We start from the raw sequence: 288,358 nt of genomic DNA on the forward strand, positions 1-288,358 counted from the left end.
CAGCGATTATGCGTGGCACGGATTCGGTAAATCCTTGGTTGGTTTCTGGCACCAGATGTTTAACCACAGGACACGCATTTCCCGCAGAATACGGGCCTGTGGTTTGTGGACGCAGAGCTGGCCCCCAATAGAGTGCCAGATGTGTTCTATAGGGATCAGATCATTTGGAATTTTAGCCAAGACATCAGCATGAGTTCAGTACCCCAGATCACACAGTCTTACGTACGTTAGCACGATTCTGGCCTTGTTACACGGACAGTTATCTTGCTGGAAGGAGCCATCGCCTTTGGGGAAGACATCATCCAGGATGGGATGCTGGTGGTCCACAGTAATGTTCATGTAGTTCACAGCTGTCATGGTGCGTTCTATTACTATTAAAGGCCCCATGGAAATCGAGATGAATGTCTCGCATAAAACAATACTACTCCCTCCGACTTGTGTCCGTGCCGCGGTTCATGTTTCGAGCAGCCGTTTGGCTGGATGATGGCCAATCCGGACTCGATCATCGACATGGTCTAAATAGAAACGTGCTTCATCGACCAAGCATGTGTTTCCATTGATCCACGGCACAGTCCCAATGAACTAATACCAATTGCAATTGTAATTGACAATGTCATTGTGCCGACATGGGAACACACAGGCGTCGTCAGCTGCGGATCCCGTTGTTCAGGAAGCGCGCTGGACGGTGTCAGAAACACTTACGCCTGTACCGGCATTGTATTGTGTTGCTAGATCTGCCACAGGTCGCCACTTATCCTGCTTTACAAAGGGGGCAAGCTTCTGACTTCTACGTTCAATGATGAGGCTGGAAGTCCAACATCTACTCGCCGTTTCACTGACCTTCAACATCTGTCCATAGATGCCCACGACAGTAGTATGCAAGTAGCTGACCAGCTTCGTCATTTTACGAGATGTTCGTTCCAAGCGCTAGAACATAACAATTTGCCACAAGTCTCTTCTGTCAGTGGATTTCCCCATTTACAGCTCGTACCGTCGGTGGAAGACTCCCCAATCCTCTCTGTGTATGGTTGTCAGCACTGCCGCAACATTATGAGGTTGGTTTGAAAAGTTCTCGGAACGGAATAGAAAAAAAGTACTCACATCACTGAAACTTTTTTTTTTGTTTTTCAATGTAGTCTCCTTGTAGATTAATGCACTTGGTCCAACAATGTTCCAGTGCCTTGATCCCATCTCGAAAATGAGTTTCCTCCAGGGCTGCAAAATAGTTGTCAACTTCGGCTATGAATTCTTTGTTTGAAGTGTATCTTCGTCCTCGAAGAAAAATTTTCAGTTTTGGGAAGAGATGAAAGCCTGATGGAGCCATATCAGGTGAATAAGGCGGGTGTGACAATAATTCATACCTTAGTTCGTGTAATTTTGCCTTGGCGACGGTACATGTGTGCAGGCGCGCATTTTCCTGATGGAAGATGACTTTCTTCCTTAGTAAACCTGTCCTTTTGTCGCGTATCTTTTGCTGCAGTTTGTCCAGGAGGTTAGCATAGTATTCTCCAGTAATTCTTTGCCCATTGGGGAGATAATCTACTTACAGAATCCCCTTCGCATCCCAGAACACTGGTGCCATGACCTTTCCCGCGAAGGAATTGTCTTTGCCTTCTTTGGTGGTGGAGTATCAGCATGTTTCAATCGCTTTGACTGTCATCGCTGCCTGTGGATCACAGGGTCCTGTGTTGGATTCCCAGCCGGGTTGGGGATTTTCTCTAGCTGGGGACTGGGTGTTTGTGTTGTCCTCACCATTTCATTATCGTCATCATTATTCGTGACAGTGGCTAGATTAGATTGTGAAAAAATGGGCTATGTAAGAATTGGCGTGATGACTGGGTGTTGTGTGATGTCCTTAGGTTAGTTAGGTTTAAGTAGTTCTAAGTTCTAGGGGACTGATGACCATAGATGTTAAGTCCCATAGTGCTCAGAGCCATTTGAACCATTTTTTTTAAGAATTGGGACTGTGTACAGACGCTGATGACCGCGCAGTTGAGTGCCCCTCAAACAAAACATCAAACTGCTTTGACTGTTGTTTTGTCTCTGGGGTATAGTAATGCAACCAAGTTTCATCTGTGGTCACAAACTGGAGTAAAAAATCTTGTTCGTTTCTTCTAAAAAGGGCCAAACATTGTTCGCATATGTCCATTCTCGTGCGTTTTTGATCCAGCCTCAAGAGTCACGGCACCCATCTTCAAGAATTTTTTTTTTCATTTGTAAGTCTTCAATTATAATGTGATATACCCTTCAGATGACATCTGATACGCGTGAGCAATTTCACGCACTTTCAATCGGCGATCCTCCAGGACCACTTTGTGCACTTTTGCAGTGATTTCTGGAGTAGTGATACATCTTGATCGACCACTGCGCGGATCGTCATCTAAGCTCTCCCTACCAAGTTTAAATTCATCTGCCCGTTTGACAACAGTAGAATATGAAGGAGCAGAGTCCCCAAGTGTGTTGTGGAAACTGGCATGAATGTCCTTTGCTTCCATACCTTTCTTTACGAGGTGCTTAATCACTGCTCGAATCTCGATTTTTTCCATCTTCGCAAATCACTACGCGGGAACAGCAACAGAGCCACGTGACCGCCATAGCTCTCTTCCAAGAGCACTGACGTGGCACGTGTTTACAGGCAACAACAGCTAGCGCTGACCTCTCGTGGTGACTCAGAGAACTTTTCAAACCACCCTCGTACAATAACTGTGAGTAGAGAGTTAAAAAGAATGGAGTGGAATGGTTGAGCAGCTGCTTATAAGCCACACGTATCTGTGGTCAGTGCTAAGTGACGCTTGAGTGGTGTAAACAGCGACGCCACTGGACAGTGAATGATTGGAAACGAGTGATTTGGAATGACGAATCACGCTATATACTAGACAATCCGATGGAAGGGTTTGAGTTTAGCGAATGCCTGAAGAACGTTACCAGCCATCATGTGTGATGCCAGCAGTGAAATACAGTGGAGGTGGTGTTACGATATGATGGTGTTTTTTGTTGTTAGAGTGTGGTCCCCTTATTGTGCTTAAGAAAACCTTAAATACAGAAGGATAGAAAGACATTTTACACCTAAAATTTCTTGAAACGTTTTTGTTTGTTAGCGGTTACAACAAATGTTAAATTTTTTATAACAACACAGTCCCCCCATAAAGATGTTTATTTATGTACTGGTAACGTGTTTCGACCATTGTCATCATCAGACCGCTTACTACAAAGGTGTCTGCTGAAGCTGGCTAGGAGGCTGATAACCACTGCTTCTCGGTGTGGCGCCTGCTCCTCGTCAGCTTCAGCAGACTCCCACGGAGTGAGTGGTCTGATGATGACCAGAACAATAGTCGAAACCGGACACCAGTAAATAAATTAACATATTTATGTGGCTGGGACTGTTTTAGTATAAAAAAATTCAACATTTTACACCATTGTGTACTGAATACAGTAGAAGAACAGTTTGGAGACAATACCCCAGAATCCCAACTTGAACCCAAGGGAACATCTTTGGGATGAGATGGAACGAAGCATTTGGGAGAACGATGGTTCACATCCACATCTGCCCATCCAGATTTATGTTTTCAGTGACTTCCCTAAGTCACTGCAGGCAAATGCTGGGAGGATTCCTTTGGAGGACAAGGCCGATTTCCTTCCTCATCCTTGAAACATTCGTACCACATGTTCTGTCTCCAATAACATCGATATAGGCGAACGTTAAACCGTAATCTTCCTTCTTTTCTTTCAACTTTGCTCTAGACCCCATTGTTCAACATCACTACCTTTTCTGGTTCCAGCTCTTGAGCAAAAATCGGCCGCCATTCCTCCACAGACATTCAGAAGTCTTTTTGAAAGGTTCCCAGCAGAATTCAAGAATGGACACATACCACATATTAATGTCCATTAACCCTCCCGGTTGGCCGTGCGGTCCAACGCACGGCTTTCTGGGCGGGAAGGAGCACCTGGTCCCCGGCACGGATCCGCCCGGTGGATTTGTGTCGAGGTCCGGTGAACCGGCCGGTCTGTGGATGGTATTTAGGCGGTTTTCCATCTGCCTCGGCAAATGCGGGCTGGTTCCCCTTATTCCGCCTCAGTTACACCATGTCGGCGATTGCTGCGCCAACAAGTTCTCCACGTACGCGTACACCACCATTACTCTACCACGCAAACATAGGGGTTACACTCGTCTGGTGTGAGACGTTCCCTGGGGGGTCCACCCGGGGCCGAACTGCACAATAACCCTGGGTTTGGTGTAGGGCGGCGAAGGGGTGAAGTGGACTGCGGTAGTCGTCCATTAATAGATGTCCGGATACTTTTGATCAGATATTGTTGCTCGGTAGATTAAGTTGTGCGTATGATCAAAGATCACAAACGCCAGACTGACAAGATGATATACTACACTTACACTGTCATCATCATCATCATCATCATCATCATCATCATCTTACAGACAGACAATGTCATACGTTGCATTCAAATAGGAATCCCAAGGTCGTCCTCTCGTCTCTTTGTCGGGTGCCCAACAGCTCTTCAACTAGTTGGTTTGTAGAGAAAAGCTTTTTTCGCAGGTGCTTTATCTTCCATACGGAGGAGATGCCCGTATCTGTTGATTTTTTTTTTGGTACCTTGCCTCCCGACAGAAGACCATGAAGAGCAATGAAGGACCATCATGCTGAATTGCTTGCGCATAGCGAGGCCGATCGTAACAATTTCACATGGAACATCGTCACAGGTGCTGAAACATGGGTTTATCACTTCGAAGCGGAAACGAAAGCAATCCATTGACTGGCTCCCCTCTATCTCTCCTCCGAAGGAAAAGTTCAGAGCCTCACCCTCACCTTCAGACGGTTAAGTCATGGCGATAGTCTTCTGGGACACTGGAGGGATTATGCTGTTTGATGCCCTTCTTCATGGTACAACGATCAACTATGAAGTGTATTGTGCTACATTCAGGAAATTGAAGAAACGATTTGAGCGTGTTCGTTGCCACAAAAATGCAAACGATCTTGCACTTCTCCATGACAAGGAAGGAAGGAAGGAAAGAAGATTGCGTGTAACGTCCCGTCGACATCGAGGTCATTAGAGACAAAATACAGGCGCGGATAGTGTGAAGGACAAGGCAGTCGTGCCATTTCAAACTAACCAACGCGGGATTTGCCTGGAGAGATTTAGGGAAATCACGGAGATCCAAATCTGAATGGCTGGACGCAGGTTTGAACTGCCGGTCTGCAGAATGCGAGTCCAGTGTGCTAACCACCGCGCCACCTCGCTCGGTTCCCCCATGACAATGAAAGGCCTCACAAAGTCTGCACACCTGGGAGGAGCTCACAAACTTCATTCTTCCTCATTCATCCTATAGCCCGGATCTCGTACCTTCCAACTACCATCTGTTTGGTCCAGTGAAGGTTGGACTTCACGGGAAGCAGTACTGCATGATGGGAAGGTTATTAATGCGGCAAGAGGCTTGCTGTGACATCGATCAACAGAGTGGCACCATGTGGGTATACAGACCCCTAGTAAGGTAGCGTAAGGCCGTCGCATTGTACAGAGATTATGTTGAAAAGTAGGGCTTTGATGGAATGATATGGTGTGTTAGAATCCTGAATAAAACCAACCTGCTGTCAGAAAAAAAAAAAAAAAAAAAATGTTGCATTGCTTACTGAACTCCTCTCATACTTATGCTGCCCACGCAAAGCTGGAGCAGACCACTATTTAGAAAATAAAATTGAATTTAAAACAACTGAATTGTGCTAGTACACTAACGTTTACTGCGACGTATTGTTTTCCACTTCGTTTGCATGATCATTTTGGCTATGGTTATCGTCGAGGCAAACTTACGAATCTGTAGGTTTCATGCTAGCTTCTATGGCTGGCGGCAGGTCCGTATTGATTTGGCAAACTGTGCCAAGATAATGCCAACCCTTTCATGATACACGGTCTGGCCACTTTACAGGATTATGTGAGCCTTTAAAATGCCCGGATCCAACCAACGGTGCAGGCGCTGTTTCCTTTGGCCGAAACATTTTACCATGTTTATAGAGCTCATCATTCCAGATGCCCCTCCTTGTTACCCACTGTCGTTGAAGGAAGAAAAAAGTTGTAGTCGTCATACCAATGTAGGCAGTGTTCTGCTACAAGGTGAAGCTACACACAGTGCATGCTTAGTGAAAGAAATTTTTATATTTACGAACGCATGTTGAGCTCTTTTCACTGTGACTAAAAATTTTGCCATTGTTTTATACCTGTGTTATCCGTTAGTCGCTAAATTGATTATTGCTGTCTTATAAGGTTCACCTCTGTGACTATATAAATGGCTGTTTGTCTGCCTGTTATAAGGAGACTTGTTATTTTCGAAACATTCGCAGTGTCGATTTTGTGCGTGCTCTTCTTCGCATCTGCGCTGCGATGGAACTGTGTTTCATTATCTGTGTATATTACAAATTAAAGTCCCTCGCTGCGTTTTACTGTCTGTATTGAGGCGAATCTCACGAACTACTGGAGGAATTTTGATATAATTTTCACTATTAGATAGGCTGGTTGACAAGGAAGGTTTGTGTGTATGATTTATTATCGCTACGCCAGACACGACGTCCGTCCATTGAGACTTCCAAGGGGAAGGCTTAAGAGAGGGCCAATAGATTCGGCTCATGTTTGCGGGTCGCTGGTGTACAATCTAAAATGAGAGATACTAAGATATTTTGGCTCAGTAACCCCCTCCCTTTTTGTTAGGAAGCTACCCTTAAAGTTCATGACGCACGGTTGACTCAGACTTGACAGGATCTATAGATAATTTAACACTGAGCATTTTTCATCAGTATATTTGGGGCCCACAAAAGCATATTTCACTAGAAATAGAGAAAAGAAATTTTTTCGACTGCCGCTTACTTACACATAAGGTATGAGCTGTTGAACGAAAGCACTGCTGGCTCAGCGACCGAGGCATCTGGCTGGGAAGCAGAGAACGTGTTCTATTCGCAGTTGCATTCTGCAGGTTTTTTTTTAATTAGCATTTTTTCCGCATCTAATCTGTTAGGGATAGGAGAGTAAGGTAGGTAAGTAAATCAATAAGGAATAAAAACAAAGTAGGCAAATAAATGTTTCAAACGATTTGGATTATACACCACCAATTTGTTGGAAGCAGTTTTTAAATTAATCGTCTAACAATTTATTAAACAGGGCAGGTGAAAGACAACTGCCTTGTCGAACTTCTCTCCCAATTTTAATCTCATCTGTCATCCCATCTCCTGTTCTTATTGTATTCGGGAAGAAATTCAGCACTTGTGACAAAGAGCCTTTATTTAGTCGCAGAGACGGCCGTTATGTACTAAGGAGAAAGCGTTTACATTTTCAAATGTGTTTTCCTTACATGTGCGTGGTTTTTCAGGGCTTTACATATAGATTCACAAGTTTCAGGGATTATTTCTGAAAGTAGCCTAGGAGAAATTGTAGTGCTGTGTTTTAGATCTGTACATCCTCTTCCGTCAGCTGAGAAATCTAAAGCGGCGAAGGTTGTATCTAGCGGTAGCTGATTCTCTCGTGACACTGTTCTGTTTCACAATTACCATCTCACCAAACACTGCAATTTACTAGTTCTCTTGTAGTCCATTCTCAGATAACTGCGAAAATGGTAACCGTCAAGTTCTTTCAGTGTCATATGTCTAAACAGTTTTCGTTTCAATAATTATTTTTTAGTCAACATATATTTTTCTTACATTAGTTGTGTTTATCAGTGCTACGAACCCACTGCCTCTTTTCTTCCGTTTCTGTTCGACGGGGGGTGGGGGGGGGGTGGGGGGGGGGGGGGAGATGTGTATGTTCTCGACAGAAGCACATTGCCTACTGTCAAGATAAAGTTCGTCGTCAGGAGGTCTGGATGCCCCATCAAGCTTGGTGGGGTTGGCTGTCGGACCTCGGCGCTTAACACTGACAGTACACTAGGTCCACTCGCCTGTCATACTTCTGGTTGATGTCAACTTCCATGAAAGAAGCAGCAGCATCCATTCAGCGACCAAGACACATAAATGATCTTTGTTGTGCGTACATCCTTAAGCAGTGTTTAAAACAGAAAGGAGAAAAAAAATCTGTGGCAGTTTACGACGTCATACATTTCCACCCACAAGAGTTGAGTACTGTTGGTTACAGTTTTCAAATCCAAGATGGGTGAGTATCTCCTGGAAATCTACGTATTCGCTACAAAAACATCCCGGCTTTCTCAGACATGTAAACTTGAAGAAGGCTATAGAGCTGAAATGGGCACAGTAGTGGTTCAGACAAACACTGTTATGTGTAGATATGCAGTCTTGTTTACGTTATCTAGCCACCCTGATCTGGTTTTTCCATGGTTTCAGGCGAAAGCTTCGATAATGCCTCTTTGTAAACCAAATATGACACCTTTTCCTGTCGTTACACCGGCCGGAGCGGCCGTGCGGTTCTAGGCGCTACAGTCTGGAGCTGAGCGACCGCTCCGGTCGCAGGTTCGAATCCTGCCTCGGGCATGGATGTGTGTGTGATGTCCTTAGGTTAGTTAGGTTTAATTAGTTCTAAGTTCTAGGCGACTGATGACCTCAGAAGTTAAGTCGCATAGTGCTCAGAGCCATTTGAACCATTTTGAACCTGTCGTTACCATGACTAAGCTTCGTAAAATGAAGTGGATTCGTGTGCTGTACCTGTTGTTTTTATTGTTGTTATTATTATTATTGTTGTTGTTATGGTTGTGGCGGTGGTGGCCTTCAATCTGCAGACTGGTTTAAGGCAGCTCTCCACACTAGTCTACCCTGTGTAAATCTCTTCATCTCTGGATAATCCCTCCACACTTCTTTCCATTGGCAATCGACGATTCCTCAATGGCTCAGGGTATATGCTATCGACTGACCCCTTCATTTAGTCGAATTGTGACACAAATTTTTTTTTCGGTTATCCAATTCACTACCTCCTCATTATTTATCCGATCTACTCATCATATTTTCAGCATTCTTCTGTAGCTTCACATTTGAAAAGTTTTTACTGATTTCTTGTCTGAACTGTTTACCGACAAGATTATATTCGATGTTAGCAAACGTCTTTCTTTATGCTATTGTCAATCTATATTTATATCCATTCTGCCTCGCCCATCGTTAGTTATTTTAGAGACCAAATACGAACTCATCTACTACTTTCAGTGTCTCATTTCCTAATCTAATTCTATCATCACCTGATATAATTGTGCTATATTCCATTACCCTTGTTTTGCTTTTGCTTACATTCATCTTTAACCTCTTTTCAAGACATAATCAATTCCGTTCACTTGATCTTGCAAGTCCTTTGCCGTCCCTGGCAGAATTACATTATTGGCAAACCGCAAAATGTTTATTTCTGGTCCCTGAACTTTAATTCCCCTTCCAAATTTCTCCTGTGTTCCCTTTACTGCTTGGTCGATATGCAGATTGAATAACATCGGGGAGAGGTTACAGATTTGCCCCATTCCCATTCATGCCATTCGACTCTCATAACTGCAGTCGGGGCTCCTGTACCAGTTCCAGAGAACCTTTCCCTTCCTCTTTTTCGCCTGCTACATACCTTTTCAATTCCATTCAGTATTGTCAAAAGCTTTCTCTGAATATAGATTTACAATAAACGTAGATTTGCCTTTCTTCAGTGTGTGCTGTACCCGTATTGTAAAGATTCTGATGACGACTTACACGATACTGTCTCTCTGGCAGATAGGTTCAGTGTAGTAGAGGTAAATAAGTAAAATAAAGTTCGATACAGTTTGTATTAAAGTGTTTTATTTAAGCATAGGCTTGTATTTACATAACAAGAAGTCCAATTGGAGGCTGCTGTGCGGTAGTCAACGGGGACTGGGCGAGCGATCGGAGCCAGATCGACCACGCCCCCGTTTCCCGTGAAGCGTGCAAGTCCTCGGTTGGTGCTCCAGGCTGCCGCTGCTCAAATAAAATAAGCTACAGTTCGGCTCGGTATGGTGTCCCGAGGACTTGTACGCTTTCTTCGCCAACGCCTCCAGTAGCACGGCAGCATAAACTGCTTATTACTAATTAAGTTCTGAACATCTAACTTAAAAATAACCAGATTACATCACTTACAAATTTAACATCGAGGCAAAGAATTAAGCGATTGTACATACTTGATGCGTTGTTAAAAGGTCACTTAAATTTCCAAATTCTCTCTTATTTCGCCTGTAGTTCTTATTTCCAGTGATTGACTTAAGCTTTATGACCATAAATGAATAATATTCAATGTCTGCGCGCACGCGCTTCTTAAAATCTCACAATCTTAACAAGTACTTAAAATGTTATTTTTTAAATACGTGTCTACAAAACAATACTGGGCATGTATATAATATTAAATGTTAAATATTTTTGGAGGTAATGTTAGATGATAAACTTATTAGGCTAACAAGACAGGATTCCTTTGTACGGACTGAAGCGTGAGAAAGCGCTACATGTAATGAGAGTCTGAACCTCGCGCCTCTCTCGGTTTCTAACAGTAAAACAGTCAGCCTACGTGGGCAAGAGGCCGAGTGCGTAGCACAGCTGTGAATTCTACCTTCCCTTCGCTCCGAAGCGTGGGGAAAGGAACTTCATTTAATGGATTCATCTGTTGTGCAACCGTGAAGTTCCGTACCACCGAGAGCTGTGGCACAGCGCCGGTCGCAGCGATACGGACAGAACACGAAGAAGCGGCGAAGCCTGCGAATAAATACCTCCCACCACCAACTGAGCACACCAGGTGGCCTTCCAGTCGAACTAGAGGGCGTGCCTTAAGAGTCGGCGTTGCAGTTTTATGTACACAAACGACAGTTCATTTATTAGATAGAAGTATTGTAGTGTATGTCCTCGTTCCGTCACACAGTCGCACTCAGCTGCCACTGTTCCTAATGCGAACCGTAGTGAGTGCACGGTATACACATCAGCTTTCACAACCTACTTTGCGCCCCACACACAGGGACAGTAGAGACTCTAGAACAATCTACTGGCGAACCGTGTTACAGATGCACGTGCAAAAGCTTGCTGCCTCTCTAGCTTGCACCTTATTGTGGCACCAAGTGTGTGGTTTTAGCGACCGTCGAAAAAGCTGAACATCGAGATGACGTAAATATTAACTGGTAATGACAACAGTGTTTCGAAATGACTCAGACTACTGCAGAAGTATGTGGTGTAGGCTAGGCTCTCTGGCGGAGGCGCCGTCTTGCGCCCACCAGCAAACTCTGAATTATGGAATTACTTGCAGAAATATCGAATTCATCGAATCGCGTGTAAACTGCCTCACGATTTAGAGCTCTACTTGCAACCGAATCGTGCCGGCCTGGGAATTAGCGCTTCCGAGCGGATCGTGTAACTTACGGGATAATGGCCGAACTTGAGCTAATCCGAGAGTCCGTGCCAAAACCAAAAGTCGATGCGCTGCCGTTGCCAGATGCTGGCCGGTAGGCCGTTCCCCTTGCTGTGCGCTTGCCTTCACGGCAGATACCTTGTGCCTCGAGTTTTCGGCATCAGCGATACGCGTAATATTTGCAGCTTTATCGCAGTTCAGAACTCTGCCTATTTCAAGCTATTCCACGTTGCGTCGAGCATTCGGCTGTTAAACGTCCACGAAAAACCATTACCTGTTGTTTATCGTACGGGACCTTCCGAATTTCTTGCTGCGCGGCGCAATTGGGATGAGCAGTGTCGTCTTCGATGTTCCTGGGTCACCGATAGTTCTTCTTACTGACACTTTGCGCTTTAAGTGTCCGTCGTTGGGACAAGAATGATGTACGTTTTTAAAGCTGTCAAGAGTGACTCCTTTTGTGGTACAGCGCCAACTGCACAGTACTTTACGCGGGGCGTACGCCGTACGAGATATCGATTGAACAGTCAGTGGACCGCTGTTTATCTCATTAATGTGCAGATTTTGTGTGGAAAGAAATAGCAAATCTCAGTGACCTCATTACCGTCATACGACTGAAACACTGGGTATTTTGTTTTCTCTTCTTTTTTTTGTTTTTTTGACACATTTTCTTTTCTGTTCCTCATACCTCGTGACTGCGTCTGTTCCATATATCCTTGACGCTAGACATGGCAGCCTTGCCGATTCATAAAAGCATCTCGTATTACGAACTACGTCATATGGGGAAGATAGGAAGGAAGGTTCTTTTTTTTTTCTTTCGAAACTTGTCGAACGTTCTTTCAATTTACGCCGTTGTAAGACAGGAAGCCCGTAAAGTCAAAATACGACCTGAAACGTCCATCTGCACAAAGTCATGCCGCTGTAACATGAAAAAATGTGTTCCATGGAGTCGAGCTTTAGGTGATTGGAAGCAAAATACTATCAAAACAGCTTGTTGTTAGCAAAAGTGGGAGAGAGAAGAACGTGAATTTTTTGCGTCAGCTGTGTGTGGACTCGTTTCTCCACAATCGACGCTAGGCTAACGCATAAACAATAACGGGGAATTATCATGGCAAAAATTGACAATAATAATGAAACACGACCAAGGAAATGATTTGTATGGGGTGATTGTAATTTTGGAGAAAGGGACAGGAGAGGAAAGACCTTAAGAGGAAGAGCCAAGTGAACAGTACTTCTAGAAGAGAATTGACTAACGACAGTTGGTAGATCGTAAATACCAGTGCCTTAAATACTGTCTTGTTGGCTGTTGTCCCTGCTCTCTGCAATGCTTCGTGTTTACGGCTCGTCAGAGCTGTTCCACTAGTTTACTCACTGCACGGACATGGTAAAAGTGAGACGTTTATGCAGATGGCGAGAAGTAGATGGCAAAAGTGAGGCGTTTATGCAGATGTCCAGAGAGCCAGAAAGCACCAAGCTGCACAGCCTGACACGCCCGGGAGAGCGAAAGTTCTGCACGAGTCTCCGCAAATGCAGTAAAGAGAAGTACTACGCAGAGCTCAGACAGGTAGTGGCTTAACGAACACGGGTGAAGGAGTTCCCAGTTACTTACATCCAGTGCGAATCGATACTAAACTACTTTTCGACAAGGTTTCTTCAACAGGGCAAAAACTGTCCGAGTGCGAGCGTCAAGGTTTACACTGTTTATATCGAAGGTGCTTTGAAGTGTGACAGTGTTCTGTGCCACGAGCTACTAAATTGACTTTTGACGGGCTTGCTACAACAGATTGGCAGACTGGTTAGAGCATTAAAAACTACGTTCCTGCTAGGGTGCGTTTCGTGGTGGTATACGAACTAACTAGTACGGTACAGACGCTGGAGAAGTATAGCGCAAAGATGAAAAGCGGTTGCATCAAAGGCGCATTGAAATACCACAGTAACGGTGTTCTGCGAACTACTGAATTTCCTTTTGACAAAACTGCTGCAGCAGATCATCGCTCTGGCTGAAGCATCGGAGACCACGCTCTTACCGGTGTGCCGGTGTACTTACTGTGCACGAACCACCCAGCGTGGTACAGGAGCAGCAGAAGAAGAGCGCGAAGATGTATAGCGATTGTGTCGAAGGCGCAATGAAGTGCGACAATACGGGATGCTCCTAGCTACGAAATTTGCATTTGACTTGCTGCAACAGACCAACACTCTCGGTGAAGCGTTGGAGACCACTTTCCTACCGGTAAGGATGCCGCAGTATAGCGTGAAGATAGACAGAAGTTGTGTCAAAGGCGCAATGAAATGCCACAATAACGGTCTTCTGCAAGCTACTAAATTTCATTTTGACAACGTGCAGCGCTCTGGCTGAAGCATCGGAGACCGCGTCCCTACCGGGGCCCATCTCGTGCCGGTACACGTCCCGTACACGAACCACCCAGTGCAGTACGGATGCCGCAGAAGAAGAGAGTGAAGATGTACAGCGATTGTGTCGAAGGCGCAGTGAGGTGCGACAGTACGGCGTGCTGCGAGCGGCAGACCCTCCGGACGGAGAGAAGTGGAGCGAGTAGCGCGTCGTGGCGGGGCTGCGCGGGGTCAAGGGGTGGCGGGGCGCGGCCCGTCGACCCCGCGCGGCGCTCGGCGGGCGGCCCGGGGCGCTCAGAAGCGGCGCGCGTAGCCCGAGTCGTAGAGGTGCGCGACGCTGTCGGCGCTGGCGCCGGCGCGCAGCTTGTCGTGCCTGCGCGCGCGCCGCCACGCGGCCGCGCACGCCCCCAGCACGCACAGCTGCGCGCACAGCGCGGCCGCGCCCGCCGCCAGCACCGCCGCCGTCGACGCGCAGCCGCCCGTCGCCTCCGCCGCGCCGTCGCCCCACGAGTCGCCGCTCGCGTTGCCGCCCTGCCGCTCGAAGCCGAAGAACTTGTCGGCGATGCGGATCGACTGCACCAGCAGCAGGTCCTCGGGCGCGCTCGCGTTGTGCCGGCCGGCGGCGGCGGTGGAGCGGCGGCGCCGGCGGCGGCCCAGCGACTCGATGCGGCCCACGGAGTAGGCGGCCGGGTCCTCGTCGCTCGCCTCCACCGCGATCGAGCCGCCCAGCTCGCAGTGCGCCGGCTCGCACGACGGCACGCACGGCGTGACCAGGGCGCGGAACTGCACCACGTCCGACGACGGGAACTTGAAGGCGTCGAAGTGCGACACCAGCTCCTGAGGAAAGCCGTCGAGTACGGTTATTCCCCACGCGAGTAGTTCGTGTTATAGCTCGCGCAGGATACAATGACCTGTTTTCGTCCAAAACGCTGGACGAGTTCATTAGTTCGTTCAGAAGGTAAGGCCGTTAAGTGTTCTCCACCTTCCGGCCGGTCAGCGATGACAGAATCGAGGCGGGCACCCTGCAATCTTTCTCAAACCATTTTACAAAATTAATTTTATCCATAGTGGATACTGTCGAACTCCGTGACTGTTTCTTTATGGGGTTGTAGAAGAATATCCTCTACCAGTCACAATAAAAGGTTGTTTATTCGTCACACGACCGGTTCCGGCCTTGCGCCCATCTTCAGGTGTTTATACATTCATTCACATGTTTGTACTGTTGGAGATCACTGTATAAATACAAAAAATTATTTGCTGATGACTTTACAAATACAACTGGGACAATTATAAGTGGTAAGGCAGCATTTGACGAAAATATATCTGTACTTACAAAAAGATGAAGCACCATTATTACAGTTATGCTGCGATGATAGTTTTGCCACTTAGTTACACACTTATGGTCATTTTCACGCCCATATATCAGGTATAGCTCCATATTACACTATTTTGATGTGACTCGTGAAATACACTATGTTTACATACAAACATGTGGGCTGTGGTCAAAGAACTTGGATGTAGCAGATGTAAAGATGTTGCTCACACAGAAACTCGTAGGTTCTGGTCACAGAACTTAGCCACAGGAAGCCCAAAGGTGTTGCATATATAGAAATTTAAAAAAAAACTATTATAGACTGTGATGTTTCTTGACACACATTATGAAATTTTTTGGTTAACATTTTTATTCGGTAAAAAAAATTCGCTTTACTTACAGCTTTATACAGCGTCAAAAGTATTTAAACCGACAAACTCTGCGAGGTTGTACGAATATTTTTCCCTAAGATCATTTTTTCCTGTGAGGAGTATTTAAACCGGTAGAGGAAGATTTCTCTGGCGGCAAGTTAATTGAACCAACAAACACTTTTCCATTTTTTTTATGACCAAGATACAACACATTAACACAACCCAATTTCAGTTACAGCAGATTTTCAAAAATGCCTCCATTGACACGTAAACAAAGGTTACACCGTCGGATCATGTTCTGTCTGACACGGACAAAAACACCAGGAGTATCCTGAATTGTTCATGCTGCTGCTACTATCCGGGCAACCAGATCCTCTTCTGATGCAACAGGACTTGGGTAAACAAGGTTGCGCATCTCTCCCCACACAAAAAAGTTCGGAGGGGACATGTCTGGGGATCGAGCAGCCCATGGTAGAGGACCACCTCTGCCACTCCACGTTTCTGCCTGGAATCGACGCACACGACAACTGAAATGTGCCGACGCCCCGTCATGTTGGAACCACATGCGTTGTCTTTTAGGGAGCGGAACGCCTTCCAGCAATTCTGGCAATGCTCTGACAAGAAAATTGTAATAGTGTCTGCCATTTAATGGCCTAGGTAGTAGATACGGCCCAATTAAACAGTCCCCAACAACGCCGACCCACACATTAATGAAGAACCGCACTTGATGAGCGCTAGTAACTGTGGCATGTGGGTTATCCTCACTCCAAACATGCCAGTTGTGCATATTGAAGACTCCATCACGCCCGAACGTTGCTTCATCGGTAAACAACAATCAGGATGGAAATGTAGGATGCATTCCACACTGTTCCAGGTACCACTGCGAAAACTGTGCTCTAGGTGGATAATGAACTGGTTCCAGGTTGTGGACACGCTCTAAGTGAAATGGACGTAACAGTTACTCTCCAAGGACTGTTCTTACATTCGTCTGATTCGTCCCCATGTTACGTGCAATTGCACGAGTGCTGATTCAAGGATCCTACTCCACATGCTGCAAGACAGCTTCCTCAAATTGCAGCGTTCTTACCGTGCGACGGTGTCCCTGTCCAGGCAATCTGCTAAATGACCCGGTCTCACGCAGACGTTGGTACACAGTAGCAAAGGTCGTATGACGCGGGATACGGCGATTAGGAGATTGTTGTTGATAAACCCGCTGTGCAGATTGTCCATTGTCGTGCGCTACGTAGTACGGACCAACCATATCAGTGAACTCACTACAGGTGTATCGCTCCATTAGTAAACAGAGACAATGCACTACTACACTGGTGGAGAGCAGTTGCCTACAACTGAACATCGTAATACGGCCTCTAACAACTGAAGAGCGTAATACGGCCTCCACCGGTTTAAATAATCCTCATAGGAAAAAATGACAGTAGAGAAAAATATTTGTTTTGATGTCCCCTACACCCTTCTAGAGTTTGTCGGTTTAAATACTTTTTACCCTGCATGTCAGGGGTCAGCTTTATACGGCAGGGGCCAAATGCAGGGAGCGAAAGGCTATTTACAATGTGCAAAGAAACCAGATGGCAGTTATAAGAGTCGAGGGGCGTGAAAGGGATGCAGTGGTTGGGAAGGGAGTGAGACGTGGTTGTAGCCTATCCCCGATGTTATTGAGTCTTTATATTGAGCAAGCAGTAAAGGAAACAAAAGAAAAATTTGGAGTATGAATTAAAACCCGTGGAGGAGAAAAAAAACTTTGAGGTTTCCCAAAGACATTGTAATTCTGTCAGAGACAGCAAAGGACCTGGAAGAGCAGCTGAACCGAATGGACAGGTCTTAAAAGGAGGATATAAGATGAACATCAACAAAAGCAAAACGAGGACAATGGAATGTAGTCAAATTAAATCAGGTAATGCCAAGGGAATTAGATTAAGAAACGAGACACTTAAAGTAGTAATGAGACTTGCTATTTGGGCACCAAAATAACTGACGATGGTCGATGTAGAGAGGATATAAAAAACAGACTAGCAATGGCAAGGAAAGCGTTTTTGAAGAAGAGAAATTTGTTAACATCGAGTATAGATTTAAGTGTCAAGAAGACTCTTCTGAAAGTATTTGTATGGAGTGTAGCCGTGTATGGAAGCGAAACCGGGACGATAAACAGTTTAAAGAAAAAGAGAATGGAAGGTTTTGAAATGTGGTGCTACAAAAGAATTCTGAAGATTAGATTGGTAGATCACGTAACTAATGAGGAAGTACTGAACAAAATCAATGAGACAAGAAATTTTTGGCACAGCCTGATACGTATAGCTGGACACCGTAATGCATGGAAAAGTCTGGAGGAGACCCTTGTCCAGCTGTGGACGTCGAACAGTTTGTGATAACGATTCTCAAGGACATGATTCACTTTCAGAGCACCGAAGGAAATGTGTACCATTTTGTTGGGTACCTAGGAACTGGTGATTTTCTTAAATGAGCAACCTGACTATTCAGTCAAAAATTCTGTTACCGCCCACAGTTGAGGAGGAAGTGTGGTGACCCATGCAGGATGAGCGGCTGTAAGTGCATACTAACGAGCTGCAATGGGTCAAAGCGATATTTCATCTGTGACATAAGTGTTCTTCCATTCATCATAGAAATAAAGTGTCTTTAACATTAATATGTGTATGTCATTACCATACCGACATATAACAATATCATAATCTTCACCATTATTCGAGGTTTTCGAATTTTACGTTATCAACTGACGTATTTGTTGTGGACGTACTGCAACGGGCAACTTGTGCGTTAAGCTATTAAATAACGATAAATGGTCTCGTGTCTCTCAACGTTTATTGTTTGTATAATGATCGGCACGTTTCGGAGCAGAAACTCCATTTTCAAGTACTACATTCACATTTAAAGCTAACATTTTCTTCAGTTGTTTACCTTTGCCTAGTGTATGTAGTAATTAAAAGTGGAGTTTTAGCGTTGAAACGTGTTGAACATCTGAAAACCAAAAAACATATTGGGACCTGAGACAGTTTATCATCATCTAATACCTTTATAATTTTAGTTGCAAACCTTGCCATTTTCGTGGGTCTTCTGAATTTTTTTGTTGCTCTTCAGAAGCTACTCGACATGTTACAGTTATTATGATGGTCGAGGTTGTGAAAGACCGTAGCCATTGCCGCGAGACCTGTCGTTGCAAGATTGCTTCCCGGGGACTCGCAAACAGCTGCATCCGGCGAGTGTAATAACTGGCCGTCGCGACATGCGCTGCAAGACATACTAACGGCTCCACACCTCTGGATTGGAGTCTCCGTCTTCGTAGCATCCTCGGAGAAGTGTTTTTGTGGCGCACCGATTACTGTGTTACATTTCCTTCCCTTTGCACGCGAGTATTCAATGTTGAGGTTGAGTCGTGCACACACTAAAGTCTCTGTCTGTTCCCCCTGAATAAATATCGAGGTTCACTTGTTATGGCCAGCTGTCGGCTGTTATTATATGATTTTTATAGCGTTTTCGAGGCAGTGACAGGTAACACTTGTTATGATATGCAGTCGATATTTTCGCAAAAAGAGGCAGGAAAATAAGTCAGTTATGAAGTCCATACTGCCCGGAGCTCTGAGTTTTACTTTCTTTGCAACGTAAACACCTGATAACTGGCGAATCCCGCTTTATTCTGACACCATGGGATTCAATGCATAGCACATTTCTCACCAGTTTCTTTCCGGGAGGTTTCATTGTCAGCTTTCTAACATCACACTTCTCTCTTCTAGAACTCTCGATGCCTTTAAAAATAAAATAATTGTGTTTAAAAATGCGGAAAGTCTACGAAGCACAGCAAAATATTTGCCCCTTTGTGTACTGCAGAGTGGATGCAATAAAAGCATGGTTTTGAGATGGGTGTATCGCTGGAAGCGGAAATATTCCAACTCAGCTACGCAGGCTTGTTTTAAAGGCATGGATAGCTTGGTTGGTTCCTATGTTTAACTGTATGGACGAATATCCATGACTGCATTTGTAAATATGTCGTATCTAGTATACAAAAAAAAGTTATGCTTATTGCGTATTTCAAATCCACGCGTTTCCTCATCCAACCCCCCCTCCTCTCTCCCCCCCCCCCCCCCCCCATCCGAAGAACGGTATAATAGAGATGTCTCTAGTTACGTAGGATATCCTCTGTGTTCACATCAAAGTGTTATTCGGAAAACTATTTTCACTTGGCAATAGGATTTTTGTAATTTTTGTATCTACAGGGTTATTACAAATGATTGAAGCGATTTCACAGCTCTACAATAACTTTATTATTTGAGATATTTTCACAATGCTTTGCATACACATACAAACACTCAAAAAGTTTTTTAGGCATTCACAAATGTTCGATATGTGCCCCTTTAGTGATTCGGCAGACATCAAGCCGATAATCAAGTTCCTCCCACACTCGGTGCAGCATGTCCCCATCAATGAGTTCGAAAGCATCGTTAATGCGAGCTCGGAGTTCTGGCACATTTCTTGGTAGAGGAGGTTTAAACACTGAATCTTTCACATAACCCCACAGAAAGAAATCGCATGGGGTTAAGTCGGGAGAGCGTGGAGGCCATGACATGAATTGCTGATCATGATCTCCACCACGACCGATCCATCGGTTTTCCAATCTCCTGTTTAAGAAATGCCGAACATCATGATGGAAGTGCGGTGGAGCACCATCCTGTTGAAAGATGAAGTCGGCGCTGTCGGTCTCCAGTTGTGGCATGAGCCAATTTTCCGCGGGCTACGCGTGAAACTTGCCCGCACGCGTTCAACCGTTTCTTCGCTCTATGCAGGCCGACCCGTTGATTTCCCCTTACAGAGGCATCCAGAAGCTTTAAACTACGCATACCATCGCCGAATGGAGTTAGCAGTTGGTGGATGTTTGTTGAACTTCGTCCAGAAGTGTCGTTGCACTGTTATGACTGACTGATGTGAGTGCATTTCAAGCACGACATACGCTTTCTCGGCTCCTGTCGCCATTTTGTCTCACTGCGCTCTCGAGCGCTCTGGCGGCAGAAACCTGAAATGCGGCTTCAGCCGAACAAAACTTTATGAGTTTTTCTACGTATCTGTAGTGTGCCGTGACCATATGCCAATGAATGGAGTTACGGTGAATTTATGAAATCGCTTCAATCATTTGTAATAGCCCTGTATCGTATGTGAAATTCAGGACTCTAGTATCAATCAGTCCAAGCATTTCGATGCACCTCTCACAAATTCTTGAGAAAATCGACCTTTAAGATTTCTGAAGAAGTTCCATTCACTACAGTTAAGATGATTTGCGCGATAGGCCCCACGTCGTACTCTGTAGCGTCGGTGAATTGTAATTGGATAATGAACTGGTTCGAATGTCGGTATGGTCTTTCTCTATAGTTTTAATTTTTTCGTTCATTCCGGATACCTACAATCTACATAATTTAACAAAATTTAAATATAATATTCATTAAATATATGCTAATTAACACACATCTAATCATCTGTTTTTATGAAAAATGCACGTCTTTTTGCTTCTAATTACGTATCACACATATAGCAAACAAAAGTTCTTAATGATCGATTCTTGATGAAGATTATTCAGTTTAAAACGAAACATTACAAATTTATAAACAATCTTTTATGCAATATCGATAATTAAGATTTTTTTATTTGCAATGAAGACTAGAATTCTGTGTGTATTATTTAATTGGAACCAAGAAGACACCAATTTTTCATAAAAAATGATGATTAGATATGTGTTAATTAGCATATATTTGATGAATGTTACATTTAAATTATGTAGGTATTCGACAAGAATGAAAAAATTAAAATGAAAGAAAAACACAATATCGAGATTCGAACCAGCGATCCGTTCACTACCGTTACCATTCTCCGACGCTACTGGGTGAGCCATGATGTCCAGCGTGAAAATCGATTTAATTTTATTGAATTAAAATTTGCTCGGAAAACTTCAAAGTCGATTTTTTTCGAGAATTGTGTAGAGTTGCATCGAACTGCTTTGACTGATTGACATTTTAGTTCTGAACTTCACGTACCATACCGAGCGTGGTGGCGCAGTGGTTAGACACTGGACTCGCATTCGGGAGGACGACGGTTCAATCCCGCGTCCGCCCATCCTGATTTGGGTTTTCCGTGATTTCCCTAAATCACTCCAGGCAAATGCCGGGATGGTTCCTCTGAAAGGGCACGGCCGACGTCCTTCCCCATCCTTCCCTACTCCGATGAGACCGATGACCTCGCTGTCTGGTCTCCTTCCCCAAACAACCAACCAACCAACTTCACGTACCATAAATATAAAAAAATTACAAAAATCCGATTGCTGACGGGTTTCGTTGTAAGACAATTTTGATAAGTTTGTATTCTTGCATATTGTATACACCGTGAGAGTATGCTGTTTTTATGTCCAACCTCAGCAGTATTCCTTTTCTGCAAGTAGCGATTGTGAGTGCTAATGCCAAGTATGTTCTGTCTTTCCACATACAGTCTGATGAGTAAAAGCGTGGTCAGCGTTACACACAAATGGTAAAAGATATTGAATTCTTGACTGAGATACACAAGAAGAGAGTGCAGCTTACGCGTCGCCACCCCAAAGGTCCGAAAATGAAAATCAAAAAGAAGTTGCATGGAAATAAGATCTTCATTTTGAAACAGCTGTCAACCAGATTCGACGCATTTGGAAGTCTCTTCCACGTGAATACGCGGAAAACTTGGTTTCAAGCATGCCTTGAAGATGCCAAACAAATATCGACGCTGTGGATGACTGGGCTACTATTAACTGTAATTGAATTCTTTGTTCATATGTGTTGTATGTATATGTTTTAGTCTGTTGCCAACAAAGTTTTTTTTGCTGATTAACCCGAGCACGATTTTACTTAATAGACTTGACAAAGAGGCCCTATAAGTGAAAATGTAAAGGATATTTACGTTGCTCGAGAAATAATTTGTCTGCAATTTATTCTGCTGAATGCTGGCAGCGCCGTAAGCTTAACGAGTGGCACCAAATGCAGGATTGCCCATCTCTGGTCATCGACGACTCTGGTTGTTTTTCTTACAATTTCCGAGGCATTTTCTTTTTCGGCAGGCGTGCTGTTTATCGTGCCCAGCTTTCGCTGCTCGCACCTGACTCCCGTGGGTTTCACAATTGTACAGGACTACGAATGGGCGCGCCCTCAAGAAATATACGAGTCAGAGACCATACCGTACGTGACGAGCTCGCTGCTTTGACCGGCACTGGCCGGGCGCAAGAATTTGGTGGCAATTTTCGGCTGTATATTTCCCAAAGCCAGCTGCACCAATTCCTTTGTGCTGCCGATGCCCGGTGTAATTGCGTGACCCTGCCGTTTGCGTGGCCGTCTCTATTGCGAGTCACGCAGCTGTGCAGGCAGCTCTCGCCCGGCAACTGCGATAACGAGCACGAGCTTGCACGAAGCTCGGCCAGCTGTTGCCGCAAATTGGGAGTCCTCCCGGGTCTCTCTGGCCGTCTCACGTGCAGCAGTTTGTTAGTGGCGCCGAGGAGCCGGCGATTACGCCTCAGCCGTGCCGCCCCAGCCGTGATGAGGCTCCTCCAGAACCTCTGTCGAATTCCCTTTCCGCAAGACGTTCCGTCATGCTTCTGGGGCAGCCAACTCGGAGACAGAATTCGACTAGTGAATCTAGTTTCTTTTATTGCTCCGGCGTAATTTCGCCGAATTAACTGATACTCTCAGCCGGCAGCCCTTTGAAATGGTTCAAATTCAATTATAGAGCTGTTGGCGTAAAGTACGGAAAATACGTCTACTGTAGAGGAAACAAGTTTTACATCTATAATAAGAGCCGCAGTGCTTCAATAGTACTGCTTGCCGCCACTAGAGCGCATTTTCGATCACTGGTTCCCTAATCAGGTTGCTATGTAGTAGCTTGCGCTAAACAGGCGAGCCCGCTCGAATTATTAAGGAACCAAATTATATAAACCAGTATCTTCGTCGAATATTAGTTTCGTAAAACTCATGACCACTTCAAGCTCTGCAGACATCATAAGATCTAACGAGTATAGCAGCGACAGGTATTTATCTTATCAGTACGCTTACCATACAACACACACGAGGTGTCATCAAAAAGTAACGGGATTTTTTTTAATTTCGCGGGATTCATACGTCCTGTTGTCTGAATTTTTTATTATCTCGTTAACACACTTGTTCCTGATGTATGTTAGCATTTTCAGCTGTTTTGAACATTTGATATATTGTTGACAGTCGAAAAGGTTGTGTTTTCGAGTGGTCGGCTGATTTTTACTTTCGAAAAAGATGGATCACAGAATTTGCATTAAATTTTGCTCGAAAGAGGAAACAAAGTACAGCACCGCATTCGAAATTTTGACAGTGGCTTTTGGCGAATCTGCTGTAAAACAAGAGTTTACGAGTGGTGTTACCGTTCCAAAGAGGGTCGAGAAGACTTTGAAGACGACGACTGGACTGGACGCCCTAGCACATCTATTACTGACGGCAATGTCCCTAGCACATCTATTACTGACGGCAATGTGGAAGAAATAAAGAAAATGGTTCTCGAAAATCGCCGAACCACGATCAGAGGGGTTGCTGATAATGTCGGCATATCCTCTGGCTCACGCTAACAATTTTTTCGCATGTTTTGGGCATGACACGTGTGTAGCAGCAAAGTTTCTTTCGAAATTGTTGAATTTCGACTACAAACGAGTGCGCGTAGACATCATTCAGGAAAACTTCTAAACAAGATTTTAACAGGTGACAAAACATGGGTATACGGATATGACGTTGAAACCAAGGCACAATCGTCCTAATGCAAAGTTCCTGAAGAGCCAAGACCGAAAAAACTCGACAAGTTCGATCACATGTCAATGTTCCTCTCTCTATGGGGTAGTGTATCATGAGTTCCTGCCTTATGGTCGCATGGTCAATAAGGAATACTAGTTGGAAGTTAGGCGCCGTCTGCCTGAAGCAATTCGGAGAAAATGACCAGAATTGTGACAAATCCACTCATGGAAATTCCATCACGATAATGATCCCACTCACATCTCAATGCCTATTCGTTACTTTTGGCAAAAAAAAAAAAAAAAAAAAAAAAAAAAAAAAAAAAAAAAGAAACCGTTATGTTGCCTCACCCACCGTGTTCGCCGGACATGGTCTCCTGCGACTTCTTGCTGTTCCAAAGCTGAAGAGAACCATAAAAGGACGTCGTTTTGCCACCATTGACGACATAAAAACAAAATCACTGAAGGAGCTGAACACCATATTGAGAAGTTGGTTCCAGAAGTGCTTCCAAGATTGAAAAAATGCTGGCACAAGTGGGTTATATCTGAGGGTGATTGATTTGAAGGGGACAAAGTTAATGTTGATGAAGAAATAGAGATTCTTTAAGAAAAATAAAAACTCCCCTTACTTTTTGATTACACCTCGTATAAAGGTAAACCGCAACGCTTCACCGAAATGCAACAAATTTAGTTTCAGATTTAAACATTCTGTTGGTTTAAGAAGAATGTAACAGATAAAATTTTGAGAGAATTCAAGTAGTTTGAGGGAGGTTGGGGAGCTGAAGATCCACCGTACTTGAAATATATTTACTGTTTCATTGCAGACGCAACTGAAGGAATTCTGATGCGTATTAGATACAAATCTACCCATACTTATTGTCTGCTTGCACATACTGGAGCATTCCATGATTAAATACTCTTAACCAGGAAAGTGAAAGGAAGTCACATACCAGACGATAGTGTGATCAATTACAGATTTCTGCTTCAGCATTTGGAGTCCACCTCAAACGAATATGACAGCAGCCATTGGCGAATTCAGGTACACCTACTGGGATAGTAACAAATTGGTATGGATAATACTAAATGTTATATAGACGCTTGGAAAACGTAAGTGCAACGTTTTGGGGGGAAAGAAAAGTTATTCTCGTGAAATCCTGTTTGGTAAATTTAAAGAACCAATGTTTAAAGAAGGTTGTGCGACGACTCCCCTTCCACTATCCTACATTTCGCTTGAGGGTAATGAGACTAATATAAGAGGCTTTACGACGCCCTGGACGACTAAGATTGAAACATGAACTGAAATTTGATTAAATTGACTGTGGACCAATGATTGTTGTTGTTGTGGTCTTCAGTCCTGAGACTGGTTTCATGCAGCTCTCCATGCTACTCTATCCTGTGCAAGCCTCTTCATCTCCCAGTACCTACTGCAACCTACATCCTTCTGAATCTGCTTAGTGTATTCATCTCTTGGTCTCCCTCTACGATTTTCACCCTCCACGCTGCCCTCCAATGCTATATTTGTGATCCCCTGATGCCTCAAAACATGTCCTACCAACCGATCCCTTCTTCTAGTCAAGTTGTGCCACAAACTTCTCTTCTCCCCAATCCTATTCAATATCTCCTCATTAGTTACGTGATCTATCCACCTTATCTTCAGCATTCTTCTGTAGCACCACATTTCGAAAGCTTCAATTCTCTTCTTGTCCAAACTGGTTATCGTCCATGTTTCACTTCCATACATGGCTACACTCCATACAAATACTTTCAGAAACGACTTCCTGACACTTAAATCTATACTCGATGTTAACAAATTTCTCTTCTTCAGAAACGATTTCCTTGCCATTGCCAGTCTACATTTTATATCCTCTCTACTTCGACCATCATCAGTTATTTTACTCCCTAAATAGCAAAACTCCTTTACTACTTTAAGTGTCTCATTTCCTAATCTAATTCCCTCAGCATCACCCGATTTAATTTGACTACATTCCATTATCCTCGTTTTGCTTTTGTTGATGTTCATCTTATATCCTCCTTTCTAGACACTGTCCATTCCGTTCAACTGCTCTTCCAAGTCCTTTGCTGTCTCTGACAGAATTACAATGTCATCGGCGAACCTCAAAGTTTTTATTTCTTCTCCGTGGATTTTAATACCAACTCCGAATTTTTCTTTTGTTTCCTTTACTGCTTGCTCAATATACAGATTGAATAACATCGGGGTCAGGCTACAACCCTGTCTCACTCCCTTCCCAACCACTGCTTCCCTTTCATGTCCCTCGACTCTTATAACTGCCATCTGGTTTCTGTACAAATTGTAAATAGCCTTTCGCTCCCTGTATTTTACCCCTGCCACCTTCAGAATTTGAAAGAGAGTATTCCAGTTAACGTTGTCAAAAGCTTTCTCTAAGTCTACAAATGCTAGAAACGTAGGTTTGCCTTTTCTTAATCTTTCTTCTAAGATAAGTCGTAAGGTTAGTATTGCCTCACGTGTTCCAACATTTCTACGGAATCCAAACTGATCTTCCCCGAGGTCCGCTTCTACCAGTTTTTCCATTCGTCTGTAAAGAATTCGCGTTAGTATTCTGCAGCTGTGACTTATTAAACTGATAGTTCGGTAATTTTCACATCTGTCAACACCTGCTTTCTTTGGGATTGGAATTATTATATTCTTCTTGAGGACCAATGATACTGAGATGTAATTTAGAGAGGCCACTAAGGACTTCAGAAAGAGGATGGCGGTGGGTTCTGATATAATTCCAGCTAAATTTCTAAAGTTATTAGGAAAATGAACGATATCTAGAAAACCCAACCTCATCATTGGGATCTATGACGACGGAATTTTGCCTGAAAATCTAGTGAATACTGCACTAGTCCCGTTACCATAGAAATACGACCCGAACAATCCAAAGAGTACGGGGCAATTAATTTCGTATTCCACATTACGATAGCCTTTTACTTAGAAGATTAGAATGAAAAATGAAGGAAACGTAGGGGAGGGTCCGTTTGGATTCAGCAAAGGCAAAGCAAAAGGGAGGCAATATACTATTGGATATTTGAGGATGATAAGACAAGAATGTTACAAGTTGACAGGAATGTATACGTTTGTTACGTTGACTAGATAAAAGCGTTTGAAACATTGTGCTCGAGTGTCCTCCTGAAGACCTTAAAATAATTTGATATACACTGGAAAGATAGAAGGCTTATAAAATAACTCTACACAAGACAGTATTTGATGATACGGACTGGCGATGAGGAAACGGATGAGATAGGCATTGGAAGAGATGGTTGACAAAGAAGTTGTTTCTCATCAATGCTTTTCAATATATATGCTGAGAAATTAACAGAGCATCAGAAAAAAACGTGAATAGTGTGAGATGAACGGCAAAAGATCATTAAGCAGTGTTGGATGAATTAGAGGAAGAACTACAATTTATGACGGGGAGGACTATAAAAATTGGAAAGGAGTATGGAATGAAAATAAACACTCGAAAGACAAGTGATGAGAGTCAAAAAAGGTGCAGGTTCGTCAAGATCTGAAGGAAAGTCTTTGGAACTGCTGAAATATTTTAGCTACTTCAGTTGTTTTGTAACTGAAAATGGAAGCTGTATGAAGGAAGTAACTAAAAAGTATCTGAGTATAAGAACTTTTAGAAAGGTGAAAGATTTGTTGACAGCAAAAAGAATTTCAATAGAACTAAGAAAGATATTCCCCAGATATGGGATGTAGAGAACTGGGTGGCAGCTTATCATGGGAAATCAGAAAGAAAGAGAAAAACTACTTGGATAGTTTTAAAATGTGTTTGTGGGTGAAAATGCCAAAATCGAAATGAATTGACAGAATAACGAATGAAGAAGTAATTATCATATTAAACTACTGGCCATTAAAATTGCTACACCACGAAGATGACGTGCTACAGACGCGAAATTTAACCGACAAGAAGAAGATGCTGTGATATGCAAATGATTAGCTTTTCAGAGCATTCACACAGGGTTGGCGCCGGTGGCGTCACCTACAACGTACTGACATGAGGAAAGTTTCCAACCGATTTCTCATACACAAACAGCAGTTGACCGGCGTTGCCTGGTGAAACGTTGTTGTGATGCCTCGTGTAAGGAGGAGAAATGCCTACCATCACGTTTCCCACTTTGATAAAGGTCGGATTGTAGCCTATCGCGATTGCGGTTTATCGTATCGCGACATTGCTGCTCGGGTTGGTCGAGATGCAATGACTGTTAGCAGAATATGAAATCGGTGGGTTCAGGAGGGTAATACGAAACGCCGTGCTGGATCCCAACGGCCTCGTATCACTAGCAATCGAGATGACAGGCATCTTATCAGCATGGCTGTAACGGATCGTGCAGCCACGTCTCGATCCCTGAGTCAACATATGGGGACGTTTGCAAGACAACAACCATCTGCACGAACAGTTCGACGACATTTGCAGCAGCACGGACTATCAGCTCGGAGACCATGAATGCAGTTACCCTTGACGCTGCATCACAGACAGGAGCGCCTGCGATGGTGTGCTCAACGACGAACCTGGGTGCACGAATGGCAAAACGTCATTTTATCGGATGAATCCAGGTTCTGTTTACAGCATCATGATGGTCGCATCCGTGTTTGGCGACATCGCGGTGAACGCACATTGGAAGCGTGTATTCGTCATCGCCATACTGGCGTATCACCCGGCGTGATGGTATGGGGTGCCATTGGTTACACGTCTCGGTCATATCTTGTTCCTATTGACGGCACTTTGAACAGTGGACGTTACATCATGATGGTCGCAAACCCTACATTTCAGCAGGATAATGCACGACCGCATGTTGCAGTTCCTGTGAGAGCCTTTCTGGATACTGAAAATGTTCGACTGCTGCCCTGGCCAGCACATGCTCCAGATCTCTCACCAATTGAAAACGTGTGGTCAATGGTGGCCGAGCAACTGGCTCGTCACAATACGCCAGTCACTACTCTTGATGAACTGTGGTATCGTGTTGAAGCTGCATGGGCAGCTGTACCTGTACACGCCATCCAAGCTCTGTTTGATTAAATGCCCAGGCGTATCAAGGCCGTTATTACGGCCAGAGGTGGTTATTATGGGTACTGATTTCTCAGGATCTATGCACCCAAATTGCGTGAAAATGTTATCACATGTCATTTCTAGTATAATATATTTGTCCAATGAATACCCGTTTATCATCTGCATTTCTTTTTGGTGTAGCAATTTTAATGGCCAGTAGTGTAGATCGGATTACATTACGTTTACTGTTAGTTCCAGTAGATCCATAGAGAGGAGTTCATTCAGGATGCAGAACATGCAATAGGAGAAGAAAGAGAACTTAGGGAAAACATCTTGACTGAGACATACATTGCGAGGAAAGATTTCAGGGAATAGAGGAAGAGGATCAAGAAGAGTTGAATGCTGGACGATATAAAACATGGGCGAAGTTAGCAGCAGGCGAAGGAAGAAGCGCAGGTCGTAGGAAACAAGACATGCCTGTTGCAAGACAGATAAACCAAAGAACAAACACAATGAGTTTAAGCACGCACACAAGAATAAAGGGGCAGTGATTTTCTCACACCCAGCCCGCGACTGGAACAGGCTAGAAAATCTCCAGTAGCGGCACGAAGTAGCCTCTGGCGCGCACTGCGTACCTTTTGCGTGTCCATGCTCCTGAAGATGGGCCCCATGATGGCGTGGTCGGTGGGGCAGCCGTCGGAGTCTATGAGCAGGATCTCGCTGTTGCCGACGCCGTCCATGGCGACCAGGTCGCGCACGAAGATGTCGAAGGGCGAGCTGGGGTCGAGGATGCTGAACCTGAGCGCCAGGGGGTCTCCCACCTGGGCGGCGGGCAGCGGCCGGTCCGACACGCGGCGGTCCGTGACGCGCATCGCCACCGACGGCGACTCCACCACGGCGTCCTCGCTCAGCGCCGGCCTGCCGACACCACACAGCCCTCACTGCACTGGGAGTTTGGAGAGACATCGACAAAAGCAGGCCTGCTCCAGGGAAGTGTGTTGGGATCCTTGCTGTTCGTATTGTGTATTAATCACCTCGCGGGCAGTATTAATAGTAACTTCCGACTGCTTGTGGCTGACGAAGTTATTTATAAAAATGAAGTAGTGTTGGAAAAGCAGCATAAATATCCAATCAGATCTTGATAACATTTCAAAGTGCTGCAAAAGAGGCAACTTCCTTTAAACGTCCAGAAATGTAAAACTGTGCACTTCAAGAAACGAAACCGAGCGAGGTGGCGCTGTGGTTAGCACACTGGACTTGCATTCGGTAGGACGACGGTTCTATCCCGCATCCGGCCACCCTGATTTAGGTTTTCCGTGATTTCCCTAAATCGCGCCAGGCAAGTGCCGGGATGGTTACTTTGAAAGGGCACGGCCGACTTCCTTCCCCGTTTTTCTGTAATCCGATGAGACCGATGAACTCGCTGCTTGGTCTCCACTCCCAAATAACCCAACCCAAGAAACGAAGAATCATACAGACCTGCCACTAAAATATCAGTGACCCACAACTGGAAGCATTCAATTCGTACAAATTCCTGAATGCAACAATTTTCAGGGATTTGCTTTGGGAATATAAAACCTCAGTCTACATTTCGTTTTGAATGAGATTTTCACTCTGCAGCGGAGTGTGCGCTGACATGAAACTTCCTGGCAGATTAAAACTGTGTGCCAGCTGAGACTCGAGCTCGGGACCTTTGCCTTTCGCGGGCAAGTGCTCTACCATCTGAGCTACCCAAGCACGACTCACGCCCCGTCCTCACAGCCTTACTTTTTACACTTCGTCTTTACTTTGTTTATTTACTTATATTAAATAATTTCACGATTAGTTTCTTAGTCGAAGCCTCAATCTCAAGCGCTCATTCGTGTACACAGCAATGCCTTCAAGCTGCTTGGATTGGCTGCATACGCGAGCGACAGTGGGGCTGTGATCCCGTAACTAATCGAAAAAAAGAAATAAAATAAAATAAATACGATGTGTAGCTGTGAAACATCTATTGTCAGAACAATTACATAAAACTATCTAGTCATCTGTGGCCAGGTGCTGTCGCCGTACATATAGACCGACAGGAAGAGAACATGTGGTGTACTCAGTTTGTTATGGACATTGCTGGACCATTGACGCTTTACGATTCTTGACGCGTATTAGCTCTTGTAGCTCGTGGTTTATGTCCTACGTTTAACTTACTAGTGTACTGTATGTCTCCAGTTAACCTGCCTTGCCTATTGATCAGTTGACTGAAACTGGCCTCGAAATCAAAGTTGCCCACACTCACGGAATGAGGATAGGAGAGTAGATGCAGGAATCTTGTATGCCGCACTAGACGTGGTCCTTGTGGAGGTTGTTTGCCATTGCCTTCCTCGGATCTGTTACGAAGTATCAAGTGTGTACGTGTGTCCTGTGGGTGACTGTGATGTATGCCTGTATTGGGTTCGTGTTCTTGGGGATGAAGGGAAGGGAGAGAGTGAAACCTGGTGCCGGCAACAACCTACTCCTCCCGAATAGCATCAAGGCCGACCGCCGAGCTGGACGTCACCATCCGAAGGATGTATCACCGTATTCTCGCTTTATGAGGCACTTCGGAGAGGTTTCGCAATTTAACCCAGGACACTGGATCACAGACTGTTGATCAACAACTTTGCGCCACGCCTTTCCTACTCTTCCCAGCCAGATACCGGCAGTGAAAATTTTTCTACCACCAAGATTCGAACCGGCGTACCTCCGAGTCGAGGGCCAACATACAGGCGTGTGTTAGTGTCCTCGGTTACGGAGGCGACTCTGAAGTTGGTTTGCTGTATCTCAATGCTGAAGTCAGCGATCATATGTTTCTATTCCAAAGAGAATCTCTAGCTTCTATATTGATTTGAACACTTTGTTTCTTAACAGTACTTTTCGAGTGATAGCCGACTTGACAATTCCATTTCGCGCGCTTGTTTCAACGAATGAAGTTGTTCATGAGGTGTTTGGTAGTTTTAAAGTGGTGTAACTGTCTTGACTCCAAACATAAACATACTGAAAGCATAATGTCTGTCAGTCACATCGAGCAAACTGCAGGAATCACCTCAGACTAGATTTTTTTTTACGTATAATAAGATCGAGGTGAGTAGAAAACTGCGTGGAGAAGTGAACGTATACTGTTGGTGAGTGTTAGTGGAAGGGCCCCACATACAGTCGACACATCTGTAGCATTCGGATAACAAATTCGCTATCTTAAGGTAGATAGCGTGTGTTTGCTCAAATCACAGCTTTGGATCTCTGATCGCAGGAAATTCCCAGGTGATCCAATGAATCGCCTGTGACTAATCGCCCGCCTGCAACAATATTGCTGACTGGCTGCGATCCGTTTGTACAGTAAGCATGGTGTCGTGTACTTATGTTTCGTTCACGAATGACCCCATGGAATGAAGACTCCACATTAGAATTAATAGAGTTGTTCCAGGAGTATGAAGTGGCCTGAAAAATAAAGTCAAACCAGAAGCTATCAAATTAAGAATTGATAGAGATATAAAAGCGTTGATAATCTCGGATTATTCAGAGACCAGCAGTTTGAAGCTTGTACCGAAGAACGGAAATCCATAGAAAGTGAATGGTTATAATGACATTGTACAGAGCTCCAGCTGGTGATTGTGAGTTAGCCATTAAACTACTTAACCCTTTATTAACCTTTTTAACTTCTGTAGTGAATGGGGTAATACTAACTGGATTACAAAATCATGCTTCTCTATGAAATGTATTCCAGTCCCTTGCAGTTTCGAGCTATCTCTCTCTCCCCTATACAGAGTTATCAGAACCTTCCGCCTTGCTCTGGACGGCGGCTTGCGGAGTATGTATGTGGATGTAGATATAATTGGCTTCAATAAGCACTCCGTCGTCAGGAGTGGCCTACCGGGACCATCCGACCGCCGCGTCATCCTCAAGGAGAATGCGGATAGGAGGGTCGTGGGGTCAGCTCTCCCGGTCGTTATGATGGTATTCTTGACCGAAGCCGCTACTATTCGGTCGAGTAGCTCTTCAATTGGCGTCACGAGGCTGAGTGCACCCCGAAAAATAGCAACAGTGCATGGCGGCTGGATGGTCACCCATCCAAGTGCGGGACACGCCCAACAACGCTTAACTTCGGTGATCTCACGGGAACCAGTGTATCCACTGCGGCAAGGCCGTTGCCAATTGGCTTAAATACTTGTAATAAAATATTACTGAAGAAAAAATTGCAACCATCCAGGCACACACACTTCTTAAATGGATGATTTATTTCATCGTGACTAATTTTGAATTTAGATACGTCGTCAGAGGGCGGCAAGGGTTTGAAATGTGTAGGAATAATTTTCGCTCCCGTCTGACGACGTATCTAACCCCGAAACTAGTTACCACGAAATCATTCATTCAGAACGTGAAGGTGCTTGACCGGTTGCAGTTTTTTCCAGCGGTATTAACGAAGACAGCCGCGCTTTTGTCAAACCATCATGAATAATAAAACATGTTCTAGTTAAACTAAAGAGACTAGTAAATGAAAAATAAATGGAGGACTTTAAGATATATCTGAGAATTACAGGCTGATGCATTGGCGTTTGTTAAAAAATGTGATATATTCAGTAACATTGTCAACAAGAAGAGCTTTGCAAAACAAATATAATAAATTTCTACTCTCTTTTTTGTCTTTTTTTACGAGCATTACTTGGCATATGCTGATCAAGCGCCACTTATATTGAACATAGCAGTTGATTATTCCGTATCAGTATTTCAAGATACTTCACGAATATTGGTAGACGCTGCTAAGCAAATCGCTCGCGTGCGTTAGGCTGGAAGAGAGCGATTAACTGGACGCGATGTTGCTGTCAAGATTGCCAGCAGTATATCGCTGGCGTGTGAGGGCCTCGAATAGACGAACAGGAACACAACAGTGAGTAGGTAGGTAGAAGAGGCGAGATAAATGAAGAACTGTTGAAGTTAGAAAAGTACAGTGCGAAAGGCGCAGGGCAAGGTAAGGGGCGGCGTGATGCGCACCTGGCGTCTCCGCGCACGCTGAGGTCGGCCTCGCTGCTGACGCTCTTGTTGGTGAGGTCGTACTGGCAGGCCAGCGCGAGCCCCAGGTCGGCCGAGGTGAGGACGGCGGCGTGGTGCTGCACCACGACGTCGGCCACGTAGCGGCCCGCGGCCAGCCGGCGCACGCCGCACTCGACGTCGTCGTAGCGCATGCGCAGCTCGAAGAACAGCGACGAGCGCACAGTGGTAGCGCACGCGCGGGGCCCGTTGCGCGCGTACAGCCGGCCGCTGAAGAGAGAGCTGGTGCGCACGCGCGCCACCATGTCGCCGGCGCCGCACTCCACCGTCACGTTATAGCACGCGCGCAGCTCGTACGTCGCAGCCTCGGGCACCACCAGGTACGGCTCCTGCGGGAGAATCGGGCAGAGTTACTGCCGTGCCAACAGTGACTGAAGCTGAGAAACGTGGATTGGACCAAGCTCGTGATGCGTGCTAGTACCTGTGCAGAAGGCAACCCACAGTATTGTCTACCTGAGACGCTTTGCAACATATTGTCGTTCCGAAACCTACGAGAACATACTAGTACCTTGCACGCTGGGCTAAAATTTTCGGCGTCCCTAGGCACATAACGGAAATACACTACTGGCCATTAAAATTGCTACACCACGAAGATGACGTGCTACAGACGCTAAATTTAACCGACATCAAGAAGATGCTGTGATATGCAAATGATTATCTTTCCAGAGCATTCACACCTACAACGTGCTGACATGAGGAAAGTTTCCAACCGATTTCTCATACACAAACAGCAGTTGACCGGCGTTGCCTGGTGAAACGTTGTTGTGATGCCTCTTGTAAGAAGGAGAAATGCGTGTCATCACGTTTCCGACTTTCATAAAGGTCGGATTGTAGCCTATCGTGATTGCAGTTTATCGTATCATGACATTGCTGCTCGTGTTGGTCGAGATCCAATGACTGTCAGCAGAATATGGAATCGGTGGGTTCAGGAGGGTAATACGGAACGCCGCGCTGGATCCCAACGGCCTCGTATCACTAGCAGTCGAGATGACAGGCATCTTATCCGCACGACTGTAACGGACCGTGCAGCCACGTCTCGATCCCTGTGTCAACAGATGGGGACGTTTGCAAGACAACAACCATCTGCACGAACAGTTCGACGACGTTTGCAGCAGCATGGACTATCGGCTCAGAGACCGGGGCAGCGGTTACCCTTGACGTTGCATCACAGACAGGAGCGCCTGCGATGGTCTACTCAACGACGAACCTGGGTGCGCGAATGGCAAAACGTCATTTTATCGGATGAATCCAGGTTCTGTTTACAGCATCATGATGGTCGCATCCGTGTTTAGCGACATCGCAGTGAGCGCACATTGGAAGCGTGTATTCGTCATCGCCATACTGGCGTATCACCCGGCGTGATGGTTTGGGGTGCCATTGGGTACACGTCTCGGTCACCTCTTGTTCGCATTGACGGCACTTTGAACAGTGGACGTTACATTTCAGATGGTTTAAGACCCGTGGGTCTACCCTTCATTCGATCCCTGCGAAGCCCTACATTTCAGCAGGATAATGCACGACCGCATGTTGCAGGTCCTGTACAGGCCTTTCTGGATACAGAAAATGTTCGACTGCTACCCTGGTCAGCACATTCTCCAGATCTCTCACCAATTGTAAACGTCTGGTCAATGGCGGCCGACCAGCTGGCTCGTCACAATACGCCAGTCACTACTCGTGATGAACTGTGGTATCGTGTTGAAGCTGCATGGGCAGCTGTACCTGTACACGCCATCCAAGCTCTGTTTGACTAACAATTTTAATGGCCGGTAGTGTACCACATAACATCACGTCTCTCTCGATAACTGCCTCAGTTTGTCGGATGATATCCCTAAATCGCTTCAGGCAAATGCCATGATGGTTCCTTTGAAAGGGCAGGATTTCCTTCTCAATCCGTGGAACAGTCCGACCTTGAGCTCCGTCTCTAATGGCCTCGTCGTCGATGGGACATTAATCCCTAATCTTCCTTGCTTCCTTCAATACGGCGAGGAAGACTGTCCACACGTTTCTTCAGTTATGCGGTGTCCAGCTGAAGCCACTCAGAGATGATTAAATCCTGCACAGGTACCAAATTTAGAGGATGTTGATTGCTACCTTTCGCCTATGGTTCCAAATAATCCCATACATTTTCTGCAGGATACAGAGTGGATGATTTTACAGGCTATTCGAGGTGCAATAGAGTGTTTCAGTGTTCATCAAACCAAGCAGCCGTGTTGAACACAAATGTTGTCATCTTGGAAGATAGGAGTGTCCGCAGTATACTCATCACGAAGATGTAGAAAAGAGGACAACCCTTAGTCAACGAGAATGTTGATATAAACTTCCTCCTTCATATTCACAGAAACCTGAATGAGTAGGCCGAAGTAATGCTACGAAAAACACCCCAACAAATTACAGTACCATCTCCACCCTGGACTACACCTCCAAAAAAATTCATCAGTGTACTTAATGCCTTTCTTCATTTGAAAAGACGCAAAACTGCGAGTCGAGCGACCACACCACATGCCTCCAGTCAGTTACTGTCCAGTTTCTTTGTTGTTTGGTCCACTGAAGACGTGCAACTCTATGTGCTGTAGTGTATAATCACCTTTGTGAAGTACCGACTCCCACTGTCTAAGACATCTGTTCTCATGCCATGTTACATTGATCCACCTGCAAATCGGGGTAACGTCATTCATGGTGTGGTCATAGGGACGTCCAAGCATTATAGCTCCTTTATGCCATTCTGTCAGGTCTACAAGTTGACTCATCTAACTGCGTTCATTCCATACAACCAACTATCAGATACACACCAGTTCACTGTAATGCCATAAATCAACAGTGGAAGGTCACGTCAATAAATGGTACCAGTTCTACATCATCTTCAGTGCTCCAAAGTGACCATGTGCTCTTCTGTGGGGATGACAAATATTTTCTACGGTGAGCTTACCATCACGTGGACTGTCTTCTTATATATGCGATCCTCTCGATGGATTTTTAGCCAACGGAACCCCTGTCGTTATAGTGAACGAAGAGCGCTCAACTGGAAACGAAAGTTACTCTGAGTTGCCCCAAGGAAGAATAAAAGATTCTGTATTGTTCTGGAAATACAAAAATGATTTGTTAGGAAGGATCAACATGTTTAGAAAATTGTATGACAAATGATGCTGTTATCCACATTAAGGTATTGTCCATGGACAATCATAAGGAAGGGCGGGAGGCTTGTACAAAATTTTCACTTGCTACAATGAATGGAAGCAATCTTTAACGTGGCAAAGTCTAAGATGATGCGTGTAACATCGGCAGTGATACCGATAGTACTTGATTACGAGATTAGTGTTAAACATCTTGAGGTCATTACATTGTGTAAGTTTCTAAGAGTAATAATAAGAAGTGATAATGCATTCGAATGGGCCATGGAAGATTTGCATACACTCTCCAAAGGTAGAGCAAATTTTCGTCACCGTCTTGTGAGTCGGGTACGGAGCGATAGACAGTGCTTATGTTGCGTCAATATGTCCTGCATATGACTGCAAACATTTCCTGACAGTGACTAGTGGTGCGATAAACTGTATAAAAACCTTGTGTTCATCTGTACTTATTGTCATCTGTGTTATATGATTCTGGGGCAATGTGTTGAAATGTTGATATGTAGTAGGTTAGTAATTTTTGTCTAGGTATACATATCTAGGTGATTCAAAACGTCTTAATGTGTGCCATACGATAAATAAATAAGAAGCGAGGTGAAATTAACCGAACACTTAAACCCAGTGATGGGGAAGGCGAATGGAATAATTAGATTTGTGGGAAGTGTTCTGGGAGAGTGCAGTCCATCTGTAAATGAAATCGCCGTACAAGACGCTAGAGTATTGGTCCAGGATTTGGAAAATTTGTCAGGTTGACAATACTGCAAATATCGCACGATTTCAGAAACGGGCTGCCATGATTGTAACAGGGCTACATGCTGCATGTGCTAGATTAAGAAAAATGCTCTGGGAATATACACTGAAGCGCCAAAGAAACTGGTGCAGGCATGCGTATTGAAATACAGAGATATGTAAATATGCAGAATACGGTGCTGCGGTCGGCAACGCCTATGCAAGACAACAAGTGTGTGGCGAAGTTTTTAGATCGGTTTCTGCTTCTACAATGGTAGGTTATCAAGATTTAAGTGAGTCTGAACGTGGTGTTATAGTCGGCGCAGGAGCGATGGGACACAGCATCTCCGAGGTCGCGACGAAGTGGGAATTTTTCCGTACGACCATTTCAGGAGGGTACCGTGAATATCAGGAATCTGGTGAAACATCAAATTTCCGACATCGCTGCGGCCAGAAGTGCAACCATTCCGCAAATTGCTGCAGATTTCAATGCTGGGCTGTCAACAAGTGTCAGCGTGCGAACTATTCAACGAAACATCATCGAAATGGGCTTTCGGAGCCGAGGGGCCCACTCGTGTACACTTAATGGCTGCAAGACACAAAGCTTTACACCTCGCCTGGGCACTTCAACACCATCATTGGACTGTTGATGACTGGAAACATGTTGCCTGGTCGGACGAGTCTCGTTTCAAATTGTATAGAGCGGATGGACATGTATGGAGACAACCTCATGAATCCATGGACCCTGCGTGTCAGCAGTGGACTGTTCAAGCTGGTGGAGGCTCTGTAATGATATGGGACATGTGCTGTTGGAGTGATATGTAACACCTGATATGTTTATAAACGATTCTGACAGGTGACACGTACGTAAGCATTCTGTCTGATCACCTGCATCCATTCATGTCCATTGTGGCTCAAATGGCTCCGAGCACTATGGGACTTAACTTCTGAGGTCATCAGTCCCCTAGAACTTAGAACTACTTAAACCTAACTAACCTAAGGACATCACACACATCCATGCCCGAGGCAGGATTCGAACCTGCGACCGGAGCGGGCACGCGGTTCCAGACTGTAGCGCCTAGAACCGCACGGCCACACCGGCCGGCTGTCCATTGTGCTTTCTGACGGATACGGGCAATTCCAGCAAGACAATGCGACACCCCACATGAACAGAAATGCTACAGTATTGGTCCAGAAACACTCTTCTGAGTTTTAAACACTTCCGCTGGCCACCAAACTGCTCGGACAAGAATACTATTGAGCATGTCTGGGATGCCTTGCAGCGTGCTGTTCAGAAGAGATCACCACTCCCTCGTACTCTTAGGATTTATGAACAGCCCTGCAGGGTTCATGATGTCAGTGTCGTCCAGCACTATCTCAGACATTAGTGGAGTTCATGCCACGTCGTGTTGCGGCACTTCTGCGTGCTCACGGGGACCCTACACGATATTAGGCAGGTGTACCAGTTTTTTTGGCCCTTCAATGTTTATCGGAATCCCCAGAAATACGACGTAGTTATCGTGAAAGCCTGTTGAATACGTTTAGAGAACCTGAATTCGAGGAAGACCGTGCGACCATTCTCCAGCCGCCATCGTGTATTTCACGAATGAGAGGTTAGGGCGCGTACAGACACGTATAAATGGCGAATTTTTCCCTCGCTCAACGCGCGAATGGAACCGGAGAATCTATAATAATGGTATAAAAAACTATCCACCGTGTTCCCTACGGTGAACATACTGGATGACCCTCCTAAGAGACGTCAGACGTATTCTCTCTGGCGTTACGACAGATATTAGCAATTTTTAATGCAAAATAACTATGTGAATGGCAAGAATGAGACGCATGGACCGAGATCGTCTGAGAAAGGAGAAGTATATGCGTGGAAGAATAGCAGAACATTCTGTTAAGTATTCGAGACCCTGTGTGGACAGAACATATTTGTTACTTATTCTTTTGTATCCCTTTTGGAGAGAGCACCATAATTCGGAGAATGGATGATTACTCTTGGCGTTCTATTACGTTTTTAAATGTTTCCTGAGCATACAGGTAACTAATTTCATCTCATTCCTCGTAAAATGTAGTTCGACTCAGTGCTAGCCACATCGCCCTACGCACAGTTAATCATAGTCTTGCTGTTATCGGCAGGGAGATACTATACATCATTCAAACGTTTGCTCGTAAAGCACCGCAGGACAGATAAAGGTGTGGGGCGCAGAGTTTAGCGACGACCGTATCTGTGACGCGGTTTCTGCACGCCTGAGTAGCGCCTAACGGAAGCGTTGCGGGAAAACGTGTGGGGGGCCGTGTTGCTGTACAGGCGTTTAAGGATATGAGCGCTGACAGCTGTCGCAGGCCAGCAGTGTATGCGCCAAGTACTGCTAGTCCTGCGAGCTGAACGGTAACCGAGATAGGACAGCATTCCTGTGGTCTCAGCTGACGTAGTCGCGTATAAGCAGCTTCGTAACCATTTGACTCTTGTGGAAGTCTTCACTCCGAAGACTGGTTTGATACAAGTCTCCACGCTAGTCTGTACTGTGCAAGTCTCAACATATGTGCGTAACTACTGCACTTTACATGCATTTGAAGCTGCCCGAAACCTTGGTCTTCCTCTATAAGCTCCTCCCCCTCCCCTCCACAGTTCCTCCATTACCAAATTCACTATTATTTGATGCGTCGAAGTCGCTTGTATCAATGTCCTACCATATAACTATAAGTAATATATTTTCAAGGTCACTATTTGGAGTTATAAAATGTTCCGATACTGAGAAGGCTAATTACTCGCACAACGAGAATGGGCTTCATTCATTAGTCAGTAAATTATAGGCAACTCAAAATCTTCTGTGATCTGTCAAAAGCGTTTGGCTGTGTAAAAATCAAAATGTTTTAAGTTCATCAAAGTATTATGGTTTAGAAGGGAATGTAGTGCGGTTCGATGGTTAACTACGAACCCAACGGGTGTTCGTCCTCGATCAGTTGTGGGGGGGTTTTATCTGTCATTTATTACTTGTTTCACCTCTGGCAGTGATAAATTGGTGTGTAAAATGCTGAGTTGCACCTTTGTTCGGTGTACATGTTAAACAATAATTCCTCTTATAACTGAGTAAGGCAGTTCAAAGTTGGGAGGAAGATATGGGCACGCCATCTCTGCTATGACAATGCCCAGGAAACCTCTGTGGTATTCAAACCAAAATTGGGTTGCTTAACAAGAAATGCTGCAAAATGGTTCTAATCGTATCTCTCTGATAGAAAACACCAAATGTTGTATTAAGGTGTCAGTCATCATCCAGCTATGTACGAGGATTGACTGAAAAGTAATGCCTCCACCTTCGTAACTCTTCAACAGTTGGCAGCATTGGTATGCGGCTGGTACTGGCTTGTTCCGTAGCCTCTTCTCTACAGCTCCAGTTGGCGGGAAGCCTTAGCATTGAACGGTTGTGTTGTTACAGTGTAAAGCATGGAGCCATGCGCAGACGGTCAGCCAACGCGATTTAAGCAATGTGCAGTCATTGAATTCTTGACAGCAGAAGGTGTCACCCCAAAGAAAATTCATCAGAGAATGAAAGCAGTTTATGGTGATTGTGTTAATGTGAGTACTGTGCGTCGTTGGGCGAGTAAGTTTAAAGATGTTGAGGCGGGAACATCTGACCTGCGTGACAAACAATGAGTTGGACGTCATGTGACAGCAACAACCTAATTTCACAAGCAAAATGTTGACCGATTGCTTCAAGACAATGGTCGTATCACTCAGAGACAAATTGCAAGCACAGTCGGAATATATATACACAGAGAGAGAGAGAGAGAGAGAGAGAACTAACTGTGAGACCGTGGTTGCGGAAACAGTGTGTCGACTTCTTCCGTGACGGCTTCAGAAAACTTGTTCATCGTTGGCCGAAATGTATCCAACTGGCTGGTGATTATATGGAAAAGTAAATATTGGTAATTAAAGATCACATTCTAAGGATTATTTCTGCGTTTGATTTATTGAAATATTCTCTTCCAAACCCAGTTAACGAAGGCGGAGGCATTACTTTTCATTCAACCCTCGTACAAATTACAAGCGGTGCACCACAAGTTTTCATCTTCGTTCCTTACCTTCTCTTGCATATAGTAATGAGCTTTCATAAGTAACATTACCAGATGATGTGCTTGTTTCGTTTACAGTTGATACAAACATTGCAATAAACAGAAAATCAAGTATAGTTTTAGAAGGAGCAGTTAATGGGCCTAGCCAATTATCTATCGCTAAATTTTGAAAAGACACACTACATACAGTTCAGTGATAAGGTTATCAGCGCCCGTACGAAAATTAGTAGGAACGAATGTGGTTAAAATGGCTAAGAATTTCGCAAACATTGAAGAGTGAACCTACAGAGCTACAATCACTCTCTCCCAACCTCTCACGTCGCCCCCAACAAGCACACTATCTGACATTCCTTAAGATAGCGTAAAATTCCTGAAATGTGCTAAAACGGTAATGAAAACATAAGTAAAATAATAAAAGAACTAAAATAAATACACTGGGAATTATGACTGGCCTACTGCTTACAAAAAATATGGATGAGTCAGACACCCTGTCAACACACTAAAAACTTCTCCCTACAAGTTTGGGGAACAATGCGGATAATGTACAGGACTATAAAAGTCGTACCACATTCGTTTGAATGCCAATTAAAATAGAGGGCAAATGAGTCACTGCCCTCTGGTCTGAAAAAAACATAGTCTAGTGAAATTTTAGCCGGAGGAAGAAGCCGTGAGTCATAGGGCTCTGTCCTGCGCGAAGTCGAATGAGGACCTCATCCCGCCTGCACGACTGGAAGGAGGTATGCCACGGCCGCATTGTGGACTTTACCAGACGCAGCTTACTGTCTGTCACTTCCAGCCACTCTTCTTCCCATCGACGCATTACTCTCTACTCAATAGCGGGGAGATAGCATATAGCGGGATGGCACCTGAAGTAGCTGAGTGTCACGACACGCCTCCTTGGCTGCTAAATCCGCCCTTACGTTCCCCGCAGTACCCAAGTGCCCTAGTACCCAGGAGAAAGGCAGCTCCTTCCCCAGCTTTTGTAGATCCTACCATAATACGTCTAAAATATGAGGTCAGTCTGATAGAAGTACGATATTGCAGTGCCAGCGTTATTTTGATTACGATGCAAAGTTCTTTTGGACATGGGTACATGTCCAAAGGAACAGGCACTGAGGCAACAGAGCCGTTATAAAATACATAAAATGAATTCGCAATTTCGAATGAGGACATTTATTTATTTCATTAACGGTACAGAGTATCCCAACGCCTTGAAATGTAAGGTGGGTCGGATACTTCTGAATCCATCAGGAACACACTTCACAGTATTGCAATGTTATTGGTATACAGCTATTAATGCATTTTTTTAAAACAATATAAAGAACGTAATATAAAAATTTCTCTAAGGTTACAGCGAATTGAATGTTTAACAGTTGTTGAGGACAACCATCAGCTGTGTAATGAAATGACGACAATGAAAGTTTGTGCCGGACTGGGACTCGAACCCTGATTTTCCCGCTGATCGCGAGCGGCCGCCTTACCATTTGGCTATCCGTGCACAACTCACGGCCAGACCCAAGCGTCCATATGCCGTCAGCCATGCGTCTGCTACCTGTACTCGTACATCCATTATATATATTTCTGTACAGATCAAACGTTGTGTTTCGAAGTCGCTTCTCGGTATCGGCAGATAAATACGATACTGCAGTTACTGTGTTATTCTGATTACGATGCAAAGTTCCTTTGGACCTGCATGCTAATGGTTGTTCTCATTCGTAATTGAGAATTCATTTAATGTATTTCACAACGGCAGTAGTTCGCCGCTGTGCCTGTTCCTTTGGACATGCATAGATATTCATTCAAAGGCCTTGGTTAATAATAACCTGTCCTTTGATAAAGTCGCTTATCTCACTGGATTTCCCCATTTGCAGTCCATATTTTCGCTAGGGTGATACCACATCCATCTCTGCTGCGCTGACATACTTTTCATAGGCAACACGTGCCTGAAACGTCATCAGGCAGCATCTAACCTCGTGGTGGGCAGTAGTCATAGTGTCCTGGCTTATCAGTGACATGCCACCAGAGGAGTGCGCTATACTTTGGAGATCTGAGAGCTTGACATGTTTTCTTTGAAACTTCCTGTCGGATTGAAACTGTGTTCCGGACCGAGATTCGAACTCGGGACCTTTGCCTTTCGCGGGCAAGTGTTCTGCCACCTGAGCTACCCAAGCACGACTCACGACCAGTCCGCACAACTTTAATTCCGCCAGTGCCTCGTCTCCTACCTTCCAAACTTCACGGAATCTCGCCCGCAGACCGTGCAGATCTAGCACTACTGGAGGAAAAGACATTGCAGAGACATGGATTAGCCGCAGCCTGGAGGATGTTGCCAGAATCAAGTTTTCACTCTGCAGCGGAGTGTGCGCTGGCTGAAACTTCCTGGCAGATTTTCTTTGTCGGTCAGGAACAAAAGAGGATAATGGACCACGCCCATACAAACAGGAAGATTCATCAGTAGCTTAGAACTGGTCACACAAGCGCCTCGTAACCTGCTCCATTACAGATGTATCGCGTTTGATGTCAATCTTAAGTAAGAGGAGACGCAATGGAGGCTGTACTGAAAGAGATGTAAGGCAGAGATGAGGCGAGAGCGGTGTTAAGCTGGAGGAGGGCGGAATGTGCTGACCTGTATGTCGGTGAGCGTGGTCCTGGAGTGGTGGCTGAGCCGGCAGACGAGCTCTCCCGTCTCGCCGTAGTCGTAGGAGCGGCAGCGGAAGGGCGAGGTGAGGCACAGCTCGCGGCACTCGTCGGCCGAGTGCACGTCCTGGTAGACGGCGTCGACCGTCTTGAGCACGCGGCCGGCCACCCGCCGGAACTCGCAGAGCCGCGCCGGCTCCTCGGCGCACTGGTTCTCCAGGTAGTCCTGCCCCGGCGCCGCCGACAGCGACTCGCCGCCCGTCACGCGGTCCATGTCCGACAGCTCGCACCGGCCCGTCGACGACTCGTAGTTCGCGGACCTGCCCAACACTCACTTGCGTCAGGAAGCATATTCACCAAAACGACTGAATTATTTATTGTTCCACCATTGGCTAATTAACTCTCTGAAGTTCTGAAGGGGACAGAAATGAAATACAGGGAGCGAAAGATTATACACAGCAGAAGTAGTTGAAAAGGGACTGCGGCAAGGTTGTAACCTGTCAACAATATTGTTCAATCGGTACATTAAGCAAGCAGTAAAGGTATCTACGACTACATTTATACTCCGCAAGCCACCCAACGGTGTGTGGCGGAGGGCACTTTACGTGCCACCGTCATTACCTCCCTTTCCTGTTCCAGTCGCTTATGGTTCGCGGGAAGAACGAATGCCGGAAAGCCTCCGTGCGCGCTCGAATATCTCTAATTTTACATTCGTGATCTCCTCGGAAGATATAAATAGGGGGAAGCAATTCAGGGTGTTACAAAAAGGTACGGCCAAACTTTCAGGAAACATTCCTCACACAAGAATAAAGAAAAGATGTTATGTGGACATGTGTCCGGAAACGCTTAATTTCCATGTTAGAGCTCATTTTAGTTTCGTCAGTATGTACTGTAAATTTTCACAATCAACATGTGTGGGCTGACGAGAATCCGCACGCAATTGTGCAATCACGTCATCAACACAGATTTTCTGTGAACATTTGAGCAGGCATTGTTGGTGATGTCTTGATTGGGCCCCATGTTCTTCCACCTACGCTCAATGCAGCACGTTATCATGATTTCATACGGGATACTCTCCCTGTGCTGCAAGAACATGTGCCTTTACAAGCACGACACAACATGTGGTTCATGCACGATGGAGCTCCTGCACATTTCAGTCGAAGTGTTCGTACGCTTCTCAGCAACAGATTCGGTGACCGATGGATTGGTAGAGGCGGACCAATTCCATGGCCTCCACGCTCTCCTGACCTCAACCCTCTTGACTTTCATTTATGGGAGCATTTGAAAGCTCTTGTCTACGCAACTCCGGTACCAAATGTAGAGACTCTTCGTGCTCGTATTGTGGACGGCTGTGATACAATACGCCATTCTCCAGGGCTGCATCAGCGCATCAGGGATTCCATGCGACGGAGGGTGGATACATGTATCCTCGCTAACGTAGGACATTTTGAACATTTCCTGTAACAAAGTGTTTGAAGTCACGCTGGTGCGTTCTGTTGCTGTGTGTTTCCATTCCATGATTAATGTGATTTGAAGAGAAGCAATAAAATGAGCTCTAACATGGAAAGTAAGCGTTTCCGGACACATGTCCACATATTTTCTTTCTTTGTGTGTGAGGAATGTTTCCTGAAAGTTTGACAGTACCTTTTTGTGACACCCTGTATATTCGATACCTCATCACCGCGATGCAGAGCGCCTGTCTTGCAGAGTCTGCCACTTGAGTTTGCCAAACATCGCCGTAACGCTATCACGCTTACCAAATAACCCTGAGATGAAAACGCGCCGCTCTTCTTTGGATCTTCTCTATCTCCTCTGTCAACTCGACCTGGTACGGATCCCACACTGATGAGCAATACTCAAGTATAGGTCGAACGAGTGTTTTGCAAGCCACCTCCTTTGTTGATGGATTGCATTTTCTAAGGACTCTCCCAGTGAATCTCAACCTGGCTCCCGCCTTACCAACAATTAATTTTATATGATCATTCCACTTCAAATCGTTCCGCACGCATACTCCCAGATATTTTACAGAAGTAACTGCTACCAGTGTTTGCTCCGATGAATAATTTGGAAACTTAATTAAAGTTCAGGGAGAAGAAATAAAAACGTGCAGGTTTGCCGAGGACGTTGTAAATCTGCCAAAGACAGGAAGGGATTGGAAGAGCAAGTGAAAGAAATGTCTGGAAAATATCATGGAAAAACCATTGTAAGATCTTCTTGCCTTCAGACAAGAGGAGAGTAGTAACTTTTGATATACATACATACATACATATACATACATACATAAGAATGCTGAAGATTAGATGCTTAGATCGAAGAATTAATGAGGAGGTGCTAAATCGAATTGGAAGAAAAAAGTTCTTCCACAACCTGACTAAAAGAAGATATCGGGCTTTAGCACGCTTCCTGGGGCACCAAGGCATGCTTATTTTGGTAATCGAGGTGACTCTGGAAGTAAAAATTCTATAGGGAGACTGAGAGATGAATACAGCAAACAGGTTCAAATGGATGGAGTGTGCGGTACTTATACAGAAATGAAGGCTGAAGGAATTACGTTTTCCTTGAGACGTTGTGCATCCTACAAACGCGGCACGATTTTAATTCATTTGTTCAGCTTCTATCTTTATCGAAGAAATGAAAGCTCTTGTACAGGATGGATTGGCGTGGAGAACTGCAGCAAACCAGTCTTCCGACTGAAATAATAATGTGACAAAGTACGCATACCACATGAATACAAAGTTCATAACATTAAATGTATTTTCTCGAGCCATCGTCAGTCTTCTGACTGGTTTGATATAGCATACCACTACTTCGTCTCCTGTCCCAACAGCTTCATCTCAGAGCAGCAGTTACACCCAGCGTACTCCATTACTCGTTCGATATATTCCAGTCTCTCTTTTCCTCTGTAGTTATTACCCTCTACAAATGGCTCTAAGCACTATGGGACTTAACATCTGAGGTCATCAGTCTCCTAGACTTAGAACTACTTAAATCTAACCAAGCTAAGGACATCACACACAGCCATGCCCGAGGCAGGATTCGAACCTGCGACCGTAGCAGCAGCTTGGTTCCGGACTAAAGCGCCTACAACCGCTCGGCCACAGCGGCCGGCTACTCTCTACAGTTCCATCTAATGCCACAGAAGGTATTCCCTGATGTCTTAACACAGGTACAATAACTGTCTCCCTCCTTCTTGTCAGTATTTTCCTCATGTTCCTCTCCTCGTCGATTCTGCAAAACACCTCTCATTTATTATCAGACCGCCTATTTTTCAGCATTCTTCTGCAGTACCACATCTCAGACTCTTAAGATTCTCCTATTTTGCAGTTTTTTCCACCTTCCATTATTCACTTCCGTACAATACTATGAATCAATCCTACAATCTCAGAAATTTTAGACTTTCCTTTAGCCAGGAATGCTCTCTTTGCCTGTGGCAGTCTGCTTTGTATGTCCTTGCTTCTTCAAATATGTGCTATTTTGCTTCCAAGGCAGCAGAATTACTTCACCAATTTCGATGTTAAGTTTTTCATTTCTACCGCTCCTCACACTTTTGTCGTTCTTCGGTTTACTTTGAGACTTATTAGACGTTTCATTCCATGCAACGTCCAGTAATTACTTCTCACTTTTTGAGGATAGCGCTAACATTAGCGAATCTGACCATTGATATCCTTTCATCTTGAATTTTAATCTCGCTCTGGAACGTTTCTTTAATTTCTGTCATTGCTACTTCGATGTACGGACCGAACAGGAGGGGAGAAAAACTGCACTACTGTCTTCACCGTTTTTAGCCTAAACATTTCGTTCTAGCTTACGTAACGAAATAATAATAATATGCTTGTATGACGTGAATGACGTTATTAGTTGGTGTAATGTGTTCCATACGACCGTCACATAATTGATACCATTTATGGAACTAAACATTTCATTCTAGCTTACGTAACGAAATAATAATATGCTTGTATGACACAAATTACGTTATTAGTTTGGTGTAATGTGTTCAATACGAACGTCACATAATTGATGATTATTAACAGGGGCCGGCCGCGGTGGTCTAGCGGTTCTAGGCGCGCAGTCCGGAACCGCGCGACTGCTACGGTCGCAGGTTCGAATCCTGCCTCGGGCATGGATGTGTGTGATGTCCTTAGGTTAGTTAGGTTTAAGTAGTTCTAAGTTGTAGGGGACTGATGACCACAGTAGTTAAGTCCCATAGTGCTCAGAGCCATATTAACAGGGCAAATTCAAGAGGTAGCTTCTGGCAGGAAAAAGTAGAAAAAAAGTTCATATCAACATATGTCTGGAATCTGGAAACGATGATGATTGTACAGTAAAGCAATTAGTACTGCTACATTAAATTACATATTACGTGATATTTATTTTTCCATTTTACGGAACACGTTTTAAGCGGCCACCACGGGAAACAGTTCAAGCGTCCACACGTGGCATCGCGGATTGCCTTAGTCTTTCGAATGGTCCAGATTGTGACCTTATAGCGTGACAGGCTGCTCGGACACGTTTGTGAAGGGTCTGCACATCAGCAACTAGGTCAGCATACAAAACACTTCTCAATGCCATCGCGCATAAAAATCAAGGGTGCTTGTCTGAATATCTGTAGAACGTATTGTTTCATAGCTGGTGCACGAATATCCCGCGGCCGTTCAAGTTATTCACCTCTCTGCAAAGACTCATGTTCACACGAACATCGAATAGTCGGTGCAAAGGTTTCGTGAGTTGGTTAGTGCTGTCTACCAGGAAAGTGGCTCGATAAATCTGTTCGGCATCTCGGCCTTTTGCAAGTGCTTGACCGTAGACAAAAACTATCTCTGCTTGCTTCTGAAATGAAAAATGGAACATTGGGTTTCGTCTTCACTGTAACCAGTTAGTTTGCAACACGTATGCAATGGTACTAATTCTTTATTGCAGACTCACTGTCCGTTTCCGGACATATGCCGCTATGAACTCTTTGTCCCTTTTCCCGTCAGGAATCATTTGAAGTTTGTCCTCATACTTAATATTCATAGTGTATGTTGTAGGTTATTGATACATTTCGATTTCGATTGTATGCTGAAATTTAAGGAGCAAAACACTGAAATCTTGACTGGCTGGGCAGAGAGGTTACACGTGGCATGCAAATTTGATTGTCAAGAATCCGTACAGTGCGTCCATCAACTGTCAGCATCACCGCTTGAAATTTATGTCGGACAAGTGCTAGCTAGACATATTGGAAAGTTCTAGTGAGATCATCAGACGCAGCACCAGAAAGTCCTTGCACGCCTACATCCAAATTATCCAAAGAGATGTAAACCTTGTGTTGTAGATACGAAATCCAACCATCTTCCCGCGTCATTCCGTGTGGATTACCGTCGCTCCTGGTCTGCTTCTTCTCGCCTCTCAGTCTGCTTCGAACCGTAGAGTTTGCAGAACGACCTGTCGCATCCGCGCCCGTTTTTTTTCCGCAGCGTCTTTTCCCATCGTCGCCGCCTCTCCTCGCTCTGTGGCTTCGTCACCCTTTGGCAAAGGAATCGAGTCGCAGGGGGGAAACAAAAGGCGACCACCCTTTTCATGTCCCGGTTAACTGCTGAGAGAGAGAATGGCGAGGCCGTGAAAACTGGAGTCTTTCGGAGGGGGACAGCGCGTCAATGGCCTCTGCAGAAGAATGGGCCCACCGACGGAGAACTGGCTGGGAGGACAAACGGCCGCTGCGATGCGCCTGCAAGCTGGCACACGGTGGTCTCGCTCTGGGAAACAGTATTCTCCAGACGGCCCAAAGAGCGTTCCAAGACGGGCTTGTCGCCGCTCGACGGAGCCACAACCGAGCTGTGAGCTCAGACACTCGACAATATGAACTACGTAATACGGGGGCGAAGTCATACAATTTTAATTATCACCTCGGATATTGAAATTACGTGATTAATATTAGTTTGATTGCAAGTACGTGTCTGCAGTCCTGGTACACGTTGAAATTCCAACAACACAACACCGTAGCATGCCGCTAGAGGATCCGAAACAAAATGGCGCCGCCGATTGATATAAGGGGAATGTGTCGTGCGGATACAAATGTAGGAATTTGGGTATTTTCAATCATTATTAACTACTGTCTTTTTTTGGCGAGATCAACCCTCAAGTGCCTAGATTTAAAAAAATCAGTATAGAGCATTATAATTTGGCGATTATGATACTAAATGCTCAGTCCTCTTAACTGCTGCATTCTTCCTAAGACACGCTTATATGGATAAAACTAATAAGTTCTTCATTAAACAGTAAAAATTGCCTGTATCGACATTGACACTGACAGAATATCGGTCCGAGGGATTCCAAGTGTAGGGGGCTGACGACCTCAGATGTTAAGTCCCATAGTGCTTAGAGCCATCTGAACCATTTTTTTTATACATGTGCATATCCCTTGGTATATCACCTTATTCCGTCTTTTATTATTCCCTGCGCTTACGTCATTAGTCGGTATGGGCCTTAGTTCGGCGTTCTCTACTTCATCGCTAAAAAGCCCAAGAAAAATCGGAACTGTAAATATTCGGCCGGACGTGACAATAAAGAGCCGGAAATGTCCGGCTAAACCCGGGTACCTGTTAACCCTACGTGCGGTAATTCGTTATCAGCAGAAGCAGAAATGATACATTTATGTTGGTCTAATCCGGATGATTACTTAACCCGCCCGGATAACCGAGCACGTTAAACGCGCCTGTTCCCGGGATTCGGGCAGTTGCGCCGCCCCCCGGATCGAATCCGCCAGGTGGATTAACGACGAGAGCCAGTGTGCCGGCCAGCCGAGAAATGGTTTTTAGGCGGTTTTCCACACCTGACTTGGTGAATAATGGGCAAGTCCCCAAGGCTCGCCTCAGTTACATAATTCGCGAACATTTAGCAAATGCTCATACACTTGCACTTAATAGCACTATATGCGGGTACACTGGTGTCCAAAATTAAAGCAACAAAGTGAAATTTTGCAAGGTTGCGTTTATTTTGTCACAAAACGGTACAAACAGGTGGCAGTAAAGTAGAAACAATGTAAAGGATACGGAATGTAAACAACTGCAATATGCATAAAGGTAGACAAAAATGTTCTTCATTTTTTTCTAACTTAACAGATTTGCACATACATTCCCACAACTGGTTAATGTGCTCAGTATGGACGTGACCAACTCTGGCAGCAACAAAGACCTGACAACGACGGGGAATACTGTGAATAATGCTATCAATCTCATGTTGAGGCAATAACACCCATGCTTCCGACAGAGCTGCTCACAAGTCTTGGAGAGTGGTTGATGGATGCTTATTAGATGCAACCCATCTCCCTGCTGCATCCGCAACATGCTCTATGGAATTCAAATCGGGAGATCGAGCAAGCCACCCCTAACATGCAATATCTTCCGATTCCAAGAAAACATCAAGCACCCGTGCTCTATGAGGTCGAGTACTACCGGCCATCAATACAAAATCTGCGTCCACAGCGCCTGGCAACAACCGCACATGAGGTCACAAGATCTCGTCACGATGCCTGACAGCAGTTAAACCTTGCCGATTCATCCGTACAATTTCATGAACCCTGCCCACACCCTTGGGGATCCTCCTCCTATATTGGTCTGTTTCCACAATTTTTGTGTTCCGAAATCGTGTTCCACGTGCCCTCCATATGCGAGTCCGTCAAGAGTCACTCTTCAGACCAAATCGGGACTCTGGCCCGCTGTTCGACCGTCCAGGTGGCATGTTGACGGCTCCACTCTAGGCGCTCTATTCTGTGAAGGCATCCAAGAGGTAAACAGACAGCAGCTCTCCAAGAATAACGGCCGCTCTGCTGAAGCCTTCTGTTCACCGTTTGCCTCGATAAAACACGTCCAGTGGATGCTGCGAGGTCAGATGCCAGTTGCCGTGCAGTACTAAGGCGGTACCGTCATGCCCTTACAGCCAAAAAACGGCCCTCCCTTTCTGATTTCGCACGTAGTGGCCCTGTCATAGTCTTAGGGATACAGTTTCGGTATCTATAAACTGTCGCCACACCTTAGAAATAACAGAGCGATTCACATTAAACCATCGGTCCACATCAGTTTGCTACTGTTTTGCTTCCATTCTTCCTATGGCTCTCCACTCCTGGAGTCTGGTAGGCTTCCTGTCTGTGCCATACTGCACCGTCTGTGACTGTGTACACAGTGTCTGTGGATGCGGTAGTACCTTGGAAACGCTGCCCCTTTTGATAGGTGCCCTGACTTCATCGTTGAGGTGTTGTCCGTTGACTGGAATGCCATCTTCCGTGCAGAACATGAACATACGGACATTTGTTGACAGTTTGTATGAATATATGGTGAATTAGACACAGGACGGGGAAATAGTGGCTTGTTGCTTTAATTTTGGACACCACTACACTTGGAGTACTCGTATTCCGCCCAGGCGGCAGGAAGGGCATCCGGCCACCGCTTAATTATCCATGTCAATTACGATAAATAACCATGCCGACCCTGCGTAGTTACAGGACAGAAGCAACAGAAAACAGAAGAAGAAGAAGAATCCAGATGACTACTTTATCCGCATGAATGGAGTGACACATTGCCGCTGCTTTCGAAAACGATTGACCATACGATACTCCATTTTATCAGTGGGCTGCGTTTTCGCTCCTGTAGAGACATGATAAGGTATTGTGACTCGAGGATTTCAGTATGTATCAGGACTGCAGGCATGTGCTAGCAAACAAACAAAACATAAGTTACATGGTTAAATTTTTCTATAGTTGATAATTAATACCTTATGACTACCCGTCGTACAGTCTGTCAGGGTTTCTGAAGCCTATTTTGGATTATTTTCAGATAACGAACCAGGTTATCACACAAACTGTTGCCATTTGTTAAACCTCATAATGTACGGAGTGCTTCCGTGATGATGTTACAAAATTTCTAGGATGACGGAGAAGGATAAATGTATCAATTTGAGGTAAGAGCCCATGTAGCGGAAACGAACGAGTAGAAAGTTATAAGTGAAAACTGTTCTGACACTTCTGTCAGTGGAATACATGTACTTGGTACTGATATTGCTACAATTCTTGGGTAGGCAACTTTCAGAGGTGGGTGTAAGAACCAAAACAATAAAAAAGTCCTTTAGGTATGTGCTCTAAAATGCATGCCTTAAGAGCTATGAGCGCTTGTTCATCTTCGATGCTATGAATCACATCTCTTATATTGCAAGCTGCTTGGTTTCCATATTTTTGGAGGAGGTTGAATGGAAGAAAACAAGAAAAAATCCCATTCAATATGAGTTCTAAAATACATACGTTGAGAGCTGTGAGCACTTGTGCAGTAAAAGAGATGTATTTGACAGTAGCGAAGATGAGCAAGTGCTCACAGCTCGTAAGTTGGGCGTTTTGGAGTCCGTTCTTATTGGAGATTGAATTCTTGTTTTTCTCCATACCACCGCGTCGGAAAGTTGCCTACCCTACAGTCTTAGCGAGAGCAGTATTGGTACATGCATTCCAGAAATATCAGAACGATTTTCGCTTATAGCTTTCGACTCGTTCGTTTCCGGGCCAGGATAACCTCAAAGCGATACATTTGCCCTTCTCCATCGTCCCTGCAAATTCTATAAACTTATTGGTTTCCCATCTCTTCTTCAGGTAGGCGAATGTTATCTCCCTCCTGAAAGTTGTTTCATCGAAATAAATAGTACGCAGTGAAAGTTCCAGGCGGTTGTGCTTCCAGGGCGTTCAAGGGTAAAGTTTATAGAGAGATCACCCAAAACAGTCCATGTAACAAACGAAACGGTCCAGCAAGAACTGCTAGCTGAACCAGCTGAAAGTGGAATAAATAAGAACAACGATAGCTGATACAAAACACTGACAATGCATAAAAGAAACAAAACTTTCCAAATAAGCACAAACTTGAAAACCTCATGTTAGAAACATGTAGCAGAATCTAAGAAGAGATATGTTGCCAATTTGTCAAGCTGGAACCGGTGCAAAAATTAATCCACAACGTGAAGAAGAAGAAGAAGATGATGATGATGATGATGATGATGATGATGATGATGATGATGGTGGTGGTGGTGGTGGTGGTGGTGGTGGTGGTGATTATGGTTATCAGTGTGCAAGCATAAAAGAAACATAGAAGGTAAAGCGGTCATCAAGCTGAAGGTCGCGTTGTGGCTGGTATTTTTGCTTTTCATAGAGTTGGAAACTGGTTCTTCTAGCTACTTGTGGCTTAATATTACCAGCCATGGATCGAACCCGCGAACTATTCGGATTGGCAATATTCGGACTCATAAGGTTCGGTGATTGGGACGACGTTACCAAGGAGGAATGTTAACAAACTGTCTGCAGTTTCTGAGTCTTGAGCTACACCGTTCTGTGGTGTTACCACATCAAGATCTTAATCAGAGGTTTTCTCGCAAACGGCGAATCGTGCATTTCGACAAATAGTATTTTTGTTGTAAAATCTAATGGTGCTATCTTCGGCGAAGGCCTTGGTTTAGAATTACGGGACACAATGTACGTGACGCGACACTCAAAAGAGTGATACAGCACTTCTGTTAATTCGGTTACATGACAAGATTGGTCCAGATCTTTTCGTAGCATCAGTATAATGAGAGTACAAGCGATAGTACTGTTATTTTTAATGTATTTCCACAATATCAGTCCCGACTTTCATGTGGGAAACTACTGTTCTTTCTGCTTCGTGCGCGGGAAATTCAAGTACTCAACAAAAAGAAGAGTGGAGGGTTTCTTGTACTGGTAGCCATCAGCGTGTTCACAGGCGATTTTCAGCCAGGAAGCAATTGCGCTTGTTTTTCGTGTCGTCTTCCTCCAACCTCATCTTTTGTGCACGTGTTGCTTGTCCGTCGCCGAGCCTTCCACGCAAGGCAAGCATTCCCGAAATATGTACCGCCGAGGCAGCCAAGTCCCGGGCGACGATCGCAGAAGACTACATCCGGTGGTGTCGGGCCACTCCCGTACAATGAAACTCGGAGCGGCGCGGCTTTTCTCGCTTTAGCGCTGCCGTTTTCTCGGCAATTGCCTTCCGTGTCGCGACGAATTGCGGCGAAGTCGCAGGGCGGGTTCGACTGAAAAGCGAGACGAACCGCTGGCGGCGCCATTGTCCGCGCTAGAGCATGGTAGGGTGTGGGACCAACCTGTGGCACTAGCCACTAGCTGGCGCACGGTGTGTGTGTGTGTGTGTGTGTGTGTGTGTGTGTGTGTGTGTATGTGTGTGTGTGTGTGTGAGAGAGAGAGAGAGAGAGATAGCACAGCTGTCCCGTTGGCAGCGTGTTAACACGGGCCGCGCTGACCGAGACATTTTGCTCTGCTGCAACCTACGAGGGCATGACTAACCCTAGTGTTACGAGTTACATTTGCATCTGGGCTTGTTGGGATCACACAGTTACTCTTGGCGAAGTTGGAACCGACTGGATATATTCTCGTAATTGCTCTGTTAATTATGAGAGCTGGGTTCGAATCCCGGTCCTCGTTAGGGTTTCCTTTTGAGACGAATGTCTACAATAAATCAACGTCTATTTACCTTCGACATCCTTGTCGTCTTCCTCAAACCTCATCTTTTGTGGTCGAAGTGAGCTTAACGCCGACATAATTTTAAACTCTGAACCATCTTTTCTGTCTTATCTTGACCCCAGCTGTATAGTAGTCAACTGCTGACATAAAGGGTGATCTTATTAACGATTAAAAAGCCCCGAAGCGGCAGGGATGATTCTAAGACAAGTAATTTAAGGCATATGGTGTCGCAATTGTCCGGAAATATCCCAAAAACGGATGAGAAATGTTTAACATGTGATAGTACTTTGCATTAAACCAGAGGAGACAGCGAGGTCACTAAATAAACTAAGAAATCTTGCCTCAGTGTAAACCCTCAGTTGTGTAAATTAATGGAAAAAAAGAACACTACGTGGCAGACGAAGGACTTAAACCCGGAGCCACACGCGCTGAAGGCGTGCTCGCTGGCCTCGAGCCACACTGACGTCAATACTTGACTTAGTTTGATATGATCAGGTGAGCCGGCCGCTGGTGGCCGAGCGGTTCTAGGCGCTTCAGTCTGGAACCGCGCGAACGCTACGGTCACAGGTTCGAATCCTGCCTCGGGCATGGATGTGTGTGATGTCCTTAGGTTAGTTAGGTTTAAGTAGTTCTAAGTTTTAGGGGACTGATGACCTGAGATGTTAAGTCCAATAGTGCTCAGAGCCATTTGAACCATTTGATCAGGTGCGGCAGACCAATAGGCTCAACCGCTGCATTTGCTGCGAGGTACGTCATCTGGTGACTTGACATATTCAACATTTGTCACCCACTTTTGGGGTATTTCCCGATATTTGCGACCCCATGTGTCTTATATTAAATTATTTCTCTCAGCGTCATCTCCGTCATTTCGGTTTTTAAACGTGCATAAGAATCACCCGTATATATACCACTGCTGAATGGGAGAGGGTTTGTACAGCGTGTGTGAATTGAGATTTTACCCTCAAATTGTGTTACATTTAAATCGAAATTTGCGACTAAGCACTTACTTACATGTTAGAAATAATAAATTAAAAGTAGATACATATATGTTTAAAAAATAAACATAAGCGAATAACAAACATACGGTAAAACAGCAGAAAAATTAGCAATTTAATGTACGTATTGGATCCAATAGAATAAATAGATAGCAAAGTGGATAGGTATGACGGGGCAGAGACTATGGAAGAAAGAGATGATACGGTGAAGTTCAAGAGAGGGGAAGTGCAAAGCGGAGTCTGATCGTCTAAACTTCAAGTTTGGGCCATTTGTCAGACGTTTATTGACATCAAGGGCTTCCAAAAAGTCAGTTTTCGGCCCTTGCCTGCAATGGGAAAAAGGAAGAAGGGCAGAAGATTAGGGTTCAACATTCCTTCGACAGCATATTCATTACATACGGAGCTGAAGCTCTGGTTACTAAATGAATGAATGAGGAAGGAAATCGGGCGTGGCCCTATCAAAAGAATCATCCTATCATTTGCCAGGAGCGATTTAAGGATGTAACGGGAAACCTAAATCAGGATGGCCGAACAGGGTTTGAACCGTCATCGTCCCGCTTGCGAACCCACTGTACTAACCACTGCGCGACCTTGCTCGGTTTCTTTTTAGAGTACATGGTACTATGTCTCGAGCCTATGATGCCGTTGACCTTGTACGTGTTCAGCAAATGTAAGGTCAAACATCTGCGACCTCAAATTTGTGCTCATATTCAACTAATCCAGCTGCTTTTGCTTCTCATGACTGACCGTTGTAAAACACGTCATAATCAAAGCATTTAATTTTAGCAATTCTGTCCTGTGTTTGCCGTTCCGAACATAATGTAGCGTTTTGTCCTTGCAGGTGTGCAACATTCTTTCAGTTAGGCATTCCCGTCCGTCACTGTGAGGAAGACGTTTATCTGTTTTCAAATATATTGTCTGGTACGTTTCCTCTGTATGACAGCAAGTCATATCACGTTCTTAAATATTTGGATATTCCAAGCGTGTCTACATTACTCCTTGTTGGAGAGAAATGCCGTGCTAATGTAAATCACTTCTAAGTTCAAGGGGACTGATGACCCCAGAAGTTACGTCCCATAGTACTCAGAGCCATTTGAACGATTTTTTTGCTCCAGCTAAAGTCGTTTTGTCAGAAGCCACGTCTCTTTCAGAGCATTGTGAGATTTCCTCAAGTATGCAAAGTTGCCTTGAATGACGTGCTAGTATTAGCAACTGTATGGTGCATTCTTGAATGATCTGTGGGCACAACCAGTGTTCCCTCGCAAAGCAGAAGTCTAAACAGGTTCCACAAAGAGTTGTGCCGGATGCACGGCTCCCACGATGCGCTGCCGGCAAAAGCCACCCGCGGCCGTGTGGAAAATCGGCTCCGTAAGAGCGCGGTTTTCCCACCCGCCGCGAAAAACTCGTCGCTCTCGCGCGCCCTTGCGGTCCTTGCAGTGCGTGACACGAGCACCACGACAGCCCTCCTCGGAGCAGAGCTACCCAGTATAATAGCGTGCTCCTCGGTCTGTGTTGGCGCGCTTGATCCCATCCGTAGCTGTTTAGTGCGGTGACAATCAACACAGACGTAGCTGACGGGAAAAAAAATAATCACCACCACCACACAGGCAAAAGACAACATGATGCACAATTCCCGTTGACCAGTCTGCGCGCTAATTTGCTAGGTTAATTCTCAAGTCTCTGAGAAATTTCTCTCGTAACGGAGAAGCTGTTTGTGGCTATCTGTACGACAGATAGAGTAGTTAAGCTCGGCATCTCCCTCGATTTTCGAGAGGTGTCGGCTAACTGTAGGCATCAGTTTCCACTTCCTCCCTTCTTTTCATTGTACAATGAGGTGACAAAAGTCATGAGATACCTCCTAATATCGTGTCGGACCTCCTTTTGCCCAGCATAGTGCAGCAACTCGACGTGGCATTGACTTAAAAAGACGTTGGAAGTCCCCTACACAAATATGGAGTCATCCTGCCTCCGTAGCAGTCCATATTTACGAAACTGTTGCCGGTAAGGAAGTTTGTGCGCAGATTGACCTCTCGATTACGTCCCATAAATGTTCACTGGGATTCATGCTGAGAGATCCGGGTAACCAGATCATTCACTCGAAATGTCCAGAATGTTACTATCATTGTTGGTTGTGAACATGAGGTAGCCGAGCGGTTCTAGGCGCTACAGTCTGGAGCCGCGCGACCGCTACGGTCGCAGGTTCGAATCCTGCCTCGTGCATAGATGTGTGTGATGTCCTTAGGTTACTTAGGTTTAAGTAGTTCTAAGTTCTAGGGGACTGATGACCTCAGAAGTTAACTCCCATAGTGCTCAGAGCCATTTGCACCATTTGTGAACGGCTTCAAATGCCATATCCCGAACATAACCATTTCCAGTCAATGATCGGTTCAATTGTAGCAGAGGACCCAGCCCATTCCGTGTAAACTCAGCCCACACCATTATGGAGCCACCACCAGTCTGCACAGTGCTTTGTTGACTACTTGGGTCCTTGGCTCCGTTTGGTGTGCGCCACCCTCGAACCCAGCCAAATTGGAAATTTGTGGTAACTTCTATGGGACCAACCTGCTGAGGTCACCGGTCCCTAGGCTTACGCACTACTTAATCTAATTTAAACTAACTTGCACTAAGGACCACACACACACACACACACACACACACACACACACACACACACACACACACACACACACACCCATGCCCAAGGGAGGACTCGAACCTCCGACGGGGGGATCCGCGCGAACCGTGGCAAGGCGCCTGAGACCGCACGGCTACCCCGCGCGGCGAACCCAGCCATCAGCTCTTACCTATTGAAATCGGGTCTCAGCCGACCAGGCCTCGATTTTCCAGTCGTCTACAGTCCAAGCGATATGGTCAGGAGCCGAGGACAGCCGCTGCAGGCGATGTCGTGCTGTTAGCAAAGGCACTCGCGTCGGCCATCTGCTGCCATAGCGCATTAGCGCCAGATTTCGTCGCACTGTCCTAACGGATATGTTTGTCGTCCGTCCCACATCGATTTCTGCGGTTATTTCACACAGCGTTGCTGGTCTGTCAGCACTGACAACTTTATGCAAACGCCACTGCTCTCGGTTGTTAAGTGAAGGCCGTCTACATCTAAACCTGCATCGGCACTCTGCAAATCACACTTAAATGCCGGGCAGAGGGTTCACCGAACCACCTTCACAATAATTCTTATTATTCCAATCTTGAACAGCGCGCAGAATAAACGAACACCTATATCTTTCCGTGTGAGCTCTGATTCCACTTATGTTATTATGATGATCGTTTCTCGCTATTTAGGCCGGCGTCAACAAAATATTTTCGCATTCTGAGGAGAAAGTCGATGACTGAAATTTCGTGAGAAAATCCTGCCGCAACGAAAAACGCCTTTGATTTAATGATATCCACCCCTTTCTCGATAATACAAAATGTGCTGCTCTTCTCTGAACTTTCTCGATGTACTCTGTTAATCCTATCTGGTAAGGATCTCATACCGCGCAGCAGTACTCCAAAAGACTATGGACAAGCGTAGAGTATGTTTGCAGATCGTCTTTACACGAAATGAGTCCTCAACTCTCTTGCTTTACTAGCGAATTGCTATCGACCGTTATTTTTCCCTGCCTTTGACACAGAGCCTCTAAACTGTTTCCTTAACGTTTGTAATTTGCAGAACAAGTAGGCAGGCGCGGATGATGACGGTGAAAATTTGTGACTACAACGTAACCTGATATTTTTAAAGTGTGCGTAATATCATTTAACTTCTTTGGCCACTGTATTCGTTTTGGCGTTTAGCCTTTCAGATGACAGCCCCCTTTCCAATTGCAGTCATTTTGTTTGTGAATAGTAAAAATGGCTCTGAGCACTATGGAACTCAACTGCTGAGGTCATTAGTCCCCTAGAACTTAGCACTAGTTAAACCTAACTAACCTAAGGACATCACACACATCCATGCCCGAGGCAGGATTCGAACCTGCGACCGTAGCGGTCTCGCGGTTCCAGACTGCAGCGCCAGAACCGCGCGGCCACTTCGGCCGGCTGTGAATAGTAGCCCGGCTCCTTAATCCAATTCGTTTACGTTTAATCGCCCGATTAGACTGACGTGGTGGCTACGAGGCTTAGACCGTTGTTGCTGACTACTTTCTGTCAGGAAAGGAGCAATTTCCTCGTATCTTGGGAGTACTATTACTTTATAACAGGGCGCGATCTCAGTCTCTGGTAATACGTGCACAACTTCACAGATATAGCCAAAGTAACTGCCACTTTCATTCGTACTTGAGTAAGTGCGCATTCACACACAATGTACAACGGGACGCCAGAACGTTTGAAAGCAACAGTAATCACATGGGCGTAACATGACTTGAATTTAATCAACTTCACGTATTTCAGTAAAGAACGACAAGATCTGCGTTGAGCAAAAGAGCGGCTGTTTGCAGTATTTGGCTCAAGATTCATTTTTCCAAATGTAACCCTACAGGATATGTCTCCTTATTAGTCGGCTGTTCTCAGGTGCATATTCTTTGCAGTAGTATCGACTATATCCAATTATCTTGAAGTGTTATTTTACTTTTCATTTCGTAAAGTAAATAGATGTATCGCACATTTTGTTATTGTCACTATGTATTCAGACGACCACAAACAGCGCCAAGTTCCATTGATGTTGCTGTTAACATAAGCTGCAAATACCTCTCAAGTGATTATGTGAGAAGCCAACCATTTAAAGTAGCCAGAGCAAACGAAGCAGGTAGATAGCAATCCATTTAGTGCGCCCCATCGCAGCTGATGAGCAGAAGGTAATGTTGGAGAGCAATTGCGCAACAACGAGATCGCTTCCATTTACAGTTTACGTGCCGTCTGTAGCTCACTTTAGCCAAATCACGATGTCAGGGAACACTGCATTCAGCAGTCTGTTAGTCCTTAGTGTTACTTTGGTATTGGTGTTTATTAAATGTGTAGCACCGCATACGAGTATACTACTTAATCTTAGAGTATCTTTTAAATTGATTTAGCATTATATTTCAGACCTGTTAATGTCTGGATTGATCACAGGAGACAGGCTTCAGTATATTTAAGACACAATATTCAGATCCTGAAAAACTTCATTCACACTGCTGTAACGGAAATCAGTGGAAACTACAGTCCAATCTCTCCTTTGCCCCTCTTCCATTTTTGTCTGTCCATAGCCAGTCTTTTCATTTCTGAATATTTGTCTCATTTTATATTGTCCAGCATTTGGTATTTCTTTTTCCTCTTCCCCTTTTTTCCCTCCACCATTCCTTCTATTCCTTCCTTCGATAAACAGTCCTTCCTCAAACAATGTCCAATCCAGTTCCATTTTCTCTTTCTGATAACTTTCAGCAAGTTTCTTTCTTCTCCAACTCTTCTTAATACTTCTTCATTCCTTACTCGGTCTTCCCATTTCACCTTTTCCATTCATCTCCATATCCACATCTCTAGTGCCTCCAGTCTTCTTTCATCTTCCTTCCTCATGTCCAGGTCTCCGCACCACATAGTGCAACGCTCCAGATGTAACATTTGGCAAGTCTTTTCCTCATATCTTTATTTAGTGGTCCACAAAGTAATTTCTGTTTCCTCTTGAATCCTTCTTTTGCCATTGCAATTCTTTTCCTAATTTCTGTTGAGCAATACATATCATCCATTATTACACTTCCCAAGTAATTGAAGTTATTCACTTGCTGTATTTCCTCTCCCCCTATTTTCATACAGAATTTTCTCCCCTTTCCTCCAATTACCATGCTTTTCGTTTTCTTCTTGTTAATCTTCATTCCATATTTTTCTAATGTTGTGTTTAGATCATCTAACATTTGTTCATCTCTCTTGCACTCTCTGCCTCACAACCATGTCATCTGCAAATCTTATACACTCCGCTCTCCGACCCCCTATACAAGCTCCTCTCCTTCCATTAAAACTTTCACCAATAATTTCCTCCAGTATATATTGAACAGTGTTGGTGATAAACAACAACCTTGTCTTACACCTCTTCCCAGTTCTGTTTCTTTACTCATCACACCTCCTGTTCTTGCTCTTGCTCTCTGGTTCAAATATAAATTTCTAATTAGCCGTCTATCCCTCCAGTCAACTCCATGTTTCCTTAGGATTTCCATCAGTTTGTCCCATCTGACACGGCCAAAAGCCTTTTCAAGATCAATGAACACAGCATACAAAAATCGAGATTATAGTTTTAAATAATAATCTGTATCATTATACCTATAAGGGACAGTCAAATGAAAACGAGGTGTACGGGAAAAAGTAAGTACTATGTTTATTATTTCACTTGTAATCACCATAAGTTGGCACATTTAACCCGCTGTGAGACAAGACGGCCAGTGCCTTGATGGAAAAACGTCTGCGGTTGCTTCCGTAACCACGATTGTACCCAGGCCTGCTCCTCTTCGGTCACGAATGTCTTTCTTCAGGCTCCAAAAACACAGAAATTGCATGGGGAGAGATGGAACATATGTGGAGGATGTATAAGGGCTTCCCAGCGAAACTTCTGCAGCGTAGTCGAACCAACAAACACTCCACCTCCGGAAAGTCATGATGACCTTTTTCTTTGACTGCAAGGGCCCGCTGCTCATTGACTTCTGGAACAGGTAGTCACATTTAACGCACAGCGGTACATGGACACACTGCAAAAACTGAAGCGCGCCATAACGTCCAGCCGCCCAGGAATGTCGACGCACGGCATCATTCTGTTGCAGGATAATGCCCCCTCCCCCCCAAATGGTGCCAAGATTGCTTCGACTACGATGCATAAGTTTGCTGCGAAGTCCTTACACATCCATCCTCCATACAGTCCCGATCTCTCCCCATTGCGATTTCCTTATTTTTGGAGCAGCCGCCCGTAGTGACCGAGCGGTTCTAGGCGCTCAGTCCGGAACCGCGCTGCTGCTACGGTCGCAGGTTCGAATCCTGCCTCGGGCATGGATGTGTGTGATGTACTTAGGTTAGTTAGGTTTAAGTAGTTCTAATTCTAGGGGACTGATGACCTCAGATGTTAAGTCCCATAGTGTTAAGAGCCATTTGAACCTTTTTTTATTATATATATATATATATATATATAATTTATTTATTTATTTATTTTTTTTTAGCGCCGAAGAAAGATATTTGCTGCCGTCGATTTGCTTAGGACGAAAACGTGCACGCGTAGGTACAGTCACGGTTCCGCAGGCAACCGCAAACATTTTCTCTTGAGGACATTGACCGTCTTGTATCACACTGGGATAAATGTTTTAACATCTATGACGATTACTTGAAATAATAAACAGCTCACTTACTTTTGTCTCGTTTTCATTAGACTGAATTAAGTTTGCTGCTAGAATTGTATTGTAAACTAAAAGTAGTTAGGTAATATGAATGTTCTGATTGCTGTTTATGAGTCACTTTCGTATTGCCAATTATGTGAACGAAAATGATTCAGAAAATGAATTTACTGCTTTAATTAAACGTTGCAACCGATCTTATCTTTTTTCTTTCTTTATCGGCAAAGCACATGCTTGTAGTCATAGGTGTAGAAGTGAATGGAGAATGTTTTCGTTTGCATCTCTTAGTGTGTAAATACGATAACATAAAATTCAACGTCGAAGAATAGGAAAGTTCAGAATTGACTGAGAGCCATAAATCCTTCAGACCGCGGTCGTTTAAATGTTCAGAGTGGTTCCAGCGGTCTCGGTCACAGACGTACTTATGTTGATGTTGTATTTTATGCGACTGTACTAGCCTATTGGTTCTTTGGCGTTGCGTTGACCCTTTACGTGCTTGGTCGCTACATGCAGCCACCGCCTCTTCGTGGTTTAGTGTGTTGTGTGATCGTTCTGCACGCTGCGCCGTGGCAAACCGCGAAGTTTTGCGCCATTGTACATGCTGTTTGCGAGCCGGATTGTTCAGATCCGGTTTCACTGTGTTTTTGTACTTCTTCCCTGTTTAATGCTATTTTAGTGCAGCAAGGTTTCCCATGTTTCATTTAGTTCCCTAAACCATTTGAGGCAAATGACGAGATGGTTTATTCAACAAACCGGCGGCCAACGTCCGCCCACCATCTCCTCCTCTAAATGTGGCACTCCCCAGTCTGTAATGAGACTAATCTCGATGGGACGTTAAAACCCAGCTTACCAACCCTCTTTCCTACGTTCTTTTCTGCCAAGAACTTTGACATTTGGAGGAGTCCATGCGACGTTGCATTGTCGTCCGGTTGTTGAGAACAGCTGCTTATTTTTGTACCTGCTTCGCATTTGCAATTGTCGACTGGTTATACGTTGGTGAGCCAAAAAATTATGTGCACCTGCTTAATAGCTTGTATGTTCGGCCTTGGAACGAAATACATCACTCATTCTGCGTATCACGGATCCGACAGTTTGTTGGTAGGTTTGTGGAGGTATGTGGCATTAGATCTCTACGCACAGGTCATGTAATTCGCGTAAATAACGGGCCGCTGATCTGCGTGATCCAGATGGGTTCCATAGGATTTATATAAGGCGAATTTTGTCACCGAGACATCAACGTGAGTTAAGATTAATGCTCCTAGCAATTGTAGCACGGTTCTGGCTCCGAAACACGGACAATCATACTGCTGAAAGTGGACACCGACAGGAAGAAGATGCTGTGAAATGGAAATGATTAACTTTCCAGAGCATTCACACTAGGTTTACGCCGGTGGCGACACCTACAACGTGCTGACATGAGGAAAGTTTCAACCCATTTCTCATACACAAACAGCAGTTAACCGGCGTTGCCTGGTGAAACGTTGTTGTGATGCCTCGTGTAAGGAGGAGAACTGCGTACCATCACGTTTCCGACTTTGATAAAGGTCGGATTGTAGCCTATCGCGATTGCAGTTTATCGTATCGCGACATTACTGCTCACGTTGGTCGAGATCCAATGACTGTTAGCAGAATATGGAATCGGTGGGTTCAGGAGGGTAATACGGAACGCCGTGCTGGATCCAATGGCCTCGTATCACTAGCAGTCGAGATGGCAGGCATTTTATCCGCATGGCTGTAACGGACCGTGCAGCCACGTCTTGATCCCTGAGTCAACAGATACGGACGTTTGCAAGACAACAACCATCTGCACGAACAGTTCGACGACGTTTGCAGCAGCATGGACTATCAGCTCGGAGACCATGGCTGAGGTTACCCTTGACGCTGCATCACAGACAGGAGCGCCTGCGATGGTGTATCTTTTCGGATGTATCTAGCTTCTGTTTACAGCATCATGACGGTTGCATCCGTGTTTGGTGACATCGCGGTGAACGCACATTGGAAACGAGTATTCGTCATCGCCATACTGGCGTATCACCCGGCGTGATCGTATGGGGTGCCATTGGTTACACGTCTCGGTCACCTCTTGTTCGCATTGACGTTCTATTTCAGATGTGTTACGACCCGTGGCTCTACCCTTCATTCGATCCCTGCGAAAACCTACATTTCAGCAGGATAATGCTTGTTGCAGGTCCTGTACGGGCCTTTCTGAATACAGAAAATGTTCGACTGCTGCCCTGGCCAGCACATTCTCCACATCTCTCACCAATTGAAAACGTCTGGTCAATGGTGGCCGAGCAACTGGTTCGCCACAATACGCCAGTCACTACTCTTGATGAACTGTGGTATCGTGTTGAAGCTGCATGGGCAGCTGTACCTGTACACGCCATCCATGCTCTGTTTGACTTAATGCCCAGGCGTATCGAGGCCGTTATTACGGCCAGAGCTGGTTGTTCTGGGTCCTGATTTCTCAGGATCTATGCACCCAAATTGCGTGAAAATGTAATCACATGTCAGTTCTAGTATAATATATTTGTCCAATGAATACTCGTTTATCATCTGCATTTCTTGTAGGTGTAGCAGTTTTAATGGCTGGTAGTGTAGTAATAATAATAATAATCTTCCTGTGACAAAGTCACTTATCTCAGTGGATTTCCTAATTTGTAGCCTATATCTTCGCTAGTGTGATCTGCCGTCCGTGTCTGCTACGCTTACACTCATTTGTTACCGCGTCACGTACCTGTAACACCAACAGGTAACATCCAACATCGCGGTGGGAGTGGTCATAATGTTTTGGCTTATCAGTATGTGTCATACTAATGTCTGGAAAAACTGCAAATATATTACGGTCAACAGTTTGTTCAGAAAGTTCACTGAAAAGACGAGTTAAAGGGACAGGGTATTGTATTCATTAATTTGACTACATTGTACCCCAGCTGAGTATCCGACACAAGTCGTCGGCTTTTTTGTAGGCTAGACGTCTCATTCATTTTCCGATATAAATAATTTTACATGCTATACGCTGCACAAAATGTGTGAAGTAGGGCCAGGCACGACGAAAAATGCAATCTGATGTCAGTCCCTTCACTTCACAGTCCATTTACGCTGATCCGCAATCGCCACGGTATTCCGAACGCTGTTGTGGAAGGGCGGAACGGCAATTAACTTTTCAGCTACACTTTTACGGGATATAGGCGGCGCACAAGAAAGCACTTCTTTCCGCATCTCGTTTTCACGTCGCGTCGACAACCAGCTGGCTGCGAGACGTGCGCACGAGCTGGCGATGGGGAAGAAAGGCGTTGTGGCGGGCGTCGAGCAGGGATTAGCACTGCACGGAACTGAAGATTTAATACTCGTAGAACGCGGCGCGTGTGCACCGTTCACGGAGACAGCGGCTCTGGGAATGTGTCGTGTTTCTATCGAGCGCCGACGGAACGCTTCGCTTTTACGTGTGTCTGCAGCGCTTCGGCCCGGTTTTTAGAGTCCGGCGGAGCCTCTTCGCCCTGCTGCTCACGCCGAAGGCTTTCCGTGCGTATCGGCAAGTCCACGGCTGCACGGCACTCCATCGACATCGTGTGGCCGGCCTACCAAAAACGCCAGCTGCCGGTCGCTGAACCCGGAGCTTCGAGTCGTGAGGACCGCTCAGCACGGGCCGTCTCGTCCCAAAGCCCTCCCCCGCCCCTCTTCATCGTTTCCCTGACCCCTATAAGAAATTACCCCTTTTGCATTTCTACTAAAATGTGGTTTGCTGCCAGTTCTAGTTTCGCCAATGTTAAGCGCACCGTTGTCGGTGAGATGATTTCTTTATATGGGGTTTTACAAACCCTTAAGGTCAAAGTTATATAGTGATGAATAACCCCAAACTGATTACATCGTCGCCGTCGTTCCCAGCTTCTTCCTGCATGGGGTGAGCATTCCAACTCAGACGATGGATGTGATTTCGATGAATGAACAACCAAATTCTGGCATAAAACATGCGTCTTCACAGATCGTGCTGGATGGTTGGGAAAGGGCAGGGTTGTGATCGATGGAAATGTTGTGCTACAGAAGAATGCTGAAAATGAGATGGGTAAATCACGTAACTAATGAGAAGATACTGAATAGAATCTTGGAGAAGAGAAATTTGTGGTACATCCTGACTAGAGGAAGGGATCGGTTGGTAGGACACATTCTGAGGCAGCAAGGGATCACCAACTTAGTACAGGAGGAAAGTGAGGGAGTAAAAATCGTAAAGGGAGACCAAGAGATGAATACAGTAAGGAGATTCAGAAGGATGTAGGTTGCAGTAGTTACTCGGAGATGAAGAGGCTTGCACAGGATAGAGTAGCATGGTGAGCTGCATCGAACAAATCTTTGGGCTGAAGACAACCACCAGTCGTCTTCATGGTGTGTTTGTGCTTCTCCGTAAAGCGCTTAAGAGGGTTTCCATGAGGTCTACCGCCAGAGCATTCACCATAAAATATGTGACAGCGAAGCATGGTATCTCATTTCTGTAAACAGGGACTACACTTCAGTTGATGAAGGATGATGGTTGCTTCAGTGTTGTTTACATGCTCTTTCTCCATAAAAAAATGGTTCAAATGGCTCTGAGCACTATGGGACTTAACATCTGAGGTCATCAGTCCCCTAGAATTTAGAACTACTTAAACCTAACTAACCTAAGGACATCACACACATCCATGCCCGAGGCAGGATTCGAACCTGCGACGGTAGCGGTCGTGCGGTTCCAGACTGTAGCGCCTAGAACAGCTCGGCCACTCCGGCCGGCGCTTTCTCCATCACCGCAGTGTTGGTTGGATAGTCCTCCCACTTAATGTTCAAGATTTATCTCATTTTTTTGTTGGTATATGCGCTCAAGTTTTTTGATATCACGGCGATAGAGTGTCAATTTTCCACAGCCATACAGGAGCGTTGAAATGACAGCAGAATGAGGAGGGCTCTTAAAGTTTTAGGCACAGCTTATATACCGGTCAGATTACACACTGTGGTGGCAAAACGAAATGGCTGCGCCTGTAGCTCATTCGCTTACCATTCGATTGATCGAAGTTCGATCCTATCTTCAGGTAAGATTTTATTTGGTTTTTAATTGTTTTAAAAATTATAACAACTTTTAAATGAAATTAATTACCTAAAATATTATTAATTGAATCATAAACAATTTTATTTTGTTTATGAAATGACTGTTAAGCTAATTAACATAAAATGTAAATTACAATTAATATTTTCTTTTTCAAAAGTTGAATAATTTAGAATGCATTTTTAATGGAGGTTTAAAGCGTTAATTAGCACTGTAACAAATTTTCAGGTAGGTTTTGCTTCCATAAAGTTTTTTTGCAACATTGTTTTTATTTGTGAATTTCCTATTTTACCTACAAGCACCAGAATGATAATTATCAGAAAAATATTGAAAACAAAAGACATTTAGATGTCTTGCACAATTTATGAAGGACGATTGTGTACATGAACAACGTTTTTTTAAAGATCTGTTCGGAAACATACTCTATTAACATTTATGAAAACTTCTCTTTCATCAGAAAGCCTTTAAACGTACCAGGCGTAACGGATCATCTCGTTAAAAACTGCCGATGACAGTTCATGATGCACTATTAATTGTAATTCGCATTTTATGTTAATTGGCTGTAAAAGTCATTTGATCAATAAAATAAAGTTGTTTATGGTGTAACTAATAATATTTTAGGTTATTACCTTTATTGAAAAGTTTTTATAATTTTTAAAATAATTAAAAAAATTAAAAGTGCCCGAAGGTAGGATCTAACCTGGACCGCCCGCGTAACAAACGAGTCCAGCTTAGGTGCAGCCATTTCGCTGTGCTGCCATAGCGTACAAATTGACAGGAATATGAGTAATGCGTTTAACTTCAGAGCCCTTTTTCCCGGAATCTTCTGGCTAGTGCGCTTTACAACTTTTGTGGGAGGTTACCCGTGAGGTATACTACTAACCTGTAAAGCCTCATCCCAAATCGAGTTTCCGAGCCCGTAAGTTGCCCTTGTCAGACTAGCCGGGGGTACCAGGGCACGGTCGTTAATCCACCAAGCGTATTCGATCCGTGTCTGGCTCACCTGCATGACTCGCGAGCTAACACGCTGCGCGTTACCCTATACGAGAGGTCAGTGTTGACGAAATAATAAACACTAATAATCCGAAGAAAACATAGTAAGATGGGAAAGGAATGACAGTCTAAGGTTTGCGAGGCCGGACAAGTAAAGTGCCAGTGTACTGCAACCCGCCTAGCGCTCGCTGCTCGCTCATCCTTTTAATTGCCGCCTTTCACAGCAGCGGTCGACGTCCATTTGTGTCATCTCCGCTTCACCCTGGCTCACAATAGGCAGTCTCCGTTCCGGTCGGCGGAACGCATTGTGGACCGCGCCCAATATTCTACCGGCCTTTTGTGCGACGAGTGCGAGCGCATAAGTGAAGACGTCAACCGAAATGCCGCGAGTTGTGGAGTGAAACGAGGCGTGTCGGGCCGGTCGCGCCGGCCTTTATGAAGGCGATAAATGGATCGCCGTCAGTCGCTGAGCCTCTGGCCAGGCACAATGGGCGTCTGGCGGCAGGCGCGTGGGCGGCTCTGCGATCGGCAAGTCTCTTGCCCGAGGGGGCACTGGAACTGAGGCCGTCTCAGTAGCCCTGTGAAGGCAGGGGTGGGGCTCCAGATCTACGTCAACGCCTACGTAAATTCTCCACGAGCCACCATACGGTGCCTGGCGGAGGGCGCTTTGCACCACTCGTCATTCCCTTTCATGAGAGGTTCATTTCTAAAGTCCTGCTTACTGCGCCTGCGCGACCATTACGGTGCGTGATGGAGTTGAAATTCATGTCAGTTGTGAGCGAGATTTCAGGCGTGACGGTCATCTGTGTGTTTCCTATTTCGCGCCGTTGTGTCGTAATTCATTTTCAAAATAGATGATGAAACCGAGTCTGGTCGAATACCACATAGTGACCAGTTTTCCTACATCAAAATCAAATCCCTACTTGGAAAGAACCCAACAGAAATTTATAACACTTTCAGAGAGGTGTGCGGGAATAACGTAGTGGATCGTAGCACAGTATCACGGTGGTTTGCTCGTTTCCGTGAAGGTCGGGTAAACACTGAGGACAACCCAGGAAGCGGAAGACCATCAACTGCAACAGAGCACACCACTCAGGTTATTGTAAATGACATTTTGAGAGAGGATCGACGAATAACATGTGAGGAAGTTGCAAGTGAGACCAGACTGTCTGTTAGTTCAGTTCACAGCATCATAAGTGAAAAGTTATTGAAGAGGAAAGTTGTTGCCAGATAACTTCCGCATGATCTGAGTGAAGAGCAGAAAGCAAGTCGCGAAAGCATCGCAAAAGAATTGCTTCAGCGTTATCGAACTGAAGGAGAACAGTTTCTGGAAAGGACTGTTGCCCTTGGTGAAACCTGAATATGAGGTTCTGAGTCAGAACTGAAGTCTCAGTCGTCTCAGTGGAAAACTTCCGACTCTCCACATCCCAAAAAAATACCGCCGCAGACAGTCAAAGGCGAAACTGACGATGATCTGTACGTATGGCATGAATTGAGTCATAGATACAGATAGAGTGCCGCAGGGGACGTCTGTAATAGGCGCATACTACAAGCTGTTCCTGTAAATTCTTTTGAGCCCGAAAATTGGTTGAAAAAGGTCTGACGTCCCTGCAGATGGTGTCCTCATTTTGCACGATAATGCAATATTGCATATTGCCCTACCAGTGAGAGAAACGCCCGACAAATGTGGATGGGAAGTACTTCCCCACCCACCATACAGTCCCGATACGAGCCAAGCAGACTTCTCTTTGGTTCCCAACTTGAATGAACAACTACGTGAGAAACGTTTCGATAAAACTGATTAAGCTTCCGGTGAGGTGATCCGAGTAATGAGACACCTCAACGATGAAGGCGCTCTATCCCTAATACAGACGTTGTCAAAACGTTGAGAAGCTGTCATAATCAAGAATGGAGATTATATTGAAGGCCCGTAAAGGTATTATGTAAAATAAATTATTTTTTTAGTTCCCTCCTGCAGTGTGCAGAAATTGTGAAATGACTCGCACATGGGCCAAAAGAAAAAGGACTGTATAGTATAAACTAAAGCACCAAGGAAACTAGTACAGGCATGCTTATTCAAATACAGAGATACGTAAATAGGCAGAATACGTCGCTGCGGTCGGCTACTGCTGCTACAATGGCAGGTTACCAGGATTTAAGTGAGTTTCAACGCGATGTTCTAGCCGGCGCACGAGCGATGGGACACAGCATCTCAGAGGTGGCGATGAAATGAGGGTTGGGTTGGGTTGTTTGGGGAAGGAGACCAGACAGCGAGGTCATCGGTCTCATCGGATTAGGGAAGGATGGGGAAGGAAGTCGGCCGTGCCCTTTCAAAGGAACCATCCCGGCATTTGCCTGGAGCGATTTAGGGAAATCACGGAAAACCTAAATCAGGATGGCCGGACGCGGGATGAAATGAGGATTTTTTTGTACGATTATTTCACGATTGTACCATAAATATCAGAGATCTGGTAAAACATAAGATCGCTGCAGCCGGAAAAAGATCCTGCGATAACGGGACCAACGAGAAGAGAATCGTTCAACGTGACAGAAGTGCAACCCTTCCGCAAGCTGCAGCAGATTTCAGTGCTGGGCCATCAACAAGTATCAGCGTGTGAACCATTCAACGAAACAACATCGATATGGGCTTTCGGAGCCGAAGGCCCACTCGTGTATCCTTGATGACTGCACAACACAAAGCTTTACGCCTCGCCTGGGCCCTTCAACACCGACATTGGACTGTTGATGACTGGAAACATGGGCTGGACGAGTCTCATTTCAAATTGTATCGAGCGGGTGGACGTGTACGGATATGGAGACAACCTCATGAGTCCATGGACCCTGCATTTCAGCAGGGAACTGTTCAAACTAATGGAACCTCTGTAATGGTGTGGGACATGTGCAGTCGGAGTGATGTCGGACCCCTCATACGTGTAGATAATATTCTGACAGGTGACACGTACGTAAGCATCCTGTCTGATCACCTGCATCCATTCATGTCCATTGTGCATTCCGACGGACTTGGGCAATTCCATCAGGACAATGCAATACTCACATGTTCAGAACTGCTACAGAGTGGCTCCAGGAACACTCTTCTGAGCTTAAATACTTCCGATGTCCCTCAAACTCCCCAGACATGAACATTATTGAGCATATCTGGGATGCCTTGCAACGTGCTGTTCAGAAGAGATCTCCACCCCCTCGTACTCTTACGGATTTATTGACGGCCCTGCAGGATTCATGGTGTCAGTTCACTCCACCACTACTTCAGACATTAGTCGAGTCCATGCCACGTCGTGTTGCGTCACTTTTGCGTGCTCGCAAGGGCCCTACACGATATTAGACAGGTGTACCAGTCTTTTTTTTTGGAGCTTTAGTGTACATGCTCCCTTATGAGTTCTGATTTATCTTAGTTTCACAGTCCTTACGCGATATATGTATTTCTGGCAGTAAAATCGTTCTATAGTCTATGCCGATCTCATGAACTTTCTCTGTAGTGTTTCGCGAAAAAACTAGCACTTTCCTTCAGGAAGTCCCATTTGAGTTCAATGAACATTTCCATATTAGTCGCCTGTTGCTCAGAATGTTACAGGCCGCCTTCGTGGTCCAGTAGTTAGCTGGCTACTAACGCGAAGGTTCCGAATTCGATACCCGGTTTTGTGGTAGGTAGGTAGGTCTGGAACGAGGTGCACTCAGCGTTGTGATGCCTAATGAGAAGCCGCTTGAATAAATGAGCACCGTAATAAGCAAGCAAGAAATATAAGGGTTTCAAACAGGGTGACGGCAAACGACATTTACTTTTTATAATTTTATTCATAGCTGTTATTTTCTCAGTAACTGTAGTATATATTTCAGAATATAATCCAGTCGTTATTTGTGCAATTAGGAAACTTATTTCGATTTACCGGTTTCAACAGATTAATCTGTCATCTTCTGAAGCTTAATATTGGTTTAGTAGATGTCAGTATCTTCTTTACAGAAATATAATGCCACGACATGTCAAAAAAAGTTCATATTATATGAACGCCTTATTTCAGTTTTGTTCATTTCGAGATATTGAGAGTTAAACATAACCAATATGAAGCTTCTGAAGATAACTACATCTTTTGAAACTGGTGAAGCGAAATAGTTTCCTAATCGTACAACTGACGGTTGAATTATATTTTGAAGAGACATTTATTTTTGGTGGTGTTCCACAAAAAAGGCCTCCCCCTACTTCCCTAAATGAACAAGTCCTCCGTTGTTCCATAATACTGAGATCAAAATACAGCACTAATTCGCTGTTGTGTTTCGGTTATCACACGTGGCTCTCCTCCAGCAAGAAAGCACGAGCAAAGGCAGGATTCCTTAAAGTGTGCTACAACGTTGGCTACAACGGTTTTCGGTCCTAACAATACAAGAACTTAAAGACCACGTTCCAACATGCATTGTAAGTAGATGAAGAGCCTCATGCGTACGGAACTATTTAAAGTGGAATGACCACGTAAAACAAATCGTGGGAAAGGTAGATACCAGACTGAGATGTGCTGGAAGAATTTTCGGGGAAAAAATTCCTGTACGATAGAAGTGGCTTGCGAAACACTTGTAAGACCATTATTGCGTATCCCTTATCATTATGTGACTCTTACCCGATTGACCCGAATGGCTTTATGTAACAATTAGAGGAAATACAACGAAGGTCAACACGTTTTGTCATGGTATCGTTTATTAAGTCGGAGAGCGTTACGGAATGCTCAACGAACTCCAGTGACAGACATTAGAAGAAAGGCATTGTGTTTCACAGGAAGTTTCGAATGCGTGTGTTCCTCCCATGTGTGACTTGTAAGATGACCACGACGAGGAGATCATAGAAATTAGAGCTCATACAGACCGTTATTCTTCCCACACATCGTTCACGACACACGCCGTAAGGCAGCTTGTGAAAGACGCGTACAGGGTGTAAACAGTAATTCATTACAGCGTACCACAGTGGTGTAGGGGAAGTCGAGACGAACAATTTAATAAAGGACACTTGCGATCTATCCAGCTGTGAAACAGCCTCAAACTGTTTTGCACAAGCGACCTAAGCTACAGCGCATGCTTGCTGCGCGAGTTTTACAATATCCTCTCGCCCTCTAACGCCACCGGCTTAGTCGACTATTTTGCTAACATCATTAGTTTAAGCTTTCCCGTGGGAGTAATGAAAGGAAAAATGCTTTTGTAAACTTCATGCAATAACCGGTTACGTTTAAAATTCGATCTAAACTCAACCGTTACAAGCGCAGTAGTTTCGTAGTAAGGAAGCCAGAGAAACAAAAGATTTAATTCGTAACTATATGCTGCTAAAATTCACAAAATTTTGAGTTAAAAGTTGACGTCAGTTTTACATTTTGTAAGTGCAAGGACAAGCGGTTTTCAGTATTCGAGGACGATTTTAGCAAAAATATTACCCGGCGCCCATGTTCTGTAGCTTACGTTGCTTTTGGAGGCTGTTTCTCGACTTGATGGACCACAAGTGTCCTATATCAATTTGTTCGTCTCGACTTCACGTGAACCTCTGTGGTAGGTTGTAAGCAGTTATACTTTATACCCTTACGCTTACATCTAACGCTCAGCAGGGTCCTTTCAGCTAGCCACTGCTAGTGCCCCCGCACTGCGCAAGACAACCTCTGTGAGGTCTGGGAGGCACGTAGAAGAGGTAGCGGCAGACAGTGAAGCTCTGAATGTTGTACGGGAGAAGAACTCGGAGAGTGCAGTTATGTGTCGCGCTGCCTGCGGAAGAGATCTGGGTTCACGTCCCGGTTCGGCACATAGCTCTAGCTTGTCCTCAGTCTTCGTCGGTGAGACTGTTCAGAAATGTTCAAATGTGTGTGAAATCTTATGGGACTTAACTGCTAAGGTCATCAGTCCCTAAGCTTACACACTGTTGTTTTTGTTTTTGTTGTTGTTGTTGTTGTTGTTGTTGTTGTTGTGGAATTCAGTCCTGAGACTGGTTTGATGCAGCTCTCCATGCTACTCTATCCTGTGCAAGCCTCTTCATCTCCCAGTACCTACTGCAACCTACACCCTTCTGAATCTGTTTAGTGTATTCATCTCTTGGTTTCCCTCTACGATTTTTACCCTCAACGCTGCTCTCCAATACTAAATTGGTGATCCCTTGATGCCTCAGAACATGTCCTACCAACCGATCCCTTCTTCTAGTCAAGTTATGCCACAAACTTCTCTTCTCCCCAATCCTATTCAATACCTCCTCATTAGTTATATGATCTACCCATCTAATCTTCAGCATTCTTCTGTAGCACCACATTTCGAAAGCTTCTATTCTCTTCTTGTCCAAACTAGTTATCGTCCATGTTTCACTTCCATACATGGCTACGCTCCATACAACTACTTTCAGAAACGACTTCCTGACACTTAAATCTATACTCGATGTAAATAAATTTCTCTTCTTCAGACACGCTTTCCTTGCCGTTGCCAGTCTACATTTTATATCCTCTCTACTTCGACCATCATCAGTTATTTTGCTCCCCAAATAGCAAAACCCCTTTACTACTTTAAGTGTCTCATTTCTTAATCTAATTCCCTCAGCATCACCCGACTTAATTCGACTACATTCCATTATCCTTGTTTTGCTTTTGTTGATGTTCATCTTATACCCTCCTTTCATGACACTGTCGATTCCGTTCAACTGCTCTTCCAAGTCCTTTATTGTCTCTGACAGAATTACAATGCCATCGGCGAACCTCAAAGTTTTAATTTCTTCTCCATGGATTTTAATACCTACTCCGAATTTTTCTTTTGTTTCCTTCACTGCTTGCTCAGTACACAGATTGAATAACATCGGGGATAGGGTACAACACTGTCTCACTCCCTTCCCAACCACTGCTTCCCTTTCATGTCCCTCGACTCTTATAACTGCCATCTGGTTTCTGTACAAATTGTAAATAGCCTTTCGCTCCCTGTATTTTACCCCTGCCACCTTCAGAATTTGAAAGAGAGTATTCCAGTCAACATTGTCAAAAGCTTTCTTCAAGTCTACAAATGCTAGAAGCGTAGGTTTGCCTTTCCTTAATCTAGCTTCTAAGATAAGTCGTAGCTTCAGTATTGCCTCACGTGTTCCAATATTTCTACGAAATCCAAACTGATCTTCCCCGAGGTCGGCTTCTACTAGTTTTTCCATTCGTCTGTAAAGAATTCGCGTTAGTATTTTGCATCCGTGACTTATTAAACTGATTGTTCGGACAGCACCTGCTTTCTTTGGGATTGGAATTATTATATCCTTCTTGAACTCTGAGGGTATTTCGCCTGTCTCATACATCTTGCTCACCAGATGGTAGAGTTTTGTCAGGACTGGCTCTCCCAAGGCTGTCAGTAGTTCTAATGAAATGTTTTCTACTACCGGGGCCTTGTTTCGACACTGCTTAACCTATCCTAAGGGCAAACACACACACCCATGCCCGAGGGAGGACTCGAACCTCCGCCGGGACCAGCCGCACAGTCCATGACTGCAGCGCCCTACCCCGCTCGGCTAATCCCGCGCTGCGTGAGACTGTTATTGGACACGTCAGCCGCTCATTTACAACGACGTACCCCTGCGCACAGCGTAGGAGGGCCCCCGGGAGAAAGGTAACGGAAGCTATTCAGGGGACCGGTTATTCTCCCTCGTGAGCGAAATTGTGAGTGTGGCGCCGAATTCTTTTCTCGGTCACCCGAGGAGAACGTCGGTAGGCGAGGCATTGCCACTGCGCGTCACTGGCGCCAGTGTCGCAGGCGAATACCTCATCAGGCGCGGCGGCCTTTTCCGGGTAGGCGGCGGCGGCGGCCCCCTCCATGCGCGCGCCGCTGGCTCATTTGCGTGTCCTCGCAGTCGCAGCGGGAGACGGTCGTTGCCGATTTTGCCGCGGCATTAGCAGCCGAGTGAATCCGAGGACTCTCGCTGCTGAGATAATCGCAGGCGGCAGCGGCGCGGGTTAGCATAGCTCCCGCGCGAACAATGTCCGTTAATTACTCTTTTGTGGGCGTTCTTGCTGCACGCGTTGCGAGGAAAAAGGCGCGGCGCTGCAAGCGGGACGAAGCCCGATGCGCCAGCCGGGGCAATGGCCGCCTCCTCTTTCCGCCTCCCCGTCTGCCTGCTGGATGTCAGTCTTAGAGTAAACAGCGCCACGCTTCTTGATCCCACTGCACAATGGCCGAGCTGCGTGACGCACCACTGTAGAACAAATTTGTGGAATCTTGTCAGCGTCCTGGTTTTCGTTTGTTCCCGCCGGCAAACGAAATTGCGTATCTAAAACTGACCTGTCTGAAATGAGAACTCCCATCGTTTCTGCCCTTCCATGAACACCGGTAAAATATTTTGAAGCGCACTTTTAGTCATCGGTCTTCTGACTTGTTTGAGCGAGCCACCGCGATTTCCTCTCCTGTGTCGCCAACCTCTTCATCTCAGAATAGCACTTGTACTCTACGTCCTCAGTTACTGGCTAGATCCAAATCCCTGTCTTCCCCTACACTTTCATCCTCTACAACTCCCTGGAATATCATGGAAGCTATTTCGTGATGTTTTGACACGTTTCCTATCATCCTGTCGCTTCGTCTTGTCCGTGTTTTTCATACGTTCCTTTCTTCGCCGATCCCGCGGAGAACCTCGTCATTCCTTATCAGTCCAACTTATTGTCAACATACTTCTATAGCACCACATCTCAGACACTCCGACTCTCTTCTTCGGTTTTCCCACGGTCCGTGGTTCACTACCATACACTGTTGTCCCCCAAACGTACATTCTCAGAAATTTCCTTATCAGATTAAGGCCTATGTGTGATACTAGCAGAAATGACATCCTTGTTTCGTACTTTGTGTGTTATTTTGCTTCCTTGATACCAGAATTTCTTAACTTCGTCAGCTTCATGGTCATCAATTTTGGTGCTAATTTTTTCGGTAATCTCATTCTGATACTCACCATAACTTTTGTCTTTCTAGAGTCTGGCCGAGCAGTTCTAGGCGCTACAGTCTGGAGCCGCGCGACCGCTAGGGTCGCAGGTTCGAATCCTGCCTCGGGCATGGATGTATGTGATGTCCTTAGGTTTAGTTAGGTTTAAGTAGTTCTAAGTTCTAGGGGACTGATGACCTCAGCAGTTAAGTCCCATAGTGCTCAGAGCCATTTGACCCATTTTTTCTAGAGTTTACTCTCAGCTCACAGTCTTTACTGATTACACTCTTCATTCCATTGGCTCTGAGCACTATGGGACTCAACTGCTGAGGTCATTAGTCCCCTTTCATTCCATTCAAACGTCCTGTAATTCTTCTTGACTGAGGATAGCAATGTCATCACTGAATCTAATCTTTGATAGCCTTTCATCCTGAATTTTAATCCCACTCTTTATCCTTTTCTCCTGTTTCAGTAATTGCTTCTCGATGTATGGATTGAACAGCAGGAGCGAAATACTACACCCCTGTATTACACCATTTTTAATCTGCGCACTTCGTCCTTGGTCTTCCATTCTTATCTTTCCGTCTTGGCTCTTGTACAGATTGTATACTCTCCGCCTTTCCGCTACAGCTTATTCCTACTTTTCTCGGAATTTAGACCATCTTGCACCATTTTACACTGTCGAACACTTTTTGCAGGTCGACAAATCCTATGAATGCGTCGTGGCTTTTCTTCAGCTTTTGTTCAATTATAAAGTGCTTCTTCAGGATTATCTTTCTGATGCCTGGACCTTCCCTGAAGCCGAACAGATGGTCATTTAATTTTTCCTCAGTTTTTCTTCCCATTCTTCTGCATATTATTCTTGTCAGCAACTTAGAAGCACGGATTGTCCGATAGTTTTCTCACTTACCTGCCCTTGCTGTCTTTGGAATTGAATCGATGACATTTTCCGAAAGTCTGGTGGTGCGTCGTCAGTCTCAAAGATTCTACGCACTATCTCAAATAGCCGTTTGCCACTTCTCCTGTGTTTTTAGAAATTCCAATGGAATGTTATTTATCCCTTGTGCCTTGTTTCACCCTAAGTCGTAGAAAGCTCTTTCACATTCTGACTATAATACTGGAGCCCCTGCGTCTTCCCTGTCGACTTCTGCTTCTTCTATCAAGTTATCAGATGCCTCCCCCGCCCCCTCCCCCCCCCCCCCATCACCCCGTCATAGAGGCCCTATCTGCTCTCTCATCTGCATTTAACAGTGGAATTCCCACCTGACTGTGCAACGCACACGTGGGATAATGTCAATGAGAGTACTTGTCCACAGTATGTCTTTCTGTACAGAAGCTATTCGTGCCTTTTGGCAACATATTGTATGGCTAGTTACGATTTAAAACAAGATATATAGTTTGAGATTGGGTGTTTCGGCCTTAAGCCGGTAGCCACTGCAGCAGAAAATTTTATATCAATGCAACCCAGATGTACGAAATAAAAATTTATCCAATTTCCTCAATGTTGAACAGTTGTAGACCTACCATTCCGTGGCAGCATGCCTCGAATAAGCGAGTAAAAACATGGCTAAAGCGAAAGAGAGATAGAGCAACAGTATAATGAAAGACCACAAGTGTATTCTGTGGTGTGCTGTGTTGGAATAGCGCTCCCATCAGTAGCGAGTGAGATGCCCGCCTAGCGAAACATATCTCAAAAGGAGCACTTCTCGAGTAAGCAGCAAAACAGCTACGGCTCTTCCGAACTGGGGAGGAAGCGGTTCCTGAAAGCATCGTAAAGTAGGGAGACCGCCGCGATATACAGCAGCGGTTGAACTAACCCCACCGTGAAGAGCTTTTCAGACACGCGCAGATCTTTGGGAAACCGGAGCATCAAGAAGTATTTTCCGCGTAAAAGCTCTGCCAGCGTCTAACGATCGCGGTGCACCGATAGCGCCGATACTGGGGGCAGGAATTTAATCAGTGCGTTCTCCTGTCACGTTTATTAAGGCTGCGGGGGCGGCAGAGCGTGTAAATGGACGCGGTCTCCTCGCCGGACGCGGCTTAATTAAGTCTGTACGCGGGTGCGGGCAGCGGCGCGCGATTCCCGAACAAGTCTGCGTGTGTGCCTGCCGGGACGGGCCCCTAACGAACCAAAGAGCGGACTATCGGGTATCATGTGGTCTTACTTAATGAAGCTCCGGGCAGAGAGCCGCGCCCGCTGATACGCTGGGCAGTCTTGTGTAAATATTAACTCAGCTCTCGCTGCTACCGCGCTGCTTGTTCCTAATGATTTTGTGATATTGTCGTAACGGTTCTCTTCTTTCCGCAATGGCGGAGAAAATTCAGCTGATTCCTTTCCGCCGGAGATGGGGTGGGGTGCTTTCAACGTTGATGGATGGGAGCAACACAGAGAACAGGATACACATCTAACCAGAGTCGCTCTGTTCTGTGCAGCAGTGCAAGAAAGCGCCGTCTTTACGACTCTGGAATCTTGTACGGTAGGAGCAGAGGCCAAAACTCGTTGGAGCCAGAGGCGTCCCCGTGATCCGAGGTAGGGGCACGGGAAATGCTTTTGAAATATCAAGACGAAAGGTTCTGGGATACACCTGCTTGCTACAGTGCTTGACAAAAAGGGTGGCACGGTGAGATCTGAATGTGACTTCGTAAACAGACGCACCATCGATGAGTGTGGAGATGATCAGACTTCCATTTCTCTACGACTGGTAGAACGGCCACCAGAGTGTACTGATGTTCCTGTTTAGTGTTGTTACCATGCCTGGTAAGGTATAAAGGGGGTGTGACCGGTGTCTGATGAGTGGTCACTGTGAAGGACACAGAGGCGCCCCCTAATCATGTGAGGGAGACTTCTCAGCATCCCACGGTTTGAAAAGGACCTCATTGTGCTTCTACGTTTGACCGACTGGTCCAATCACGGAAAATCCAGATTTGTGGAGTATTCGAATGACACAGTGGCCTGATGTTGGACTGCATGGGAACGTGAGGGCAGCCATACTCGTCGTCAAGGTTCCAGCCAACGTTTGATCACCACAAGGGAGGGGGGTCGCCGTGTTGTGCATCAAGCGCATCGTAACCCTCCCACATCTGCGCCTGCCATCCGAGAACAATTTCTGGACTCCCTGCAACATTGGTCGGAAGCTAGCAGCAGCCGGACTGAGAAATTACCGACTCTTGCGTAGGCTGCTGTTAACACCACATCAACGGATGCGTTTGTAGTGGTATCGTGGCCGGGAAGCATGACTGCTGGTGAATGCCGTCGCGTTGAGTTCTGCGATGAATCGCAGTTCTGCACTGCCCCGGAAAGCCATCGTCGGCGAGTATGGCAGCTACCTGGGGCGAGGTCCCACTCTTCCATTGTTTTGGAGAGCGACAGCGACGTTACTCCTGACGTCACGTGTGGAAAGCTGTCGGTGATGACTTCAGGTCACGGCTCCTAGTGACTGAGGAAACTCTGACGGCGCATTGCTGTGACACTGGTATCCTGAGTCCTCATGTGTCACCTGTCGTGCGGCGGTACCATTGTGCGAATTTTCAACTGGACAATGCTCGGCCACACATTGCACGTGCCTATGAGCTGTGTACGTGATGTTGAGCTTTCCTCAGATTTATCCCCGATAGAATACGTGAGGACCAGCTCGGAAGTCAACTCTGTCCCGTGCCAGAATCCAGGACCGATTACAACTGTTGGGGGCCAGATTGCCTCAAGACAGGATATAACGGCTTTATGACACCTTTCTCAACGGAATAAGTGACGCATCCAGGCTAGAGCGGGTGCAACGTCATATGGTAAGTGGGCTCATACTGCCAAGTTCTTTGTCAATTTGACTCGATACTCTAAACACTTAAATAACTTCACATTACCTCTCAACCCCTAAAGTTTCATTTCGTTCCCTCCTCCCCTTCTGCGGGCTTCACTTTTTTTCAAAATTTATACAATACTCCGGGCTATTATGCCGTGATAGGATGGATTTCACACTATAACCCAACGTTTCACCCCCATCTGTGGAGGACTTTTCAAAAGAAATCGTTCTTTGAGTGTCCGATTTACACTCGCTACTAACTGCAGCAAAATTCTGTTTCCGCACAGTGTTGTGATGTCACATGCTTTGAATAGCGGACCGTAATTGGCCGTTATCGGTTGGCGCCATCCGCTGTTGCTATCACCCCACGGCGGAAGACTAGTACACATCATTTTCAGCACCGGGATCCAGATGTCATTCAGTTTCACGCTCTCGTCCTTCTTGATGAAATTCCTGGGGTGTTTAACAATCTCTATGGGCTGTCTGTATAGCCTTTCATTGAAGCATATTCGGTTTGCTAGGAACAGTTTTGCAAAATGGGGAAGAGGGTGTGTGAGCGCAGCTGCATTCCACCCCCCCCTCCCCCCCTCTCCAACTCCCTTCGGTGCCCAATGGCTAAGTACGTTTATGCGTGGAGCCATCTAGTTTTCCGTGGTTTCTGTAACCCACTTCTGCCAAGCGAAATGGCGATGGAGAGGGTTCTGTCACTAGGGCTGTAGCCAATGTCCTTCATTTTTAATATCTAAATAACCTACTAAACCGTTTTTCACATCATCAAATCATTGTCAGAGATGAAAGACGCGGTAAGTGGCAGAAAACGTTCCAGGATGACCGGGGGTTGAACACTGAACCCTTGTCTTTGCAATCTCACGCTTACTGGCTTGTTCACCGAGACGTAGTGCACATTATAATAAAAGGAACAAGCATAAATTGGCTTTTGGTGGCCTCGAGAACACTGGTATGCAGGTTTCTCAGCAAAATGTGGGCACAAAATGGCACCCTCATAGGTACAAAAAGAGAGGATTATTAGTGTTCAGCATAACGTGGGATGACGGGGGCATTCATCGTGATCTCTTTCGAGAAACCTTACATAGTCACAGTCGTAGCTCAAGCTGCCTTCGTACAGTAGTGATGGGATTTCTTTCTACTGTGAAAATAGCGCTGTGGCCTTGAGTTACTGTGAATCCTGACGGGAAACTTGATTTATTTATTTTTTCAATTCGCCGAATAGCGTGTTTCAGTTTCCACTATGTGTTCGTTGACTGTGGTATTGTATTGTATTGAACTGGGGACCTAGAAACGACGGAGAGGCTTCGTCCTCGCCGTATCCCGCAGTGGTACAATCCCACAACAGGCTACAGCAGTCCACTCACCCCACCGCCGCCCCACACCGAAACTACAGCTATTGTGCGGTTCGGCCCCCAGTGGGGCCCCAGGGAACGTCTCACACCAGACGAGTGTAACCCAAATGTTTGCGTGGTAGAGTAATGATGGTGTACGCGTACGTGGAGAAAGTGTTTCCGCAGCAATCGCCGACATAGTGTAACTGACGTGGAATAAGGGGAACCAGCCCGCATTCGCCGAGGCAGATGGAAAACCGCCTAAAAACCATCCACAGACTGGCCGGCACACCGGACCTCGACACTAATCCGCCAGGCGAATTCGTGCCGGCTCTTCCCGCCCGGAAAGCAGTGCGTTAGATGGAACGGCTAACCGGGCGGGCTGGCTGGCTATGTTGTAGTTTTCCTGCGGCGACGATAGTTAAACTTCTGAGACAGTTCTCCCATCTGATCCGCTTACCATATGTAACCAAATTACCTGAACAAACCAGATTTCACCAGTACCTATCTCCGTGCTGCCCCCGTTTCTAACTGCGTCTTAATCTGTTCGGTGGTTGAGTATGGTTAGTGCGAGCTAATCTCTATTTTGATCTCATGACAGGATCTTATAGGGAGGGCGTGCTCTTGCCTTTTTACAGCGTTTATTACTTGTCAGATGTTTAACTGTACCTTTTCGTTGTTTGGAGTGAGAGTGTTTCGGTTATAGTATTCTGTTTATGTACGTACTATAGATGGGTGGAGAAGTAAAGGAAAAGAACTGGCGGATTCTTTGTTCTCATTCAATTCAGTGCTAGGAGATTATGAATACAATCCGGAACAGCAAGCAATGTAGTGTCATGTATTCTATCTACGTCATCATGTCTTACTACGCCGCTCATTTGCAGTCTTGAAAATTAAGTCCATTAGTCTGATCGAAAACAATTACCTTCGCACTATGATTCTTTACAGCATTCCACCACGGAGAAAATTCCACACTTTAGGCCGCAGACGTAATTGGTAAAATAAAAGCACGTGATTTTGCGGACTATCTCCAATGTTTCGTGCAGCTTCATACCTACCATTCAAAGTCTTACATCTTCGCGAGCGATTTGTTGCGCACATGGCGTAAAGTGATGGAGCCCGATGGACGAACCAATTTTCAACTGACTTTGTTCTGCGCCGCATTTTGCCTTCGCAGCCGAAAGGAAGTAAATTAATGAAACAGCAGGACCGGGAAGCCGGTATTACGGCAGGCCCATCGCGGGTCCTCTTTCATTTGAGGCGCTTTATCACCAGCCACGCTTCATTTGCTAATCCCGCATAGCCCATTAGGCCATCGCCGACCGTCCGTCTGGCGTCTGCCCCGGCAACTTCCAGCAGTCCAAATCACACTCTCCTGGCCCGAAGCCTCGATACCGTCTGTCTTTTACCGGACCTATCATCACTGTTTGGCACAGCTTTACTCCTGGTGAGTAGAATAATTCATTGTGTGCTCTTAGTTGTTTGTCATTGCCCCAGAATTTCTAGGAGCGCTCCTCGTCATCCATCTTACCCGTTTTATTTCTGTTTTACTGTATGCAGCGGTGGCCGAGCGTTTCTAGGCGCTTCAGTCCGGAACCGTGCAACTGCTACTGTCGCAGGTTCGGATCCTGCCTCGGGCATGGATGTGTGTGATGTTCTTAGGTTGGTTAGGTTTAAGTAGTTCTTAGTTCTAAACTTAGAACTAATTAAACCTAACTAACCTAAGGACATAACACACATCCATGCCCGAGGCAGGATTCGAACCTGCGACCGTAGCGGTCGCTCGGCTCCAGACTGTAGCGCCTAGAACCACTCGGCCACTCCGACCGGCTAGTCAACTAGTAATCCTTGTAATCGACATTTACTAGCTTATTACAAACACTTCCCTGTGTTACAACAGTCAATAGTGCGTCGTTTTCCGCTTATTGATGTAGAAGTTTCCTTTTTCTATTCTGCAGCCAAAATCGGAAAATGAGCTCTTTAAACAATTAAAATAGGGAGTGCTTCGTTATTACAAGTAGTTAATGGATAGTCATTGCTACACCGGTATGTTTTCTATGTGTGCGTAACCGAGTATTACATAAGGGTAGTCTACATTGAAGAGACAAAGAAACTGGTACACGTATCTAATACGCGTAGGGCCCCCGCGAGCACGCAAAAGTGACGCAACACGACGTGACATGGACTCGACTAACGTCTGAAGTAGTGCGGAGGGAACTGACACCATGAATCCTGCAGCGCTGTCTATAAGTCCGTAAGAGTACGAGGGGGGTGGAGATCTCTTCTGAACAGCACGTTGCAAGCCATCCCAGATATGCTCAGTAATGTTCATGTCTGGTGAGTTTGGTGTGCTAGCGGAAGTGTTTAAACTCATAAGAGTGTTCCTGGAACCACTCTGTAGCAATTCTGGGCGTGTGGTGTGTCGCATTGTCCTGCTGGAATTGCCCAAGTCTGTCGGAATGCACAATGGTCAGGAATGGATGCAAGTGACCAGGCAGTATGCTTACGTACGTGTCACCTGTCAAAGTCGTTTCTAGACGTATCAGGGGTCCTACATCACTCCAACTGCACACGCCCCACGCCATTACAGAGCCTCCACCAACTTGAACAGTCCCCTGCTGACATGCAGGGTCCATGAATTCATGAGGTTGTCTCCATACATGTCCATCCGCTCTATACAATTTGAAAGGAGACTCGTCCGACCAGGCAAAAGTCCAATGTTTGTGTTGACGGGCCGAGGCGAGGCGAGTGGGCCTTCGGCTCCGAAAGCCTATATCGTTGATGTTTCGTTGAATGGTTCGCACGCTGACGTTTGTTGTTGGATCAGCATTGAAATCTGTAGCAATTTGCGGAAGGGTTGCACTTCCGTCACGTTGAATGATTCTCTTCAGTCGTCGTTGGTCCCGTTTTTGCTGGATCTTTTTCCTGCCGCACCTTTTCGGAGATTTGATGTTTTACCGGGTTCCTGATATTGGTTCAAAATGGTTCAAATGGCTCTGAGCACTATGGGACTCAACTGCTGAGGTCATTAGTCCCCTAGAACTTAGAACTAGTTAAACCTAACTAACCTAAGGACATCACAAACATCCATGCCCGAGGCAGGATTCGAACCTGCGACCGTAGCGGTCTTGCGGTTCCAGACTGCAGCGCCTTTAACCGCACGGCCACTTCGGCCGGCTGTTCCTGATATTCACGGTACACTCGTGAAATGGTCTTACCGGAAAATCCCCACCTCTGTTGTATAATTGTCTGATAAATCATTTTTGTATGATGAAGTTAGAGGTGACAGCGACGAGACAACACAATATTCTTGTAAAAGTATATCGAAAGTAGGTTCCAGATGTAAATCAGGCTTGCTGATACCTCAGACCAACGTTCGTTGCGACCATTTTCTCGTAGCCGCATAGAATTTCTTTTGTGCAAGGATTATTTCTAGCCTCTAAACAGTCTAGATTCTCCTATTGTATTGCGTAGAAACGTCAGCATTTTTTAAATCAGGAGACGATGCGCGCTGTTGAATCTACGAATGCCTTACACTAATTCGTGAGGTGTAAAGTAGCTGTATTTTGTCCCATACACAAATATCTTGTTGAGCTTCGATTTCGAAAGAAAATGCTCGTTTAAGTATTCTGCTTCATGAAGATTGTTTAGTAATACTGATGGCGACATTGGACGTTCCTGTACAGTAACCTCTTGTCATAGCATTCAGCATTCAAAACTGTTAACTACCAAGTGAGATTCCTCCCAGCGGCAGTTGCAACCCACACAGCAATTTATTGCTTTTCTACAACAAACGCGAATTGTGGAACGAATGTTAGTACATGCGAACACACACACACACACACACACACACACACACACACACACACACACACATACGAGACTGGCCGTTATTTGAAAGTCAAGTTACTGCCGAAGATCACGCGATGCTATTGAAACGTATTCGTTTCAGCTGAGTTGCGCAGTCGAAGTGCATCTGCGAATGCACATTTCAAGATCGAAAATAACAGCTCTCCGGTTATTTATCATTCTGTGCCGCAGTGTGTGAGGATGAAATGTTTAAAAACGAAGTTCCAATAAGTACTGTCCCCTTCCGCTGGATTAACATCTGAACATCAGAATGATCAAAATGAATCATTTATCAGATGCGTGCTTTGTATTGGTTTTCTCGTACATGTTGTAGAGGAATGACGTGCACTTTCGTATGGATTCAAATAAATGCCCTGAATGCTTTACATCCAAGGCAGTACTTTTTCTGGATTACTGTGCAATTATTAGCTTCAATTTGCAGAAGAGGAGATTTGTCATCGAGTAATTTACGACTGAAAGCCAGGCGCTGTAGCAAGAACTGAATTCGAGAATCTGAGCGTTATTGAATGGCCCGAAAGAGAGTCGTTAGCGAGAATTTCTCGCCTGTGCAGACGTAACAACTGTAATACTCGGTCGGTGAGTAGTGTAAATGGACTTGCGTTGTAGTTGACTCGATGACGCACGGTCTAACAGGGAATGGGCATTCGTAACTGTCGACGAAAGTGGGCATTAGCGAAGCAGTGACTCGCCATTTGTACGCAGAGAGCGGATATTAATTTGACAATGCCAGCGGGTGGGTAATGGTTAGCGTGTTTGCTGAGAGTATTTACGAAACTCTGTAACCGTCTCGCGCGCGCATATCTGTGTGCGTGCGTGTTTGTGTTTAATGATCCGTACTGTGTTTTTCTACGGTTGTTGCTACATTAGAAAACTCTTGATATTGTGCAGTTCCAACACTTCGTTGACGTAAAGGGCCAGAAACTATATTTTATTATTTATTTAGTTTTCTGTTACAGTTGCATACGTATTCCTTAATGGCGACTAGTTCGGAATGAGTCTGTTCATTTTAGAACCATTGTGTTAGTCTTTATCTTGTAATTGTAAAACAGTATATAAAAAATTGCTACCGACCAAAATCTGCGACAAGTTCTTCATTTCATATTGCACGTTCACAGCAAGTAGAAGTCGATGCAAGTGTATATCCGCTTTACACGGTCCCCCGGCAGTCTGTCGAATAATGCGACATGCTTTCAAATTTTGACCCTCGTTAGGCGAATATAGTGTGTACGATAAGAGGAGAGAACGAAATTTCGCAATTCTCATCATAAAATTCATATAAGTTTCTACATTTGAAGAGGATTCGTTGTTTTTTGTTCCCTGGATAGATACAAGCGCTCCAGTGCAGGACGTGTACGTTTGTAATAGAGGGAAAAGCAACAAAGTGAGAAAAATATGGTTCAAGCAGAAAAGCATCTCCGAACTGAAGCGTTGATAAACGTGTGGTTTTTCACGTATTAGAATCGACGCTTGGCCATTCTTTATTTTGGATTGTTGCACCTTTATTACCACTATTATCTACAAGCACGCGGTGTTTGACAGGCCTAGCTGAATTCATACTGCACGATAGAATTGCTGATGGGTAGGCGAGACAGAGAGTTGTTTCGCGCACCTATTGTTACCTCCCCACGTGCTGCCAAACTATATTCTACCAAGCAAGGTTTTGCAGTGGTTAAAGCCTCCGACTCATATTCAAGGGGGCCGAGATGACTCTGTATAACGTGACTCAGGTAGAATATGGAACAATTAAATCTAGGCTTTTAGTCGGTATTTTGCAACACTGCTTCCGGATATACTCTCGTCCTTGACGCTACCGTTTCTGTTTCATTTATTCTTTTTCGAAATTTTATCTCACCTCCTAGTTGCTGGGAGCTTCAAGACGGTTTTGAACCCCATCCATTGTGGAAGTTATTATGAGTAGTGTTCATGTGGATGATCTTGCAACATTCCTCGACCTCGATTTTAGAAGTGTAGTGTGTCACACGTGCATCCACTACCGGAATGTTTTTCGGTGAACCCAAATCACTCCTCGGTACTGCTACACTTTTAAAATAGTCCTAAGAAGCAAGATACGTGCCTGTAACAATGTAAATACAGTCAGAAAGATTCTAAGAGACTACCACTAGATTTGAACACGTACTCTGCTAACAGTGAACGCACGACCTTCAATTGGTTTCTTGCAACTTCCGCGGAAGTCTTCTTCACCAAGAAAAAGCGGACAACATTTAAAAACTACGCTGGCCAGGAGCCACACCAAAATCAAGATACTTAAAATTCCCACGGAAACCACTGCAGTTCGTAAGCGTTAGTCAAACCTCGCCAGATACGTGTCCAGGTAGCGACACTTCCGCCATGTTGTACGAGGTCTGCACCAACCAAATACTTGCGCGCGTCCTAAGCTGCACTCATATCTAAAAAATCCAAAATGAAGTTTCGGAATTCCACGACTACATACGTGAACGAATTTGCGAATTTTTGTATGCTTTCCGCGCTGAAAGGATAAATTTATCGATCATTGTGGGTCACCATCTACCGGCATCAGATTAAAGCAATACTATCAAACCAACCTCCACCCCAGAGGGCATATGACTCACCTGCTTCACCAAAGACGACTGTCGGGTGAATCTCAGATGTCGCGTGCCCCAAGCAGCGGCGGAAATGATTTAAAGACGGTCGTACCGCAAGTGCACTCAAATATGAACTTTGTCCCGTTAAGAGTGGTTCTCTGGTAAATACTGCTTCGTGGCAGGAATTATCTGTTTTATTTCCCATTTGCTGCTGTCGGGGGAATACCAGTTGTTACCGGAAAGCCTCATAAGGGGACCATCAAACCTATTAATCATGGATTTTGATCAACCTTAGGCATACCGTACAGGGACCTGCCCTGAGTACGTGCGTAGAGGCCTTTCATGCGACGCCCCCTACTTCCCGAGGAAATTGGTGTTGAAGTTTCATGCGTACGCCCTATGTCTGTAGTGGTAGTTAAGTTTCGATCTAGCGAGCATGGTGCAGCGGTTACGGTTTCTGGCTACCACGCTGTCAGTACGGCTACAAATCTTGCCCGAGTACTTTTGTTTCTCAATTTTATCACGTCGAGGAGAGATTCATAACAATACATTAATTAATTCTGCATCAATTTAGTGCACCTGCTTTCACATGAATGAGAAATACACGTGTTTCGCATCGAAGCTGATGAAAGAAAGCACAAGATTTTTGAATTTAAAGGAACTATGTTTTCCGGCGTCGCTTCTGAATAATCCGTGTGCCGGCAAGGCAGTAGCTTTCATTAAATATGCATGTTGCTCTGCGAATATATGTTTCAGCTGCTTCTACGACAAATACCATATGACTTCTGTTCTAGCACAGCAAGCGAAAGCGAGTAAGCCAATTCTGGACAGGACCCTCTACAATAGTGGTTCCCAACCTGGGGTAATGACCCCTGAGAGGTAAAATAAAATTTTATAAGGGGTAAAAAAAAGGAGGGTTAGTAGTGTTCGGGTCTAGAAACTGAACATCTTAAAAAAATCATTAATATTATCATCAGTATTTCGTAAGATTGTAATACTGATTACTTAAGTTACCAATAATTAATTTTTTTATTTCAAATAGTCGCATTAACGCGTGAGACAATGTGGTGGAGGTTCTTCACATACAGCACCTATTGCACACATACTTTTTATCATCCATTTGTGATAGTAAAATTGATACATATATGCTTAAATATCTCATGAAAATACCTTCTCCGAGTTGTATATAGTTCCCACAATGGACCAGAAACTGCTGCATTATTCATTTCGCTACAATAAACGATGTAATTCAGATCGCAACACAGCAGTAATTATATAATGGCTGCTACATTGCTATGCGGCAATGGTCAGGAACCTAGCGGTATACAAGCAGTTGGCATAGTATACACCGTTTGACTTGGTTGATTTTAAAATGGGGTTGCAGGGTCTAAATCAACCAAGTGTGACTAAGGAGGGGAGTGGTGCACAGTAAGCATGTTTTGTAATAAGTATCTAAAATCGATGTGGATAATTAGGTTTCTTTTCCGAGGAGGAGTTTTAGCTAAAACTCGCGGCACACGGAGAGTTACTTCATCTTTCTATAAATATGAATGAAATGTTGTTAGAATTAAGCGCTACCAATTGTCCCATTGAATCATTATTTGGGGGTTTAATAAGACCCCTATGAAAACTAAATATCATTTATCTTCCACCATGTAAAGAAGATACGTTCAAAGAAAATTATTTTTCTTTCTAAGGTTCAGTTAGGCGCTAATGTTGTTGATGGTGGGGGAGGAAAGGGGATGGATACGGGTACTAGCCAATGTCTGATTGCAGTCACGGGTAATAGTCCGAAAAGGGTTGGGAGCACCACTCTACAACATACCTAAGACTCATCAAAATCCATTATCAAGAGGTCTGATGGTCCTCTTGTCAGACTGGTAAGCTAGCCTAGAAGATTCCGAGCACGACACTGAGCATTGTTACCTAGCGAGGTAGCGCAACGGTTAGCACACTGGACTGGCATTCTGAAGGATGGCGGTTCAAACCAGCGTCCTGCCATCCAGTTTAGGTTTTTCGTGATTTCTCTAAATCGCTCAAGGCAAATGCCAGGATGGTTCCTTTGAAAAGGCACGGCCAATTCCCTTCTCCGTCCTTCCATAATGCAAGCTGGTGCTCCGTCTCTAATGACCTCGTTGTCGACGGCACTTTAAACACTAATCTCCCCTCCTCCTCCGCCTCCAGCATTGTGAATCTACTCTCAACAGCCTACACTGTGAGCGCAGAGAGACTACATCAGCAGATGCCAGCTACAGTCAAGGCAAGCGTGCCTAGCCAAATGGTTCAAATGTCTCTAAGCACTATGGGACTTTATATCTGGGGTCATCAGTCCCCTAGACTTATAACTTCTTAAACCTAACTAACCTGAGGACATCGCACACATCCATGCCCGAGGCAGGATTCGAACCTGCGACCGTAGCAGCAGCGCGGTTCCATACTGAAGCGCCTAGAACCGCTCGGCCACACGGCCGGCGTGCCTAGCCCAAGGGGCCTGGAAACTGCGCCCTTGCCTCAGAGACAAATCTCGTCCAAAAGCGCCGACTTCGGTGTAGGACTTAAATGAACGTAAAATCTCTGCCCCAATTAAAATACAAATATTACAATCACTCCTACGACTTTTCGTAGCCACAGGCTGCGAAATGGTTACATCTCGACTAAAGGCAAATCTAAAGTTTGAACATCGATACATCGCTAAAGACGATTATTTGCTTCTGAAGAGAACAGAGAAATCGAGACATCCCATACATTAGAAATAACGTCGAATGCCACACGATAAGTAAATGGAACGAGTACCAAATGTGTCCGGAGATCGGTTTAGCTGGTATAGCTATGAATATGACTGTGCGCATTCGTGAGTCATATTATTTCGTCGAGCGGTACTGCAGTATTTGCATACCCCGAAAGGAAATATCTGCTTTACGTTAACAGTGACGTTTTATCGTCTCTCTCTTTGTTTCTCTTGTTTCGCAGAATTCGTTTTGCATTTGCCAATCTGTTTGAACGACACGAATGGCTCCGCGTGTTTCCATTGCAGGAAATTAATATGGTGTATTGCTTTTACTCGTAGCGCGCTGCCCAGCCCTCCCGTTTCCTATCACTTCACATTGCCGCTCCACGCTATTGGTTATCGTCACATCAAATAAAAACCGAGGAGAAAGTACTCTGCGCTTTCGGAGCGCGAGTACATATTATTTCCATTCTCATATCGGTGCGGGTATTGTGTAGAACAAGTGACAATGCTAAATGTACAGAATCATTCATGTATCGCGAGATTTTTTGGATACCGAGCGGCAACTAACGGGATTGGCACAGCCGAGTGAATATGGCGCAGCATATTTCAATATTTGGCTTACTCTTCTGGGCGGACAGGAATTCTTATTACGGTTAATGCCGACCGGTTGTTCTCCTTCGCTGATCGAAGCGCGCACGAATATTGGCAGTGGTGTGGTCACGGATGGGGTAGCAGGCGAGGAATCACGGTGGATTCCGCTGTGGCCCCGCAGCGAGCCGTGGCTGGCCTCGCAACTGACCCGTAATACGTAAAAGCTTGTTTCACTGGACGGAAGCCCCGCCGAGAGGAATACTTTATGAAAGGAAACTTTGAAGTTACCTCAGATGCTTTTTGTGTTGGAAGACTTTGGTCGGGATTATCGCGTATTCCTTCTTCAGAGAGAGGAAAAAACACGGGTTACTACTATGTCGAATATTCCACTTTGTAATTGTTCTTATTACACGAACTACTTAATTTGCTTCCCCCGTCCCCCGAAGAAAGCAGGACTGTGCTGCATCGCGGAATGTACTTCGCTTGTTGTGCCGTATGTATCAAACACTCTGCTTCGGTTTGATCGAATCTTTAACTGTGTGTGACGTGTGTGGGACTGTAACTCGCCACTGTGCAACCAATTTCATGTTTCTCTGTTTTTAGCACACAACGAAGTTTGTACAATTCTTACTGCTATACTAATTCGAAACGATTGTTTCTCTTCTAAATCTCGAGCCTTACTTCCTTATAGCTCCCTCCATTTCTTCTTTATATTCTATGTTCACACGAGTTCTCAAATACGGTTTCCGCAAACTAATTTCCCGGTACTGCTTCTGATTGGGCATATGAACACGTCAGTATCGATTGAGGAAGTATGGGATTAACTGCTGCCTTTTAGGTCCCATAATTGATTATCTCTCTATGTTAACTCATTGCCCTGTTGGAATCGTGACAGAGTTGTCAGATTGCTACTTGCATTTTAAAATATTCGTTATATGACCGAAGTGATTGTGTGTGGACTGAAGGAAACGTGTTACTACTGGAGTGACCAGGAAGTTATTTGTTGTTGTTGTTGTTGTTGTGGTCTTCAATCCTGAGACTGGTTTGATGCAGCTCTCCATGCTACCCTATCCTGTGCAAGCGTCTTCATCTCCCAGTACTTACTACAACCTACATCCTTCTGAATCTGCTTAGTGTATTCATCTCTTGGTCTCCCCCTACGATTTTTACCCTCCACGCTGCCCTCCAATACTAAATTTGTGATCCCTTGATGCCTCAGAACGTGTCCTATCAACCGGTCCCTTCTTCTAGTCAAGTTTGCCACAAACTCCTCTTCTCCCCAATTCTATTCAATACCTCCTCATTAGTTATATGTTCTACCCATCTAATCCTCACATTCTTCTGTAACACCACATTTCGAAAGCTTCTATTCTCTTCTTGTCCAAACTATTTATCGTCAATGTTTCACTTCCATACATGGCTACACTCCATACAAGTACGTTAAGAAATGACTTCCTGACACTTAAATCTGTACTCGATGTTAACTATTTCTCTTCTTCAGAAACGCTTTCCTTGCCATTGCCAGTCTACATTTTATATCTCCTCTACATCGGCCATCATCAGTTATTTTGCTCCCCAAATAGCAAAACTCCTTTGCTGCTTTAAGTGTCTCATTTCCTAATCTAATTCCCTCAGCATCACCCGACTTAATTCGACTACATTCCATTATCCTCGTTTTGCTTTTGTTGATGTTCATCTTATATCCTCCTTTCAAGACACTGTCCATTCCGTTCAACTGCTCTTCCAAGTCCTTTGCTGTCTCTGACAGAATTACAATGTCATCAGCGAACCTCAACGTTTTTATTTCTTCTCCATGGATTTTAATACCTACTCCGAATTTTTTTTTTGTTTCCTTTACTGCTTGGTCAATATACAGATAGAATAACATTGGGGAGAGGCTACAACCCTGTCCCACACCCTTCCCAACCACTGCTTCCTTTCATGCCCCTCGACTTTATTTCTGTACAAATTGTAAATAGCCTTTCGCTCCCTGTATTTTATCCCTGCGTACAGCGTCTGCAAAGTATCTTGTTCCGAGAGCGGCGGATGATAAGTGAGACATGGCGAATAAAATCAGTAGTATAGGCATGGCTGTGAAGAACGACGTTAACGAACTATTTGCCTTGTTACAAACGAGATGTCTTATAGGAACTTCAAGAATATGCACTACAATTGTCCGTTTACTTTCTGCTATTTTTCTCATCACTTAGTAAGACTTCGACTGACAGAACAACCTTTCATCAAGTTGACTAGATCATTTTACTGGCGTCTTTGGAACGCTAGAGGAGTAATTCATATTATGCTCCCCTCTTTCCTGTAGAATTAAACCAACTTTGTTTTACAGTCGACTCACTTTCTCATTGTGGTGTAATTTCAGGACGATTAACTATTCAGAGTTGTCTATTTGTCTATGCAAAATACCTAGAAGAATTTGCAATTACTGTAATGTATCAGTTCTAGAGGAGACTACCTAATTCATCGATGTTTGGAGCTGACAATCATGTGCTCCATTTCTTGTCGGGGCACTCACCTGGTCCACACTATTCTTTTTGGTCGAAGTTGTGTAGTTGCCTCGAGTGTCATCGGGCACCTTTACCGTCCTCGTCAAAATGGTTCAAATGGCTCTGAGCACTATGGGACTTAACATCAGTGGTCATCAGTCCCCTAGAACTTAGAATTACTTAAACCTAACTAACGTAAGGACATCACACACATCCATGCCCGAGGCAGGATTCGAACCTGCGACCGTAGCAGCCGCGCGGTTCCGGACTGCGCGCCTAGAACCGCTAGACCACCGCGGCCGGCACCGTCCTCGTGTTGACATCTTCGGAGATGAAGAAGAGCTGTATTTGTTGGATATATTGTGAAGTGAAAGCCAGTTGACCCCATCATTCATTTACGTCACACTTTTTCTTGTACCAACGCCAGTACTTACTGCCTCTTTCATATCACAAAACACACATGCGCACGATCGGGCGCCCCCACCCCCCTCCCCCCACACACGCAGGTCCAGAGAGAGAGAGAGAGAGAGAGAGAGAGAAACAACATTCTGTATATTCCAGAAGGAAGGGATTGAGAAAAAAGTTGTATACTATTCTAGCAGTCGCTTTAAAAGTGGGCGGGAAATAAGTTTTCTCTCGTTGCACGGAAAATAAAGGAGGGCTCACACAAACCGGCAATATATGCCTTTTTTTTAGCATTATCAAAGAAGTGACTTTATGCCCCTCTTTTTAGAATTATCAAAGAAATGACTTTAACTCCTGTTTGTGATAGTTTCCAGCTACGGAGGCATTACTCACAGTTCAGTAACTTTGCTACAGAAGTTCGGTTACCTTTCGTCTGCCTTAAGTTCCTAACTCTTTCCCTGAATTGGTCCCATTCGGCCGAAACTTGGCCTTCTGCCCATAGAAATAGTAATAAAGGTATCTAATGAAATTAGAGGCGTGACGGTGGCCGTCGTCTTGCTTTACTGCGTCTTTCACGCTTTGCGCTCCCGCCTCCGTCACCCGACCCCACGTTGATGGTTACAGTCGTTTCCCCGCCAAGCGCGTTTCCGGCCAACGCGCGGGAGCAACTCTCCGTGAACAGCTGGGGCCAGAAACACCCTGGCCGCCGACTGTGCTTTTCTGTTTCCTACATTACTTTGCCGACCTACAGTTTATGCTGTATACACTGCGGGTACAGCTGTATCGCTACAGGCACACGCCGTTTCTATCACAAAAATCTGTTTTTATTTTTTTTATAGTCTTTACTCTGTTGCTTATTTTGATGTTGTCAGTTTCTTCCTAACCTCTGTTAATCTCTTCAACACTGCACACCTGTCACTCAGTAACCTATGGAGCATATCACAGTCCTGTCCTTTGCCAGTTTAGTTTTCTCTGTGTCGCTCACTAACCCAGGGTGTCTTAAGATATATTTCAGCGGTAGTGATTTTCAATGTGTTTCTTTAAACTGAGTACCCAAACTTTTAAGTCATATAAATCATTTACAGTGACGAGCCAGTAGGTAAATTAGAGTATTCAGATCGCTGATATGTTCAACAACATGATAAAGTCCGGTTTCAGCTTAAAATAAATTATCTCAGCATAAAAAAAAACATCGTTAGGTACAAAATACCCGGTTTTGCCCCACCTGTGGTGTAAAATGGGATACCCATTGAAATGAATAGAAAAAAACTTGAAAATAATAAAAAAAGATTCAGCTGCAAAAAATATATGAAAACATATAGAAGTCCTTAACAATACTAACCAAACGATGCCCTATCAGATTTTGAAGACCAAAACTGATTTTTAACACAGAACTTCTAATTTTCAAAATGGTGCTCTAATGTAGACAAAGTTTGCAATAATTGGTCCTAATTTAAAAAAAACCATTCGTTATTAAAACCAGGAACGCAGACGAAGTAGCTGTCGTCTTCTTCTGCATTCGGACATTATTCGTGAGCTCAGCGACGACATAATAGACGCTGGATCCATCCCTCCTTCTATAACGAGTATGAATATAGCCTATTGCAAAATATGCGTGCTTCGTCTAGGTCTTCTTCGCCTGATGAGGTCGAAGAAACTTTTATTTTAATTTTTTTTAGCCTGTCTAATCTTTCCAACTGTCATTTTTTGCTTCTTTACCTTCTTTAAAGCTTGGCCCGTGTGGCTCTTCCCCACAAAACGTTTTGTGTAGAGTTTCTTTTCTTCCTTCTCTTTCCTGGCTTTTTCTTCATTTTCAGAATCATTTTTGTGTGGAGAGGAGGTCAATATTGCTGTTTCGCCCTTCTTCCTGTTGGTGGTAGGCTTTCCACACTCTTCAAAATCAACGTTTGGAGAAGATATGGAAAACTTTGGTGACACGGATTGACGATGGACTACCAGAAGCTCCAGTAACTACAACCAGTCCAATCTATTTCATTTCCGAAGTCTCAGGAGCAGCCGCCAAATAATGTTGTGTTTCCGGAAATTTTTCGGTTGTAGAAGATTGGGAAACTTTGTCTTGGAGCACATTGGTTTTAGGGGCGTTGTCTTGAGATGTCTAAGCGTCTGATACTTCCCCTTGGGATGATTTGCCTCGTGGTTCTCTTTTTTTTTCTCCTTAAAGCGCGATTGGAATGGTTTTGTCCTACATTGATACCCGATTTTGGTCCATAGTGCAAAGCTGAAGAAAACGTGACGTTGGAAAGTTCGCATTCACATTATGTGCTTCATACTAACACCGAAATACACCGAAAAACATGCTTAATGGAAAAGTTACTTAGCTATTTCTTACCAGGTAATGACTCTATTCAAAAAGCGCCAACATCGGAGAAAATTTAAGCAAAAATTTAAGAAGTTGTAGAGGGAAAAGGAACATGCGCGCGCTAATAACGGTTACCTATGACTCCCCGGAACAGCGGCTGCCAGTAGTTCCGAGAGTTACCAGACCAATGGCAGCACTAGTCACTGAGATCTGTGAGTACCCATTGAGATCCACATATCCCGTTTTACCCTACTGTCCACAACATTGCTCCAAGTGCGCATTGTTTTGAACTGCCAGATTTCTTTTGTCGGAGATCTTTCTTTCCCTGCACAGATGCTTTTTGTCGTTTCTTTGCATCGACTATGTTGTGTAACTTTTCCTTCTTCAGTTGCGGAATTTATTCAGTTAGAGCCTGTGAAATGAGAAGGCGCTGAGAAATTACCGTGTTTCTTATCTGTGAAATACTTTTTCACTGAAATGACGTACATATTTATCATCGCCTGACCAGCAGTTTTTAGGAGTGAAACGTAAGATACGCGAGTGTGGTTCACAACTGAAGCGAAAGCACTTCGTGTATACAATTTGATCGTTATGTGGGGAATCGGACGTGGGGGCACAAAATGGGCAACAGCGGTTTTGAGGATGGATAAGTAAAACAGTGTCGCGTACCACGCAGCTGTTGTGTCTTGACAGCCGTAAGTAGATTTCTTTCTGTTTATTACGAGTGTTCTTAAAATGGTCGATTTTATGGCACATGATTCGTCCCTTGTCGTCTAGATAGAATTTTTCTGCCTATTGCCCTCTCAAGGGGGATATCGAGAAGGAGATAGGAAAGGCCGAGAGGGAGTATTACGAGACCGATAAACGAGATAATCAGACGTCAGCTGCAGAACGAGGCTGGTATCATCAAAAAGGATTTTGCAGCGTCTATAATCCTCCAATATATCGCCCAATAGACGTCAAAGTGCAGATTCAGCGCGGTAGAATGTCGCAAAATTCGATAACAGCGGCGGAAGGAAGAGTCCCTCGTTATACGTTTCCTTAACGATGAACTTTGTGAGTGAAGAGTAAACTTGAAGCAGTGGCACAATTGAGAATGTTTCTAGAATACGAAAACAGTCATTTCTAGATTTGACGTAGCTGCTGTATATGAACGTTCTTGGTCCTAGGCCAGCAGCCGATTTGTCTTGATCGTGTGTCATGAAGAACAGAGGAAAAGAGAATATCTAGTTGAACAGCTATAAAATTTTTAGGCCTGTAACAATGATAAATAAGAATCAAGATTCTGTAAGGTGGATGAACATAGGAAGACATGAAATGTAGACGTCCACTGAGAAAAATTGCTTTCTGTAGTTTAAAAACGCTGTAACCCGGAAAACAATAGAAAATAAAAACTAAAACTGCGTTGGTAGTTGAGGAAATGGTTCGTTATCTGTCTGTTTTGCTTATAGATATGATTCCCTAACACGTCATAAAAGGGATTAATGAATATGTGATATAGGCGATTCTGTGCATAAGGGTACTGTTTGATAGGAGAAAGCAATGTGGTAACAGACTTACGCAAGACATGACTTTCGAAGTGTTGGAATACACAATTAAGTTTACCGGGTATCGAACAGCTAAACGTGATGATCGAGCGAAAAAAAAAAACAGGAAAATTGACACCCAGTTTCCAGAACTAATTACTTGCGAGGGGACCAGTAAAGACTTTATTTTCTTTTTTAGTTGAATTGGCATCTTCATTGCACTGCCTATATTCTTCGAAGCGTCCTCACTTGTGGCAATACCTGTTTTTTTTTATATATATTATTCCACAGCACATTCTCGCTAGTTATTCGTGCAACGCACGAAGAGCAGACCGACAGTATCAACTGTACGAGCGGAGCACACATGATTCTCTCTGCCGCGGTGGTATAGACTACTTAAGTTTGGATCGATCGGGAAGTGGGACTGCAATAGCCGCACGTGGCTTAGCAAAGAATGCAGCCGCGGGCTCAGAGGTATGAATACTATCGAACCTTTGTTTAACTAGTCATTGTTGCAAAATGCTGACGCGAGTTATATACAGCCGAATGGAAAAAGATAGTAGAAGCTGATCTCGTCGAAGATCAATTTGATTTCCTGAGAAATGTGGGAACACGCGAGGCAATATATTCCTACGAATTATTTGAGAAGATAGGTTGAAGAAAGGCAAAACTGCGTTTATAAAAATGGTTCAAATGGCTCTGAGCACTATGGGACTTAACATCTATGGTCATCAGTCCCCTAGAACGCAGAACTACTTAAACCTAACTAACCTAAGGACATCACACAACACCCAGTCATCACGAGGCAGAGAAAATCCCTGACCCCGCCGGGAATCGAACCCGGGAACCCGGGCGTGGCTACGTTTGTAGTATTTGTAGATTTAGATATTGCTTTTAACAGTGTTGACTGCATTGAACTCTCTTGATATTTTGAAAATAGCAAAGATAAAACACAAGTAGTGGAAAGCTATTTACTACTCATACAGAAAGCAGGCTGCAGTTCCGAGAGTCGAAGGACTGAAAGGGAAGTTTTTGTATGTCCATCCTTTTGACTGGAGGTCTTGGGGATCACGGGCGTTCACTAGGGTAAGAAAATTAAAAGCCTACAGAGGGCGGTATGATCTTATTTATTGTGTAGCATCAGTTTCGGCGCTTCAATGCGCCATCTTCATGCCTTAGCTGATGCTGAAGGGGTTATCACGATCCATATATACTCCTGAGGTGGCAGTTGATGGTTGGAGTGCTGACATGATAGTTACAGATAGTATGCGCAAATCACTTATGTTAGGCACTGATGCAGCGTGTATGTGGATCGTGATAATCCTTTCAGCATCGACTAAGGCCTGAAGATGGCGCACTGAAGCGCCGAAACTGGTAGCTACACAATAATTAAGATATAAGGACGCCTGTGGGTGTTTCATTTTCTTACAATGAAAGGCAAGCTGTTGTTAAGAAGGAAATGAGAAAGGATTATAGTCTATCCCCTATGTTATGGAGTCTGTACATTGAGCAAGCGGTAAAGGAAACCAAGGAGAAATTTGATAAGGTAATTAAAATACATAGGGAAAAGCGTTTCGGAAAAAGAGAATTTTTTAAATATAAATTCAAGTGTTATCAAGTGTTTTGTGAAGGTATTTATCTGGAGTGTAGCCTTGTATAGAAGTGAAACGTCAATGATAAGAAGTTCAGACAAGAAGATAATAGAAGCTCTCCAAATGTGGTGGTTCAGAAGAATGCTGACGTGTAGATCTGTAGATCTGATTGCGAAGGTCGAGGTAATGAAATGAATTGGGTAAGAAAGAAGTTTAGGGCACAGCTTGTCTATAAGAAGGGATTAGTTAATAGATCGCGTAATGGTGCGTCAAATGGAAGGAAGCGTTGGGGTGGGGGATAAAAACTGAAGAGGGAGACGTAGGGACGAGTACAATAAGCAGCTTCAACTGAGTGTTGTTCGCAGTAGTTATTGATAGATGAAGAGACTGCCAGAGCATCGATTAGCGTGCAGAGTTGCATGACACCAATCTTCGGACAGGAGACCACGACATTACAAGGGCAACAGACGACGAATCGGACAATAGAAGTACGTGCTCAAGTCGCTTCCGGGGCCGCTCCAGCCGCATTGTGTGGTTCTTCCAAATCACAACACAGTAAGACTAGGTTAGAGCAGAGGCGGCGTTGTGACGCACCTGCAGACGAACTCTGTCTCGGAGAGGCAGAGGCCGAGGCAGTGGTGGCGCGAGGAGGCGGTCTCGGTGCGCCGGGCGTGACCCACGAGGCGGTGGCCCAGCACGCGGTCGGCGCACCACGCGCGCTCGCACGGCCGCTCCTCCAGGCACAGCTTCTGCGCGTAGATGGTGAACACCGGGAACTGCGACCGCGTCAGCGCACCTGCCACACAACACAGCGCCGACCCCTCAGTCAGTCCACTTCCGTCCTCTGGCAAGCTCCCGTCTGACATGAAGTAAACCTGAATATCTAGCCATCATTTTCATTTGCAGCTCCATGTATTGGCCGGGTTTGCAGTTAAAATTGTTGGATGTGAGGTCCGCCAGTTATGCAAAACACCGTTTTTCTCAGTACCCAAACATGTGTCGGCACCACTGTGCCGTCATCAGTGGGTTTTCGTTTTTATTTATTCTGCAATGCGAACATTTTTGTTAAATGATTACAAAATTATGTGCAGTTTTAGTTCAAACAACAGATCGTTTCTTTTTGTAAATACCTTTACATTTGGTGTGCATGAATTTTCTGGATCACTTGTGTGTTAATTACTACAGGTAGCTTGTCATCTGCAACCAAACGATGTTGACGATTTTTTTTGTGGGAGTAAACCTATCTTCTAGGATGGCAAAACGAATATAGGTGCGAAAACATGGCGAAAAACTGAATCACAGTTTTTACATCCTATAAGATAGGTTAACTCCCAGCGGAAAAAAAAGTCATCAACATCGTTTGGTTGCAAATGACAACCTACCTGTAGTAATTAACACACAAGTGATCCAGAAAATTCATGCACACCAAATGTAAAGGTATTTACAAAAAGAAACGATCTGTTGTTTGAACTAAAAATGCACATGATTTTAAAATCATTTAACAAAAATGTTCGCATCGCAGAATAAATAAAAACCCACTGATGATGGCACAGTGGTGCCGAAACATGTTTGGGTACTGAGAAAAACGGTGTTCTTCATAACTGGCAGACCTCACACCCAACAATCTGAATATCTAGATTCAATAACTGAAAACTATTATTCGCTACTTGGTAAGTCTCGCGTAAAAATTCGTAATAACATGTAGTGAGCCACTGTAAACAGAACTCTGTATTCACAGCTGTAGGTTTATATTTTCTTTGAAAAACACCAAAGTAATCAAATAAAAATTAAATTACTAATGGGAGATGAACAGCATCTGCCTATGGAGATTTTTTTTTTTTTTTTTTACGGAAATTACGCTGGGCTTCACGTTTCGTCTCCTAATTGTGGAAACATCATCTGGACCTTAAGCCGTCGGCACATGGCACAGATTATTTAACGTCGACGTGGCACTGTACGAGTCTTGTGACGTCACTTCCTGATATCCACGTTGAGGAACTGTTTCGTCACATAAAGCACAAAATAAGTTCTGTGATATTTCGGTGACGCGTTACTTAAAGTATAACCGACGGGAAGTAGGAACGCCCCTTGCGTCCCAAACAGAAAGCCTGAGGCCTGCATATAGCAAGACACCATATTATACAGGATGCGTCAAAAAGAATCATCCGATTTAAAAAAAATCAAAGCTGTTATGATATTTGAGATATGACCGTGAACAACGTACTGTTGGAAAGAGCAAACTCTCGAGTTTTACGTGGTTGTACAACATGAGAGGGACTCTCCGAAATTTAATGTGGTTTGTGCAGCTTCACGGGAAAAGGTGTATGGTCCATTTTCCTTTGCCGAGAACACTGTTACAGGAAGCGCATATTTCGATACGCTGGAAACTTTCTTTTCCCACAGTTGGAGACTTCATTTTCCAACAGGATGGGGCACCGCCACATTGGCATCTGGGAGTGCGGAAATTTTTAAATCAAAGGATTACTGAACGATGGATCGGTCGCACTGGACCAAATGATTCAGCCTTACATTACTGGCCTCCAAGATCACCGAACTTGACTGTATGTGATTATTTCTAGTGGGGGTTTAAAGAAGGCTCTTTTTATGTGCCTCCGTTACCAGAAACAATCAATAAACTGAGACATCGCATAAAAGCTGCTATGGAAGCTGTAACTCAAGACATGCTCGTTGCAGAGTGGGAACAATTTGAATACCGCATTGATATATGCCGTACATCTCAAGTGGGGCGTATTGAACACCTATGAAAAGGTATGAAAAAAAGCTTTCTGAGTTTCCCGTTCATCGAAAAACAGGATTCACTGTATATGTTTATTAGTTTCCTAGAAATACAGACGTGCCAAAACAAATTATTGTTTTTGATACACCCTGTATTTGTCGTGTTCAGTAGAAGCCCGTATATTGTGGATTTTATGTTATACCTTAAACCCAATGAATATATGCTGTGCGGGCCGTGATGTCCGAGCGGTTCTAGGCGCTACAGTCTGGAAACGCGCGACCGCTGCGGTCGCAGGTTCGAATCCTGCCTCGGGCATGGATGTGTGTGATGTCTTTAGGTTAGTTAGGTTTAAGTAGTTCTAAGTTCTAGGGGACTGATGACCTCAGAAGTTAAGTCCCATAGTGCTCAGAGCCATTTTCTTTACTGAACCAATATATGCTGTTTCTAAGCAGCAGCACATTTAATGTCTCGAGAACGAATCGTTATTGTTACTATTTGTGGAAATAACACGATGGGAAACGTCATATTAGTGGTTAAATAATTTTCGTATTTAATTGTTATCGCGTCCCAACTCGCGTGTTATGAGGGTGGGCCGATTTAAGGCAATGGCATATTGAAGATTCATGTAAAACTTGTCGTTCTTGTTAAGATTATTTGTTATAACTAAATGTACATTAATAACTTTTCGGCGATTAAAGCCTGTAGAAGGATATAACACAAAATTAAAAGCCGTTAACGAAGTAGCTATCGTGGTGATGAAGAGAGGCACCACGCTGTGGAACAGGTTCGAGTCCTGCTGTATCTAAACTTTTTTTTCACCTTCGCGTTTGCTAAACGCATTTTGTGGGACTTTCGTACGAAATTTGTAGAAATAATTTCTGTAATATTTGACGTTATGTAAATATAAGTACTTTCTCTTCCGGAAGTGAGTTTCCTCGGTTCGGTGAACATTTATTAGCTGATGTCCGTACTGGCTGGACTTGTATCTTTCCTTTTTGTCTTTTTACATGTTCACGGATACTGAAGCTTTTGTTTGTGTATACTACAGACAGAACAGCATGACTAGCATAAGGACGATGGAAGAAATTTTCTTTTTAATAGAGCTAACGGATGAATTTTACGCGTGTCCAATTTCGTGAATAAACTTTATTGTTTGCGTGCCAAGTAAGGCCGAAAACTGGCGCTGGAGATCGGTGGGAGTGCAAAATCATGTTAGCCAGCGCGTCCCGTGTGCCGACGGCGCTGTCTCTCGTGACGGTGGCTCTCTCGTCTGCTGCATCGTCCCGTGTGCCGACGGCTTTAGTGCTAATTAACGAAAACTTTTTACCTACTACAAGGTTCTGTTTTGTATGTTTCTTCAGTCAGTTTGTAGTTTATGCTTGGAGAGAGTACATCGTGAATACAGGTAGTCTGCATAAACCAGTTATGATGATGCATCGTGAATGCTGATGGTGTTAACCCCTTCAGCATCAAATGGCTCTGAGCACTATGGAACTTAACTTCTGAGGTCATCAGTCCCCTAGAACTTAGAACCATTTAAACCTAACTAACCTAAGGACATCACACACATCCATGCCCGAGGCAGGATTCGAACATGCGACCGAAGCGGTCGCGCGGTTCCAGACTGTAGCGCCTAGAACCGCTCGGCCACTCCGGCCGGCCCTTCAGTATCAGCTAAGGTCCCAAGATTGTGCACTGAAGCACCGAAACTGGTAGCCATACAATAAATGACATCATAAGGACGGCTGTAGGTGTTTCATTTTCATACGTAAGTCCTCCAGATCTCCAATCACAGGGATGGACATACAAAAACGAAAGTTTCGGGCCTGGCGTTGAGCGCTGTGATATAGGAAACCAGCTTGAAGTGTCAACTTTCAAGAAATTTTAATCGGACCATACCTTGCTGTAGGGCCTAGACAGTATTATTATTATTATTATTATTATTATTATTATTGACAGTGGTCAGACACCAAGCATCGACAGCCTGAAGCTTCCAATTCCTGCCAGCTCAGAGGTCCAGCAATCAAATGGTGTACAAACAAGTATAGGTATAGCGCAGACATTTTAACATAAGGGATTTTGAACAGGGGGGGGGGGCGGGGGGGCAGTGTATGCGTGAAGTTTAAATGTGTGTGCATTCCTAAGGGACCAAACTGCTGAGGTCATCGGTTCCTAAGCGTACACACTACCTAAACTACCTTATACTAAGTACAACACTCACACCCATGACCAGGGAGGACTCGAACCTCCGGCGGAGGGGGCCGCACAAAGCGGCGGCCTCTGGGTGAAGTAAGTCTCGCTAGTAGGGAGAGGAGCGATGCGGAAGAAGCATTTTTCGTAGCAAGTGTCTTGCCTCACTGTGGACCGTTAGCTCTTCTTTCTGAGGAGGAGTCGTGGTTAGCATTCGCCATGCACTAAGAATTTCTTCGTCATTCATTAAAAATGAATGTCAGTAGTAAATAGCACCAAATGTCTCATTGGATTCAATTGTTAGTGATTTAATAAAATGCCTCAAAAAACTGATGATGATGTACCTTTCGTCATTGTAAAAATAAAAGCGTTGAAAGAAAATACTGTTTCATTATAAAGTTTAATTAGCCGCTATCGTTGATGATGGTAGGGATGTGAGGGGGGTATTAGCTAATATCTGATTGCACTCAGGGTTAATGGTCTGAGAAAGGTTGGGAGCCACTGGCCTATAGAGAAGAATAAATTCTCTGAGAATTTCTTATTCTATTTCTGTAGCGTTTCGCAAAATAATTAGCTGCACATTCTGAGAGCCCCTTTAGGTTCCCACCGGTGTGTTGTAAGGGGAGGCAATTAAAGTTGGACTTTGCTTTGTAAGTGCATTGACTTGAGCACACCAGAGCCTCTGCGGGAGTTTTCCTGTTCCCTTTGTGGCGTTGTTGTTGCGCCAGCGTTTTGGTCATGTTGCTCTTGCGCGGCTGACGTGTATTGACGTATACGTGTAACACGACTCCACGTCGGCTTCTGGGCTCGCTCTGAGCCGATGGCGCATCTCAGCTTACTGGAAACCCGCCACGGCAACCTGTTTTGGTAACTGTTGGTTATTTTCTGGAAAGTTGACGTGCCTTTGATATAACAGCACTGCCCATCGATAGGCTAATTTCCGCAGTTGATTGCTCAGGTGCATTTCGCCTCTTGCTGTGTTTTCCCGTTTTTCACACCCTACCATGATTTTGAGTATTATCGTATTTTACTTTCTTACCCAGCGAATGAAGGATTTGCTATAATACAGCCGAAGTCGCTTCGAAAACTTTGGAGAAAAAATGCAAGCCCCTGCTTCTCCGAAACTTTAGGCGACATGTCCGTTTGTACTAAGCAAAGCACTTTCAGGTTTATGTGAAAGTAACTTCGTGTATTACTTGAAAATCTCCTCCTGTCGGTACCTCGGGGATACACATCCGTGACGTCGCACGGAGAGACATTCCCCGTCCCCGCTCTTCTTTGGAGCTTTTCTGTCTCTTCTTTTAATTCTACGTTGGAAGGGTCTCAGATTAACGAGGATACTCGAGCATCGGTCGAGCAAGAGGTTTGTAAGATACTTTTTTCGTGGGTAAACTACATTTAGATAGGATTGTTACAATCAGTCTCAGCTTGGTATCTGGTTTTCCTGCAACTAGTCCCAATGTAGGTCGCTCCACGCGAATACTCGTAAATATTTAACGGCTGCAATTATTTCCAATGATTTATCGTCGATAATATAATCGAAAAGTAGCGGGCCTTCCTCGCTCTTTACTCGCAGTACGCTAAATTTATGTTGAGGGTAAACTGTCAGTCACTGTGCGAAGTGTCGACGCCTTAGAGGCCTGTCTTTATTTCAGCACAGATTTCTGGCGTTGCAAGTTTTCTATACGAAATTAATTATACGCGAACAATCTCACTGAGCTTCCGACGATTGCAACAGCTCATTTACCGTGAACTGTAGTGACCCTGTGACACTCCTTGAAGTACTCATGAAGTTCAGACGTGTTGTTTCTAACAGTCTCCGAGTACTGTTACAAAGATTGTCCGATATTGCGTAAACTCCTCATATATTTGAAGTTTTTGAGCTGCACACAGCATAGTGAGAGAGTGGAAAATATTATGAAGAAAGAAAAAGGAAACATCAACGGAAATAAGAAAGCCTAATTATCTGTCTGCTTGGTGGCCCGGTGGTAACAGTGATCGACTTCGGATCCAAGGGTCTCAGTTTCAACTCACGATCATTCCTAGGACTTTTGTCTGTCACTTATCACTTCTTTCACCTATGGTAATTAATAAAATCTTCTCGGCCACAGGTACACGGCAGTCATTGACCATTTGTCAATGGCCGAAGAGAGATCAGTCGAAAGCTCGTGGGATTTTAACCTCCTGACGCAGCTAAAAGCCCGAGAAGATTTTATTAATTCATATCCCCGCGAGACCACGCATTCATACCTACGGTAATGTTCGTAAATGTAAAACATGCCGAGTTGCACCATGGTTCGCAATCCGATTTAAACTATAGGTCCTTTTTATAACTGAATTGGCAAGGCAGGTCGGAGGAAGGCAGCTCCGTACCACCTGCAATAGGAATATACCTAGTAAAAAGACTGTAGTGTTCAAAGGAATCTTCTGTTTGATGAGAGCTTTTCTTTTATGTTTTTAAATTGTTTGTTCTATGTCGATCATAGGTGTCCGTATTCGACAAAAAGAAAAGTTGTCCAAAGAAAACATTTGTGTTGGTGGCGTAGCTGTTGACTGCACCCCGCTGGTATTGTGTAACTTTCTTTGTTTTTTCTAACGTTTATTCCGTCTAGTACAGCGCTTTTTTCGGATTTAGCAGATTTTATTTTATTATTTAACTTTGTTACCGAATGCCTTTCCTGACGGCATAATCTTCAAGGTAATCTAAGAGAGGGAAGTCATGTGCACCACCTGTCTGTGAATCGTGTAAACTTTGTTCTATGTGTGATGGAATTTTAACTTTTTTTATATCGTATTCTCTGAGGTGGAATTTGGGGACCGGTCCAGAATTTGCCTAAACGAGCTTGAGAAACCACCTCAAAACCGCTCTTAGACTGGCCACTGTATCAGCCGATAATCGTCAAACCGCCGCTCGGATTAGATACGGTTCTGACTCGACACCCTGTCTCCCAAGTTAGCGCGCTGCGCATTACGCCATACGAGCAAGTACTCTGCTGCAGAGTGAACATGTAAACATCCCCCGTGCTGTAGCTAAGCCACGTCTCCGCAATTTCCTTTCTTCCAGGAGTGCGAGTGCTGTAAGTTTCACAGGAAAGCTTCTGTGAAGTTTGGAAGGTAGGAGATAAGCTACTGGGGAGGGTAAAGCTGTGAGGACGGGTCGCGGGTCGTGCTTAGGTAGCGCAGGTGACTCAGCACTTGTCCACGAAAGGCAAAGATCCCGAGTCTAAATCTCGGTCCGGCACGCAATTTTAATCCGTCAGAAACTTTCAGGTTCTCTGATGTTCTGTAACAGTGCAATGAAAAAGTCACGTCCTTAGTATAAATCGTGCTTCTCTCGTAGTATTGCACTTTCTCTCAGTACATCTAAATCTACATCTACATGATTACTCTGCAATTCACATTTAAGTGCTTGGCAGAGGGTTCATCGAACCACAATCATACTATCTCTCTACCTTTCTGTTCGAGCTCTGATTTCTCTTATTTTATTTTGATGATCATTCCTACCTATGTAGGTTGGGCTCAACAAAATATTTTCTCATTCGGAAGAGAAAGTTGGTGACTGAAATTTCGTAAATAGATCTCGCCGCGACGAAAAACGTCTTTGCTTTAATGACTTCCATCTCAACTCGCGTATCATATCTGCCACACTCTCTCCCCTATTACGTGATAATACAAAACGAGCTGCCTTTTTTTGCACCCTTTCGATGTCCTCCGTCAATCCCACCTGGTAAGGATCCCACACCGCGCAGCAATATTCTAACAGAGGACGAACGAGTGTAGTGTAAGCTGTCTCTTTAGTGGACTTGTTGCATCTTCTAACAAGGGAACCTCCCCATCACACCCCCCTCAGATTTAGTTATAAGTTTGCACAATGGATAGGCCTTGAAAAACTGAACACAGATCAATCGAGAAAACAGGAAGAAGTTGTGTGGAACTATGAAAAAAATAAGTAAAATATGCAAACTGAGTAGTTCATGTCTAAGATATGCAACATCAAGGATAGTGTGAGCTCAGGAGCGCCGTGGTCTCGTGGTTAGCGTGAGCAGCTGTGGAATGAGAGGTCCTTGGTTCAAGTCTTCTCTCGAGTGAAAATTTTACTTTCTTTATTTTCGCAAAGTTATGATCTGTCCGTTCGTTCATTGACGTCTCTGTTCACTGTAATAAGTTTAGAGTCTATGTTTTCCGAACGCAACGCAAAACCGTGCGATTAGTAGACGAAAGGACGTGCCTCTCCAATGGGAACCGAAAGCATTTGATCGCCAGGTCATAGGTCAACCGATTCCTCCACAGGAAAACACGTCTGATATATTGTATACGACACATGACAGGAATGTGTTGTCGACCCACCTAACTTGTAAACTTGGCGAATGGGTAAAAAGATTCTTCTACCTTGCCCGACTTAGGTTTTCTTGTGGATGTGATAATCACTCCCAAAAAAGTGATGAAATCACAAGAGTTTGTCTCATAAACTGCAACAAATGAATGCAACAGTTTCACAGTCGCACAGTTTTCCCTGTGCTCTGTCAAAACATATGTTTCCAATGTTTTCAAATTTTTCCGTGTGTACACCATGAAATCCTGCATATGTCTAAGCAAATCTGAAGATGTCCTGGAACTTTGGAGAGCGAAGTTGATTGTGTGTGTGTGCCTGAACTTTGATAATTGTCTGAAAATAAAAAATTAAAATTTTCGCTCGAGGGAAGACTTGAACCAAGGACCCTTCGTTCCACAGCTGCTCACGCTAACCACAGGACCACAGCGCTACCCAGCTGCTACTGTCCTTAATGTTGCCCATCTTGAGCATGGACTACTCAGTTTGTATATTTTGCTTATTTTTTTCATAGTTCCACACAACTACTTCCTGTTTTCTCGATTGATCTGTGTTCAGTTTCTCAAGGCCTATCCACTGTGCCAACTTATAACTAAATCTGAGGGGGATGCGATGGGGAGGTTCCCTTGTAAGTGTCCTGCCAATGAAACGCAACCCTTGGCTCGCCTTCCCCACAATATTATCTATGTGGTCTTTCCAACTGAAGTTGTTCGTAATTTTAACACCCAGGTACTTAGTTGAATTGACAGCCTTGAGAATAGTACTATTTATCGAGTAAAGTACTCCTTCCTTCTTTTTCGCGATGGAATGCCTGCTTTCTTTAACCGTCTCCACTTTGAGCAACACCACAGTAATTTTGGGTGGAGAATTGCTGGAAAAAGCATCATAAAGGAAAAACTGTCACCCAAATATACGTGCAGAGAATGAAACAGTAAAGGCGTGTAGGCAACGGGCGGCCGAAGCAGTGTTGAGCAGGAACGCTTAATTTTTGCTACGGTAGCGCAGGTGTATAGTGGGCTGCCTACGACGCCTCAGGTAAAGCGCACATCTCGCTAAGGTGTCAGGGCGCCTTCCGCAGTGAAGGCACCAGCCAGCTCGGCAGCGTGCACGGCGACGCGACCCAGTCGGTGCGTTTCCAGCAAAGCCCGGCATCCGGCGAGGTCGCCGCCGCTCTTGCGTCGCAGCTGCGGCACACTGGCGCGTCTGTCACATTGATTACCGCGCTGGAACGCTGAGCATCTCGTCGCCTCGCTATTAATTAACTAATTAATCAGTCAACTAATTAATTCGTGACAGGATGTCAGGCGTAATTCATTCACGACGCTGCCGCGAGCGCCGCCCCCGGAAAGGTGGTTAGCCGCACGCAGGCCGACTGCAGCGCCGACGCGAGAGTGCGTATGTTGGCTGGCAAGGAGAGCGATAGACGGTTGATAGAACGCGGAACTAGTAGAGGGCTGAATGCAGGTGTAGGTCTAGCGCAGTCGCGTTCGTGCTGCCTACCGTGAAAAAGTGACGGATGTTCACTGTAGATACCGAGTGTATCTCATACTGCGTGTACAACTTTACTGTGTAAACATGAAAATATGCGTTTCAGAGAGTACTTAACATTATACAACTCATTAAAGTAACTTCTGGTTGCATTCATACGTGGAGCGCCGGGAGAATGATACCTCAAACGCAATCCGATCCGTTGTAATTGGTCGAATCCTGCGTCTAAGGGAGCGATACGTCGGGGACTGCAAGTATATAGTCCTAGAAATATTGCATGTCCGACAGAACAGATACCACACACTATATCTTTGTCAGCATTCCGGGCATTTTTTTCTGACAGCGGCCGCGTTAGGAATTAATCAATGGTGCGAGTTGAAAACTGCATTCCGGACCAGAACTCGAAGGCGGATGTTCTGCTTCTCTAGAAAGGTTGACGTAACAGCCTCGGCCATCCGGACAGGCCTCTCGGCTGATCGAATTTCCCAACTCGACATAGGCCAATGCGGCGTCCCTGTCCCATTAACGTAGGACGAGTTGGGAAATTCGATCGAGAAGCGTGTGCCGATGGCCGAGGCGGTTAAGGCAACCGGTCTAGACAGGCGGAGCATCTGGGTTCGAGTCCCGGTCCTAGCGGAAATTTTCACTCACATCACTGATTTAATTTCAACGCTCTGATGCGGCCGCCATCGGAAAAAAATCGCGTGAATATTATATTCCTAGTCGTCATTTAAAACTGGTTCTTGAAACTTTGTAAGTAGGCTTTCTCAGATAGACGCATACTATCTTAAAGTGTCTGCTAGTTCAGTTTCTCCAGCATCTCCGTTACAAGCCTGTGACCATTCGTGCTATCCTTATCTGTATGTGTTCAATATCCTCTGTTAGTTCTATTTGGTACGGGTCCCACAAACAATATTCTAGGATAGGTCGTACGCATTTTTTGTGAGGAACCTTCTCTATATACTGACTACATCTTCCCATTATCCTATCGGTGAAACAAAGCCGGCCATCGGCTTAACACACCACTGTGCATAAGTGATCGTTCCATTTCGTGTCCCTGAAAATTGATACACCCACGTATTTATCAGGTGACCAAGTCCAGCTGTCGCTTAATGATATTGTAGTCATAGGATACTGCGTTTGTTCTTGTGGTGTTATATGGAGACTTCTTAGCTAGCGTACTGACGACACATCTGAAGAAGAAATAGTTAGAAAGAATGTTATTATGGTGCAGATGAAAACTGCGGCAACGCACTCAGCACCAGCATCCGTCACAATGTGAGCAACAGCTTTTATTTTGCATCCTTGTCAAATGGTTCACATGGCTCTGAGCACTATGGGACTTAACTTCTGTGGTCATCAGTCCCCTAGAACTTAGAACTACTTAAACCTAACTAACCTAAGGACATCACACACATCCATGCCCGAGGCAGGATTCGAACCTGCGACCGCAGCGGTCGCGTGGTTCCAGACTGTAGCGCCTAGAACCGCTCGGCCACTCCGGCCGGCTGCATCCTTGCCACGAAAGGGCCTATCTAGAAGTAAAGGGCAAGAAATTTCTGCTTCTGTAGTAGGTACGACCCATTCTTGTCAGAGCGATGGAGCGAATATCACATCTGAGATTTCACAACAGACCGCCGAGATGGCAGCAGGATGGCTGTATAAAACGTTAGTCAGTGCATGAGGAACAACCAACTGTAGTTAATTTTTAGTTGGTAGTTGGATTCTGTCCAAGTGGAATTCACACTTAAATTTACGGTCTGTACGGTGAAGACCTGACACACTCTCTCTCTCCCTCTCCCTCTCCCTCTCCCTCTCCCCCTCTCCCTCTCCCTCTCCCTTAAACACTCACTTCTTTCTCCTTTCAGCGAAATACGGACGGTGAACTGATCGCCCGAAGTCGAATGGTACCATATGAGTGTGGTTTAGCGACCACGGCTACAGGGACAGGTATCTTAGATGTGTAATGTATTTCTGTCGTTCTAGAATGTGAAATAGAAAGTAATGTAACGGGAACATTTCCATGTTCGGATGAGAACAGCCTTAATCGATCATTAACGCCATCCTGAATGAATATTTCTTCTGACCGGGTACCAGGAATGTTCCATTTGTTTGCACCGTCTTAGTGCAGCGCTGAGATCACGCTGCGATACACAAGAAGCCCATTGGCTGTTCTTGCGGCAGCACTCGCGGACTCCAGGCCAAGCACTTAACGGATCGCTACTCCCACACCATGCTGGAGCAGTTCGGTGCGGCGTTTGCCGAGACTGAAGAAAAGCGGCACGTGCAGACCGTCAGTGTGGCCTCATCCACGATTTTCTCTCAGCAAGCGGTACCTTGACATAAGCCGCAATGTCGACTGACTGTCAGCTTCAAGGCACTTGTGTGTCGTCAACAGAGAGACAGAAACAGTAGAATCGATCAGTCGAGAGAGTTCAGCTAGAATGTGGACTGGTCAGCGGATGTCACCTCCATCAGGTTTATTTCAACCCTTCCAAAGCTGCCCTAGTCGACTGTTGATGAAATGATATCAAAGTGGAAACCTGAAGGTACAACCGCAACTAAACCGAGACTAAACTGACTGTACGTACAGACGGACAGGGACTGTCGACCATTGCGGAGGGTCGTCGTAAAAAACCGCATGAAATCAGCGGAAGGAATCGCGCATGAGTTCCAAAGTGCTACGAGTAGTCCAGCCAGCACTTGGCTGTGCGTAGCGTTTTAAAAAGAACGGGGAACAGTGGTCGAGCTACTTCTTTGAGACCGTCTACTACTGTAGCCAATGCCAAGCGACTCTTAAGGTGATGTAAAGAGTGAAGCCACTGGGCAGTGAATGACTAGAAACCAGTGCTTTGGAACGGTGAATAATGCTATACCTTGTGGCAGTCCGATGGAAGGGTTTGGGTTTGGGGAATGCCTGGAGAGTGTTACCTGCCGTCTTCGGGTGTGCCAACAGTGAAATACGGAAGAGGTGGTTATAGTGAGGGGACGTTTTTCGTGGTTAGTGTTAATGCGCTTAAGAAAACGGAAGAATGTGAATACATTTCAAAACATTGTGTACTGCATGGTTAGGATCAGCAGCTCAGAGACGATGATTGTTTTTACTAGCATAACAATGCACACTGTTATGAAGCAGTATCTGTGTTCTAGAGACTGCACTCATTCATGTTAAAACTGTAATGAGTGCACTTACTAGTGAAGTTTTTATACATCTATGCTCATAAATTAGGATAATTGTAGAATGTGGTGGCACACAACGTGCCACTACACAAAACTGCATAGGCACATAAGGAACACACACGACACAGATCTTTAAGTCCACGGCATTGAGAAAACCGTCCCGAAGCACATGTGCTACAAAACGCCACTGTTTCCTGCGCATGTACCCCGACATCAATATGGGATATAATCACCATGCAAACGTACACAGGCCGTACAACGGGACGGCATACTCTGGATCAGGTGGTCGAGCAGCTGCTGGTGTATAGCCTCCCATTCTTGCAACAGTGCCTGTCGGAGCTCTTGAAGTGTCCTAGGGGTTTGACGACGTGCAGCGAAACGTCGACCGAGAGCATCCCAGACGTGCTCGATGGGGTTTAGGTCTGGAGAAAAGGCAGGCCACTACATTCGCCTGATATCTTCTGTTTCAAGGTACTCCTGCAGGACGGCAGCTCGGTGGGGTATTGCGTTATCATCCATCAGGAGAAAGGTGGGACCCACTGCACCCCTGAAAAGGCGGACATGCTGGTGCAAAATGACGTCCCGATACACCTGACCTGTTACAGTTCCTCTGTCAAAGACATGCAGGAGTGTACGAGCACCAATCATAATCCCACCCCACACCATCAAACCACGACATCCATACAGGTCCCTTCAAGGACATTAAGGGGTGTATCTGGTTCCTGGTTCACGCCACATGAAAACCAGGCGAGAATCACTGTTCAGACTATACCTGGACACGTCCGTGTACATAACCTAGGACCACTTTTCCAATGACCATGTGCTGTGCTCTTGATACCAGGCTTTACGGGCTCTCCTGTGACTAGGGGTCAGTGGAATGTACCTCGCAGGTCCCTGGGCGAATAAACCATACGTATCACACAGTTTGACTTGAGAGTCAGATACAGCCGACTACTGCCGCTGGAGCGCGCTACGATCGCATATACCACATTAGGGCACACGTTCCGTATGCACAAGTTGCACCGTTTTTTAGCGTTGACCAGCACTTTGAAAACTTACGCCCAACGTTGACTCGACAGCACAGTCCGAGGCCCACGAGAAAGACAGGCCGTAACGCATAGGTCACAGCGCGTGACATTGCAGGTCTTACGAGTCTCCGTCGGGGAGCGAGTGATTATTTTAGACGAGTTTAATAATACCTGATTGCGTGTTTAAATGCATGCCTGTTCTAGACAGCAAACGAAAAATTTAAGACCTTTAGCGGGTACCATTTCGAGTAAATACACTACTGGACATTAAAATTGCTGCACCAAGAAGAAATGCAGATGATAAAAGGGTATTCATTGGACAAATGTATTATACGAGAACTGATATGTGATTACATTTTCACGCAAATTGGGTGCACAGATCCTGAGAAATCAGTACCCAGAACAACCATCTTTGGCCGTAATAACGGCCTTGATACGCCTGGGCATTGTGTCAAACAGACCTTGGATGGCGTGTACAGGTACAGCTGCCCATGGAGCTTCAACACGATACCATAGTTCATCAAGAGTAGTGACTGGCATATTGTGACGAGCCAGTTGCTCGGCCACCATTGATCAGACTTTTCAATTGGTGAAAGATCTGGAGAATGTGCTGGCCAGGTCAGCAGTCGAAAATATTCTGTATCCAGAGAGGCCCGTACAGGTCCTGCAACATGCGGTCGTGCATTATCCTGCTGAAATGTAGGGTTTCGCAGGGATCGAATGAAGGGTAGAGCCACGGGTCGTAACACATCTGAAATGTAACGTCCACTGTTCAAAGTGCCGTCAATGCGAACAAGAGGTGACCGAGACGTGTAACCAATGGCACCCCCATACCATCACGCCGGGTGATACGCCAGTATGGCGAGGGCGAATACACGTTTCCAATGTGCGTTCACCGCGATGTCGTCAAACACGGATGCGACCATCATGATGCTGTACACAGAATCTGTATTCACCCGAAAAAATGACGTTTTGTCATTCGTGCACCCAGGTTCGTCGTTGAGTACACCATCGCGGGTGCTCCTGTCTGTGATGCAGCGTCAAGGGTAATCGCAGCCATGGTCTCCGAGCTGATAGTCCATGCTGCTGCAAACGTCCGCGAACTGTTCGTGCAGATGGTTGTTGTGTTGCAAACGTCCCCATCTGTTGACTCAGGGATCGAGAGGTGTCTGCACGATCCGTTACAGCCATGCGGATAAGATGCCTGTCGTCTCGACTGCTAGTGATACGAGGCCGTTGGGATCCAGCACGGCGTTCCGTATTACCCTGATGAACTCACCGATTCCATATTCTGCTAACAGTCATTGGAACTCGACCAACGCGAGCAGCAATGTCGCGATACAAATACCGCAGTCACGATAGGCTACAATCCGACCTTTGTCAGAGTCGGGAACGTGATGGTACGCATTTCTCCCCCTTACATGTGAGGCATAATAACAACGTTTCATCAGGCAACGCCGGTCAACTGCTGTTTGTGTATGAGAATTGGGTTGGAAACTTTCCTCATGTCAGCTCGTTGTAGGTGTCGCCACCGGCACCAACCTTGTGTGAATGCTCTGAAAAGCTAATCATTTGCATATCACAGCATGTTCTTCCTGTCGGTTAAATTTCGCGTCATCTTCTGGTGCAGCCGAGCGTTCCCAAAGTGTGGCGGACAAGCCGACTGGTGTGACGTCACAAGTTCATCTCAGGGCCCGTGCGTCTCGGTGGTGTCCGGCACGGTGCGAATGCCGACGGCTAAGGCAGCGCACACACGGAGGGTGAGAGCGGCAGCGGCCAGCACGTTCGTTGACTTTGGTCAGCGGCGGTGACGCGTGTGCACCGTGACCGGAGCGCGCCGCGTCGTGGCTCCCCCTCGCGCCGCGCGGCAGGGAGCAGTGCCCGTCACGCTAGGCCGGAGGCTGCGCCGGGGTGGACGTGGGCACCGGGCGCCGAAGCGTCCCCGCCTCCGCGTCGCGAAAATAGGTCGCGCCCGCCCACTGCTAACTGTACCCGCGCGGCGCGGCTCGGCGCCTGCGAGAGCGCGCGGATCGGCCCGCCCCGGACCGGACCGGGAACGCGGCCCGCCGCCGTTCGCTTCCATTAGCGTCCACTTGTCGCCCGTTCGTCACACTTCGCCGATTTTCACACATTTGCCGAATCACTACAGCCGAGTGACGAAGCACTCTGCTAATGTTACCTCCCTCCCGAAATCAGGACTCCTGATGGATGTAAAGCCTCACCGCTACAGGCACTATTATGTTAGAGCTTTGCTGCGACCACTGGCATTGGTCTAACGTAATGAAAGGTTTGTGTTGGTAGTATCCGGGATAGATTCTGTCGCTAATTCGGCCGTGATTTCCTTAGTAAATTGTGTTCAGGGTGTATAAAAAAGAATCTTCCGATTTTTGAAAAATCATAACCATATGCGCGTGAACAACGTACTCTCCGAAACAGCAAACTCTCGAGTTTTACGTGGTCCCCGCTAGGCAGCAGCAGTGTGCGCCCACTTCAGTTCAAGGAAAAATGCTGCCGGGACAACAAAAAGCGTATTGTGCTCTAAGTTTTGCGCAGTGAGGGTCAGTAATAACTGTTCAGCGTAACGTTCCTACTAGGTACGGTGTGGATCCTCCTACAGCACGGAGCATTAGACGATGGCATGAACAATTCCGAGAAACAGGTTGTTTGTGTAAAGGCAAATCGCCGTGTCATCCCGAAGTGTCTGACAGAGACATCGAACGCATCCGCCATAGTTTCACAAGGAGTGCAGCTCGACAGCTCAACACGCCCCCGATGTCCGCCTGGCGTGTGTTGCGTCGACGTTTACACGTGAAACCATACAAAATTCAGGTATTGCAAGTTCTTCATGAAGATGACAAACCAGAACGTGGGGAGTTCTGTAATTTCGTTCTTGGCAAGATGGAGGATGGCAGTTTTCTTCCACGCTTATTGTTTAGTGACCAGGCAACATTCCATTTAAATGGAAAGGTGAACCGTCATAATTTGAAAATATGGGACACGGAACAACCACATGAAGTTATACGCCGGCCGGGGTGGCCGAGCGGTTCTAGGCGCTACAGTCTGGAGCCGCGCGGCCGCTACGGTCGCAGGTTCGAATCCTGCCTCGGGCATGGATGTGTGTGACGCCCTTAGGTTAGTTAGGATTAAGTAGTTCTAAGTTCTAGGGGGCTGATGACCTTAGAAGTAAAGTCCCATAGTGCTCAGAGCCATTTGAACACTTTTGAAGTTATACAACATGAGGGAGACTACAAAATTTAATGTGTTCTGTGCAATTTCATGGGAAAATGTGTATGGTCCATTTATCTTCGCCGAAAACACTGTTACAGGAAGCACGTATCTCGATCTGCTTGAGAACTTCCTTTTCTCACCGTTAGAGATTTAATCGAGCGACTTCATGTACGAACAGGATGACGCACCGCCGATCTGGCATTTGGAACTGTGGGAATTTTTAAATCAAAGGATTACTGAACGATGGATCGGTCGTACTGGACCAAGTGATTCAGCATTACATTACTGGCCTCCAAGGTCAAATGGTTCAAATGGCTCTGAGCACTATGGGACTTAACATCGGAGGTCATCAGTCCCCTAGAACTTAGAACTACTTAAACCTTACTAACCTAAGAACATCACACACTTCCATGCCCGAGGCAGGATTCGAACCTCCGACCGAAGCAGTCGTGCGGTTCCGGACTGAAGCGCCTAGAACCGCTCGGCCACCGCGGCCGGCCCCTCCAAGGTTACCGGACCTGACTCTGTGTGATTATTCTAGTGGTGGTTTATAAAACACTCTCTCTGCGTGCCTCCGTTATCAACAACAATGAATGAACTGAGACACCGCATAAGAGCAGCTGTGGAACCTGTAACTCAAGACACGCTCGCTGCAGTGTCGGAACAATTTGAATACGGCATTGACGTATGTCGTGCATCTGAAGGGGGCCATATTGAACACTTATGAAATGGTACGAAGAATCTTTTTTGAGTTTCTCGTTAGTAAAAAAACAAATTTCATGGTAAATGTTTATTAATTTCAGAAATATGGACGCGCCAAATCGGATGATTCTTATCGATACACCCTGTATTTTACTTTTGCTGATAACGCTGTGTAGTATTATCTATAGGCCTACCTAATACAGCTGATGTCAAGGAATTCGCAATCAGCGAATTAATTTCGAAATATTTGGTACAACAGTGGATCGTCAACAGTGTCTGTTATTTCAGATACTCATCTCAGTGTTACAAACACAGGCGGACACACAACGACAACAACATTGGCCTCTGTTCTCGTTGTCTCATTCTCCCTGTTGCGGGAATCCAAGTAATGTTGCCAGCATTATTCATTAATTCATTGGATTGCTATGCTAAGATGTAAACAGAGTGACGTATCAGAGTTGGTAGTTTGAGACACAACATCGCTTTTACGGTATTCTACTGAAGCCAGTTCACAGATGTTGACCACTGGTAGGATAGTGAATACGATTGGAGTTCACCTGCTCAGCGTCAGTTAAGGCCTTAAGATGGTGCATCGAGTAATCGAAACTGGTTACAGTATTATAACACCAAAACTATGTCTGCAGGTGTTTCATTTTATTACGTATGGAAGTTTGGGTCACTCCAGGGACCGTGCACGGATGGCTGAAGTGCTTAAGGCGACCGCTCGCAATAAGCGGGAAATCCGGGTTCGAGTCCCGGTCCAAGACAAATTTTCGTATGTAATTTAGAAATATTTCGCAGTCCATCAACAAAGGAAGTAGCTTACAAAACACTAGTTCGACCAATAATTAAATATTGCTTGTCACGATGAGATCCGTATCAGATAGGACTGATAGAGGAAATAGGGGAGATCCAAAGAAGAGCAGCGCATTTCGTTACATGTTCATTTAGTAAGCACGAAAGCGTCACAGAGACGATAAACGAACTCCAATGGCAGACGCTGTAAGAGAGACGCTCTGCATAACGGTATGGTTTATTGTTAAAAGTTCCGAGTGAGTACGTTTCTAGAAGAGTCAACAAATATATTGCTTCCTCCTACGTATCATCATCATTTTCTAGGGCTTTTGTCCCACTTCAACGCGGGGTCGGCCTTGTTACTACGGATTTGGCGATGTTGGTGTCGGAGGGTGGTCCGATACCCTTCATTTCGCCACCCGGTACCCCCGGGACGGAATTAGTGTACCCCAGCTGTGTAAGCCATGAAATAGTGCGAACGTTTTCAAATATCTGTGAGTCGTGTTACTGAGGCGGGACATGGGGACCACCCCGTTATTCGCCTAGTTGGATGTGCAAAATTGCCAAAAAACACATCCAGGCTGGCCGGCACACCGGCACTCGTCTTTAATCCGCCGAGCGGATTCGATCCGGGGCGGCGCGCTTACCCGAGTCCTGGAAGATAACCTGGCGGATTGCTTCCTCATACGTATATCTCGCGAAAATACCATGAAGATATAATTAGATTCGAGCCCACACGGAGTCTCACCGTCAATCATTCTTCCCACGAACCATTTGTTACTGTGATAGGAAAGGGGGAAGTGACAATGGTACATAGTGTATCCTCCGCCACATAACGCAAGCTCTGGCACACAGTTGTAAATAGCCAGGAAGTTTCAGATCGGCACACACTATGCTGCAGAGTGGAAATTCATTCTGGAAAAAACTCCACAGGCCGTGACTAAGCCATGTCTCCCAGATATTTTTTCTTCCAGGAGTGCTAGTCTCGGAAGGTGGCAGGAGAACTTCCGTGAAGCTTCGAGGTAGAGATGAGGTACTGCCGGAACTAAAGCTGTGGAACACGGGTCGTGAGTCGTCCTTGGATAGCTTAGTCGGCAGAGCAGTAGCCGGCGAAAGACAAAGGTCGCAGGTTCGAGTCCGGGTCTGGTACGCAGTCTTAATCTGCCGGAAAGTTTCTGTATTTATGCAAGGGTCAGTCAAATGAAATCGAGACAGATGGGCAGTTATAAATAAACAATGTGTTATATCAAAAGTAATCGCGATAACCGTGAATACATTTATCCCACTGTGAGACAGGGCTGTCAGTGCCTTCATGGAAAAATGTTTGGGTTGCCTAGGGAACCATGACTGTACCCAGACGTCTACCTCGTCTCCCGAAACAAATCTACGGCCTGACTATTTCCTCATGGATCCAAAAATATGGAAATCGCCTGGGGAGAGATCGGGTCCGTAAGTTCCTAAGGTCGCGTCGAATACGCGCTGTTATTCGTTATGAATCAGTTTCACACACTCATGCCACGTATTTATAACCACCTCTGTGCTCAGTGGTTAGCGTCACTGTCTACTCGTTCGAAGATTCCGGATGACAACCATAAATTTTCATGTGTTTGCGTTGAGAGTCCACTCAGTCGTTACTAGGCCGTAAGAGAAGTTATTTGAATAAAATAAACAGCGAAATGAACACTCAGAGCTGCGAATATCGTCATAGTAGCAGACTTGCGCCAGGCCGCTATCCACACGGCGTATGTTTGTATCTTACCTTGTGGAGAGACAGAGAGTGTGCTTGGATGAAAGTGAGACAAATTATATGCGAAGAACTGCTACAATAGTAAGTTACTGGGCAGAGGACGCGATGAATCAGGCGCGAGGAAACTTAATAACTTTTTCGTTCCATTCAGTGCTTTTCTTCTTGAAAAACAATCACTTTGTATTAGCACGAAATAACACTGATTTCATTCTCCGTCACTGCAGCGGAAATGAAAACTTGTACAAAACCGTTTCACCAACAGCTGGCCACCCACGAATAGAGGTGTGGGGAGGGGTGGAAGTTCACGCAGAGAGGCGAGAGAGGCGTACACTCATTTAGCTTAGCATTGTAAACCCGCTGTATCCGCTGTTGTTTGAACGCCACGGCCGTCAGCGCCTTTTCTTGTACCCCTATTATGCGATGGCACCTTTGTGAAGGGGAAGGTCTGGATAATCACCGTGCGCCTTCATGAAGCAATTCCCTGTGTACCAGAGAGAGAGAGAGAGAGAGAGAGAGAGAGAGAGAGATACAGACAGAGAGAGATGCGAAGAGCAAGGAAATATTTTAGAGAATTATGGTTAATTACTTACAAAGTTCTACGTCCTGAGCACACTAACATGGTTTGCGTTGTCAATTTCACTATGTGATGCGCTTGCTTGATGAGGTAGAGACTTACACTTCATCATTCTCTCTGACGCTGTATCCAGAGTGATCTCTAATTTACACAGATGAATCCTTACTTTGCGTACGTTCAACACATTCTAGTCTGTGGATTCGACGGAGTTAAAAGTCATTGCTATTCAGTTCCTTAGTGCCATGTATGTGAGACTACGACAACTGCTGCTTAGGAGGAGCCAACTTAAAGGTAAATAGTTACGGAACCGGGACAAGAGAGTTTGATGTCGAGAAGATACGTTTCCTCTAAATGTTTCCTAACACTAATGTCCACGTTAGCATCAAGACTTTCCTCGTAGTCTCAAAACTGGCGAGTGACCTTCCACTCAAAACGACGATGGCTAAAAAGATTTAATTTTGGAAACCACCAGAAAACGAACTAATGGTCTCCGCATCGTATCAGGCTTCCGAGCGTCGTACGAGAATCTGTAAGTTTATGAACGTGTATCTGAGGAGATGTTTTCTTTAATGACGTAGTTACGATCACAAAACCAGTTAGTAGCAAAAAGAATTAATGTAGTTGAACATTCACAGTTCGCGGTTCTCATTCTTAAATATGAAATTATCTGCCAAGGAGCGTCGGATTAATTCTTAAATATGACGCGCGTTCCATTAGGTACTTGTAAGCCCATTTGGGTGCAGGTTTTTCCATGAAATTTCATGATCGGGATCGTAATGCTATGCTGCCATAAAGTAATGAGATTTCCAGGTGTGGAAGAAATTTTCATTTCGTTGCGACTCAGAACTCGAATGCGAAGTCCCTATTTATGTTGATTTTCAGAGTCCCGTTCACATCGGTATTATTAGAGGCAAGTACAGTGCAGTGCAACTTTTTCGGAGACACCATTCGACCATTCTTGTATACTGTCTTACGAATACTTAGGATAAACGCAAATTTGCCTTACTGTGTATGGATTTGAATCAGTCCCTCTTGACTGATAGCCATTGCTAGCCGGCCGGAGTGGCCGTGCGGTTAATAGGCGCTACAGTCTGGAACCGCGTGACCGCTACGGTCGCAGGTTCGAATCCTGCCTCGGGCATGGATGTGTGTGATGTCCTTAGGTTAGTTAGGTTTAAGTAGTTCTAAGTTCTAGGGGACTGATGACCACAGCAGTTAAATGCCATAGTGCTCAGAGCCATTTGAACCATTAGCCATTGCTATATCGAAGTTTCACGCGGCGCGTTAACTAATGCTGAGTTTTGGAAACGGGTGTGGTGTTGAGACAAAAACCCTTCTGACGTCTGTACAACTGGCGATGGAAATTTATTCCTTAACCGTTTGAGTCCCAGTGGTTTGTGCCTCAAACCGCCATTGTATTTATTTTGTTTTGAAGTATCAGCGTCTTTAGCATCGGCGTCATAAATGGAAGTCGCCAGTATGCCCTCACTGCAGTTGATTTTAGCTCGCACTGAAAGATGTGGTAGTTCGTTTCTTCCGCGCGCTGTTCGAGAGCTGATGATAGCGAATTATTGTGAAGGTGGTTCGATGAACCGTCTGCCAAGCACATAAGTGTGATTTGCAGAGTATCGATGTAGATGTAGATATGAAAGACCAGTTCGTATCGCTATGAAACGTTACCCTGCGATATTCAGTTTCTCTATAAATCATTCCTGTTATGTAGCAGTATCCACATTTAATTTATGGTGAAACTTTCCTGCACACGTCTGAGTGTGGAACTCTACTATGTATACTCATACATATGCAAATTGAGTTCGATCTAGTCACAAATTGCACTTGCCACGTCACTTTTGTGTCTGATAAGTGTTCGATGTGACTCTAAAATTCTTCGTGCTGATCTTCGTATGCTTGTACCTTTTTGTTGTTGCGTATGTCGCTAAATATGTAAGGCGAAAGAGATATTTGTGCTTCGGCAAGATAAAGATCAGTATTTTTTTAAATTTCTCCCTCGTGCTCACACGACTGATTTGTCCGGGTAATAGCCCGCATCTCGTGGTCGTTTGGTAGCGTACTCGCTTCCCACGCCCGGGTTCCCGGGTTCGATTCCCGGCGGGGTCAGGGATTTTCTCTGCCTCGTGATGGCTGGGTGTTGTGTGCTGTTCATAGGTTAGTTAGGTTTAAGTAGTTCTAAGTTCTAGGGGACTGATGACCATAGATGTTAAGTCCCATAGTCCTCAGAGCCATTTGAACCATTTTGTCCGGGTAATATGTAATTAAACATGGTAGATTCACACACACACACACACACACACACACACACACACACACACACACGCGCGCTCGCGCGCGCGCGCGCGAGAGAGAGAGAGAGAGAGAGAGAGAGAGAGAGAGAGAGAGAGAGAGAGTGGGGGAGATGGAACTTAGACATTTTAAGTTGCACAATCGAGTGGATAATACCGTAACTTATTTCTCGGAGAGTCGAATAAATGTTGCTAGAAAAAATCAGAAACGATGCTGAGGGCCTGTGGTTAGAATTACTAAACAGGTTAAATCGACCGTGACTGTTAATCGACCGTGACTGTTTCCAAATATGAAAAGGTTTTACGATTATTGTTACCATTGACAATATCGGTTGACTACTGAAATTATTTAACTAGCAACATGTTTCGAGGTTAGGCCTTAACATCAGGCTACGGTAGCAGTACAGAAACATTTACGATGAGTGCACATAGAGATTAAAGTATTTTTTAATTCGTCCACCGTGTTCACACGATCTAGACTATACAAAAAAACTTTTAATGTCTATGTGCACTTGTGTTAAATGGTTTTATACTGCCACTGTAGCCTGCTGACGTCTAATCTCGAAACTAGTTGATAATTTAATAATGTATGTAGTTAACAAATATTTTCATTGGTAGCGATATTTGTAAAACCTTTTCATAGACTTAGTAAAAGCGTTGATTTAGTGGTTCGGGAGGGACACTTGCAATTTGCGTATAAAATAAGTGCCATTCTTCTTTGCCGCAGCGTCCTACTCATGATTTTTTTCCGCTTACGCTGTGCTGCGGTAAGTACTGTTTTTGTTACCAGTCACAAATTGTGAGTGGTAGCGGTCACCGAGAAAACGTGTTCATAAATTTTAACAGACAGCCAAGGTTGATTGTGGCCTGATGGGACACTTTAAACTGAGTTACCATTTCAGAAACTCAATGCTCCCGGTGGAAATTGAGTGAAAAGCTTAACATTTTTTTTAAATGAGGAAATAACGCCTGTTTGTGTTTTATCAGTGTCTGTGCTGAAGGAATTGGCCTTCTCTCTCTCTCTCTCTCTCTCTCTCTCTCTCTCTCTCTCTCTCTTTCCTCTGAGTTCAGTGATTCACTGCACTGAGTTGCGAGTTACGAAACGTAGTACGCGCAGTCAACACGATACGGTGTCGATCGACAAGCGTAATTTAGAAATCTTGCCTGTTCTCCTCCATACGTGATTTAAGAGTTCGAGAGGCTGTTTGCAAATGTTACGAGAGCGGTTTTATACGTCTGATACAAAAGAAAGAAAAAAGTGTTTGTTTCATAAACAACTCATCTTTCTTCTTGGCATAGTCTCCTTTGAGGGATATAGACTTGGTCAAGCGATTTTGTAGCTTTTTTCATCCCATCGGAAAAATTGTTTGTGTCAAAGTCTGCAAAATACTAATTGACTGCACCTACAAAATACTCGTTGACTGCCACTACCACTTTGTCATTTGATGAAAATTTCTTCTCAGCAAACCACAATTTCAAGATGGGGAAAAGGAAAAAGTCACTTGGGGCTAAATCTGGTGAAGAGGATCGAATTCAAAGCCCAATTCATGCCCTTTCGCCATTTTCATCGCCGCTGTGTGGGATGGTGTATTATCCTCGTGAAAAAGCACTTCGTTGCGTGCCAACTTTGGTGTTTTTTCCAACGAAAGGAAGATTCAAAAGATTCATCAATGAAGCATAATACGGTACCGTTATGGTTCTGCCTTTTTCCAAGTAGTCCATGAGGGTAGTTACTTGGGAATCCCAAAAAACAGTAGCCATCACTTTAGCAGCTGACAAAATCGTGCACTTTCACCAGCCTTTGTGCACTGTTTTGACTCTGTTGTATAATAATGGATCCAAGTTTCATCAGTGGTCACAGATTGGCGCAGACAGTCTTGGGGTTTTGGTCGACTGTGAGCAACCGCAGCACTCACCTCGCACACAACTTTTTCATAGCTTATTTTCCGTGCAGGATATTATGCATTCACTTAGTCGAGATGTCTACAGTCTCATCAGTCCCACGAATTTTTATTCAACAGCCTTGCATTACCATATCATGGATTTTGCTTATGGTTTGCTTTCTGGTGACGTCAATTGGATGGCCGGAGCGAGCTTCGTCTTCAGTTCGTGTCCGACCACCTTTGAAGTCATTAATCCAGAAGTAAACGGTTTTCAATGATGATGCGGAGTCGGTGTGAACCTCATCCAATTTGTTTTGATTTGTGCAGAAGTCCAACCCTTCAAATAAAAATGTTGAATGTCAGTACGAAACTTAAGTTTTTCCAGTTTCAAACGCAGTCGACATACTGACCAATTTAGACGGCTGTCGATAATGTGTAAGCTTATTTGTCCGTCGCTGACATAGAAGACAACAAACCTTCTTTCCTTCCCGTCTGGGCAAGCTGTGCAGTGTGACTAGAGTACATGTAAAGCTTACTGGGACAGGGTAAATGCTAGCTGCAATGAAGTCGATAATTCGATTGTAATATTGGCATTTCAATTTGATATTCCCCACAAATGACCAAATTTACAAAGAAAATGTGAATCTCTTTGTCCACCCACACACTCCTGAGAATGGCACATTAACAATTTGCAATTACGCGCCCCTATTACCGGCAGCTGCGTTGATAAATACTCGGCACCTCGCAAGGGTAACTACCAGATCAAGAATATTAGGTAAGTAGTTGGAAGTGGTTAAGAGTTGGTGAAAGTCTCACTTCTGAGGACACAAAGAGCTCTAACCGCCGAACTCTGTACGGAACACGCGTTGGTGCAGTGCTGCGATACAGACCGTATATTTCCCTTCGAAGACGGTGGCCAAGACGCCGTCTCCAAGTCCGTACCGCTCGATGGCTGAAGTCGAAGTCCTTTCACAATTCTCTCGTCTCCCACGCGTACGAAAACGCGGCGGAAGAATACTCAGTTTCGGCCAGTGTCGAACGCTCTATCATCGCCGAAATCGCTCCACTGAGCTCTACCCAATGATCGAGTAGGTTATAACGCCCCTAGGCCAACGAAATTTCGGTCTTCGCCACATGCTGCCCAGCGCAGGTGGCTCCGGTTGCCGGGCTACCCCCAAAAGCGCCGTATTGTCCCGAGTTTCCGGTGACCGCTACCTGCCGCCCACGGCGGCCCGGCGAGCTACGGCCATCTGCAGACTTTACATTCTACAATTCTCAACTTCCGACGCTTTTCACCAACGCTTTAAGTTAGTGGCTGAATCATGGAGACATGCAGGGAGTATTGCTCGAGAGTGCCTCATATTTATCATAATTCAATAGAGTCATGATCTGATGCCCTTGCCAGTCCCTTTATTATTAATACTAATGCTGGTAAGCTAACGTGTTAAGTGCGCATGTCCTGGCACCTTATAAATGAACTGCATGCTATATATAGTTGAAATTCTTCATATAATATGTGGAATAATCGGGCTTACCGATCATGAAGGCGCAACAGAAATCTTCCATTCTTTCATGGAAATTTGCCAGGCTTGCCAAACCACCGTCGTACAGATCGTCTGCAGTTGTAACGAGTTCACGTGCCTTTCCCACGGGTACAGGCCGGTTCCCCTGCATCGCTGGCTAATCCTGTCCTCGCTCTCCGAAACGAGACCCTGGTCCGCCAGTAGCTTTTCGTGAACTGGTCGTCGAGCGGCGCCACCGTTGTTTATGGCCCCCCGGAAGCAAGGGCGGCGTGAGAGATCGCAGCGAGGGGCAATTCGCATGCAAATTCCGCGGAGATCTCCGCCTTTCAGGAGGCAAGAATGCAGATGGCGACGTAGTTTAATTACACGATGCCGGCGATACTAGATAAGTCGCTGCCTTGCTCCTCTTCTCTCTTTTTTTTTACTTTCTTTCTTTCTTCCTCTGTCGCTGCTCCCTGCCGCTTTTCTCGGGATAGCGAAGTCCGCAGTCCCAAGCATTCACCACCACCACCACCACCACCACCATGGCGCCACCGGCGCCGTCTTATTCTCGCGATCCGCCGGAACTTAATTAGCAGTCGCTCGGAAAAGTTTCGCACGGGCAGAAGCGTTGCTTGGGCGCGGGCATTCGCTCGCTGCGTGTAAAGCTACGCCGCCGCCGGTTGGTAATTAGTCGTCCCCTTGTTGTGTCTGAGATGAGTAACGAAGTCGGCGCCTTACGCTCTTCCCCCCCCCCCCCCTTTCCTCCCAATCCTCTTCCCGTCCCCCTCGCACTCCCACGCCTCTTCCTTCCTCCTGCCTTCAGATCCTCAGCCTGAGTTTGGTGTATTTACCACTGCATTGTGGAATGTCTCGCTTACTTCACTCACGATTGCGTAATCCCGCTTCTCGGAGCAGACCCAGTTGTTTGCCAACTTACCGCGCCTGCCTATTCTGTTCTTCGTGTAGGCAGCCCGCAGAGTTAACCCTCGCCAATTCTGCTCCGGGAGTCTTTGTCGACATGTTTCGTGCAAAGCCACGAAGTGGCTTCTGCGTCCTTCCCGCAGAGATTACGTTAATTCGTACTCGACTGTTCAGAAACGGCGTGAAGCAGTGTGAGGCCATCCGTATAAGTTCGCCAGACAGATTATTAGTCACCCCCTTAAAAGAGCCCTCGGGCATGGATGTTTGTGATGTCCTTAGGTTAGTTAGGTTTAACTAGTTCTAAGTTCTAGGGGACTAGTGACCTCAGCAGTTGAGTCCCATAGTACTCAGAGCCAAACCTTAAAAGAGCACATTGATCGATTTGGAGCGCTGCGTATGGCTTGGAAGGGGTACCATCTGGCGCGTGGCCCTTCACCGTTGTCGTAAAGCTGTCGTCCCACCGGACGTGAAAACGCACGTGGACGAGGGTTGGTTGGTGACATCGCAGCGTGGAATTCTACATTTCACTACACTGTGAAAAGTGAAAGTAAGAACCTGCCATGTCTGATTTTTGCCTCGGGGAGAGGAACGTGGCAGCGACATTGTTTTACGTCATAAGAAGAACATAGGATCCGCCTATTGTATGGCGTTAAAAAACGTATTTGGTCGGTTTTCTTTCTCACAGAGTATGTGGTATGAATATAAGCTGTATCAAAGCTTAATTAAATTGACGATTTCTCGAAAACGCGTCGTTTTAGCTACGATTTGTTGTAATAAGATGACAGGGAAAAAATGGTTCAAATGCCTCTGAGCACTATGGGACTCAACATCTTAGGTCATAAGTCCCCTAGAACTTAGAACTACTTAAACCTAACTAACCTAAGGACATCACACACACCCATGCCGGAGGCAGGATTCGAACCTGCGACCGTAGCAGCCTCGCGGTTCCGGACTGCAGCGCCAGAACCGCACGGCCACCGCGGCCGGCGATGACAGGGAACTAGATGTCGGTAGGTAAAGGCTTCCGGTAGTTGAGGTTTTTTGTGTTATAACTTGTGCGCTACGAAAATGTATTGCTTCAATGCTATAGCACAAAAAAATGAAATGAACGTGTAGCATTGCCGGCCGGGAGGCCCCATCCGGGGAAGTTCTGCCGCCGTGTGCGAGTCTTATTACAGTCGCCGCCACATTGGACGACTCGTGTGCCAGCGATGAGGATGAAGTGATGATGAGGACAACACTACACCCAGCACACGAGCGGAGAAAATCTCCAACCCGGCCGGGAATCGAACCCGGGCCCGCTGCATGGGAGGCAAGCATGTAACCTAAAGCTAAGCAGGCGGACGCTCTAGCACAATCATATGTCCAAATCGCGTCTTTTTTGTACAGTTTGCATATTATATATCAAATAATGACATTTGTAGATGAATTCTTTGAACACTGTATGTCATATACCGAGGTCCAGTTACTGTGTCCAAACTGTAGCGCATTTGATAGCGACGTGAGCTGATGAGCTGTGAAGTGGTAGGCAGAAGGTTCGCCCCACCTCCTTCCTATTTTTTTTTTCATCTTTTATTTTTTAAAAGACTCTAGGTTTTCCTTATTCATTTAACAGAAGTATTATCGCAAAACTTGATGTTATTTATTATGAATAACGAATTTGCTGCAATTCTTGTCGATAGGCCAACGACTGGAATGTTCCCCTAAATCTTAAGGTGACTGCCAGTCTACGTCTGAAAGTAGACACAAGTTACACACTGAAAGCTTTTACTACTTTGAAACTTTCTGTAAAATATATATACCTATCTCTGGGTAAATTGACTGGTTCTTGTTTGTGTGTTGCCGGTAAACATCTTTTTGAATGATGGTCAGCAGCTTCGAAAAAATCTCATCTTCCGTCCGATTAAAATTGCGAAACGAATCTCGATTTTGAATTCTATGTGATGAAGTACGTTAGTTCAGAGTGTTGGTAGTCACAAGAATATGGATATTATGCAAGCGCAGACTGACATTAGACACTATACTTTCGCTATATTCAATTTCAAATCGAAAATCGGATGAAAATTCAATCGATTTAATGAGTAACTTCTATTAGTATGTAGCTCAGATCTTTCTACAGTATTATGTAGTGTTCTTCTAAAAGCAATTCGCTATTCAATTCATCGACGAGTCCACAATCTTCTTCGCGATTTTCTCCGCTCTTCTTCGACAATGGCGAACAGAGTTGACGCACCTATTTTACGCGCATCCTTTTTCGTGAAGAAGCTGTGTGACTTGCGAGCCAAATAAAGCCGACAACGGTCGCTGGAGAGCGCTGAGAGCGCAAATCACGTTGACCAGCTCGTCCCGTGTGCGGAAGGCGCTGTCTCTCGCGAGATCGGATGTCCTGTCCGCATCCACGTCAACGTTAGCTGTCTTGTCCCCTGTGAGGACGGCTTCAGTCATGACACTGAAGCGGAATGTGCGTTGTCTGATGTACGGAAACGATGCAGTAAGATGGGTAGACGTGGAGTCGTGATAGAACCGTAGGAGGCAGCTACCGTGTTTGGACCTGCCCATGACCACACCGTGAATCCAGTTGCCCGTTTTTTGATGTATCAACGTGGAATGCCCAACGTGTCTACAAGGAGTGGTGTACTGCTCACAAGTAAAATGGCGTAAGAAAATTGGTCGCAGAAACAACCTAACCGACGTGTGTTACGCCATGTCGACGATAATCTGTTCCAAACTCGACAGCAATTGCTGCAGAAGGTCAATCTCACCCACTGCCGAATGAACATTGCGAAGGGAACTGCATGCAACGGACATACACTGCAAGAGGCCATCTCTCACTGCGGCACATATACAATGATCAGCCAGAGCGGTACGCCCATCTACCTAACGGCCGGTAGGCCCACCCTTAGCACAGATAACAGCGACGACGCGTCGTCGCATGGAAGCAGTGAGGCCTTGGTGGGTCGCTGAAGCGGTTGGCACCATATGTGCACACATAAGTCAACTAATTGCAGTAAAGCTCGGGGAGGGGGCCGATGAGCTCTGACCCCACGTTCAGTCACATCCCAGATGTGTTCGATCGGGTTCAGATCTGGCGAAGTGGGGCAGCACATCAATTGGAACTCGCCACCGTGTTCCTCGAACCATTGCATTACACTCCTGGCATTGTGACATGGCGTATTATCTTGCTGAAAAATGCCCCTGCCGTCGGCAAACATGATCTTCATGAAGCAGTGTACATGGTATGAGATTAACGTCCGGTACACCTTGGCCGTCATGGCGCCTTGCACGAGCTCCACTGGACCCATGGATGCCCAAGTGATTGTTCCCCAGAGCATAACGGAGCCGCTGCCACCTTGTCGCTGACCCGCAGTGCATGTGTCAAGGAGCTGTTCTCCTGGAAGGCGACGGATTCGCACCTCCCACCGGGATGATGAAGAAGGTATCGGGAATCATCAGACCAAGCGACGCACTGCCACTGCCCAACGTCCAACGCCAATGATCACGTGCTCGACTCAGTCGTAGTTGCGATGTCGTAGTGTTAACTATGGCACATACATGGGTCGTCGGCTGTGGAGGCTCATCATTGGGAGAGTTTGGTGCACTGCGTGTTCAGACACACTTGTACGATGCCCAGCTTTAAAGTCTGATGTTAGTTCCGCCACAGTTCGCCGCCTGTCCTGTCGTACCAGTTTGCCCAGCCTACGATCTCCGACATTTGTATTGAGGAGTGGCCGGCCAACCCTACGTCATCTGGACATGGTTTCACGTTAATTTCCCCACGTGTTGAAGGCACTCGCCACAGCGCTCCTCGAACACCCAACAAGTCGCGCACTTTTCGAAATGCTCGTGTCGAACCTGCGGGCAATGATAATCTTCCTTTGCGTCAAACTCAGATGGATCGCGCGCTCTTCCCCATTTACTCACAGGCAGCACTCTCACTGATGATGCATGCACTGTGCGTGTGTCTGTCGGTCATTCCTCGCCGAGTGACGCAGCTATCGCCCGGACGGGTTTGCACCGACAGTAGGTCGGTGGTCATAATGTTCTGGCTGCACGTCTTCAGTGACTCATACAACACAGAAGCTCGTCAGTAGCCGATTGAAGGCCTGAAGTGGCGTCCGATGATCGCGAATCAGCTTCTTTTCAAATGATGGGAAGCGTCGAGCGCACCGATGCCCAATGAGGCGTTTAACTCAATGCCCAATGAGGCGTTTAACTCACATTGTGTGGAAGGTATTAAATGCTGCAGGTCGTTATGTAGTGTTTTGATCGTGTTTTTCATATCGTTATTTGGGTGGACCATCTTTCACGTTGCCATGGACTTGAACCAGGACGTTTATCTCAACACCAGGCGATCGGTGCAAAACTGTCGCTCTTTTATAACTTTTAATAATGACAGTATTTGGAATAAGTGTAGTCGTTGGGGTAAGGATAGTTGTGGGAATGAAGAGAAACATATTGAAAAATCAACAGAACGATGTGAAATAATAATCTTGGCTATACGATACATCCTTGAATATACATTTCCATGCACATAATTTTGAACCATATTCTTTACAGAGCATTACAACATCTCGGTGTAAACGAATTTTGACGTAGTTTCTGTTTTTCATTTTCTTTAAAGGATACCGAATGTTAGTTAATTTAGTTACTCTTGAATAGGGTACACAAAATTGTCCACGAGTCATGACGGGGTTGGGTAGATACATTCCTGATTTTTGAAATGTTTGTCCCTGCGACACATTCTTAGTGATCCGAAATGAGATTTTAATAGGCAACCGTCTTCTTGTCAATTGAATAGGCATGCTTGTATCACACACTGATAATTGTTATCCTTGGTATTTCCCGTTGTCAGCCAGCAGTGCATTAATTTCAAATTCACTGAGTTTTGTTACTTCCAAGGGCGCTGCGTTGACTAAGCCCTGTTTAGCGCTCAAGTTTCTTACCAACATGGCAATAGTGTTTTTCTTTATTATAAGTTTATTTGTCGGTAATCCTGACCGATCTAATGACTGTAAGAATCTTACAGGATGAAAGTATATTCATTGAGGGGAAATTCAACTGCTCGAAGGGCAGAGATTACGGACTACCGCAACGCGCTGCGTACCAAATTATCCAGTTAATAAGTACTTTAATACAAATAAAATGGTATTTGTAATAAGAAAATGTGAAAAGTGAGTCCCTTATTCGTGATTAATAACGTAGCTTCGTGAAACATAGGTATGACGCTGGGCATCCATGACGCCCTTTTGCCTATGATAGTAAAAGTCTTTTTATAGTGAATTATCCAGAAACAGTAAGTTTTAGCGCAAAATCGGTATGCAGTGTCTGAAACCGCTTAAAAAACCTTTCTAAAGATATCACGTACATCCCTGTACGATTAGTATGTGTTCAGAAAGAGCGATTTTGACTTGTTGAACAATACCTATGATTCTTGACGACCAAGTATTCCTCTCTCTTGTACATTTCAATAAACGTGCGAGGTGGCGCAGTGGTTAGCACAGTGGATTCGCATTCGGGAGGGCGACGATTCATACCCGTCCGGCCATCCAGATGTAGGTTTTACGTGATTTCCTTAAATCATTCCGACCAAATGTCGAGTTGGTTCCTTTCAAAAGGGTACGGTCGATTTCCTTTCCCATCCTTTCGTAATCCGAACTTCTGTTCCGTGTCTGATAACGTTGCTGTCGACGGAACTTTGAATTCTGGATACTCGTGTGCACACTTACTTTTGTGGTTTGACAAATACTAGGGCACCCTATCGTTCCCCCCCCCCCCTCCCCGCCTCTGGGCCACAAAATCACCTGTTCTTAGTCCCATAGAAAATATCCACAGCTTTAGAACACCCGGCGAAACGTGACAATCAGCTCCTTGCTTCGGTAGCTGTACGGGATCTAACCAGCAGCGGGTGACGTCAGCCGGATGAACTTTCTTCCTAGCTGAATAGAGGTCTGTGTCGATATTGGATGGGTGTTACGCAGTATTAGCCTGATGTCTGTCGCTGGCGACAAATTTTTTGTACGGCGGTTTTACATGTGCTCAGAACGTATTTTATGCAAAACGAGAGAGATTAACGTAGTCGTTAGAAAACTGGATTTGCATGCGGGTGGACCGCGATTGAAATGTTCTACCAGCCATCCAGATGTAGGTTTTCCGTGGTTTTACAAAACTGATAAACCAATTCCAAAGTGGTCGCTTTGTAAATGTCACGGCGTATTTGCTTCGTCAAACTTCCCAATCCGGGCTTGTGCTCAGTCCGTAATGACCTCTTCGCGGACAGGACGGTAAACCCCCTCTTCCTTTCTTGTTCTTAAAAACGATCTGATTGAGGTACTTTCTTTTTGTATGGTCCGTAGGTATGATTTGGAAAAGATTATAAAGTTCGAAATTTCTCCCCATTCTACCTTACAGACCTGTTCCATTGATTATAAACGTCACCACTATTCAGAGGATTGCATTATCATTAAATAAGAATTAATTTCGAAATGTGCTAGTTATTTTTAATGTTAAAAAAGGTCAAGTGGTTCGGTGTCCTCGTTTAACTATAGATTACCTGACGGGGTAAGTTAGTTAAAATGTCAGAAGAAGGAGGTCACGTGGCTCCTACAATAGGACTATGCGTAGTAAAGCAGTGCAATGTACAAACCAAACTTAAGGTTGAAGATTAATCTACTTACTTGGAATATTAACAAACGACGTGGCGCATTGATTATGGTATCGGACTCGCAGCATATATACATTTTTTTCATAATGTAATTCTGATTGGCTCCTGGAAGACTGCCTCAAACAGGACCCAGGGCATTTCCTCCTCGATCTTGTTCGACTGTGAATTTGTGCGTCACCTCTAATGTCCCGGTTGTCAATGAATCTCTAAATCGTAATCCTTCTTAACCTTGCTTTAAAATTTTCATGACTAGAGAAATAGCCTGCATGTTAAGGGTGGAGTGGTTTATTGCACAAGACCACAATCAATTCCGTCTTCCATCCATGTTAATTGCTCCATCTTCGTAGACCTGGCGACCTGGACGTTGAGGAAGAATTAATCCATATCTTTCGTATGTGAAATATCTACTGGAGTGCATCATTTACACAGTTGCCTGCACTATGGAGAAGTTGGTATTAAACCATCTTCGTCCAACTGAGTTAACAGTGACACCAGTTTCGACTAGATGGTATATTTTAAGCCTCTCTCTCTCTCTCTCTCTCTCTCTCTCTCTCTCTCTCTCTATATATATATATATATATATATATATATATATATATATATATTGTACGTTACGAAACTTACACAAAAAAATGCCATACGGACCAAACCCATCCTCTCCTGGGGACTCCACAGAGATTTATATGGTCACATATGGGTATACTCTCGATCTCTGTAGATGCAAACTGGAACCTACAGAAGTTGTAACGGAATTTTCCAGCATGGGGTTGCCACTAACTTACCGGGTGATTGTGTAAGTTTCGTAACGTACACGATATATATATATATATATATATATATATATATATATATATATAAACTTACCGGGTGATTGTGTAAGTTTCGTAACGTACATGTTCTTGAAATTTCGTATGTAGTTTTTCAGAAGGTAATAGTTACTTTTTGAAAGTATTTGAATCAGGCCCGCCGCTCGACAAAGCTTGTCCATGCCTGTTGTGGACCGCTGATTGCCGTGTCTTGTCAGAGAGTCTGTGTAGCACTTATTTTAGCCGACGGCGAATTGTTTACTTACTTCTGCCTTTGTGACAGCGTTGGTAAAAACCCGCGGTTCATATTCTCTGCAAACAACTGTGCTGATGTGCACTGGAGTCTTTCACTTAAAGGACGGTGGGCCGATATATGATGAGTTAAAACACTGTAGCTCTTGCAGACCGCCGGAGGCTCTCCGCTTCGATATAAATTCTTTGTGGCGTTCATCCCTTTGTTTAACTGGAACACAAACATCAGACGTTTTCGAGGAATTGATTGGTGGAGTGAGATATGTTTCTGCGCGATCACTGCCCTGTCATCCTCGGCCTTTGGCGTCATTGGGTGCGGTGTGGAGGGGCGTGGAGGCCAACGCACCGCTCTCCCGACCGTTCTAAGTGACCCGGAGCCGCTACTACTCGGACAGTAGCTCCTCGATCAGCATCACGAGGCTGAGCACACCCCGTTCCGGCCCTCCCACCAAGGCAAAATCTTTGGCAGTACCGGCTGTCGGACCCGGGTCCTTCAAAAGCAGTCAGCACCACTTACACTCAGCAACCCCACTTACACTCAGCAACAGGAACATTTACGATAAATGACTGTACAAGTGCTTTATCAATCAAGTCGCGTAGTCTTTCTGTTGTGTAGGCAATTCGTGTTGGGATATACGCTGTTGGAATATACGTTGTACTGTATTTTTGTGTTTTATCGACGTCCACTCTCATGTCGGTGAGCACTTTGGTGGTGGCGCATTGTGAGAGTGTTCCGAGCTTTCATCGTCGCAGCAACACTTGCGTGGCCTTAGCGGGCTACCGGGTAGAGCACTGAACTCCTGTCCTCCAAGCCCGGGTTTCAATCCCGGTAGGAGAGGGGATTCTTCCTCGTTCCAGTCCCTCCAGGACGGCCCCAAATCCATTCGGCTTGCTATCAAGTGAGTACCGGGATCTTTCCCTTGGATAATAGGGGCCGGAGCAACGGACCAGCCACCATGCCCCTCTAGTGTCGCGGCGAAGAAAAGCTGCTTTTTGCCTGCAGTCAGGCCAAGAGACTTTTTTTGGACTTACTGTACAAGTAATGCTTGAAGTTCCAAATTATTCCGACGGCTGTCAAATTTCGTTTGATTGCATTGTTGTACGTGTCAAACCTTGTAAAGTGAACTTTCTTTCTTCTCCCTAGCGTTTATCCAGTCTTCTATGGGGGTCTTTTTTTAAAGGTTTTGGCAGAATTTTATTCAGTTATTTAAGTTTGTGGCTCGATGCACTTACTGACGTCGCAGTCTTCAAGGTAACTTACGGGGGTGCGAAGTCGTGTGCACCATTTGTATGTGAATCGTGTATGCTTTGTCCTGTATGTGATGGTATTTTACCTGCTTGTGTTTGGTATTCTCTGAGGCGGAATTTGGGGATCAGCCCTCATTAAAAACACACTCAGGCTGCCCGGTGTACCAGGCAACGGTAGTTAAGCCACCACGCGGATTCGATTCGGGCCTGGCTCATCTCCCCGTCTCGCAAGGTAGTGCGCTGCGCGTTCGCAATACGAGGTCAGACGTCGAACTAAAACTATGCATCTGAAAATATTGCAGTTTTTGAATGGTAATAGTTTATGGTGCTAGACCAGAACATCGATGAACATAAAAATTACTGATGTGTGTGAGTGTTTTTTTTTTCCTTAGATGTCACCTTTCGTGAGTCACTCGTAAGGTTTGTGACTCGAAATGAGACATGACATGACGCAGCAGTGCCGTGGGTAAATTTGGATGCCTATCCCTTCGCCTTTGTGTGCAAATCAGCGCGAAGATACGGGGCTTGCGTTCCGAGGGGAGCGTTTAGGACTAGACCTGTAGGTGACAGGCAAGCCTTTTTAGAATGGTGACCGCTCCCTGGCATACCACCGGCAACATTGTTGTTAACAGTGACTCTGGTGCAAGAAGGCAGTGTGAAAACACCCAATCAGTCAGAGATACCTCTTTTTTTTGTTTTACTGATTCCCATGATAGTTTCTGTATCGTAGGATCAGAGATCAAAATAAGTGTGAGGAGTTGCCAGGAGTAATTACCCGCACTGATACGATGTAACGCGAACTAAAGTTCCGTCATGAAACCACAGTTTATTTGCGATATAATGAAACAAACGTTCCCCTGTTGTAGCACATGCTGCTGTCTCTACAGCACCTGAAAATGCCGAATTTACTTATTTTGTCACTATTCGATAGAAATACACACACACACGCACACACACAAAAGCGCGCGCGCGACAGCTGTGCATGGATCTTTTTTTTCTCCCGTCCTCCTTGTATTTTGTGTTGTGGACATTGACCATAGCTTAGGCACCTATTGTCTTTCTCGCGAAGAATATGCACAATGATATCTTGCGACTTCGAGGACTTTTGTAAATATAACAGTCGTGGGAGTGGATGAGAAATGGTACAACGCTTCATCAACAGCAACGTTGCGAGCGACAGAAACTTAAGTTTCAGATCCAAATTGTGAATAAGTCTCTTTTTTCGTTTCATACTTTAGAGAATGCCATTTCTCGACTTTTCATATGGTGTTATGTTTTTATTGTTATTTGGTAAATATATTAATTTTAGTCATCTTCTGCTGGGCTCTTGTTTCTCATCACAAAGCGTGTTTGGACTTTGTAGTTATGAGTTGTATTTCTTTTTAAATGATTGTAAAGTTTGTCTGTAAACCACATCAAGCTACACAATAGCCTAATCATATTGGACGCGTCGACGCGAATAAACATCGACTGAAATATAGTCAGTTTTATTCCTTTGTCGGAGCCCCACATCCATACCGTTTTATTAATGTTCCGGTTCCATCTGTTCGTTTGTCATTCGATATTAATTCATTGGCATCAATGCGGTGAGGGCTTGCAAACAGTTTACATTACTGTGAGAAGTACGCTTACTTTGTTGTCTGCTTGTGTTACAAATCAACGATGTGAGTAAAAAACTTCTGTACATTGGAGTATTTTGTGTTTCACATCTTTCTCTTTGTAGAGATGAACTGCTGTTCTCCCACGCCGTAGTCGCGGCAACGTGTATTCTCGATAGGATTTCAAAACTTGCAAGGGCATATGCTCTTCCCTGATCGTACCCGTCATCAAAGGGTCATGAGTCCTGCGACTCTATAAGCAAGCGTCTTTTTTTCTCCCTCCTCTCCTCCCGCATCTTCCGTCTGCCAGAAATATTGTAGTTGCGCCACAGTTTTTTATTTTTTATGGTGGTCTGATGTGACCCGCCACGAATTCCACTCCTGCGCCAACCTCTTCATTTCAGAGTAGCACTTGCAACATGCATCCGGCATTATTTGTTGGATGTATATTCAATCTCAGTCTTCCTCTACAGCTCCCTCTAGTACCGTGGAAGTTATTTCCTGGTGTCTTAACGGATGTCCTACTATCCTGTCCCTTCTTCTTTTTTACTGTTTTCCAGACACTCCTTTCCTATCTGATTTCGCACAGAACCGTCTGATTCCTTACCTTATCAGCCCGTCTAATTTTCGACATTCGTCTGTAGCACCACGTCTCAAGTGCTTCTATTCTCGTCTGCTCGTTTTCCCATAGTCTGTGATTCACTACCATGCATTGTGTGCTCCAGTCGTACATTCTCAGAAATTTCTTCCTTAAATATAGGCCTATGTTTGATACTAGTAGACTTATATCGGCCGGGAATGCCCTTTTTGCCAGTGAAAGTCTGATTTTGGTGTCTTCCTTGCTCTGCACGTCATGCGTTATTTTGTTGCCTAGGTAGGAGAATTCGTTAACTTCATCTACTTTGTGACCATCGATCCAGATGTTAAGTTTCTCGCTATTCCCATTTCTGCTATTTCTCATTACTTCTTCTTTCTTCGATTTACTCTCGATATTCTGTACGTATTAGATTTTTCATTCTATTCAGCAGATGGATATGCGTGTCTCTATTTGAATAAAGCACTGACATTCTAAAAACATGACAGTACATGGTCCTACCAGTTACCTTTTATGATGCAAGGATTCTCTTAGACTGGTTTCTTGTGTTCGTCAGCATATAGAGAAATAGATCCGAAATTCTCTAGAAATTCAACAATATTTTATTTTGAGTTATTAACATTCAGGCTACTTCTATTTGATCATGTTAGCCTTGACATAGTCGTAACCATAGTCACCATCATTATCATTAGCTCAGACATTAGAGTTAGAATCCGTTGGCCATTGTTTCGAAACAGGAAAGGGTGACTGATGAGTCGCCTTTATGAGAATGACCTGTATATAATCTACAGTTATCTGTTCCAAGGGTGAATGAGGCATACCGTGTCCTGTTAATGAAATAAATGAAATGCAATGTGCCCGGGCACTCTGCAGTGAATGCCGGTTGCGATTTAGCTGTTGCTTTATCTTTCTACCATTCTGTGGTGAAACTTGTGCAGGGAAGTGCATTTGCTTTCAATTTATCGCTTTTAATCTATAATTATTTCCGGCGTAATTACACACATAATTTGCCTTCAACAGGAAATAATTTCCTCTTACGTCCACGTCTGTTTTGAGATGTTTCTATAAATATAAAATTTGTGCGTAATTACGCTGAAAATAATTATTTTATAGATAAAGAACGATAAATTGAAAAAAGGAAAATGCACTTATCTGCACAAGTTTCACCACAGAATGGTAGAAGGATAAATCAACAGCTAAATCGCAACCGACAATCACTGCGGAGTGCCCGGGCACGGACTGAGACAAATCCGACCCGCACTGTGAACAAACATACTGTAGTCTAGAGGGCGCCGATTGTCAGAAGACGCTAACAAGGGAACCTCCCCATCGCACCCCCCTCAGATTTAGTTATAAGTTGGCTCAGTGGATAGGCCTTGAAAAACTGAAGAAAGATCAATCGAGAAAACAGGAAGAAGTTGTATGGAACTATGAAAAAATAAGCAAAATATACAAACTGAGTAGTCCATGTGCAACATAGGCAACATCAAGGAAACCGTAGGCGCAGTAGCGCCATGGTTCGGTGGTTAGCGTGAACAGCTACGGAGCGAGAAGTCCTTGGTTCAAGTCTCGCCTCGAGTGAAAAATTTACAATCTTTATTTTCGCAAAGTTATGATCTGTCCGTTCGTTCATTGACGTCTCTGTTCACTGTAATAAGTTTAGTGTCTGTGTTTTGCGACCACACCGCAAAACCGTGCGATTAGTAGACGAAAGGACGTGCCTCTCCAATGGGAACCGAAAACATTTGATCGCGAGGTCACAGTTCAACCGATTCCTCCACAGAAAAACACGTCTGATACATTCTATACGACACTGGTGACGGCACGTGCGTCACATGACAGGAATTTGTTGTCGACCCACCTAACTTGTACACTTGGCGAATGGGTATAAAGATTCTTCTACCTTGCCCGATTTAGGTTTTCTTGTGAATGTGATGATAATCACGCCCAAAAAACTGATGAAAACATAATAGTTTGTCACATAAACTGAAAATAAAAAATTAAACTTTTCACTCGAGGGAAGACTTGAACCAAGGACCTCTCGTTCTGCAGCTGCTCACACTAACCACGGGACCACGACGCTCTTGTAGTTGTATTATCCTTGATGTTGCCTATCTTCCGCATGGACCACTCAGTTTATATATTTTGCTCACTTTTTCATAGCTCCACACAACTTCTTCCTGTTTTCTCGATTGATGTGTGTTCAGTTTTTCAAGGCCTATCCACTGTGCCAACTTGTAACTAAATCCGAGGGGGTGCTATGGGGAGGTTCCCTTGTAAGCGTGGCATAGGCCACCTGCCGTTCCTCGAACTACCACGCCTGGCGGAGCGGGGGCCACGAACATGTTAAAACGGATGCATCGCGGGCATAAATATTGCGCAATAGTGTTGCGTCGGTTTTAGCCTCGCATTTCCGCGCAGTATGTTGACTTCAAGAAGAATATAACAATTCCAATCGCAAAGAAAGCAGGTGTTGACAGATGTGAAAATTACCGAACTATAAGTTTAATAAGTCACGGCTGCAAAATAATAACACGAATTCTTCACAGACGAATGGGAAAACTGGTAGAAGCTGACCTCGGGGAAGATCAGTGTGGATTCCGTAGAAATGTTGGAACACGTGAGGCAATACTGACCCTACGACTTATCTTAGAAGAAAGATTAAGGAAAGGCAAACCTACATTTCTAGCATTTGTAGACTTAGAGAAAGCTTTTGACAATGTTGATTGGAATACTCTCTTTCAAATTCTGAAGTGGCAGGGGTAAAACACAGGCAGCGAAAGGCTATTTACAATTTGTACAGAAAGCAGATGGCAGTTATAAGAGTCGAGGGGCATGAAAGGGAAGCAGTGGTTGGGAAGGGAGTGAGACAGGGTTGTACCCTATCCCCAATGTTATTCAATCTGTAAATTGAGCAAACAGTAAAGGAAACAAAAGAAAAATTCGGAGTAGGTATTAAAATCCATGGAGAAGAAATAAAAACTCTGAGGTTCGCCGATGACATTTAATTCTGTCAGAGACAGCAAAGGACTTGGAAGAGCAGTTGAACGGAATGGACAGCGTCTTGAAAGGAGGGTATAAGATGAACATCAACAAAAGCAAAACGAGGATAATGGAATGTAGTCGAATTAAGTCGAGTGATGCTGAGGGAATTAGATTAGGAAACGAGACACTTAAAGTAGTAAAGGAGTTTTGGTATTTGGGGAGCAAAATAACTGATGATGGTCGAAGTAGAGAGGATATAAAATGTAGACTGGCAATGGCAAGGAAAGCGTTTCTGAAGAAGAGAAATTTGTTAACATCGAATATAGATTTAAGTGTCAGGAAGTCACTTCTGAAAGTATTTGTATGGAGTGTAGCCATGTATGGAAGGGAAACATGGACGATAAATAGTTTGGACAAGAAGAGAATAGAAGCTTTCGAAATGTGGTGCTAAAGAAGAATGCTGAAGATTAGATGGGTAGATCACATAACTAATGAGGAGGTATTGAATAGGATTGGGGAGAAGTTTGTGGCATAACTTGACTAGAAGAAGGGATCGGTTGGTAGGACATGTTCTGAGGCATCAAGGGATCACAAATTTAGCATTGGAGGGTAGCGTGGAGGGTAAAAATCGTAGAGGGAGACCAAGAGATGAATACACTAGGGCAGATTCAGAAGGATGTAGGTTGCAGTAAGTACTGGGAGATGAAGAAGCTTGCACAGGATAGAGTAGCACGGAGAGCGGCATCAAACCAGTCTCAGGACTGAAGACCGCAACAACAACAAGAACAACAACATATTGACACAATATTGTTACGCAGTAAACGCTGATCGTGTGAGGGTCGTGTAAACCACGGTGGAACCGTGTCGGTGCAGGCGATGACCGCTGCCTACGCACCTGGGTACATGTCGGCGTCGGAGCTGAAGAGCACGCAGAGGCCGGTCTCGTAGTTGACGGCGCGGCACGACTCGTTGGCCTGGCAGGCGTCCAGGCAGTCGGTGAGCATCAGCGTGCCCGGCAGCGAGTCCAGCAGGTCGCTCGGCGCCGAGAACACGTAGCCCGTCACCAGCTCGAAGCCCGCCAGCTCGGGGTCGCACTCCTCCGGCGCCCCGTACCTGCATAACGCCGTCAGCTGCTGCCTTACTCGCGTCTATTCTCGGTCCTCACACACTCTTCAAGCCTTAAGGGTAGCAGGGATAAAACACAGGGAGCCGAAGGTTATCTATAACTGGTACAGAAATCAGGCTGCAGTCAAACGGCGTGGAAGAGTGTCAGCGGTATTTGAGCAGGGCGTGAGGCAAGGTTGTAGCCTCTTATTGATGTTATTCAATCTTTGTATTGAGCAACCAGTAAAGGAAGCCAAGGGAAAATTTGGAAAGGGAATTAAACTTCGTGGAGAAGAAATAAACACTTTGAAGTTTGCCGATGACGTTGTTATTCCTTCGGATATGGCAAAGGAATACGACAGTTGAACGGAATTGATAGACGAAAAAGACGACCGTGTGAAACCCAGCTCGCTATTCGTCCACGAGACACGGGTTCCCAGGTAGATGCCGTGTTTCTTGACTTCCGCAAGGCGTTCGATACAGTTCCCCACAGTCGTTTAGTGAACAAACTAAGAGCATATGGACTATCAGACCAATTGTGTGATTGGATTCAAGATTTCCTAGATAACAGAACGCAGCATGTCATTCTCAATGGAGAGAAGTCTTCCGAAGTAAGAGTGGTTTCAGGTGTGCCGCAGGGGAGTGTCGTAGGACCGTTGCAATTCACAATATACATAAATGACCTTGTGGATGACATCGGAAGTTCACTGAGGCTTTTTGCGGATGATGCTGTGGTGTACCGAGAGGTTGTAACAACGGAAAATTGTACTGAAATACAGGAGGATCTGCAGCGAATTGACGCATGGTACAGGGAATGGCAATCGAATCTCAATGTAGACAAGTGTAATGTGCTGCGAATACATAGAAAGATAGATCCTTTTTCATTTAGTTACAATATAGCAGGTAAGCAACTGGAAGCAGTTAATTCCATAAATTATCTGGGAGTACGCATTAGGAGTGATTTAAAATGGAATGATCATATAAAGTTGATCGTCGGTAAAGCAGATGGCAGACTGAGATTCATTGGAAGAATCCTAAGGAAATGCAATCCGAAAACATAGGAAGTAGGTTACAGTACGCTTGTTCGCCCACTGCTTGAATACTGCTCAGCAGTGTGGGATCCGTACCAGATAGGGTTGATAGAAGAGATAGAGAAGATCCAACGGAGAGCAGCGCGCTTCGTTACAGGATCATTTAGTAATCGCGAAAGCGTTACGGAGATGATAGATAAGCTCCAGTGGAAGACTCTGCAGAAGAGACGCTCAGTAGCTCGGTAATGGCTTTTGTTGAAGTTTCGAGAACATACCTTCACCAGGGAGTCAAGCAGTATATTGCTACGTATATCTCGCGAAGAGACCATGAGGATAAAATCAGAGAGATTAGAGCCCACACACAGGCATACCAACAATCCTTCTTTCCACGAACAATACGAGACTGGAATAGAAGGGAGAACCGATAGAGGTACTCAAGGTAACCTCCGCCACACACCGTCAGATGGCTTGCGGAGTATGGATGTAGATGTAGATGTCTGTTGAAAACAGATTATAAGATGAATATCGACAAAAGTAAAACAGGGACAATGGAGTGTAATCAGATTAAATCAGATGATGCCGAGGAAATTACAGAAGGAAATGAGACACTACAAGTAGAAGATGAGTTTTTCTATTCGAACAGCAAAATAACTGATGACGGCCATCGAAGGGAGGACATGAAATGCACACTGCCAATATCAGAAAAAGTGTTTCTGTTGAAGACAAATTTCTTAACGTGGAATGTAAATTTGAATATTGGGACTTCTTCTCTGTTACATACCGCACGGTGGCTTGCGGAGTATAGACGTAAAAGTCTTCAGTGTAGCCTTGTACGGAATTGAAACGAGGACCATAAACAGTCCGGACAAGAAGAGAACAGAAGCCTTCGAATTGTGGTGATACAGAAGAATGTTCGAGATTAGATGCCTAGATCCAAGAGGTACCGAATAGAATCGCAGAAAAAAGAAATTTGTCGCGCAAATTGATTAAAAGAAGGGTTGGTAGGACACAAAAAATGGCTCCGAGCACTATGGGACTTAACTTCTGAGGTCACCAGTCCCCTAGAACTTAGAACTACTTAAACCTAAGGACATCATACATATCCATGCCCGAGGCAGGATTCGAACCTGCGACCGTAGCGGTCGCGCGGTTCCAGACTGTAGCGCCTAGAACCGCTCGGCCACCCCGGCCGGCTGGTAGGACTCATCCTGAGGCAACAGGAAATAGTTAATCTGTGTATGGAGCGTACTGTGGGGTGGAGAGTGAGGTCGTTAAAAATTTTCTAAGTAGGCCAAGAACTGACTACAGTAAGCAGCTCCAAATACGTTTAGATTGCAGTGGTTATCGAGAGATGAAAGGCTTGCACAGGATAAACTAAAGTGGACTGATGCGTCAAACGAGACTTAGGACTGAAGAAAAGATCAACAACAATAATAATAACCTCTCACTTTCGACCGGTGTTGGGAGGCCACATCCTGTTTTGCATTTACAAAGATTTCCTTTTTCCATGAAGTTTCGGCTAGTGTTCTTAATTTAATGTGGACATGTGTGAGTGGTTTCACACTTAACTATCACATGCATCAATAATAATTAGAAGACTGATTACTTTATCGAGGAATGAGGCCGAGGGACGTAGCACAGTGTCAGGTCACTGAACTCGCACTCACGATGATGAAGGTTCAGATCGCCATCTTCGAGATTTACTTTCCCGTGATTTCCTGAAACTATTTAAGGCAAATTCCCGAATGGTTATGTGGAAGGGAATATGGCCGTTTTCGTATCCTATCCTTCCCCAGTCCGAGCTTGTGCTCCGTCTCTGATAACCTCATCGCCTTCGGGACGTTAAACCGTGATGTTCCTTCCTTCCTTAGAGGATGGTAGAAGAAAGTTGGAAGTATATTAGGAGAATACACGTTTCGCTGCACGATTAGGTGCAATTTTAGCATTGCAGTTGATAGTAAAATGGCGGATTAAGGAAAAACAAGGAAAATTACATTGCAGCCGTAAATTTGGAGAACACTTACGATAATGAAAAACAAAATATTGTTTTTAAATGCATAGGCAGTGTGGAATTACGTACAGAGACAGAAAAGCAGTTCGTTCTTTTTATGCGAAGCAACCTGGAGCAGTAAGGTCGGAGGAAATCATAAAATACATCAAAATCAGGAAAAGTATAAACTAAGGTTGCTCCCAGTCATCATTGATGTTTAAAGGTCTATCTCGACGTGGGAGTAGCTTCTCGCGGACTGTAGAGAGCGTGTTACAGTTCGATGAAGACGTAGCATTGGTCGCCGAATGTGAATAGGAATTGACTCGGGCTGTTATTGAAATGGAAAGTGTGCCAGCTGATTGTTATAAACAAAAAGAATACTGAAGTGCAAAGAGTTGGCGCAGCAGGTGGATGTGCTGGGTGGTCAAATGTTTAAATAATCAGTAACTCTCGAAGAAGTGTGGTGGTAGTGGTGGTGAAAATGCTAAGATAGACCATCGAATAAACAATCCTCCACGAAATGGACGAACGGCGGGATCGTCGTATTTGACATTCACAAGAATTCGACAATGAGAGGTGCTTTCGTCGGGTGCGCCGATGAGGTGATGCCTGGAGGCTGGACAGACAACTCTTACTGTTTTGGAAATATCGCGAATGTCTGACACGATGATCCGGTCGTTCGCCCGAGAACTTTTCCTTCATAGTATTCGTCAGGAAACGCGAAAGGTCTACAATAATCCCCCAAGTAGAGAAAATAAGAAATTAAAAGTTTGTGAGGTCCTCGTTCCCGTGACGGAAGGGCACTGAAGGAGATGCTAGATGCGGTTGTACGCTGGCAAACTGCGCCACGTGCGAAGCCTCACCCATTCTCAGCGGCGAGGTCGGACATGTCTAGATCGTTGTCGGCGTCGTCACTGAGGGCCGCTGGCGGGTCCTCGGGAGCGGCCTCCGTCATCCCCAGAACCGTCTCCTCCTCTTCCACCTGAGCCAGCGCAGCGGGAACCAGGAGCAACAGCAGCAGCACCAGAGGCGGCGGTGTGCAACCCATGGCTGGTCGAGATCTGAAACAGGCGCACGCAACGCGTCAGCACACGAGGGCAGCTGTAGCGCTCTCCACAACTTTACATCTGCTACTACATTCATTAAGTTTTGAGACTAGCGCCTTTAGTGTAGGCACCCACAAGAACCTGAGTGTCTCACAAGATGCCGCGTAACAAGGCGTATACTTTTTTTTATTACTGTTTAAAATTGTCTTTCGACCTGAAGGCCAGAAGGCGAGGCCGTGACTTAAACAGATCCACATCCTCGCTCAAAATGTCGCCGTTGGCTGCAAAGCACTTATGCCAGCGTTCGTATAGCTGCTGTTTACACCGCTGAAACATGGTGGCAGGGAGGTACTTAATGGCTTCTCTTGCAACAGTCACGACCTCTTTGGCTGAACGAAATTTACGCCCATGTAGGAGTTCTTTCGTGCGGGGAAATGAGACAAAGTCGCATGGTACGAGATCAAGTGAGTACGGAGGGTGCAGCAAGAGACTGACATGTTACCGTCCAAGTTCCTCCTGAACGAGCACAGAGCGATGTGCAGGGCGTTGTCGTGTAGCAACAGCCAATTTTTCCCACGCCAAAGATCAGGTCGATGAAGGCGAAATTAATCGCGTAGATGGCCGAATCTCTTTGTAGTGGATTTTGTTCATGTTACACCATCTGGGATGAATTCCTTGTTAGTTGGTTGGTTGGTTGATTTGGGGAAGGAGACCAGACAGCGTGGTCATCGGTCTCTTCGGATTAGGGAAGGATGGGGAAGGAAGTCGGCCGTGCCCTTTCAGAGGAACCATCCCGGCATTTGCCTGGAGTGATTTAGGGAAATCACGGAAAACCTAAATCAGGATGGCCGGACGCGGGATTGAACCGTCGTCCTCCCGAATGCGAGTCCAGTGTCTAACCACTGCGCCACCTCGCTCGGTAATTCCTTGTTAGTAATTCTATTTGAAGCAGAAAACAGTTCTAACAGTACCGTGCCTTTTGACCTGTCTTTTAACGTTTTTTTCTGTTACTGGCGTTTTCCCGTTTTCCAGGTGGCGGATTCTCGCTTCAGTTGCGGATCGCACCGGAAACGCTTTCGTTATGGTCCTGTTGAGAAACGACGGATCATCGTCAGCATTACTGATCAAGTCACTATGATCCGACCATCACTCAGGTCTTGCGTCAGGATGCGTGGCACACGTTCTGCGAAGCACGCGATATGTTCGGACCATCAAATGGTTCAAATGGCTCTGAGCATCATGGGACTTAACATCTGAGGTCATCAGTCCCCTAGAACTTAGAACTACTTTAACCTAACTAACCTAAGGACATCACACACATCCATGCCCGAGGCAGGATTCGAACCTGCGGCCGTAGTGGTTGCGCGGTTCCAAACTGAAGCGCCTATAACCGCTTGGCAACACCTGTCCTCAGATGTTAAGTCCCATAGTGCCACACCGGCCGGCCTCGGACCATCGGTCAAAATTTTGTACCACGTACCATGGCTCACCGTTACTGTTGCTGAGAAATCGTCTACCATTTGGAAGCGACTGGCACGCTCCAACATTGCAACCTTTTCTATCGCACGTTCAGTTCCAACCGTTTGTGGCCGACTCCTCAAAACTGTCTCTTTCTTGCGGAAAACATCGATACACGCATAACATGACACTGCGACTCAGTACAACGTCGCCATAAACTTTCTGCATCATATGTAACATTTTGGAAGCTTTTTTCCCTAATGTCTGTAGAATTGGATGTTTGACTGTTCTTCAAACTGCGACATACTCGGGTTCCGCGCGCGCTGTCGTATCTCTGTCACAACAAACACCTTAATTCTGCTCACAGTGCATGCACTTTACTGTCTCTTGTTGGGACGAGAGAGACTGACTCTGACAAGGTTCTATACCACGGTGCTACGAGCCCAGTCTCAAAACTTAATAACTGTACAAGGTGTATCTTCACTCCGCAAGCCACCTTACGGTGTGTGGCGGAGGGTACTTTGTGTACCACTGTCACTTTTCCCCATTCCTGTTGTAGTCACGAATGGTTCGCGGGAAGAATGATGTTGGTAAGCAGCTGTGTGAGTTCATATCTCTCTAATTTTACCGTCGCATTCTTCTCGCGAAGTATGCGTAAGAGGAAGCAATATATTGGTTGACTCCTCTGGCAACGTGCACTCTCGGATTTTTTACAGTAATCCATACCATAATGCAGAACGCCTGTCATGCAGCGTCTGCGACTGCAGTTGGCTGAGCGCCTCCGTGAGACTTTCGCGCGCACTAAATGAACCGAAATGCGCGGCTCTTCTTTGGATATTTTCTTTTTCCTCTATCAATCCTATCTGGTATGGCTCCCAGACTAACGAGCAGTATTCAAGTATTGGTCGAACGAGTGTTTTGTAAGCTACGACGGAATGCTGGAAAGTAATGGCTTCGAGTTTTTTATGTGGAAACTCTTAAAGCTTTTGAAATAATACAAACGTAATCAATATTCTACATCTTTTGTCGTCATATCAACATATTTGCAGCCCACTGCTGCTACAGGGAACTGTATCGTGTAACATAAGCCGGTGTGCAACGTAAATATGCCGGTGCTTGGGAAACAGCTTGCTACAATCGAGTTTCGAATTCGAAGAGTTCGTCCACACATGAAGACTCTCTCCTTCAGCATGACATGAAAGAAAACACACGAGCGCTGCGAGATCCGCAACACCTTGGGTTCACGCCCATCGATCACCCTTCATGCAGTCCCGACTTGGGCCCATCCGATTTCAATCTGTTTGCAGAACACCTCTGAGGACTTCTTTTTTTTCAGTGATGAAGCGGTACAAGCAGTGGTGAGGTTGTGGGTCCCTCAACAAAGTCAGACATTCTACAGTGACGGTATCAACTAAATGGTCACTTGTTGGGTGAAATGTATTCGTCGCCAGGGTGACTATGTTGAGAAACAAATATATAGACATAAAGAATAAAGATGTAGAAAGTTAATATCGTCTGTTTTATGCAAAAATCTTTAAGGGTTTTCATATAAAAACTTCGGTGGCAAGCCCTCGTATTTTCGTGTTCAAATGGAATTAACTGGATATGTGGAAAACTTATAGACGAGAGAAAAAAACATCGTTGAAGAATTCAGTTCGGTCTAAAGCCAGTTTCGTTTAAAACAGCTACCGAGTTCCGCCTTTCAAATCGATGCCAAGAAATAGCTTTGTTTCTTCTGAACACCATTTTTCCATGAGTGCCACATAGTTTTTTATTTTTGTTAGTCTTCTGACTGGTTTGATGCGTCTCTACTACATACACATTTGTTGAAGTCACAGTTTCGCCAGTAAGGTCGTACACGCGCGCGTGTGTGTGTGTGTGTGTGTGTGTGTGTGTGTGTGTGTGTGTGTTTTTGTGTGTTTGTGTGTGTGTGTGTGTGTGTGTGTGTAATTACGTCCGGGGTTTCAAAGATGATTGTGCGAAAACAACAAGCCAGAAAATGTCCACATTTCAGTGGATACAGCTTGTCTCCCAAGTTTTTAACGCGCATTACAGGTGCTTACTATGGATACTTACTGGTAGGCAGCAAACTTCAGTGTGAACGTGCGATTCGCTGAAGTCGTTGATACGAAAGTCCCAGGAAGGCACGACAGCAGCCCGCTTTAGAAATCTGTTCCTTGTGTTGTATATACGCATGTGCGAACTAATTCGATGCGACAGTACGAAGCACTTCATTTGTCTCCATGTTGTTACGCGCCTCCTACCGAGTACAAGTACATCACGGCTCGTCTCGCGAATCGAAACCTTAAGAGATACTCTATCCACTGATGTATATAATTTTTATTGTTTCATACCTCAATCAGAATGTCTATAGGATTTCTTCGCTGTCGGTCTATCTGTGTGTCTGTCTGACCAACCGACTGTTAAAGACCGTTTTTCTCTGTAGTGGGTAGACGTATCAGGCTAAGTATATGTCAGATATTCAGGTCTACGGCCCCATGACGGTGTAAAAAATTGAAGCTTCTAAGTCAATGAAATCAGAAGATATGGCCGTTTATGCCACGTATTTTGATACTCGCAAACTCACTTATCAAAACCTGTAGGGTAGTACCCATTGACCTAGAAGGCAGGAAAGCATGTTTCGCAGTACAACTAAAGGAAAAAAATTTAAAAAATTAATTAGTAATTATATAACACGAAAAATATTTCTTTTGCTGTTTGTTATCCGGCTTCCAACTTAAAGCATTCTCGAAAGTCTTGGAATTACTGAGACCAATGACGTGCCAGTATCAGTGTCGATTGTTGAGATTCTGGTTTCGCGTTATGGATGAACTGTCTATGTACCTAATTAAGTTCGTACGAAACCCCCAGAGCGTGATTCCTTCCCGCACCTGGCCAATTTTTCTCTATGTGTTGTACTTTTGGTGGAGCCGTTTTCTGAAACTCTGAATGTACTTAGGTTAGGTTAGATTAGAATAACCGTTTATTTCATTAGGCAACGGCCTATTGGACGTTGTATGCTTCCTCGTTCTAACAACTCACTCTCAAAGCTAGCAACAGAAGGACCTGCAGTTTAATGTGAAATGTTTCGCTAAGTGTTTTTCACACTGCAGGGTTTTAGCTATTCGTTAGTTACCACGGGAAAAAACTCGTAGGACACACCTGGGGTTGTAGCCCACGTACATAGATATCTGATCTTTTACACGCGGAACTATCAAGCCATAGAAAAGAAATGGCTCTGAGCACTATGGGACTCTACTTCTGAGGTCATTAGTCCCCTAGAACTTAGAACTAGTTAAACCTAACTAACCTAAGGACATCACAAACATCCATGCCCGAGGCAGGATTCGAACCTACGACCGTAGCAGTCTTGCGGTTCCAGACTGCAGCGCCTTTAACCGCACGGCCACTTCGGCCGGCAGAAAAGAAATTTTTCATATGTGTAACACTCTGGATAACATCATTTCGAAGTAATAGAGCGCGTTGCACAGCTCCAGGGTTGTATTACGCTGCATTCGCTGGTTTGTAATTACACCCTTTTCGTGCACTTGTCGTGATACCGTTCAGTTTTCGCTCCGCAGCGAAGCGTTCAGACGGCTTTAACACGTAACAGCAATTACGCGTCTGGTGTAATGTATGCCAGAATACCCGGCGGTGTCACCGTGTCCCCTGTTTCACTCCAGAGGTACTGTTAGTTCCGAGAACTTGTCCCATAATTAACAACTCAGGCATTATGTGCCTTTGTGCTCGGAATTAGCCAAGCAAAATAATACAATGCAATAATGAACTCTCTGCGTTCCAGCTTACTGAATGCGGAATGCAAGTCACCTAATCATTTTCGATGTGACATTGACGAATTAGGCTGCCATTAACTATACATAATGCTTCTAAAATATTAAACAGGTGTATGTATTAGTACTGTTTCTCGCAAAGCTGTTTTGAGTACTTTGACAGATACTTGTTCTTCGCATACCAGAAACGTGAAAGAGCGCAACGTTCGAGACATTACTGTGTTTCAAGAAGGTTAGGAACTTATTATTATCTTCTTTTTTAAAAATTGCTGACTTTAAAACTGGTAGCACACACTTGTTTTAGTTCGTTGTCTGAACCTATTTTATGTATCCACAATCTGAATGGTTTCTTTGGTTATCACTATATGAAAATTAGGTAGAACGAAATTTTGAAACCGAGATAGGTGGTGTTGTGGTTAGTACACTGGACTCGCATTCGGAAGGCCGATGGTTCGGGTCCGCGTCTGGCCGGTGCGCGTCTGGCCATCCAGATTTAGATTTTGCGTGGTTTTCCTAAATTGCTCCAAGCAAATGCCGGGATGGTTTCTTTGGAAGGGCACAGCCAATTCCTTCCCCAACCTTGAAACTTTCTGAACTTTTGCTCCGTCTCTAATGATCTCGATGTCGACGGGACGTTCAAACCTAATCTTCCTTCCTTTCTTCTTTCGAGACTCGAACGTGGATGAAGCTTTCGTTACCACTGCGATACCGATTGCGCTATCCGAGCACGCGGACTGACTGACTGGCATACTCAAAACCCTAGCCTTACAGGAGTAGGGAGGCAGTTCGATAATTGTTAGTGTACTGCCCGGAAAGTCGGAGATCACCGTTCGAGGTCAGGTGCGGTTCAGAGTCTTAACTGCTCATTAAGTGTCGATCGCACTTTATATTCACTTACGTGTAAACATCATTATCTCAGTTATTCATTTGCTTGTACAGTGAAAACGACGAAACGACTTTGTTCGTAATTCTCATTAATCGGCTTCCTTAGCTGAATCTTCGGCGCATTTTCGTTTCATTAAGGAAAATTCGCGCGTTTCAGAACCTAAAAGATGTAAAATATTCGGCTCTGTCATGCGGAAGCTGCAAATCATCAAAAGTTTAAGTCCTGTCTAGTCACACTGAAGATAGTAGTAAATTGGCCAGCCCTAATAGATGATAAATTATTCTAAAAAGATGAATGCCACCAAATCAGGCGCTCACGTCACGTTCCGAAGTCGCCGTTGCGTACACCTGCTACTGGCTCTACCGGTTCTACAAAACACGCGGGAGGATGAGGTTGCGAGAGAGAGAGAGAGAGAGAGAGAGACGGAGGGGAGGGGGGGGGGTAGTTGCCGGAGCCGATGAGCTGCGGTCTTAGTTGTCACTCAGAAAGGAATGTATTGGGCAATATTAGCAGGGGATAAGGAAGTCGCGTGTAGAACTCATCAGAATGGAATGAATGATGACTGTCGAGGAGCATGTATCACATGCAGCAGTTGAGACAGTTTGCATTCCGCTAATTTTATAATAAGCACCGCCGAAATTAGAAAGGGGGAACCAACTGTTTATCCTGCGTTCGACGACGAAAGAACTCTCATAAGCAGCATATGCACTCACATTAAGACGAGAAAGGCGTTAGTTAATATTTTTATGTGGATTTTACTGAGAAACGGAAATCAGAGATGGATTATTTTAAAATAAAAAGAACTGACCAGGTGCGTGAAGAACTCTCTCACTGACGGTTCCGTACAAACTTGATTAGTGGGTATATAGACAGATCATCCATTTCGGGGACCGAGAATCTCGACGATTTTTGCCTGTTATTGAGATTGATACTGACAAGATATCGCTGTCAAGATTTTCGACAATGCTTCAATTTCCATAATATAAATGGGCATGAAGTCATACAGGAAACAGGGTACCATTAGCATATTGAAGAACCAAAGAGAGAAGTAAACAGGCAGAATACGGCGCTGCGGTCGGCAACGCCTATGTAAGCAATAAGTGTCTAGCGCAGTTCTTAGATCGGTTACTGCTACTACAATGGCAGATTATCAAGATTTAAGTGAGTTTGAAAGTGATATTATAGTTGGGACACAGCATCTCCGAGGTAGCGATGAAGTGGGGATTTTCCCGTACGAACATTTCACGAGTGTACGGTAAACATAAGGAATCCGGTAAAACATCAAATCTCCGACATTGCTGCGGCCGGAAAAATATCCTGCAAGAACGGGACCAACGAAGACTGAAGAGAATCATTCAACGTGACCGAAGTGCTACCCTTCCGAAAAATGATGCAGATTTCAACGCTAGGCCATCAACAAGTATCAGCGTGCGAACGATTCAACGAAACATCATCGATATCGGCTTTCAGAGCCGAAGGCCCACTCGTGTACCCTCGATGTCTGTACGACACAAAGCTTTACGCCTTGATTACTGGGAACATGTTGCCTGATTGTATAGAGCGGATGGACGTGTGCAATTGGAGTAATATGGTACCCCTGATATGTCTAGATACGACTCTGTCAGGTGACACATATGTAAGCATCCTGTCTGATCACCTGCAAGCATTCATGTGCATTGTGCATTCCGACTGACTTGGCAATTATAGCAGGACAATGCAAAACTCTACACGTTCAGAATTGCTACAGAATGGCTCCAGGAACACTCTTCTGAGTTTAAACGTTCCTGCTGACCATCAGACTCACTAGACATGAACATTATTGAGCATATCGGGGATGCTTTGCGACGACCTTTTCAGAAGAGATCTCCACCCCTTCGTTCTCTTACGGTTTTATGCACAGCCCTGCATGATTCATGGTGTGATTTCCTTCCAGCACTAATTCAGACATTGTGAGTGTGTGTGTATTAAATTGGGGACCTAGAAACGACGGAGAGGCTTCGCCCCGCCGTAGCCCTCAGTGGTCCACAACCCCACAATAGGCCACCCCACCGCCGCCCACACCGAACCCAGGGTTATTGTGCGGTTCGGCCCTCAGTGGACACCCCCTGGGAATGTCTCATACCAGAAGAGTGTAACTCTAAATGTTTGCGTGGTAGAGTAATAATTATGGTGTACGCGTACGTGGAGACTCTTTGCACAGCAATCGCCGACTTCGTATAACTGAGGCAGAATGCTGAGCAAGCAATAAAGGAAACAAAAGAAAAGTTCGGAGTAGGTATTAAAATCCATGGAGAAGAAATAAAAACTTTGAGGTTCGCCGATGACATTGTAATTCTGTCAGAGACAGCAAAGGACTTGGAAGAGCAATTGAACGGAATGGACAGTGTCTTGAAAGGAGGGTATAAGATGAACATCAACAAAAGCAAAACGAGGATAATGGAATGTAGTCGAATTAAATCGGGTGATGCTGAGGGAATTAGATTAGGAAATGAGACACTTAAAGTAGTAAAGGAGTTTTGCTATTTGGGGAGCAAAATAACTGATGATGGTCGAAGTAGAGAGGATATAAAATGTAGACTGGCAATGGCAAGGAAAGCGTTTCTGAAGAAGAAAAATTTGTTAACATCGAGTATAGATTTCAAAAATGGTTCAAATGGCTCTGAGCACTATGGGACTTAACTGCTATGGTCATCAGTCCCCTAGAACTTAGAACTACTTAAACCTAACTAATTAAGGACGTCACAAACATCCATGCCCGAGGCAGGATTCGAACCTGCGACCGTGGCGGTCGCACGGTTCCAGACTGTAGCGCCTAGAACCGCTTGGCCACTCTGGCCGGCTGAGTATAGATTTAAATGTCAGGAAGTCATTTCTGAAAGTATTTGTATGGAGTGTACCAATTTATGGAAGTGAAACGTGGACGATAAATAGCTTAGACAAGAAGAGAATAGAAGCTTTCGAAATGTGGTGCTACAGAAGAATGCTGAAGATTAGATGGGTTGATCGCATAACTAATGAGGAGGTATTGAATAGAATTGGGGAGAAGAGGAGCTTGTGGCACAACTTGACTAGAAGAAGGGATCGGTTGGTAGGACATGTTCTGAGACATCGAGGGATCACCAATTTAGTATTGGAGGGCAGCTTGGAGGGTAAAAATCGTAGGGGGAGACCAAGAGATGAATACACTAAGCAGATTCAGAAGGATGTAGGTAGCAGTAGGTACTGGGAGATGAAGAAGCTTGCACAGGATAGAGTAGCATGGAGAGCTGCATCAAACCAGTCTCAGGACTGAAGACCACAACAACAACAAGGGGAACCAGCCCCCATTCGCCAAGGCAGATGGAAAACCGCCTTAAAAACCATCCGCAGACTGGCCGGCACACCGGACCTCGACACTAATCCGCCGGGCGGATTCGTGCCGGGGACCGGCACGCCTTCCCGCTCGGGAAGCAGCGCCTAAGATCGCGCGGCTAGCCGGCCAGGCTACTTCAGGCGTTCATCGAGTCCATGCCACGTCGTGTTGCGGCACTTGTGCGTCTTCGCTAGGGCCCTACATGATACTAGGCAGATGCACCAGTTTCTTTGGCTCTTCAGTGTATATGGATTATCATTCGAATTATTATTTGGCACAATGCCCTCTGCACGTCCAACAGTTTGTAGGGGGAATTTATGAACATCAGAATGAGAACTAAACTCTGCAGTGGAGTGTGCGCTGGTACAAAACTTCCTGGCAGATTAAAATTGTGTGCCGGACCGAGACTCGAACTTTACAGAAACTCTCCTGCGTTGTTTGGAAGGTAGGAGACGAGGTACTGGCGGAAGTAAAGCTGTGAGGACGGAGCGTGAGTCGAGCTTGGGTAGCTCAGTTGGTAGAGCACTTGCCCGCGAAAGGCAAAGATCCCGAGTTCGAGTCTCTGTCCGGCACACAGTTTTAATATTCCAGGAAGTTTCATATTAGCGCACACTCCGCTGCAGAGTGAAAATCTCATTCTGGAAACATCCCCTAGGCTGTGGCTAAGACATGTCTCGGCAATATCCTTTCTTTAAGGAGTGCCTAGTCCTGCATGGTTCGCAGGAGAGCTTCTGTAAGATTTGGAAGGTAGGAGACGAGGTACTGGCGGAAGTAAAGCTGTGAGGACGGAGCGTGAGTCGTGCTTGGGTAGCTTAGTTGCTAGAGCACTTGCCCGCGAAAGGGAAAGGTCCCGAGTTCGAGTCTCGGTCCGGCAGACAGTTTTAATCTGCCAGGAAGTTTCCATTTATGAACATCTTGTATTTGAGATAGGACGAAAAATATGCTCTGGTTATAGGTGCGAAATTTTAAATAGCTTCGCGATTTATTTCAGAAATGACCCAATTATTTTATCGTCTCTGATAACCCTAAGGACGTTTGTATGTTGTGCAGTACATAACGTGTTACATCCGGTACTTTATTCTCGTTTTTCACTCATGTTGTTACACTCACCACAGTACACCTCCCCTATCGGTAATAGGCTATTTCCCCTCGCTTCGTGCATAGTCATATTGTGACATGTTGATGTGGACTTGATAAATGCCCTTTCTTTGCTGCAAATCTCATTGCATTATTAGAGTGTGTACCGCGCTGTTAAGCAATCCCTGTGTTAATCATCGCGAGGAATCTCAATTAACGCGGAAGTCTGTTTTCGAGCTCGGAGTCTTCCCGCCACATTAACAAAGCGCAGTGCGCGACAGCGCGTCGATCGCGTGAGAAACGGATCTTAATTGCGCAGCAGGAAAGGCACGATGTCGTAGATAGGACGGGGAAGGTGCGCCAGAAACGAGCCAGCTCTTTCGGTACTTTCGCTTCTGGCCCGCTGCTGAACAGGCGTCAGATAAGATATCCCGCAGCATTTTCACACGGTGTATGGCCGGGTAGCAGCAGCAAACGTCGACGTTCGGTGTGAGTCAGCGTGGGATACGCGGAAGGCGGCTCGCGCCAACTTAACTGTACGCAGGCAGCGAGCCCAGTTAACCCGGAACAATGAGTGGGACCGCTCCGCCCTCGTCGGCGGTAGCCAGCCAGCCTGCCGGTCTGTCCCGTTGCCAAGTGGGAGCATTCTCTTCGGCCTACACGGAGGCATCCGACCCTACTGTTGGCGTGACTTGATACGCTAGGTGTCTCGCAGCTGAGTTAACTTCAGCACTCCCAGGCGTCATTACCGAGCCATTCCGCGTCCACTATCAAGCTTTGGCCTCCGCTCAACGCCTCCGTGCGTAGTTATCTTGTGGGATCACAAAACTACGTTGCAACATAGTCATTTTCAGATTGTCCAACCTCACCGCGGAGTATCTTCTTTGGGTCATATTATATCTTTCCCCGCTTCCATTCTAAGAATCTCTTTCTCGATCAGTCGTGTTTCAACTTTACATAACCATGTCAACATAACAGTACGTCGCTTAATGTCAACCACTTTTGTACGTTGTCGGACGTCTCAGTTTGCTACTCTAAATAAATTCCAAACGTTGGATTTTTCCTTTGGCATCTTCATAATTTTCTCGCTTTTCCCTCTATAATTCCACAAATTAGATCGGATGCCCAACATACATCCGAAAACATTACTTCTAATTATTTGTGGATGTTGGTTGTCAAGTAATCTATTAATTTGTCGTATTCCTTACACACCAGTCTATTTGTCTTGTTAATAGTTCGTAGTGGGTAAATGCAAGTACGTAGGTTACTTGCAGCAAAGTATAGTTCGAATGATCAGCGAGGACTGTTTTTATTAGGTAGGCTACTTTCACAAAATGGGTGGAAGAAAGGTAATAGCATAATGTTCATACGAATTAACACGAGACATATTATACAGTGTCCCTGAACGGAAATTTGCTCCAATGACAGGAACTTTTTTTATACACACCAAGGATCTAACAGAGAACTAGTCGTGGCTTTGTAGGAAAATCCATTCCGGTAGACGTGGAATTACTGAATAAATCTGTCGGAATAGCCGCATCGCAGCTACAATCGTTAGATCTCAATTATTTGTCATCAGTTTTACGCTGCAGCGTATCTTTATTCATGGATGGAAATATTGTGCGCAATGAACAAAATATGCCATCTGTACCGATAACACTGAAATTATAGACAATGTTTCACATTAAGTTTTTCGAGTAAGTGATGTCTTGCTCAGGAATACGCGTTTGTGTTCGATTTAGAAATTAGGCATGTGACGACGGATACTTTGTCAGAAATTGGCTAAGACAGAAAACTATTTAATGATGGAAAATTGATTTATGTTCGTTAATAATGAAAGATGGTGATACTCGTCTTAAGGTTGAAGCTCTTCTGTTCATGTTTGCTTTACAACTATATTTCTTTTTGGAAGGGTCCGCATTGAGCGAAAAATACAATTTTACCGTTTCTTTATCTTTTATTTCCCAGACATGTTTCGCTGAAGTTTCGGCATCATCAATGGGATTTTATTTTCTTTCTTGTTGTCACATTCTGTGGTTTTCGTGGCTTTTTGTGTATTTTATTGCGCTTGTTTTCTTTCACAGTTTGTAATTTTTTCAGGTCCCGCCTCCCTTTTTCGCGGTTTGTAAACAGTGGCAATGGAAGTTACATACTGCAGGTTTTCACAGTGGGAAAACCAGAAAAAAATGATCCACTGTGAAAGAAAATAAGCACAATAAAGCACACAAAATCCCAGGAAAACCACAGAAAGTGGTAACAATAAACAATAAAGAAAATAGAAGCCCAATGATGATGCTGAAACTTCAGCGAAACATGTCTGAGAAATAAAAGATTAAATTGTGTTGTGTGTTCAAATGTGTGTGAATTCCTAAGGGACCAAATTGGTGAGGTCATCGGTCCTTAGAAATCAACTAGCTTATGCTAAGAACAACACACACACCTACGCCCGAGGGAAGACCCGAACCTCCCGCGCGAGGCGCCGCGGAATCCTTGACATCACGCGTGAAACCGCGCGGCCACTCCGTGCGGCATAAAATTGTGTTTTGCTTAACGCAGACCCCCTCGGAAAACAAATCTGAAAGTATATGATATTATTAGAGGGAAGTTCATACAAAATAAACCGAGGAAAATTTTGGCGCAGAAAATACTAATGTAAAATTCGCTTAACCGATGTCCGTTACCATATCGGAGATCTGGCGATTGAAGCAGTGGAGCTTAATTATTTCAAAGAGAATCACCTTTAAATGCACTCACCTGTAATTCGCCTTGACTACCTACGTAGCCTATCACACCAAAAACTCGGCTTCGAAAAAATGACTGCATCTGCGTCACTACAACGTAATACGTTGGCCACTGCGCCGCCGGTTTTGTATGCTGACAACGCTCGAAGTGTGTGGTGCGTTTAGATAGCCGGATACAACAGTAAGAAACACTCAAAGCAACTTTAATATCAAGTCAAGAGATATCCAAAACTTCCGGAATGAATATTTTAAAGAGTGTCTGTTTTCAGACATCAGCTGTTTTGTTCTTTTTACCTCATTTCGTGTTTCTCGAAGAAATATGTTGACGAACTTGGCGCGCACTAAGGCGTTGGAAGTTTATAAAAATGAGCGCTGAAGGAGAGAAGAATGTGCAAATGAAGCAAAATGGCGGCGCAAAGGCGGTAGCGCCGCTTAATGAGAATTTGTGAATAGCGGAGTCGAGGTTGCTGTCCCGGCCGCGCGCGGCGTGATGAATTAAATAAGAGGAAATATGATAACGAGCCGGCGGGGCCGCACCTGGAGCAGCGTTCTCAACGCCTCGCGGAGTGAAAACCTGCCAGCGCCAGCTGTTTATCTCTGGGACAGGCAGTGGCGACTTCTGGAGTGTGTCCTCCCATTCGGTATGATGTAGCTTCGCCCACAGCAGAAGCTTAAATCCGATTCTCCTCTACTGCAAAGGCATAACACCGTGTGTTACGAGGGCGCATTTCTGTCGAATGTTTTGACAGACGGGAGAAAGGTTTAGAAAGATGATTTGACGTGCCGTCGACGTCGATGTCATTAGGTGCACTGGCTCTGATTCGACAAGGTTGGGACTTAATGTCTCCCGTAGTATTTTCAAAGGGCCCTTACTGGCATTTGCTCTATGTACAGTCAGGAGAAGAACAGACGTATGGGATTTTTGTCATTCGTCCTACAAACTAGCCCTTTGTCTTTAGTCACTGTGACACCTCACTTGGCTAACATAAACATCCACTAGGGTCATTTGGTCTACGTATTTCACTTCAATCTCACTGACGTCGTGGGAAGATTGGAAATGCCCTACCCTGTACTACCACTATTCCTTCATTCTCTTTCCCTTCAGGAGCGAATATGTATGTACACTCCTGGAAATTGAAATAAGAACACCGTGAATTCATTGTCCCAGGAAGGGGAAACTTTATTGACACATTCCTGGGGTCAGATACATCACATGATCACACTGACAGAACTACAGGCACATAGACACAGGCAACAGAGCATGCACAATGTCGGCACTAGTACAGTGTATATCCACCTTTCGCAGCAATGCAGGCTGCTATTCTCCCATGGAGACGATCGTAGAGATGCTGGATGTAGTCCTGTGGAACGGCTTGCCATGCCATTTCCACCTGGCGCCTCAGTTGGACCAGCGTTCGTGCTGGACGTGCAGACCGCGTGAGACGACGCTTCATCCAGTCCCAAACATGCTCAATGGGGGACAGATCCGGAGATCTTGCTGGCCAGGGTAGTTGACTTACACCTTCTGGAGCACGTTGGGTGGCACGGGATACATGCGGACGTGCATTGTCTTGTTGGAACAGCAAGTTCCCTTGCCGGTCTAGGAATGGTAGAACGATGGGTTCGATGACGGTTTGGATGTACCGTGCACTATTCAGTGTCCCCTCGACGATCACCAGTGGTGTACGGCCAGTGTAGGAGATCGCTCCCCACACCATGATGCCGGGTGTTGGCCCTGTGTGCCTCGGTCGTATGCAGTCCTGATTGTGGCGCTCACCTGCACGGCGCCAAACACGCATACGACCATCATTGGCACCAAGGCAGAAGCGACTCTCATCGCTGAAGACGACACGTCTCCATTCGTCCCTCCATTCACGCCTGTCGCGACACCACTGGAGGCGGGATGCACGATGTTGGGGCGTGAGCGGAAGACGGCCTAACGGTGTGCGGGACCGTAGCCCAGCTTCATGGAGACGGTTGCGAATGGTCCTCGCCGATACCCCAGGAGCAACAGTGTCCCTAATTTGCTGGGAAGTGGCGGTGCGGTCCCCTACGGCACTGCGTAGGATCCTACGGTCTTGGCGTGCATCCGTACGTCGCTGCGGTCCGGTCCCAGGTCGACAGGCACGTGCACCTTCCGCCGACCACTGGCGACAACATCGATGTACTGTGGAGACCTCACGCCCCACGTGTTGAGCAATTCGGCGGTACGTCCACCCGGCCTCCCGCATGCCCACTGTACGCCCTCGCTCAAAGTCCGTCAACTGCACATACGGTTCACGTCCACGCTGTCGCGGCATGCTACCAGTGTTAAAGACTGCGATGGAGCTCCGTATGCCACGGCAAACTGGCTGACACTGACGGCGGCGGTGCACAAATGCTGCGCAGCTAGCGCCATTCGACGGCCAACACCGCGGTTCCTGGTGTGTCCGCTGTGCCGTGCGTGTGATCATTGCTTGTACAGCCCTCTCGCAGTGTCCGGAGCAAGTATGGTGGGTCTGACACACCGGTGTCAATGTGTTCTTTTTTCCATTTCCAGGAGTGTATATGGTAGACAATGAAAACCTGGCAATTCCAGCATCTTCATTTTCAAAGTTTTGTCTAATATGTCAATAACTAGGCTTCCACTGTTTAGTTACGCATGTAGCAATTTCATCTATATCACTTTATTTTTTAAGAAACCATTTTTGTTTCTTCTGCAAAATTTAACAAAACGGAATTACGAGGTTTTCGCTGCCTACCATGGGCGTACGTTTTATGGTGCAACCGTGTCTTCCTCCACCCCTTCCCCTACTGTAGTCAACTCTCTCTCCCTTCCTTATTTTCACCACCTCATTCAAACTTAAATAATGTCGTGTTGGGGGTAACGTTTATGGGCGGAATAGGAGAGGTTCACCGATCGTTTCATACAAAAATTAATCAATAGAATGTTTTCACCATAAGAATCTTCGTCTTGCAGCTTATCGTGAAGTGTCATCTTGAAGTACTTCTCCATAGTATTGTTTGTCTTCAGGAAATAAATGGCGTTGGCTCGTCACGTATGGAAATACGCTTTGTAGTGATACACCGAATTCATGGAGAAAAGACGACACTAGGTCGACTGCTGGAATGTTTCTTTTTAAAGCGCATTCATAGCGGATTACGAAAGCCGTGATTAATCGAAGCAGAGGTGGAATGGTATGCAGACCGTATAAAATTCTACCTGATTTTGCGTCATGAAACATCGGCTCGAAACAGCTCCAGAGCGAGAGGGAGATACGAAACCCATCCTTTCGCGCCATTCTCATCATTCTCGGCTGTTACCTGATGCAGTTTACCTCCAACATGGGTTCTCACTTGTTTGACGCTCTGGAGGGAATGATGTCTTATCCGTTTTTTTCTTTTGAAACCTGCGACGTTTTAGTATACAACTTACTTACAATTTAATTCACAGAAAAACTATCACACCAACGTAATGAGGCGACTCTAATATTGTTTATGCATTGTATTATGTCATACTCTTGTATATGAGATTCATGAGGAAACCTGTATTGTAAATATTAGGATGTCCCGTCCTCAAATCTCTTGCAATTAGAAGTACGAAAAACAACAATTTTACACCTACAACGACGACTGCAAGCATTCTTAGTAACTGTGCGGTGCAAACAATACCTTACAACTATTCAAGATCCAGGTACAAGCGACACAGTGCACATGAGAGGTTTGCTTAGCGCTTAATAGCTCCTCTGGACTTACCCGAGTCATCTTAGGACAGCGCACAGCGTGTCATGTGCAAGTTCGGCAGCCATTAATCATCAGCGCGGGCACACACAGCAGAGCTTCCGTTGCTATCGGCTTGCGGCACACGACTGTGGCGTGTGTGAGCGCAATGCTAACCAACGCTCGCTCGGAAGGTGGCAGCGCGGTATCAGAGGGTTCTCGCTGCAATCCCATTAGCCAGCGCGACTACTCCGTTAGCCATGTTCTATTCACGTTACTCAGGCGCGTCGCCGGACGATTGCTGACTACCACGGTTGATAACCGCGGAGCAGGCGTATCCTTGAAACAGCTTACGCCGAGGCAGTGGGAAATGAATCAGCGTCGTGAAATGCGTGGTTCGCTCAGTCCGCTTTGTCAGCTGTTGTGATGGTGGAAGTCGCACATTAGGCACGAGAGCCGTTGCCTACTTTCAGCTATTGTCTTCCTGTTCGACACTCTGCCCGCCGCAATAAACGCACACCGCAATAAAGCGGTTGTGCTAGGAATCGCAGACACGTCTGCTGTGCGCCAATGATTTTGATCAGAGCGATTTTCGGTTTCTTCATAAACATCAAAAACAGATAACAGCGTCGGCCTTTTATGAACACGCCGATGCTGTGGAAATGCAGGTACATTTTTGGCTAAAGAATTTATAATGTCTGTATAGCCAAATAAATAAATGAGTCCTTAGATTGATTTGATTGTCCCCACCATATCTTCCTATAATCTGAAAATATTTTTACTATACACGCAGTTTTCTTCTTCTTCATCTCCTTTCTTCTGCTCCTCCTGCTGGCCTTATCACAGGGTCGCGAATCACAGGGTCGACGTGACAATCTCGATTTAGCAATGTTAGTGCTAGTGGATGACCGGATACCTTTCATTTCGCCACCCTTCACCCCCTTCCCCTCGGAACAGAATTTGAATATCCCATCTGCTTGCGTCTGCGTCTGTCCATGTGAAACTGAGAGAACGTTGTCGAATATTTGCGAATCGCGTAACTGAGTGAAGACGTGAATATAACCCGGTATTCATCTAGTCGGATGTGGGAAACCTCCCAAAAACCGGCCATCGCCGTTAATCCGCTGGGCGGATTCGATCCAGAGGCGCAGCGCCTTGCCGAATCTAGGAACTGATGTGCTAACGAGCACGGGTTTCCGGCGAGGTCAACCACCACAACTAATCTCTCGATAATGAGATTTAGCTATCCCGACCTTGGGAATGTTTGTTAATGTGTAAAATGCCGATCTGCGCCATGGTTCGGCCCCCTATAACTGGCTGGGCAATTCAGTTGAAAGATCGGAGGAAGGAAACGGCATACTACTTCCAATAGAAGCATGCTTATGGTGTTCAAACAACCTTTTGGGTTGAAGACAGCTTTTTACCAAGTATTCCAGGATGCCTAATTTTGCTAATTGTTGTTCATAAGTTTTGTTCCTGCATACCCATATACATGAAAGGCGCTTGAGATGTTGCAAGCTTCCCTTATAGAAATAACAAATCGGGCTGGTAGACTGGCGGTAAAGCACGTGCCTGGAAACCGAGAGGTCGCGGTATCGAATTCCAGTCAGATCACTGAAATTTGCAGTCAGCTGTTAATCTAGCCTTCGCTTCTCAACCATTTCAGCAGTCTCCATGAACGACAAATGGTTGGGATTCCGTGTTAAACTGTAGGTCATCTTTCCCTCCGTTGTGTGGGGTAGATTAAGGGCTTGCAAATCACCATAGTGGCGTCCAATTGAGGGGCCTTCACCCGGTCATTGAACCACAGGCAGTTATTATTAATGAAATAACAGGTTTGTAAATAATTATGAATTATTGACTTCCGACTTCAAAACACCACGCCCATGCCAAAGACCTGACTACTCGCTGCGCAAAGATTTCCGACTTCACAAACCCCAAGTAACTCCAGAAATGGTATAATATTGAGGCCTCTCAATCTGTCAAGTTCAGTGATCTACATTTGACTTCGATACGGATGTTCTCATTAATTATTCCCTGTTTCTCACTAACGATTCTCTCGTTACGGTTTCCCACGTAGCGTTAAATGCCTGACGTCCAAGGTAAGTCTTTTTAACTTTTAAGAAAACCCAGCAGACTTAGACCACGACTTTAAGAATGATTTGTGAATCCCCCTGATAATACTCATTACACAAATTAGGAAAAACAAGCCCATCATTTCCGAGGCGAAGGCAAAAGCGACCTTTCCTTGCGCAAGACGCCTAGAAACGTTTCTCTAGAACCTCCAACCGACGCAGACAACTAAGATCATGTCTGCCTATCGGGTTATGCACAAACGAGCCTAAAATCAGTGCAATGATTATATTCCGCGTCGGGTAATTCCTTCTAGTAGGATCGAAATGTTACTTTATACGCTAATCGCCCTTTCATGTAGACTCCTAAGAAATATACAGAGTATCAGATAGATAATGATATGAATAGGAATTCATCCACAGTGGCGTACCATTTTCGCCTTACAAACTGAACGGGTTGGCGCAGTGTTAAGATCCGCATTCGGGAGGCCGGAGGTTTAAACCTCCGTCAAGCCATACTGGTTTACTTTTCCCGCAAGTTCCCTAAATAGCTTTAGGCGAATGCTAGGATGATTCCTACGAAAGGTCACAGCCAATTTTCTTCCCTTGTCTTCCTCAGTCTGAGCTTAAGCTTTGTCTCATGGACGAGAGCAAAGCATTGTTTTACATGTAAATCTTTATGTTCTCGTGGCGTTTCACTTGATCGATAAAATTGCGAGACTTCAGCCATAAACAGTCTTTGCCTGCTGCCTGCTCTGTTGTAAGCCATTCAGCCATCGTCAGAGCGAGCCGGAAAGACTGACGGATCTCCCACTCACCTTACATTTGTACGAGCAGTGCGAGCCAAGTGTTCATGAGAACACGGCAGCACCAAAGATACCCACGTTCGTCGGCTCTTTGAAGGGTGACTTGATTCTGCGGAAAACAGGCGTGAGGCGTGTATAATATTCCATATCAATGTAATTTGTCGTATACCAAAAAAATGGTTCAAATGGCTCTGAGCACTATGGGACTTAACATCTATGGTTATCAGTCCCCTAGAACTTAGAACTACTTAAACCTAACTAACCTAAGGACATCACACACCACCCAGCCATCACGAGGGAGAGAAAATCCCTGACCCCGCCGGGAATCGAACCCGGACGTGGGAAGCGAGAACGCTACCGCACGACCACGAGCTGCGGGCTGTCGTATACCATACAGAGTTTATGTACAGTTCGAGAACGTTGCTACACCCGCCTGTTACAGCCTGACAGCCTGATAAATCTGATTTGGCCGAACACCGGGGTGAGCCGGGGGGGGGGGGGGAGGTCTGGGGGGGGGGGGGGGGGGAGGTCTGGCCCACCGCTCCGACCGCCTCTTAACTCTGGTAAAGATTTCCCGCTCTCATTTGATACCAGGTTGAATGGACCTAGGACCGTACTGGAGGGACGAGGACGTGGAAGAATTCCTGCTCCTATTTGAGATTGGACTTGGAACCTCCATGACCGGAGTCTAGTACTCGAGGCCCTTCACTGCCATGTCCAACGCGCACTATGCGTGTCAAGCACGAAAAACAAACGTCTCGTCTCGCAACTCTCTTTTTGCGGCTGCGTATACATTCTGTGTCTGTGATCGCGTTCTTGGCAGATTATGCTTTCTCAAGGTGACAGTACCGAGCGATGTGGCGCAGTGGTTAGCACACTGGACTGGCGTTCGGGAGGATGACGGTCCAAACCCGCTTCCGGCCATCCTGATTTAGGTTTTCCGTGATTTCCCCCAATCGCTTCAGGCAAATGCCGGGAATGGTTGCTTTGAAAGGGTACGGCCGATTTCCTTCCCCATCCTTCCCGAATGGGAGCTTGTGCTCCGTATCTAATGACCTCGTTGTCGACGGGACATGACACACTAATCTGCCTCCTCGAGGTGACAGTGGTTCACTGTGTCGATGCGAGTGATAATGCGACAGCTGCAGCAGACACCGGAGTGTGAAGGGCGGCCGCTATCTACCGTGTTCCGCCCGGCGCGCGGGTCTAACTGTACGCAGCGCCCTGTGTTTGCGGCAACCCCGTGCTTTACGTAGCAGTACCTCTGTCAGCCGTCACGTCCCAGCCGCTCGTCACGCCTCTAAAACTCTCTCTCTCTTTCTCTCTGTCTGTCTATCTGCGCCTAACCTCCCTCTCTCTCAGTCTTCGAGACTGAAAGCATTTGCACTTCATATCCGCGTACCTTTGCCCTATCCCCTACAGTGGGATGCAGCTGAGTTCTGATAAAGGCTCGATCACTAAAAGTCAGTACCGCCAGTTGTGACATCCTCGTAGTGTACCTGGCATTCTGCTTTCAAAGCGTCGCGATGGCTGTACCTCGGTCTACAAACACTATCTGATCAAAAGTATCAGGGCACACTGTTAGCGGTCATTAATGTGGGGTGCGTGCACGATTCGCCTTTATGGCTGGGAACACTTTCAGTGAGCTGTCTGAATGTCTTTTGAGGAGTCAGCCCGTTCTTCCTGAAGAGCCGCAGCCACGCTGCGATCTGGAGTGAAGTCGACGTTCTAACTCGTCCCAAACCAGTTCTATGGGTCAGTTTGGGACTCTCGGCGCGCCAGTCCAATTCAGGAATGTTATTGCTCACAAAGCATTCCCTCACATATGCTGCTTTGTTCGTCACACCAGTACGTCTTCTTGTAAAAAGCGCCATCCCCAGCTTGACCAGTGTCTCCAACATCTATTGCAGAAAAGTCTCGTTATGTCCTGCTACGAGGCAGCACCTTACAGAAGCGCTGCAAGCATGAGCAGGATATGGCCAATGAGAAGGTGTACATTCTGCTGCTGATTCCTACTGGGTGAAAGGTCTACATGTTCATTAATTTCGTACATTGGTCTGGAACCCGCGAAATCGAGCGGTCGGCCGGCAGCCTACTAGGCCGGAATTTGTGTATTGAAGTGGTTAGCATTTCAGAGCTCTGGAGTCGGTGATCCGCCCTGGTCATCGAGATTACTTTTCCAGTACGGAAAGCTTACGAAGCATTCGACGGTGCAAATGCGTGCACGGGCGCCAAAACCACTTTGCCGCCTTCCTGCTTTTATCAGCTATTGTTGTGAAATAATGAGCGTGGACTTTTTCCGTAAAGAGAGGTCGGAGAGCTGAGCGTCGAGCCATTAGCTAACTGGAGGTAGTTTTAGACGAAAGTGACACACTGTGTTGATTGATAGCTTTAAATTTCCTTGGGCTCTGTGCGAATTTGAGCGTGTCTTTTTTACTGACGGATATCCATGTTGACTGTGTTCCTGTTTTGTTGTTGTGGTATTTGTTAAGGGCAGTTTACGAATAGTTCGTTGGAAGTGGTGTACTGAACTGTCAGCGGTGAAGACATTCCAGTCCAGCGATCAAATCTCGCAATATTTCCGGGTAGTATAACGGGTGATCAATACGTTTCCGTCTGAGGATGTTGCTGCACTGTGTATGCAAAGTAGTGCGACTGCGATCCGGGTATTAGTTACCGGCATGTAGATAAAGGATTAGTGTGGCACTTGTGTCGTTCCGACGTGCATGCGGTAGATGCGGATAGGAGAACTACGACGACGTTGTTACCAAATGCATCGAAACAGAACCAACGCGCTATTATTCTTTTGCTGACTGCCGAAGGACAAACACCATTATACATCCATTGGAGATTGAGGAACGAGTATGGGCAGCATGTCTGTCGGAAACTGTCGGTGTGGAATGTTGAGATACCACGCAAGAGGCCTGTCGATCTGGGAGAGGTCAGAAGTTACGCCAATCAAGTGGGAGAAATATGAACCCCTAGCGTATAGCCCTGATCTCTCCCCGTGTGATTTTTACATCTTCAGTCCCTCAAGAAGGGCCCTGAAGGTACGACGATTCCTGTCGGACGAGGGTGTGCAGCAGGCATTTACGGATTTCTTTCACGTAGCAGGAGACGATCTTGTGCCAAACCGGGTATCTTTCACCTAGTGCCTCAATGATCACGGCGATTTTGCCTGCTTGGCATATCGACTCTCTATTGTACAGCTTTGGAACGGAAACTTTTTGATCGCCTCTTACAGTTAGACAGCTAAAGGGCTTTTCAATATTGAATTTTGAGTGGTGAAAGCGAGGCTGTCGACTCTTGTTTATACTGACACAGTAATGTAGCAGTGGAAACAATTAACCAGGTCTGGCAATAAACGTTTGGAATTAAGTCCGCGGAGCAGTTTGCAGCTTCGTTGGTCTCACTCACAGTGCCTCGCCGAGAGTACGTGGGTGTGACTTCCCGCTGTGTACTGCGAACAGCAGAGAAACAGTTCAGAGCCGATGACTCATTGTGTCAGCATGGCAAAGTTACAAGAAAGGTAATCATGTTGGTTAATGTCCACCTCCTAGCTAAACAATATTTGATTGTTATGTTTTTTGTTTTGTTTCTGGCCAAAATGTTAATTGGGATGGTCTAGATAAATTTGACACAATGTATGGATCCCTTGTGGCAGAGCAAGCCCTGATCCCATATCGGCTCGACTCGTATTCGAGGGGTGGCAGGTCCGATTCCAGTCCAGCAATCCATGATTGTTTTCCGTAGGTGAATGTTGGTGTGAGTTCTCTGAAAGGTCGTGAACGATTTCCTTCCTCATCTTTCCCTAATTCGAGCTGGTGCTCCGACGAACTTGTCGTCGACGGAAAGCTAGATCTTACTTCTCCTTTCTTCCATCAATCCTTTGTGCTCCTATTCCATTATGAGAAAACATTTGCAATCCTTTGTGCTCCTATTCCATTATGAGAAAACATTTGTAACAGCGAAAATTTGAGTCAGGTTTGTACGCGTGCTCATATAACGTAAATGGTTAAGGCGACTGCTTGCCAACAGCAGAAATACCGGGTTCGCGTCCGTGTCCGATACAAATTTTTGTTAATAACGCATGTCCTCCTCCTCCAACCGTCTCTCTCTCTCTTTCTGTTTCTCTTTCTCCCTCTCCCTCCTCCTCTCCTTACCTCCTCTCTCTCCCTCCCCCCCCCCCCTCTCTCTCTCTCTCTCTCTCTCTCTCTCTCTCTCTCTCTCTCTCTCTCTCTCTCACACACACACACACACACACAGAGAGAGAGAGAGAGAGAGAGAGAGAGAGAGAGAGAGAGAGAGAGAGGGGGGGGCGTAAAGGCATGTTCTGCAATCGCCCTGCACTGACCGCAGAAGTGTCCAGCTTTTCTTCCGCGAGTCCGTTTGCTTCTTGCGCCGGTCGCCCGGTACGTTTAACCGCGCACGGAGCATCCACACAATGCCGCCGCCTGACACGGCTAAATAAGAACGTCTCCAATCCTCTTTTTCGCTAAATCGTATTTCCGTTTCGCGGGCTGAAACGCTAAATCTCGCTGTGGACTTTTTTTTTTCTTCAGTATAAACTGCACACGAATTGTCGAGTTATTGAGCAGGAACAAAGTGGGGTTTCATGAGAAACGATTTTAGCCGTAACGGAATGTAAGATCACGAACTGGTGTCAGGTGGACAAAGGCAATTTCTCTCTGTCGTCGTCTTCATCAGAATATACTCGTATTCGTGGTAGTGCTTTGTGTAACAACTTCCCCCAACAGACTGGGATGCTACTGATGGGTGCTAATGCAACCGTCGAAAGCAGACGATGAGATATAGCTTCAGCTTTGTTTACATTGTACTGCATTGAAATATATTTTGGTCATATTTACTGTACGTTTGTACACACTAAACAGTAAATTTCTTGCGACCCTTAGGACTTATTTCTTACTCACTATTGGCATTTTCTTTAAACTGTATCACTTTTATTCCTAAATTGAATACATTGTTGGTAATAAAAGTATTACTGTCTGAATCTGACGCCTTTTTTTAAGACAACAGTTTTCCTTAAGTGTGGGCTTATGGGAGGCTGTATGGCCTCGCCACCCTGTAAATTGACTTTCCCAGCTTACACATTAGCTTGGATTATCAACGACATAGGTACTTAATATTTTTCTCAAATACATCTTCGCCGGAGGTGACAATAAAAATCGTTGGACCGACTGGGAATCGAACGTCGCACGTGCTGTCTGATAAAAAACTGAAACTGTCATGTTTGAATCTCTCAATTTTTTCCACAACTTAATAAAAAACTGGGATTGTATTGAGAATTTAACCATATTGTCTACCGTTATCTTAACCGCATCTATGGTCCAGAGGTATCGGCAACCACTAAAGCGAAAGTCTTGAATTCGATACTAGGTGACCATCAGAGATCTTTTTGCAGTGGAAACTGGAACGATGTTCACCGCTTTAGTAAGTAAACAGTGTAAAACAAGCAGCAAAAGTGACTTCAAATCCAAATCCTTTACATCACTCTGGCAACCACACGTTATTTACTTTACCAGTATTTTAGCTGACCTCCATAAACAAAATTCAGTTCCGATGGCGGTGAGGGAACATATTTTTGTTATTTTTATACAGAGAACGAAGACAATGAACGGAGCCACGATCCTTAGTCAGTAGCAGCAAACTTGTTTCTTCAGCGTTACGCGAAAGGCGCGTCTGTTTTGTGTGTGTGTGTGTGTGTGTGTGTGTGTGTGTGTGTGTGTGTGTCTGTGTGTGTGTGTGTGTTTGTTCATATTTAACTGCAGTTCACTCAACAACACGGTGGATATTCAGGATTGACGGCTGCTTTGTTTCTTTTAATGGAGACATGACGATTACACACATCGTACCGCTGAAGGACTCTGTGGATGAATCTCAGACTTGAAAATGAAAGGGTCGATGTTTAACCCGTGGTGCCCCTAGGATATTTGTTTTTTGTCAGTCAACGCTTCTTTCACTTTTGGCAATTCTTTGTATACGTAAAACTTAGCAAACTACTTCGTGGTTCAGATTCCAATTTAAATTGTGTATCACCTGCAACTGGCTTGGTATCTCAGTTCAAAGATCAGAATAAGAGAGACTATTCTTACATCTGCGTGCATACTTTCAGGTCACGAAACGGTGCATGGAGGGAAATACCTTTTACCATTACTATTCGCTCCCTTTCCTGCTGCCGTAAATGGAGCGAGGGAAAACCACTGTCTATGTGTTTTCGTACGAGCCCTAATTTCTCTTATCGTGTCTTCCCTGTTCTTACACGAAATGTACGTTGGCGGCAGCGAAATTGTAGTGCAGTTAGCCGATTCTCTAACTTTTCTCTATTGCGTTTCTTTATAAGTCTTCCGCCCAGGGATGCCTATTTGATGTCCTCAAACACCCACGTAATGTTCGCGTATTGACCAAACCTACGAGTAGCAAATCTAGCAGCACGCCTCTGAATTAGCTCTATGTCTTCCTTTAATCCAACCTTTGGGTGGGGGGGGGGGGTGGGGGGGGAATCTCACTCGAGCAGTACTCAAGAGCCGGTTGGTGTGGCCGAGTGGCTGTAGACACTTCAGTCTTGAAGCGCGCGACCGCTACGGTCGCAGATTCGAATCCTGCCTCGGGCATGGATGTGTGTGATGTTCTTAGGTTAGTTAGGTTTAAGTAGTTCTGAGTTCTAGGGGACTGATGAACTCAGATGTTAAGTTCCATAAGGCTCAGAGCCAGTTCTCAAGAATGGGTCGCACAAGCGTTCTAGTAGCGGTCTCCTTTGTAGATGACCTACACTTTCCTAGAACTTCGCAACAAACCGACCATTCGCCTTCCCTACTACCGGCCTACGCCCAGACAAGCTGGACATTTAATCGGCGTGGCTATGCCAAGCAGCACAGCACTAATATTGTATTCGAGCAGCACGGTATCGTTTTCCCCCCTCAGATGCATTCCGTTACATTTCTTCGCATTGAAACGTCCCCTTAGAAAAATTAATGGATTGCTGTGCTGATAAACCTCTTACATTATTTGCTTTTCAAACAGCTGAGCGAAACTGAACGTACTCAGACATTTCGCTCTTTACTTATTCTGATCAACACTAAACTGACACACAATATTTTTAGCGCAACGCAATCTGACTTTCAATCAATTCGGCTTCAGGGAAGGTAGATCTATAGAAGATGCCATCAACCAAGCATTGACAGTAATAAATAGCATCAGCAACAAATACGTGGCCGCCATACTAATCGGCATATCCGGGGCTTTTGACAACCTGTGGTGGCCGTATCAGTTCGTCAGGCTAAGGGAAATGCGGCCATCAGCTTCCCTCCTCGACTACTACAGAGGCAGAGTGAAGGAGTGGAGGACTTTGGAACGTCCCCTTTGAAAAATTATTGGATTACAGTGCTGATAAACCCCTTACGTTATTTGATTTTCGAACAGCTGAGCGAAACTGAACGTACCCGGACATTACTCTCTTTGCTTATTCTGATCAACACTAAACTGACACACAATGTTTTTAGCGCAAAGCAATCTGACTTTTAATAATCCCTACAAAAGGATGGTCCTGACTAACAATAACCTATACCTTTCATGAATCACTTACCTCACAAAAATCTTGGTTACTCGACCTACTGCAATACAGCGAGCGCCAATACTGCCAGCTAAATAAAAGACTCTAACTACTGAAGGCACTAACTACTGATAGGCATAGTTAGCAAATGAAAGATTTTGATGGAGAACAAACAATGTATTTACCTTAATAGTGTTCAAAAGTTATATATAAATCAGTTCATGACATCCAGTCTTACAAATTTACTGTCTCTGATGGACACACGTCCAGATCATCCGCTCTCAAAAGTCCGCCATCTCTCTCCCCACATCCACCACTGCTGGGGTCTCACCTCCAACTGCGCAACGCTACGCGCTTTTCACATCCAACTACCCAACACTACAATAGCAAACAACAATGCAAACCGGCCACAGACTGCTCACAGCACAGCCAGTGATTTTCATATAGAGCGCTACGTGCGTTACTAGCATAAAAACCTAAACAACCTTCTCGTTAAATACTTCGCACGATATTTCAACTGGGCACCTGCCAGTCATCTTCAGGTGAGCCGTCGCAGACTGGCGAAAACGTCCTCCGTTCCGCAATATATAGCGTACTGTAACTATTCTGCGCATGCGTCGAAAACTTGATAGTTGAACCACACTGCCCGCCGACAGTGCCTTCGCTGTTGGAATAGCGGAACTCAGTCGCCCTCTGCGTTGCTGTTTGCCACGGCCGTCGACGCACTCTGTCGTCTTCGATTTGAGCAAGTCGTGGAGATGATGGGATTCCATGCACTGTCCAGCTGGTAGCTGCTGTCACGGTTTACCAGTAAGCTATATATTGCGGAACGGAGGACGTTTTCGCCAGTCTGCGACGGCTCAGTTGAAGATGACTGGCAGGTGCTCAATTGAAATATCGTGCGGAGTATTGAACGACGACCAGCCGGGACAATTTTAAAATTCACAACCTTCTTACAGCACTGAGAGCAAGCTGCCTGCCACAGAACCCGTGACGAATCATGGCGTTCCTGCTCTGGCAGGCATACTTGCTCCAGCCTGTGAAAAGGTGTACAAGAAAAGCAGTTCCCCTCATTGTTTGGTAAATACGGTGCCGAAACAGCTTTTGAGCGATGCATTTCTATTTCACATTTTCCGCGGACATTACTGCTAGAAACCCAAACAGTGTCGGGGAGGGTACGCGTTCCGCTTCGCAGCTGTGGCGCGTCGCAACTGTGCGGCACTCCTTTAGGTGGTGCTGATGTTTACGGTTGCTAATGCCGCAGCGCTCAGAGCAGCTGCCGAGAGCGGAGAGCGGGGCTGGCTGGTATCGGCAGGCAGGTCAGGTTCCTCTGCCGAGCCGTATACGCCGACGCCGTTACGCGACGCACGACTGTGCAGCCCTTCCGCACTCTCCTCCTCTAGCACTCCGCTTTACGAGCGCTCGAGATTCCTCCGGCCACACAGCCCCGCAGTCTGCTGTACCGTTGTTCGACGCGCTGCAGCCATCCTGCCTCCCCGGCGCCGATTTCTTTCCATACTCGTCGTCGATGTGTGTGTAGGTGAGGGGGGGGGGGGGGGGGTTCTGTTCCAATAAGGAACACTAGACGGAACCATGTTCAAGTGAATCACTGATTCTAGTAATAATGAGCGTATGGCATTGGTGGCCGGGAGACCCCTCGCGGGGCGGTTCGGCCGCCGCTCCACAAGTTCTTTAACGCCACTACGGCGACTTGCGAGTGAATGAGGATCAAATGATGATGAAAGACACACAACGCCAAGTCATCTCGAGGCAGAGAAAATCCCTGACCCCGCCGGGAATTGAACCCGGGACCCTGTGCGCGGGAAGCGAGAACGCTACCGCAAGACCACGAGCCGCGGACACATGCTAGTGAGTGAGACGGGCACAGGCGCACCATTCATGTAGATGCATGTAGTGGAAAACAATTAAAAGCCAGCAGTAACTATTTTATAAAGGTTTACTTCTTTATTCATGCCCTCACCGGTCTCACGCGCACTCAGTGATGAGCTGAAACAATTGTGATAAACTGCGTACTAACGTACTGGTCTAGCTTTGGAAATGAAAAAGGAGCAATTCTGCATGGCGTGGGGTTAATTTGGGTTGATTTGGTGGAGGAGACCAAACAGCGAGGTCATTGGTCTCGTCGGATTAGGGATGGATGGGGAAGGAAGTCGGCCGTGCCCTTTCAAAGGAACCATCCCGGTATTTGACTGAACCGAATGTGGGAAATCAGGGTAGCCAGACGCGGGACTGAACCGTCGTCCCCCCGAATGCGAGTCCAGTTTGATAACCACTGCGCCACCTCGCTAGGTTTGCATGGGTAGTTTTCCGGAGTTACATGGCGCCAGATATCTTCGCACAGGTCATGCATTTCGCGTAAATCAGGGGCTGGTGATTTGTAAGCGCGGAGATGGCTCCCGGTAGCCCTCAGACCAGGCTGATTTGGTGGCAGAGACATTAGTCTGAGTCCGCAGCTCGTGGTCGTGCGGTAGCGTTCTCGCTACCCACGCCCGTGTTCCCGGGTTCGATTCCCGGCGGGGTCAGGGATTTTCTCTGCCTCGTGAGGACTGGGTGTTGTGTGATGTCCTTAGGTTAGTTAGGTTTAAGTAGTTCTAAGTTCTAGGGGACTGATGACCATAGCTGGTAAGTCCCATAGCGCTCAGAGCCATTTGAACCATTTGAACATCAGTCTGATTTCAGTATCTTGCTCCTCAAGCCACTGCAATGCGATTTGGCCTCGTGACTCTGACAGTTATCTCTCTGGAAGATACCATCGCTGTCGATGAAGTCATCAAGACAAGATTATCGGGTGGTCCGCAGTAATGTTCAAGAAGCCCACAGCTGTCACGGTGACTTCGATTACTACCGCAGGTTTTATGACAGCTCAGATAATTGTTCCCCTACAGCAAGAAACTGACACCACCGGCCTGCGTTTGTGGTGCAGTACATGTTTCGAGCAGCCCTTCCCCTGGATAACGACGTATGTGGACGCAACTATCGACGTGGTGTAATAAAAAACGTGATTTATCCGACCAAGCGACATGTTTCCACTGATGCACGGTCCGTGATGTTTTGTCTACGTAGAAACACGCAGTGGTTGTCGTCTTTCGCGGAGCCCCATTTTCAGCAATGTGTGCTGAACAGTGTGCTGTGAAACACCTGTGCCAGCATCGTACTATGGACCGCACCTGCCACAGAGTACCGCCTGTTCTGTTTTACAGACCGGCCAAACTACCAAACTTCTCGTTCTGTGGCGAGGCGTGGACTTCCAACAAGTAGTCGTATCTCATGGTTTCACTATTCTTCAACCACTTTCCATAGATGATCACGATGGTACTAGGTGCAGAGATTCACCATTACCGAGACCCTCGTTCCAAGTCGCCAGGCTATAACAATCTGCACCTTGCCAGAGTCACTTATATCAGTGGATTTCCCCTATTTTTGACGCGTTTCGTCGCTAGAGTGATTCGCCATCCTCTCCTGCCGTGTGACGTGCCGCAAGGCCACCAGGCGGCAATCTCGCGGTCTTGACGTTTTGGCTCTTCAACACGTGTCCTTCTTCTTCTGGTAGTATTCGCATACACTTTTGGCCAGTAAAACTGCAACACCATGCAGGCGGTATGCAACGAAGACTAACTGCATGAAGTGTCGTACGTGCAAGGACATGCAAATGATTGGCATGTCAGCACAACTGTACAAGGTATGCAGGAGTAAAGTCTTCTACATTCTTCATATAAAGAAAGCTGACGAAGCCGGTTTCTCATTGAGAAATAGCATTTGTATATTCGATCTGTGTGAGATCGTGTTATGCCTCGTGTAAGAAGGCTACTCTGTCAGCATGTGCTAGAATTGTACAGTGGAAGGATCATGGCGTATATAGACTAGAGCTTGGTTGTGCAGTATTGTTTTCTCATTGTTCGGTGTCCTACGAGTTTCATATCAGTATGGGATTTATGAGGTCAGGAAGGCCATACTCCACGCCATGCAGGATGTCAACTGCTTCGTGCGAATAGCGCCCGAGAGGGCAGACACATTGTTCGCTCAGCTGTACAGGATTGTATGGCCACATCATGTACCTTTAATAGGGCTTCAATGCAGTAAGACAAGTAGTTATACTAAGAGTGTGACGACGTCTACAGCACTAGGGACTGCTAGCAGGCGTCCATTGTTAAGGCTTCCGTTGACGCGGTAGCAGAGAAGGCGACAAACTGGACACACGAGTGGCACCACGTCGTCTTCTCAGACGAGCTGCGGTTGTGCTTACTGCACCATGGAGAACATAACCATGGGTGGACGACTTGAGGAGAAGGAACATTACCACATTGCGGTAGTTATTGTCATACGGTTCCACCACCTGGCGTGATGGTACGGGATGTCAGTGGCTACACCTCTGGTGGTAAAGTGTTTGAACAGAAACTAATTGTTTAACTCAGATGTTGAAATTTTCATGACAGTGCGCCCATACACCTACTGAACGATGACACTTTGCCGCACACAACAGCGTCATCAGCAAACAGTCGCAGATTGCGGCTCAGTCGATCCAAAAAACTGTTTGTGTACTTCGAGAACAGGAGGACTCCTGACACACTGTCGGGGTGCACATCTGGCGATTGTCATGTGTTTGATGATACGAGGCCTATTTTTTTTTAACCTCTGATCGGTCGCGAAATTAAAAATAAAGTGAAAATCCGCTGAAGCTTTGCGCAGATCTGTTGCGCTGGTTATTTAGTGTATCCGTGTATCGCGTCACCTCGCACTCCTCAGTTTTAAGTGCGCAGTGAGGACAAGTGTGAAGTACATGCCTCAGCCCATACGACGTACGTGTCATACGGTCATAACAATTCTGGGCCGCACTCTGTAGGTGCAACGAAGACGCTCCTGCAACGTTTTCGATAGGAAATATTCGATCACCCACTATACAGCCCCGTACTTGGGTCACTCTGATTTTCATCTCTTTGTTCACACGAACTGATGGCTACGAGAAGAGCACTGCGGCTCAGACAACGAGCTGCAGCTGTATGGAACTGGCGGAAACCATAGGCAGCTGCTTTCTATGACGAGGGTATTGGAAAACTGGTACCACGCTACCGCAGATGTCTAAATTGGAGCGGCGATTATGTAGAGAAACAGCAGGAATGTGTAGCTGAGTGTTGCTAATAAAACACGTTTGATCTTCACTGCGGTTTCCATTTCGCGACCGATCGGTAATTGGAAAAAAGTAGCCGTCGTATTATGTTTATTGTAGAGTTGAGGAATGGGAGCGTACGTGTCGCCACGGTGAAGCGTTCAGCGACAACCGACTGAGTGAGCCGACTGTCGAACACGACTGGCAGGGGTGCAGCGACAGGTGCAAGAAGCGAGCGTAACGCACGTAGCGACGTTAATTAAAGGCGACTGCGAGCCGGTGTGCGGTTTTGCGACGGCCCTAGCACCGCCCAGCGCAAAAGGACGAAAGCGAGGGAATGGAGCGTGTTTGGACGGCCGTGGCGTGGCGACTCGATAGCGGGGCGGCCAAAGACCCTAGCGGGCCTGGCGACCGCAGGAGGACGCGACGGGTGCCCCTGCCCTGGCCTGCCTGGCCGCTGCCAGATTTCGGCAAAAACGGGGCGCGGAGGCTGCAGCACGGAGCGGCGCATCACCACGAGCGCGTCCCCGGCGTAGCGTAACGGGAAACCGGAATGCGGCCCCGACACCTACCTCCAGCCGCGCCGCCGCCAGCCGACAGCTATCGCTGTACCACGTACATCGCGCCTTACGCGTTACTTGGCACTGAACTACCCGCAACCTGCTGCCCCGAGCCTTGCCGCAGCCACTGCACCTGCATTTCTCCGCGTATAGGCCAGAACCTGCAGAGCTGCTCCGAGTCTTACGTTTATTACCGATATTATACCCACGTTATAGGACGGCATTTCTCACGTTAGGCGCTAAGAGCGCGGGAATTGGTAGAAGGCTTGTTTGTACGTAATCGTATTAGTCCAGGTCGCCTCCGTGGCTCGCCCTCTTGACTAACGTGGGAGCCGGAGCCGATTGTCGGTGTCCGGAAGGAAGGAAGGAGCCATTTCCAGTCCGTAATTGATAGCTCGGTCTTTCTGTAATCCTAAATGGATTGGGGCCTACTTCACTTGCTCAAGGACTAGAGACTTTTCTGTGGTGGCAGTAATTTTCCTGCATATTTTGGAAATGAACTTGTGAAAGGCCTGACAGTAAGCACCACCTTCTACAGCTGTTCTCTTAGCGATAGTAGGAACTGACGGATGAAATGCTCGTGTTTCTGCTTCTGAGACTGCTTGGCTTAAATGGGCTAAATGTGAAAAATTATTTATCTAGCGTACGGCTAGCATCACGTCACACAAGGAAACATTTTTCTTTAACAATACATGTACAGCTGTTCAACATATAGAAAAGAAAGTCACGATTATGAGTTGATTAAATTTACAATATTTACAAAGCACAGAAGGTCACAGGCTTATTTCCAACTGCTGAACATACGCAATTGATATGCGAACTTGCAGCGTGCTGCAGCTCTAATGTTCTTTCTATGTGGTCCGTTTACTGTTGTTGAGTCGGCTATTGTGCCCCTTTGATCTTCATGGCAGAGGCAGTTTCTGTACATAGGCTATCGTCTGTATTGTCACACGATACGGGTGATTTGAAAATGGATACAGGTTTCCGAAGCTACTCACCATCAAGAAATAAAATGAAAATAATTCTCAGTGCAACTCATGACGGAGCCAGAACCATTTATTTCAATACACAGTTGATGACTTAGTTGCTAAGAGGAACTCTCTGTATTGCCAGGATCAATTTTGGCACATAAGTATGATGTGCAGAACAGGTTGTCGTTCTGCACTGCACTCACAACTGGGCGATGTTGTTAATCTCCATTCGTACATGGAGTCACCACATCTTCCACTATTTGTCCTTATTCTGTTGAGTGCAGACCAGATCTTGCCCATACATAGGAAAAGATATCAACTACTGTCAGGTAGAGACAGCGTAACTATGCAGAGCGACCTTAAGTGGAATAACTATATAAAACAGATAGTGGCAGAAGCAGACACCAGACTCAAATTCATCGGAAGAATCTTAAGGAAATGTAACTCATCCACGAAAGAATTGGCTTATAAGGCGCTTGTTCGCCCGATTCTTGAGTATTGTTGATGAATCTGGTATCCCTATCAGGCAGGGCTGATAGAGATTCACATTAATCGAATCGGATAAATTACGAAAAACCTAAAACACAGATGGCCGGTGTGGAATTTGGTCCCACTTCTCGGCAATGCGAGCGCAGTGGCTCAAGTGTGGCACCAACTCTCTTCCTTACCAGAACGAGATGGCTGCAATGAAGAACAACTAGAAGCCGGCCGGGGTGGCCGAGCGGTTCTAGGCGCTACAGTCTGTAACCACGCGACCGCTACAGTCGCAGGTTCGAACCCTGCCTCGGGCATGGGCGTGTGTGATGTCCTTAGATTAGTTAGGTTTAAGTAGTTTTAAGTTCTAGGGGACTGATGACCTCAGAAGTTAAGTCCATAGTGCTCAGAGCCATTTGAACCATTTGAACAACTAGAATCCGAAACGCAACGTCTTGGCGGACAGATGAGAGACGCTTCGGACTGATTGTTCCGGGATCAGAGAGAGAGAGAGAGAGAGTGAGAGATAGAGAGAGAGAGAGAGAGAGAGAGAGAGAGAGAGAGAGAGAGAGAGGGGGGGGGGAGGGAAGGGGGGCGAGTGGTGACCCTGGCTGGTAGATGGCCGGCTGCCACCCGGCGGGTCAGTGGGCCACGCACCGGTAACACGCCTCCACTCTGCTCCGCACTGCACGGTCTCACCGACACCTGGCACTGGCCCCGCCGGGAGGTCGGGCCAGCGACCCTGGTCTGTTGTGCCAGCGCCACTGCTAACCAGCTCGTAACGATGAAAGCTTTAGTGCCGCCAAAATGGTTCAAATGGCTCTGAGCACTATGGGACTTAACATCTGAGGTCATCAGTCCCCTAGAACTTAGAACTACTTAAACCTAACTAACTTAAAGACATCACACACACCCATGCCCGAGGCAGGATTCGAACCTGCGACCGTAGCGGTCGTGCGGTTCCAGACTGAAGCGCCTAGAACCGCTAGGCCACACGGCCGGCTCAATGCCGCCGTTCTCTCGCTACTCCAGTACATCTGATACGTAGCGGGGGCCTGAGCAACATATACATACATCAGATCCGATTCTATGGCCTAGAAACTGAGTATATCAGGTATGGTGCTAGAAACTGAGCGTACGAGGTAAAGATATTAGGCCCAATGTTTACAGATCGTTTCGCTCTTTGCCAAATTACTTCGTCCTGCTTGTAGTAGAGATGTTCAGTCCGCACATTGAGCACTTCCAGTCAACATCGCCGCAAGCTTTCTCTAATCTTAAAATGCTAACAAGACTACAGTTATAAGAGCCAAAGGCTTTGAGAGGGAAGCAGCAAGTGAGAAGAGAGTGGGGCAGGACTTTAGTCTACCGCTCGTTTTATTCGATTTGTACATTGAGGAAGCTTCAAAAGAAACCAAGGAGAAATTGGAAAAGGGGATTAAAATTCCGGGAGAAGAAGTAAAAACTTTAATGTTTCCCAATCACATTCTAATTCTGTCAGGGAGGACAAACGTCCTAACAATATTTCTTGGACGGAATGAATAATGTCTTGTATCTAAATTACAAAATGAAGATCAGCCAAAAGTAAAACAAGGCCAGGGGAAGTGTTGTGAAATTAAGACAGGTGATTCGGGGCAAATTAAAAAATGGTTCAAATGGCTCTGAGCACTATGGGACTTAACATCTGAGGTCACCAGTCCCCTAGAACTTAGAACTACTTAAACCTAACTAACATAAGGACATTACACACATCCATGCCCGAGGCAGGATTCGAACCTGCGACCGTTGTGGTCGCGCGGTTCCAGACTGACGCGCCTAGAACCGCTCGGCCACACTGGCCGGCCGGGGCAAATTAGATTTAGAAGTCAGCCACTAAAGGTGGTGGACTACATGTAAAGAAGAAAGGTACACAAGGGAAGGAATGGGAAAGAATTGGTGAGGAATCGTGACGGGTAGCCGCTCAGGGCATTGGGGTAATGCAGTGGCGAAAAGTTGAAAATTTGTGCCGTACCGGATCTCGGACCCGTGTTCACCATTTACTATGAGCTGTTGCCCTTACCGCTTCGGCCATCCGGGCACGGTTCATGAGCGACTCAGATTTCCAACTTGCCGGGAGCTGCAGAGCAGCATCCCTCGTCCATTAAACTCACCACTCGCAAATCTCGATTGCCGTTGTAGTTCGGATGATATTTATATATTAGTACTGAAACAAACGTCGAGGAGCCGTCCCCCTTTTTCTTCAGAAATCTGTATATCTGAGTGGTGTCTGTTCTGTCAGACGTGGGTGACAGAACAGACCCTGCTCAGATATATGCAGTGGTAGAATAGTTTGCTATTGGGACAGTAAAATAATTAGCAGTGGCAGATCAAGAGAGAACATAAAATACAAACTGGCAGTAGCAAGAAAGGCGTTTCTGAAAATGAGATATGTTTTAAATGAAATATAAATTTAGTTCTAAGCAGATGTTTTTGTGAAAGTGTTTATGTGGGGTAGGCATAATATGGGAGTGCTGTTTGAGTGCTATATGGAGGATAAGCGATATAGATAAAATGTGAATAGAAGCTTTTGGAATACGGTGCTACAGAAGAGTGATGTAGTCAGATAGATCTGACCGCTAATGAAAAGGTTCTGAATCGAATTGGGGAGAAAAGTGTGTTGTTGCACAACTTGACCAAAGTAGGGATCGATTGATGGGGCACGTCCTATGACGTCAAGGAACAGTGAGTCAGACTGCAGGCGAATTAGGGAGAAGGGGAGGGTTTAGGCGTAAAAATGTAAAGTGAGTCAAAGAATTGGGTACTGTCATCAAATTCAAATAGATTAGGTTACTGTCGTTATGGCGAGGCTTGCCTAAGATAAAAGGGATTAGCATGGAGAGATTTATCCCACAGCCACAGCTCACACAACACGAAACAGACATTTTTAAACGTGGCACACACGTGACCAATATCATACATTTGGTAAGGAATAAAACTGACAGCCGACAGTGGCTAAAATGGTTCCATCATTTAGACGATGGACTGCAAACCACGACCGTCTCACATTTTAGCTTCGCTTTGGCGGTGAGCCAGGATTCAACGTCACAACTCGAAAAACGATAGTTAAAGGTGCAGTAGTGCTCTAACTACTTTCAGGAAAGATTCAGAGATCCAGCCGCAGTTTCATACGCAGGGTGAAACCTTCCTTTCGTCCGTGAGCAGGAGCTTCCGTGTCGCCGGGCAAAGCGCCACTAGCGGCCGCGGTCTGAATGCACGAACTCTTTGGCACGCACGACGCGTGAGACAAATTACATCACTTACTGCTCCTCGGGTTTAATTGGAAACGTTTACTGGTAGATCCGAACCAAATATCCTACAATGTTGCAGAGGTAAAATCAGTCTAAAATAAGGGTCGCCAGCTTTGCTTTGACCACGAGTCGGCATTCAGCTTCGCAGCTCAAAAACCGTTCGTTGAAAGTGAAATAGCACTCTAACCACTTTCAGGAAAGATTCCTACATCTAACCACTTTACTGGTTATTTTCACCGCTAATACTTAACATACCACCTTCAAAGGGTATCAGCAATTGCCGTTAATAATTACTACAGTAGTAAACAGGACCACAGTTCATCCAGGTCAACATGAAAAAAATATATAGAGCTCCTCGCAACGCCGTGAAGGCAAAGGGATGCCCACCGGCCGCCATGTCATCACCTGCTTGCGGCGTCATACGGATGTGGTATGGAGGGGCACGTGGTAAGCACTCCCCACATCCGGCCGTGGAGCCGCTACTACCCGGTCAAGGAGCACCTCATTTGACATCACGAGGAAAAATCATTGCCAGTAATGGGAATCGAATCCAGGTCCTCTGCATGGCAACCACTATGCTGATCACTCGGCTACGGAGGCGGACTCAAGATGGAAAGGTCACTCAAAAACACCACGCTCAAATTTGCACAGAAAGAAATGACATTTATTTGTGTCAGTTAACACTAGCCAAGGCCTTCAATTTCATTCAATCACATTTGCAGCAAGCTCACGTCTTCACACTCTGCTCTGAGCCCTTTTTTTGTCGAACAAGTCAACATTCTTTAATATGTAACCCTCGCAGAGAACAACTAGGAAGTACCTAAACAGAAATCGACGCCCTCGCACGGGAACGCACTTCCGAATACTTGGCAGGTTTTCCGTACCGGAAAGGTAGCTCCGTTGATCCAGAAGGATCAGTAACAGGAGACTTCCAAACTAATCACCATCATCGTCATCAGCCATTTCGATCACTTGCTCGTTTGGCCTCTTTTGGGTTCGAATCAAGTGCTTCTTTTTACCACTTCCAACCTTTTCTTCGAGTGTCATAACCGCTTATAAAAGACACAGACTCCACCTCAAACACTTGAGGGCTCTCGGCCGACACTTCGATTTCGCGAGCTCCCAACCGCTCCAACGTACAGGCCTTCCAGCCAATCAGAATCACGAGCAGAATCATAGGTAGTCTCATTTCTTGCTTACAGAGGTTCTGTAAGGTGCTGCGTCCTGGCAGGACGACAAGAACTTCTTTCTATAACGGCCGTCGTGGAGAAACTACTGTGCCTGTAAGGCAGCCTAGTCGGCTCTAACAGGCACACAGGATGAGTAGGGAATATCCAGCCCATCTTCAGGTCGAACAGAAACCCCGCTCCGCTGCCGCCGGCAACTAGCTGAGGCGACTACGGTACCAAACAGAGCTGGAACACGTGGGCGCCTACGAAATGATATACACTCCTGGAAATTGAAATAAGAACACCGTGAATTCATTGTCCCAGGAAGGGGAAACTTTATTGACACATTCCTGGGGTCAGATACATCACATGATCACACTGACAGAACCACAGGCACATAGACACAGGCAACAGAGCATGCACAATGTCGGCACTAGTACAGTGTATATCCACCTTTCGCAGCAATGCAGGCTGCTATTCTCCCATGGAGACGATCGTAGAGATGCTGGATGTAGTCCTGTGGAACGGCTTGCCATGCCGTTTCCACCTGGCGCCTCAGTTGGACCAGCGTTCGTGCTGGACGTGCAGACCGCGTGAGACGACGCTTCATCCAGTCCCAAACATGCTCAATGGGGGACAGATCCGGAGATCTTGCTGGCCAGGGTAGTTGACTTACACCTTCTAGAGCACGTTGGGTGGCACGGGATACATGCGGACGTGCATTGTCCTGTTGGAACAGCAAGTTCCCTTGCCGGTCTAGGAATGGTAGAACGATGGGTTCGATGACGGTTTGGATGTACCGTGCACTATTCAGTGTCCCCTCGACGATCACCAGTGGTGTACGGCCAGTGTAGGAGATCGCTCCCCACACCATGATGCCGGGTGTTGGCCCTGTGTGCCTCGGTCGTATGCAGTCCTGATTGTGGCGCTCACCTGCACGGCGCCAAACACGCATACGACCATCATTGGCACCAAGGCAGAAGCGACTCTGATCGCTGAAGACGACACGTCTCCATTCGTCCCTCCATTCACGCCTGTCGCGACACCACTGGAGGCGGGCTGCACGATGTTGGGGCGTGAGCGGAAGACGGCCTAACGGTGTGCGGGACCGTAGCCCAGCTTCATGGAGACGGTTGCGAATGGTCCTCGCCGATACCCCAGGAGCAACAGTGTCCCTAATTTGCTGGGAAGTGGCGGTGCGGTCCCCTACGGCACTGCGTAGGATCCTACGGTCTTGGCGTGCATCCGTGCGTCGCTGCGGTCCGGTCCCAGGTCGACGGGCACGTGCACCTTCCGCCGGCCACTGGCGACAACATCGATGTACTGTGGAGACCTCACGCTCCACGTGTTGAGCAATTCGGCGGTACGTCCACCCGGCCTCCCGCATGCCCACTATACGCCCTCGCTCAAAGTCCGTCAACTGCACATACGGTTCACGTCCACGCTGCCGCGGCATGCTACCAGTGTTAAAGACTGCGATGGAGCTCCGTATGCCACGGCAAACTGGCTGACACTGACGGCGGCGGTGCACAAATGCTGCGCAGCTAGCGCCATTCGACGGCCAACACCGCGGTCTCTGGTGTGTCCGCTGTGCCGTGCGTGTGATCATTGCTTGTACAGCCCTCTCGCAGTGTCCGGAGCAAGTATGGTGGGTCTGACACACCGGTGTCAATGTGTTCTTTTTTCCATTTCCGGGAGTGTATTATAACTCTTCAGTGGCTGACGGGAGTCACATTTGCTTTGATCGAGAAGGGGCTAGCCGCAGAAGAGATTTACAGTGACCTCAGCAGAGTACGGCCTGTCGCTGCTTCGGCGCTTGGCGTTAGGGGCACCAGACTCGGCGGTATGAGAGCCAGAGTAGGCGCAGTAGAGCAAGCGCCCACGGCTGGCTCCCCTCCAGACGCAGGAAGACGGTAACAGTACCGGGCGCGTGCGTCCGCTGCCAAGCAGGTGGCACTGTGGCACGCTGACACGCTCCCGTTCCTACTACCCTCTGCACAGCGCTCACGCGCCGCGCGCAACGCCAGCCGACTTTACGACAGCTGAGCGCCGCCCTTTCATTGGCCGTGTCACGCGGATTCACGCACCTCATAAAACCCAGCTCACCCACATATTCACTTTCGTTTTGACCTTCTGCAGTCACCGGTGTTATAAGAAGAAGATCAGTAACCGGACGTCGCTTTATTTCTCGATGCGGGCATTATAATAGGGGCGAGCGAGAAATAACGTAGCTGCTACAAATCACAAGTGACTGATAAGTTACAGTTTTCACAATATATTTGGTTGTGATTTCAGTCATAACTATACTGAGCGCCATCATTTTTACGACATTCGTATTGGCATGGAAGTCATATGATGTTTCTACTGTTATGATTTTATTGCGACTGTTCTCGAGAACAGTGTAAGTTACAAAAAACAGCTAAAAATAGCTTTATAACATTCAACGCTGCCTGCCATCTGTTGACTAACGTTCGTACTGCTTTCTAAGTACCTTGCGTCTCACGCTGTCGATATACATCTTGTATCTTCACGATTATCTTTCCTAAACGTGGATGGATATGTAGGACAGCCAATAATCAGAGTGGGAACTGTGTCTGAAAAATCATGAGCTTTATTAAACTTTTCCACTATAACTGATTACTGTCAATGTTATTTGCAGTGTACGACTGCTAAAATTTCAGGTAATGAAAGCAACTTACTGCGACGGGTCTTCACAGTTCCAATAAATAGTCTGCCTTAAATTAATTTCTTTAGACGAAGATGGTCTAAAGGAGCAGTGGCAAATTCTCCAATTCAGCTGTCAATAGTATTTTGTTTTATCTCTATATCGAGTGACTGAAAATTTAGTTCAGACACCTGCGACAAAACAACGCAGCTGAAAGCCGTATTCTGAACACGAACTCGTACTGTACTTTGTACCAGTTTATGTTATGATTCTCAGTATCATACTATTAAAATTTTTGTACTTGTTTAAAAAGTTCACGCCAAGGGAAGAACGAACGCACATAACTCTTCTTCAGTTGAGTTGCAGAAAACGATAAGATTTAGTCCTGACAAGTAATCGCCTCTGCAGGCGAGAACACATCACTCCCGTTGCGTAGACGCAATTCACCTGGCCAGATGCAGCAGTTAGCAGATATACTTCCCAGTGCGTGTTACTTGTTACTAATCACAGTGTAGCAGCTAGCCGGCCGCTGTGGCCGAGCGGTTCTAGGCGCTTCAGTCCGGAACCGCGCTGCTGCTACGGTCGCAGGTCCGAATCCTGCCTCGGGCATGGATGTGTGTGATGTCCTTAGGTTAGTTAGGTTTAAATAGTTCTAAGTCTAGGGGACTGATGACCTCAGATGTTAAGTCCCATAGTACTTAGACCCGTTTGAACAGTGTATCACCTATGCTTATAAATAACACGAGGAGGAGTGTAACGTTGGTGGAGTGCGGCGAAATGTAGGTTGTTATATCCGAAAATGCTATTGCAAAGTGTAAAAAATTACAATAAAAAATACGAGAGACCGAAAAGTAACACTAACAGAAATCACTGCTGTCGGAAAGTCACAGTTTAACCCGTAACTACACGGTAATGTGGCAGTAGGCTCTGTGCCTAAACAAACGAGAACTTAAACCGCCCGAGAGGAGGGGAGCAGAGCAGGGGAACAAGTCTCGCCTCACTCTCACCATATAAACGCATTGAAGCAAGTCTGCCTGTACATCTCCACATTCACACTAATGTTTTTAATATTAACACTTTCGTTAGGAAGATGCAAGTTACCGAAGGGAACGTAACAAAAATTTAAATTTTAAATACATTGACTTCAAATTACACTCCCGCAGTATCTCGTTATCTGGAAATGGTTTTCCTAAGCTTCCAGAGTTCGAATCCATTCTGGCGACAGTAAGTAAAACATTTTACGGCTCCTGTTTGGATATAATTACCGATGGAAGGAACCGGCTTTCCAGGAAATTGACTTCAGTGTAGACTGCAATTTTCCTGAAAGCGTTCTCGTAAAGGTCTCTAACATTTTAGCAACTGAAATGACACGGGTTTGAACAGGAGCCATTGAGACATTTTTCACGGTTACAAGGGTGCCGTCACCACATTATTACAACAAAGAAATTTTGTTACTTAAAATCTTAGGTGCGAGCTCCTAGCCTGAAGCCTCGATAGCCTGCGCGTAAATGTGGCCATGGTAACCCACCTAATTAAAAATTAGGGTATGGCCCAGTGGCTAATCGTGGTAGGACTCCCAATCCAAGGGTTCGTCGGTTGATACGTGATCGGTTCTAAGACGCATTCGTCGGCCACCGTTGAGTAATATTAACCACCTCCACTAGGAGTTTGCCTAGAATGGCGATTCAGGGTATCTGCATCTGCTTCCCTTCACTGATTTCCTTGAGTATGGGATTACTTCGACTATATACCCCGTAGTGAAGTTAGGTACTTGGAAAACAAATGAAGGAATGGGCCTTTCCTGTTAACAATTAAAATAGTCTGTCGATATCAACGCCATTGTGTGCGTAGCATTCACTGCTTTGGAAAAAGAGTAGGGACTGAAGTCGTCCATGACTGTGTCGACTCGAATCATCCGGTGATGCAATGGAAGAGATTTTTGGGATAGCATGGAAGGTAGCGATTTGAACTTCATTCTAATAATTACTGCGCCACCTTGGTTGGTGGGGAGCTGATGACAGACCTTAACTTATTATCCATTGACGCTAACAGACAGACAACGAAATATTTGCTCGAAGCTATCAGCCACGTCAGTAATACACAAAGAGCTTTACGTTCCTGTCGTTATTCGAGTAGACATGAAGTTCTATAGCCTGCATCAGAACCACACCTTGCTCCACGCTACTTAAATTTGATCTACGCCAAGAAAAATCGTCCTTAAAAACATAGCCCTTTGTTCCTACGTTCTTCGGAACTAACGTTTGAAGGAATGACGACTTGTGGACGGTAAATAAGTGCAGTAGTAGCACCTACGGAATATATCCAGCATTTGGTCAAGTCCACTCATTTACAGCATAGCTGGTTACCAGTTACTCCTACCCCTGATTTTTTAAAGAATCGGGCTCCCATGTACTCGTATAAGGCAGCTCCGTTTTAAGAGAAGCTATTTTTTCACGCTTCTCGATCTTTATGACATCATATCTCCTTCATTATGTTGCGCACAGTGCAGGTACATTCACTGGTATATTTGGATACTATTTGCAAAATGTGTAGCAAATAGAGTTGGTAGTAAATAAGCAATAAATTAAAACGTCATGCCTGATGGTGAAGTTTTACTTTGTGAACAACGAAACTGTGATAAGCAACACTTTTTTTCTTTTCATTATTGTGTGACAGGTGTTAGCGAGAAAAGTGTGAAGTTTGCTGTAAGATGCTGAGTGCTTTCATTTTCAAATTCTAAATAAATAGTGTCCGGATAATTTGCCCGCCATGAGCTATACTGCCTCAAGACATACGCAGTTTCCAACTTATACTTGTCTTACTGTGTTAAACTTTTAACGTGAGATAATACCTCTTAATGAGTTGATTATGACAGCATCATAAATTTTTAATGCGGCCAGTAATTACTCGAAGTATTGAAAATAAAATTTTTATTATCCGTGGAAGCACTTAGGTAGGCATCCTGCAACTGGGACCACGTGACCTGTGGTCGTCTTCGCCGTTTAGTGATATAGATTGTTTGCACCAGACGAGAGCGGGGGCGTTACCTCTGAGGAATTAAGCCACGCCGGTGATATTGGCGACGCGGGAGTAACGAGTAGATGCTCGTTAAGAGAAAATGGCGATAAATCAAAGTGTAATTGAGCCGAGGGCGGTAAATAACGGCTAATGAAGCTCCGGCACGGCGCCTCGTCCCTGCAGGGAGGACCGTACCTCTTTGTGGCCAAGAGGTACGCTGTAGGCGGACAGAGTCGACAGTTACTGTGCCGAGGTATATGCTAGTAGAGACGAACTTATTTCAGTTTCCTGCTCTGATTTCTTAATTTCTTATTCCCTCCTTCAAAAGCAGTGGGAAGGCAACCCTCCTGGATATCCGTGCGTGTTAAAGCGCCTCTTCCGGGACGGGGAGGTGCGCCGACCCGGAATCGAATCCGTCCGGCGGATTAACGACGAGGGTCGGTAAGCCGACCAGCCTGCATGTGGTTTTTAGGAGGTTTCTCACATCCGACTAGGTGAATACCACGGTGGTACCCAAGTTTCGCCTTACCTACACGATTCGCAAACATTTAGAAAACTTTCGCCCACTTTCACATGAATAACACTACACGCAGGCAGTTGGGGTACACATATTCCGCGATGCGGTGCAAAGGAACAAGAAAAAGTAGAAAGAAAATAGTGGGGAGGCAGTGGTCTCGCAACTGGGGTCGTATTTGAGAAGGCGGCGATTCAAATCTTCCCCCTCCTCTCTTGTCCGTCCAGATTTCGGTTTCGAGTGAATTCCCTAAACTGCTTAAAGCACATGTTGGAATTATTCCGTTAAAAAGAATTTATTCCGTTAAAAAGATTTTCGGCTAATTTCACTTCTCTGTATTGTCCACCAAATCCATCTCACGCTGTCTCCCTCATGAGCTCGTGGTCAACTAGACTTTAAATCGTAATCTTATGTCTTCTTACCTAAAGCTGATCAAGCGAATGCGGGTTATTTCCAACAAGGAGGCTTCCATTCTGTCTGCGAAAACTTTATTAGTAAAGTAATTTTGAAACTTAAAACTTAGAAAAAAATGGCTCTGAGCACTATGGGACTTAACTTCTGAGGTCATCAGTCCCCTAGAACTTAGAACTACATAAACCTAACTAACCTAAGGACATCACACACATCCATGCCCGAGGGAGGATTCGAACTTGCGACCGTAGCGGTCGCGCGGTTCCAGACTGTAGCGCCGGCTTAAAGCTTCGAGTTTCCAGTTCGTTTTATATACTAGAAGCATTAATTGCTTGCTTCCATAAGCTCTGTGTGTGTGTGTGTGTGTGTGTGTGTGTGTGTGTGTGTGTGTGTGTCTTCTCTGAGGGGAAGACGTTATTGTAAACGTCAGCTCTTCAGTCGTGACAGCTGCCAGCACATGCATTCAGAACGAATGTGCTAAGGCTATCAACAAATGCGAAATACTAAACCAGTGGCTGGAGAAAGTGATTTTGCTAAACGAAACTTCAATAGTTAAGTACGACACGTTACAATATATTCTCTGTGTATTCGAGTTGCAATACGAAATGAAATTACCTTCTGTCGTTATTGGCAGCGTGTCCGAGCAGTCTGAGTTGCAGTGATACAGCTTTTCAATCTCTCAAACTGTGTTTGCTTTCAACATCGAGAAAACAGCACTTAAGTAAATCAATCGATAAATTCTGATGCGATGATTTTAATAATGAAATTTAAAGAGCATGTCTTTTTCATTTTTCAAAATGTTTAGTGAGCATGCATTTTTATTCTAGCTATTAGGTCACGAACTATAAACTAAGGCAATGATAAAAACAGACTTTTTAAAAATATTTTTGTCGGTATATGGTCGTAAGTTCACCTCCAACATCGCTACGAAGTTAATAACGGTGATGAAATGACTGGGTCGCACTCTACAAATTTCTTAGCGCGAGTGATTGACCGTTTAGGAGTGACTGACCGTCTTGGTCTCAGAATAATTACAACCACTGACTCTACACGAGTCTTGACTTGGGCTTACTCGTCGTTGATTGGTGGACATTTTGTGGCCTCTTCGGTTACGTGGCAAATTTTCGCTCGATTGGAAGTCCCCTACGCTGAACTGGCCGTGTTACTAGGGTCTCTTTATACAGTAGACGACACATAAAAATATTTTTTTTTTTTTTTTGATAGCTGGACAACTGAAACGTGAGCATCGTAGTATACGGTTGAATACGCCGCGGTTGCTGTTGTTCCGTAGAGCAAATGGTGCTAGAAGTTGCAGATGGCTACGAATGAAGAGCGAAACGTGGAAGAACCGCGGAGGCAGTTCAGTGGCACGCAGAAAAACTTTCGCTAGAGTCGAGAGCGACGTGACCTTGCAGCGATAAGGCGGCCACGGCGATATCTGCTGTGCGTCCTCTACCAGGCTCGGTTTTCGCTTTCCAGCGATGTTGCTGTGCCGCCGTGCCGCTTTTCGAGTCCTAGTGACCCTGCTGAAGCCTAGCGACGGGATCATTTACGAGCCTGAGAATCTTTGCAAAATCTCAGAGGCCAAGAAAATTCGGTAAGTTTTATAACAAAGATCTGATATCGTGATTGATGTTCAGTGAAGTAGCGGAACGCAGTGAAACGCTCCTCTCCGTTTGATGTGTAATACATCTGCCCAGTGACCAGATCTGGCTAATTCTCCCTGGCGGAATGCTGCCTCTCTGGCGCACTGTACATGAAACTAGGTATTCCAGTACTCTCGCTTTAGGCTCGTGGACGAAATAATGTAGCTGCGTCACTCTCTGTTATGACTCTAGCTGCGTCATCATTCCCTGTGCTGTGACAGGATTGCTTAATCATGTTGCACGAGCGTTTGGAATGTCCGCTTGTGTCTGCTGGCAGTTCAAAAATAATTCGCTTCTACATTTGTAGTGTTTTCATTGGAACAATTACGCAAAATTGAACATTGTAACGGATGCATAAAACGACAGCGCGTCAATCACACAGGAACGTGTGGTACTGCATAGTTCGTGTCTGCGGTTCAGAAGAGAGCTGCTGTGGTTGGAAGCATAGTTTGCGTATTCCTGTTCGTGGACATGGTGCGCGCTTTGTATTTCATCTTGTATATCAAGTTCACAAATATATTCAGCTATCAAAACATCGAATTTTCGCCGTCAGTCTAAAAAGTTTCGAGACTGGATTAATAAAAAAAATAGAGAAATGTGTAACGCTTCAGATACTCTACATAGTCTCCCTCCACTTGAGTAGAAGGCACATAATGTCCATTCAACCATGTGAAACTGTCAGAAAAGTCTTTGTTTCGGATGTCGTTCAGCTCGCGGGTGGCATTGGTTGGAATGTCGAATATGTCGCCAAAGCGTTGACTCTTGTTATGAATTTCTGCACTTTATCGATTTCTGGGAGGTCCGCATTGATATCCCTAATTCTCGTCACCCTTGATGACTTTTTTTCAGAAAAGAAATATCCATCTTTTCATTTCAATAAAGTCGCGGCGGGCGTCCACGCGCGGTCGTTTTTATTCGTGATTCAAGGTATGCTGCACAAACTTTGCGCACTCTTTTCTCTTTAAAAAAAATCTGGAGAATGATGATGTACGCCCTGTTTAATGAAACATTGACCCATCTCCTCTCTGCCATTACTTCTACTGACGTATTGGTAATCTTTGTGCAGAAATATTTTTAAAATAATGTCATTGTGACTTGTTAACTGGTGCAAGTCTTTCTGTTTGATACTACCTAGCGCACTGGACTATCATTAGGGAGGATTGGGGTTCAGATCCGTTAGCCGCCTAAAAGCATTTCCGGTATGGTTGCTTTGAAAAGGGCACAGCTGACTTCCTTCCCCTCTCCGAGCTGGGGCTTCATCTGTAACGATCTCGTCATCGATGGCCCGTCGAACCGGAATCTTCATTTCTTCCTACTCGACACTATTTTATTGACTTGCTTATCAAGGTCACATGCTTATTTATTGAAGCAGCTTTACATTTGACTCCTCGTGGCAAAATATAAGGGCTGATCAAAAAGTTTCCGTTTTAGGGCGTCGCTGCAGCGTATATGCAACGTAGCTCAACTCCAGTGCGAGAATATAACCACCGACATGTATACAAGGTTTTGTGTGACGTTTGTGTATTTCCAACAGGCGTGCGTTAAATGCATAAACGTGAACTATGGCGAAATTAATACTAAATACACCCAAACAGGTCCAATTTAGTGTTATCCTTGTCGTTTCTGGCGAAGCAAATAAACCGCCAGACATCCATCGGAGAATGGTGTGCTGGGCAGCATGTGTGTCGAAAACCACCATTGTCAAACGGTGCGCCAAGTCCCATGCCGGTCGCTGTTCGATACAACACGCCATGTCGATCTCGGAGGCCGGCCAACTCAAGTGAGAAACATTTGAGCATCCGCCCTGTTCTCCTGATCTCTTCGTATGCCATTGTCATAACTTGAGCCCCTTAAAAAAGGCGTTGAAGGGTCGACGATTCCTGTCGGACAAGAGTGTGCAGCAAGCAGTTAGGGACTTCTTGTCTCAGCAAGACACGTTGTTTTACCAACGGGTGTCTCCAATCTGGTGCGTCCGTGGCGTTGTTGCCTCAATGCTCACACCGATTGTACTTCATTGGCATGCCGATTCTGGACTGTACGGCCTTCGAGCGGAAACTTTTTGATTGCCCTTTATAAACCCATCCTAGATTTTCCCAAAAAATGATTCAAATGGCTCCGAGCACTATGGGACTTAAGTTCTGAGGTCATCAGTGCCCTAGAACTTAGAAATACTTAAACCTAACTAACCTAAGGACATCACACACATCCATGCCCGAGGCAGGATTCGAGCCTGCGATCGTAGCGGTCACGCAGTTCCGGGCTGTAGCGACTAGAACCTCACGGTCACCCCGGCCGGCCCAAAGATTTTCGCACCTCGTAAAACCTGTGGATCGTCTTCGGAGGTCCTATCCGACACCTGAGCGTTAGCAATCAGGAACACTAAGCGCTCCATTACTAAAATGATGATCTTTGTTATAGAGCCATGTAAAATTGTTCCCTGCCCTCACACGTGGATGACAATGTAATTGTGTTTTTGATTCGGTTGAGTGACATATGTTTCCTTCTTTGTCCGCTGATTCTGAAGTACTTAATCTAAGATTGAGAAATTGCGTGGCAGTCAGTGTCTTATAATTCTGCGTCAGTATTCTGCAAGTCACCCTCCTTTCTTGTTCCATTTGCGAGTGATGCGTAGGAGGAACAATTAATTTTATATCGACCCATACCCATACGCCCAAATATTTAATACTGTTTCCTGTCTCTCGTTATGTTGTCCATTCGTGTAATCGTACAGTAACGGGACTTTCCGATTATTTATTCTCTGTGCATTACAGTTGTTAACGTTGAGGTGTAGCTCATGTGCATTTCGCTACAATTTTTCACAGCTGCTTTTCTGCATACAACAGCATCATCATCTGCAAGTAGCCTCATGGAGTTTCCAACGTTATCACAAGCGTGCACATCCACAGTAAAATATATATGCAGGGTAAGACAGGAGGAAAGGTACATGCGTTGAGGTGTGATAGTATTAGTGATTTTGAACAAAAAATCATCATGGGCGTTGGCTCTGTTCCGAATGGTTTCCGTGATAGAACACATTTAATATCACTATTACATGTTTTTCTTGAATAACTAGAAAACCGCACCCTCCAGCGAAAATATGTCACAGTACGAAATTAAACTACATTAAATTTCTTCCAACAAGTTCCTGTTCATTTTTTTCTCTAGGACTAGTGGTTTGCGCGAAGAAAGCGGGAGAATACTGAAAATCTAGCGCGGCACGCACGCGCTGTAACTTACTTAGGGCCAGTTTGAGGTAGCTTCCCGCATCAGATTATTTGTCTCAACTTCCTGTATACTAGTCGTACGCTGTAAACAGTGACAATGTTTGAGTAATACAGTAAGTAAATATCAACGCACGTTAAACGTGTTCTGTCTCGGGAACCATTCGGAATAAGGCGTATGTCTATACGAAGTTTTATTGTTCAGAATCGCTGTCACCCCTCAAAGCATGTATCTTCCCTCCTGACTCGTCCTCTATGTGGTGTGGGCGCTTGTCTGTGTGTCAGTCAGCCATCGAGCCTCGTCGTCACACGCCTCCGTCAAGGTCAGGTGGTAACGGTGCTTCCGTCCGGCCATACTGACCCACAGAATGCATTAAGTGGCCACCTGCGCTCGTCCATTAACTGGAAATGTCTGCTGGGTATTTACGGGACCGCCTAACGGTAGACGGACACATGATTTTTATTCATCGGCGTTCATTCCAGAGGCGACTTTACGGGCCGCACATTCTTGCTGCTTTTGTCTCGTTTTCCTGTTTCTGTGGGGCTATTAAATTGCCCTCCTGATACAGGTCCCCATTAACGCCCTCCATAACTGGTTTGTTACTGTTATTTGGGGCGCATCAGTGTCGCCGAGGAAGAACTGGCTGTCCCATGTGTTTCTATTGGTGCCGGCATCGTACCTGGACTCACTTCACTGGCAAATTTTCACGCACTATGGAGTCGTAAAAATAGCTTCCGTACAAATAAGTAGTGATCGCGTCTATTTGTTGTCCTTTTTCTGAGAAATAATATTATGTACCGAACGCTGTGGTGTAGTGATTAAGGCACTAGAATCATATTGAAGAAAAGCAGAATCAAATCCCCTCCGGTGATATTTATTTAGATGTTCCTTAAATAATTCCATGCGAGAATCGAAATGGTTACTTAAAACTGCTTCTCCCCTCTTGGTCTGCCGAGTTAGTGCTCTGTCTCTAATGTGAACAACAGGAATTTCACGTTTAACTTTAATCTTACTTTCCTCTCTTGTATGATTAACATGTGTGAAATTCAGCGACTTTCGTGGTCTAGCATTATTACCGTTAGAGGGTGCCAGAAATTCCGTAATCTTCATACACGCTTTCAGCTTGTTTATCGCAAATCTTCTTTACTAGAGGATCAGCTTCATTCGAACAGTAGAAAAACAGAACATTGAAGAATCAAAATTCGCTTTTCCTGTCTTCCGGAAATGAAAGTTCCATAAGGTGCAAACGCAGCAACTTTTTAATTCATTTGAATCATTATACTCGCTTCCCGCGCCCGGGTTCCCGGGTTAGATTCCCGGCGGGGTCAGGGATTTTCTCTGCCTCGTGATGACTGGGTGTTGTGTGATGACCTTAGGTTAGTTAGGTTTAAGTAGTTCTAAGTTGTAGGGGACTGATGACCTCCGATGTTAAGTCCCATAGTGCTCAGAGCCATTTGAACAATTTTTTTGAATCATTATAACCGACCGTAAGCTCCGCTAAACACAAATATTCATCGTTCAGAACAGCAGCAAAAGACACTTTGCTATAGATGTTCTGTAGGTGTACAATGTGAATATATTCAAATGAAGATGAACATAGGGGTACAGAAGCCGTTATGGCGCTAAAATAAAAGGTTTGCTAAGGTATTTGTAACTGAAAAAATTCCGTCCGCGTCGAGTCTTTAAATATTCTCATAATTAAACACTTGACGTGGCAGGAAGTTCGAGATGATTTTATTCGAGTATATCACCATGAGACCCATGCATACGTACGGTTTTCGTGGCTGTTACTGGTGCGCTTCAGAAATCTTGGACTAGATGAGAAGCACGGAGCTCACATATACGCACCACGGATAAAATAACGTTCTACAGTAAAGACGATGTTAGAATGAAATTTTAAACACTCGCTACGTATGTGTTTATTTCAATTTGCTACAAAAAGATGTGGTTTAAAAGTGACAGACGCTGGAGGAGAAATGGATGAAATTCACGTCCGGCCCTCCAGATAAGTTTTCTCTGGAAGGCAAGAATTTTTCGTGTTCGCAAAGCCACACTTGAACTTTGTTACCCGCTTCCAACTGGCGGCTCTGTTTTTACTAACCTCGATGGTGGTGGGACGTAGAGCGCTAACATGTCTCCTTCGCTTCTTTGACCCCCATGATAGCATTGCACTTGATTGTAATGTTATCCGTTACCCAAATGACCTGGCCAGATTCTAATTTTGATGACACATGTCGCAGCCGTCTTTAACGAGAGTTCGGCCAGAAGCCCGCATATGGCTTGGTTGCAGATTTTTTTTTTTCTGCCTTCGCAGTGGACAAACGGCACTCTGCAGCAAACGTCGCTACCAGACCATGTTCGTCGCGAACCAACATCCTTACGATTGACCGAGCTATTCTTGGCCTATAACCTCTCAACTCTTTTTTACCGTGATATCGGTCTCTCTTCTCAGGACGGAGCAACCGTCTATCGATATCATATCTAGAAACAGATTCTGGATAAGTGACCGGAGATAGAACGTGCGCCCCGCCGTTTGTGACTCTATTGGAATCCAATAGTACCAGCGTTCTCAGTGTTTCCAGTTCGCCGTGGCGTTGGAGGAACATGTGGCGTACTTTTAGTGCTTCCACACTCGGAAAATAACTTATTGCTGCAGCAGATGGCGCTGGAAATGATTTGTACTGTACTTGGAAAGGTACTTATGCTCCGAGATTATCAATAAATAGGTAGAGCACGGTACCTTACTCGGCAGGTGATGATGATGAAATGATGACTACAGCACAAACACCCAGTTATCTCGAGGCAGGTGAAAATCCGTGACCCCGCCGGGAATCGAACCCAGGTGCTCGAGAAGAGAGAACGCTACCGCGAGACCACGAGCTGCGGACTCCATTGCTGGTGTACAAACCAAGTTTTTTATTCATTGATTGATTGATTATTTTTGGTATTGTCATTGTACTTTCGTTTAAGAAATTTAACACTTAATTTTTCCGCTTCTCATCACGGAGGTGTTATGTATGTGAAAGACTGCGTTTAATGATTTTTTAATCACTTTCGTTTTCTGTAAGTGTAAAACAGTGCTTCATACACACCTGTCTGAAGAACGCGCCGGCCGCGGTGGTCTCGCGGTTAAGGCGCTCAGTCCGGAACTGCGCGACCGCTACGGTCGCAGGGTCGAATCCTGCCTCGGGCATGGATGTGTGTGATGTCCTTAGGTTAGTTAGGTTTAAGTAGTTCTAAGTTCTAGGGGACTGATGACCACAGATGTTAAGTCCCATAGTGCTCAGAGCCATTTGAACCATTTTTTTGAAGAACGCACTTTGTGTACAATTTGTAGTGATGCACAATTCTCACATTGTAAGACTGATGGTATTTGTATTGATGTTCAATTAGCACTTTCTATGGAAAAAAACAGACAGCACACTGTGGCATAAAAAAAGGAGTCTCCTTGGAGCTGCTAGTTCATTTGTTCATTACTCAATATCCGCCGAGTGAAGATGATAGCACAAGAACAGAAGGCGTCTTGTGTTCTGTCTTGCAACCAATGGAGTTGGATTGATACTGTGCGGCGTGTTTTTCGTTGAGAATACGGACCTGCACATTCTCACTGCCCTAACAATGGATTGGCCATATGGAGTGTGTGGATTTCACACTTCATCATTGGCCCACAATGTCGCCTGGTATCACGGTACGTGACTTTATGTTGGGGGATTCTAAAAGACTCCATCTATGTGGAAGTTTTGAGTGAAGTGTCGCACAGCAACAACAGTGAATGCAGTTGACTCCAGACATGCTCCCGAAAGTATGGGATGAGTTTGACAATCGTCTGAATGTTTGCCCTGCTTCGAATGTAACACTCGTTAAATATTTATGAAAGGTAAATAAAATCTTTTAACCTGAACGCAGTTGTAAAAAATACTTCAAAGTTGTATGTACATGCATGTAATAGATGTACCCTTGTAAAATCTGATGATTGTTTCGAATAAAAACTTTGTATTCCTATGCGTAACTTAAAATTTAGTGTAAGTTTGTATCTTCATTCGCGTAGAAAATATGGTCTAGTGAAGTCGGATGAATCTTTTCGAAACATCTTGTAGCTGAAGGAAAAGTGTTGTTTTCCCTCTTGCAAGTCCTCGAGTGTTACGAGTGCCAATATTCAAATTGTTTCTGTCGCTCTTTTATTCCACGGTTTAAATAGTCTCCCAGCGTTCTAAAACAACGCCCCTCCATTGCGCTGCTTCCGCACTTACCCTCGTTGAAGATAATGGCGCAGCAGTTTACGAGCTCGACCGTACGATCGATCAGGTGATGCGCAGTTCCCGCATGCGCCCGCTCTCGGAACGGCTCCTATTCGCCGTGTACCGTAAACTAGGAGCTGTAAAAAGAAACGGGGTCGGCAAAGTGCCACGTCACGGGCGCGCTCCTTCCGAATTCCTCGCGGCCACCATTGATGAGGTCCAGTCGGCTGAAAACATCAATGCGGGGCGCGCGCGCTCCGTGGAATTCCTACCTCGGATTTCGGACGCGAGCCCAGGTAGACCGTGGCTCAGCATTCTCGTGCCGGGGGCTCCGATTGACTCTGCTCGAGCGCGTTGCGCGGAGCCGGCCAGCGGGCGAGTGTTAACGGCTACGGAGGAGGGCACCTCGTTGCCATTTTGTTCACGTGGGCCGTGTGTGGAGGGGTGCCAGTACTACCGGGAAAGGGCTCCCCAGGACTACCGCGCGTGCAGAAATGTTGCTACCGTGACGCTGCGTGCTCCCTGCTATATCTGTCAACGTTTGCTACTTGTCAGCTTGTACTAATTGTTATGTTGTACCGAGCTATGAATGAAACGCCTTTTCTTTCCCTACCTCGTATCTGTCTCAGTAGAATTAAACGTTGTGAAATGAAACGAATGGGTCTCTAGGTGTGAAATCAGTGAATAAACAGTGACATGGAATGATATCAGCGTTAACTATTCAGAAATACTGAACCCGTGATTTAATTAATGTATTAATAACAACAAATGAAAATCTTTTCGTGACTGGAGAGTCAAACTTCCTATTATCATGTCGTATTCGATAGATTGCAGATACAACGTTTGTGAACGGATTCTACCGATTTCATTCAATTTCATCGTATCTTCATATATTTCATCTCCATCGACCCCTTCATTTAATGTTAGAGTGTATGATTCACTTGCATATATTCTACATACATTGTAAAAAAAGAAAAGTCGTATGGCATGGTTGGCGCTGAAGGGTAGGTTCAGCTACCTAAGCATAAAGGTATTTGCTACGTTTCATGCACATTGGCGCCTTGCCTTCTCGAAGTGTGCGAGTTGTGTGCTGAAGTGTATCTGGTAAGTGACTCTGATGTCTGTGTGTGTGTGTGTGTGTGTGTGTGTGTGTGTGTAGTACGGCGCCACGCTTGTGTTGTGTGATGTTGAGAGAAGGGAGAGAGTCAAACATGGTTCCGGAATATAGCGTACTCCTCCCGAGTAGCACCAAGGGAACCACCAAGCTCGAAGTCCGCGCCCGACGGATCACTATGAGCAGTGCCACATGCTATCACTTCATGAGATACTGCGGAAAGGTTTGCAATTTAATCCCGGACATGGCGAGAATACTGATGGTCAGAGACATAACGCCACCACCTGTCCTTCTCTTTGTCGTAAAGGCAAGGGGAAGCAGCCAACAGCACATTGCCTACCCAGGCGGTTACCCATCCAAGTACTGATCACGCCCGACGTTGCTTAGCTTCAGTGATCTAACGAAAGCAGGTGTTTTCAGTGAGGCTAGGCCTAGGCACATATTTTACTTGTTGTTTTGTTGTTGTTGTAGATGGTGAAAACCGAAGTGAAGAGGATATTGCAGACTGGTTGTAGCAAGAAAAACATTAAAAAAAAAAAAAAAGAAGCACCTGTTAACATTTAATATGCAAGTATCCCGACACCTGGCTGAAAATGACTTAAAAGTTCGTGGCGCCCTCCATCGGTAATGCTGGAATTCAGTATGGTGTTGGCCCACCCTTAGCCTTGATGACAGCTTCCACTGTGGCAGGCATACGTTCAGTCAGGTGCTGGAAGGTTTCTTGGGGAATGGCAGCCCATTCTTCACGTAGTACTGCACTGAGGAGAGGTATCAATGTCGGTCGGTGAGGCCTGGCACGAAGTCGGCGTTCCAAAACATCCCAAAGGTGTTCTATAGCATTCAGGTCAGGACTCGGTGCAGACCAGTCCATTACAGGGATGTTATTTTCGCGTATCCACTCCACCACAGGCCGTGCGTTATGAACAGGTGCTGTATCGTGTTGAAAGGTGCAATGGCATCCCCGAATTGCTCTTCAACAGTGGGAAGCAAGAAGTTGCTTAAAACATCAATATAGGCCCGTGCTGTGATAGTGCCACGCAAAATAACAAGGGGTGCAAGTCCCCTCCATGAAAAACACGACCACACTATATAACACCACCGCCTCCGAATTTTGCTGTTGGCACAAGACACGCTGGCAGATGACGTTCACCGGGCGTTCGCCATACCCACACCCTACTATCGGATCGCCACATTGTGTATCGAGATTCGTCCCTCCACACAGCGTTTTCCCACTGTTGAAGCGTACAGTGTTTACGCTCCTTACACCAAGCGAGGCGTCGTTTGGCATTTACCGGCGTGATGTGTGGCTTACGAGCAGCCGCTCGACCATGAAATCCAAGTTTTGTCACCTCCCATCTCTGCCATAGTACTTGCAGTGGATCCTGACGCAGTAGAAATTCCTGTGTGATGGTCTGCATAGATGTCTGTCTATTACACACTACGACCCTCTTCAACAGTCGGCCGTCTCTGTCAGTCAACAGACGGGGTCGGCCTGTACGCTTTTATGCTGTATGTCTCCCTTCACGTTTCCACTTCACTATCACATCAGAAACAGTGGAGCTAAGGATGTTTAGGAGTGTGGAAATCTCGCGTACAGAGCTACGACACAAGTGACACCCAATCACCTAACCACGTTCGAAGTCTGTGAGTTCCGCGGAGCGCCCCTTTCCGCTCTCTCACGATGTCTAATGACTACTGAGGTTGCTGATATGGAGTACCTGGCAGTAGGTGGCAGCACAATGAACCTAATATGAAAAACGTATGTTTCTGTGGATGTCACATAGTTTACGTCGACTAACTAAAGAAGTAGTACCGAATGGGATTGGAAAGAAAGTAATTTATGGCGCAACTTGACAAACGGAATGGATCAGCTGTTTTCAAATGCAGTTGTAATATCCACCGTTAACAAGCTAATAAACATTTTTAAAAGTTATTTCATTATAATATGTTACAAATATTGCTATAACTTCCTATCTGTCCCTCCATAACGTTTACATGTCAGTAGTCAAAACAAATTTCCTGCTTTTCAAATGGCTCTGAGCACTATGGGACTTAACATCTATGGTCATCAGTCCCCTAGAACTTAGAACTACTTAAACCTAACTAACCTAAGGACACCACACAACACCCAGTCATCACGAGGCAGAGAAAATCCCTGACCCCGCCGGGAATCGAACCCGGGATCCCGGGCGCGTGAAGCGAGAACGCTACTGCACGACCACGAGCTGCGGACTACTAGACTTTTCTGCTATATCTCTGAATATTGGCCATTCCTCTTGGGACCCAATGTATAAACGCCATAACAACCATAACCAGTATGAGCACGTATTCCGCTGCTCATCATATACTTTAATTTTGTTATGACTTGGCTTCCGAGCAGTTTATGAAGACTACTCCCATGACAGTACGTCCGCCCACTAGCATGATGTATATGAAGACATTTGGGACAGACAACGTTCAGTTAATACGTTTATGTCATGAGATTGTGGCGAAGAGTCGTTTTACATGTGTATTGCTGCGAGTGCGAATGTGAGTTGAAGTAAAAGTTGAACACCTTTCAAGAAATTAAAAAAAATTAAGATGACGGATGAACCTCGGAAAATATGAATACATTTAATATAAGTACTACTCATATTACTCGTACATGGTGAGCACCAAAGCTGCCTTTTTCTGTATTTTAGAAAATTTGAATTCGTACCATGGATGCAGTGCGCAAGCAAATGTTCGGAACCGTGGTTATGGCTTATAAGGAAGCACTGTGTAGAATGGCAGTAGTATGCGCAGAGTCCAACCTGAGTCGAAACTAACGGCGCTGAGCTGGTGGTTCCCGTGTTAGGTTGTTCATAGTCGGCGTAACGGAAAGGCATTAGGCGTCTGGCGGCGTCGGGCTGCCAGGTTAAATCTCCGCCTGGGCCCGAGGTTAGGGAGGGGTTAGTGCGCATAGCGCCATCTCCTTGGCCCGGCGCTGCCGGCCGTAAGTCTGCTTTTACTGCGTGCATCAAATACGCCGGCATCGACGAACAGCATGGGCGCCGTAAAGCGCGCCTCGGAGACGCGGCTTCCGGAGCTCCCGGGAGTGGCTGCCTGCTCGGGGAGGTGGCAGGAGTCTGCAGCACGAAACTCGCCTCCGGCCGTGTTTGCCGGGGCGACTGAAGCAGTTTCTCACTTGTCGCAGGGCACAGTGAATGAGCAGTCAGTTCGTTATTGCTTACCGTAGCTGCTGCATTCGTACGCGCAACACTACGAGGACCGCCAGTTATACCAACGTACACCAAATTTGTAATTGGATTTTCCTTGCAAATATAATTCATCGCTTCGATCGTAACGGAACAAAACCGACAGATGTAAAAGTGCATCTTACTCGTAGTGGGCTGCACGCCACGGGTTTATGAAATGAATGCGGCATTTTTTAGGATGGTTTTTGAGACTTTCTCCTTCATTCCATTATCGACTGTTTAGTTGTATGTAAATGTACACAATATTGTCTCCACGAAATGGGAACACAGTGGTGTAGAGGTAAAGTAACGAAAGTATAAGTTCTAGAAGTACACACAAAAATGGGGGCATATTCACATGACTTGCTTCTGTCAGTTTACATTTACAAATTTCAATCCTCTTGTTAGTTGACAGACGGTCGAATGGAGCGCCTGTATGTTGCGGTCCATTTGACAACAACGAAATTGGACGCAGGCTACGGGCTACGCCCACCTGCCGGCAGCTGACTCCAGCGCCAGTCTGGCGCGAGCTACATCTTCTGTGTGACCCTTTCGAGCATTTCCCTTCACATCCCTTAAACATTAACTCCATACCGAAAAATCTCTTGGTATCATTTTAATATCAGATACGTACTGCTTCGTAGGTTGTGTAGGAAGTTAGCACTATCGCTAAAGATTGTAATGGCGTCGTTTTCAAAGTGGCAGAGAACTTAAGTTCATCATAATTTAGCCATTTTGCGCGAAGTATTTATAAATTACATACACAAACCTTCGTCATGAAACAGTCTATGAAGTGGTGAAACCGCAAGAAAATGCATTCAGTAGTTCCTGAGATGAATCGAACTACAGACACACAGTGTGGAGGGGGACTTTAATTGTTTATATGTGTAGATGGAAGAAGAAGATAGATAGATAAACGTATAGATTATGCTCTGAGGAGCCAAAGAAACTAGTACACGCGCCTAATGTCGTGTAGGGCCTCCGAGAGCACGCAGTAGTGTTGCAACAAGACGTGGCATGGACTCGACTAATGTCTGAAGTAGTGCTGGAGGGACTTGACACTATGTATCCTGCAGGGCTGTCCATAAATCCGCAAGAGTCGGAGGGGTGCACATCTCCTCTGAACAGCACGTTGCAAGGCATCCCAGACATGCTCAATAATATTCATGTATTGGGAATTTGGTGGCCAGCGGGAGTGTTTAAACTAAGAAGAGTGTTCCTGGAACCACTCTGTAGCAATTTCGGACGAGTGGGGTGTCGCGTTGCCCTACTCGAATTACTCAAGTCCGTCGGAATACACAATGGACATGAATGGATGCAGATGATCAGACAGGATGCTAACTTACGTGCCACCTGTCAGTGTCGCATCTAGACGTATCAGGGTCCCATATCACTCCAACTGCACACGCCCCACACCATTACAGAGCCTCCACCAGCTTGAACAGTCGCCTGCTGCCATTTAGGGTCCATGGATTCATGGGGTTGTCTCCATACCCGTACACGTGCATCCGCTCGATACGATTTGAAACGAGACTCGTCCGACCAGACAACATGTTTCCTGTAATCAACAATCCAGTGTCGGGGTTGACGGGCCCAGGCGAGGCATAAAGCTTTGTGTCGTGCAGTCATCAAGGATACACGAGTGGGTCTTCAGCTCCGAAAGCCCATTTCGTAGATTTTTAGTTGAATGGTTCGCACACTGACACTTGTTGATAGCCTAGCACTGAAATCTGCTGCAGTTTGCCGAAGGGTTGCACCTATGTCACGTTGAACGATTCTCTTCAGTCGTGTTGGTCCCGTTCTTACAGGATCTTTTTTCTGCCACAGCGATGTCGGAGATTTAATGTTTTGCACGATTCCTGATATTCACGGTACACTCGTGAAATCGTCTTGCGGGAAAATCCACACTTTATCGCTACCTCGGAGATGGTGTGTCCAATCGTTCGTGCGCCGACTATAACACTGCGTTCAAACTCACTTAAATCGTGATAACCTGCCATTGTAGCAGCAGTAACCGATCTAAAAACCGCGCCAGACACTTGCTGTCTTACGTAGCTGTTGCCGAACGCAGCGCCGTATTCCGGCTGTTCACATATGTCTGTATTTGAATACGGATGTCTATACCAGTTCCTTTGGAGCTTCAGTGTATCATGCCACACATGTACCGTAATAATTATAATTAATTATCCTTTTCGCAGAAAAACGACTGGTTGTGGTAATAAGAATGTTTTGCGGAAAATTAGAAAAAAAATGCGACTGGAAAGCAGTACGGTAGACTTCTAATATTCCTGCTTCCCCGGTTAAGCTAACGCCGCCGCTCGAAGGCTGGCGCCGTCGTATGGTATTGCAAAAGTTCAAATGGCTCTGAGCACTATGGGACTTAACATCTGAGGTCATCAGTCCCCTAGAACTTAGAACTACTTAAACCTAAGGACATCACACACATACATGCCCTAGGCAGAATTCGAACCTGCGACCGTAGTGGTCGCGCGGTTCCAGACTGAAGTACCTACAACCGCTCGGCCACATCGGCCGGCTATTGCAAAGGCTCGAAAAAGTTGGTTTTTCGACAACTCTTAAGGTGCACATCATACTGCAGCAACTTCTGGTACCTCGAAGTATGTACTATAAACATGCACATGATGTGCAAAATCGGTAAGCATCTGGTTGTAGGGATCCCGTGTGAAATGAGAGAATGCTCTAAGCATTGCAGGTAGCGTCGTCGGCAGCAGAAGCAGAATTCGATTTTGCGGCTAGGGTTTAGCAGACGCGCGGCCGGCCAGCCTCCCACGTGCCGCCTGCTGAAGCGGGTCTGTGACTCACGCCAGACGCACCGCTCAGCACCGACTGTTATGCAAACGCGCCGTGGGCGAGTGTTGACCCCGCCCGGATAACTGTTCCCCGCGGCGACGCGCGTCTTCGCTCACTCGAGCGCACCTCGAGGCCAGCGGCGCGTCACTGCGGCCCGACCTTCAGCGCAAGGTTCGCGGCCGCCGTACGCCCTCGACGTGCGCAGCTCGGGGTCAATTTCAGCAGGGCGTCACGACGGCGACGTGCAGCTTTACATGGCGAGCTACCAGGCTGTGTTCTGCACAGCGTACGTTGCAGTAATCAGATTGATTTCGGGGAACGTGACCTGGAGTCGGTGGCATTCAAACCTGTCTGCTTTCTTAGATACGTATACAATACTTTCCTTGTTTGGCCTCATTGCAGTAATAATTTAAACAGATTTTTGGAATATCTCAGTCCAACCCACCCAAATATTCGCTTCACTATAAAGGTGAAAAAGAATGACTGCGTTCCCTTCCTTGATATGTTAGTCAGGAAGAAGGTTGTTGGCACGCGCCACTTTTATAAAGCCACTCACACTAATTTGTATTTTCAGATTTATACTTGTCAACATCTAGCTCAGCATGAAGGACTACTTTGTTTCTTGGTTCATACGGTCCAGGCCATTTCAGACCTCGAGAGTTTGTCAGCTGAGTTTGCCCACCCCGAGTGACAAACATCGCCAGAACGGTAATAGTGAAGAAATCACAGGGACGTTGCGCTATCGATCAACCGTCAATCGGGTAAGCGATGAGACTAACGTGGTGCTGTAAGTATATAGCCAAAAGGATTAGTGGTATTCTGCATGAAAAGGATATGAAGTGGGTTTTTATACCACCACCTAAGATTAGCGCCGCTTTAAGTAGTGTAAAGCGTGATCTTGGTTGCTTAGGGCTGGTGTATTCACATGTGAATACGGACGAGCTTCCGGCGCTGTTATATTGTACGGCTGTGTTTACAGAGTGAGAGCGAGGTTCTGTTCTGCGCTGCTGTGCCTGTCGTCGCGATAACCTGACGATGCCCTATCCGGGCGAAACACGTCGTTCTTGAGTTACTAAAGAACGTTGTGCAACCTAAGACTGTGTTTTAAATAGTAGCAATAATAAGGATGCTGTAACACCATCCCAAGAAGGAATGGAATATTTTTTAGAGATATAGTAGTAAACTTACTGTACCCAACTCCATCGTGTGCGAACAGCGTTGGCCACCTAAAAATGTTCGCCGTCAGGTCGTTGATATATATCGTCATAAGTCACTCGCACTTAGGTTTGCTACACCAGCCTCTGCTTTCGCTTTTGATTATGTCTCTCCATCGTGAGTGAAGTACTTGGTTCTGATCGCTGTTGTCGTTGTTTTTGTGGTCTTCAGTCCTGAGACTGGTTTGATACAGCTCTCCACGCTGCTCTAACCTGTGCAAACTTCTTCATCTCCCAGTACCTACTGCAACCTAATCCTTCTAAATCTGCTTAGTGTATTCATCTCTTGGTCTCCCTACACGATTTTTACATTCCACGCTGCCCTTCAATACTAAATTGATGATCCCCTGATGCCTCAGAACATGTCCTACCAACCGATCCCCTCTTCTAGTCAAGCTGTGCTACAAATTTCTCTTCTCCCCAATTCTAGTCAATACCTCCTCATTAGTTGTATGATCTACCCATCTAATCTTCAGCATTCTTCTGTAGCACCACATTTCGAAAGCTTCTATTCTCTTCTTGTCTAAGCTATTTATCGTCCATGTTTCACTTCCATACATGGCTACACTCCATACAAACACTTTGAGAAACGACTTCCTGATACTTAAATCAATACTCGATGTTAACAAATTTCTCTTCTTAAGAAACGCTTTCCTTGCCGTTGCCAGTCTACATTTTATATCCTCTCTACTTCGACCATCATCAGTTATTTTGCTCCCCAAATAGCAAAACTCCTTTACTACTTTACGTGTCTCATTTCCTAATCTAATTCCCTCAGCATCACCCGACTTAATTCGACTACATTCCATTATCCTCGCTTTGCTTTTGTTGACGAATCTGATCGCTAGATAATCTTAAATCTGATCGAATACCTTTTCTGATACTCCATAAGCGCGTATTCTCCTAATAAGGCAACGGTGGTATAGGTGGTTCGCAGTGATGATGCATAACTTTGGCGAGGATCTGGTTCACAGTCACGTTAAAGTTGCGTCACTGGAGAAGGCAAGAAAATGCCGGAGGAGGGAGGCGGTGTAGGCGCGGGAGAGAAATTGCCGCTCACACTGATCAGTTTCCGAAACATGATTCACACGCGGTACCTCTCAACCATTATTTGCACGGGTACTGATATTCTCAATGTATGCCACACCTGTCATATGGTCGAGTCACATTGTAATAATTTGGCAACCTATTGAGAATTTGAAGAAAAGGAAAAAGCAGTGTGCAGGTGACATTGAGATCATTGGACACTAAGCAGAAGCTTACATTGTACAAGTTTATGGCGGCCTCCCAGATCTCATTCCGACATTCCCTTTAGTTGATTTCAGGGATACGGCGGAAGACTTTAATCTGAATGGGCAGACGGAAATTTTAGCACTAATGCCAGTGTGGAATCTTTGTCGGTAAAGTAGCCAGTAGTAAAAATAAATATATCCTCTATTTGTGCGAAACATGGGATTAGTCAGACATATCGCCCTGCAACCCCATACACTTAGAAACCGTTCTCTAATATAGATCGTTAATGTGACATGACCCGAGTAAATTTCTAATGAAGATCTCTGGAAGTCACAATAGTCAGTCTAGAAACAACGAAAATAATTTAATGATTACCAGATGAAAAAGCGAAACAGTACCGTTGAGGCTGTAGTACTCTACGGGTTCTAATAGTAGGAGGACGAGTCGTATACCAAGGAGACCTGGTTACGCACCACTAAAAACGATTTGTGACAAGAAACGAGGAAATTAATAGAGCTGAAGAAATTTGCTAAAAACATGCTAGAATTTCTCACGGCCGCACTTTTCCAGGAGGAACCAGAATGATGATAGAACGCCCAGCCACTTAATAAATGGCCTACATGTGAATAAATAAATTGCTCTCAGGGATGTTACAACGGTACATCAAGCAGTGCATACCACAACTATGCTTACACGGACAAAAGGCTATTCGTGTGAACACAATGATCGACATTATCTCGCAAATGCACAGTATGGTTCAATAAAGTGTAGAGTAATTTATGATCGACACATTTCTCGGATGTACTGCTAACCGACATTAGACAAAGCACTTCTTTGTTCTGAGATTTCAACCGCCCAACGACATGTACGGAATGTGTGTGGAAGTTCATTACCTCCACGGGGGAAGTCATAAAATAAGCTGGCCGAGCCTCACCTTGAAAATGAAATATTCATCCCATTGAATTCTGCTGAAGTAATTCGCGGATATTAGCGCTCTCTCGACCAGGTTACTTCTTCCAACAATTGGTCGTGTATTTGGTATTGTTTTTTGTCTGACTCACGACATATTTCCATTGGACGAAACAGGGAACGGGTATCTTTAAAGAGGGGAGTATTTCGACATCAGTGGAGCCTATATTTGATATTAGGGATTAATCGGATTGGCTAAGAAACTAAACTCGTAAAGAAGATTATGACATACTGCACTTGCTTTAATTCGCTACGTTTATTATTAACGTATTTAATTCTTTTTTTTCAGGTACGTATCCTGATACATGTTGGGTGCATTCTATTGGCAGTGTGGGTAAGTAGTCTTGAACTGAATTATCTCTAATAGGATTACTTTTTTTAATTCAGACACATCGTACACAGCGGTGGAATGCTGACTAGCGGCTGCATTCTCTTGTGAAGTGGAGTGCCTTCCGAGGGGAGTTGAGCCGTAAGTCAGTGAGATATGTGGGACTGCTCGCGGTGACTTGGTATGGATGCCACGTCCCAACGGCGACTGAACGGTGGGACGCATATCGAGACTAGGAAGCCTCCGAGCGCTGTTGCCTTATGCCCTAAACCGAACGCCCGTGGTGTTGCTGACGCTTTTTGTTGCGCTTTTATCAATTTAAGTTGAAAGTACCAGACTACGATGGAAAAGTCTCGGGTTCCATAGTCGGCCAGTCCAGGCATTTTTTGTCTGTCAACTATCACTTCCTTCATCTCGCCAATGTTTGGTAACGTGAAAACAGTCGACTTGCACCACGGTTCAGAGACTACATTAAAAACCGTAGATCCCCCCTATAACTGGTTGGGTACCAGCTCAAAAAGTCGGAGGGAGACATTGGCATACGACCTCCAACATTACCATGCCTAGTAAAGCACTTTAGTGTCCAAACCAGCTTTCGTTTTGATGTCAGCTTAACGTATTTTTCTTTTTTTAACTGTAGGTAGGGGTCATTACTTGAAGTATCTACTGATCACTTTAAAATAATTCTACTTAACTCCTCGACGAAACAATTTTGTCCAAACTCGTTTCAGAATAAACCACTTATTACAGAACTGAATTAGTGTGAACCAATTCCTTGTAGCACCCGAACATCAAATCAAAATGTGGAGAAAATGTCAGGATTTTATGACGGGGAAAACGAATCTTTTACATTGAAGAGGAGTGTATGCTGTTCTGAAACTCATGGGCAGATTAAAACTTTGTGCCAGGTCGACCATGGCAGACAGGTGATCTTCTGTAAAGTTTGGAGGTAGGAGAGAAATGTTGGCATAGTAGAAGTTATGACGGCGGGTCGTGAGTCGAGCCTGAATGGGTAGCTCTGTCGGTAAGAGCGGTGCTCGCAAAAGGCAAAGGTCCCAGGTTCGATTCGCAGGCCGGAAGACAGTTTTCGTCTGACATGGAGTTTGATGTGTATGACTTTCGCTAGTATCACTGGTCAACACTTCTCGATCAGACGTCGAAATATTGTGCAGAAAAACAGAAGCGTCAGAGCCTCTTAAATATCGAAAACAGTGGCTTTCCACGTGGATGTTAGTCGTCTTGTAGCACGAGAACACACAAAATGATGCAGAATTATGCACTGCCTAAAAAGTTAAGAAACTGAAGACGTGTCGGATGTCATTGTAGCTTACTATGCGTACATACCATTGACGGGTGTGCTAAGTGATTAACAGCTGCAGTTCTCTGTGACAAAGTGCCTCAGTGTGCATCAGCGTTGTTCGTATTTAGTGTTGCTGTCAGGTCTGGTTAGGTTACGTGAGAGGCGTGAACAGCTTAAGATGTTGCGTCATAATTGTCGAGGACACGGAGATACCGCGTACTCTTGTGAGACAGCGGTGGCAACATCTGACAAAGTTTGAAAAGGGACCACATTGTGTGTGTCTATTTGGTCAGCTGGTGGAATCATGCAGTAGCCAAATTTTTAGGGCATTCGGATCTTGAAATGCGTGGGAGCGTGACGGCAGACATACTCTTCGTCGAGGGTCGCATCGACCACATCTGATTACCACAGACCACCACAAGGGGAGGATCGCCGTATTGTGCGCCACGCATTTCGTAACGTCTTCACATCTGCCGCTGCTATCCGAGAACAAGTAATGGACTCCCTGTAACATTTTACCTCATCCCACACCATTGGTAGAGACTAGTAGCGGCTGGGCTAGGGAACTACCGCCCTAAGCGTAGGCTGCCGGTAACAGCACATGAAAAACGGCTGTCCTGTGACCAGGAAGTATGGATGGCTGGTGAATGGTTTCATATTGTGTTCTGCGGTGAATCTCGGCTCTGGACTATCCTCATACGACCATCGTCGGCGGCGACGTGGGGAGAGGTCAAATTCTTCCAATGTTTTGAAGAGGCACTGTGGTGTTGCTGGCGTCGTGGTGTGCGGAGTCATCGGATGTGACTGCAGTTCACGGGTGGTAGTGCTTGAGGAAACTATGCTGGTACAACGATCATCGCTGACATCCTGCGTCCTCATGTGTTACCTCTTACTCGACAGTATCGTTGTGCCATATCTCAACAGGATAATGCTCTTCCACAAGTGGCATGTGCCCCATATACTGCCTGGGTCATATTGAGGTTCTCCCGTGGCCAACAAAATCACCAGATCTGGGTGGGACCATCTTGGACGTCAAGTCGTCCCAGTGCCAGTATCCACATGTCGAGGACCAGTTGCAATAGCTGTGAGCCAGCTTACCCTCAGGAGAGGTCACAACGGCTTTATGAACCCTTCCCGACCGAATCAGTGCACGCACCAAGACGAGAAGGGGTGCAACGTTGTACTCGTAAGTTTATTCGTACTGCCAAGTTCTTTGCCAATATGGCTGTGTTTTGTGATCGCTGAAATAGCATCATACACCCGTTCAATCCCTGAAGTTTGATTCGTTTCCTCCTTCCTTTTGCGCACTTCAGGTTTTTTTTCCAGGCAGTGTATAAGGATGTAAGAGTTGCCAGTGTCCTGAGCGGCTGCGTGGTAATGGTCCGCAAGCGTTTCTATCCTGCGCATGCAGCCGACTGGTTTGCGTAGCGGAAGCGGCGAACTTCGCCGTGTGCCTAGACTAGCCCGCCTTTGGCGAGTTAATCGGATAACAGCGCGGCCCACGGCCATTATCAGCGGGGCTCGCTATTAGCCGGCATTATCATAATGGCGCAACGAGCGGCCTGCGCCGTCGCGTTAATTACGGCCCAGGCGGCGCTGGGAGCGGCCGGAGCGGCGGGCCCGGCTCTGCTGGGAGCGCTGCGGCGTTCCAACAGCCGAGAGGCCGGAAATGCCGGATTCGCGTACTCGTCAGGTGACAAAGTTCCAGCTAAGCGAATACTCGCTTAACGTAAGTCTGAGTCCAATATTTACGAGTATTGCTCAAATTACGAACCCTGTAATCTTCTTCCTCCTCTCCCGCCCCCATCTTCTTCTTCCTACTTGAAAACACACTATCGCTTTCCTGCATCAGACACTTGTACTCGCTTTTGTGCATCAGACACTTTACCACTACGTGTTTCGATGATTCCCACCGTGAGAAATTGCATCCTCACATGAGGCATGATTTGTATACATTTAGCTTCCATTCATGCTGTTAATCAGATGTAATTAAATTTTCCTGGAGACATATTGAGTCTCAAATTTATCTTCCATAAGAATAGAAGCTGAAACAATGAATGAAAATATGTGTCAAGGCCGGTACTCGAACCTGGGTCTCATGGTTACTAGGCAGATTTGCTATCTACTACACCCCCCCCCCTTCCCCCCCTGATATTGTGACTAAGACCGCTGTACAAATTACTCTTCAATTCACACCTCGGCTTCCCTCGATTTCCCCCTTCTTCACCAGTTGATACCCAGTACGTCTCCAGGGAAACGTAATTACATCGGACCAGTATATCACCTATGCCTGAGATACAGGCAGGATTCCATCATTACATACAAAGCTGAGGTGTCATTCCAATATCAGAGCCTTCGCAATACTGATGGTTTAAGAATCAGAAAAATCAATAGGAGCTCAGGTGTGAATGGAAGCCGCGCGGGATTAGCCGAGCGGTCGGGGCGCTACAGTCATGGACTGTGCGGCTGATCCCCGGCGGAGGTTCGAGTCCTCCCTTGGGCATGGGTGTGTGTGTTTGTCCTTAGGATAATTTAGGTCAAGTAGTGTGTGAGCTTAAGGACCGATGACCTTAGCAGACAAGTCCCATAATGTTTCACACACATTTGAACATTTGTGAATTGAAGTTTGTGTTAGGGTGGGCATTGGACTGGAGTATTCCATGCAACTGTTTTAGCCACAATGCCGGGTGCCGTAGTAAATAGCACATCTGCCTTAGTAAGCAGGAGACCTGCGTTGAAATTTCAACCTTGGCTTTATGACATCCGTACGTATAATGTTTCAGTGTGAGAGTTGTGTGAGAGTTCGCTCAGTAATCGTGGCACATAATATACTGATGAGTGTAGCGACTGTTGCCTGTGTTGAGTTTAGCGCAATCTATCTTCCGACAGTAAATAGTCATTCTTTTTACGTTAACCATGCTTCAAAATTATCAAACGGGACCTTTCATGAATCATATTCCTGTCAGTCCGTCCTAACGATAAGAAAGAAATCTAACTAATGAAGCAAAAACGAGTTATAACTATAGGTAACGGTCGGTGGTACAAGGTCAAGGAGTAGTCACAGACAGTTTTAAACTGATCATTAATTAAAGGATATCTTATAATGTGGCGTGGGAATATCGTAACAGGCCAGACAGGACAGTAGTACAGCTTATGGGAGAAGACAGCCACCTTGTAGTAACATCTTCAGGTGGGAAGCTGCGAAATTGCATTTGCAGTGATACTGCCGAGCATAGGCGCCTGTCCACAGCAGCAGGCAGAGTGCAAAACAGGTTACGTTGCAATCGGCTTGCTGCTGTGAAAATGCTTCTGTGGTCTGCAGTAACAATAGCACCAAGACTGTAACCACGCAATTCTTCACCTGAAGATGATAGTGTAAACCATCAAAACGTGTAGTAGAGCAATAAGTGAGTGAATGACGCAGAAACCTGTTTCATTTGTATTTAATTGTCAGTCTTACTCATCATGAAGGCTTCTTTAATGGACTTAATAATTACCCTGCCGTATAAAAGGAGTACCAGGAGATAGGGGCAATGCTCCGGGAAGTCATCTGAAGCAAAATATACGTATTTTGTCTTGCGAAATGTTAAAAACCTGATTTCGTATTCTTGTTTTCCGCTAGTTCCTATCGTTTTGTTTTTAGTTTTTTTTTTTTTTTTTTTTTCATGGTTGTCATAGGTCGTGGCCATTATATATGACATGAATCGTTTCTTTGCACTTAATGTACTCCTGCTTCTTACACTTTTTAAGGTGTCAGATAGTTTTGTTTAATTGCTAATTGCTGCGCGTAGGCTCGCTTTGTATGTTATGCTATAGACTTCGATATCCAAGACAATATGATGTTGCGTGTTTGGATGGACTATTACAGGTGCTTCTCACATGATGATAAACATAGCTACGTAGCCGGCGCAAGATAAATTTTAAAATACTTGCGTTGATGATTATGTATCCTAAGGGATCTCCTTCCGTGTTACGAGTGCAAGTTCTTCAACGATAAAATACCATTCAAACTGTCTCTCGCCATATTCCCCCGTTCTGGTGTGTGTGTGTGTGTGTGTGTGTGTGTGTGTGTGTGTGTGCGCGCGCGCGCGTTTGCACGCTTTTTTCTTCTTCGAAGTATTGAGAATGATGAACACCATAATACATTCCTTCCCGTGAAACATCATTTAATTACCTGTCCAAGAACTTTTCTTCACTGAAGTGAGAACGTCAATCAAACTTACAAGTGATAGCCAAAATAGCCCCCTTGCGTCCTTGCATCTGAGAACTGTCATTACTAACACACGTTTGGAGATTATTTAATGAACAGTGGTGCTTGCGTTTCAGCCGCCGTTGCAGTTGATTTTGGACTTCTTGCAAAATGCGAGTATCTGGCCTAAAGCTCCCAGTCCACAAAATGTTACACGCGGAACTTGTTCAAGGTTTCACATACGTCGCAGTTCGGACTGGTTGTTCGGCGCCCGTTTTACAAGATAGTCGGAAGACACATTCTACACATGAATGGCCATTCGTGAGGTGTATCGTAATAATACAACAAAGTATTTCCAATTGTTCTTTTGCGCACGGTTGTCGACTCACACTGCCGAATATACAAATTAGTTTCTTTTTTTCATGTTGGTGTTATTCATCATGTACGTTAGGTCTTTGGCCTTTTGGCCTGTTCTGAATTGGTCCCGTCACATTTTCTTAGGTCTTCCCAATGTTTGTTTTCCTTTTTATACATAATTGACTTATAGTTTTAGTTATTCCTATGTGTAGCGCTCTGTCTACTTGTTCTTTACAATGTCTATGGCGGTGTTTTATTATCTTCATAATATTTCAAATTTATTGAAGTTATAATACCAGACCATAGACAATGAATTATTGAATTATGTAATTTTAAATTTTGAGTTACGACGGTTGTTGCTTTCGTAGCGAAATACATATTTAGTTTTGTAATAGTACGATAGATATTTGAGAAAAAGAATGTGTTATTGTAATTCCGTTCTAAAAATAAATAGTCATCTTTTTTCATAAGTGGAAATGTATACCGAAATGATTAAAAAATTTATAGTTTTCGTATAATTTGTAGCCCAAACTCTTCCAAATAGCTTAAATAGATGGAGCAAATTGAAAGTTTTACCGGCCTGGGCTAAATTTTGTAGCTTTGAGTTAATTATAGTCACAAAACAATTAATATGCTAGATTTCGAAATGCAGCTTAATCCGCAGTTCCACATAACGTGTTTTGTGCACGAAAGAGGTATTACCGTCTCGTGTCTTCTCCTTCTGGTTCTGGCCCACCATACAACTACACGTACGTCGTTGTTTTGTCCCCTCTTTTAGACTTGAACATTATTCTTGAGCAGTGTCATTGTGTTAATAGAAGCAGAGATACATCAGCATAAGGGTGTTTTTTGCCACGTATCGTTCTCTCTCTCTCTCTCTCCCTCTCTCTCTCTCTCTCTCTCTCTCTCTCTCTCTCTCTCTCTCTCTCTTAGTGACAAGTTATCAAAATTTTTGTAACGATATGAAGGTCTCGTAACGCATAGTAGAGGCTGAACTAACTCGTCTGCGTACGAACGAATGCTCTTGTTGGTGCGTCATGTGAGGTCTCCTGGCTAAATAGCTGGCCACTGCGCAGCCGCCCCCGATGACTGGAATAGCCGCAGCGGGATTACCGGTTGCGTCTTCCGGGGTCTAAGACAGCGCCGTCCGCTCCACTTGGGGCTGGCGGGCGCAGGAAACAGTCGTGAGAACGGGGCCATCGTGGCCCGCGTGTCGCGTCCCATCGGGGAGACACACAGGCTCTGTTTCTGGAGATTCGGCACGCGCCCTACTGAACGTCAATGGCACTCTTCCTGTTGGTAACGGATGACGTATGTTCACTCGGGCTTCCGTCAGGCGAACCGATTCTGCGTGTGTGTTAGCAAGGGAATTGGATATACAAGGGGGTCTGACCAAATGGTGGTAGCCTGCTTTTCTCAGACTAATAGGGTTTCAAAGAAGATGTAATGATTCTTGAGGTCTTAGTGAGAAGTATAGTGTAATTTTTAAGAATCCCAACGTATAGTGCGTGGCGTGGGTACTTGGCACCAGTATAGCTATTTTCTGCCTTGTTCCTTTCGCGTATTCCTGGCCAAGGGAAGTCTAATAGTATCAAACATAGACCTTAATTTGAAGAAGATATTTCTGAGTATGTACATTTGGAGCAACGCATTGTATGGTAGTGAAACATGGGCTGGGGGGAAACCAGACAAGGAGGTACTCGAAGCATTTAAGATGTGGTGCTACAGAAGAACGTTGAAAATTAGGTAGACTGATAAGGTAAGGAATGAGGAGATTGTGCGCAGTATCGGAGAGGACAGGAACATACAGGAAACACTGACAAGAAGAAGGGACAGGATGATAATCTGTTAAGACATCATGGAATATCCTCGGTGGTGGTAGATGGAGCCGTAGAAGGTAAAAACTATAGAGGAAAACAGAGATTGGAATGCATCCAGCAAATAATTGAGGGCGTAGGTTGCATGTGGTACTTGGAGATAAAGAGGTTAGCACAGGAGAGGAAATCGTGGCGGGCTGCATTGTAGCAGCCATGAGACGGCTGATTCGAAAAAGGAAAATTGAGCGAGAGGAAAACAATTGCCTCTGAACGCAGCCTAATTCTCTCTAATTCTCTCTCTTAATTCTCACTCCTAATTCTCTTATTCTCATAGTTTATACGCCACACAATACTGCATCGCCATCCTTCCAAATATTGCCATTTAAGGTCCACGAGCATGTTACACTTTCGCATGGACTGTACAGAGCTGTTAAAATCTCAGCATTTCGTCTCCGAATTCATTCGATGTATGTAGTCACGGTTCCTTGAGGAGGACGCCAAACACTGGAACAGTACAATTGGTTGCCCTGTCGTGTGGTATGAGATTTATTTTACATGCGCACTGGACTTACACGGAACTGTTCAATCAAGTCGAAGTCCTCCATAATACTGATTTTGTGTGTTCTTCCTATTTAGTGTACCTCCCTATCATTAACACCTAAATGTTTAAACGGTGAGAAATATTACAGATGTCTAATCTTTGAGTCGGATGCTATCGGTTTCTTTCTGTTTTGTATAGGCGTAATATTGCATTTATCCACATTTAATGAAGTTCAGTTCTCTTTAGTATGCCTAGTGGAAATTTTTTCAAGTCCTTCTGCATCTCTTTGCAATCGTCCTGCGACAATACTTCACTGTAGACAGCAGCATCATCAGCGAACAAACGAATACTGCTATTATCGTATATTTACGTAATTTTCCATTTTTTAATGTTTGATAAGGAAAAAACCAGCATTTATTCGTCAGTTTAGTTCAACACAGCATCATCACATATTCAGTGGTCTTTTAATGAAAATTACATATTTAATGTATAATAATATGTCTTTATACTCTCCTGGAAATTGAAATAAGAACACCGTGAATTCATTGTCCCAGGAAGGGGAAACTTTATTGACACATTCCTGGGGTCAGATACATCACATGATCACACTGACAGAACCACAGGCACATAGACACAGGCAACAGAGCATGCACAATGTCGGCACTAGTACAGTGTATATCCACCTTTCGCAGCAATGCAGGCTGCTATTCTCCCATGGAGACGTTCGTAGAGATGCTGGATTTAGTCCTGTGGAACGGCTTGCCATGCCATTTCCACCTGGCGCCTCAGTTGGACCAGCGTTCGTGCTGGACGTGCAGACCGCGTGAGACGACGCTTCATCCAGTCCCAAACATGCACAATGGGGGACAGATCCGGAGATCTTGCTGGCCAGGGTAGTTGACTTACACCTTCTAGAGCACGTTGGGTGGCACGGGATACATGCGGACGTGCATTGTCCTGTTGGAACAGCAAGTTCCCTTGCCGGTCTAGGAATGGTAGAACGATGGTTTCGATGACGGTTTGGATGTACCGTGCACTATTCAGTGTCCCCTCGACGATCACCAGTGGTGTACGGCCAGTATAGGAGATCGCTCCCCACACCATGATGCCGGGTGTTGGCCCTGTGTGCCTCGGTCGTATGCAGTCCTGATTGTGGCGCTCACCTGCACGGCGCCAAACACGCATACGACCATCATTGGCACCAAGGCAGAAGCGACTCTCATCGCTGAAGACGACACGTCTCCATTCGTCCCTCCATTCACGCCTGTCGCGACACCACTGGAGGCGGGCTGCACGATGTTGGGGCGTGAGCGGAAGACGGCCTAACGGTGTGCGGGACCGTAGCCCAGCTTCATGGAGACGGTTGCGAATGGTCCTCGCCGATACCCCAGGAGCAACAGTGTCCCTAATTTGCTGGGAAGTGGCGGTGCGGTCCCCTACGGCACTGCATAGGATCCTACGGTCTTGGCGTGCAACCGTGCGTCGCTGCGGTCCGGTCTCAGGTCGACGGGCACGTGCACCTTCCGCCGACCACTGGCGACAACATCGATGTACTGTGGAGACCTCACGCCCCACGTGTTGAGCAATTCGGCGGTACGTCCACCCGGCCTCCCGCATGCCCACTATACGCCCTCGCTCAAAGTCCGTCAACTGCACATACGGTTCACGTCCACGCTGTCGCGGCATGCTACCAGTGTTAAAGACTGCGATGGAGCTCCGTATGCCACGGCAAACTGGCTGACACTGACGGCGGCGGTGCACAAATGCTGCGCAGCTAGCGCCATTCGACGGCCAACACCGCGGTTCCTGGTGTGTCCGCTGTGCCGTGCGTGTGATCATTGCTTGTACAGCCCTCTCGCTGTGTCCGGAGCAAGTATGGTGGGTCTGACACACCGGTGTCAATGTGTTCTTTTTTCCATTTCCAGGAGTGTATATGTAATACTTTTAATGCCCATGAGTTAATGGTTGAAACATTCAAATTGTAAGCATTGTAACAATTAAAACATCACATGATATCATTCTTGGTTTCAAAGATAAGTTCTTTGAAATGTTTAAAGGAACACAACAAAAATTTAGTTGATATCTCTGTCAGGCTGTATAGGGTGTCCCAGGAGGAATGGTCAGTATCCAGGGATATGACAGGAACGATCATTCGAAGGAAGGATGACTAGTAAACATGGGCTCTAAATTGCATAACTTACGAACTATGAGCACTTGTCAATCACCGCTACTGTGAAATACACCTTATTTACAGCACAAGTGCTCGTAGCTCTTACGTTATGCATTTTAGAGTCCATGTTTACTAGACTATTTCGCCCCGAATGATTGTTCCTGTCATATCCATGAATATTGACCATTTCTCCTGAGGCACCCTGTATAACTGAAGATTTTCTGTTATTTTGGTTCCCAAAATGAAGATCAGTGTCAGCTACGAGAAGCAAAACGGAAAATGAGAGACTTTTCAAGTCTCTTTTGCTTTCAACGTTGCCAAAAAGCACTGTGGTGCAGTATCACCCATGCAAGTACGCAGTTTTAATGGAAAGCTACACAGGGCCAGAAGATGAATAGTCATCTCCTCAATTATTCGGTGAGATTCTTGATACCTTGCGTAGAGACGTCAACATTTGGATCACGGAACCGATTACGCATCGTCATTCTTTCGTTTTGGAATCCATATGTGCCACGTGTCCCGCTTTTTCTAACTATCCGGAGACCGTTGGTATGCATGATAATAAGGCCCTGGGGTCCATGCTTCAAATTAGAACACGCAGCTAACTGATGAATAGTTCTCAAAGGTGCAGAACTTCGGATAAACCTAAAATCTATCGGACATAGTTTCACAGTGGGCACCTTACAGGCGACCTGACCGGTGCCATTCTTAGCCCTATAATATTATGGTCAGTAACATTTGCAATTGGCCAACACATACGATCTAATTTCTTCCCCATCGGAAATGCGTGTTACATCAGGATAGATACCCTTGCTGCAAAGCCAAAATCGTGCGACAGTGGTTTTGAGAACATGCTAAGAACCGCACTCGTGCATACTAGATCCGACGGACATTAGCTATATCCCAGGACATCTAACACAGCTATGAGATCATCTCTTATTAATCTACAGACCTAAGTTTTTTCGGTTCAGCGCACGGAGATAACCTCTCAGTAATATACGAAACTGCACAACTTGAGCGTAGGCAGTTGATGTCAGTTACTTTTGACGATGTGTGAAAGTGTTCTAGAAACAATACCACGAATAACGAGTAAGTGCAAGGGCTCGATCAACGCTCTGTTGAGTATGTATGGTGGTGATGTCGTTGAGCAGTGTAAACGTCATTTATTTATTATCCTCGAAGTACGAAGTATTAGATAGGTTGATTTTGCGCCTGATCCAGTGAAGCCTTACCTTAGACTAAAGCCATTTAAGCTCTCACTCCCCTATTTTGTTACGAGCCTTCCATTTCCTAGTTCCCTCTTCAAATCGCAAAGCTTGTCAAGCAGCATTTTAATCAACATATGACTTGCTAAAAAAGGAAAAGGAGTCAAGTTCACTAATCACAGCTGACGTTCTACAGGTATCCCGTATTTGTGTGATTTAGAAAATGTGCTGTGATTCGGATATTTCATTGTTTGATTCTTACTACAGGGCTATTCCGATGTAGATTTGCCGGAACTGTATTAGTAAATTACGAACAGAATGTTTAACGAATATAAACTTACAATTATTACGAGAGGAGGCTGAAAAGTAATGCACGCGTTTTGGTAGAACGTCACGTAAAGGACCTTCAGAAACGGGCCAACTGGCATGTGGTAGCTAACTTCCCCTCTGTAAGCATGCCCAGTCTGAATGCGCTGCGTTCATCCAGTGTATTTTGCGTAGTGGAGGTATGGAGACAAGTAGCGCTATATCAACGCGAGCTATAAAGCGGACTGTTACCGAATTTATAATACTCGAAAATGTGACTCCTAGTGAGATTCATCGTCGTTTAAAGGCTTTTTACGGTGACGATGCTGTTGATAAGTCTACCGTAAATCGACGGGTAGTAAAATTTCGTGGTTGCGAGTCTGGAAAAGCTATAATTGTTGTTGAAACACGCAGGGGACGTCTGATCTCTGCCACAGACTGTAAACATCCCAAACTCGTCGACGATTTGATACAAAATGACCGGCGAATCAGTCAAAAGCGTATCGCAAACCATATTGGACTAACCAAGGACTTGATCGGCTTCGTTACTGAACAATTAGGATAGCGAAAAATCTGTGATGGGTGGGCTCCCTTACAGAAGGGAGCAAACAGCGTCGATTGGAATACTACGTGACGGGGGAGGAGACTTCCTTTCGAAGACAGAGCACTGGATGTCAACATCCGTCTTCTCCTCAGGCGAAAATATTCAAAACACAACCATGCGCAAAAAGAAGAAATTGACTGTGTTTTCGGATGCTCACCGAATTTATATGACGGATTATCAGGTACTTCGGGAAACGGTTCTTTTTAGCACACAGACACTTTAAAACACCTCCGACGTCAAATTTGTCGTGTTAGAGGCCTAGCGCCAATAATCTCATAAGACTTCAACGCTCGTCCTCACACCTTGCGCGCAACTGAAGAGCCTCTGCGAAACCTGAAGTTTGAACAGATTTCGGACCTTCGTTACTCAATGATCTTGCGACTTGAGATTTTTGTGTTTTTGTTCTGCTCAATAAAGATCTCAAATGTAATCACTACACTTCAGACGATGAGATCAAGGCAGATGTGAATTCCAGGAGTGGACAAAAGTCCAAGAATGTTTCAGTGATGGAATGAAAACCGTGTCTCACGTTGGAAGGAATGTGTTAGCCATAACGGTGACTTCGTACAAAAATAAATATTTGATTTAGAACCTTGAGAATTGTACTTCAATGTACTCCTTGGCCGTTCAAAAGCAGTTTCTTAATAACTGTCAATAAAATTTCTCTGGCAACATCCGTTGCGTCGAAAGAAAATTACGTCCAACGTTTTCATTGTCAATCAGTACCCGTTTTTTGTGTCTGTTATACAAACGTCAGGCAGATGTGAAATTACATGTAGATGACTGTACAGCTAATACACTGAAGCGCGAAAGAAACTGGTATAGGCATGCATATACAAGTACAGAGATATACTGTATAAACAGCCAGAATACGGCGCTGCGGTCGGCAACGCCTGTATAAGACAAGATGTGTTTGGCGCCGTCGTTAGATCGGTTACTGCTACTACAAAGGCAGGATATGAAGATTTAAGTTAGTTTGAACGTGGTGTTGCAGTCGGCGCACGAGCGATGGGACACAGCATCTCTGAGATAGCGATGAAGTGGGGATTTTCCGGTACGACCATTCCACTGCTGTACTGTGCATATCAGGAATCTGGTAAAACTTCAAATATCCGACATCGCTGCGGCCGGAAAAAGATCTTGCAAGAACGGGACAACGACTACTGAAGAGAATCGTCCAACGTGACAGAAACGCAACCAATGCTGGGCCGTCAACAAGTGTAAGCGTACGAATCATTCAAAGAAACATCATCGAAATGGGCTTTCGGAGCCGAAAGCCTACTCGTGTACCCTCGATGACTGCACGACACAAAGCTTTACTCCTCGCCTGGGCCCGTCAACATCGACATTGGACTGTTGGTGGCTGGAAACATGTTGCCTGGTCGGACGAATCTCGTTTCAAATTGTATCGAGCGGATGGACGTGTACGGGTACGGAGACAACCTCATGAATCCATGAACCCTGCATGTCAACAGGGGCTGTTCAAGCTGGTGGAGGCTCTGTAATGTTGTGGGGCGTGTGCAGTTGGAGGGGTAAGGAACACCTAAAACATCTAGATACAACTCTGACAGGTTACAAGTACGTAAGCAACCTATCTGATCACCTACATCCATTCGTGTCCATTGTACATTCCGACGCACTTGGACAATCCAGCAGGACAATGCGACACTCCACACTCCGAAATTGCTACACAATGGCTCCAGGAACACACTTATGAGTTTGAAACACTTCCACTGGCTGCCAAACCCCCCAGACGTGAACATTATTGAGCATATCTGGGATGCCTTGCAAAGTGCTGTACAGAAGGGATCTCCACCCCCTCCAACTCTTACGGATTTATGGAGAGCCCTTCAGGATTCATGGTGTCAGTTCTCTCCAGCACTACTTCACACATTTGTCGAGTTCATGCTATGTCGTGTTGCGGCACTTCAGCGTGGTCGTGAGGGTCCTACACGATATTAGTCAGGTGTATCAGTTTCTTTGGCTCTTCTGTGTAGCAATGTTAAGTACAGCAACTGCAAGTAGTCATAGGTTTTTATCGGCCGATATTCCCTGTGGATGAGAGTCGAAATAGTGTCGACGGTCCTCGGAAACAGTCAATTTTTACGTGAGATCATCTCGCAGTTATGTCATTGTCAGTGATGAGATGGCAGAACTGAACGCGGCCAATCGTTGTTGCCTCACTGGGAGATTAAGCAGCGTGGGAAATGCTATAAACGTGAATTTACCATTTTTCTCTTTTTGTGCAACAGGGCGTGTCGATATCGCTGTCGTACGATGCGTTTCACTAGCTCGTTTGAAGCAAGCTTAAAGAAAAACCATACAGTGACCTCGTGTTCTGGAGAAATTTCGAAAAACTACGTAACGCGCAAATCTGTGTGGTTGAGCCAGGATTTGAACTCTAAAAGGCATAGCCAGTGTCTCATGCTGTGGCATACCACATGGTCATTACTTCGTAATAGCGTAGTCAACACTACTGCAATTGCTTTCGACCTGCTTGTTAAGGCGACACTTCGACTCAACTTAGCAGTGTGTAGGGGGTGTATAGTCCGTAATTTCCTATTGTTAATGGCGGGTAAAGTACTCTGGCTATTATTCGTCCGTTCTCTCCCTGAAATCCTCTCATTTTATTTCCCCTTTTACAGTGCGCCGCCGAAGCTGTGCATCGTCTTCATGTGTCATAGAAATGTATTATTTCAGCTTTCTAGTCTTGCTGATGATGCGAATTTGCCACTGATTTTATTTACATCAGCCTTTTTGCAAAGTTCATTGTGACTGGAGCTATCTAAAATTTTACGGCGCAAGGTTATGGTATTCCCCTTGCCATCTGCGGAGAAAAGAGCTATACAGCAGTAATACAGTTGGAAATTAGAACAAAATGTAATCTCTCCAGATGTCCCCGCAAAATAAACATATATTTAGAAATAAGGATATATGAAAAAACAGATATCCACGCCTTATTTCGGAGCAGTCTGTCTACATTGGTCATAGACGAAATTGGCCGAATAGTGTCTTACATTGCACTGCTTCAGAGTTCATCTCTCAAGCGAGCATTAAAGTCCCCGGCTTTGTCACCGCACTTCAGTGTGCTGGAGCAATATACTTCGCGCAACGAATGGTGGTGTTTGGGTGAAATTATACCTGTATCGAACATGATAGGTGTTTTTAAGTAACGTTCATCTAACTCTTTAGTTGAGGGAAACAACAACGCAGAGAAAAGCCTCCGTGGGCTTGAAAATGGGACTTAATTTTGTCAAATCTTACAGCGAAGATATCGGTTTTGCATCTGGTGATTAGCGATTCAACCAGTTCTCTATTACAGTAAAGAGTCTCAGAAAGATATCCGTCCATTTTTTTCTTCAGGCGAGCCTCAGACATTCTTATAACTTTTCATCCAACTGCCGTCCTAACTTTCGCGTAAACGTCGGTGATTTCCGGCTAAACCTGTTCTCAGCAAGTCGACTTTATAGCCTGCGGATGTAGAACTGGAGAGGTGGTTTTCAAGGAGGAGAGAGCACAAGTAATATCACTGCTAACTAAGTTACGTCGGGGAATAGCGTTATACATCATCCTGCAAGAGCGAAACTGATTCTTTCACTCTCGTATTAACTTCCATGTAGGAACGTATGAATATTTACTAGTTGTTCTTGTTATTTTACGTTTCAGTGCAGTTGCTTCTTGTATTCATGGGAACATCAGTTCTGAATTGGCTTATTTTATAACGTAATGATGAGTGAAAGTGTGGGTAACGATTTTTATGGCAACTCGAGAATTCTTTTTGTATTATCTTCTCTTTCGTAGTGATTATATCTCATCGTAAGATCCTCATTTAGTAATAGGACATTGTGCACAGAAATAATTACCCGGTGAAATTTTAGACTCTGCGTAGTATTTAGTAACTACATAGATGCTGGAATTTTTTAAATAAATAAACGGTTGGGGAATAATATCACTAACCGTCTAGTGCAGTGAACTAAAGAATGAAGACGTTATAAAATATATGAACTAAAAGAAAAAAAAAGGTATGAGTAAGAACTTTAACGTTACTGAAACACATACTCGTTCAATATTTAAATAAACTTTTATGCTGTATAAAACATGAATAGTTTCAAAACTTAAACAGTAATTATGTTCGAAATGCGAAACGTACTTATGTACACATGTTCGTATCTTTTATTGTGAAACGTTGCTACAAATATGAGTTAGGTATGTTTTGATGTAACTACGACCTCTGCTTTATAAAGAGGTTAATACTTATTTTTCGCAATGTGGAGGATTTTTTTACAGTTTGTGTACATGTGTACGAGAAAAATGGAAAGAAAGAACATTTGTAAAATTTGTTCACTCAAAGTTTTCCTAATGGTGAGAACTGAAGAACGGCGAATAAATTTTCTTTTCTCAACATTTTTTGTTCGGTGTGGTTTTTCTTCTCGTGTTGATGTCTACTGATGGCTTGTAGAAAACAATGATTTCATGAACAAAGCAAAGACTGGGTGATTGAAATAAGTACCTTGTAATACAGACGTACTTACAAATGGGTCATCCAAGCTTTGTACTTTTTCGATTTTTATCAAATGGTGTAGAAGTTCCGAAAAGGTATGTTCTACTCACGGAAGTGAATTTCGTTTAGTTCTTTGTAAGGCTGAACAGAGATTCAAACTCACTCTGGAAAATATGGCGAAGTATTACACAGCTAAAAAGGGAAGTCCTATAAGGACTTTCTCGTGATACAGTGCATTGAGTTTTTGATCGCTGCGATGATGGAAACACGTATCGATGGGATTCGGAACTCGAACAAATGGGGAAGTCAACTCGATTACAATTTGTCCTATACAGGCATACGTACACGAGAAGGTGATATGGCCAATCGTGTGCTGTTTGAAACCCTTAGAGAGGCTTTGGTAAAAGAAGACTTTGCTTCGAACCGAGTGAACCATGTCTCGACGTCCTCAGGTAACAATGACATATCGAAAGTTACACGAAAGTTTACTTCATCCCATTGACGTTTGTCCTTGTATTTCTGCTGGCCAGCAGCGTCTGTATCTGTTATATTGCGGCACGTTACAACACATTTATTAAATTTAAGTTTTGAGTAAAGTTCGTATTTAATTGTGTACACGCGAAATTGTTACTCTACATGTACTCTGCTTTATTAGGAGTTGTGGTCCAGGCATGAATGATGTTATTTTAAACTCACATAATACATTACTATTTCCTGCTACAGTGAAGAGGCTTACGAGAAAATTGCTAGCGTTGTAACAAGCCTTTCAGTCAAGACGAGAATATGTTGAGGAAGTTAACCTGAACGTAGGTGAAAGAAAGGGTGTAAAATTTTAAAGAGCGCCGTCATGGAATCAACAAAATCTGTTGTAATGTATATGTACACACAGGCGGCCAGTTTCGGTTACACTATCATCTTCAAGTCATGGCTTAACATTACATCAGGTTGTAGGGCGGTTCCTGGCGTCAAATGCAGAACTGTTTTTAGTTACAGCATCAGTCACATACACATACATTTATTGCCTTATACAATTTCGTCAGCCCCCAATAGCAGACGTCGACAGGTCGTTGCGTTGCAGCTGCAAGCAACTAAGTATTTGCCTACAAGGAATTTTCCTTTTTAAGTGGCTGTTAATGCGTGACTTTACAGAGCACTTACGAAGCTGTGAATCACCTTCGTGTGTCACGGAAAAATATTGTTTCAGCATTTTGTACTCGGTAATGAAAGGAATTACCCATTAATTTACAAGATCTTCGTTTTGCAAAATTCACTGACAGTTGAGAAATCTAAAATTTTAAAGCGCAATGTTATGATATTTTTTATCATTAACAGAGAAAAAAAATCTATAGCAGTAATAGAGTTGAAAACTAACAAAAAGATGTCGTATATCAGGTTTCACCGCGGAATAAACGATCGTCTTCAGAAATAAGGAAAAAGGCACGTTTTGTCCGCAGAACAGTCTGCCTACATTTACCATAGACGAAATTCGCTGAAGACCGAGAGATATTCATGTCTCACGTCGCACTGATTTAGAGTTCGTCGCTCACGCGAGCATTGAAGTCTCTGGCTTCACGATCGGAATTTGGTATGTTAGACATGGATACGTAGAGTAATTGTCACCTGACCGAAACAGATGTCTTAGGAATAGGTTCTGTGAACGCCGTTCGTGAAACACATTGAAACGTTGCAGTACTGTGTACAGAACTAATCTGCCTGTGTAACTGTCGAGAAATGCCGGCGGATGAATTTAGAGCGTCGGTATTGGGGGCGGGTTTGCCCTCGTGATGTATTTCGCGTAGGACCCTTAAAGACACGATGGGGAGGGCGAGTATGGGCGAACTGAACACGGAAGACAGTGCCCTGCGGCGGGCTGGGAGTTAGGGAAGCGCGTGTGAGGAGGGAGCGACGGGCGCCGGCGCCGCGCAGGTGCGCCGACGGCGGGCAGCGACCGCTGCGCTTCCGGCCGACCTTGGCGCTGCGCCGCGCTACGCGGTACCCACCTGACTGCGGCTGGCCGTGACTCTGGAGATGCGGCAGGGGCTGTCCTGTGGCTGCGGCTGCGGCTGGGCTGGGCTGGTCGGCGCTCCTCCGCGGCGCAGCAACACACACTGGTGGCCGACGCGCCGGCGTCGCCAACTTTTCTTGGCGCGCCGCGAGCGGCCCGGGGTGGGGGTCCGAACCGCTCGGCGACGCGCTCGCTGGTTGGTGCGCTCCTCATTGTTGGGGCCGCGTTTGTTGGCGTCAGCTGGCCAATCGCGGTGTGCCCGCGATCCCCTTACACTGGCACTTCCCATAAGCCCCCAGCCGCCTTGGCCACCTATTCTCGCTAATCCCTTTTGCCGACGATGCAATCGCGGACAATGTCTGCGCCGGAGGGGGGGGGGGGAGGGAGAATTTTTCCTTTTCCTCTTGGTCAGCTCCGACAGCGGGTGTTTCTCTTTTTGGGGCCGATGTCCCGCCCCTGACGCCCACCTCCAGACACGTGACGGTCGGACGCGGCCGCTGAGAGAAGGACCTGCCGTCTCGCACGTGCGTTTTGTTGGGGGGAGATAGGTCTTCTCCGCAGCCTTTATTATGACAGGGCCAAATTCGCAAGGATCATGCCGAGAGGCCTTCCAGTCTTGACGGGGACAATTTTCTGCGGTCCCGCAAGTTCCGCGTTCTCGCCTCCAGATATGAGAGTCATCGTCAGGTGCTCAGCAGCAGGTGAAAATCACACCATTTAACGGAAACCCTCCAGTTCACTTAATTTTCCTTGTTCGTGTTATGAAACCGAGCGAGATGATACAGTCGATTCAGGACGTTGAACTTATGTCAAGTTGTTGCTGATTTTTCTTAAACAGTTGGCGTGAATGTTTGGATGATTATCTGTTTTGTGGATTCATAGCGCAACTGTATTACGATATCAGTACGGAGGGTATGACGCACCACTCGTCCAAATACGTTATGTATTTAACTTTTTTTTTTTTTTTTTTAAAAAAACATGTTTCAGGGCCTTCCGCAGTGGCCGTGCGTTTCTAGGCGCTACAGTCTGGAACCGAGCGACCGCTACAGTCTCTGGTTCGAATCCTGCCTTGGGCATGGATGTGTGTGATGTCCTTAGGTTAGTTAGGTTTTAATTAGTTCTAAGTTCTAGGCGACTGATGACCTCAGAAGATAAGTCGCATAGTGCTCAGAGCCATTTGAACCATGTTTCAGGAAGACTTAATCGCATTTCCAAGTACGTAAATGTATTATGCCACTAGGCACTATCAGAAGTGTACAATCACAATAAGTGCATTGTCAAGCATATATAATTATAGATGTCAAAATATAACGATCATAAATACTGGTGGCGTTTATCGCAGAACTGACAGAGTGCAACGAGGTTGTTAACACTGGGGTGAAAACTTAGAAAGGGCCCAGACGATGTCTTCCTTTCATCCATCTGTCTCCAACTGAGCTATCACTCCGCCTCGAATGACCTCACAAGGGGAAGGTATCAGACACGACCAGCCGATTCGCCTCTTACTCGGCAGGTCGCTCGTGCACAACCTAAAATGTACGAATCTAAGGGATTTTGGATCAACATCACCCCCCCCCCACCCTATCCTGCTCCCTCCCTCTCCCCGCTCTTTTGAGAAAACCATCCCTAAAGTTCATGACATGCAATCGTCTCAAAATTTCTAGGACCCATAAACAGTTGAAAATTGAGCAGTTTTCATCATCGTATATGTGATGATGAAATCAATGAAACAAACGTTTTTCCCGGCGGGGTCAGGGATTTTCTCTGCCTCGTGATGGCTGGGTGTTGTGTGATGTCTTTAGGTTAGTTAGGTTTAAGTAGTTCTAAGTTCTAGGGGACTGATGACCATAGATGTTAAGTCCCATAGTGCTCAGAGCCATTTTGAAACAAACGTTTACGACTGCCGCTTGCTCGGTACGCAAACTTCTCTTTTTTCTCTTACTTTTTTTTTCTCCTAAGTTGTCTGTTTCGCCGTCGTTTTGTCTTCATCAATTCTGTGGGGTTGTCGCATGATATCTTGAAAACACACTATCATCGACGAGAACTTTATTCAGGTTTTTAAATGGCTCTGAGCACTATGCGACTTAACTTGCAAGGTCATCAGTCGCCTAGAACTTAGAACTAATTAAACCTTACTAACCTAAGGACATCACACACATCCATGCCCGAGGCAGGATTCGAACCTGCGACCGTAGCGGTCGCGCGGCTCCAGACTGTAGCCCCTACAACCGCTCGGCCACTTTAGATGGTTCATATTTGCCATAAATAGCTATATTACCGTGACGTTCCCTAAATGAACAATGGAATGGTCTCGTTTACAAATATACCATCGCATTAACAGCGTAAACTGTATATCTATCTGCTTATTTTTAAGGCATGAGTATTACTCCAACCTATAACTGGAACAGATTGATTTTAAGAAACCCCTTCTCTGAAAAACTTTGCTGTCCTCTAATTACTTCTTTCACCCTCTGTATCTGAATTTCTCTCTCTCTCTCTCCCCCCCTCCCTTCCCCTCTCCCCTCCCCCTCCCCCCTCCCCCTTCCGCCTCCCCCCTCCCCCCACCCCCCTCCCTCTCCCCCCTCCCTACCTCTCCCCCCTTTCTCTCTCTACCTCCATCCTCCCGTTCATATTTTCTATGTATTAATTTAGTTATCTGCGTATTTCCTTAGATACTTTTCAAATGAACAATAACTCAATAGATATACCGAAATAAAACCGAGGTATGTACCCCAAGTCAGCCTGATATTACATATATCTCTTTACACTATTAAGAGTAATATGTCTGTAAAGCTTTAGTACAGTATCAGTATGTTACTCCAGCATTGGTTATATCACATAACACATTGAAGTTTAACAAACTTGTAGCTCTAAAGTATCCAAAACTTAGCTCTGTTTCAGGCAATCCTGTCAGTCTCTATCTCTGAAAACCAGCCAGAATTGTTATTTATTAGTAATTTTACCACTGTTGGCAGCATAATTATTGTACTTAAGGTTTTGAAGGAGGTCACGTGATTGTATGAACGAGAATGAAATTTAAGCTACATGAACTTCACAGAATGGTTTTGCATACCACTCGAAATATTTATTTTAAGGCCTGTATGCATCAGCTGAACCAAAAACCTTCACAATCCTTTAAAACTTATTCTGAAATAATAGTGCTGTTTTGCTATATATTTTTTGTACAGTGAAATAATGTTTCTGTTTTGCTATAAGATTTTATGTTCTTTGCAACTAATAGTTTCCAGACACAGTTTTTGTATACAAAGTATCTCATTCTACTTGTGATGTATTACGATAGAGAAAGGGGCCTGTGCACCACTGGAGGTATTCTATTTTAGTTGTTTCACTTTCATATTTATATATAGGTTTAGTTTTTAATCATAAACCTCCCCAAAACCATGTTCTGAAATAGTGTTTTTTCCCTTTCTCCTCTAGACAGTACCACAGGTTACCTCAAACTAATAACGCAACACATTCTTGTTGTACCGACACATGTAAATTCGCCTGATGATGAAGGTTTAAACCTTGCAGACGCGTTGTGGATGTAAATAAACAGTGACTGGTAACAGTAAACTTGTTCTTTCATTCGAAAGAAATCACCAGATTCGAATTGTGGGAAATTTGCTATGGTAAATTGATAGCTCGGTTTCATACTCGGTTATCACTAAACATGAAAAATACCTGTTATAAGCGAAACGAAAGAAATACCACAAAATACTACTATCGGTTTTTGGTGTGGCCAAGCGGTTCTAGGCGCTACAGTCTCGAAACCCGCGACCGCTACGGTCGCAGGTACGAATCCTGCCTCGGGCATGGATGTGTGTGAGGTCCTTAGGTTACTTAGGTTTAAGTAATTCTAAGTTCTAGGGGACTGATGACGTCAGAAGTTAAGTCCCATAGTGCTCAGAGCCATTTGAACCATTTAGTGTCGGTTTTAACCGTTCGGTTTTTCCCATCTCTACTATAGCCCCATGCTACGGTACTGTGGCACGGTAATTTCATGTACATCAAAACAACTATTTAAATTATGCACTTAGACAGTTCGGATCATATGCTCTTTCGAGCATAAAAGTGGATCGAAAAGGGTCTAAATGCCATACTGCGTAACTTAAAGTTATTCAGGAATTGAAGGCGCAATTTATACATTACCATGAGTCGAAACTTCCTTCCTTTCACCGGAAGTCGTTACCGGAATGTTCGCGTTCCAGAATGTGAGAAGTTATTTACTGACTTTCTATATAACATGTTATTTCAATTCTAATTTTTACAGATCATATTATTATGCTCCAATTTGCAGATGATATGGTAATATGGGGTGATAAAGAGGTAGATGTACAGTTACAACTTGATGCGTGGAAGGAAATAATGATAAGGTATGGATTAAAAATAAATAAAGATAAGAGTGAAGTAATGGTATTTGGAAGAGAGAAAGGGATCAACGGAAATATTACCTTGAATGGAGAACCCTCAAATTGGTAAAAAGTTTCACTTATTTAGGGAGTGAAATATCTAGGGATGGAAGAATAACTAACGAAATTAATAGGAGGTTGCAGAAGGGAGGCAATTTCTACCAAACAATAAAACACCTGATTTTGAATAAGGAAGTTTCAGAAAAAGCAAAACTCCTTATGTACGAGAATTACTACTTCCTTATTGTCACCTATGGTGGAGAAACACGGACAATGACAGAAAGGCACTGGAGCAGACTGCAAGCAGGGGAAATGAAATTTCTCAGAGCAGTTAAGGGAAAAACAAGAATGGATAGAGTAAGGAATGTAGAGATTAGAAAGGACCTTAAACAAGAAAGTATGAGAGAAGAAATTGAAAAAAAAAGAGATTAAGATGGTATGGGCATGTTAAGAGGATGCATGGGCAGAGGCTCCCCAAAATTATGGAAAAACTAAAGATGGATGGGAAAAGACCTAGAGGGCGCCCAGGAACACAATGGAAAATGGGAGTGAGAACATCTGTGAAAAGGAGAGGTGTGAGCTGGCAGCAAGTGGAGGAAGAAAAGTGGTGGGAGGACCGAACCAAATGGAGAGGACTCGTCAGCATCCAGACCCGGCAGTAGCTGGAGCGGGATCCGGATGTAGATAGATATTATTATGCTCCACTGTGGCATTATTGGCCATGTTAGAGACAGAAAGCATCTTAGTTTGACAAGAATTGGGTGGAAGTCGACACTATCTGTGGTGTAAGAGTTGTTTAAGCATTGCTGAGAACGACAAGGCAAATAAAAACTGCTACCGAGGGTATAATTTTGCAGTGGTTTCGTCACTCGCTAAATAAATGTGCATCTAACACCCTGTTGGAAGCGTTTCTATACAACGTCACTTCGTAGACTTGCTTGTCAATTGCGTTGGATACTTATTTCAAGCAGCATGTCACTTGTCTTCACTAAAAAAGGCTGAGTCACGCGGAATCGAACCCAAAACTTACGCTGTAATAACCAGCAACACCAACCACTAGATCAAAGAAAAGGAGTCGTTGCAGATAAATAATGGCCGATTCAAGCAACGATGGACAGTGATTTTCAAATGGGGAATTCGGGACATATTCGTAGGATTGGAGGTGGGCTGTAAAATCCTTTGAGGTTCAGTAGATTCGTGGAAAGCCTCCCAAGGTATGGATATTAAATTTTGTTTAACTCTGCTATCCTGACATTATTTTCCATGCGAAGTTGTAGGGTCCGGGAGGCAACAAAATCACGCAGTAGTTCCACATTATACTTCGACTGCAGTGATTTACAAGCAGTAACAAAAAATGCTGCTGCAGCAACACAGTTGCCTTTTCTTGTCGATATTCACAGCCAACAACATGTTGGACCTCTTGAAGTGATTACAGATTCTCTTACTGCTCGGGCAAGGCTGCATGGGAAGTCCAACTTTTTTTTCCTATCATTGTTTCTGTAAGTAATAGTGATGTGCTACATTTTTGCTTAGAATGTTTCCGCAAACTGCGTGGCGTGTTCACAGCGACAGTGTTAACTACCGGATGTCACTTTATTGTAGTAGGATTACCCAGGAAACTATGGAAAATTGTAATCATTGCGTAAATAAATAGGTTCACATGGGAATTGAATAGATTTTGTGCTGTGAAGAATTCACCATTCAGACGAAAATCAGGAATATGCTTCAGCTGACTCATCATTTACATGAACGACATTCTTGTCTGAATCGTCCATTCGAGCCAAGTGAATCTGCTGTAGCGTCCCTGGGATTTTATTCTTGTGCTGAGTCGTGCCTGTCTTGAGTGGTCGTTGTCGTTTACACGTCAGCATCAAAACTGTGTATGTTAAGAGAACTATCTGCTGTGCGGATTGCCACCTGAATGGTGAAAGTGACGTTACGAGGTAACATCCATTTTACGAAAATCGAAATACGGCAACAGAACGTAGGAACGTGCAATGATACTGCAGTTAATTATAAAAGTAAAATTCGTAGTGGATGTTCTTGACGAATGTCGTACAGTATGTTCCCCACTCATCTGATAATTGAAAGAAAAGGAAAAGTGTCTTCCAAACATTTCAGAACTGTTAAGTTTGTTTGCTCGTGGAAATATACTATGAGGCGCCAAAGAAACTGGTATAGACGTGTGTATTCAAATATAAGGATGTGCAAACAGGCAGAATACAGCACTACGGCCGGCAACTCCTACATAAGACAGCAAGTGTTTGGCGCAGTTGTTAGATCGGTTACTGATGCTACGATGGCAGGTTATCAAGATTTAAGTGAGTTTGAACGTGGTGTTATAGTCGGCGCACAAACGACGGGACACAGCACCTCCGAAGTAACGACGAAGTGGGGATTTCTTCGTACGACCATTTCACGAGTGTACCGCGCATATCAGGAATCCGGTAAAACATCAAATCTCTGACATCGCTGCTGCAGGAAAAAGATCCTGCAAGAACGGGACCAACGACGACTGAAGAGAATAGTTCAGCATGAGAGAAGTGCAACCCTTCCGCAAATTGCCGCAGATTTCAATGCTGGATCCTCAACAAGTGTCAGCGTGCGAACCGTTAAACGAAACATCATCGATATGGGCTTCCGCTTCCGGAGCCGAAAGCCCACTCGTATACCCTTGATGACTGCACAACACAAAGCTTTACGCCTCCCCTGGACCCATCAACACCGACATTGGACTGTTGAGACTAGAAACATGTTGCCTGGTCGGACTAGTCTAGTTTCAAATTGTATCGGACGGATGGACGTATACGGGTACGGAGACAACCTCATGAATCCATGGGGACTGTTCATGCTGGTGGAGGCTCTGTAATGATGTGGAGCATGTGCTGCTGGAGTGATATGTGACCCGTCATACGGTTTGATACGATTCTGACAGGTAACGCGTGCGTAAGTATTGTGTCCGATCGCCTGCATCCATTCATGTCCGTTGTGCATTCCGACGGACTTGGGCAATTCCAACTCTTCTGAGTTTAAACACTTTCGCTGGTCAACAAACTACCCAGACATGAACATTATTGAGCATATCTGGGATGCCTTGCAACGTGCTGTTGAGAAGAGACCTCCACCCCCTCGTATTCTTACGGATTTATGGAGAGCCCTGCAGGATTCATGGTGTCAATTCCCTCCAGCACTACTTCAGACATTAGTTGCGTCCATGCCACGTGGTGTTGCGGCACTTCTGCGTGCTCGCGTGGCCCCTCACGATATTAGTCAGTTGTACTAGTTTCTTTGGCTCTTCAGTGTATAATTACAAGAACATCAAGCAATACAGGATGTACCAAAAGAACACCGACAAAGTTTAGGGACAGGTTCCTCATTCAGAAATAAGTGAAAAATGTGTAGTTCTAGTGCAAGGTGTTTGCTTTTCCCATTTTGGGAGTTGGAAGTGCAACGAAAAGAAGAACAAAATGTCTAGTAAACATGGGGTCTAAAATGCATAGTTCAAGTGCAGTCTTCGCCTGTGTGAAACACGTCTCTTCTACCGAACAAGTGCTCAGAGCTACTCAGGTATGCATTTTAGAGCCCATGTTTACTAGACTTTTCTGTGTATACTAACTCCCAAAATATGAAAAGCAATGAGCTTGCATTAGAAGAGATGTGTTTCAGAGTATCGGCCGTGCGGTTAAAGGCGCTGCAGTCTGGAACCGCAAGACCGCTACGGTCGCAGGTTCGAATCCTGCCTCGGGCATGGATATTTGTGATGTCCTTAGGTTAGTTAGGTTTAACTAGTTCTAAGTTCTAGGGGACTAATGACCTCAGCAGTTGAGTCCGATAGTGCTCAGAGCCATTTTTCAGAGTATCGAGGATGAACAAGTGCCCATATCTCTTGAGGTATGCACTTTAGAGCCCATGTTCTTGTTTACTATACTTTTTTCTTGTTTTGGTGTAGGGGACCTGTCTCTAAAGTTTGTCGGAGTTTTTATTTTGGAATACCTTGTATTTAGAAGGCTGTAAATAGCATCTTTGTATTTCCATCGATTGTATCTTCTTTCTTTCAAAGTGCCGAATAACACGGAAAATTATTTTCCTCGCTAAAGAGATTTTACTTTCTCACTGTTGAAACAATTTTCATTTCAAAAACGTTCATCTGTTTAAATTGTTTCTATGCATAGTGTAGGCCTTTTCTTTGTCCAGGTATTGTGGAATGTAAATAGTATTTTGCTTTCAGATATTTCATCTCTCTTGTGGGAGAACACTCATACGAAAAATACCAACCTTTGTGCAACCTTTCCAGTGTGTCGCGTATATAAGGCAAACGACAAAGTAAAGATTAAGATGACAGAAGTAGCACAAAACCCATTACTATAACAGAAAAAAACTCGGCGAGAATTGGTTAATGTAATAAAAGGAACACCTGCAGCCGTCCTTTTGGTGCAATTTGTTATATAGCTACAAGTTTCGGTGATTCAGTACACCATCTTCTTGCCTTAACTGACGCTGAGGGGTCCCATCAGCGACCAACATCTATGAACTGGTTTGCGTTGAGTGTAACAGCGATGATGTGTCTGCAGCCGTGCTGCCACGACTGTAGACACAACATCGCTGTTATAGTTTTAAAAAACCAGTTCATGTATGTTGGCGACTGAGGGGATCGTATGTACGATTGGAGTTCACCCCCTCAGCCTCAGTTAAGGCATGAATATGATGTACTGCATCACCGAAACTGGTAGCTATATAATAAATAACATCGAAAGAACGATTGCAGGTGTTCCATTTTATTAAATAAGTGAGCGGCCGATCCCTCAAGCCTCCAATCAGAAAGATGGACATACAAAAGGATACAGACGACGTCACAGTTACTGATCATGTGCAGTTTGCAGCATACGCAAGATTTTAGAACTCCAGATTCGACACAGTCAATTGATCATTCACACATCCGGCCGTGGCGTACCTCATCGTGATCTCTGAGGCGGCATGAAGTGACCTTGACCCGCCTCCGAAATGGGCAGTTTCCCCTCACACTAGCGATGGGATGGGAAAAACCAACCGGTTAAAAGCGATACTGGTGTTTTGTGGTATTTGTTTCGTTTAGGTTGTAACAGGTATTTATCCTGTTCATTGACAACCGAGTATAAAACCGATGTATCAATTTGCTATAGTAATGGTGCTAAAATTTTTGGTTTTAGCTAAAACCTAAAAAAAAAAAAAAAAAAACTGGTGTGGTAGGCTTTCTGGGGCTTCTAGAATATTGATATCGTCTTTGAATGATATTGTTTCTGATGAAAGAACTCTGTTCTAGATCAACTCATTGTTATTGTTGTTGTGGTCTTCAGTCCTGAGACTGGCTTGATGCAGCTCTCCATGCTACTCTATCCTGTGCAAGCTTCTTCATCTCCCAGTACCTATTGCAACCTCCATTATGCGTCTTTTAAATATGAACAGACTGGACAATAAATATTCGCCATTGAATTAATTCGTCATTGCAATTTTAATTTTGCAAATTAACAGTTACGTTCCTGATTTTGCCTATAATCTAAATTGTTAATATTTAAATTTTTTAAGAGAGCATTTTTGGCTTTGTCAACGAAAAGTTAATTGCATTCAACTTACCGTTAAAAAATAAGTATATACTCGTACATTGATGAACCAAATCATTATCCCACCTGCTTAAAAGTTTGTTTGTCCGTCTTTGGAAAGAAACACGTCACTAATTCTGCGTATCAAGGATCCGACGGTTTGTTGGCAGCTTTGTGCAGGTATGTGGCATTAGAGGTCTACGCATAGGTAATGTAATTCTCTTAAATAACGGGCCACTGATTTGCGTACGTGGTGATGGCGATCGATAGCGACCCAGATGGATTGCACAGGATTTACGTCAGGCGAACTTGGTCGCCGAGACATTAACGAGAGTTCACTATAATGCTCCTCAAACTACTATAGCACGGACCTGACTCCGAGACATGGACAGTTACACTGCTGAAAGATGACATCAAGCATGAAGGAATACAGGTGGTTCGCAGCTGGCAGCGTGTCTTCGATTGCTACCAGAGGTCCCATGTAAGTAAGCTCAGGAGAATGTCTCCCATAGCATAATAGTGCTCCCACCAGCCCGCGTTCTCGCCGCGCTACACGTTTCGAGCGGCTGTTCACCTCGATGAGGGCGTTTGTGGAGACGATCCTCGACCTAGTATAACAAAAATGTGATTCACCGGAAGAGCCGACACGTTTCCATTTATCGAAGGTCGAATCCCGATGGTCCCGTGCCCACTGCAATCGTAATTGATTATGTTGATGGATTAACATATGAACACATGGGGAGGGGGGGGGTGTCTCTGTGGAGCTTGGTGTTCAAGAACGTACGATGAACGGTGTGCTCTTTCGGCAGAGATGCCACAGATTGCCATCTGTCGTACTTTACAGAGCACACAGGTCTCCGAACTTCCGTTCTGTGAAGGGTTGCCGGCCGGGGTGGTCGAGCGGTTCTAGGCGCTACAGTCTGGCACCTCGGGACCGCCACCGTCGCAGGTTCGAATCCTGCCTCGGGCATGGATGTGTGTGATGTCCGTAGGTTAGTTAGGTTTAAATAGTTCTAAGTTCTAGCGGACTGATGACCTCAGAAGTTAAGTCCCATAGTGCTCAGAACCATTTGAACCATTTTTGTGAAGGGTCGTGGACGTCCAACCATTTAGCGCCTAGTGGTAGTTTCACTGTCCTCCTACCCCATTCCGTGGATACTCACGACAGTAACACGTCAACACTCGACCAGCTTCGCCATTTTCGACATAATCGTTCACAGGCTCTGGGTAATAATGTGATGCATCCCATTTGCACCCCATATCGTCGCAAGCGCGATCGCCTGTCCGTGTCTGCTCCGTTTACATATTTTCGTTACAGCGTCACGTAGCCGCACCGACACCCAGCGGCATCCAGCATCGCGGTGGGCAGTAGTCATGATGAAACTTCCTGGCAGATTAAAACTGTGTGCCGGACCGAGACTCGAACTCGGGACCTTTGCCTTTCGCGGGCAAGTGCTCTACCAACTGAGCTACCCAAACACGACTCACGCTCCGTCCTCACAGCTTTACCTCCGCCAGTACCTCGTCTCCTACCTTCCAAACTTTACAGAAGCTCGCCTGCGAATCTTGCAGAACTAGCATTCCTGGAAGAAAGGATATTGCGGATAGCTCAGATGGTAGAGCACTTGCCCGCAAAAGGCAAAGGTCCTGAATTCGAGTCTCTGTACGGCACACTATTTTAATGTGCCAGGAAGTTTCATATCAGCGCACACTCCGGTGCAGAGTGAAAATCTCATTCTGGAAACACCCCCGAGGCTGTGGCTAAGCCATGTCTCCGCAATATCCTTTCTTTCAGGAGTGCTAGTTCTGCAAAGTTCGCAGGAGAGAGCTTCTGTAAAGTTTGGAAGGTAGGAGACGAGGTACTGGCAGAAGTAAAGCTGTGATGACGGGGCGTGAGTGGTGCTTGAGTAGCTCAGTTGGTAGAGCACTTGCTCGCGAAAGGCAAAGGTCCCGAGTTCGAGTCTCGGTCCGGTACACAGTTTTAATCTGCCAGGAAGTTTCATATCAGCGCACACTCCTCTGCAGAGTGAAAATCTCATTCTAGTAGTCATAATCTTTTTCATTCGAAATAGTCAAAGAAAAAGAACGCTACAAATGTTACACAAAAGGTTATTATTGTGTGCCACATCTACGAAATAATAAAAAATGGAAGTTATGGCACGAACAGTAAATTGAAAACATAATAATTCATTCATATTTTATAATAAAAACAGAAATTAATTGATCTGTTGCCTGTATCTACGTAATACGCTGTTGTCTGCTTGCGGCTCTTAGAAACGGACAATTTTTACACGTGAATTAGAGTTCTCCAACCTTAGTTTACACCCTTTAGCTGAATTAGTGGTATAGTCGTGGATTACAAGGTGATTTTAAACAGAGATTCAAAAAATTAGAATAAGTAGGACAATAATGCCGAATTTTTTGTGGTATGCAAACTCTCATTGCTATTCGAGTAACGTAGCTTATAGTGTAATTATTCTATTATTTACTTATTTAATTTAATATTTTGATTCTATGTATCTTGATATGTGTTACACAAAAGCATGGGAGAGCATGTTCCAACCTTTTTGCGTTGTCTACTTTATTGTTGGAAATATAGCATTAAAAACCGAAAAGCGATTACTTTTATTGTTGGAAATATAGCATTAAAAACCGAAAAGCGATTACTTCAGAAATCGGTTATTTTAGGCGGTTTTAACAGCCACAGTTAAACTGCAGATGAAAATAACCAGTGTAACTGAAAATCGGTTGTTTCAGCGATGAACTGGCCTGCCTACCTCACATATGGCTTCCTATCTTTTCCTAATCATCCGACAGTTTTACCCAATCAGTGATGCCTGTGATGTGCAAATAACTGTACGCCACATTTTTACTGAGTGCATATTGTATTGTGATGCGAGGACATATGGAAATTTCTGTGGGAACTAACCCCTATTTTAGCTGTTGACGAGACGAGAATGGTGAAGCTTTTAAAGTTTTATGAAGTTTCCGGTCTCCAGCCTAAGCTTTTAGGCTGTAGGTTTTAGTGTCTGGCGGAGTATCTGACTCAACCCTTATTTTAGGCGATCAGCAAAGCGCAGCTTTTCTAAGGCACTGCAGTCATGGACTGTGCGGGTGATCCCGGCGGAGGTTCGAGTCCCCTCGGGCATGGGTGTGTGTGTTTGTCCTTAGGATAATTTAGGTTAAGTATTGTGTAAGCTTAGGGACTGATGACCTTAGCAGTTAAGTCCCATAAGATTTCACACACACAAAGCGCAGCTTTCTGCTGTATTCTTTTACTTCTTTCCTTTGCTTTTTTCTTTTTACTGTACGTTTTCAGTCTGAAAGTAATTTTCGCCGTTTTGTGTGGTGTGGATGTATGTCCTTCTAGCTTTATCCCCATTTTACCTTGTAGTTGAGGTTTTAATCGTTTTACACCGTTTAACTGCACTTGTAAGGGTGCTAAAGATCTTGCTGTCGTGTGCCCACACCAACGTATCATTAGTGATAATTGACGTGAATGACCCACTCGCGGCGTAGCGCTTGATTTAGAGGCAAGAAAGTGACGGACACCTACAACGAAAAGTCGATTTTGACCAGAAAGTAGTTCTTGTGGGAACGGAATTGAGACATTTTCGGATCATAGGAAATATCGTAATCTCTAATAGCTTCTCATGCAACGGGGAAGTTAACCCCGCACGACGCCAAAAATACCTGTATGTGTTCTGGCGCATTGCCGATGAAGAAAGTTAATTCTGAAAGCGCATTTAGTGAAACAGAAATGGAACCAATCGACCGGTTACAACCGATACCGGTATTCTAGTTATGAAAAAACAAGTATTTTTTGGTATTTGATTGGTCTCGGTTATAACACTCTTTTTTAATTTTTCTAAAAAACATGTAAAAAATTCGGTACATAAATTTAGCATAGCAACAGTGCTAAAATTTTTATGTTTTTTAATAGTACTTTTTAAATGAATATCTATTCCTAAAATTTCCATTATTTTGAAATATTGGGTTATTGTAGAAACAGCAAAACGATCAGTGCCATTTTAATAACAACGAGCAACAAACACATGCCACAAGAATTGGTATAGCGTTGCTGAGACAGTAATGTAACTGCTGGCGTGTAGCGCGGCGCGTGTATGTGGAGTGTGTAAACTTGTTCCCGTCTGACCTATAACGCAGTTCCTCACTGTCGTCGACGAACATCTGTTGTCTTGCAGAATGGACCAACCCAAGGGTTGAAGTATTTTACGAAATGCGGTAGCAGTGAAGTAGAATGGTCTATCTGCTTTAAATGATTAAGGCTTTGCCTGCCATTTGAGTGAAATGATAAAAGAGAAGGGAGATTACAGCAGCAAGAATAAATGTGTTTGTAGCCCTTGGAACTGATAATTTCACACGAAAAGTAAAGTACTCCATCCTCAGTTTTCACATTCAAACAGTGACTATTCATAATGCTCCAATAGCGGTTCAAAATGGCTCTGAGCGCTATGGGACTCAACATCTTAGGTCATAAGTCCCCTAGAACTTAGAACTACTTAAACCTAACTAACCTAAGGACATCACACAGACCCATGCCCGAGGCAGGATTCGAACCTGCGACCGTAGCAGTCCCGCGGTTCCGGACTGCAGCGCCAGAACCGCACGGCCACCGCGGCCTGCACCAATAGCGGTGTTATCCTCAATTACCACATGATTTTTGAACAGAGGCAAAAAAATTAAACTCACCGGAAGAATGCTTTGTGTAGTATTCAGTTACTTATTACTCTTCTCGAAAAACAAAGAACGGACGGAATATGGTTTGTTTTATTTAACGTTTTTATTCGATATTTTGATTCTGCACACGTTGAAACGTATAATGCAAAAGTCTGAAGGAGTCTTAAAATTGTTCAGTCTTTGTTCGATGTCTACGTTTATTACTACAGATAATAACAATAAAAGAACGAAAGTCTGTTATTTCAGAAACCGGTTGTTTGGAGCGGGTTTTAACAGTCTGGTTAAACTGGAGATGAAGAAAGCCGATGTAACTGAAAACTGATTGTTTTAGTGATAACCATCATCCCTACTGGTGATGGACATTCTTTTCCGTTCATAGATTTTCATCCATTTGTTTTGTGCGAACATGCGCACACTTAACAGATTTCATCGACATATGGACCTATTGTTAGACTGTCACAAACGGTACACAGTGCACCTGTATCGTTTTCCTCCCTTCTTATTCCATTCTCAGATAATGTGAGAAGAACAAATATCGTAACGACACCATTGGAAACTGAATTTCGTTGGTTTTGCGTAGCGAACGATTTGACGCAATGAGTATGGTACTACACTTTTATTCAGTAGAAAATGGTTGAATATCTCATCCGGGTGTCTAGACAAGGTTTTCCACGGTTTCTCTAAGTCGCTTCAGGCGAATGTTATGATAGTTCCCTTGCAAAGGTCGCAGTCGGTGTCGTGCCTTCTCCATTGTGTTCGTTCCCGGCAGAACGTCGGACGATGGACGTTCTTCTTCTCTAATTAGATATGGTTATTACCAAGACCTTCCTGTATCCCGATGCACATCTCATTTCTCATGTGCGCCTTCAGAATTTCTGTAAAGGTCTTGTGTTGACGAAACAAACCTGTGATGAATCACGCATCATCTCTCTCTCTGATCAATTAATCCAACTTTTTAAACATCTGTCGGTCGTGGATTTTGTAAGCTATGTCCTTCTTGGGTGATATTCATTCCTTGGGACAATGGCTATCACCCACACTTCTAGCTTTACTTCCATGACATTTATCTGGCCGTTCCACCTTCAGTCCTTGCAGATGGATAACGTCAATCACAACAGTCTCCACGTTCGTTTCCAGCGATTATTCGACAATCGGATAATCCAGTAATATTGAAATCTATCATCTGCTTAGACTGATCTAATTTTATTTTCTATCCGCATTTTGTTGAATGGTTCAAATGGCTCTGAGCACTATGGGACTCAACTGCTGAGGTCATTAGTTCCCTAGAACTAGTTAAACCTAACTAACCTAAGGACATCACAAACATCCATGCCCGAGGCAGGATTCGAACCTGCGACCGTAGCGGTCTTGCGGCTCCAGACTGCAGCGCCTTTAACCGCACGGCCACTTCGGCCGGCCCATTTTGTTGAGTCAGCTACAATTCCTTTTAAGCATTTACGATGTGCGTGTCTTTCTGTATGTACACTCATGCTCATAAATTAAGGATAATGCTGATACATGGCGAAACAACGCTCTGGTGGGCGGTTTGTGGGTTTAAATCATCTCGGGGTGCATTTGACCTGCGGTCGTCGCACGGTGGCGCTGGCAGCAGTCCATATACGCAGAGGTGTGTTGGTGCATGTCAGAGTACGGTGCAGCGAGTAAGTGTGCAGAATAGGGCGTCTGGAGGCTGGTCAAACACAGCAGGTCGTAGCACGGGCTTTCCGTGTGCCACAAAGTGTGATCTCAAGATTATGGCAACGATTCCAGCAGATAGGAAACGAGTCCAGGCGCTACAGCACGGGACGTCTACAGTGTACAACACCACAAGAAGACCGATATCTCACCATCAGTGCCCGCCGACGGCCACGGAGTACTGCAGGTAGCCTTGCTCGGGACCTTACCTCAGCCACTGGAACAATTGTCTCCAGACACACAATCTACAGCCGACTGAACATACATGGTTTATTCGCCCGGAGACGTGCAAGGCGAATTCCTCTGACCCCTGGTCACAGGAGAGCCCGTAAATCCTGGCGTCAAGAACACAGTACGTGGTCATTGGAACAGTGGTCCTAGGTTATGTTCACAGACGAGTCCAGTTATAGTCTGAACAGTGATTCTCGCCGGGCTTTCATCTGGCGTGAACCAGGAACCAGATAGTTAATGTCCTTGAAAGGGACCTGTATGGAGGTCGTGGTTTGATGGTGTGGGGTGGGAATATGATTGGTGCTCGTACACCGCTGGATGTCTTTTGCAAAGGAACTGTCACAGGTCAGGTGTATCATTTTGGACCAGTATTTCCGCCTTTTCAGTGGTGCAGTGTGTCCCACTTTCCTTCAGATGGATGATAACGCACGGCACCACCGAGCTGCCGTCGTGGAGGAGTACCTTGAAACAGAAGATATCAGGCGAATGGAGTGGCGTGCGTGTTCTCCAGACCTAAACCCCATTGAGCACGTCTGGGATGCTCTCGGTCGACGTATCGCTGCACGTTTTCAAACCCCTACGACACTTCTGGAGCCCCGACAGGCACTGGTGCAAGAATGGAAGGCTGTACCCCAGCAGCTGCTCGACCACCTGATCCGGAATGTGCCAACCCGTTGTGCGGCCTGTGTACGTGTGCATGGTGATCATATATTGATGTCAGGGAACATGCGCAGTAAACAGTGGCGTTTTTGTAGCACATGTGTTTCGGGACGGTTTTCTCAACTTATCACCAATACCGTGGACTTACAGGTCTGCGTCGTGTGTGTTCCCTATGTGCCTATGCTATTAGCGCCAGTTTTGTGTAGTGCCACGTTGTGTGGCACCACAAACAATTATCCTTAATTTATGAGCATGAATGTACATGGGAATTCACTAACAAACGTTACTATACAGGGTGTCTCTCCTAAGAGTAGTCAGGCGAATATTCTTTGGTGTTTCGGCAGATATTTCCAATTCCGTTTTCTATTGTTTAGCTGGAGCCAGCCCTAAGGAATATTACTCAGCGCGTCTTGGCGACGCCCAGTGTGAACAGAAACGGTGGGTTTGGTTGCCGTTGCGTACAAAATTAGTTTTAAAACCGAAATTTTACGTGTCCGTTTGATATAGCAGTGCCAAATTATCTAGTGCGATATTCGTTTTATCGATATGTACTAACAGGAACCTTAAAACAAATAGACTAACCGCTACTCCAGGTTCATGGCGGTAGCAGTCAGCGCGGGTCAGGGCGGTGCTATCGTTGTTGAGATAATGGTTATTCTTCGTGGTTTACTGTCACTGTCAACGTACATAAAAAACAAATATCGTGCTAGACTAATCTGCGATCACCCTGTCGAAAAGGTTCGTAAAATTCCACATTAAAAATCTTTTTTTGTAACGGGATACAAACCGACGCGTTCCGTCGGCACTGGACATCATATGAAAGACGTAATGAGCAGTATTTGTTTGGGCTGTCTCCAGCCACATACTGCAAATACGAAATTGTAGATATCTGCGGAAACACAAAAGGAAGGGTGCCTGACGATTCGTAGGAGAGACAACCTGTATATGAGCATCGGGCGTTTGTAGCTGGCATCGGCTCATTCAATATGGAGATGTAGGTAGCCCCTCTTAAATGAAAACTATCGTTGTTCGTGTTTGTAATAAGGTCAGTGTCAGATATAGTGGCATTATTTGGAAAATGTAACATAAACCTTATGAATCTGCGTCTTGTCACATGGATAGCTTCTTCATATTGAAAATCATGTGAAATTTCACAGACAAAAATATTTTACTACTAAGCCGGCTGATGTACCATTGTACGTTACTATGGTGCCCGAGACAAGACTAATTTGCAGTAATTAATGTAACTACCCCAAGCCTGTCTTGTTGTGTGATCGTACATTTTGGTCACAATCGTTGAACCTATCATAATGCTCTAGTTTTAATTATTATTGTTCGATTATTGAACCTTAAGTCTTTCTAATGAATCGCAGCATTCCCGTGCGTAAATTGTTAATTTTATCTCACAATTTTGGCACGCAGGGAGATGAACCTTTGAAGATACGCATCGTACATGTTCAGGACTACCTGCTGCGGCTTCGTGCGAAACATTGCTGGAAAACAATCGTGCTAAATGGTCTGATGATTAAAAGTAACTACACTGCTCGCATTATTGACTATTTGTCTTAGTACACGACTTCTCTTGCGTTCTGAACGCAAAATATCACGTACAAGGAGTGACACAATGTAAAAAAGACTGATAGTCCACATTTATGAGCTTATCAAATGTTCAGTTACGGATAGTCAGGTTCAAAGAAGAAACCAGTTGTGTCCACACTCACCTGCGTCACTTTTTTCCAATGCTTAGATTAGTTCTGCATATCGTTTTCCCTGGTGCCTCGCAGGACTTCGCCATTTTTTCGTGTGGCTGAGTGCAAAAGCGTGTTTGTAATTAACTGCTTGTACACTGTCGTTTAGTTGATAGAGTCCGATGAAAATTGTCATAACGTGAGAACACAGTTGAAGTTCGAAACACAGTCGCACAGCAATATCTCGCGACCAATAGTTTCTTAGGACTGCGAGAAGACTTCTTTAAGAATACTTCCTTCCCTTTTGTACCATCGTATTACCTGTCGCAGCTAATGAGGGGTATTGTAGGAAACAGTGTACACGAAGGGCAGCTACCTTGCTGGAGCAGCTATGGCGAGTTGAACACATGTTAAAATATTAGGGCTAGAAACTGTTCCTAATCGGAAAAACTGGGGAAAAAACTTGAATCATGACTGGTCACACAGGTCAAGTTGTTCGTCAGTTAGCCTTCAAAACCTCAGTGATTCCAGTTCCAGGAAAAGATTTTAAAAAAAGTCTTTGGCTGCACTGAATGTCGAAGCTGGGTACTCTGTGTGCCACTCTGACGTGCTGACTTTCAGCTACAGAGGCAAAGTATTTGTGATACTCCTGTTGCACACTCTTGCAGTACAATCGACGCTAAGGACGGTGTCTTCCCATTGCGAACCACCTACTCAGTTCTGTCTGCTAAAAGTCTTCAGCACGGCCACATGCCTGACCTGATTTACTTACCGAAGGCTCGTATTTTGCTTACTCATGTGCTTTAATTGACTCATTGTTTGCGCATATGAAACTCATATGTGGACGTGCTATTCATGATCAGCCAACTATGGTTCCAATGGCTCTGAGCACTATGGGACTTAACGTCTGAGGTCATCAGTCCCCTAGAACTTAGAACTACTTAAATCTAACTGACCTAAGGACATCACACACATCCATGTCCGAGGCAGGATTCGAACCTGCGACCGATGCTGTCGCGCGGTTTCACACTGTAGCGCCTAGAACCGCTCGGCCACAGTGGTCTGCCAGCGAACTATACGTATACAAGTAACCACCATCCCCGATTCTGTAAATAATGTAACTCCCATGCATAAAATGTCATATCTCCCGATCTCTGTGTCGTACAATGATACAATTTTGCAGCTACATTCAGTGGTTTATGTGGATACTGTCTGCAAACTGTGTTGGCAATAGAGGTATTATTAAAGAAATTATAAATTAAAGCGTCATGTGTGATGCTGCAGTTTTGCTGCACGAATAACGAAAACGTGCTAAGCGATAAACTTATTTTTCTTTCATGTTTTTGTGAGGGGTGTCAACGAGAAAAGTGTTTTATAAAGATTGGAAATTGTGTCTAATATTTATTGGTAGTCGCTAAGTGATCTCATTCTCAAATACTGGATGAATGTAGTCTGGGTTATTTGCGCGCGTTGATTTATGCTGCCTCAAGACATATACACAGTTTGTAACTGTAACACATGTTGTGCTAAACCTTTAACGTAAGACCGATTTCTTAACCAGTGGATTATGACAGCATTTTACATGTTTACATTAGGTCAGTAATTATATGAAATGTCGAAAATAAATTTTTTGTTGCCTCTGGAGTCATTTTGATAGACCACCTGCAACTGGCGCTGTGCCGTTTAGTAATAAAGATTACACTCTGGAAACCACTGTACGGTTCGTGGCGGAGGGTACATCGTACAAATATTAGCGATTTTCTGCCCTTTTCTATAGGTGTATTGAGCGAGGGAAAGAATGTCTGTGTGGCTCTGTATACGTTCTTCTTTCTCTCTCATCTTCATCTCATGATCCCAGCGGGAGATGTGTGGTGGTGACGGTGCGACTGCCGCACAGTCTTCCTCGAATACCGGTTCTCTACAGGATTCCGTGTAACAGAACGCCCTGGTTCCAGAGATTCCCTTTCAAGTTCCTCCAACATCTTTGTTACGCTTTCGGCGGGCTATGCCGAGTTGTTACGTCGTATCAACGCCTCTGAGATCATTCGATGTCTACTGCCATGTCTTGTTGGTAAGGGTTCCAAACTCTGGAGGGATATTGTACCATTTTTCGCACTAGCTTCGTGTGTGTGGTATGCTTTCCTAGAAACCTTCCAACAAATTTAGGACTTCCATTCACCGTACCTAGTACAGATTTTACGTGTTCGTCTCAGTTCACATTGCATCTTTGTATCAGTATAAAGATTTAAAAGATGTGTCGTGCTCATTCATGTTCGCCACTAAAACAATAATAAAAAAACCATCAGTATATTTCTCTGTGTTACGTGCAAAGAGCAAGAAGACGAAATTAGAACAGTTCGGGTGTATACACGGCTGTACTCATAAACAGGCCATTTTTAAGTTTTGATGCTTGGTTCTTTCACCCGCCTTATCCTTGCACCACCACTCACCCCCCCCCCCCCCTCCCACCCTCCCAACCAAAAATGGTGATACTGACATTTCTTACCGTGCACCGCCCAGTTAATGGAACTCAGCGAGGGAAAAATGAATCTGGTTACACACCTTACACTGGCTCTCAGAATAGAGATACGGGAGGTAAGGAACTTCGCCACTGACTCCAAAAGGTTGGAACTAGCGACTGAAATTGCACCTCCGAAACCGCCTCCGGCTCCGATTGTTTTGAATCTGGTAGAAGTAAAGCATTTGCGGAACCATGTCTGCATCTACGTATATACTTCGAAAGCCACTAAAGAGTGCAGGACGGAGGGTACGTCGTACTAGTATCAAAGAAGATCAGGAAGGAAGTTTAGAATTCAATGTCCCGTCGACTGCGCGGTCGTTAGAGACGGAGGACAGGCTCGAATTACGAAAGGCTGGCGTAGGATATCGGCCGTGCACTTTTCAAAGTAATCACAGCGGCATTTACCTGGAGCGATGCAGGGAAATCGTGGAAAATCTAAATTTGGATGGCCGGATGGATATTTGAATCGTCCTCCTCCCGAATGCGAGTCCAGTGTGATAACCACTTCAATACCTCGCTCGGTCCTGCCATAATCTTTGGTTTCTGTTGCTGTTCCACTTGCGTATTGAGTGAGAAGAGGAAAGACTGTCTATATGTCTGTGTAAGTACTGGAATCTCATGATCTCTACATGAAGTATACGGTGGTGCCAGGACTGTGGTCGTGCACTCATCTTCCAATACTAAAAGGTCCCGAGTTCGAGTCTCGGTCCGGCACATAGAGTTTTAATCTTCCGGGAAGTTTCATATCAGCGCGCACTCCGCTGCAGAGTGGAAATCTCATACTGGATCTTTCAATACTTTTTCTGTAACTTTTCCCAACAGAGTTTAGCGTAAACAATTTCGTCTTTCTTCCAAGGATTCCCATTTAAGTTTGCGGAACATTTCACGTAATGTTTCTTATGGGCTATACCGACCTACTACGGTCCTAGTGCCTCTCTGAGTTTATTCGACGTCTACTGTGATACGTAGTTGGTACGGACTCCAAAACATTAAAACAGTGCTCTAGAACGATCGCACTGTAGTCTTGCGTACGATTTGCTTTATAGATTCACTGCATTTTCCAGGAAACCTACAAACAAATTTATTCGTCTTCCCGAATGCTGGTGTTACGTGAACGTTCCCGGGTTCGATTCCCGGCGGGGTCAGGGATTTTCTCTGCCTCGTGATGGCTGGGTGTTGTGTGCTGTTCTTAGGTTAATTAGGTTTAAGTAGTTCTAAGTTCTAGGGGACTTATGACCACAGCAGTTGAGTCCCATAGTGCTCAGAGCCATTTGAACGACTTTTTTGTTACGTGAACGTCCTATTTCTTACTGTAAGATGCATCTTTCTAAGGATGATCTCAGAAGGTGTTATTACTGCATTTCCACCACTCAGAACGTCGAGAGGCTATTTTCTTTTTAAGAATAGAATTAAGAATAGGCTGAATTTATGTTTTATGACGTTTGTTGATGGTAGTTGTAATTATTCCGTTACATGTACTGTGCGATGCCTGAACGTCATTTGACTATAGTAGAGCCACTTACCAGAGAGAGAACGTGAACGACGGATGCTGCCGGTACACCAAAGACATAGTGCCCAGAAACTCTGGCCAAAAAAACGGCCACAGCCCGATTACTGCAATGACTGTGAAGGGCTAAAATACTCTCCTTTGTGTATATTTAATGGTCATGCGAATTTTTTAAATCTTGTATCGAAGCCAGACTTCCGAATTCGTTGATGTACAAGATTGCATTCTTTCATGTAAGTACGCGAAAAGATATAAAAGGTACCTTATTTTAGTTCTCAGCTTACATTTGAGGTGTGAGTACGTTTATCTTGGATAATACTATATTAGGAGATGCTATGTTTGCAAGCGGCCTTGCCGCAGTGGTAACACCGGTTCCCTACAGACCTCCGAAGTTAAGAGGTGTCGGGTGTGGCTAGCTCTTAGATGGGTAACCGTCTGGGTCAGCCGAGCGCTGTATCCAAGTGGCGTGCACTCAGTCAAAAATGGTTCAAATGGCTCTGAGCACTATGGGACTTAACATCTATGGTCATCAGTCCCCTAGAACTTAGAACTATTTAAACCTAAGTAACCTAAGGACAGCACACAACACCCAGCCATCACGAGGCAGAGAAAATCCCTGACCCCGCCGGGAATCGAACCCGGGAACCCGGGCGTGGGAAGCGAGAACGCTACCGCACGACCACGAGATGCGGGCTGCACTCAGTCCTTTTGATGTCAATTGAGGAGCTACATGATTAAGAATTAGCGTCTTCCGGTCACGAAAGCTAGCAACGGCCGGGAGAGCGGTGTTCTGACAACGTGCCCCTCCGTATCTGTATTCAGTGACGCCCATCGATTGAGGATGTCACGGCGATCGGTCGGTACAATTGGGCCTTTCGGGGCCTATTCGGACGAAGAGATGCTATGTTACTGTTGGGTGACAATGCATGAAGAGCAGAATTTTTTTGTATGAAAAGTGGCAGAGTCAAGGAGGGATAGTTAAGATTTTTGTTTTCTTTGTCGTTTGTGAATAAACTTAGTGTGGGGATGGTAAAGAAGTAGTGGGAGAATTAGATGATTTTTGACTGCGCACCATTCCAGTCGATGCTTAAGCTTAGAGCGTGTTTGCTAATTTGTACACAGGAAATGACTACAACTTCAGGTCAGTCTTAAGAACATAACAAGAAGTAAGCAGTCAGATGAAAAGGAAATTTTAAGATAAAAATTCATGGGTTTCTTCATTGTTTTTACGGTTTAACTGGCTGTGCTGCGACATGTCAGTGTCAAAGGTAATGCTGCGACATGTCAGTGTCAAAGGTAATGCTGTGACATCTCAGTGTCAAAGGTAATAGGACGACAACCGGCTGTACAATAAGGGAAGAAAAAGACGTTGTTTTCTGAAGCTACACAAAATCAGAAATGTATTGTCATTTCATACAAAACAGGAGTTGTTAAATGTGTTAATGAAGACGCATTGCATGTACCGTTCCTCGCGTGAAGAAAAGTAACAGCACCATAAAACTATTAATACCTGAAAAAATTCTTGTAAAAGAATTATATTGATCCGACTACATTTATAACTATCCCCACAAAGGTATCAGATAACGATGTTTTGAAGTCGTATAAGACCAAACATTACTATCAGGTTGTGACACATACTTGACTTTTGTCTTCACGGCTATGTTAAGTAGTCGGAAGTGAAAGGAAAGAAAAATGTGGTACCTGGTAATATTGCTTTTCAGTATCACCCCTAATTACTTGTATGGTTTGACGTGCTCAAGGTGTAAACTACTATTGTTGTATTTGGGGTTCTGTCTATTTGTTACAAGTGTTATCTTGCATTTATGCCCATTTAAAGAGAATTGTCATTTATCAGTTGCCGGCCGAAGTGGCCGTGCGGTTAAAGGCGCTGCAGTCTGGAACCGCAAGACCGCTACGGTCGCAGGTTCGAATCCTGCCTCGGGCATGGATGTTTGTGATGTCCTTAGGTTAGTCAGGTTTAACTAGTTCTAAGTTCTAGGGGACTAATGACCTCAGCAGTTGAGTCCCATAGTGCTCAGAGCCATTTGAACCATTTTTTCATTTATCAGTTCGAGTGGAAATTTATATTAAAGTCTTTCAACTTTCCTTAACACAACAACGTTAAAGGAGGGGAAAATGTTACATTTTTAGCTAAAGTGTCGTAAAATTTACTGCTCCATATTTTGTTCGAAGGAAGTCAGAATTTATGGTTTATGCACAAGTTAATTGCAGTGGTATGTCGAGTACAAAATGTCCGGTTTTACACCGTATGCTGACAGTACCAGATTGGCAGAAACCGCGAATTAGTACCAACTACAATCGTAAATCTTTCGAGGGTTTAGTAATCTTTGATTAAGATAGTCCGAAAACGATATTTTCTGTTAGGTAGCAGCATCGGCAGTGAATAAGTTGATTCTGCAGCTGACTCTATACAGGGGGTTCTTACTAGCGTTTAAAAGCTGCCAAAGCGGCATAGACGACTCTGAGACAAGCAACTTAATGTGAGACACCTGGGGCTGCAAACGTCGGGAAATAGCCCAAACGTGAATGACAAGTGTTGAACATGTGGCGTCACAAGATGACGTACCTCGCCGCACGTGCAACGGTTGGGCTTGGGCGTGAAGGGATGATTGAGCGATGCAATACTTGCATTCGAGCAGATGGTGCAAATTTTGAACACCTTTTGTAAACTTGATCTGTTGTAAACACAGAAGTTACACAATCATTGTCCTCGCTGTAACTAAGTAGAAACAGCTCTTATTTTGTGTTTCTTTCCTTTTGTCCATTCTTTTTTTTTTGTTTACAAATATCATTGCGCAAAGAAAGTTTAGGTCCTTTACTGGTAACGACGCAATTCGGAAGCTTATACTCATTTGCTCCCGACGCAATGCGGTAGGTTTTTGTTGTACTGTACTTTGCAATTAACCAGCGGAGGTCGCGAGAGCGGCAAACAAAACAATAAATCTTTCCTCAGTGGTAAACACATAATTGTCTAACGCAATGAAAAAAGCACTGCCTGGCAGGCGCAACACCCTGAGCCCCACGCGCTAAAGCCGCGCACGTGTAGGAATCCTGTAACCTGAGCTGAAACGTCCACCTTCTTTTCCTCAAAGTATAGGATGTATATACTTCGTAACACATCACTCACCATGCGAGTGGAGATTTCTAACTAAATGTATTGTAGTAAGTATTGCAATAATGGTTTTCGCATATTAAGATCTCCAAGTGATCCCGAAGGAAGAAAGAGAAGGGCCCAGGGCCATAAATTACGAAAGAGAGAACTGGGAACCAGGACCTGTCGCTCAGTTGTGTATTGCAAATATGATTTAATAAAAGTATTTATAAACGTGAGATCAATTGTATACAGTTGCGTTTCTACCCTCCGCCGGATATATACTGAAGCAATTCGTCTCAAAATTTTTCGATTCCTGAGATATTTTCGCAATTGGAAAAGTGGACAGGAATATATGTGATGTATTTATAAGTTGTTACGATAAACGTTCATACACAAACTGAAAAATACTTAACCCTATTCCCTATATGGGTAGGGTAGGACGACTGATAATTAGGGTATTTTCATAGCGGATTGGTCATTGTGAGGGATTCTGCACAAGTAACATAACCTTCAGAGAATAAAGTTTTTACCACAACTCAACAAACAACAAACCTATCATGAAGTACAAATGAATACTGGTTAAATGCTGGATGAAACTGTTAATAAAAATTCGTTCCACTGTAATTGAAACTGTTTTTTAATCATAGCCGGTATTTTAAGAAATGCGGCATTTTTATTGTACAGAGGGGGAGGGGAGCAATGTGCGGCTGTTTGCTGATGATTCTGTAGTGTACGGAAGGTGTCGTCGTTGAATGACTGTAGGAGGATACAAGATGACGTGGACAGGATTTGTGAGTGGTGTAAAGAATGTCAGCTAACTCTAAATATAGATAAATGTAAATTAATGCAGATGAATAGGAAAAAGAATCCTGTAATGTTTGAATACTCCATTAGTAGTGTAGCGCTTGACACACTCTCGTCTATTAAATATTTGGCCATAACATTGCAGAGCGATATGAAGTGGGACAAGCATGTAATGGCAGTTGTGGGGAAGGCGGATAGTCGTCTTCGGTTCATTGGTAGAATTTTGGGAAGATGTGGTTCATCTGTAAAGGAGACCGCTTATAAAACACTAATACGACGTATTCTTGAGTACTGCTCGTGCGTTTGGGATCCCTATCAGGTCGGATTGAGGGAGGACATAGAAGCAATTCAGAGGCGGGCTGCTAGATTTGTTACTGGTAGGTTTGATCATCACGCGAGTGTTACGGAAATGCTGCAGGAACTCGGGTGGGAGTCTCTGGAGGTAAGGAGGCGTTCTTTTCGTGAATCGCTATTGAGGAAATTTAGAGAACCAGCATTTGAGGTGACTGCAGTGCAATTACACTGCAGCCAACTTATATTTCGCGGAAAGACCACAAAGATAAGAGAGAGTAGGGCTCGTACAGAGGCATATAGGCAGTGATTTTTCCCTTGTTCCGTTTGGAAGTGGAACAGGGAGAGAGTAGGGCTCGTACAGAGGCATATAGGCAGTGATTTTTCCCTTGTTCCGTTTGGAAGTGGAACAGGGAGAGAAGATGCTAGTTGTGGTTGTGGTACGAGGTGCCCTCCGCCACGCACCGTATGGTGGATTGCAGAGTATGTATGTAGATGTAGATGTTTGGGAGTATAAACACCACTTTCGCAAATGCCTTTATACGGGAAAACACTAATAAATAGGCAGTTTGTTACTGTATAACATCCTTATCTGAAGATATTGGTACCGAGTTCTTAACTCATTACTTTTAATATTTACAAACTATCACCCAAGTTCCGAGCGTAGATTTCGAGGCCTCTAGTCGTGTAATATTACGTTTCAGTTTTTCTGTTATATGAAAAAGGCATTCTAAGTATCTCTATCCACAGTAATTGCTGTTCGGTACACTTCATACATGTAATAGCAAATAGTTTATAAGAAATGTATAAAGCCACGTGAATACGCTAACCATCCACAAGGTAAACATTGCCGAATCCACACAGCTGTGGAACACATGGCGGACGATTCGACCTATTATGTATGTGTCCGAAATCAAATTACTTCACTCGGCGTCATCTACGTCGCGTCGGAGGCTTTTACACGTTAACGGAAATGACCTGTACGAGAAACCTGACCAGTCCACAGGTGAATGCTGCGTGAGGAAACAGCCGTCGCCCGCCAGTTGTGGCGGGCGGACAGCTTGGCGCTGGCCGGCAGTTTCCGCCACGCGCTCCGGCCGGAGTCTGGCCGGGGCGGGAGTTCCTGTAGGAGCGGAGCGCCGGCCGCCGGCCACCGGCCGCGGGGGTCGTCGACCTCTCGCCCTCCGCCGGCCCGACGCCGCGGCCGCGGCCGCAGCCGCCACCGACGCCGCCCCCGGCGCTCAGCTCGTGGCTGTGGCGCACCGCCACTTTCTGATTCGCGCCGCTCTGCGGCACTCGTCGTTTGCTGCGGCCCCATGCCAGACACCTTCGCTCTGTTGTCTCGGAAACTGCGTGTTGTTTATGCGCTGACACTTTGAGATAGAAGGGGTGGAGTGCAGTGGACCTGCCCGTAGAGCTTAACGCGCAGCGCCCTAGCTTGCGACACAGTGTGCTGAGGCGGATCCGGATCGAAACCACGCTGCCTCGGTCGGTATATCGAACATCGTGAGTATGGTTTTTCAGCGGTTTTTCCCGCTCGTTTAGGCAAATGTTGAGCTGATCCCCGGTCTCAGCCTCAGAAAATGTGGTAGACAAACAGATAAAACACAATAACACACTCAACAAAGTCTACACTGTTCACAGGTAGGTGGTGCATAAGACTTGCCTCACTTAGTCAGGGGTGGATTTAGGTTTCGGATCCGGGGGGTGAAGAGGGCGCCACGGTTTTCGATTTTCTCTCTCTCTCTCTCTCTCTCTCTCTCTCTCTCTCTCTCTCTCTCTCCCCCCCCCTCTCCCTCTCCCTCTCCCTCTCCCCTTCCTCCCTCCCCCCTCACATCCACACAATTTGGCACCACTCCCACATTTAACGTGCCACAGACGCGTAGAATTGTAATAACACTAAATATAAGAGGTACTATGGTTTTTAATATAATCTTAATAAGTTGTTCTCATAGGCGGTTAATACAGCACACAATAGTTAGCTTCTTTGGCGGGGGGCGGGGGGGGGGGGGGCAGAAGTCATGTTTCCACATGTTCAGACATTCAAGCTGCCTTGGAGTCGCGCGAAGTACTCTCGGCGATGTACACTGCGCGAGACCAGCGACGCGACATACTTCTCAGTGGATTTAATTGGAGACATTTATTCGCAAACCCAGATTAATTATCAAATCAATATAAATAACGGTCGCCAGCTTCGCTTTAATCCGCGAGACAGGATTAAACGTGACAAATCAGAAATCAATAATGAAAAACCCTACGGCTGTCTAACTACCTACAGGAAATGTTCCGAACTTTGGCCGCTGGACTGGAATGTTTCCACTGCTAACAGTTCAGTACACTCCTTTCACATGATTATTAGCAGTTGCCGTTGATAATTACCGCAACAAGAAACAGGAATACAGTTCAAGAGCAGTAGGGAAATAATCGCACAAAAATCTCTCTCTCAGATTTGCACGTAAACAAAGGAAATATCGAACACCACCTCCAGCTAGCTAAAGCCTCCACGCTCTGCTCTGAGGCCACTTTTTTACCGACAAAGTCCACATTCACTAATCCGCAATTCTCACCGAGACAAATAGGAAAGTGCCTAAGCACATTTCGACGCTCGTGGCATTTCAGAATCTTTGTAGGTTTTCCACGCTGGAAAAGTAAACTTGTTGATCGCGAAGGATCACTAACTCCAAACATCGAATATAATAACCGCTTTAACACACAAACTCCGGCCCAGAGCACCCACTAGGGCTGTCGTCGAACATGTCGATTTCTCGAGCTCTAAACGGCTCCCCGAAATTATTCATCATATAGGACTTCCAGCTAATCAGCGTGAGGAGTAGAATGTAGGCATTCTCATTGCCCATTTCCTGCTCCTGCTCCACAAGGCGCTGACTCCTGACAGGACAGTAAGAACGTTTTGTGCTACGAATGTTGCCAATGCGACCGTCATGGGGAAAATGCTCACCCGTGAAAGCCGCCAAATATGTTCCGGTTCCCCCATTTTAGAAGGATTAGTAAGAAAACTCGTCCAATCAACTCCAGGCTGAAGCAAACCACCCTCCTCGAGGAACACGAACCTATCGTAGGCAAAAGCTGCAGGGAGGACGCTCAGTCACGACAAGGAAATCAGATGTTACAATACATTACTTATCTGCTTCAAGATAGGCGTTATAAATTATTTAAATGAAAGTGAGTTAAACCTACGTCCAATTTCTCATTGCACGTCTTGTCTCTAATGCGTACTGGTATCAGCGGACTCAAATGCGTTCATGCAGAATAATTCATCGCTCATTACTGATTGCCTGATGCGTAAAAAATCGTTATCTACAATGTCTAATGATACCTGATATCTAATTTCTACTAATGTAATAATCGTTACCAAATATGTCTGATAATCTGACCTGTCCATCTCATTTTAACCCCTTTTAAAAGCAGCACTGTAGTGATACATTATTTTTGTATTCTATTCTTGAGGTAGAAACTATTTTTTCCACTGTTACGCATCTGACCATCTCATAATGGTATCATCGTAGGAAACACTCCGCTTCCTCGTTTTGATGTTACCTAAAATTATCTTTTAGACGAGTTTAACAAGTTGCAGAAGAAAAGATGGCGTATATGGAGTGTCAGACCAAAAAAGGAATATCTGTTTCATATGGAGAGGGAGAGAGAGAGAGAGAGAGAGAGAGAGAGAGAGAGAGAGAGAGAGAGAGAGGGAGGGAGGGAGGGAGGGAGGGAGGTAGAGTGGAGTACGGAGCTATAGTCTTAGCTACGTTGCTCCAGCAGCTCACATCCATACGAATCGGTCGCAGACAAGTACTCCTGCTACCCACTCATTATTGAAAGGTCATAGAAAAAGCATTCAGTCTAGAAAACTTAGAACACTTGGCATCAAAACTTAGTATGTTATTGCTGCTAGTAGTAGACTCCTCTGCGGCCGACCTCGCGAGTTCGTGATAGTTCACATAGAAGTGAAAACATAAGACCAGAGCACCAGGTACCAGCCTGCGCTGTCGAGGACGTTGACACAACCTCATTTGGTGGAACTCGGCTCGAGACAGCCCATTCGAATCGCTATTCAGGAAGAAAGTTTCATCAGTATTGGCTGACAGCGGGAGGAGAAGTGACAGCACGAAGTTCCTGATCATCAGACTTTGTGCTGATGTTCATAATTGAATTGCAAACCGCACCGCAGCATCTTAAGGAATTTATTTTTATTTATTTAGTGTATGTGAGTGATACATCGCATGAATTAAATACAAGTAAATATTCTACAATGCAAACATTAAAATAACGTATAAAACGTATAGCCCATACAGAAAAGATACAAAAATGCCGGATGTCAATGTTTCTGATGTATTCTAGTGCCTTTTCGGTAGCATGCAGGAATTTAAAGCGTTTACCAATGAAGGCTGTCATTGGGCAGTCGTAAACTACATGTTCTACGGTTTGCTTAGCAGCTCCACAATCGCGCTTGGGAGATGCTGTTTTGCCCTATCAACGTCTTCGGCTACAGACCCTATTACTTGGTGATCCGATCCTATGCGTCTTCACTTCTCTTCCTCTTGCAAATGAAAAATGACATGAATCAGAAGGTCTGCCTCAGCTTGTTCGTAATCTATTTATGGTAGACCAGATTTTGCGAGATTTGTCGAATCCGGGTAGTGTGGTGGTGGGCGTAGGTATATTATGATAGGCAGGGAGAGCATTTTGGGTCCATTCATCATTCCGGCGATGAGCTAAGCTGAATCTGTTTTCATCCAAATTTGTTGTGCTCATTAAGTGCGGATGGCTAGAGTGGAGTTTGATAGTCTCACTGTCGGGGATGTCTTTATGGATTTGTAGAAGAGGGTTGTTCTCAATCTCTTTGGGTTCTCTAGTGACTGATATCTCTCTTCGCAGATGGGGAGGAGCAGAATGCTTGGTGGTGGCCAATACGTTGGGATCGGCACTGTTGTGCCTGTTATAAGACGCGTATTTGATTTAGTTGAACATCAATGCGACTAGTGAGAGTACTGTTGAGCCAGACCGGTGTACACTATTCCGACGCGCGGATCCATCGTATAAACTTGATTTTATTAACAATGCCAATATCTTTCAAATGCTGCGTCATTGTTGCGAATAAAACAGTGACTTGACGTCAATGGTCACAAAATTTTTTGTAAACAGATTACCGGTTTCGGTCTATAATGACCATCTTCAGATCTTCGTTGATCCATTATGGACCTGGGACAACGGCTGGCATGTATTTCTTGATGCAATAATTTACCAACAGCCGTATGTATTGTAGAAGTGTATTTTATGCCGAAATTGGTAGCACATAAGAAGTTCATAAAATAAAATTCTGCAATACATCATCAAGATGTTCAGATCTGTTTTATAGAAATAATGTCCTAATGTCCTGCAGCCATAGTGGCATCGTCATATATATATATATATTTTCCGATGCTGGTGCTAGTTTTGCATTTAACATTTGACGATGCTACTATGGCTGTAGGACATTAGGACATTGTTATAAAAACAGATCTGAAGATGGTCATTATAGACCGAAACCGGTAATCTGTTTACAAAACAATTTATGTCCATAGACGTAAAGTAAAGGAAATTTAATGCCAATATCCTTTAGCCACGTACTTTGTCCAGCTCGCCTTTTCTAAGTCAGCATGAGTCATACGAATGGTAAAGAATTTATTGGAGTGGTTCCAAGACCTCCAGTCAGGCTCCGCAGCATCCACTCTGCCTACACCGTGAATTATTCTTATATTCACCGTGCGCGCGCCCACACACACAGACACACACACACACACACACACACACACACACACACACGTACATACATACAAAGTGGGAATGGCAGTGAATATAGCGTTGTGATAATCTCCGATCGCTTCCCGCGACAGCCGGAGTGTTGCTGTCACGGCTGCAATTAATTGGCACATTGCTTTACGAGCTTTGCCTTTGAGTTTATATGCTACGGAAAATTAAACGTCTCGTCTTAGTACGCACCAAGATAACGGCAGCTGTTTTCTTTGGATTTCTGTAATCGAAGAGTTATGTTTCAAGTTTCTCCTTCAACACTAAGTATGTTGTCCTTTTGGTCAATATAGATAGCGTACTATTCCCGCTCCGGCGTTGCATTGGGTCTAGGACCCTACACGCACGTTCCACCAGCACAGTTCTGCAGTCGGCTAAGAGTTCTCCTGCGATTATCTCTGACGTTTTAGTGTTCCTGTTAATTCATACTGATAAACTGAATATCGCACTAGACTAATTTGGGGCCGCTATATCGAACGGGCACGTAAAATTCCGTTTTAAAATTCATTTTGTTCGCATCGTGAAACAGACCGACGCTTTCCGTCGACACTGGGTGTTCTCATGAGAGTCGTGAGAGGACCATTTGTTTTGGCTGACTCCAGCTACACGCTGCAAGAAGTAAATTCCCAATTATTGCCGAAACATCATAAAAAATCGTGTGACGACTGTCAGGAGAGTCACCCTGCACAATAATCCGTTCGCAGAGGAAACTACGCTGTTCGTGAGCTAGTCTCCGTTCAGAACTGTAAATAGGTGGTAGAGGGGAGGAGAGAAAATATCGCAAAAGACAAGTCCACATATCGACATTTTCGAGCGTCCCCTGGAAATGACAACTTACATGTGATCTAAATGATTTGAGTCAAGGAGCTTAACTTAAGCGTTAAATTTGGAGAGGAAGTTAAAAAATGGTTCAAATGGCTCTGAGCGCTATGGGACTTAACATCTGAGGTCATCAGTCCCCTAGAACTTAAAACTACTTAAACCTAACTAACCGAAGGACATCACACACATCCATGCCCGAAGCAGGATTCGAACCTGCGACCGTAGCGGTCGCGCGTTTCCAGACTTCAGCGCCTTGAACCGCTCGGCCACAACGGCCGGCCGAGGCAGTTACATTTCAGAGAGAGACAATATAAACTTTCAAGTTTGCCATTGAGATTGTGGTCCAGTCAGGAATGGCAAAGTACACGGAAGATCAGCTGAACGGAATGGATAGCGTTTTGATAAAATGAATACCAACTAGAGTAAAACAAGGGTGACTGAATGCATTAAAATGAAAACAGTTGATGCTGAGGGAATTAAATTAGGAAATGACACACCGAAAGGAGTTGGCCCGTTTTGCTATTTGAGATGCAAACTAACTGACGTTTCCGAATGTAAAACGCAGACTGTGAGTAACACGAAAAACGTTTGTGATGAGGAGACCTTTATTTTCATCTTTTTCAAGAAGTGAAACGTGCACGATAAATAGTTCAGACATTTGAAATGTGCTACAGAAGAATGGTGAAGATTAGATGAATAGGTCAAATAAGTAATGAAGATACACTCTGACACACACAGATGCGCGCGCGCGCACACACACACACACACACACACACACACACACACACACATATATATATATATATATATATATATATATATATATATATATATATATAACGAAGGAATTATCTGAATGGAACGTGTACAGACAAACAAATGAGTACAGTTTCAGAAAAAATTGGATTATTTATTTAAGAGAAAGCGCTCCTCAAATTGAGTAAGTCAAGAACGCGTTGGTGCACTTCTGTCCCTTATGCAAGCAGTTATTCGGCTTGGTACTGATCGATTGAGAAAGCAGTAGAAACTTTTACTGTGTGTGGGCGGGCATTATCTTGCTGAAACGTAGGCTCTCCATACCCCTCTTCGGCCTGCAATCTCATTGACTGGTGTAGAACTGTCGTCAGCGATACGTCCCCCATCGAAGTGAGCTCCACATGTGTGGAGACGCGCCGAAGAGCGGTGGGATACCAACTCCCACACGGCCCAACAGCCAGGAGTGATGGTGATGGTTGCCATTTCATTTCGTTCGAGGAGCACTTTGGTCGTCCTCCGCGTCAACCTTGCAGTACAGCGGTACGTTAGCGATATCCTGCGCCCCGTTTTATTGTCCTTCATGGCAAGACATACTGAGCTTACATTTCAGCTTGATAATGCCCGGCCGCGCAGGGCGAGAGGTTTTACTGCTTGTCTTCATGTTTATCAAGCCCCAACTTGGCCAGCAAGATCAACAGATCTCTCCTCAACTGAGAAAGTTTGGAGCTTTGGGGTAGAACGTTCCAACTAGCTCGACCAGCTCGGGATTTTGACGATCTAATGCTACAAATGGACAGAAGTTGGCAAGATATCCTTGAAGAGGACATCCAACAACTTTGTCCATAAATGCCAAGCCGAATAACTGGTTCCATAAGGGCCAGAGGTGGATTAACGCGTTGTTGACTCACTCAGTTTGTGAAGATCTTTCTCTTGAACCATTTTCATGGAATTGTAATCATTTTAACGGGTGTGCATGAACACCACATGTATTGTCCGTATATGTATATTTCCGCACCATTCGGGTAATTTCTTCATGGTACATCGTTTTTTCTTAGTGTATGTCGAATATTGTTAATTAAAAGAAGGATTCAGGTAGTAAGACCGTCCTGAAGCATCAATGAATGGTGTTGGAGGGAACTGTGGCGGGTAAAAATTGTAGAGAGACACCAAGGCTCACCTACAGTAAGCAGGTTAAAATAGATTTGGGGTGCAGTTGTTATGCAGAGATGAATAGACATGTTCCGGATCGACTATCCCGGAGAACTGCATCAAACTTGGCTTCGAAATACACACAACTCACAAGGGGAGGCCACGACGTTTGGAACGCGGATTTACTGTATACTTCGTACACTCGTAGTACTCCATGAGGACAGCAAAATCTGTTAGCAGTAGCGCGTACTTCTCAAGCGTTACTGAGAAAATCGCAAGATAATTTTGGTCGTCAAATATATATCTGTGCGTGGTCATTTTAACCATAAAGCGGCTGCAATCCAAATGGTGCTGGCACTGTAGCTCAGCGTGTTCGGTCAGAGCGTCAGCTCTCCTTTTTAATAAAAAAACTGAGCGAACGGATGAACGAAAAAACTGAACGGGTGTCATCGGACGTCCGCCCTGAACAAATTCTGCGAACAATATAGAACAAAATGTTTTTTTTTTAAGTGGTTGGCGTTCAAGCCGCTAGATCGCTGGATCGAGTTGCGTTCGTAAGTTTTTTTTTTATTTTCAACAGTCATTTTCTTTACTGTTTATATTACAATTGATATAATGGGAAAAATACGTGTAATCGGATGGACTTTTATTAAATTATGAATGTTATTTGGCAGTCTACTAATATTTTTTATCACAAATAATATAATATTCAAAACTATCGACTAGTAAATTACCAAACGCATAAAGTGATACGGAAAATGTATGCTTGTCCGTGTCTTCAAAACTGTTCGTATTTAATCGAAAGAGAACGAGAAATTGCTTCTTGGAAGACGCTATTAAAATACACCCGATACTGCATAACCAATTATCAGCGCCGATTTTTAGAGAAATACTGCGTTATGCATGGTTTGCTTCCAAACTATCGTCTGAAAGAGAGGTTTTTGAAAATGTTAACGAGGTTTGTTTTTCCATGGAAAACGTCAAAGGACCTTGCGTATGCGGAAACATAGCATTTATTGAATGCAGCTGGTGCCGTTTAACTTTTTGTTTTCTATATTTTTACGAAAAATACCATCCTGCAACTTGTAAAGTCGAAAGCGACGATTAATTGTACATCTTTCGAAAGCCGTCTGTGCCGGTCAAGACTTGGAGGTAGCAAGTCGTTTCGTGCTCCTTCCAGGTATAAGGGATTTCTCAAATCACGGACGAGCATACATTTTGAGTATCACTTTATGCGTTTTGCCGTTTACTAGTCGATAGTTATGAATATTATATTATTTGTGATAATAATCATTAGTAGACTGCCAAGTAACATTGTAAATTTAATAAAAGTTCATCCGATTACACGTATTTTCCCCATTATATCAATTGTAATATAAATAATAAAGAAAATAACTGTGTTGAAAATTTAAAAAAAAAAAAAAACGACGAGCGGAACTCGATCCAGCGATCCAGCGGGTTGAACGCCAACCACTTAAAAATATATATATATATTGTTCTATATTATTCCTTGAATTTATCCAGGGTGGACGTCCGATGATACCCGTTCAGTTTGTTCGATGGTCCGTTCGCTCAGTTCTTTTATTAGAATGGAAGCTAACGCTCTGACCGAACACGCTGAGCTACCGTGATGCCACCACTCGGCTGAAGCCGCTTCATGGTTAAAATGGCCACGCACTGATATATATATATATATTTGACGACCGAAATTATCTTGCGATTTTCTCAGTAACGCTTGAGAAATACCGGCTACTGCTTACACATTTTGTTGTCATCATGGAGTACTGCGAGTGTACGAAGTCTGCAGTAAATCCGCATTCCCAACGTCGTGGCCTCCCCTTGTCAGTGTGATTTCCGCAAATTGAATGGTCTCGCGATGCCCCTGTAGAACACTGACGCACGTGTAGCGTGGGTCCTTGTTATTAATACTTGTTGTGGCCGTGTGGAGTCGCATCTCACGAGAGCAAAACACTCGCCTTCTTGCAGCTCTCGTGCAGCATGGGAGGCTATCGTGCGCTCCGCACGCAGGATGACTGTGCCTTCGTGCCTCGTGACTCATTGTCAGGGACGTCAGCCGCTAGCAGGCGCTGCCCGGCCCCGGCTGAGCGGATCATTAGAGCCGCTATTCACGCACTGCTCGCCTTCATTTGCTGGCCCGCCTGCCGACTCAAGTACCTCTTGTCACCGTGCGTGTTACGACTTCCCATCCCCGTCGCCTAATAGAATACGTCATCGTGGACAGTGTATTATTTACACGTTGTCATTATCACGATCATTGTATTAATTTTCAACAAAGCACTGGTTTGTCTTTACAAAGAGCATCTATTCACCGCCGTCATTCTCTTCATACGAGGTGTGTGAGAAAAGTAATGGGACAGATCTTTTACCTACCAAAGTTTCTATTTTTTTTTCGAACACCAATACTATCCCCTTCAAAGCACTATTCTTCGGCAGCTATACACTGAGGCAGCCGTCGTTCCCAGCCTTGGTAGCAGCGGTAAAAGTTTTCCGCTGGTAGGCCCTTTAACGCTTCGGTCACAGTCGTTTAAATGTTCTCCAGAATCTCAAAAAGACGTCCTTTTAAGACTGTTTCAGTCACGGAAAAAGAAAAAGAAAAAACTCATAGGATTCAGATCAGGTGAGTAAGGGGGAGGGGGTGTGGAACAACAGGAATGCCTTTTGAGGTCAATAACTCCGTGGTGGAAGTGGCCGTGTGGCACGGGGCGCTGTAATGATGCAACATCCACTTGCGTGCAACGTCGGGTCTCGCTCGATTCACCCTTGAGCCTTTCAACACAAAACTTGTCGGCTTAACGCTGCTCTGAATTTTCGTAAAGCACAACAAAAACACAACGTCACTGGTGGCGCTCACGAAAATTAAGTGATGGCTGTACGGAGTTGAAACTCGGAGTGAGCATGTCGAAGGGATGAACACACCGGTCTACACAAGTAGAACAACACTGCGTCGCAGATCGCTCGCAATGTTGTCAGTCTCATTACTTTTTTTCGCACGCCTCGCAGGCTCTCCCCTTCCTTTCATTGTACACGTCTGCTCCTTGCAAAACACTGCGAAGTGTGTAGCGTACGATACTTTACATTGCGCTGTTAGTTAATATCCCATCGTATTCGTTAGGTGATGAAGCTCGAAAGAACAGTAACTTAAAGCACTTCTTGCGAACTGTTGTTAGTCGTATTTTATTTCTGTATTTCTTAATGTAGCGACTTGTGGGCTGCGGGACAGTGTACGTAGTTTTGGCTACTAAAAATAGTTCTCGGAACTTTCTACATATTGATTCAGTTTCAGCAATGAAATGAAATGTGTTTTTGTGGAAGCTCATTAGTTCTTATTCTGGCTTCTACACTCTTGCCTCTGCTGGAAGAAAGATGCCTATTTCAGCATGTTTTACGAAAGTTATGCTGTCTCTCTTCTTCTTCTTCTTCTTCTTCGTCTTCATCTTCACATTCATCCTCTTTCTGCTTTTAACTGAGCTCGGATTAAAGCTTACGGCATCAGACTCTGTTAGCCTTACTTGCTTATTACCGGAATTCAAGTCCGCCTGTTAAGCAAACACTTTTCTTCTTAATGCCTAAACCTTTTTCAGCACGTGTGTGCCAACATCAGTGGGTAATTTTATTGTTGTGTAAAATTTAAACGTGTTTTAACTAATTGTAATTGTAACGAAATTAGGGCTAAAACATTTATGTGTGTTGTGATTATTACCTTTTTTGTTACAATGTTAGGTTCTGTAGGACCTTATTTACATTATTGTTGTTTTTAATGAAAAGAGAGGTTGTTTGCATAACAATGTAAACCTGAATTCCCATTATTTAGTCTGCAATCACAATTGCTGTCAAAGCTTCAGAACCAAACGATAGTCACTTCTCGCTAACGTTTGCGGAGATACTTCATTTATTTATAGTTCAAGTATAGTTGATACCCTGAATCAATAGAAATAGAAATCTCTAACTCCGATCTTCATCTCCTGCATTGGCTCAAGCATCATTCGCAATGCATTACACTAAAATCTATCCACAGATACATCGTCAGAGGAAATTATATTATAGAGGAAGATGATGAATTCATTTTCTTGAATTATGAGTTTCGGAATCGTCGGCGAGTAGAGTAGATGGCATGCACTAGGAAATTTGCCGAAAAAGCCTCACTGTGGTAGGTGTACATCTGCATTTACAGTTTGCATGGCAGAGATTTCATTCGTTATACCATTTACCAAATGTATCCTACAGTTGCAACGACTAGTGGAACATGAAGAAAAGTTATTATTTACACAACTCTGTGAGAGTTATCAGTGTAGTTTTATCTCCTTGGGGGGCATAAGTGGGTGCTGGAGAATATTACCAGGTTCCGCTGTGAACGCTGACGCCTGGAATTATCTAAGCGGCTTCTCTTGTGTTACACGACACCGAGCGCCTTGCAGAATTTTTTTCTGCGTTTCCGTTACAGTCTCTTGCCAACCAAACAAATCTGTAGCAATTTGCGTCGGCTTTCTATGTGTACACACCCCTCTCCCTGCTAGTGCAACCAGATGTGGATCCTATACACTTGAGCAGCTTTCCAGCATGGGTCACACCAGCGTTGTGTAACCAGCCTCTTTTATGACTGCATATGTGTCTACGTTAGGAGCTAGTTTCCAATCTTTGCACCACGCTGATATATATATTTTTTTCCGGACACGATGAATATATCTGAAAGTTTTATTGGTTGACGCGTACTCATAGTTATGCGATTTCAAGTAGCATTATCCACACAGTTATTGATGCATAAAAGAAAGTAGTGCTACAAAGTGACTCTTCAAAAATGGTTCTAATGGCTCTGAGCACTATGGGACTTAACATCTATGACATCAGTCCCCTAGAACTTAAAACTACTTAAACCTAACTAACCTAAGGACATCACACAACACACAGTCATCACGAGGCAGAGAAATGACTCTTTCTAGTTGAGAATGTAGTCACGACAATTCGCGTCCGTGTTCTCAAATTAGTACTAGAATTGTAGGACTAACGGAGTCGGGCCATTGGGCGACCCTGACGACAAAGTTTGGCTCTACAGTGTCGGGGGAGGGTCGTCCACCACTGTGTTTCTGCCCTAAAACAGCCACAGCTGTTTACGATAGGTTTTGTTAGGCAAGCACTGATGGAACGCAAGAAGATCAGCGAATACTGCAGTAGTAATTAAACAGTAAAACAAGTGAGTTAATGAATGGCACCAAATTACTAAATAATGTAGTCAAAACGGTGACGAAGTGAAGTTGAATGCTGAATATTGTATTTTGAGTAAAAACACAAAGAAAGATGATGATCTTATATAAAATTATTAAATGCGTTTTAGTTTCTGCCTGAAGTTGAAGAATTAGATTCATAGCTAAGTGCAGTAAAAATTTCGTGAGTTGCAGATATTTAGCAACAACAATGCATCATATTAAATGTTCGTCAGTGACGCTGCTTCACTGTCCACTGAAGTTCATCATGAACTCTACTCCCACTCGCTCTACATTTAAGTTCTCCTACTGCAAAAGCATACATCACACGAAAACTGTATGAAATAGTCTCATGTGCTGCTCAAGTTTTATACCCGTAGAATTTCGGTAGTGCGACGGCGCTGCTGATTTACCGCCGGAAAAACTAAAAAGGAGATGTCCCGAGGAGTGGGATCGATTTTTTAAATGTAGCGTGCCATCATTTGCAAGTAATCGACGAAAAAACCTCTTGTAATTTTGCGTGATGGTCTATAACTTTAAAACTACGATCAGTGCGCAGCCTAGTGCCATAGCGTAACGGTTAGGGTACATTACTCATATTTAGAAGGTTCTGGATTCGAATCTCGTTAGGGACCTGTAAATATTTCATTTTTAAATATTTATCGAAACGAATTTCCAAATTTTTTATTCAGTTCATTGGTTTAAATGTAATATTTTTTTATTTCTAATCCTTAGTCACGTTATTTTCATCATCGTTTTAAGTTTTTCATTTGCTGTCACTTTTCATCCTTTTTTCATTTGGAACCTATGCTCATGTGACTTGAATTATTTTTATTTAGCTATCGTGATATTTAAAACAAACCACCGCGAAGTAATGTATTCATGTCGACTGTGCAGTGGTGTCAGGAATGTATTTTCGTTACAAGATGTAATTTTTCGGGTGGTAATCATCATACATTTAAAACATAAATTCCAGTAGCACTGTGGTCACAATAACGCAGATGAAGATTTAAAGGAAAGATGGAGTCATAAGTAAAACGAAATTCATGCAACATGAAAAATAGAAATAATGAATGCAATAACGTGGGCGAAAATATGAGATGATGAAACGGAAGAAATTAAGTTGAAGTTAATACATGATAATAATTAAAATCACATAAACAAAGATTCCAGATGAAAGAAGAATGAAAGGAAGAAAAATGAGAGCAAATGAGAAAGTTAAAACGATGACCAGAATAACGTGACAAAGGATAAGAAATAAATAAAATTACACTTAAACCAATCAATTGAATATAAAACTGTGGAAATTCATTTCCATAAAGATTTAAAAATAAAAAAATGTAGGTACCTTAAGAGAATCGAACCCAGAACCATGTGCATATGAGGAGTGTATTGTGATCATTACCTTATGCCACTAGCCGGCGCAATGTTTCTATTTTTAAAGCTCTAGACCATCATGCGAAATTACGAATGCTTTCATCACTTAAAACTTCGATGTATACAACTTTCTCCTGACGTTTCTTCTCCGACTGCGAGAGACATCCTCAGAGGTAAAGTGACGAACTGCAACCAAAACTGGAGGGAGCACCGAATATATGGGCAGTGTAGAGGTGTTGACACCATAATAATTTTAACAGAAGAGAGGAAGGTGTTAATTTAGGCGCCGGCCGCGGTGGTCCAGCGGTTCTAGGCGCTCAGTCCGGAACCGCGCGACCGCTACGGTCGCAGGTTCTAATCCTGCCTCGGGCATGGATGTGTGTGACGTCCTTAGGTTAGTTAGGTTTAAGTAGTTCTAAGTTCTAGGGGACTGATGACCACAGATGTTAAGTCCCATAGTGCTCAGAGCCATTTTGTTAATTTAGGTAGAATTTGGATGTCAACATTGTAACATAAGAATGACGATCGATTACTTTCAATCGAGAATATTGGCGTTACCAGAGATAATATCGTAGCCGACGTCACGTGATGGACTTTGTGTCCTGTAAACTGCCACTATATTCGGCGCTCCCTCGAGTTCTTGTTCAGTGTGCCACTTTACCTCTGAAGATATCTCCCGCAATCGGAGAGGAAACGTTACGAGGAAGTTTTGAACATCGTCCACGGCCTATTAGCCCGGAAGTTTTAAGTGACGTCAGTGCCAGCCGCGAAAGCTTACCTTGTGTGATCATTACGGAAGTTTTTTTTTTTCATCGATTACTGGCAAACGAGGACCCACCAGGGTGAATGGCTGTAGGATGTAATGCCTGAGTCCCTAACATACGCAACCATATATATAGTTTCAAAGAGTCAATCCACCTCCGGGATCTGTCTTGTAAGTTTGTCTCCGACAAGAACGCTACCCGGACTTCCCATCTCTGTCCATACGAACAGGTTGACTGACAAGAAAAGACAGGAAGGTGCAGCAGCGCTAGCTAACGTATTTAATACTCGCAAACCAGACCGCACTATTCATGTTTATAACTTGGTAAGAAAATATCTTTAAAGTGAGCATTATTGAATATCCATTGATCTTCCGACATCTAAATATATTGAATTGAGCTCCTCCTAACACCGGACACTCTCCGATCATACAAAACATTTTAGCGCGCGTATTGTAGTGAACATTAATGAAAATACACTGGTGAGCAAAGCTTAAGGACGAAAGTAACTTTCGCATGATGTATCAGTGCCAAGTAACATAGCTCGTGGAAACTTGGACCATACATAGAAACAACTGCTGCACTGCAGTACATAAGGTAAGTGAAAGAAATACGTAAAGAGACGAAAGGAAATTACACTTTTATTCAAAAACAATAATTACACTGAAGTCACCGCGATTTATGATAGTTCCCTGGACGTTACAAAAGGCAAGAAATGGTTCTTAATTGGGCGTGTGATCACCATACATAGCAATGCATGCTCTGGAATGTGCTCCCACTTTGTCCACAATGTTGACGGGAGCTATCTGCTGATATGGCAAGTAGTGTCTCGAAGGCGTCGAGGCGGTTGCGACGAGCTACAGCCAAGCGGAGGGACTAAATGCAGGTGCCTTGCCACGGGTCGCTCGGGTTCCATCGTCGGAAGTTTGAGCCCTCCCTTGGGCATGTGTGTGTGTGTGTGTGTGTGTGTGTGTGTGTGTGTGTTGTCCTTAGCGTAAGTTAGTTTAAGTTAGATTAAGTAGTGTGTAACCCTACTAGGGGCCGATGACCTGAGCAGTTCGGTCCCATAGAAACTTCTACATCTACATCTTCATCGACAACCATACTCCGCAAGCCACCCAACGGTGTGTGGCGGAGGGCACTTTACGTGCCACTGTCATTACCTCCCTTTCCTGTTCCAGTCTCGAATGGTTCGCGGGAAGAACGACTGCCGGAAAGCCTCCGTGCGCGCTCGAATCTCTCTAATTTTACATTCGTGATTTCCTCGGGAGGTATAAGCAGGGGGAAGCAATATATTCGATACCTCATCCAGAAACGCACCCTCTCGAACCCTGGACAGCAAGCTACACCGCGATGCAGAGCGCCTCTCTTGCAGCGTCTGCCACTTGAGTTTGCTAAACATCTCCGTAACGCTATAACGCTTACCAAATAACCCTGTGACGAAACGCGCCGCTATTCTTTGGATCTTCTCTATCTCCTCTGTCAACCTGACCTGGTACGGATCCCACACTGATGAGCAATACTCAAGTATAGGTCGAACGAGTATTTTATAAGCCACCTCCTTTGTTGATGGACTAAATTTTCTAAGGACTCTCCCAATGAATCTCAACCTGGTACCCGCCTTACCAACAATTAATTTTATATGATCATTCCACTTCAAATCGTTCCGCACGCATACTCCCAGATATTTTACAGAAGAAATTGCTACCAGTGTTTGTTCCGCTATCGTATAATCATACAATAAAGTTTCCTTCTTTCTATGTATTCGCAATACATTACATTTGCCTATGTTAAGGGTCGGTTGCCACTCCCTGCACCAAGTGCCTATCCGCTGCAGATCTTCCTGCATTTCGCTGCAATTTTCTAGTGCTGCAACTTCTCTGTACACTACAGCATCATCCGCGAAAAGCCGCATGGAACTCCCGACACTATCTACTAGGTCATTTATATATATTGTGAAAAGCAATGATCCCAGAACACTCACCTGTGGCAAGACAGAGGTTAGTTTAACGTCTGTAGACGTTTCTCCATCGAGAAGAACATGCTATGTTATGTTTGCTAAAAACTCTTCAATCCAGCCACACAGCTGGTCTGATATTCCGTAGGCTCTTACTTTGTCAGGCGACAGTGCGGAACTGTATCGAACGCCTTCCGTAAGTTAAGGAAAATGGCATCTATTTATCTTGTATCTAATATTTTCTGGGTCTCATGAACAATAAAGCGAGTTGGGACTCACACCATCGCTGTTTCCGGAATCCATGTTGATTCCTACAGAGTAGGTTCTGGGTTTCCAGAAATGACATGATACGCGAGCAAAAAACATGTTCTAAAATTCTGCAACAGATCGATGTCAAAGATATAGGCCTATTGTTTTGCGCATCTGCTCGACGACCCTTCTTGAAAACTGGAACTACCTGTGCTCTTTTCCAATCATTTGGAACCTTCGTTCCTCTAGACACTTGCGGTACACGGCTGTTAGAAGGGGGGCAAGTTCTTTCGCGTACTCTGTGTAGAATCGAATTGGTATCCCGTCAGGTCCAGTGAACTTTCCTCTGTTGAGTGATTTCAGTTGCTTTTATATTCCTTGGACACTTATTTCGATGTCAGCCATTTTTTCGTTTGTGCGAGGATTTAGAGAAGGAACCGCAGTGCGGTCTTCCTCTGTGAAACAGCTTTGGAAAAAGGTGTTTAGTATTTCAGCTTTACGCGTGTCATCCTCTGTTTCAATGCCATTATCATCCCAGAGCGTCTGGATATGCTGTTTCGATCCACTTACTGATTTAACGTAAGACCAGAACTTCCTAGGATTTTCTCCCAAGTCAGTACATAGGATTTTACTTTCGAATTTACAGAACGCTTCACGCATAGCCCTCCTTACGCTGACTTTGACATCGTTTAGCTTCTGTTCGTCTGAGAGGTTTTGGCTGCGATTAAATTTGCAGTGAACCTCTCTTTGCTTTCGCAATAGTTTCCTAACTTTGTTGTTGAACCACGGTGGGTTTTTCCCGTCCCTCACAGTTTTACTCGTCACGTATCTGTCTAAAACGCATTTTACGATTGCCTTGAACTTTATCCATAAACACTCAACATTGTCAGTGTCAGAACAGAAATTTTCATTTTGATCTGTTATGTAGTCTGAAATCTGTCTCCTATTACTCTTGCTAAACTTACCACAAATTAAAAAGAAATTGCTTCATGTCTGGGCAGTAGCTCTATTGTGTCTTACAGGATGGGAACCGACTAGCAAAACAGACAGGCCAAGTCCGTTAGATACTTGTCATGTTTAGCAGTTTACCAGCCACCAGCCGTGGTTTGAAGTCGTACCCGATTTGTCCCCACACCTTGACCCCAGGAATAACACCGCACGCCTCTCCAAAATCAGTTAAGGTAATCGACACTGGAAGAATAGAACTTCTTTGCAGTCGTCGCCATACGCGCTTATGTTGGTCATCCAGCATAGTGCAAAACCCGGATTCATCACTGAATACAATGAAACGACATTTATCAGCTCGGCATCAGTCGACATACAGCTGTTTTTTTGTGGTCTTAACGGCAGCCTACGATACATCCCTAGTCCGGTTGTTGCTAGTCTCAGACTAGTGGTGTAGGATGACAGGTATTCCACTAGTAGTTCTCGGATGGTAGACGCAGACGTGAAGTGGTTACGATATGCTTGGAGCACAGTACAGCGAACCTCCCTTGTGGTAGTCTGATGTATTCTTCAAAAAAATGGTTCTAATGGCTCTGAGCGCTATGGGACTTAACATCTTAGGTCATCAGTCCCCTAGAACTTAGAACTACTTAAACCTAACTAACCTAAGGACATCACACACATCCATGCCCGAGGCAGGATTCGAACCTGCGACCGTAACAGTCCCGCGGTTCTGGACTGCAGTGCCTAGAACCGCACGGCCGCCGCGGCCGGCTAATGTATTCTATCGGAAGTTACCCTACCCTCACGTTTATAAGCAGTCCAACATTGGGGCAGCTTCGTAAAAGATAAAGTTTTGCTAGACGTCTGGTTGATCTAAAATTACTTACTCCTGAAAACAATAATAATCTGTCATTATTATTAAACGTGTGCCCTTGAAATAACCAGGATAAATTTCGCTTAAAATTTTTTGAGTTTGGTGATAAAGTTTCTTAGCTCGCACTGCATTAGTTCCCGTAAAGACTACAAACAATACGCACCAGTTTTATACTCATCAAAAATCCCGAGCTGGTTAAAAGACCCTGCTCATAATACTTCAAACATACCCAATTAGGGAGAGATTTGGCGACCTTGCTGGCCGAGATGAGGTCCGGCAAGCACGAAGACAAGCAGCAGGAACTCTCGCCGAATGCGGGCGGACAGTATCTTGCTGAAGTGTAAGCCCAGGTTGGCTCGCCATGGAGGGCTATAAAACGGAACGTAGAATACCGTCGACATACCGCACAGTTAGGATGATGACCCACCGCTGTTCCGGCGTCTGCAGACCCGTCTGTGCCGGTCCTTAGGGCTCAATTCGGAGAGGGACTCATGACTGAAAACAATTGTACTCCACTCAATGAGATTCCAGGCCGAAGACGTGTTTGCAGACGACTCGGACAGCGGTGGAATACCAGTCTGACTGTCGCCCGCCATACGGCCCGACAGCCAGGAGTTATGGTCTCGGGTGGCATTTCTTTTCATAGCAGGACACCTTTGGTTGTCAGACACGGCACCCTTACAGCGGTACGGCGCCGATATTTCACACACCGTACTGTTACCCTTCATGGAAAGCCGTCCTGCGCTTACATTTCAGCAAGATAATGCCCCCCCCCCCCCCCCACACACACACACGGCAAGGTCTTCTACAGCCTGTCTTCGTGATTGCCAAACCCTACCTTGGACAGCCAGGTCGCCGGATAGAACGTTTGGAGCATTATGGGCATGGTCTACCAGCTCGCCATTTTGACCATCTAAGGCGGCAGTTGGACAGAATTTGGCACGGTATCCCTCAGAAGGACATCGAACAAGTCTATGAATCAGTGCCAAGCCGAATAACTGCTTGTGTGAGGGCCAGAGGTGGACCAACGCATTGTTGACGTGGTCAATTTGTGAAGGTCTTTCTATTGAATAAACCTGCCAATTTTTCTGAAATTGTAATGATTTGTTTGTCTGTACATGTACATCACATTACATCTGTCGATTACCGATCCACTCCGGTAATTCCTTCGCAGAGCGTCGTATTTTCTTAGAGCATACATTTGGTAGATATGGGAACCGAACTCTGATTCGACGAGTGACGAGGCGGCACTTTGACCGTGATCTACTGCACAGCGACGGTGACACCTCCTTCACATCGCATCTAGCGCTGTGTGAATTACTAGACTACCGGCCATTAAAATTGCTACACCAAGAAGAAATGCAGATGATAAACGGGTATTCATTGGACAAATATAGTATACTAGAACTGTTATGTGATTACATTTTCACGCAATTTTGGTGCATAGATCCTGAGAAATCAGTATCCGGAACAACCACCTCTGGCCGTAATAACTGCCTTGATACGCCTGGGCGTTGAGTCAAACAGAGCTTGGATGGCATGTACGGGTGCAGCTGCCCATGCAGCGTCAACACGATACCACAGTTTATCAAGACTAGTGAGTGGCATATTGTGACGAGCCAGTTGCTCGACCACCATTGAACAGACCTTTTCAGTAGGGGAGAAGGTGCTGGCTAGGGCAGCAGTCGAACATTTTCTGATTCCAGAAAGGCCCGTACAGAACTTGCAACATGCGGTAGTGCATTATCCTGCTGAAATGTAGGGTTTCGCAGGGATCGAATGAAGGGTAGAGCCACGGGTCGTAACACGTCTAAAATGTAACGTCCACTGTTCAAAGTTCCTTCAGTGGGACCATGAGGTGACCGAGACGTGTAACCAATTACACCCTATACCATCACGCCGGGTGATACGACAGTATGGCGATGACGAATACACGCTTCCAATGTGCGTTCACCGCGATGTCGCCAAACACAGATGCGACCATCATGATGCTGTAAACAGAACCGGGATTCATCCGAAAAAATGACGTTTTGGAATTCGTGCACCCAGGTTCGTCGGTGAGTACACCATCGCAGGCGCTCCAGTCTGTGATGCAGCGTCAAGGGTAACCGCAGCCCTGGTGTCCGGGCTGATAGTGCACGCTGCTGCAAACGTCGTCGCACTGTTCGTGCAGATTGATGTTGTCTTGCAGACGTCCCGATCTCTTGACTCAGGGATCGAGACGTGGCTGCACGATCCGTTACAGCTATGCGGATAAGATGCCTGTCATCTCGACTGTTAGTGATACGAGGCCGCTGGGATCCAGCACGGCGTTCCGTATTACCCTCCTGAACCCACTGATTCCGTATTCTGCTAACAGTCATTGGATCTCGACCAACGCGAGCAGCAATGTCGCGATACGATAAACCGCAATCGCGGTAGGCTACAATCCGGCCTTTATCAAAGTCGGAAACGTGATGGTACGCATTTCTCCTCCTTACACGAGGCATCATAACAACGTTTCACCAGGCAACGCCGGTCAACTGCTGTTTGTGTATGAGAAATCGGTTGGAAACTTTCCTCATGTCAGCACGTTGTAGGTGTCGCCACCGGCGCCAACCTTGCGTGAATGCTCTGAAAAGCTAATCATTTGCATATCACAGCATCGTCTTACTGTCGGTTAAATTTCGCGTCTGTAGCACGTCATCTTCGTGGTGTAGCAATTTTAATGGCCAGTAGTGTACATAGCTCGCGATCGCTGTTGACATTCTGTATTTCCGTGTACAGTGTTTAATTGGTATTAATTTCCATTGTTACGTATAGTACGTCTCTCGAGCATCATAATATGTTCCGTGCGAACAGTTTTGTTTTGTCGTCTTCATATTCACAAGTATGTGTTTTTTTTTAATGTAACGATAGAATTACATTTTTTGTGTGTCACGTGTAAGGTTATTTCATCATCTCCGGGCGACATTTTTTGTTGCTTACGTTATTGTTCTATACCCACAGATACTCCAGGGCGACTTTGATGTCTTCCTTGCGCCCTTCCTGTCTCCCACATATTGAAAAAACGTCATTAATGTCTTCTGCATTTAGCATTGCGTCAATATATGTAGAACATAAGTCTAATATCTACTGCTTGTCCATCTTCATTTGCCCATCTCTGTCGTCGATAATCAACGTTTTACTCCTGCAGGGCCGGGATGGTTCCTCTGAAAGGGCACGGCCGACTTCCTTCCCCATCCTTCCCTAATCCGATGAGACCGATGACCACGCTGTCTAGTCTCCTTCCCCAAACCAACCAACCAAGCAACCAACTCCTGCAGGCTGGATTTATTTCTCTTATGGTAAGAACATTTTCTTACTATTGGCTGTCGTATTTACTACGTCACTTTCCTGCGTTAGGTTCGGTAAAAATTACCTGTTCTCCGTCCGCAGAAATGTAGAAGGCTGCGTCTTTGGTTTCGAAGTGTTCCCGTTCTTCTCTGGCTGATGGTGTTGTAATAACTGTCGTGACGTATCTTGCTTGTATAGCTTCCTCACAAGTTTAACTGAGCTCTTTCTTCCAAGTATTGATTTTTCACTTGTAGCCCAATAACTGCCGTTGACACAGACTTGCTAAAATGAAAATAATGCAACGGTAACGGAAAGTCAGTTACTGATACACCTACGGAGCAGCATTCGGAATGTTTAGTGCACGTATGCCGCTTTTCGCGGCCTCTTCACATGCAGTCCTTTAGGGATCATTGGTCTCCCAGATGTGGAAAGAACGTGCTTAATTCGAAGTGATATAGCACCTTTTCACCGTGACGGAAGCGTCGGGAACCGTTTTCTAAGAAGTGCTTCTCTCGCAGTATGCAAAAACCGTTTTTCCCGTCGGGCTCCTATTGAAAAATGCGTCTCGCTCACAGAGGCGGTGACCCGTTAGGAGGAGTGGCTGGCTGATTCCTGCAGAAACGGGATGTCTGCAGCTGCCCACGCCGAAGTCCATGGCGCACGTGTTCGCCGTCTCCCAAAAAACGGACGAGCTGGCTGTGCTGCTCATGTCGTCCGGAGTTCCCACTAGTACGTGTCGATTTATGCTGCCTTCACAACAGGAGGGCTCGAAGGCATGCAGCCTCGCATAGATTTCAGACAAGGGTCGTTCCACTTCGCTTCGCAACACAAAACATCTCCTCGCCTTTATCCACCAAAATTAAGGTTAGTGATGTGATGCGCACATCTGCTTAACTACTATACGCTATATCAGTTCCAGCTTGCTTACTCTATTCGATCCTTGGTCTCCCTCTACAACCCCCCCCCCCCCCCCACACAAACACACACACACACACACACACACACACACACACACACACACACACACACAATCCCGTCATTACCAAATGAAATATTCTGTGATGCGTCACCAAGTGTCCCATCAACTCATCCCTTCTTTTTGTTAAGTTGTGCGATAAGTGCCTTTTTTCTCCAGACGCAGTACTTCTTCATTCGTTCCTCGAACGTAGCACCACGTTCCGAAAGCTTCTATTCTCATCTCTTCTGTGCTCCTGAGCGTCCACATTTCAATTCCGTACAGGGCTACTCTCCAGGGAAACCGTTTCAGAAAAGAGTTCTTATTATAGTAAATATTAACATATTTCTTTCTTCAGGAAAGGTTTTCATGTTACTGCAGAACTGCATTTTATATCCTCTTATTTCTGCCATCGTCAGCCATTTTGCTCCAGGTAGCAAAATTTTAATGCAATTTTTAGCTTCTCATTTCCTCGCCTAATTCCCTCAGCATCGGGTGAATTAGACTACATTTCATTACCTTTGTTTTACTTTTGTTAATGTTCATATTAAGACACTATCCATTTCGTTGATCTAATCTTCCCAGTGCATTCTTGCTTCTGAAAATTAAAATATCATCGGCAGACCTCATTTTTGTTTATCTTCGCACTTAATTTTGGTTCAGTTTCCGCATTTCTCCCTAGTTTACTACTTGATAAATGTAGAGATTGAATAACGCAAGGAATTGGCTATAACTCTGTTCTCAACCAGGGCTGTTTTTCATGTGCTTCGACTCTTAAAATTGCACTCTGATTTCTGTAAAAGTAGAGGAAACGTATTATTCCCTGTATTTTGCCTCTACTACCTTCAGAATTTTTTAGATTCGATTCCGGTCAAAATGTCGAAAAGTTTCTATAGATCTAAAAGTGCTGTAAGATAACTATTGCCCGTGTCAACCGAATATTCAATGAAAATACTTAACATCAGCCTGTAGTAAAACGATGTCATGACAGTGGTTGACCACCCATTAAACTATGTTTTTTTCTTCTTCTAATATGAGGGATAGTCGTGAAGTGTTAATTATCCAAAAATAAAATTACTTAACTAATTTATTGTTTGCTTCCACGTACACGTCTGCGTACCGTTGTATGCGGCTAGAGGACCCAACATAAAAGACGCAATCTGTCAATAAAGTGAGGTGTCGTGTGGTAATTCTTTTTCTGCGTTTGAATGGGAATAGCGCTGCAACAATCTGTGCTGAGTTGGTGGAACATTACATTATCATACACGGTCTAGTCACATTAATGTGATCACCGCCTGTGTTCGACATCAGCGTGCAATAATTACTCGGAGCAAAATAACTGATGATGGTCGAAGTAGAGAGGATATAAAATGTAGACTGGCAATGGGAAGGAAAGCGTTTCTGAAGAAGAGAATTTGTTAACATCGAGTATAGATTTAAGTGTCAGGAAGTCGTTTCTGAAAGTATTTGTATGGAGTGTAGCCATGTATGGAAGTGAAACATGGACGATAAATAGTTTAGACAAGAAGAGAATAGAAGCTTTCGAAATGTAGTGCTACAGAAGAATGCTGAAGATTAGATGGGTAGATCACATAATTAATGAGGAGGTGTTGAATAGGATTGGGGAGAAGAGAAGTTTGTGGCACAACTTGACTAGAAGAAGGGATCGGTTGGTAGGACG

General features: G+C 45.0%; 1 protein-coding gene across 1 annotated transcript; it reads right to left on the reverse strand.

Moving 5' to 3' along the window:
* Window positions 1–13,950: 13,950 nt before the first annotated feature.
* On the reverse strand, window positions 13,951–235,390 carry LOC126417099 (uncharacterized). The gene is made up of 8 exons (XM_050084993.1): window positions 235,282–235,390; window positions 150,476–150,673; window positions 146,383–146,600; window positions 103,329–103,530; window positions 44,752–45,082; window positions 34,132–34,517; window positions 29,766–30,048; window positions 13,951–14,493 (listed from the first exon to the last, which is right to left on the reverse strand). The coding sequence occupies exons 2-8, from the start codon at window positions 150,658–150,660 to the stop codon at window positions 13,951–13,953; spliced, it is 2,148 nt and encodes a 715-aa protein (XP_049940950.1). The 5' UTR covers window positions 150,661–150,673; window positions 235,282–235,390.
* Between the last annotated feature and the right edge of the window lie 52,968 nt (window positions 235,391–288,358).

This window comes from Schistocerca serialis, chromosome 8 (assembly GCF_023864345.2).
Source record: "Schistocerca serialis cubense isolate TAMUIC-IGC-003099 chromosome 8, iqSchSeri2.2, whole genome shotgun sequence".
In the NCBI taxonomy this organism is placed as follows: domain Eukaryota; kingdom Metazoa; phylum Arthropoda; class Insecta; order Orthoptera; family Acrididae; genus Schistocerca; species Schistocerca serialis.

What these genes read in the sequence shown, in the direction of transcription:
- LOC126417099 (XM_050084993.1), bottom strand. Translation starts at nt 150,660, where the DNA reads ATGGGTTGCACACCGCCGCCTCTGGTGCTGCTGCTGTTGCTCCTGGTT. An exon ending in GAGACAGAGTTCGTCTGCAG is followed by an intron (nt 45,083 to 103,328) that starts GTGCGTCACAAC and finishes AGTGTTGGGCAG; the next exon opens with GTCCGCGAACTACGAGTCGT. An exon ending in GGAGCATGGACACGCAAAAG is followed by an intron (nt 14,494 to 29,765) that starts GTACGCAGTGCG and finishes GGCTTTCCTCAG; the next exon opens with GAGCTGGTGTCGCACTTCGA.